Raw genomic sequence first — 288,358 nt, forward strand, 5'->3', positions numbered from 1 at the left:
AATAGAAGAAATCAGGATCTAAACTCATGAAGAGTCCAGAGTGGAGGGCAAGGCGGAGATTGGCTGAGCCTGGTGGTGGGGTGTGAAAGCAGCTGGGAGACCCAAAAGTACTCTCACTGCCCCCACCTACCCACTGGCCCCCTCCCCGACCCCTCCAGGCTCCGCTAGTAGTAATACCATGAGTATTCTGCTGCTGTACAGTCTATACATATTTTCTCTGCGTTTGGTCTCATTTGCTTCTCACAGGGACCTTGTAAACAGCAGTGTTGATGCAGAAAGATCAGACACCAGGCAGGGCACTGGGGGAGGTCCTAGAGGCCCCAGATGTGCCCAGCATGAACTCTGCAGTTGTCACATCATGGTGAAGCGTCCAGGGTTCCAGGGGAGGGGCTGGGACACCAGGCGACTCTGGGCAGTGGCTGCTTCCTGACCTACATGGAAGCATCCTGATATGTTTACCATCTAGAAATGCAACCTCCCTAAAGACCAGCCCCACCTGTGGTGTGGAAGAGGCAGTTTCCAAAACTAAGATTCAGAAAGCTATAGACCTGAGAATGTTCTGGGCCACTGACCAAATTTCACATGTTTTCCCTCCTGCGGGCTTGGCCCTCCAGAATCTGGGGCATGGCCCCACCATGAAGCTCCCATGAAGTAGGCTTTCACTCATTCTCAAGTGTTCTGTAACCTCTGGCCTAGAAACAGGTGTCAGATGCTCGGCTCACCTCTCCTTGCAGGAAGAGACGACTTCTTTTTCACAAGAAGAGTGGGCTGCATCGGGATGACAGAGGCCTCCCTCCTGTCCCTGGGCCACCTAGCCTGTCTCTGCACAGGACCTGGCCCTGCTGCCTGCCCTCCCAGAGCATACTCCGTGCCCACCCCCTCCTCATCTTTCCTGGTCTTCAGAGGAGAGCAGGAGCTTTCCTGCTGTGCTTTATTCACTCCCCACAGGCAGCCAGTTGCTGGGCCAACACGTAGGGATGTCCCCACAGACAACTGACACAAAGGTCTGTCCGTGCCCATTCGCAAAGGAGAGCAAACTGTAGGAGGTCAGGTGGGTTCCAGAGATGGTCAGGTGGGGGCAGCAGAGAGCTAAGCTGACGGAGTCGGCGCACAGATGGGGCTGTGGGCAGAGCCAGGTCCCGAAAATGGCCTTGCCAGGATCTTGCCAGATAACCCAAAGTGGGGAGGGCCAGCCTATCCGGGACCCCTCAGCTGGACAGAGTCGAAGGGCAAGCCCCAGGGTAGGCCCTGTAACAGTTGCACCAGTAGCTCCTGGGATGGACTCTCCTGCCTAGTCCCATCTGTCTACCCTCAAGGCGGAGGAACCTCTGCTCCAGAGACCTGCCAAGCGCCTGGGGCTCTCCCTGACTGTCCCTGGGGCAGTTCACAGGAGAGATGGCTCGACCAAAAGCAACATCACATGAAAATGAAAAGGCTGATCTCTGTGATGAGGCCTCTGAGCTTGATTTTGGTCTACGCATCCCTTGCAGCTTGCTTTCCAGGCCTGCAAGCTCCTGAGGAGGCAACGTGAGGGACACTGGCCGGCATTGATTTGAAGCTGGAGGGACTTTTGTCAGGAATGCTTACAAGATTTGCTGGGTCCCAGTGCAACATTAGAATGCCACCTGACCCTTTCCTCAAAAATTAAGGATTTTAAGTCGGCAAAGCAGAGTATTAACACTAAGCACATAAAAAAAAAAAAAAAACAACAACAACAACAACAACAACAACAAAAAAACAAAAACAAAACAAAACAAAAAAAACACTAAGCACAGGGCAGCCTGGGTGGCTCAGTGGTTTAGCGCCGCCTTCAGCCCAGGGCGTGATCCTGGGGACCTGGGATCGAGTCTCACGTCCGGCTCCCTGTGTGGAGCCTGCTTCTCCCTCTGCCTGTGTCTCTGCCTCTCTCTCTACCTGTGTCTTTCATGAATAAATAAATAAAATATTTTTTAAAAAAAAGACTAAGCACAGATATATATATATATATATATATATATATATATATATATATTCGGATGTGGTTATTTAAACCTACTATCTTACTTTGCACTTTCTATTTCTTGCCTGTTTTATTTCCCCATTTATCTCATTTTCTGCCTTCTTTTAGATTATTTTTATTGTTATCTTTTTCCTCTCTTTTGGATTGGAAATCATACTCTTTTCCTACATTTTTATTGTTTGCCTGGGACTACCGCCTTGCATTCTTGGTTTATCAAAGTGTAGTGATTTTTTAAAAAATATTTTATTTATTTATTCATGAGAGGCAAAGATATAGGCAGAGGGAGAAGCAGGTTCCCTGTGGGGAGCCTGATGAGGGACTTGATCCCAGGACCGCAGAATCACAACCTGAGCCAAAGTCAGATGCTCAACCACTGAGAGAACAGGTGGCCCAGTACTTTTACCTCTTTCTAGTCAATGCAAAGGCCTTAGAATTTCAAATCCATTTGATACCCTCAATTTGTGGGCTATTAATGTCATGTACTTTTTAAATTACTAGAATGTATTTTTTTAGAGCAGTTTTAGGTTTATAGAAAATTGAGCATATAATACAGAGACTTCTCATTTACTCTCTCTCTTCCCCTCACAATTTTCTCAATTATTAACATCTTGCAATATATGGTACATTTGTTATAATTGATGAACCAATGTTGATACATTATTATTAATCAAAACCTATAGATTACATTAAGGTTCTCTCTTTGTGTTGCATGTTCTGTGAGTTTTGAAAAATCCATAGTAGTGTGTCCACCATCACAATATCATACAGAATAGTTTCCCCATCCTAAAAATTCCCTGTGCTTCACCAATATATCCCTCCCATATCATTGAACCTCTGCCATCAGCTGTTCTTTTTAATATCTTCATGGTTTTGCCTTTTCCAGAATGCCTTATAGTTGCAATCATACAGTGTGTAGCCTTTTCAGACTGTCTTCCTTCTCTTAGAAATATGCCTTTAGGCTTCCTCCATGTATTTTTCTGGATTGATAACTCATTTGTTTTTAGTGCTGAATAATATTCCATTGTTTGGTTGTATCACAGTTTGCTCATTCATTTATCTATTGAAGGACAGATTGTTTGCTTCAAGTTTTAGTGACTGTGAATAAAGTTGCTATAAACATTTGTGTGTAGATTTGTGTGGATAGAAGTTTTGAATTCATTTTTTTCATTTGGCTACAAATCTAGATGCTCAATTGCTGGATCACATTATAAGACTGTGTTTAGCTCTGTAAGAAAAGCCAAACTGTATTCTAAAGAGACATTCTGACCAGGGAAAATAAATATTTCTGTTGTTCCACATCCTTGATAACATTTGATATTGTCTTTCTTAAGGTTTTAACCATTTCATGGTATGTGTGTTGGTGTTCTTTGTCGTTTTAATTTGCAATTTCTGCTATTTCTGATAACATATGTTTATTTGCCTCTGTATATCTTTGGTGAGGTGTCCACATCTTTTTCCAATTTTTAATTGGGTTGCTTGTTTTCTTATTGTTGAGTGTTTAAAGCCTTGTGTATATTTTGGATATAAGTCCATTATCAGAAATGTTTTGCAGATATTTTCTCCCAGGCTCTTGTCTGTTTTTTCATTCTCTTAGCAATGTCTTTCACAGAGTAGAAGTTTTTTATTTTTATAAGTTTGACTTAGCAGTTTTTTCTTTCTTTTCTGATCATTCTTTTGGTATTGTATCTAGAGTCATCCTCAAACCTAAGGTCACCTTTCTTTGATTTCTTTCATTAGAATTTTATAGTTTTCCCCATATTGATCTTATACATATTTTGTTAGATTTACTACTAAGTACTTCACTTTTTTGGTGTTAATGTAAATGGTATTATATTTTTAATTCCAAATTCTACTTGTTCATTGCTGGTATATAAGAAAGTAATAGACTTTTGTCTATTAATCTTATATTCTGTAGCTTTGCTGTTATTGTGTATTTTAAATTGAAAATTTTTAAATTTAATTTTTTTTAAAAATTTTGCCAGTTTTTTTTGGATTTTCTGCATAAACTATCATGTCGTTTGGAAACAAAAGCAATTTTATGTCTTCATTTCAAATCTGTATGTCTTTTATTTCATTTCATTATCTATTGCATTCATTGTGATTTCTATATGATGTTGAAAGGAGTAGTGAGAGGAGGCATCCTGGCTTTGTTCCTAATCTTAGCAGAAAAGTTTCTAGTTTCTCGCCCTTAAGTATAACGCTACCTGTAGGGTTTTTGTATATGTTTTTTATCAAATTGAGGAAGTTCGTCTCTATTCCTGATTTGTTAAGAGTTTTTATGATTTATGGGTGTTGTATTTTGTCAAATGTATTTTCTGCATCTATTGATACAGTTACATGATTTTTTATCTTTAGCCTATAGATGTCATGGATTACATTACATTAGTTCATTTTTGAGTATTGGACAAGCCTTGCATACTTGGAATAAATTCCACTTAGCCATGATATGTAGCTTTTTAAATACATTATTGGATTTGATTTGCTAATATTTTCATAAGGAATTTTTGACTCTATGTTCATAACAGATATTTGTCTGGAGTTTTCTACAGTTTGTAATTTGGTATTAGAATAATGCCGGACTTGTAGAATAAGTTAGGAAGTATTCCCTTTGCTCCTATTTTCTTGATAGACTATAGAGAATTGGCATATTTTCTTCCTTAAATGTATGTTCACCAGTGAAGCCATCTAGCTTCCCATATAATTCATGTAATTCACCAGTGAACACATCTATATGATAATATGCAGTATTGTCAACTTGTTAATTATTGATTTGATTTCTTGAATAGATATGAGCTTCTTCAGTTTATCTATTCTCCTGTGTGAGTTTTGGTAGATTGTCTTTCAAGAATTGATTCATTTTATCTAAGTTGTAAAATCTGTGGGCATAGAGTTGTTCATAATATTCTAGTATTCCTTTACTACCCTGTTAATGTCCATGGGGTTAGTAGTGATGGCTTCTATCAAACAATTGATATTAGTAACTGTGTCTTCTCTCTTTTTTTCTGGTCAGGCCTGATTAGAGATTTGTCAATTTTCTTAATCTTTCCAAAGAACAAGCTTTTAGTTCTTAGAGAATAAGTTAACTTATTTCTCTATTGATTCCCTGCTTTTAATTCAATCAATTTCTGCTCTAATTTTATTATTTCTTTTCTTGTTCTTCTGTTAGATTTAATTTATTCTTCCTTCTCTAGTTTCTTAAAGTGAAAGCTTAGTATTAATTTTGAATATTCTTTTTATATTATATACATCAAGGCTACCAATTTCTCTAAAACACTGTTTTCATTGGATCCCACAAATTTTCATTAAATGTATTTTCTTTCTAATTTAGCTCGAAATATTTTTAAAATTCTCTTGAGATTTCTTCTTTGACCCATGTGTTATTTACAAGTCTGTTGTTTAATCTCCAAGTATTTGGGGACATTCCAGTTATGTTTCTATTATTGATTTCAGTTTAACTGCATTGTGTTCTAAAAACATATTTTTTAATTTTTAAAAATTTGTTGTTGTGTTTTATGTCCTCAAATGTGGTCTATCTTGGTGAGTGTGAGCTTGAAAAGAATGTACATTCTGCTGGCATTGGATGAAATATTCTATTCTTCTTCTCCTCCTTCTTTTGATTTTCTGAAGTTTGAATATGATATGTGTAAATGTTGATTTTGAGGTATTTATCATGAATAGTATTCTCTGAGCTTCCTGGAACTGTGGTTTGATGTATGTCATTAAATTTGGAAAATAGTCATTACTACTGCAAATATCTTTTCTCCCTTTTCTTTCTTCTCCCTCTGGTATTCCTATTCCATATATGTTATAACTTTTGTAGTTTTTCCATAGCTTATGGATATTATGTTCTTTATTTTTCATTCCTTTTTCTCTTTGCATTTCAGTTTTGGAAATTTCTATTGACCTCATCAAACTGATTCTTTTCTCAGTTATTTCAGGTCTACTGGTGAGCCCATTAATCGCATTGGTAATTGCTGTTACGGTGCTTCTTATTTTATTTTATTTTATTTCATTTTGATTCTTTTTTAGGGTTTCCATCTGTCCATTTACATTACCCATCTAATTTTTCACGTAGTCCATTTTTTTCCATTAGAGATCTTAGTATATCAATCATAATTATTTGAAATTCTTAGTCTGATAATTCCAGAATCTCTGCTGTTTTCTGAGTCTGGTCCTGTTGTTTGCTTTGTCTCTTCTGTTTTGTTTTTATTTTTTATTTTTATTTTTTTTTTTGACATTTAGCATGACTTGTAATTGTTAAAAGCCAGGCATGATATATTACACAATAAGAACTGAGGTAAATGGGACTTCAATTGAGGGTTTATATTTATCTGGCTAGGAGTTACATTGTGTTTACTCTTTACTGTACTATAGGTATGTAAAGTTTTACTCTCCTCTAGTAACTCTTTTGTTTATTTTTTGGTCTCCCCTTTATCTTTGAGATCTCTTGAAACTCCTTAAAAAGAGTCCAAGGCTTGCAATTATTTCAGCTGTGATCCATTATAATATAGGGGAGCCTCATTGTGGTAGTGACAAGGTACAAGGAGTAGAGAAGCATTGTATCATACTACCTCAAGGCTCAGACTTTTAGTGAGTCTCTGCCCCTGGACTCTGACCTTCACAAATGCTTCTCAGCTTTTCTCTCCCACTTAAATGAGACAGGAAAACTAGAGGGAGATGTAGCTGTGTATTTTCCTACCCTCACAGTCACTAGGCTTTGATAAAGTAGTTTTCCTTGAGGGCAAGTGGAGAATGGAAGGCTCTGGGCATATATCAAAATGGATACTTTCTCCCTCCCTCTGCAGGAGAGGATTTTTCTCTAAACTTCACTCTGAGAATCTAGCTGAGCTCTTGAAGGTAATACTCACAAAAATATGGGGGCTTCCCTGAGACTGAGCCCCTTGATGTTCATTCTTAAGCTAGCCTATAGTTAGCTTGCAGCAATATGTCAGTTACAATTCAACTTTTCTTGCCTATTCCTGGTTCTCATGAACTGTGATTCTCTGCATTCACCTGTCTCTCCAGGCTTCTGGGTGTCATTTCCCATGACTTCAACTCTTTGATAGACTTAAGATTTTTCTTGTTGAAAGAATGGAGGTGATGAATTCCCAAATCTATGCATGTTCAAGCAGAAACCAGAAGTTATTACCAAGTATTTAAATCCCACAAGATATTATTGATATTACCTTATATAGTTGGTAACTATGTATATGTACACACACATTTACTATTTCATTTTTCTGTATTTCTCTCTGCTCTATACCCCCCGTCTGTGATATTTTTACTTCTATCTAAAGGAAGCCCTTTGTAATTCTTTAAATGTGTGCTTGTTATAAATGAATTCTTTGTTATTGTTTGCCTGAAAATGTCTCTATTTTCCTTTTGCTGTTGATAGATATTTTGCTGGCATAAAATTCTAGGTTGACAATGGTTTCCCTTCAGCACTCTGAATACACCATTTCATCACATTCTGACTTTTATTATTTCTGTTGAGAAATCAAATGCCTTTTTTATAGCTGTCTGCTCTATTCAAGGTAATTTGGGTTTGTCTCTTCAAGCTCTTAAGATTTTCTTTTTGTCCTTGGTTTTCAGGAACTTCACTATTGTATGTCAAGATCTGTACTTTTTTGTATTTACTCTGCTTGGAATTGATTTGAACACTTAAGTTCCAATCAATTAAATTGTTGGTTAATATATTTTATAAGTTTGGGAAATTCTCAGAAAATTATCTCCTCAGTTGTTGTTTCTACTCTATTTTCTCTCTATTGTTTCCAGGATTCTATATAAACAGACTTTTTCCTTGAATTCTCTGCATTTATCCTCTCTTCTGTGTTCACTTTTCTCTCTACTATAACACTCTGAATAATTTCTTCTAATTTGGCTTCCAGTTCACCAATTATCTTTCTCTCTTTTTTTTTAAAGATTTTATTTATTTATTCATGAGAGACACATAGAGAGGCAGAGACACAGGCAGAGGGAGAAGCAGGCCCCCCGCAGGGAGCCCAATGTGGGACTCAATCTCAGGACCCCGGGGTCACACACTGGGCCAAAGGCAGATGCTCAATCACTGAGCCACCCAGGCTCCCCACCAATTCTCTCTTTAATTGGTTTAATACATTGTTAATCTAATTCACTGAATTCTTAACTTCAGTTAGCAGATTGTTCAATTCTACCATTTCTAGTTGGCTATTTTTTAAAAGCTGTGAGAATACTTTTTGAAGCTTTCTGCAAAAGTTTTCAACTTTGTCTTCTATCTCATTGGTTACATAAGTATTATGGCCTTAAAGCCCATGTCTGGTAATTTCAATACATGGTAACCTTGGCAGTCTTCTTCTATTGCCTGTTGTTTCTGCTAGTTCTTTTACATATTGTTCTGTATCCCTAAGTGTCTGGTTATCTTTAACTGTTTGCATAAATTATATGTAAAAAAATTGTTTGTAGAAATACACTGAGACTTAGGATGTTGTTATCTTCCTCCAGAGAAGATTACCATTTTTTTTTCCTTTCAAGTACCTTGAAGCATTAACGATCTAGGATCACCTTAATTCAGTTGTAAGACTTGATATTTTTACACACATAACCCTAAACTGAGTTGCAGTTCCTGTACAAACTGGTTTATTTACCTTTTTTCCCCAGTGTCCCTTCAAGGTCCCAACTCAAAGCAACACAGGGTTACCATGGTCTGAGAGTCTGGATTTGAGGATCCTGCTCATTTCCATCTATTCCTCTTTCTCTAAAATTTTAATACTCAAAAAATAAAATAAAATTTCAATACTCAACAGGAAAATTCAGTCTAAATATCTACTGAGAAAGCTATGAAGGAACAGAGTAAGGGTGAATCCCAGAAGAATGCTGGTATATCCAGCAGAGACGCAGTGTGGCAGATTGGCTCAGAGCACAGGTCTTGAGAAAGATTGTTCCATTTTTTATTCTGTAGCTGCCACTTACTAGTCATGGTGCCTTAAACAAGTTGTTCTCACAGTGACTCATTGTGTCTTATGTGTAATATGGAGATAATTATTCTATCTCCTTCATAAGGCTGTTATGAGTATTATGAGTTAATTTCCACTTCACACCCATTAGTATGGCTATTACTTAAAACAATACAGGGGCACCCAGGTGGCACAGTGGGTTAAGCATCTGCCTTCAGCTCAGGTCATGATCTCAGGGTCCTAGAATCAAGCCTCACTGCTTCTCCCTCTCTTCCCTGCTTGTGCTCTCTCTCACTCTCACTCTCTCTCTCTAATAAATAAAATCTTTTTTTAAAAAAAACCCACAAACACAGAAAACAACAAAAGTTGGCATGATGTTGAAAAATTGGAACCCTTGTGCTTTGCTGGCATAAATATAAAATTGTGCAGCTGCTGTGGAAAACAGTATGGTAGTTCCTCAAAAAATTTGAAAAAAGAATCACCATTTAATCCATCAATTCCACTTCTGGGTACATATGCAGAAGAATTGAAAACAGGGACTCAGATATTTGCATACTTGTTCATAGCAACATATTCACAGCAAAGAAATAGAAACAACATGAAAGCCCACTAACAGATGAATGGAGGGGATCCCTGGGTGGCTCAGCGGTTTAGTGCCTGCCTTCGGCCCAGGGTGTAATCCTGGAGACTTGGGATCGAGTTCTGCGAGTTCTGCGTCGGGCTCCCAGCGTGGAGCCTGCTTCTCCCTCTGCCTGTGTCTCTGCCTCTCTCTCTCTCTCTCTCTATCATGAATAAATAAATAAAAATCTTTAAAAAAAACCAGATGAATGGATAAACAAAACATGGTCTGTACATATAATGGAATATTATTCAGCTTTAAAAGAAAGGAAATTCTGACACTTGTTACAACATGGATAGATGATCCTTGAGGATATTATGCTCAGAGAAATAAAACAGTCGCAAAAGGAAAAATACTGTATTATTCCACCTATATGAGGTCCCTAGAACAATCAATTTCATAGAGACAGAGAGCATAAGGGTGGTTACCAGGGACTCTGGGGGAGGAGGGCTGAGTTTCAGGTTGAGATGATGAAAAATTTCTGGAGATGGATGGTGGCGATGGTTACATAACAATGTGTGTGAGCTTAGTGCCACTAAACTGTACACTTTAAAATGGTTAAAATTATAAATTTTATGTTACATACAGTTTTCCATAACAAAATAATTTAGGTTTATTTAATTTACAGTGACTTATAGGAGAGTAAAAAAATGTGGTTATTATTAGGTATTTTGAGATGGGGATAAAGAGAAGGAGGGGATTTCAATTATTATAAAGGAGTCTCAGGGCTATTTGAACATATCACGGAAAAGCCACCCTGCTTCTCCTCATTGTTCTCTTTGTTTCCAGGTTAGAGTCTAGCTCATCTCCGACAGTTTCCAAAATCACTTGGGCAACTTTCCACTTCCCTGTGCCCAAGGATGACCTGACACTAGGGCAGTGGTTTCCAGAGTGGTGGAACCATTTCCATTTTTGAACCTGTACTTACACTTGCCTGCACACACCATCTTCAGATGGTAACAAAATAAATCCAAACAAGTGTTACCAATTTTGGAGATGTGGAAACTGTAGATAGCTGCCAGATGTGGATGGGAGACTTCCCCATAAACCTGCTAATGCTTTTAAAATGTTCGAGCCAGGGTGGCTCAGTGGTTGGGCATCTGCTTTTGGCTCACGTTGTGATCCTGGGGTCCTGAAATTGAGTCCCTCATCAGGCTCCCCACAAGGAGCCTGCTCCTCCCTCTGCCTATGTCTCTGCCTCTCTCTGTGTGTCTCTCATAAATAAATAAAATCTTTAAAAAAATAAAATGTTTGAACCATGTAGATATATAAACTATTAAAAAGTTAAATTAATTACAAATAAAAATGACTTTAATTTGCATTCTTTAAAAACAAAAGACACTAATTTGATGACATTGAATCTGCAGATTAGAGCTGGTATCTTCAGTTGGTCTGCATGTCTTAGGTCACCCTGCAAGATGAGTGAAGGCAGGGGAAAGCTATTGACCTTCCAGCAGTGAGTGAGGGAAAACTCTAGTCTTTTTGTAGCTCCCAGAAGGGGCAGAGCTGGGGACCTGGAGGCAAGTGAGGTTGGCCAAGAGAACCGCGTGATCTACAAGGGTGCAGAGGCAAGGCAGTCAGGTGTGGGTGGAAACCCCAAGAGCATAGCCAGAGCTGAGCCTCCTATGAGGCCCTCCAAGAGGGCAGCAAATGCCAAGCCTCCAGCACACAAGATAGGAAGCCCAGAGCTGTACAGCATGGTATGGAAAGGATGTCTGTGCATGGGGAGCTGTGCAGATCATTTAACACCCAGTTGAACACCTGCTAGGCATATGAGAGCTTCCATATCATGATGTGGCCCTTTGCAGGGGGGTCATGTATAGCAGGGAGCACAGGGCTATGCACAATTGTTCTCATCTACAGCAACAGGAGCTAGGATAGAATGTGCTTGACATCCAAAGAGGGCCACAGTCCCATGGCTGGGCTGGCTGGGAAGGGCTGACGGAGATGCTGCCCCCATGTGGAGCATGAGTTGGGCACAGAAAGCAGGGTCCAAGCTTAGCAAATGTGCTGGATAAAAAGTCAAAGACCAAGAAAGAGATTAGGAGAAGAAGGGCATGTTTGAAAACCCCTGCATGGGAAAGACATTCAGCTGGTTTGGTGGATGTGGGAGTAGAACCATAGAGGCCAAGTGCCACCAGTGGCCCTTGAGAGAACCCTCAGTCCAGTGGTCATAGCCTAGTGAGGAGCTCAAGAAGCAGGTGTTCTTCCTGGAGTCTGAAAGGGCAGATGCAAGGGCAGGGCTGCTTGAGTCTCCCTCCTCTTTCTGCTGATTTAGCTGGGAGACTCACTCTTATCAGGGACCATTCCCCAGCCAGAACAGATGGCCTATATTGAGTCATAGGAGCCATTTAGATAGAATCCACATTGGGACATGATTCCATCCCAGTAAAGCCAAGAGAGCCCTCAATAAGGACCATCCGGAACCATTCTCCAGACCTTTGAATGTGACCTCTGGAGGCAGTTTCCTTCACCACAGAACAGTTATGGGAACCTCAGAGGTTAAATTCATGGTTATCTGAGTTTAGGGCTTCCTAAATCCTTCCTGTGGCTCTAAGAGATAGAAGTATTTTTTTTTAAGATTTTATTATTTATTCATGAGAGACAGAGAGAAGCAGAGACATAGGCAGAGGGAGAAGCAGGCTCCACACAGGGAGCCCGATGTGGGACTCAATCCTAGGACCCCAGGATCATGCCCTGAGCCAAAGGCAGGCGCTCAACCACTGAGCCACCCAGGCATCCCAGTCAGAAGTATTTTAGAAGAAAAGGTCAATTAGCTTAGGAAATTTGGGGTTCCATAATAGCAAAAAAGTTTGCTTCACTGCATGACTTCTCAGAGCCTTTAATATCTTAATAAGCACTGAGACTCTCCAAAATGAAAAGAGACTATGGAGAGCTGCCCCAATTTAATTCACATAGGGTCATTTTTTTTTTTTTTTTGAGAATGTCCAAGCCCCCAGGGGCCCAGTCTAGAAGTTTAAAGAATGTTGCTTGCAGGCTGATGCGATATTGTAAAAGGGAGCATGTGAGGTAGGGACTCCTCAAAGCAGACACCACTCCTCTTGATCCCAGTGGCTTAAAAAAAGAAAAGAAAAGAAAAGAAAAGAAAAGAAAAGAAAAGAAAAGAAAAAGTTTAATTCCCCCTTGGGAAGAAGGAACTAGGCATGATGAGAAAGGAAAACCTCAACCAATCAGTTGCTTGGGACAATGGAAAATTTGGGACTAATTACTAACAATCTCTTTAACCAAAGTGTTCCTTTTTTGCTTGCCTTCTGAGTCAACTGGGAAAGAAATAATTAACTTTAAAAAGTAAAATGATTCAGTCATGAGACAGAAGGAAATCCTGTCATTTGTAACACCATGGATGGATCCTGAGGGCATTATGCTAAGTGAGATAAGTCATACTGAGACAAATACCATATGATCTCACTTCATGTGGGATCTGAAAAAGTTAAGCTTTTTTAGACTCTCAGAGAAACAGAGCATACAGTGGTGGTTAACAGGGGCTGGGAGAAATGAGGAGATGTTGGTCAAAAGGTACAAGCTTCCAGTTGTAACATTAATAGGTTTGGGGGTCTAATGTACAGCATGGTGATGATAGTAATCATTCTGTGCCATGTACTTGAATGTTGCTAAAAAGAATGGATCTTAAAAAAAAAAAAAAAGAATGGATCTTAAATGTTCTCACCACAAAAAGGAATGTTAAGTTTGTGAAAGGATGGAGGTGATAGCTCATACTATGGCAGTAATCATCTTGCAATTTATAAATGTATCCAATCAACACACTGTACACCTTCAACTGACACAGTGTTATGTGTCAATTGTATCTCAATAAAGCTGGAAAAAAATAATTATTTATTTATTTATTTATTTGTGATAGTCACAGAGAGAGAGAGAGAATGAGGCAGAGACACAGGCAGAGGGAGAAGCAGGCTCCGTGCACCGGGAGCCCGATGTGGGATTCGATCCCGGGTCTCCAGGATCGCGCCCTGGGCCAAAGGCAGGCGCCAAACCGCTGCGCCACCCAGGGATCCCCAAAGCTGGAAAAAAATAAATGTAACATGGATCTCTAGAACAGAAGAAAGGATATTAGAAAAAACTAAAGATATCTGGACGTAGTCTTAGTTAATGAAAATATATTAATATTGTTTCATTAATTATAACAATATACCATAGTATATATGTTACCTTATAAATATAAATATATACCGCACATAATTCTTATTTCACAGCATAAATGTACCATAATAATATAAGATATTGATAATAGAAGAGTGCAGGATATATGGGAACTCTCTATATTATCTTCTCAATTTTTCTGTAAATCTAAAACTGTTTTAAAAAATAAGATCTGGGGCACCTGGGTGGCTCAGTGATTGAGCATCTGCCTTCGGCTCAGGTAGGGATACCAGGGTCCTGGGATCAAGCCTGCACTGGGGTCCCTGCATGGAGGCTGCTTCTCCCCCTGCCTATGTCTCTGCCTCTCTTTCTGTGTCTCTCATGAATAAATAAATAAAATCTAAAAAAAAATAATAAGATCTATTAAAATTGTTTAAAAAATAAAATGCCAGAATCTCTCCTGATGTTTCCACACTTTGCAGAACTAGCCTTTTTTTTTTTAAGATTTTATTTATTTATTCATGAGAGATACAGAGAGAGGCAGAGACATAGGCAGTAGGAGAAGCAGGGTCCCTGCAAGGAGCTGGATGAGGGACTCAATCCTGGGCTCCGGGATCACCACCGGGATCACACCCAGAGCAGAAGGCAGACGCTCAACCGCTGAACCACCCAGGCATCCCACAGAACTAGCCCTTAACCAGTCTAAGCTCTGTGTGCTCATACTTGTTACCCTTCTCCATAGCAGCGTGCCTTGGCCTGTTGTTCAGAGACTTTTCAAGAGATTTTTATCAAAAGATTAAAACTCAAAGTCATTCTGCTAATTGAAACAAAGATTCAAGTAACAAGGGCACTCTATTCCCAGAACGTTTTGCTTAAACTGTACTGAGATTTACTGGATGCGCCTAAATTTGTTTTGAGTGCATTTTTGCTTTATGGGTTCCTGCAACCAAATTGGGGAAAATCCAAATTTTAGTAGCTATGAAGCATTACTCAAAAGAGATGAGACTGATAGATTATCTTGAAGACCATTAGGAGGTCTCCCTCTCCAGTGAGGCATGATGCATGAAATATAAATAACTTCTGTGCCAGGTGTCAAGGGAGCACAGCTTGTAGAACGTTTATATGCTCTGAGGCATCTCGCAGTGCTGATCTGTGAGAAGGCACAGCTGACTTTATGAGGCTCATGCACATCCTTTCATCTCCCAGAGATCTGTTCTTACGCGTCAGCTCCTATAAACCAAGTCACACAGAGGTGAAATAACTTCTTGCCATGGCTCCTGCCCAAATTTCTTCTCAGGAACACAGATATCTTAAAGGAAGAAAAGGTAAAAGTGACTTTCATATAACTGGACTCATATTTGGGGAGATTTGCCACTGCTACACAGTAAAGATTTAAGAAGCATGAGCTGCAACTTACGTTTGGAATTTGGAAGTACACCATTAGGTCCTACCAGAGGACAGAATGTTACATTCAGACTTGAATGGATTCCAGCACTGTGATGCACTGGGGCTCCTTACATGTGGTTGGCAGACTTATAGATGAATGAGATGTCAAGAATTTTGTGAAAAGGAAAACCAGCTCAGATAATGCTCTTTTTATGGAACTTCCAGAAGCTCCACCCATGATGAGGCCACTCCACAGCAGTTCCAGGCATACTATTCTTCTTTGCCCAGACTGGTCCTACCAGTTCTTGACATTTATGCCACTGAGACTTCCACAAAGCTTTGATATAATTGATTATTTCCACAGCAAAGTCACTGGTTTTATTTTCATTGTGGAGTTTATTCTGAAAATTTTAAAATGTTTAATATTTGGCAGGTTTTTCATCCATGTGCTTGTTATCTTAGCTCACATCATCTGCCAACATTGCAACATAATCCACTGCCAAAAATAAATAAATAAATAAATAAATAAGAAGAGAAAAGAGAAAAAAAAAAAAGAAAAGAAAGCCGGTATGATAGGACAGGAAGCCACGGTCCACTGGGGATCCTCTTGATACCTCCATGGTAGACTCTCCAGAGCTTCTGTCCTCCATTGCAGAATGGCCAGCAGTGAAGGCGTGCTAAGAACTCCAGCTCCCACAAGCCTGGAGCCATGTGGCATGGGGAAGGGTTATGTAAAGAAGTTGCTGCCAATTTTCAACTGTTGATGGGGCCAAGAATCCTTTGGAGAGAGGCTGCATATTTTGACCAACTTGGGTCCAAAGACTCACCAGGATGGACCTCTGCCTTCCAGAGAGTGGAGTTTCCTCTGTGTTCCAAATGTTTGAGGATCGTAGTTCCCCCAAGTGGAAAACCCCACTTTATCTGTCAGTCAGTGGAGAATCTACAGAAAAGTAGTTTATGAAGAGTTTATGGTTAAATAAATAAAATCTTTAAAAAAAAAAAGAGTTTATGGTGATCAAAGCATTGAAGACCTGTAGGCCTCTGCCTAATCTAGTTATTCTTTTATTTATTTTTATGATTACCTTTGATAACAATACCAAAGATTTTAAATTCCTCTCCCTCTCTACCCTTTTTCATTTGCAGAGGCATTGTTCAAAGGAATATGAGTTTAATTTACAAAGCAAATATATATTTTAATCTACCACCTCAGCTTCTTTATTTCAGGAATTATGCCAATTAAGTCATTCAAAAGTCAACACTATCTTGTGTTTTTTTCTAAGATTTTATTTATTTATTAGAGAGGCAGAATGAACGGTAGGGAGGGGCAGAGGGAGAGAGGAAGAGAGAGAGAAGCAAACTCCCTGCTGAGCACGGCTCAGGCTCAACTCAACAGACGTTGGCAAAGATGTCAAGAAAAAGGAGTACTCATGCTCTGTTGGTGGGAATGCAAACAGTCACTCTGGAAAACAGTATGGAGTTGCCTCAAAAAGTTAAAAATAGATGCCAGGCTCAATCCCAGGACCTAGAGATCATGACCTGAGCCAAAGGCAGACACTTAACCACCTGAGCCATCCAGGTGCCCCACCACTATCTTGTTTTAAAACATATGTAAAAAATCCAGGGAAAATGGAAGTGGAAACTCACCTCTGGAACCAATCCCAGGAACAATACTTTGCTGCACAGACACAAATCTTATGCCAAATAAGACTTTGAGAAGGAAGGTACTTGGAACAGGACTTCCAGGTCAGGATTCACACACCTGCTTGGCAAGTACTTGCCTGAGCCCTCAGCATCCACAGGTATCTCTCACCTTGCTCCCTATTCCCAGTCTGATCTTTCCCCTTCCCCACCCATCATCCCTCCTGGCCTGGGAACTATGCTTCAGTTCACAGGGTCTGCTGGCCTGACTGAGGTGCCACTTATCCCCCCTCCAGCTTTTGTGTAAAGTACCCCCTTTCCTCAAATCTGCCATCTAGTTTCCCACTTAAACAAGTCCAGCTGAAGCACCTCTCCTCCTCTGATAAGTCCTCTATCCCTTTATATTTTCTTACTGCTTGGCAAGTCTGATTAGAATGCTTCCTATAGTCTGCCTTGTATTTCAAATGTGTTTGTATAGGTGCCTCCCCCACAAGCTTATGAACATTTAAAGTCATATCTGAGTCATTCCCATACCTCTGCACAGCACAGAAAGGGTGTTATCATATCAGGGTGATATCTGAAAAGGGTTAGCATCCAAAATGTATAAAAACTTATACAAATCAAAGACCCAAAAAACAAATAATCCAATTTAAAAATGGGCAGAAGACATGAACAGACATTTCTCCAAAGAAGACATACAGATTCAACAGACACATGAAAAGATGTTTATCATCATTTACCATCGGGGAAATGTAAATCAAAACTACAATGAGATATCACTTCACAGTTGTCAGAATGGCTAAAATCAACAACACAAGAAACAAATGGGTGTTGGCAAGGAGGTGAAGAAAAAGGAATACTGTGCACTGTTGGTGGGAATGCAAACGGGTACAGTCACTCTGGAAAACAGTATGAAGATTTCTCAAAAGTTAAAATAAAAAACTACCTTATGATCCAGCAATCCCATTACGGATATTTACCCAAAGGATACAGAAACACTAATTCAAAGGGATATATGCACCCCTATGTTTATAGCAGCATTATTTATAATAGCAAAGATATGGAAGTAGCCCAAGTGTTCATCAATTGATGAATAGACATAGGAGATGTGGTATATTTATACAAAAGACTATATTTAGCCATGAAAAGAATGAAATCTTGCCATTTGCAATGACATGGACAGAGCTAGTAAATATAATGCTAAGTGAATTAAGTCAGAGAAAGACAAATACCACATGATTTCACTTATATCTGGAATTTAAGAAACAAAACACATGGGCAAAGGGAAAAAGAGAGAGAGAGAGAGAAATCAAGAATCAGACTCTTAGCTATGCAGAACAAACTGAAGGTCACCAGAAGAGAGGGAGATGGAAGGATGGGTTAAAATAGATGATGGAGATTAAGGAATGCACTTGTGCTGAGCACCGGGTGATGTATGGACTTGTCAAATTACTATATTGTACACCTAAAACTAATATAACACTGTATGTTAATTAACTGGAATTAAAGTAAAAACTTTAAAAAAGAGAAAGGGTGATGTCAGTGGTGAATTAAATTGAACTATGGATAGCAAGGAAGCAAGAGGTCAAGGAAAATAAGTGCCGTTAAATGACAGATGACAAGAGAGTGGAAAAGATTTGCCACTTTAGCACAGTCACAAGTTCATCATCTTATATGAACAAGCTTTAAAAATAAGGAAAAGATTCGATTTTAAAAATGAGCAGAAGATGTGGAAAGTTCACAGAAATAGAAATGCAGATCACCTTTAAACATGAAAAGACGCCCAACTTCACTCCTAGTAACATTAATGCAAATTAAAATTATACTGACCTATAGACATCTAACAGACCACTCCACCCAATAGCAGAATACATATTCCTCTCAAGTTCACATGGAACATTGTCCAGGAAAGACCATATGCTAGTCCATGCAACAAGCCTAAATAAGTTTAGAAGGATTGAAATTGTACTAAGTATGTTCTCCAACCACAGTGGAATTAAATTCAAAATCAATAACAGAAATTTGTGAAATTCACAACTATACATACACTTAAGCAATCAATGGGTTAAAAAGTCACACAAAAAATTAGAGATGTGGGGCAACCAGGGTGGCTCAGCAATAGTTTAGCACCCCCTTCAGCCCAGGGCCTGATCCTGGAGACCAAGGATCAAGTCCCACGTCAGGCTCCCTGCATGATACACACATCTCTCTGTGTGTGTCTCATGAATAAATAAATAAAATCTGGGATCCCTGGGTGGCTTAGCGGTTTGGCACCTGCCTTCGGCCCAGGGCATGATCCTGGAGACCTAGGATTGGAGTCCCACGTCAGGCTCCCTGCATGGAGCCTGCTTCTCCCTCTGCCTGTGTCTTTGCCTCTCTCTCTCTCTCTCTGTCTCTCATGAATAAATAAATAAATAAAATCTTATAAATAAATTAAATAAATAAATAAAATTTAAAAATCTTTTAAAAATTAGAGATGAACTACTTTAAGATGAACAAAAATGAAAACACAATATACCACAACTTATGGAATACAGCCAAAGTAATGTGCAGAGGAAATTGATACCTTTAGACACCTCTGTTAATAACGAAAGACTACAAATCAATAATTGAATCTTCAACTTTATAAAGCTAAAAACAGAAGAGCAAATGAAACTCAAATCAAACAGAAGAAAGGAAATAAGACTAGAATGTAAAGAAGTAAAATAAAGAATAGGAAAACAATAGAAGAAATCAACTCAACCAAAAGTTGATTATCTGAAAAGATCAGCAAAGTTGACAAATCCTTAGCTAGATGGACAGAGGGGTGGGTATGAGAGGGAGAAGACTCAAGTTACTAAAATCAAGAATGAAAGAAGAGATACCACCACTGATCTAAGAAATAAAAAAGATTATAAGGGAATATCATGCCAACAAATGGAAAATCCAGAAGTATTAGACCAATTCTTTCAAAGACACAAATTATTAAAACCATCTCAAGAAGAAATGGAAAAGTCTGAACAGATCTATTAAAGAGGTAAAGAGATTGAGCTATTAATTTTAAAACTTCCCACAAAGAATACATCAGACCCAGATGGTTTCTATGGTAAATTCTACCAAACTTGTAAAGAAGAATTAGTACCAATCCTTCACCAACTCTTACGGAAAACAGAAGAGGGTGAACATTTCCCAACTCATTCTATGAGGCTGGTGCTACCCTGATCCAAATACCAGACAAGGGCATCCTAAGAAAGGAGATTCAGACCCAAACTATATACAGACACAATTTCTTTCTTTTTTTTTTTACATTTGTTTTTATTTAAGTTTGATTTGCCAACATGTAACACCCAGTGCTCATCCCATCAAGTCAGACTCAAACTATATCTCTATATACAATTTCTTAATAAGATTGGCAAACATCCCAACATTTCACAATATATTCTGTAGATGAGGCAGTGAGGAAACAAGAACTCTCAAAAAATGTTGGTAGAAACACATAATGATAACCTGTATGGAAGGGAATTTTTCAATATTAGCAAAATCACATGTGCATTTACTGTTAATTCCAGCAACCTCTCTTTTAGGAATTTAGCCTAAAGATTACTGAAAAAATGCCAAAGAATGTGTGGCATGGCTTTTTGTTGTTATGAGATCTATAAAGACCGAAAGCCACCTAGTGTCCGTCTAATTGAATCAACTTTCATGCATTCACCCAAGGATTTGGTGTATACAGCTACAAAAAGAAATAAGAAGCGGCTAATTAATTCCCAGGAAAAGTGGAGATGTAAAGTACTCTTCCATTTACGCAAAAAAGAGGAGGAGGGACATATATATGGAATTAATACCATACACTAGTGTTTAAAAAAGGAAAGATATATGTTATACTTTACTTGTAGAGAGGAAAGGACAAGTAGGAGAGAGAGATACAGTAGCCAGATACTTCTGGATAAAACTTAACTGCAGTTTTGGTTTTGCAATAATAAAAATGTTTTACAAAATTAAATTGAAAACCCAATTCCTAAAAATCCAAAGGAAAATTAAATAAGTGGACTCAACCATGTATCAAGTTTATATAATAACCCCATGGAGAAGAATCATTTTAAGTAATTTTAAAACTCTAATAGGATATACCTAAGGTCAAAATGAACAACAAAATAGTGTCTTAAACTGCATTTAGTAATTCTATTGTTAACAGCAATATTGGCATTGTTGCTCTGAAACTGAACTTAGGATAAAGCAAGAGACAAATTATGTTAATGTCATTAGGAATAAGACTCAGCATAAGCAAAAAGAGACACAAACATAAGATCAGGATATTAAGTAAATAAGCTGTGTTTCTTTTTTTAAAGATTTTATTTATTTATCTGAGAGAAAGAGAGAGCGCAAACTAGAGGGAGGGGAAGAGGGAGAGAGAGAAGCAGACTCACTGCTGAGCAGGGACCCTGACGTGGGACTCGATCCCAAGACCCTAGGATCGTGACCTAAGCCAAAGGCAGCCACTTAACTGACTGAGCCACTCTGGTGCCCCTGGGTGTGTTTCTAAATTGGAATTGGAACTATCAATATTAATTCATGATGCATTTTCTCTTATGTATCTTATATATTATATATAATTGTATATTGTATACAATATGTATATTATATATATGGACACATATAAAACATGACCATTCTGCCAACTGCAAGGACTAGAAAACAATTCAATTCAGAAGCAGATACTTCTTTCTAAGTACCATTTCCCACTAAAATGATATTTAGAAATTCTCCTTGGACAAATGGCCACATCCAGGTCTTGGCCAAGAAATGTACCAGATGAATGTGAAACACCTTTTTGCTCCAGAGAAATAGTCTTGGAGACTCCTGGTGTTGTGCCAGGATTCAAGAACCCATGTGAAATTGGAACAATTTGAGCAACAATAAGGAAAGTTACTGCTGTGAACTAAAATGCACCAAGTAGGGATCCCTGGGTGACGCAGCGGTTTGGCGCCTGCCTTTGGCCCAGGGCGCGATCCTGGAGACCCGGGATCGAATCCCACATTGGACTTCCGGTGCATGGAGCCTGCTTCTCCCTCTGCCTGTGTCTCTGCCTCTCTCTCTCTCTCTCTCTGTGACTATCATAAATAAATAAAAATTAAAAAAAAAATGCACCAAGTACACTGAAGGGGTCACTTGATGGGATGAGCATTGGGTGTTATTCTATATATTGGCAAATTGAACACCAATAAAAAATAAATTTATAAAAATAAATAAATAAATAAATAAATAAATAAATAAATGCACCAAGTATGTTTCCATCCATGAATTCATACATCCTGACACTCTGAAAAAAGAAACATATGAGTCACCTTGGAATGATGCCAGGGAACCAAGTCATTACTCTGGAAACCAAAACCTTTTGCCTTTCCTGTGTGAACCACACTAACCTCTTTGGTCAGGGGAAGTTTCTCTTCATAAGTGAATTCCATCAAGTAAATGAAGAAGAAATGGTAGAATTGAGGATCACCCTTTTGCAAATTGTATTGATACAAAGGCTCTAGGCGATCATCATCAAGATTCCCCCAATCTCACAAAAGACAGACAAGTGGATATGAGGTGCCTCCTGATGGAAGGACACATGTCACCAGGGGGCCTTGTGAAAAAATCCTTTCTGAATCCAAATGGGTCTCAAGATCTTACTATTGGTAAGGAAATGCAGGGCACAGAGCAGCAAGAGAAACACCATGAACTTGTCTCAGGGTCTCCTCTGAGGGGGACCCAAGCCAAGACCCCAGACATAGAGTGCAAGTGCTGGCTCTACCTTAGGTTGGCTACCTGGTTGCCACTGCCTCCTCAGGGCTCCATACAGGTGACCACACAGGACACTGCCTTAGCTCCTCTCACCAACTGTGATCATAGGCAAGTTATTCCCAAGGAGCCTTGGAACCTTTATTCCTTACTCAGGTTAAGAAATGCACCACCTCCAAGACTGGGTGACTGATTGAGTAGGTCACTACACAAGTGGCAGGACCTGGCACCAGTTAACCAGTACATGTGTCTTCCTCATCACTAGTGTTAGTGCTATTATCATTGGTTCAGAGTGCTCACTGGACACCTAATAATCCTCGCACACTAACAGCATGTCCGCAGTTCTTGTGCATTGCTTCCTAGCACCGGGTTCTTCCGGGTGCCATGCCCAGAGAGGGGACATCCTGAAAAATGGGAATTCTGCTCAGGATCCCCTCCCTCTTATGGCTCCAGCTCAGCACCAGTCCACAGGAATATAAAGTATGCCACAGCTGTGAGCCACAGATAGTATTTTAAATTCTCCAGTAGCCACCTTAAAGAAATGCATAGAAGCAGATAACAAAATTAATAATACATTTTATTCAGTCCAAAACACCCAATATATCATCTCAACATGCAGGCAGTATAAAGTCATTATCACCAGTCTTGGCCATGGGCTGGGGCTGCTCATTGGCACAGTGTTCTGTGCCAACTTTCATACTTTGTAGACATGATGGAGCACAAGTATGCCGTGAAAGATGGCAAGACACTCACTTGCCACCTGGGGCTTCCCAGCTGCCCCTGGGGCTTCCCAGCTGCCCCCAGCTTTTTTCTTGATACCCTAGGAACACCCCACCTCTATAATTCTGTCTCGACCTGTGCCACTCAAAATACTGTCATTGCAGATCCCTCTGGCCCCTGGGGGAACTCTTTCTAAAAGCTGTGAGTCTATCTAGAGCCAATCATGAGTTTACAAGGGAAGACAAAGGTGGCATTGGTCCAGAGTTGCTCCTGGGTGGGCACCTCTCTGCCCCCAGGCTGTGTGCACCAGCAAAAGATGGGCAGAGTCACCCTTCACCCTCACTGGGCCCACTCTCCTGGGACAAGGTTGTCAGCCTCTGGTGGGCACAGACCTGAGGGAAGCTCAGAACTCCCTCTCACAAAGGACAGACTCCCTCCCCAGAAAATGGCCTGGCTCACCTGCCAGGTCTAGCATCCACCTCTCAGGTCAGAAGCTCCCTGAGCCCACTGAGTGTCCTGCAGGTGTGGGGTTGGCCTCCTGGGGGGCATGGTCCCAGGTTCAGGCTGCATCTCCACCAGGGCTCTATGGCACCAATTTACATCTCTGCTCCACTTCACGAGCTCAGTCAGAGGCCTGTGTCCTCATCTGTAAAATGGAAACTGCCTTAACTTCCCCTGCATCCAGCCTGTCTGCATTTCTGTCCACTCTTCTGGGAGATGAGGGAGGCATCCCAGGAGACCCACAGGTGTGTGGGCAATCCAGCCCCCTGCCTAGAGGGTCGTGCACAGGAGAATTTCCAAGTTTGGGTTTTCTCTTTCTCACTAGTCTGAGAAAGCTCACTGAAAGCTGGAAAACCATGCACATCCCTACAGCATCCCCCCAATGGTGGTTCTAGAGAGACTGAAGATATGGGTCATGCAGGCTGCTGGTAGTGTGGGGACAGTGGAAGTTAGGAGCACCCGGATGGGGACGAGAGTCATGTGGGACTCACACTGCATTTGTAGTGAAGTTCACCTCGACCTCTGGCTCAACCTCAGATGATTTGAGAAAGAATTACAGATGATTAGTGCCATGTGGTGCCTTCTCTGGGCTCCCTGGGGCCCTGGCACTGCCCGCCTGATGAGGGGCTTCTGAAAGAACGATTATGTCCAATTGTCTCAATTATGCAAACCATGCTGACATTTCCATCAGGGAAAGGACTGGCTGGGGGGAGGGTCACTTCAAAGGGAAAGTTCTAGCTCCCCCACTTCTCTCAGATCCCCAGGCTGCTTTCATGGGATCCCACACAGAGCAGCCTAGCAACATGAGGCCCTGGTTTCCTTTCCTGGCCTGGGAGCGAGGTCACGGGGCCATCGCCTCACCAGGATCATGAGGGCCCCGGCACGGGCGCTCACATGCTCCTCATGTGGACTTCTGCTCTTAAAGGGTGGGCTCACCTCAGCCAGCTTCCTGCCTGGTCAGAGAAGGACAGTGGAGGAGGCCCAGCTGGACCCTCTCCGCTTGGCCACTGTAGCAGGTAAGCCCAGGTTAGGGCTAAACTCAGGTGTGGGTAAGCTCAGGTTGGGGAGCCTGCTTCCTGGGGCCGCCAGCTCCTCTACTGCCAGCCAACCAGACAGGGGTGTATCCATTCTCAGCCCACAAGGCCTCCTGGCTGACTCCGTAAGGGGAGGCTAAGCCCTGCATCAGCCGGCCAACACCAGACTCCAATGTATGGAGACTCCATCACAGCTGGCTTCTTAATGTAGGTGCTGGGGATCTGCAGAGGAGCCCCAGCTCCAGAGCTCAGGCTCCTCACCTGTCACTCCTTAGCATCTTACCTCTGCTCCTTTGCTTCCTGGAGAGTGTGCCTCTTCTTGAGAGCTCTCGTGATTGCTAAAGTTCTTTGGGTTGGGGGTGGTTGGGCAGAGGCTATACCTATAAGCTTTTTCAGCTGATATCCCAACTATTAGATAAAAACCCAGGGAAAAGATAGGTTCTACTACACAGGGCTGTAAAGGGAGGTGGGGATTCTTTCTCACTGCAGTGGGGGAATAGAATTGGTTTCTGGAAGGCAGTGCAGTAGAATGTACCCAAGTACAATTTTTCATGTAGAGATGGATCCATTCTGAAGGAAGCCAAGATTTACATAGCATTGTTGCCTGCAGTGAGACACAAGAACAGTCCAATGTCCAAGACATGGGCACATAAATCATGGTCTATCCACAAGATGAAATATAATGCAGCCATTTGCAAAAGGACAGAGAAAAATGTATGATGAAAACGTACAGTATGGACATGTTTTTCATTACACACGCACACGCGCGCACACACACACGCACATGCACACACACACATCTGTCTAATCTATTCACAGAAAAAAAGCCTAGGAATACACTGAAATTCTATCTGTTGTTATTTTAGGATGAAGGCCATCTGGGTGATGTTTATTTATTCCTTGATACATTTCCTCTTCTTCCTTTACTTTAATCATTTTCTATGACAAATACATTTTCCTTTTGTTACCAGAAATTATACGTCTTTAAATTTTTTGACTTTTTTTTAAAGCCTTAGCAAAAATTAGCAGAAATAGAGGGGTGCCTGGGTGACTCAGTTGGTTATGTCTGCCATCAGCTCAGGTCATGATCTTAGGGTGCTGGAGTGGAGCTCCCCATGTGTCAGGTTCCCTGCTCAGCAGGGAGTCTGCTTCTCCCTCTCCCTCTGTCCCCCCACCCCCCGCTTGTGTGGGCTCTCTCTCTCTCTCAAATAAGTAAATAAAATGAGACAATTTGCTTTGTCTGAATTAAATATTTAGAGAGGAATTTAGAAAGGACACCAGTCTCTCTGGGAGTAGACTTTATAGAGGTTTGACTTTAAGGAAGGATTGTCTTTGGCAATCTTCTCCAACTATCATTCTGTACACTATCTAATAGCAGTTTTAATTCATGGCTTTTGCAATGGTATTTATAGCATAAATTGGCCACTGCCTACAATGTGTCTCAGGCCCCAGAAAATGTAATCGAAAACATCAACTTATGCTGAATGTGTTTAATGTAATTGTTTGTGTTTTATTGGACTTTTTCTAGGAGAAGTCTGGAATTTTGTTTGGTTTGGCTCTTTGCATTCTCATTTATTTGCTTTGCAAAGTTGTTAAGTACAAGAAATAGAATGACATTCAGGCATTTTAAGTGGCTAGTCATCTTCATTCTGAACTAAGTTAAAATAAAACATACTTTCTATTAACTTAAAACCCGTGTACTGGGAGCATTTAATATTTTTAGAAATCTCTCTTTTGCTTTGGTTGAAAATGTTTTCAAGATGTCTTATAGTGTGTGTGTGTGTGTGTGTGTGTGTGTGTGTGTGTGTGTGTGTGCGTGTGTGAATTCTGGATCTGGGAAAATAGAAGTCCTCATCCAGGAGAATAATGGGACCCACTCCCTGATTCTCTTCCATGACCTAGAGGTTAATGGGGTTCAACATCTTAATACCCCCATTAAAAAAGCAGTAGCCAGAGACATGTTGATGTGCAAAGGAACCCAGGCCATCAGGGAATGTGATGCCCCCTCATTCTCTAGCTCTGTTAGACTCTGCAATCAGTGAATGAATTAGAGCATCCACTGGGAGCACCAGTGTCCAGGAAATGGTTGGTTCACTGCCCCAGACACGCATCACATACAGGAGCAATTTTCCCAGGCTCCCACAGAAAATACTTACTAGAATTTATCTTGCTCTTTTCCAGAAACTGTGCCCTCAATTGCTATCCACATCAGAGAGAAGAATGCATTTCCAATGCTAGAGATGGCTTTAAGAAAACAAGCTAGTTGCACTCCCCTTCCTGGCTGCCAGGGCCTTCTTGTTGTTGTGTGCCTCCCCACCCTCCCCCACTGCTTCTGGCTCTCACCCTTCCTGGTCTGCTCTCTGCATGAATGTGGCAGGCAGACAACATGCCCTGCATCCATTCCTTAAGGGCTGGTCATGCTTGATATGCCCCAATGTAAAATTAATGTTGAAATGGCAGGTGGCCTCTCTCCATGAGCCACAGGCCCTCCCTAGAGATAGGGCATCGGGGAGGGCAAATATGTCAAGCATGGTGAGGTGGAAAGCATTGTGGCCAGGAATCATGGCAATAAATCCTTTTTCTGTTAATTGTTGGGGAGGCTATACACAAATATGTGAAGTTGTATAACCATGCAGAAAAGCTAAGGGAAGGTCCTGTTCTACACACTTCTCCCCTTCCCCCACTTCTGAGCACACTTGGTGGTTTGATGTCTATCATTCTAAACTAGTGCCACCCAGTCATGCCTGAGCAATTGACATAATTTTAAATTATAGAGCAGCCATGTTAAAAAAAAGTAAAGCCATGTTGAAATAAGTGAAATTAATTTTAGAACTTATTTAACTCAATATATCCCGACTATTATCATTTCAACATGTAGTTATAAAAAAACTTATCAGTGACATATTTTACATTCTTTTTTCTTGTTACTTCAAAGTCCAACCAAATACTATGCCCCCCCTTTTTTGGCTCTAATGTCAGACATAAAAAAAGACAGTTTGCTGTCTTATACTTGAACTCACAGCACATCTCAGTTAAGATTGGCCAGATTTCAAGTGTTTAATAGCCACATAGAGCCAGTGGCTACCATGTTGGACAACATAGCTCTAGACTTTTGCATATCAAGATCTGTTTTTTTTTTTTAAGATTTTTTTTAGTTATTCATTTTGGGGGTCTGCAAGTGAAAGCATGAGTAGGGGGAGGGTCAGAGAGAGAGGGAAAAACAGGCTCCCCACTGAGCAGGGAGCCCAGTGCAGGGCTCGATCCCAGGACACCAGGATCATGACCCGATTGAAGGCAGATACTTAACAGACTGAGCCACCCAGTTGCCCCAGGCTAACCCCTCTTAAATGCCTGATTCTACGGCTCAAATGTTGGTGGTTCCAGCCCATATCTGGTTGGAGGGAGGGTGCCTAGGTGAGTGACCTGCTTTACCTTCAGCAGAGCAGGCTCAGAGAGGCAGATGAGCAGAGCTCCACACATACCTTGTCGGAGGTCAGCAGAAAACTCTCCACAAAGACCCAAACTTGATTTTTTGTACAATTACTATTACACTATTTTCTGTTTGTATGATATTGTCTATTAAGTGTTGTCACAGCAAAGGAGCAGAGGAGCGAGGACCAGCCCTAGCAGTCTGGCTCCTGAGCTGGCTGCCTCAAGTATCACGTTGAGCTGCACCCACCTCACTCCACTGGCATGTCACCCAGTGTCCTTCCCCACCCAGCAGTCATCACAGTCATCACAGTCCCTGAAAGACACAGTCCTTGTTTGGACATCACAGTCCCTGAAAGACACAGTCATCACAGTCCCTGAAAGACACAGTCCTTGTTTGCACATGCCGCCAGCAGTGTGGGGCACCTTCCCAGGTCCTGGGAGTCCTGATAGAGGAAGTCCTTGGGATAGGGACATAGAGCGTGGCAAAAGACCACTGAAAAGGAGAGGGTGCCCCCCATGGAAGCCAGGCAGGCATGAGGTCAGCCCTGGTCTTTCAATCCTCTCTTCCGTGGGCACTGGGCTGCATCCTCCCAGCCAGGGAAGACAGACTGGGCTCTCGAGTCATGTCAGGGAGGCCCTATGCACAGTGGCTTCCCAACTTGCTTGCCCTCCTCAGCAAGCCAGCCAAGTGATGCTGGCTGGACTAGGAAGGTCCCTTGTGGCAAACCCCAAGTTCCCAATCAAGGAGCTGGTGATGAGGGCAGGGGAAGACTGGGGCAGTCATCCATCCCCAGACCATGGACATGAGGTCTTTGCATTTAGCCATGTCTTCTATCTTCTTTCAGTAATGTCTTATACTTTTCGGCATGCAGATCTTTCACCTCACTTATTCCCAGATATTTTCTTCTTTTTGATGTTATTATAAATTAGATTTTTTTTCTTAATTTCCTTTCTGGGTTCTTCACTGCTGGTGTTTGGAAACACAACCAATTTTTGTGTAATGATCTTGTAGTGTGCACTTTTGCTAAATTTATTAGCTATAGCAGGTTTTTTGTGCACTCTTTGAGAACTGTGCTATTGCTTCATTTTGAACTGCATCTGTATCCCTCAACAATACACTGTTTAGCTGTGTCTGCTTTTGAGCTTCATATAAATAGACTCGCACAGTGTTTGTCCTTGGGGACTCGTTTCTTTTGCTCTGTATTGTGTTTTAAGAGCCATTCAGAAGGTGTGGTTTGTCTATTTCCGTGACCATATCATGTTCTCTCGGGTGAATATGTGGTGATACACTTACAGGTCCTACTGCAGCTGGGCAGCTGGGTTGCTGTTTCTTGGACTTCTCATAATTGGTGCCATGTGAACATGTGTGTGGGGTCTCCTGGTCCACACATGCATGAACAAATTTAGGGTAGAATTGCTGGACTCAAGCACATGGCTGCCCTGCTTCCCCAGACAATGCCAAAAGGTTTTCTCTCCTCTTTAAGGAAGAAGCTCAGAAGCATCTGCCCATTTTGGAGAAAACATTTGGAATGATCCAGAGGAGACAGATGTGTGAGGAGGGACACAGCTGTGTGTAGGAGTCAGGTCCAGCCACCTGGCATGAGGATAGCCTGGACTGGTGGCTTCACCACGATGTGGTCTCCTCTCTTGATGTCCATTCACCATCCAGAGCCCTAACCCCTCACCTCTCAGTGTCCTCATCTTTAGAACCACAGGGAGGGAGCAGGTGCTCTCTGTAGACCTCTGTCCCCCAATGACCATGGCATCTCAGTTCTGTGTGACAGTGACCGCGACCTCAGTGAGAAATGGGATCAGGTGCTCTGCCTTGTTCCTGCTGTTCCCTCTTCAAGGGACTCTTTTCCCTCCACCGCTGCACCCAGCTAATTTCTACTCAGGCTTCAAGGATAAGCCAAATGCCCCTCCCTGCTTTCTTCATCTCGCAAGTTCCTCCCTAAAGAGAAGTACTTGTTCCTATCCTGGCCCTCCACACTGTACACACCTTTACAGTGCCACTGTGACCACCTGAGAACTCCTGAGGGCTGAGTGTGCTCACTTCACCTGGACCTAGCACAACCTACCAGGTAAAGGTGCTTCATAAACTACGAGTGTGAAATACATGAATACTGGCTTTCTTTCACATCCTACAAAGTCACTAGGGGCTACAGAGGCCCCACTGAACTTCTGAAGATATATTTTCTCTGATTTAACCCTCCCAAGTTTTAAATACTGAGTTGTATGTGGGAACTCTCATCTATAAATACAGGAAGAACAGTTCAGACACTGGCCTGAGTCACGGTCACTACACACCACATTAGTTGGGACAGCCCTAGAGGAAGATAGCAAATGTGAACCCCATACTCAGCCATGCCCCCTCCTCTACAACCAGTCCCCACGTGTCTCTTCACAGCCACTCCCATCCCAGGCCCCTCCTGCCAGGTGCATTCCTTGCTGCTCCCAAGACTGGTCCCCTGCAGGAAAGTCTTTGTTGAAAGCCAAGAACTTTTATTATTTGTCACAAGTAAGAAGACAGGGAGGTAGCTCTCAAAGCACTGTTTCCTGTGGGGTCAGTACAGGAAGCTTTTATTCAGTGTACTGGGGAGTACGGGAGGGAGCATGCATATACATTAAGGAACGTAGACATATCCTATCACTTAGGCACTTAGGTTCAATTGTGCATTCCCAATGTGTCAGCATGCTAGTGCACACATTGTATACTTGAAAAGTGGTGGAAAACTCCACACATAGGAGGAGATCTTTGTATCATAATGAGCTAGAGGTAACTTCAGGATGATTCCAGAGGGCTTCTAGGCAGGGTCTCAGAACCAGTCTGGCTCAAAGGGGCTCACGTAAGGGGCTATCAGGCAAGACCTATCTAACAAGAGACTCTCAGGTGAAACACGTGGTGGGGGTCTCCTTGGCCAGATCTGTTGGTTCTGCAAAACAAAATGCATTCCTTCTCTGCTTATGTCCCTCCCCAACCTCCCTTCTGCTAATAACACTTAGCCCTCTCGTTTGAGTAACTTCCCTTTGCATTGTAGCTAAAGAAACCTGTCCCATCCTGGCTCTCAGGCTCTTGGAGCTGACTATTGCAAACTGGTCAATCTGTCGCACAAACAGTACTAAAATATGAGAGGTGCTTGCTGATTAATGCATTCACACTGGTCCCCAGGAGCCCCAGGAACCTGATTTAGCATGGATGATAATATTGTCAGCACAGAGCTGCTACAAAGATGAAAGGGAGAATACTGGTAAAGACAGCCCTGGAATAAAGCAAACCAAGATTTATGTCTGACATTGCTAGGACTGATGACTGAGCTGTGAGTTTGAGAGGGAAGGGTCTCTTTCTCATCAATTATCCCTGATCTCGGAGACAGATAGGCCAGGGCTTGACTCTCAGCCCTGCCATCTCACTGGCCTCCTGCTTCCTCTGCCATGGACCTGGGAATTAGAAACAATGTGTTCCAATGTCCACCAACCTTACCTGACAGATCCTGGACTTTTTTTTTTTTTTTTAAGTTGTGAAATTCTTTTATTATATTAGTTTCTAATTTATAGGACTCATCAGTGCCCCTGGTGGTACTGTTGAGACCATTTTACCTAGTTTAGAACTAAATGGAGATTTTTCCATTGCAGTCGCTTTCTACAGAAGTTGGTAAGACATTTCACTTAGCATTATCATAAATTACAAAGTGTCCTGTATGCTTCCTGCCACACTTCAAAGCAGCTTGAGAAATGGATTTCCCTTTCATAAAGCAGAAGTTTTAGGATCAAATAGAGTCTTTGAAGAATACTCAAATGGTCAAAATCCACATAGCAATATCTCAAATATACCAGTATTAAGCATTTGCCAGCTTTTCAAAGCCAAGAATTTGATAGTTGTCACCCGAATACTGTTAAAATTCACAATTTGTTGTAGGTTACCACTCATTTCTCAAGAGCTCTTTGCTTTTCATCCTGTTTATCATAAACTTCAAACTGTCATCTTTTAGTATTCCCTTCATTAGGCAATGTTACTGGAATGACACTTAGCAAAACCTCCAAGACATTTTCAGACTATAAAGAAAGCTTACCCTTAACTCCAGTCCGAAGGAGTCCTTCCTCTCATTACATTATTTCCCATTGCACCTCTTCAAACTCTGGGTTTACTCTCCAGTGCTATAATGTTCCCTCTTCACCCAACCTTGCTGAATTTCTAAGTTCTTAAGTGACTGAACTCCAGTAGCTGGTTTTCTACAATCTAGATACAATTAACTCTACTATGAAGTAAAATGTTATCAAATGCCTCACATTTTAGGGTACCTCAACATTTTTAAGTGTGACAATGCATTCCAGTAACTGAGAAAACTAAAACATGACACTAACAAGTTTACTTCGGAGTGATAGAATACAAATTTTAGATCCTGGACTTTTAAAGGGAAGCTGAAATCTTATCCTGGTTACACTTCATTCAGTTCATGTTCTTTAAGAAACTCAATAACTTTTATTGAATACCAATCTCTGTCAGACAATGGGCTTGAGGTTTTTCACACTGAATTGTATTTAATCCATACAACAATCCCACCTTAAAAAAATAAAACAAACAAACAAAAAACAATCCCACCTAACAGGCAAGATAATCGAGGCTCAGGAAAGGTAAATAACTTGGCCAGAGTCATAAACATAAAAAACGGTGAATCTAGGAGCTGACAGATATGTCCGCATCCGGAGTCCTTTTCCTTTCACCATGCCTTTGATTGTATTTTTATTTTAGGGACCACCTTCAAAGCCTTAACCCAAAGAAATGGCTTTAATAGGAAAACTTTCAGGCACCAGTGCAAGCCCACTGGAAAGATTCTTTTCAGGGTGTGACTCCATGTGGAATATGCCCAGGAGGTCACAGGGTGGGATACCATGTCTATTGGTTAAATGGTGAGGAAGCTCTCTGTGCAATTGATACAGGCTGGCCGGGTCCAAGTACCCAGAATAGAGGTCAAAAGACCTCTATTAATGCAAGCCAAGAAGAAAGTGAGAGTAGAGTTCATTGAAGACATAGAGCAGATACAGTGTCTGGGAGACTCAGAAAGGAAAGGAGAGTGCATCTCGGCTTTGCTCGAAGTCTGGGGTTTTTATTGAGGATTATGATCTGGTGTACATGTCCTCTCAGGCTCTGGTCAAAACAAGGTTTGACCTCCATAAGTCATGTATGCCCTGGAGCCAGGGGTTTCGGTGGCAAGGTGTTCTTGGAAAATGTATATGCTGACCTCACCGGATTATTCCTTGCATGTTATCTATTGTGCTGGAAGTCTCCAAAGAAATCATTAGCTCCTTGACCTTTACAAGGAGGACATACATTAAGGCATGTGTAAAGGAGGGGGTGCAAGTCCTAGCAGGATACAAGTAGTCTTTCGTGGCACCTCTCTAGTTTTCCTATTTCAAAATGGCTCAGAACGATGCCCACAAATATCACTGAACTGTCATTTTTACAAAGTTCTTTACAAGAGTGTGTGTGTTTGAATAAACCAGAAGGAAATGTCTGAAGGGTTACTGCTGGAAGAAAGGGGTTGGGGGCAGAAGGAGGGAAAATCACTTTTTAATTTAGCCATATCTAAATCTTCTTAATTTGTTGCATTGAGCCCATATTAATTTAGGGATGATTGTTGGTTTGTTTATAATTCTAAGCAAAGGGGAAAAAACCCACACCATCCCCACCCCCTCCACAGGCCCGTGGAAATGGCCATCCTCACCCCTACTCTATGCTCCAGGCACAAAGGTTTTGGGCCCATCTCTTTAAGGAAAAGACTAGAGAAACTGTGAACTCCAAGTCAAGTTTCAGGTCTCAGAGAGATGAATATGGGGCCCTATAGCTGAAGTTCTCCGCCCCGTGGTGGATCATCACCCACGCCAGTGGCCTCCATGCCTCTTCATGTTACAGGGTGAACATGTTAGATGGTGACTCCCAGGCCACCCAGCACCCATCCACTGTGCCCTCTAGAATGTGTCTTCTCATTATGATCCCAGGCCCCCTTGTAGCCCGGGCACAGGGGTGCAAGAGCACCTGGCTCTGGGGCTTCCAAACAAACCACGTTTGGCCACTCACCACTGACAAAATCTAAAGGCAGGGAGACGAGTGGTGACAAAACAAGAAAGGAATTTATTTCAGTGATACCAACACTGGGAAGACAGCAGACAACCACCTCAAAGACTGTCTCCCAAGTGCTGAAAATACTTCTCGGTTCATATAAGGAGAATGTGGGACAAAGGTCGGTGGCTATGTGTGATGGGAGTAAAGGTCAGGTTGATCACTCTCTTCGGGTCAATCACGTGGAGTCTTGCTGGTGTCAGGCCAGTCCTTATTGTGGTTCCCATTAAGGGATGCTTGGCCCACCAGGTCTTTGGTCTGAGTTAAGAGATAAGCTGGAAAGAATTTAACTAGTTAGAAAATACAGACTAAGGTCAAAATGGAGGAAGCTGAAGTCTTCTGCCACACTCAACACAGGCTTCCCCACCGTCCTGTGGCAGAGGCGTGGGCCTCGGAGAGCCAACCTGCCATGGTTACCAGTGACCTATTGTGGACACCATGCTGAGCCATACTGGAGTTTGTGAGAGAAGGAACAATGAGTGCCCTATATACACTTACCAAAATATCCTCACATGTTTTAACCTGTTTGGGAAAAGTGAATAAGAACTCTGCAGTCAAAAACCCATGAACTATATGAAAGTCTCACACTGCTCAGCATGCTGGCACACCACTGTAAATCCTTGTACACCGCCCAGCGGGGATGGCTGGCTGCACAACCCAAGAGCTGTAAGCTGATGGGAAACAACCTTCACACAATGATGCAAGGTCATGAAACAAGCAGCCTGTCTTTAAAGTTTTGATATTGTGCTCACAATGGATTCTTTGTACTGACTTGAGTTTTTTTAATCTTGTATGAAATGTTATTTATCTCAGGTACTAAATTTTGGTCATCCCTTACTGGCCTCTCCCTAACCCTGGCCCTGCCCATCACCCAAGAAAGGCACAGCAGACCCAATAGCCCTATGCCCTCTCTGCAGCTTCCGAGCTCTGACTCCCTCCCTGGGTGTCCAGGCACCAGTGCTGCCATCAAAGGCGCCCCCTCTGACTTACTCCCCTATACCAGGAATTGTAGTTCCTTGAGAGGTCTGGTTGGAAGGACTCAGAGTAGCAGGAAGCTGAGTGCGGCATAGGCAGTGGATCTCAAAAGCTTGTTAAAATACAGATTCTCACACCCTGATTCTGATTCCAAGTCCTGGCATGTAACCCAGGTACCTTCATTCTTTAAAATTATGTTTAATTATAATAACATAAACACTACACACAGCATAAAATATACCAACCTCGCCATTTTTAAAAATACAGTCCACTGTCCCTGAGTACATTTATTTTGCTGTCTGGCCATCATCATCATCTTCTCCAGAGGATGGAGAAACTGAAACTCTACCCATGAAATATGAACTTCCCATTTCCCCTCTTCAGCCCCTGGCAGCCACCCTTCTAACTGTCTGTGTCTATGAATTGGATTGTTTTAGGTACTTCATATAAGTATTTGGCCTTTGTGACTGGCTTGTTTCACTCAGCATAATGTCCTCAAGATTCATCCACATTGTAGCAGGTGTCAGGATTTCCTTCCTTTCTAAGACCTATAATATTCCATTGTATGGACAGAACACATTTTGTTTACACATTCCTCTGTAGAGGGACACTTAGGTTGCTTCCACTGTTTGGCTATTTTGAATAATGCTGCTGTGAACATGGATGTACAAATATCTCTTTGAGACCCTCTTTTCAATTCTTTGGGGCATATGCTTAGAAGTGGAATTACTGAATCATATGATAATTCTAATTTTAATTTTTGGAGAACTACTATACTGTTTTCTGCTCCATTTTAAAATCCCACCCATAGTGCACAAGGGTTCAGATACTGCCCCATCCTCACCAACATTTGTTATTTCCTATAGTTTTTTAATAGTAGCTACCCTAATGGTATGAGGTGATATCTCACTGTGGTTTTGATTTGCATTTCCCTAATGATTAGTGATATTAAGCATCTTTTCCTGTGTTTGTTGGCCATCTGTAGGTCTTCTTTGGAAAATGGTGATTCTAGTGCTTTGCCCATCTTTAAATCAGGATGTTTCCTCTTGTTGTTGCTTTTGTCATTGTTAAGCCGTAAGGCTTAATATTCCAGATGTTGATTCTTTTTTTTTTTTTTTTTTTAGGATTTATTTATTTATTAGAGAGAGAGAAAAACAGCATGAGCAGGAGGGGCAGAGGGAGAGGGAGAGAGAATCTTAAGAAGACTCCCCAGAGACTACAGGCCCCAACTTGGTACTCGATCCCATGACCCTGGATCATGACCTGAGTCAAAACCAAGAGTTGGACACCCAGGACCTACGGAGCCACCCAGGAACCCTGGATGTTAATTATTTATCAGATTTGTGATTTGCAAATATTTCCTTGTGTCCTATAGTTGCCAGATATCTTCATTTTTAACCATCTACCCTGCATACTTTGAGGAAGACTGGCACAGACCCTATGGACCGCCTTCTAGAAGTAAGTTTCTGGGCCAGGTTCTTTTGAGAAGCAGGGCTCGAGGGGAAGAGATAGGGAGCTCCTACTGGCCCATTCTGGGAGCAGTGGCAACCCTGACCTGAACATCCAGTCTCTGGCACTGGAGGGGGAAGAGGTATGTAAGGTGGTACAGGTCCCGGCATGCAGAAACTGTGGCTTCCCCTATCTACAGAGCAAAGCATCCTCCTTCAAAAGCATGATTCCCCCCTGCCAAAAAAAAAAACATGGGCCACCCCTGGGTCCCATTCTATAATGAGGAAGAGAGGCCACTCACATCTGTGAAGCACAGCTTGTGTTTAGAAGTGCCTGTCTGGCTTACCTTTATGTGATTCTGTAAATGGGGAGCAGAAGCATCTGAGATCCAGATGGGCATGTGACTTGCGGAGCTTTCTGCTCAGATGGCTTTACCAGGAGCAGGGGCTAGAAGCTGACCTTAGCTACCTCTCCTTTTCTCTCTTCATCACCCCTGCCAACCCTGAGCTCCTGACAGTTCACCCTGTGTTTTCAGGCTCACTGGAGAGCCAGGAGCTGGAGTACAAACCATTTATGTTCCTTGTGCATTGGTCCTCATTCATGAGCAGCACAGCTGTCTGGGAGTGGGAGAATTGGATAACCCAACATGTGGCCCATTTTTGTTTCCTCTCCTCCTTCAAATAGTCCAAGAAAGAGCATGTGTGAGTTGGTCCCACTAGGCCTTCATTCCAGGACATCAAAATATTGATCTGGGTCCGGGGTCTCTTGCTGCATCTGTGAGACCTGAAGGTCTTTCCTATCAACAGTAAAAATGAAGAACAAATATCAAAGACATAGTAGCCTAAGCCCAGCTCCTACCTATGCGGCTGGCCCAGCTGTATAATTAAGTAGCAGAATTACTCTGATGGGCTCTCCTTTTCTTTGGTTTTGCTTTTGTTTGTCCTCCTATTTGACTATTGTCACTTTCTCAAGGCAAATACCCACCCTGCACTCCATTTGAAGGTTGGCATCCCCCTCACTTAAGGTGAGGTCAGCCTGGCAGATAGCACATTGAGAAGTGTATTCAGCATCTGTGCAGCACCGCTTTGAATTAAAGACATTATCTTATATGATGTGACTGCATCAAGAATGATCATCCCAGAAACAAATGGGTGTGTGCTCACATTTTAACAGGAAAACTCAATTTTGATGAAATCCACACACTGAATTCTGGCAAGATTTTGTCTTAGTATATTCAGGCTGCTATACCACTGTAGCACTGGCTGGCTCATAAACTAATTTATCTCAGGTCCGGAGGCTGGGAAGTCCAAGATCAAGGTACCTGCAGATTTGGTGCCTGGTGAGGACTTCCTGGTTCACAGTGGGCTGCCTTCTCACTGTGTCCTCACATGGTGGAAGGGGCGAGGGAACTCTCTGGAGTCTATTCTGTAAGGGCACTAATCCCACTCATGAGGGCTCCAACCTCTTGACCTAATCACCTTCCAAAGGCCCCACCTCCCAATACCCTCCCATTTGGGTTAGGATTTCAACATATAAGCATGGGGGGGGGGGGGTGGACATAAATATTCAGTCCATTGAACTTTTTCTACAAGTGTAGAAAATATAGATAATCTTTTGTAATTGTGACTTTAACTACTAGTGACCATTCAAGACCTGTCTATGACTCCATTATTTGCAATCACAGCTCAAAATATGCATAAATCTAAGATGATGGAATGGCAATTAGCTGTGTTATTGGAAGATTACAAAGTTAGTTATGCTACTAAAACCCCAAGGTGTTACCATGAGGCTGCCGACCTCACCCCTCCACCTGCGGAGCCAACGGCAGCTGGGAGACCCTGGGCTTAGAGACTGAACACTGGCCAGGTATTGTGGGCTCATTCTCCTTTTCTCTTTAAGGTCAGTTATAATTTTCCTTAGAGAATTAAAAACCCTAGGAAGCCTGGGTGGCTTAGTGGTTGAGCATCTGTCTTTGGCTCAGGTCGTGATCCTGCGGTCCTGGGATCGAGTCCCACATAGGGCTCCCCAGAGGGAGCCTGCTTCTCCCTCTTCCTATGTCTCTGCCTCTTTCTCTGTGTTTCTTATGAATAAATAAATAAAATCTATTTTAAAAAGGAAAGAAAATTGAAAACACAATATGAACAGTAAGAAATGAAAGGGAAATATTCTGCAGCCCCCAGCACAAACACAAGTAATCAAGTTAATAAATTTGCTTCCATTTTTCATGGCCTTATTCAAGGTATCCCCTCTAAAAAGAAAAATGTCTTTAGAGCAGTGCTCTTTTCAATAGCCAAGGAATGGCAACAACCCAGACGTCCATGAATGGCTGAGTTCCTCCAGTGGAATATCAGTGAGGCATTCATAGGAATGAAGTTCAGAGACTACTGACTGCACCCTTTAAAAGATGAATTTTAGGGTGTGTGAATTATATCTCATTTGAAAAAAGAAAAGAAAAGAAAGAAAGAAAGAAAGAAAGAAAGAAAGAAAGAAGAAAGAAGAAAGAAAGAAAGAAAGAAAGAAAGAAAGAAAGAAAGAAAGAAAGAGAAAGAAAGATAGATAGATCACTTCCTACTCTGTTCCCGGGACTCTGGTCTGGAGGATGGTGTTACTGTGGCCCAGGGAGGGTCCCTGGATAGAACAAGGCTGGAGATCTGGGATCTGGGGAGGAGGGAACTCGCCCAGGGGAGCAGGGGACGTGGGTTCTAATGACCCCCCAAGCATGTCCTGCAGGCCAGCCCTGTCACCTCCTGGGGACTGTATCAATAAAGCAAAGAAATCAGATCTTGAAGCTCTTATAAGCACTGTCATTGGAGTCTCATGTTGTCATCCCCATTTTACAGATGTGGAAACTGAGGCCTAGTGCCTGAAGGGCAGCCATGCAATGGGTCCCTACTTGAGGCTCCTACTGGTTATCTTTGCTGTAGGGGCCAGTGAGGCAGGGTCTGTCCTGCAAGAGTCTCCCTGAGGGGCCAGAGCAGGAGTATCAGCCAAACCACTCAAAAATGGCCTGTTGGGTGGGGCTCATGGTGGGGTGAGTGAGTGGCAGGTGGAGTCAGAAGGAACAATTGTGGAGTTTTAACGCTTGTGCACACAAAGATGGGTGGTTTGCCACAGTGCTTTGGCAGGGAAGTTATTTGATTCTTGGGTTTGGAGAGTTGCCAGGCCCATAGGTGCTCCCAGAAACCAGGCAAGGGTAGGTCAGGGGCATGTGTGGGGACCCACTGCTACCTGCAACTGTCCAAGGATGTCTGCTGGTGTCCCATGTAGCCAGGGCATTCCAGAGAAGCCAGAAGTCAAGATTTTCAGATGTAATCTCCCTCTCAGTTAATAATGGCAACTAATTCTTGTCTTTTTTTTTTAAGATTTTATTTATTTATTCATTAGAGATACAGAGAGAGAGAGAGGCAGAGGGAGAAGCAGGCTCCCTGCGGGCAGCCTGATGCAAGACTCGATCCCAGGACTCCAGGATCACGACCTGAGCCAAAGAAGAGACACTCAACCACTGAATCACCCAGGGTTCCCAGGGGTTTTAATTCTCTAAGGAAAATTATAACTGACCTTAAAAAGAAAATGAGAATGAGCCCACAATACCTGGCCAGTGTTCAGTCTCTAATTACTGTTAATTTTGGCCCAAGAAACAGGGCCACTGAGTAAACAGAGACTTGCCTGACAGTAAACCAGCTCTTACATATTGGAAGCCACTTCCCAAGGTTGATCACATCTGCCCAGGCCAAAAGCCACTCCCTATTGTCTTGGCCCTGCCTCCTGCCTTCCCCTGTCACTTGCACCTCCTCTTCCACCAGGAGTTGGAGTTGTTGGCCCCAATCCCCACCCCTCAACTCCCCTCCTTCCAAACTCCACCCCTGACTCCCATCATGCCATCCCAGCCCCACCTTCTCAAGGGTGTCCCCCTGCAGACTCCCCCTCCCTCCTGCAACTCTCCTAAAGGGTCATCCCTACTGTGTGTACAAGTTCCAGAAAGTCAAATTCTCCTGACTCCTTGCACCCCTCTAGCTTCCACCACTTCGGGGCTTCACAGGAAACTTCTCACAGGGGTTGGTGCTGGCTTTCTGCGCATCCTTGGGCCCCACCCTCTAAATCTATGTAAAAGTCCAGAGAACAGTCTGACAGTGAGCATCTGGGTGAGCATGACACCCAGATTGTACAGAGGTTACCTTGGTCATCCTTACAGCAGGTTTTTCTTTCTTTCTTTTTCCTTCCTTTACAAAAAAAAATATCATAATAAAGACCTGGTAGACCCTGGACGCCTTTGAGAAGGCTGGGGCTGGGATGGGGTGATGGGGGCAGGGGTATGGAGGGGAGGGGGTGGAGGAGCGAGGGGCAGGGCCTGGATAGCTTGGCTGGGGCAGGGGAAATGGAGGGGTTCTAAGCCCTTGAGCCATCATCTGGTATAGCCCACCATGGGCACACAGTCCCCGGCAGAGGGGCCATCGCTGCTTCTGCACCAGTGCATCTGTCTTCCAACTCACTGGCCTTTATTCCACAGTCCCCTCCTCGGCTCCTTGGGGCTCAGTGCTAGGGCACCTTTCTCTCTTATATGTGTAGTCTTTCCTCTGCAATCTCAGTAATTCCCATTATCTTAGATACCTTAATAAGGTCCAATGAGACACCTCTGCTGTACCTGGAAGTCTAACAGGCGCCTGGAGCCTGGACTTTCCTCCCAGAATCCATTCCTGAGCTATCCCACTTCCAAAATTGCATCATTAAGCACCCAGCTCCACAAGCCAGAAAGCCAGGGGTCATTACTGGGTTCCCCTTCCTTCAGTCTTATCAGCGAAAGGTCATGCCTTTCCCTGTCCCTCCACCCCCACCATCTATCTCCAATCTGCCCACCCCCACTCCACCTTCATTGCACCCAGGCTAGTCCAAGCCTCCAGCATGTGTTGCCTGGACCACACTCCAGTCTTCTACTGGTGCCCTGCCTCCCTTTTGCCATCTCCATAAGTTCATGTATTCTTCTGCCCACCCATTCCTGAGGCCTAAAGTCCCTGCAGAACATGCCCCACCTGCCTCTCGAGGTCCAAGGTCTGTCACGTATACAGTTCACGCTCCTTAGCAACTGCCCCAGTTCTGCTTGCTGCAGGTCCCTCCATGAGCTATTTCTATCAGCCTAGAATTTTCTTCTGATCTTTCACTTCTCAGTTTAAATGTGTGACCAGGTTAGCCAAGACTTCCCAATCTAACAAGCCCTCCAACCCACCCCGTACGCACACCACATACCCGATCACACACTCTTCTTCATTCCCTTCATATGCTTCCCACTGTCTGCAACGCTCTGGTTTCTTTTTTGCCTTGCTTGTTTGCCGTTAGTTCTTCCTGACCTCAAAGGAAGCCTCATGAGGGCAGGGCCACGATGTCCTGATTTGCCTCCACTACCTGCCCATAGTGATTAAGAAACATTCATTTGGAAGTGGGAAAGCTCAGTGGGATAGCCCCGTGCTGGCCACATGGTGACACCCATAAAATATGTGGACCATGAATAGGTAGCAGCCTGGTTTTTGCCTTCACTGCACTACCAGGAGAAGCCCGTGGTGGGCTCATCACATGATGAGCCTTCTCTTGCCCCTTCACAGCCCACTCCCAATCTCACACAGGTGAGGGGTGGAATGAGAAACCTATCCCCTCCCCTCCATTTCTTTGCCCATCTGCTCCGGAGCATCCACCTCTTCCCTTTAACCACCTGCTCCCCTCCCCCTTTCCACTGTCTATCTGCATCCTCACTCCCTCTGCTGTGCACCTGCTGTTCCACACACCCCACCATCCTTTGGCCCCAAATGTCTTCAGCCCACCTTTTTAGATATTGCCACGCTATGAGGTTTAGCTCAGTCCCTTTCCTCCCTGTACTTACCCTCTCCAAACTCCTGACACCCAGTGGTTTTTGAACCACCAACCAAAGCCTTGACAACACACTGCCTCTGTTTCTTCATGCATCTACTATCCTGTGATAAAACATAATGACCAGGATTTCTATTTAAATCTAATACCTCCCAGATACTTTACAAGTGTTATTCCAGGTGAGGCTAATCTATGAAAATCAGTTTCCATCTCAGAGATGAAAAAGTCACAGGTCAGAGGGCTTAGGGAGCATGATGGTGGCACCACCTCCATGTCCCCTCACTCCACCTCAAAGACAGACTTTCCAGTGAGAGAGCACTCTAGCAGGTCAGATTTTAATCCCCAATGCCAGTGTTCCTATTATCTTGCCCTAAAGTGTTTAGAATAATCATTTGTGATGGGCAGGAATATTTTGGTTGAGTGGGCAATATCTAACCTAACAGGGGGATCTGAAGGGTTTATAAATGACCCCTAAGAGGCTCTGTTTTTGCATTTCACAAGGACACACTTTGCAAGATTCCATGACTCTTTGTTGTTACCTTGGCAGTACTCAGCCCTGGTAGCAGAAGCTGGAGGGGAAGGAGGAATATTTGACTAAGAGGTCCTCCACCCTTTGCCTTTCACCTGCATCAGTGCTATGCAGCCACTCAGAGGCTGAGCTCCTCCCCATGGCGAATAGACTTTCCTCAAGTGACCTGGGTTACCTCCCTTCTGCTCTGTGTGCACCCCACTGGGGGAGTGTGGGCCCAGAAGCCAAGATCGTGGTAGGTGGTGTTGATAAGAGCTGAGGGCCCTGGCAATGCTCCTACTGAGTGATTTATTGACTCATTTAGTCATTATAGGATATTGAGCACCTCCTCTCTGCCAGGCATTCCCGGAGGCACTAGGGATAAAGCAGAGAATGGAATAGGGTTTCAGCTTCCATGGCTTTTGTAGGAAGGGAGAGAGAAGGGTAGAGAGGAAGGAGGTCAGTGGGCTGAAGCCTTATGAAGAACAGGGAACAGGGCTTGGGGGTGAGATGGGGAGTCAGAGAACCTCCCTAAAGAGGGGACATTTGAGCAGAGACTGAAACAGCGTGAGAGATTGCATGCAAAGAGTGGCTCTTGTATCTTTTTTAATCCTCAGAAGATTCTAGAACATTTCTGGAGACTCAATAGTAACTTGGAATTTTGAACAAGAATGTTCTTTAGGACTAAATGTTTTAAAATTCAACAGTTAGTACTTAAAGCAAAGCACTTTTTCCCCCAGGGAAAGTCTGTTAATCACATGCTAGCTTATTCATTAGGTGAAAAAAAAAAAAAGGATTTTTGGTGAAGCAGAGGGAAATGGGTTCGGCCTGCAGAATGCCAGCTGCTGCTTTTGCCCAGGGCTACAAGCAAGGGCTGGGGCTTGGCACTCTGAAAAGAGCCCCTCCCAAGTTTGGGGGGTAATGTGCAAGCCAATGTTCCCTTAGGGTCACAGATGCCCTGCATCTGCATGTAAAGGAGATGGGGGTGGGGGTGGAGGAGCACTCTGTGATGGAGGCATTTAAATGCTGCTTGAGACAGAACAGATATTAATAAAAATAAGAGGCATATTACTGCTTTCCCAGTCCTTCATCACCTCAGCATATTAAATCTGGTGGGGAAGGTGACATTTCTCCTTTTGATGATATGAGACCTAAGCCTAGTTGTCCAGAAGCTAGATATTGGTTTCTTGATTGCCAACTGTATTGGCACAGGTCTCCTGGAAGTGCCCACTGGCTGATTTGTTGTGTGAGGAGGGCTGAGAGGGAGGACCTATGTGATAGGGAGAGAGGGCAATGCTTAGCAGGGAGCAGGTGGGTGGCACTAGAGAGGGACCAGATAGAAGGCTGTGAGGGGGTGGGACAAAGAGGCCAGGGTGGAGAGATGAAAGGGCATTCCATTGTCATGACTCTATAGCCTCTAGAACCATTCCCCAATCTTTCCTTGTCTTTCATGGCCTTGACATTTTTGCAGAGTATATGGGTCAGTTATTTTGTAGGATGCCCTTCAGTTTGGGTTGTCTGAAGTTTCCTCTTGATTTGATTCAGGTTATGTATTTTTGACATTTTTATCCTCAGTGCATTTTATTGGGTGGCTCATAGTGAATATTTGTTCCATTATCGATAATGCTCACTTGGTTTTAGGTGGTGTTCACCAGATTTCTCCACTGCCTAGCCATTAATTTCCTCTATGTAGTTAATAAATATCTGTGAGAGATACTACTAGATTATGTAAGTGCACTGTTACTCTTCAAACTTTTATCCACTACTTTTAGCATTCATAAAACATTTGGGATATTCTGATATTCATGCCTTTGAAATTGTTGTGTTGGTCCCAGCCTATTGCTAGTGATGCTTCTGGCTAGGAATACCTGAGGCACTCGTCAGGACCTGTGTTACTCACAGCAAGTCCCCACAGGTATTGCCCCCATGAGACTAATGTTGTAGCTGGACCAGCCCTTGTCATTCTTATCATGATTCCATGATGCACTTCAGCAAAAACCAACAGGAAACTTTGAGGAACAAGATTTATTACTCACAAGTCTGGAGGATACATGGCACACCCAAGGACCACACAGCAAGGTCGCAGATAAGGTCCAAAGGTGGGTGTCTAGAGTTTTGAGGATTCACTCTATGGCTAATTTCAGGCATGAGTGAGAACTAGGACACAAGAAGGTCAATAGTCAGGTATCTAAGTCACCAAAGAGGGAACTTGGTGAGTGAGGGCAGTCTAGTTCTTTATTTGATTGCTTTGCTAGTAGCTGTGTCACACACCTGGCACTGTGTTTATTGGAAATGGATGTCTTTGACATGGATGCCTCAGCAATCAAAAGCTTAATGTCAGGCACTCACATTATAATAGAAAAAGCTTAACATCCATTCACTCTACAGTAATCTCCTCCATCTGAGTGTGGAGAGCAAGACTGGTGACTCTCTTCCATGGAATACAGCAAAAGTAATGAGATATCACCAAAATATGAGGATATAAAGAGACTGTGATTTCTGTCTTGTGTGATTCTTATGCTTCCTCCTCTGATGGAGGTCATCCACCATGTTGTGAGGCACCCTGTGGAGAGGCTCACATGGCAAGAAACTGAGTGAGGTACTTGGGCCCACAATCCTTGAGAGGAACTGGATCTTGCAAACAGCTACCTGAGGGAGCTGGGAATGGGTCCTCTCCAGTGGATTTCCTTTGGATGAGACCATAGCCCACACCCATGGCTTGATCAAATCCCTGAGAAAGATGCAGAGTCAGAAGAACCCAGCTAAGCCTCATCCAATTCCTAGTCCACAGAAACTGTGAGATAATAAATTTTATTGTTTTAAGTCATGAAGTTTGGGGCCAATTTGTTATGTTAAGCAGCAGATAACTAACATAACATGTTATATATACTTGTGTGTGTGTGTGTGTGTGTGTGTGTGTGTGTGTGTGTGTGTGTGCAGAGGGACCATAAACACCTATATCTATATAATTTTTTCTCTCTCTATGTGTTACAAGCCATGGATTCATACTGATCATTTCAATTTCAATTCCCTGCTACAGGAATTTGTTCTAACCTTCTCCATTTTCTGTATTTGTAATCCTCAATAGTGAGAAACTCTGCTCTCATTAACCACAATATACTGATTTCTTTGCTACCCTATGTCTCTGTGAAAAACTAGCCTACTCATGGGAGTTCCAGATTTTTTAGAGTTCTTATTGTCTTTCACTGAAGGCATATAGTCCAAATACTGTGAACTCTATTTTTTAAAAAGGAGGAGGGGTGTAATCTCTCACCTTTGGAAAGAGAGGAGCGACATGCAAAAGGGAAAGTACATTTTCTCTCCAGATAGCAAATGCTCTGCTTAGCTATTTTGCACTAGATTGTTATAACAGTCCACATGAGAAGGGCTGGGGCCAGGGCTTCAGGGGCTTGCCACTCTGAGCCTTCTCCTCTGGCTGATGTGGCCACTTTTCTCTCACTAGCAATGTGGTTTTCAAGAAGTCATTAAATTATTTGGAGAAAAAAGGTATATAGTGTTGCTTTTTGAAGACCTGTAGGGAAGATTTTGAATTAAAATCATTTCTGTTATTCAAAAAGAAGCCAAGTGTCCAGCCAATGTGATCTTCCCAGAAAACCTGGGGCCCCAAATGTCCCTCCAGAAGGATGAAAACCCTGATCAGACTGTCTCTGCATCCCTAAGACTGGGACCAGGACTCTGGGGAGCAACAAAAGTAGCATTGTGTCCTTGACATGACCTCACTGGGGAGAGCATCTGTGACATGTGGTTTTTGTTCCCGTCTCTGAGAAGGTGAAATTAATCAGCATTGCTACCCAGGTGAGTGAGGGCCACTAGACTCTCAGGTCACACACCTGGCACCTGGCCACTAGACTCACAGGTCACACTGTGCTGCTCACCCTGGAGACTGTGGGAGAGTGGCCAAAAATATGAGGCTCTGTCTTCCATGGTGTCCCCAAGATCTGACTCAGGATTCTGCAGGCTTCACATGCTAGGCTGCTCCATTTCCTTGTGCCTGCCAACCTACCCTCAGAGACACACCCATGTTATATGCACACCACATTCCACATAGCACACATGCCACATGCATACCAGACACCACATATATTGATCACATCACACATATATGTACCACCACACATGTGTACACATCATACCGTACACATACACATATACTCCATATACTCTACACTTACACACCACAAATACATTGTACACATGCACAAATACATCATATAAGCACACATATCGCACATACACAAATAGCACTATGTACATTGAGCCAGGCCTCAAGGAGATACACAGAAGGATGCTGGGTCCCTGGTAAAGTGGACAGGTTTTCTTCTTGCCTCCCTCTGCTCCAAAAAGCCACTATGTACTGCCAACATCCTTCAGCTCATGCAAACACCACACCATCTGACACTTCCATGGGGTGGTGACCCAGCTTGTCCTGGAAGTCCCCAAGTACCCGAAGCACATCTCCTCAGGAGTCCCCAAGCACCCAGCACAGCACTTTACACACACACAAAAAAAAATTCAACAAATGGATGTAGACAAATAAGAGGTTGGCAAATGAAAATGACAGCACCCAATTGTTAGGGCAGCACAGGGGTTTTTCTCTCTTTTTAAAAATTTGTTTTATTTTACTTTTGCATTTTAGGCAAACTTTGTATATTTTTAAATAGTTAATACATTTATGTAATTCAAAAAATTTAAGGGGCAAAGAAACCCCGCAATTTTAAAAGGAAAAACTTAAGTCCCTACAAAACCCTGCACATGTTTATTGCATCTTTATTCATGTTTGGCAGCACTTGGAAGCCAGCAGCCTCAGTGGGTGAATGGGTAAATGGTGGCTCATCCAGACAATAAAATATTCCTCAGCACAAAAAAGAACTGAGCTCTCAAGCCCTAGAAAGGTGGAGAGGAATCCTCAATGCAGATTGGAATCCTCAATGCAGAAAGAGGCCAATCTGAAAAGGCTACATACCTGTGATTCCAACCATATAACATTTTGGAAAAGGCAAAACTATAGAGATTGTAAAAATATGAGTGATTTCCAGGGGCTCAGTGGGGAGGAAGAGATGAAAAGCAGAGCACAGAGGATTTTTATGATACTGTGTGACACTGTAATGGTGGATACATGTCGTTATACATTTACATAGGATATACAACACCAAGAGTGAATCCTACAGTAAACTATGGGCTTTGGGTGATTATGAAGTGTCGATGTAGGTTTAACCTTGGTAAACAATGTACCACTTTGGTGGACAGTGCTGATAATGATGGAGTGTGGGAACAGGGAGCATATGGGAACTCTCTGTATCTCCCTTTCAATTTTGTTATGAAGATAAAACTGTTGTTTAAAAGTAAAGTCTTGTTCAAGACTTTAAAAGAGTACCCAGTCTATCAGTGTCTTCCCCCTTCACCCACATCCTCCCAGCTTCCAGATCCTCCTGCCCTCCAGAAGAACCAGTGTCACCTGCTTCTTGTGAACCCTTCCTAGTATAATGTGTCTATTTTCAAGAAAGTGTATTTTCATATTAATACTTCTTCCCTGTAACAGAATGACAATACCCTAGAGATTATTCCATGTCTTGCTTTTTTACTTATCATAGTTTGGTGATCTTTTCCTAATGATACAGAGGAAAAGTCTTATTCTTTTTTAATAGTCATGGAGAGTTCCATCAGTGACTTTTCCCTAACACAGGTAGCAATCCCCTACTGGTAGACAGTAGGTGATGTCCAGTCTTTTGATATCACAAATAATAAATGCAGTAAGTGAACTTCAGCATGTGTCATTTTGCATGCATTCAGGCATATTGGTAGAGTAAAATACTAAACTGCCAAAACGTATATGATTTGTAATTTTGATATTATTGCCAAATTGCCCTCGATAGAGATTGTACCAACTCCCAGCTTCAGATTCAGTGTTATATGAGTACCCATTTCCTTACCACCTTCAATATTTTTAATATAAAAATAGCATTCAGTGAATCTGAGCACCAGTTAAAGGGTCCACTTGTAAAACTACTATGGTGTGTGGGTGAGTGCCTGGAAGTCCAGAGAAGATGAAGTTCTTGACAGCAAAACAAAGTCCTTATTAGAGACTTGCAGACTTTGTTAGTTTCTCTAGTAACTCAGATTCACACCAGGGCTTGTCTGGGTAATGGCTTACTCCAGGGTGGCATAATGTCCCCTTTGCAGACTTTGACTTGCATGCAAAGCATAGGTTTTGTAGCCCTATGGAAACCATGAATACATACATCCAAGCCACTTTGAAAAAGAACCAAAGCCAAGATCCTTAGAGAGTTGCATCCACCATTATTGGAGGTGTCTATTCAGATGTTTGGGGCAGACTTCTTATTAGCTGCATAGAGGTTTTATAAAAGTAAAAGAAAGAACTCTGACTATAGTTTGTGACTATATTGGTCTAATTTTCATTTCTTTCTCTTCCAGGGACAGAAAGCTTGGATAGAAAAAACGTTTTGCAAACGAGAGTGTATCTTTGTAATTCCCAGCACTAAAGACCCTAACAGGTAAATTGGAAGTCACAATTAAGACATTATTCAAACCAGCACTTGTCTACCAAGTGCCAGCAACTATTCTTCTTGTGTTTGTGGGAGGAGAAAGAGGATACAAGAAGAATGGGCCAGAATCCATGCCTCATGGGAGGCATTAACCCAGGGAGTATTTCTGCTAAGAAGCTCTCTGTTAAGATGCAGGAAAGATTGCTGTCTGGCACTCATCCTAATCTAATGTGACTTCTCATAACCAGACGGGCCCACAGTGCTCCTCCTAATCTTACGGAGCTCAAGATGCTGACAGTTTTAGACAGGTTTCCAGGATAACTTTGTCACCTCTTATTAAAGTTTCATAATGCTATTTCAATAAACAACTCCATCACAGGAAAGGTCTGAGCAGTTAAGTGAACTATATGTAACTCTATGAAAAGATGTACTTTGTACACAAAATATGAATTTCATTCAACTACATGAAAATGAGTCTGTTATAAATTAAACAGAAGGTCTTCTAAAGCTGTGAAAGTGACTGGGAATGAATTTAGCTAAACCTTCATATCTCTGAGGACAACAGCTACGAGTTGAGTTTGGAGAGCCAGAGGGGGATGATTTATCCATATGTTTACACAATATGAAATCCATGCAGTTAGGATCACTGACACAGAGTGCACAGATTCTCAGAGAATACCTAGGTCAAATTTGACACACACGTCAGCACTGCCATGTCCTCAAGCTCGCTCCCTCCACCACCACCTCATAGATTCTTCTCCCTACTTAAAACCCAGTGATTACCCCCAGGGCAAGAAATATGCATTAGGGGACAATGCCAAAGATCACAAAAGTCTTCCTTTTGTTGCACATAATTGTCCCCCCTTGTTTCAGTAGCACCCAGACCCTCCTTGATGGAAACTACTATGCCAGCCCTCCTTAGCACTTGCTGCACTGCAGTCCTCCACACAGTCAAGTTTCTAGGCAGAAGAAGCAGAAAAGGCTTAAGGGACTCACATGTGAGATTCCTCTGTGAGTTGCATGCATCCTCTAGCATGGGCTTTAAAAGCCCTGGAATGAATAAACAACCATTTAAAGTCCCTGGAAATGGTCCCAAGGGCCAATAGGAAATAAATATCTATTCAAAAAAAACCCTACAAAAATTCAATAAAAAAGGCTAGAGTCTGTGGTATTTGAACCAAGAGAGCTCCGCCCCTTTCCCCTCCGGGCTCAGTTAGAGCAAACTAAATCTTAAGGAAGCAGAAGGAAATAAAAAAATATTAAAATGGAAGTTAATAGAATAGAAAATTTTAAGACAAAATCAATGAAATCAAAAGCTAGTTCTTGGAAAATTCACCAACCTTTAACTAACTTAATGAATAAACAAAAGGAGAAAACTCAAAATACTGGAATCAGAAGTGAAAGAACATTACTACCAATCTTACAGAATTAGAAATGTATATAAAGAAATGCTATGATTTATACACCAATGGCAATAAATTAAATAACAGATGAAGTGGACAAGTTCCTAGAAAGACACAAACCACCAGACTAATTCAAGAAGAAATACACAATCTGAATAGACCTGTAAGAAGTGAAGACATAGGCTAGTATCAAAAATTACCCACAGGGGGGCAGCCCCAGTTGGCGCAGCGGTTTAGGGCTGCCTGGCGCCTGGGTTGTCCCATGTCGGGCTTCCTGTATGGAGCCTGCTTCTCCCTCTGCCTGTGTTTCTGCCCCTCTCTCTGTCTCTATGAATAAATAAAATAAAATAAAAATTACCCACAAGATAATGACTTCACTGCTGAATTTTACCAAATATTTTTAAAAGAATTAATACCAATTTTTTACAAAAAAATTCAAAACATAGATGAGAGAGCACTCTCCAAAACCAGACAAAGATACCACAAGAAAGGAAAACTATACAACAATATCTTTTGTGAGTATGGATGCAGAAATCCTGGAGAAATACTATCAAACCAAATCTAGCAATATATAAAAAGAATTATACACTGTAAAAAAAAAACTACTATTTATCCCAGGGATGCAAGGTTGGTTTCATACCAGAAAAATCAATTAATGTGGGACGCCTGGGTGGCTTAGTGGCTTCGGGGTTGAGCGTCTGACTTTGGCTTAGGGTGTGATCCTGGAGGCCCTGGGATAGAGTCCCACATCAGGCTCCCTGTGAGGAGCCTGCGTCTCTCTCTGCCTGTGTCTCTGCCTCTCTCTCTCTGTATCTCTCATGAATAAATAAATAAAATCTTTTTTAAAAAAAGAAAACACAATACATCACATCAATAGAGTAAAAAACAAAAATCATATAATCATCTCAACTGACAGCAAAATCAGCATTTGACAAAATCCAAAACTTTTATGATTTAAAAAAATCTAGAAAATAGGAATAGAACTTCTTCAGTCTGATAAAGGACATCTATGAAAATCCATAGTTAACATCATACTTCATGGTGAAAGATTAGATGCTTTGCCCCTAACATCAGAGACAAGACAAGGATGTCCACTCTCACCACTTCTAATCAAAATTGTACTAGGGGTCCTAGCCATGGTAATTAGGAGAAAGAAACAAAAGGCAACCATAGTGGAAAGGAAGAAGTAAAGCTACCTTTATTGGTAGACGACATCATGTTGTATATAGAAAATCCTAAGGAATAACTAAAAAACTATTGTAACTTACAAGCAAATTCAGCAAGTTTGCAGTGTAAAAAAAGAGATCAGTATACAAAAATCACATGTATTTCTATCTACTTACAATGAACAATAGGAAAATGAAACTAACAAAAACAATTTCATATACAATGCCATCAAAAAGAATAAGATACTGGGGTTCTTGGGTAGATCAGTTGGTTAGGCTCAGGCTCTTTTGATCACAGCTCCGGTCTCCATCTCAGGGTTGTGAGTTCAAGTCCTGCCCTGGGCTCTACTCTGTGCACGGAGGCTACTTAAAATTTTAGAAAGTGAAAATGAACAAATAAAAGAATAAAATACTTAGGAATCAACTTACAAAAGAAGTGCAAAACCTTTACTCTGAAAAGTACAAAACATAGTTGAAAGAAATTAACAAAGATCTAAATAATTGAAAAACTAGCCCATGTTCATAGGTCAGAACAGTTAGCATTGTTAACATGGCAATATTCACAAAATAATCTAGACTCAATGCAGTCCCTACTAGAATCAGGGGGGATGGAGTAACTGGGTGACTGACATTAAGGAGAGCACGGGATATGATGAGCACTGCATGTTATACTACATGTTAGCAAGTTAAATTTAAATTTAAAAAAATCCCAGCTCACTTTGTTACAGAGATTGACAAGCCAATCAATATGGAATTGCAAGGGATGCAGAATAGCAAAAGCAATCTCACATTAAAAAAAGAACAAATTAGGAGGATTCATGCTACCTGATTTCCAAACTTACTACAGAGCTACAGTAATCAAAATAGTGTGGTACTGGCATAAGAATAAACATGCAGACTAATGGAATAGAATTGTGAGTCCAGAAATACCCGTACATCAATGGGCAATCAATATTTCAGCAAGGCTGCCAAAACAAATAGAGAAAGAATAGTCTGTTCATCAAACGTTACTGGAACAACTAGACACCAAGATGTGAAAAAATGTATGTAGACCCCCCACCTCACATCATATACAAAAATTAGGTCAAAATGTATCAAAACCTAAATAGGGGCTAAAATTAGAAAACTCTTAGACAAAAACATAGGAGCAAATCTTCATGACTTTGGACTTAGCAAAAGATTCTTAAATATAATAAAAATATAAGAAATATATTTTCAGTGTTACTTAGAAAAATGTAGAGAAAAAAAGAAAAATGTAGAGAAATGTTTTACTAAGCAGAATTATTACTAACAGAAGAATTCAACAATATTGTAAAATCTCAGAAGGTCAACTCTGTATCTGGAGGGCGTGATTATATTTGTCACAAAATGTTCAAAACTGATGTCCATATTGATGTTTTCAAAACATCGAAAAGAGTTAAAACATGTTCAGTAAGGAAGGGCAACCACCCAATGGGTTTTAAATGGACTGGCATATAAATAGATATATGTTGATTATCTGGAAAAGCCCATCATAAGGGGCATTTCTATCCCAACAAAGCTGGATAAGTAAGGTGTTAATCTGCCTTATTTGGGTGCTACCCTTCTGTTTAGATTAACTCATTTTAAGGAGAAAAATGTTACAGAAAGACTCACTTTTGTCTTTGTTTTCAGGTGTTGTTGTGGCCAGCTCACCAACCAGCATATCCCCCCACTGCCTGGTATAACATCTGGCAAAAATGAAGAGGAGAATAAACAGGTGGAGACTCTGCCCGAAAAATGGTCTGTCAGCAAACACACCCAGAGCTACCCAACAGATTCCTATGGAACTCTTGAATTCCAGGGTGGCGGATACTCCAATAAAGCCATGGTAAGAGAGGTCTTAGGAAGGGATGCAGCTAAGCCCACAGTCTCCATCAGAGGCCAGCCTCCTAGACCCCCAGACTGCAGCCTTCAAGACCCCCACCTAGGTCTTCTTTCTGGGGGTGTAGCTCAGTCTTCCTAGATATTTCATTGCAAAGGCAAGAAATATATCTGCACACTCAACTTTGTAGTCATGAGATTTGGAAACTGAGCACTATTATAAAAAAAATATGTAGTGTCACTAAATTCACACCAGAATTGTGAATCCACAAATCATGCTCTGGCCTAAGTCTGCAACCATACTCATTGCTCCATCTGCAGTGATGAGTGGGAAATGATGCTATTTGTTTTGGGGGATTGTTTGGGATTTGGTTTTGTTTTTTATAACTGTGGACCTTCAAGCTCCCACTCCCCCACCCTAAATGGCTTAGGACTGTCTGGAAATAGTTCCCTCTGAAGTCTGTCCACAGCCTCCCTGGGCCTGCATTCAGCTGGCCCAAGAAGACTAAGGTCTTTCACATTTGCATGTAAACAGGGAGTGCTCTCTGCCTTTCTGATGAGCCCTGCCAGAGAGGGGAGGCGTCAGCACTGTGATCCCTTTCAGCTAATTCTGAATAATACTCCCACATGCCCAGTCAGATCATATTTGCTATTTCATTTTATTCCACTAGCCCAACGTCATTGTGCAAATAAAATTCATTTGTGTTCCAAATAGCACCACATAGGGACTTCTGGAATGGTACCCTACATATTGGCATGGACACAAAGAAGCAGTTCATAGGGGCCAAGGCATCTGATCATTAACCTCTTCTTCACTTTGGGGGTAAGGTCAAGTCCAGAGGTTGGCCCAGGATCCCCATTCTCAGCACCCAGTCAGTGTGACCAGTGGGCCACTCCCTCAACAATACCCTGTCCAAATTCTGGAGCCATGTTTCTAGCTGAGACAGCTTTAGAAGTGATTTTCAAAATTAAGGGTTGCCAGGTAAAACACAGGACACACATTTATATTTGAATTTAAGATAAACAACAGATAACTTTTTAGTATAAATATGTCCCAAATATTGCATAAGTCATATTTACAATAAGACATTTTTCAATGTTCACATGAAATTCAAATTTAACTGAGTGTCCTATATTTTTATTTGCTAAATCTGGCAACCCTTCCAAAGTTCTCTTCCCTCACTTGGCCACAGACTCACACAGAGGAACAGAAACGCAAAATAGCTTTTGCTTGGACAAGAGCAGTAGCCCTGTTCCCCTGTGATATGAAAGGAAAACCAAGAACAGTACTGAGCATCACACACTCTTTTGCAGTATATCCGAGTATCCTATGACACCAAGCCAGATTCACTGCTTCATCTTATGGTGAAAGATTGGCAGCTGGAACTCCCCAAGCTCTTAATATCTGTGCATGGAGGCCTCCAGAACTTTGAGATGCAGCCCAAGCTGAAACAGGTCTTTGGGAAAGGTCTGATCAAGGCTGCCATGACCACTGGGGCCTGGATCTTCACTGGAGGCGTCAGTACTGGTAAGAGCAGCCTCATTCCATTTCAGTAAACAAACCCAGAACTCACTATGATTCCCAAAGAGCTTTTGAATAATTAAGATTTAAAAAAAATGTATTGCAACCTGACAATATTTATGACAGAAGTGAAATATTTATCCAGTGGCTTTTTGTTATTTTGATATGATAGTGATAATGGTCAACCTTTCTGGTACCCATGATGTGCCATTCCTTGAACTGAGACCTGTTCAAGCCTCATTTTCGCTGAGGCCATTGACAGTCCTTCCCACTGACCTATGGGAGAGGAAACTGAGGCAAAGAGAAGCTAGGGACATGCCAGGCAGTCTGACTCTCAACTTTAGCTAACTGTAGCCAAGGACTGCCAAGGCACCCCACTTACTTCCATCTTTAGGTCTCAAGAAATTTGTAAAGGAAGTCTCTGTACTGTGCTTTGGTTTTTGGTTTTTGTTTTCCCTTTTCTAAGAGCTAATGCAGAATGACTAGGTATTATGAACTCAGCTTTTGATGTACTTTGATTTTAATGATGTAGGTCATGCTTCAACCCTATTCCATAGCAAATGGAGTGGCTCAGAGAAGAAGTCCCTAACATTCATAAATAATGGTATGATGTGAGGTAATGGTCCTAAAAATATGATTTATGGCTGCTTACAGGTGTTATCAGCCATGTAGGGGATGCCTTAAAAGATCACTCTTCTAAGTCCAGAGGCCGGGTTTGTGCTATAGGAATTGCTCCTTGGGGCATCGTGGAAAATAAGGAAGACCTGATTGGAAAGGATGTAAGTATTTTCTCCCTAGATATTGGTAAGTTAAAAAAAATCAGTCTTTATTTTGAGATAATTGTGGATTCCCCTGTAGTTATAATAATAGAGGTCCCATATGCCCTTCCCACCCTTCCTAATGATAACATCTTGCAAAACTATGGTACAGTATCACAATTGGGATATTGACATTGATACAGTCAAGATGCAGAACATTTCCATCACCACGAGGATCACCCATGTTGCCCCTTAATAGCCTTGCCTCGCTCCTTCCCAACTCTACAACCTCCTTAGCCCCTGACAGCCACTAATCTGCCCCTTATCTCTATAATGTCATTATTCCAAGAATTCTATAAATGGGATCATGCACTATGTAGCCTTGAGGATGTTTTTAAATCCACATTCCTAGAGATCAGTCCAGGTTGATGTGTATATCAATGGTTCATTCTCATTCTCTCTCTCTCTCTCTCTCTCTTTTTTTTTTTTTTTTTTTGCTGAGTGGTATTCCATGATATGGATGTACCACAGTTCATTTAGCCACATACCTATTTAAGTGCCTCTGAGTTGTTTCCAGTTTGGTTATCACAAATGAAGCTACCATAGACGTCCATGTGCAAGATTTTGTGTTACTGTCAGTTTTCATTTCTCAGCAGTAAGTGCCCAGGAATGCAATGTCTGGGTTTTTACTATCTAAAATGCTGGGTTGTCATTATCTAAAATAATTTCTTTTTTTCCTAATTTAATATGGAAAGTTGTGAAAAGAAATTCTTCAATAATGAGGACAGGGAAGTGAGAGTAGATTTAAGTGCACAATTAGATGAAGTAGCCACGGCATACGTAGGTATTCTTCTTGTTTTCCCTGTTAGTCTTCACATCCTAGTTCTGCAGCTCTAATCTGTGTTGTGCATTTTGTCAGGTAACAAGAGTGTACCAGACCATGTCCAACCCCCTAAGCAAGCTCTCATTGCTCAACAACTCGCACACCCATTTCATCCTGGCTGACAATGGTACCCTGGGCAAATACGGTGCCGAGGTGAAGCTGCGGAGGCAGCTAGAAAAACACATCTCTCTACAGAAGATTAACACAAGTAAGTTCCGGCGAAGGCCATGGGTGCTGGGCTGCCACTGCTGCCATGAAACCTGGGCTCACTTCCCAAGGGTGCTGAGAGCTTGCACCTTGATTCTTGTCAGATCAACAGAACATCAAATCAACAGACTTGTCTAGCCCCCTCACCTTGGCCACCTACCAAATCACACCCACTGAGCTATGTGGTGATGCTCTGCCCCAGGCTCGCAGGAGGGATGGTGCAAGAAACAGCCCTGCGGCACTTGTCATGGTGATGGCATTGCCCACTACATAATTACAGGGTAATTACTGTAGTTATTTTTGTAATATCTGAACAGGAAGAAAGCTTCTCACTCAAAGATGTAGTAGGATTCCTTCCCATCAAGTAAGTGTTAGCATGATCATTACATTAAATAGCTCTGTAGCTCTGGGTCTCTCATCCAAACTAAGGCAGGCTGGGTTGGGAAACTGTTGGAGGAGGTTGCTCCCCAAGGCCCCACCTGTCCTGGTTCATGTAGCACAGCTTTGCAGTGGAGCTGCCACCCCGGGGAGGATGGTGAGGTCAAGCTCAAGAGAAAGGAACAAACCACAACCAGATGAAATAATAACCAGTTAGAATGAAAATAACTGGTGTCATCTCTTGGAACATGTTCATACTCCAGCAGTTCTTATTGCCAAAATATTATGAAAAGATTTTAAAGAGTATTTTGCTTTTACCATCACTGATGAGATTTTTGTGAAAGCCAGTCTAAGCCCTGGAAATGGTCATGGTCAAGGCTAATCAAGGGCCTAGAAGATGGCACAAATGGTTAGAATGCTCACCTTCTAAGGGTGACTGTGGATTTCCAAGAGTCAAATCTTGATTGATAAACTGCTGGATGACAGGCTTTTTTGTTCTCACATTTTTGTCTTGGACTTTAAGTTTTCACACTACCCAACTTCATCTGGCCATGTGACTTGTGGGCTTCCCTTTGTCATCCTTTGCCTAGGGTTCTGAGAGGGGCAGGGACAGCAAAGGGGTGCTCAGTTGTCACCTCTCACAGCTTGGAGCTTTGGGGAGTCCAGCCTAAACAAGAAGAACCAATTTTACCCTGTTTCTAGAAAATAAAGTGATCTGGCCTCCATATTCCTGAAGATCTAGAATGCCAAGAGTTGCTTGGGTTGGGAATCTGAAAGGCAGGGCCCATGTCCTCTTGACCCATTTTGCAGTGTCTGTTGGCCAGCGCTTGGCACAACCAGACCCTCATTATATTCTCTGAAATGAACATAACTGATATTATTGTGGTAGAAGAAGACAAAATCGTTCAAAATTTTTAGGAGTTCCTAGATATAGAAATGCACAGTGGAAGCAAACCAGAAACTCTGAATCTGGCCACTTGAAATTTTTAGTTTTCCTCCTAATGTATGCTAGCAGATTTTATCTGAAAGCCATCGGGACTGAAGACAAAGGATGTTTCTCCTACTTGTCATCCTTTGATGCTCATTAACTCCCATCACCACCAAGGGACACAAGGTGAAACACGCTCAGAATATAACCTGTCCTGTCCAATCTGAGTGCCAAGTAGACAAATACGTCTCTGTGGCTCCTCCACTCCCACTGTCTTCCCTCTCCAGAATCTCAGGTTCTTGAGGTCTTCCTCCTGCCTCCTGCTTCTCAGAGTTCACCCTGTTGATTCTGCCTCCAGAAATTAGCCTGTTCCTCCCGAGTTCCTGAAGAGTCCTATTATCTGATGGAGACAGAGAGAGGACTCTGGAAACAAGCATTCACTGACAGGCTAATAATGGTGGCCCAGCTTTGCCCTCCCAGGTAATTTGTGCTGTGACATTGGTCTCTACGATGAATGTGTTTTATGTTGCAGGACTGGGGCAGGGTGTGCCCGTCGTGGGCCTGGTGGTGGAAGGAGGCCCTAATGTGGTTTCCATCGTCTTGGAATATCTCCGAGAAGACCCTCCGGTCCCCGTGGTGGTTTGTGATGGCAGCGGACGAGCCTCAGACATTCTGTCTTTTGCACACAAGTATTGTGAAGAAGGAGGGTAGGATTTCTGACATGTTACAGAGGGTGGGTTTTGAGCTGCCTTCTTGTTAGGCCAAGAAGAAAATTTAAGTGGTGCATTTAGCCATTCCAAAAATGCTAAATAATGATTTACTAGATCTCTTCCATTTTCTGAGGTCAGCATGTGAGGGAGCTGTCAAGAGCATGATGTTTCTTACAGAATTCTTTCTCTGGGGGAATACACTCTCTTCCAACTTCATTTTCCCTTATAAGGTTTCCAACAAGCCTGGAATTTAGGACACATGTGAATGCAGTTTTTGACTGTGGTCCCTTTTTGTCTCCTAGCCTGGGATCCCCTCCAATGGCAAAGATTCAAGTCAAAGACACCAGACGGACATAGAGTTGTCTGATTTATTCATGTACAGATTTAATTCGTGTGTTTTCTTCTCTTTTGCGTTTCCTTTGAACAGAGTAATAAATGAATCCCTCAAGGATCAGCTTCTAGTTACCATTCAGAAAACATTTAATTACAACAAGACACAATCACATCAGCTGTTTGCAATTATAATGGAGTGCATGAAAAAGAAAGAACTTGTAAGTGTCTTGCGTTTATTTCCAAACCAGCTCCATAGAGAGAATTATGTTTCCTTGCTAATTCTGCCCATGTGTGCATGATGGACTTGTTCATATTTTAGTCCAGGCTTTTCCAAGGGGCAGTTGACAAATGCCTACCAAACTGGCCATTATGCCCACATGATGGAAGCAGAATACACATGCACAGAAGAGGGACCCAGGTACTTTCAGATCTTAGCCAACATCAAGTGACACCATGCCACATCACACCAGTTCTGAGGTTTATGACATTAATCATATGTAAAGACTTGAGGAATGACAGACATACCCTTTTAGGTATGCTTACAAAATTTTATTCTTTCATTTTCCAAATCAGTAATTATTCTCACTTCTTGCCCTCCCTAACTATGCTGGTAGAAGAATACACACATAAGGCAGCCCCTTCAAAATTCTTAACTACAAATTTCACTCAAATGGAGCAAATTTCTGAGTAGTAATGATTGTGTCATCTCCCATAGCGATTTAGATATCAGACTACGCAGATTCTGAATGGGTTCTTCCTTCTTGGGAGTGTTAGAGCAGATTAGGTAAAATAATAAGATAGAGATCCTGGCAAGGACTCAGAGCCTGGATGAGCAATGCTGTCACTTGTGGAAATGAAAAGCACCTGGTTTAAAATTGTTGCACTCAGAATCATTGCATTATATGTCAGTTTTTTAAACTCGTCCTTATTAAGGACCTTTTAAGGGTCCTTAAAGGACCTTTACATGGTCCTTTTTAAAAAAGACACCCCAATTCTCCCTTTCAATTTCAACTTGGCTTTTCCTTGTCTTTTCATAATTAACTTGTTTTCAGGTCACTGTGTTTAGAATGGGTGCCGAAGGTCAGCAGGACATTGAGATGTCTATTTTAACTGCCCTGTTGAAAGGTAAGCTCTTAGGAAATAGCGACTCTTGGCCTCTTGGTGCTGGCCTAGCCTGGGGCTTTGCTCATGGCCAAGAAAACTCACTCTTCTCCTGCCAGGAATTGTGTCTATTAGTGATAGAATCCTGAGCCAGCCAGGCTGCCTAGAGTTATCTCAGTATGAAGCTATAGCAGTGTGACAAAGCTCACAATGGGTTTCCTGGGAAGGGGTGTTTTCTGTGTGTGCCGACGACCCGTGATGGGCTCAAGTCAGACCAGTTTCTATTTCTAACTGGTCAATTAATGATTTCCTCATAGCGGGTGGCCATGAACCATTTTTCATTGTTATCACTGCATCCCACAATGTTCTGTTCAATTTCTCCATCCTGCTCCTAATGACAGGTTGCAACCTGGGCACTCATGGGGTCGCTCCAGAACACACATTTCCTCCCTGCCTCTTGGCTACTCTGGGATGACGAGGAGGCAGGGATGAGAAAGGAGAATGTCACCAACGGGCCAGCTGCCTGGCAGTCCTGTGCTGGTCTCCCTGAAGTCCTGTGCAGCTGTTGCTCTTGGCCTGTACTCACCTTTGGCTTGAAGGGGCAGCATCCCTTGTCCTGGCCTGGCAGATGTCAGGGCAGTCCCAGGGCTCCTACCTTCTTGCAGATGAGGATCCTGGAGTCACCAGGTTCCTCTTCTGTCCTTTCCAGAGAGACTAAGCCACATAGGTATGGAAAGTGGTTGCCTCCAACCTACTTTCAGGCAACTTTGAGAATATGAAGTTCTTAGCTTTGGGGCCTGAGCAGTCACCCAGGGGTAAAAGAAAAAGCAGGAGTGCTTAATTCCAGGCTGGTGTGAGTCAACTTAGGGAAGCCCGTACTCACCACCTAGCACCTGTCAAACCAGGGCAGTCTACGCATGGAGTGAGAAAAGCTTCGTTTCTTCCTTTCCAGGAACAAATGCATCGGCTCCAGACCAGCTGAGTTTGGCACTGGCTTGGAACCGGGTCGACATAGCACGAAGCCAGATCTTTGTCTTTGGGCCCCACTGGCCGGTGAAACTAAGTGTTTTTCATTTCATACATTTTACCATGACTTTGTACAGATGATATATTAGTATGTTCTCCCTCATGACACAGATCTTAGGAAATTACCTGGGGTTTCTGATGATCCAATATGCAATCCATTAGGATTATTAGGAGATGTCACCATTTAACTTCAAAGAACCAGCAAGAAGAGCTACTAGCAGTAATTACAGATTCAAACCAGTGTTCTTGAAGAAATAAGCAGCAAATATTTTATCTTTGCCGGTGGAAGGTGGGATTTACTCTTTTCAAGAAAAAGAAGAAAGAAAATGCCCATTAAAATTAAATACGATGATTGCATTGATAGCATTTTTTTTTTAAATTCAGTTCCATGGTACCCTGGAGGCCTAGAGAATTCTGTGTGTGTGTGTGTGTGTGTGTGTATGGTCTTTGGGGCATGGGGTGTATGTGTCTGCGTGTAGCATGTGTGTGGGTATATGTTATGTTGTGTGGTGTGGTGTGTGACATACGTGTACGGTTCAATGTGTGTGTGTGTGTGGTATATATCTGTGGTATCTCTGTGTGTGTGCTATGTGTAATGTGTAAAAGGATGTTCATGTGTGTGATATGGTTGTCGGGCAGTGCAGGTGTGAGTATGTGTCATAAACAACTCTAGGCTTTCTTCTTTTTTAAAAAATATTTTATTTATTCATGAGAGACACAGAGAGAAAGAGAGAGAGAGGCAGAGACATAGGCAGAGAGAGAAGCAGTGAGAGAAGCAGGCTCCACACAGGGAGCCCGATGTGCGACTCCATCCTGGAACTCCAGGATCATGCCCTGGGCCAAAGGCAGGCACTCATCTGATGAGTCACCCAGGCGTCTCTAGGGTTTCTTCTTGATGGTTCCATTTTCATGCCAGCCTGTTTTCCTCTCATGAATGCAATACCTAAAGATACAAATTGGATTTTTAAAATCCTCTTCTGTTCCCTAAATTCTATTTCACTCTCTGGTCAGCTGCTCCCATTAAGTTCATTTTGTCTTTTTCTGTTGCAGATTCTGGCTTGTCCATCCCCATTTCCGAGTGAGGGATGAGACTTATTAATTAGTGTAGGAAGCCTACTTAGTCACTAAACAGTTTTGCTTTGCCATGTACAGATTAGAATAGACTAATGAGGTTCTAGATCTCTCTAGGCAGATCCTTCCAATTCTTTAGCAGCTCTTCCTCCAGTTTCTGCCTAGGGGTGAAGACTAGGAATGCAGTTATTCTGCACCTGCCTACTGGGGTAGTGGCATGGCACACAAGAAGGAATGAGTGGTCTCCTGCTCTGTAGACCGTCCTTCCACTAATCACCATGCTTTCCATCCAACGTTAAGTCTCATTCTTTAAAAAAATCTGGTTCCACCTCTACTGTTACCTCCACATTACTCCTTCTGGGTTCAGCTTCCTCTCCATGGTCAGCATTTTCAGACATGTGTTAATAGCTCTCTTCTGCCTCTTCTTGAAATAGATTTTTCTCTATCATAGTCTTTTGCTATCATTTCTGTGGGGAGAGAGGGTAAGCAGGAGATGTGTTCAAGACTGCAATCTAGAACCAAAATCCTTCTGTCTCCCCACAATGCAGTATATGGTCTCCAAAAATCTTCCTTTAATGGTTGAACCACTCAATTAATTATGTGGCTGTAAATATATAGTCTTTCTAGAATTCTTGACATAATATATAACTCACAGTAGGGAGGACTTGACAATGACAAGCAATGACAATGACTTTACATGACAAAGCAATCCTAGGTCTGATTTGTTATATTTTACTAGTCAGTATTCTTCTATCTATATTTTTTGTTAAGTACAAAAACAAAAACTGTCACAACAAAACTCTTTGTTAAAAGGTTTTGTTAAGAACATAACAACAAAAGGGGGGGGAGTAGTGTTTGATACGTACATATAACAAGGTAATTTATTTATACTAAGTCACAAAAACTTGGACTAACAATTTTTTAAAGAAATAGGCCAAACTCAGTATAAGCATCCAAGAACTAGGTTTGAGAACCTCTGCCCATTTTAAAGACAAAAATCTACAAACCTTAGGCAGCTTCACTGAGATTTCTGAAACAGAAAGAAATGTCTGCTTATTTTTCAGAATGAGAACCATTTATTTGGCTTCCCTCTGTAGGCAAGGGCTTGCCCTTAATGAAACGCATGAACTAAAATCTTATATTCAAATTAGAAATTGATAATAATGCCTGGTGCTTAGATCATACACTGAGCTTTACCCCATATGTTCACATACATGAGTATTACTGGATTAGCCTTCACAACTCTGAAATAGATCTGATTGTCCTTATTTTATAATGTAGAAAAAAAATTGATGCTCCCAAGAGGTTAAACATATTTTCCCAAGTCTACTTATCATACTTCTACATAGCATGTAGATCAGAGAAAAAGTCTCAAGAGAAATTTGTAAATATTTTTTGAAATGAAATTTTCATTTCATATATGAAAAGGAAAATACAACTTAACAAAATTTGTGGGATGCAGCAAAAGCAGTGCTTAGAGGGAAATTTCTAGCAGTAAATGCATATGTTAGAATAAAAATTAAAGCATAAATCAATAACACTGAACACAGGAAATCAATAGAAAAATCAACCAAAATCTAGTTATCCGAAAACATTAATAAAGTTAATAAGCTACTAGCCAAGCTAACTAAGAATACTAATATCAGAAATGAAAGAGGGAATATCACTACAGACCCCAAGGACATTAAAAAGATAATAAAGGAATATTATGAACAATATCCCCAGCAAGTGATTGTTTAACCTGTATGTGAGGTTGCAAAGAGGAATCTCCTCTCTTCAGACATGGTCCATGCCATCCCACATCCTTTTAAAAGAGTAGTGTCCACAAACTAACACCTTGTGCAGCTCAGAGTAGGACTGCCACCTGCCTTGTGCTAGAGCTACACTTCTGGTCATACAGCAATATGTAATCTTTCACTTGTACAAGTTTCTACCTGCAGAAATTCTCAAGAGTTTTATCATGCTCACACATAATAAACCACATCTTGCTGTTCTGAGGTTAGCTATTCTTGGGCCCAGGTGGACCTGGGTGGGAGACATCATTTCTTGTTACATCTTACCTTGCTAGATTTAGTCCATCATGTCAGCCTCTCAACATATTTAAAATTCCAAATACGTTACCCAATATACCTACCATATCACTTTCCTCTCAGCCTGCTCAAATGCTAAAGTGCCCTACTCTCTCTTTCCACCCTATTATACCTCTCTTATTATTTGTGATTCCTCCAGAATGGTCGTTTTCAAGGTATTTTAGTTAGAAGCTCTTAGTTAGTTGAGTAGAGTAACAACATAAATAGTAGATAAGAGCCAAGCCCACTCTATTGGCCACCTCCCCCCAGGTAGCCCCTGAAGTCCCTCCTCAAAATAAAGGGTGTATTGGCCCAGGTTAGAGGCTACCCCTCTAAGATTACCAACCATGTTCTTAGAATCCCAGGGTGTGGCCCTTGAAGGAAAAATGGATGAGCTTGTTTGAGCATCTAGGAGTTCTCTTATGATGCCTGACCACATCCACTCCATCTTTAATTCTCTCCAATGGTAAAGACAGAAGTTAAAATAGAGAAGGAGGAATTCTGCTCCTCTCATTCACTCAGCAGGAGCAAATGGTAGAACTGATCTCTTCTTTGGCTTTCTTGAACCAAACAAAACTTTTTAAAAAAAATCCATGTTTTTACTCATTCATTCACTCAACAAATGTTCACCAATCATCTCCTATGTGCCAGGCCACTATGCTAGATTCTGAAGACACAGAGGTGAATAAAACAGACCTACCATAGCCATTATAGAACTCTCTGCGTGGTGTTGGTGTGAACGTGGTGTGGGAGGGTGGGCAAGAAAAGGGAGGCAGACAAGAAACAGATAATCAGAAGAATAAATACCGGATTATAAATTGTAGTAATAAGAAGGAAAAATGCACATTTCCATGAGACATGTGGGGGATGGGAGGGCTACTTTTTATTGAGACACCAGGGAAGACCTTACTGGAAAAGTGGAACTAACACTGAGACCTAACAGGGGAATAGATGCTGGCTGGTGAAGACTGAGGGGTGAGCATCTTCCATACAGAGAGAAGAGCATGTAAAGGGCCTGGGGTGAGAAAGAATGGGACATTTCCAAATAATTATTTAAGAAGGAAAAAAGGTCAGAATGCAGAGTGAGAAGGGGTTGACTTGGGAGGAGGCTGCAAGCCAACCAGGACCGTGCATTACAGAGCACTACAGACCTGGTATAGGAGAAAAGGCTGGGACCAAGAGTTTGGGGGAACAGCTTAAGGGCTTGTCTTTTTGTGAGCAACAATAAATATTATCTCACACAGTGTCCGTGGGTCAGGAATTTGGGAGTGGCTCAGCTGGGTAGTTCTGGCTCAGGTGCTCTCATGAGATTATAATTAAGCTGTAGGCTTGGGCTGCAGTCATTTGAGGGCTTGACTGGGGCTGGAGGATCTACTTCAAGAGGGCTCACTAAATAGTCATCAAGTGGATGCTGCTTATTGACCTCAGTTTCTCCCCATTTGAACTCCCCACAGGGCTGCTTGAAGCTCTTCACAATAAGATGACTGGCAATTTTTGCTATTCCTTCTGGTCTTTCATACTTTGTTTCCTCAACTGCTGTATCATCCTGTTTCTGCTTTTTTCCCCAATCTCTTTATTGTGATAAAACACATTTAAAGAAAATTTACCACTTTAAACATTTTGAGGAGCACAGTTCAGGGGCACTAAGTGCATTCACATTGTAGTACAACCATCACTATCCATCTGCAGGACACTTCATCTTGTAAAACTAAAATTCTGTATCTGTGAAACAATAACTCCCCATTTCCTACTTTCCACCCCCCCAACCCCTGGCACCCCGTTCTACTTTCTGTTACTATGAGTTTGACCACTTTAAATATCTCTTACAAGTGAAATAATACAGTATTTATCCTTTTGTGACTGGCTCATTTCACTTAGCTTAAGATACTCAAGGTTCATTTTTATTTTGGCATGTGTTAGGATTTCCCTCCCTTTTAAGGCTTAATCACTGTATGTATAGACCACATTTTCTTACCCATTCATCCATCAATGGACACTTGGGTTGTTTCCACATTTTGGCTATTTTTAATAACACTGCTATGAACATGGGTGCACAAATACCTCTTTGAGACCCTGTTTTCAATTCTTTTGGATATATACCCAGAAACAGAATTGCTGGATCATATGATAATTCTATTTTTAATTTTTTAAGGAGCTGCCAAGCTTTTCCATGGCAGCTGCACCATTTTACATTTCCTCCAAAAGTGCACGAGAGTTCCAATTTTGCCACATTCTTGCCAACACTTGTTTTTGATAGGGGGTTGTCTCATTGTGATTTTGATTTGCATTTCTTTTTTTTAATGAAATTAAAGCTTTTATTTATTTATTCATGACAGAGAGAGAGAGAGAAAGAGAGAGAGAGACAGAGACACAGGCAGAGGGAGAGGGAGAGGGAGAGGGAGAGAAGCAGGGTCCATGCAGGGAACCTGATGTGGGACTCAATCCTGGGTCTCCAGGATCACACCCCGGCAGAAGGCGGTGCCAAACCACTGGGCACCGGGGCTGCCCAGATTTGCATTTCTTTGATGACTAATGATGTTGAGCATCTTTTCATGTACTTGGGCATTTGCAGATCTTCTTTTGAGAAATGCCTGTTCAAGTTATTTTGTTTTTTAATCAGTCTGGGTTTTGTTGTTGAGTGTAGGAGTTCTCTATAAATTCTAGATGTTAATCTCTTATCAGATATGTGATTTGCAAATATTCTCTTCATTAGGTGTGTTGCCTTTACTCTGTTGATACTGTCTTTGGATGCACAAATTGTTAATCTTGATAGAGTCCCATTTGCCTATTTTTTCTTTCACTGCCTCTGTTTTTGGCACCATATCCAAGAAGTTATGAAGCTTGACTTCATGAATCCAATCTCATGAAGCCTTGCCTTAGGCTTTCTTCCAAGAGTTTTGGAGTTTTAGCTTTTACATTTAGGTTTTTGATCCATTTTGGGTTAATTTTTATATACAATGTTAGTAGATAAGGATCCAGCTTCATTCTTTTGCATGTGAATGTCCAGTTTTCCCAGCACCATTTGTTGAATGCTGTGTTACTTTCTCACTGAGGATTTTATTTTTTTTTTTTTTTTTTTATTTATTTATTTTTTTTTATTGGTGTTCAATTTACTAACATACAGAATAACACCCACTGCCCGTCACCCATTCACTCCCACCCCCCGCCCTCCTCCCCTTCTACCACCCCTAGTTCGTTTCCCAGAGTTAGCAGTCTTTATGTTCTGTCACCCTTTCTGATATTTCCCACACATTTCTTCTCCCTTCCCTTATTTTCCCTTTCACTATTATTTATATTCCCCAAATGAATGAGAACATATAATGTTTGTCCTTCTCCGACTGACTTACTTCACTCAGCATAATACCCTCCAGTTCCATCCACGTTGAAGCAAATGGTGGGTATTTGTCATTTCTAATAGCTGAGTAATATTCCATTGTATACATAAACCACATCTTCTTTATCCATTCATCTTTCGTTGGACACCGAGGCTCCTTCCACAGTTTGGCTATCGTGGCCATTGCTGCTAGAAACATCGGGGTGCAGGTGTCCCAGCGTTTCATTGCATTTGTATCTTTGGGGTAAATCCCCAACAGTGCAATTGCTGGGTCGTAGGGCAGGTATATTTTTAACTGTTTGAGGAACCTCCACACAGTTTTCCACAGTGGCTGCACCAGTTCACATTCCCACCAACAGTGTAAGAGGGTTCCCTTTTCTCCACATCCTCTCCAACATTTGTTGTTTCCTGCCTTGTTAATTTTTCCCATTCTCACTGGTGTGAGGTGGTATCTCATTGTGGTTTTGATTTGTATTTCCCTGATGGCAAGTGATGCAGAGCATTTTCTCATGTGCATGTTGGCCATGTCTATGTCTTCTTCTGTGAGATTTCTGTTCATGTCTTTTGCCCATTTCATGATTGGATTGTTTGTTTCTTTGGTGTTGAGTTTAATAAGTTCTTTATAGATCTTGGAAACTAGCCCTTTATCTGATATGTCATTTGCAAATATCTTCTCCCATTCTGTAGGTTGTCTTTGAGTTTTGTTGACTGTATCCTTTGCTGTGCAAAAGCTTCTTATCTTGATGAAGTCCCAATAGTTCATTTTTGCTTTTGTTTCTTTTGCCTTCGTGGATGTATCTTGCAAGAAGTTACTATGGCCGAGTTCAAAAAGGGTGTTGCCTGTGTTCTTCTCTAGGATTTTGATGGAATCTTGTCTCACATTTAGATCTTTCATCCATTTTGAGTTTATCTTTGTGTATGGTGAAAGAGAGTGGTCTAGTTTCATTCTTCTGCATGTGGATGTCCAATTTTCCCAGCACCATTTATTGAAGAGACTGTCTTTCTTCCAATGGATAGTCTTTCCTCCTTTATCGAATATTAGTTGCCCATAAAGTTCAGGGTCCACTTCTGGATTCTCTATTCTGTTCCACTGATCTATGCGTCTGTTTTTGTGCCAGTACCACACTGTCTTGATGACCACAGCTTTGTAGTACAACCTGAAATCTGGCATTGTGATGCCCCCAGATATGGTTTTCTTTTTTAAAATTCCCCTGGCTATTCGGGGTCTTTTCTGATTCCACACAAATCTTAAAATAATTTGTTCTAACTCTCTGAAGAAAGTCCATGGTATTTTGATAGGGATTGCATTAAACGTGTATATTGCCCTGGGTAACATTGACATTTTCACAATATTAATTCTGCCAATCCATGAGCATGGAATATTTTTCCATCTCTTTGTGTCTTCCTCAATTTCTTTCAGAAGTGTTCTATAGTTTTGAGGGTATAGATCCTTTACATCTTTGGTGAGGTTTATTCCTAGGTATCTTATGCTTTTGGGTGCAATTGTAAATGGGATTGACTCCTTAATTTCTCTTTCTTCAGTCTCATTGTTAGTGTATAGAAATGCCACTGACTTCTGGGCATTGATTTTGTATCCTGCCACGCTACCGAATTGCTGTATGAGTTCTAGCAATCTTGGGGTGGAGACTTTTGGGTTTTCTATGTAGAGTATCATGTCATCGGCGAAGAGGGAGAGTTTGACTTCTTCTTTGCCAATTTGAATGCCTTTAATGTCTTTTTGTTGTCTGATTGCTGAGGCTAGGACTTCCAGTACTATGTTGAATAGCAGTGGTGAGAGTGGACATCCCTGTCTTGTTCCTGATCTTAGGGGAAAGGCTCCCAGTGCTTCCCCATTGAGAATGATATTTGCTGTGGGCTTTTCATAGATGGCTTTTAAGATGTCGAGGAATGTTCCCTCTATCCCTACACTCTGAAGAGTTTTGATCAGGAATGGATGCTGTATTTTGTCAAATGCTTTCTCTGCATCCAATGAGAGGATCATATGGTTCTTGGTTTTTCTCTTGCTGATATGATGAATCACATTGATTGTTTTACGGGTGTTGAACCAGCCTTGTGTCCCAGGGATAAATCCTACTTGGTCATGGTGAATAATTTTCTTAATGTACTGTTGGATCCTATTGGCCAGTATCTTGTTGAGAATTTTTGCATCCATGTTCATCAGGGATATTGGTCTGTAATTCTCCTTTTTGGCGGGGTCTTTGTCTGGCTTTGGAATTAAGGTGATGCTGGCTTCATAGAACGAATTTGGAAGTACTCCATCTCTTTCTATCTTTCCAAACAGCTTTAGGAGAATAGGTATGATTTCTTCTTTAAACGTTTGATAAAATTCTCCTGGGAAGCCATCTGGCCCTGGACTCTTGTGTCTTGGGAGGTTTTTGATGACTGCTTCAATTTCCTCCCTGGTTATTGGCCTGTTCAGGTTTTCTATTTCTTCCTGTTCCAGTTTTGGTAGTTTGTGGCTTTCCAGGAATGCGTCCATTTCTTCTAGATTGCCTAATTTATTGGCGTATAGCTGTTCATAATATGTTTTTAAAATCGTTTGTATTTCCTTGGTGTTGGTAGTGATCTCTCCTTTCTCATTCATGATTTTATTAATTTGAGTCTTCTCTCTCTTCTTTTTAATAAGGCTGGCTAATGGTTTATCTATCTTATTAATTCTTTCAAAGAACCAACTCCTGGTTCTGTTGATCTGTTCCACAGTTCTTCTGGTCTCGATTTCGTTGAGTTCTGCTCGAATCTTTATTAGCTCCCTTCTTCTCTTGGGTGTAGGATCTATTTGCTGTTTTTTCTCTAGCTCCTTTATGTGTAAGGTTAGCTTTTGTATTTGAGTTCTTTCCAGTTTTTGAATGGATGCTTGTATTGCGATGTATTTCCCCCTTAGGACTGCTTTTGCTGCATCCCAAAGATTTTGAACGGTTGTATCTTCATTCTCATTAGTTTCCATGAATCTTTTTAATTCTTCCTTAATTTCCTGGTTGACCCTTTTATCTTTTAGCAGGATGGTCCTTAACCTCCATGTGTTTGAGGTCCTTCCAAACTTCTTGTTGTGATTTAGTTCTAATTTCAAGGCATTATGGTCCGAGAATATGCAGGGGACAATCCCAATCTTTTGGTATCGGTTCAGACCCGATTTGTGACCCAATATGTGGTCTATTCTGGAGAAAGTTCCATGTGCGCTTGAGAAGAATGTGTATTCAGTTGAGTTTGGATGTAAAGTTCTGTAGATATCTGTGAAATCCATCTGGTCCAGTGTATCATTTAAAGCTCTCGTTTCTTTGGAGATGTTTTGCTTAGAAGACCTATCAAGTATAGAAAGAGCTAGATTGAAGTCACCAAGTATAAGTGTATTATTATCTAAGTATTTCTTCACTTTGGTTAATAATTGATTTATATATTTGGCAGCTCCCACATTCGGAGCATATATATTGAGGATTGTTAAGTCCTCTTGTTGAATAGATCCTTTAAGTATGATATAGTGTCCCTCTTCATCTCTCACTACAGTCTTTGGGGTAAATTTTAGTTTATCTGATATAAGGATGGCTACCCCTGCTTTCTTTTGAGGACCATTCGAATGGTAAATGGTTCTCCAACCTTTTATTTTCAGGCTGTAGGTGTCCTTCTGTCTAAAATGAGTCTCTTGTAGACAGCAAATAGATGGGTCCTGCTTTTTTATCCAGTCTGAAACCCTGCGCCTTTTGATGGGGTCATTAAGCCCGTTCACATTCAGAGTTACTATTGAGAGATATGAGTTTAGTGTCATCATGATATCTATTCAGTCTTTGTTTTTGTGGACTGTTCCACTGAACTTCTTCTTAAAGGGGAATTTTAAGAGGCCCCCTTAAAATTTCTTGCAGAGCTGGTTTGGAGGTCACATATTCTTTTAGTTGCTGCCTGTCTTGGAAGCTCTTTATCTCTCCTTCCATTTTGAATGAGAGCCTTGCTGGATAAAGTATTCTTGGTTGCATGTTCTTTTCATTTAGGACCCTGAATATATCCTGCCAGCCCTTTCTGGCCTGCCAGGTCTCTGTGGAGAGGTCTGCTGTTACCCTAATACTCCTCCCCATAAAAGTCAGGGATTTCTTGTCTCTTGCTGCTTTAAGGATCTTCTCCTTATCTTTGGAATTTGCAAGCTTCACAATTAAATGTCGAGGTGTTGAACGGTTTTTATTGATTTTAGGGGGGGATCTCTCTATTTCCTGGATCTGAATGCCTGTTTCCCTTCCCAGATTAGGAAAGTTTTCAGCTAGAATTTGTTCAAATACATATTCTGGCCCTCTGTCCCTTTCGGCGCCCTCGGGAACCCCAATTAAACGTAGGTTTTTCTTCCTCAGGCTGTCGTTTATTTCCCTTAATCTATCTTCATGGTCTTTTAATTGTTTGTCTCTTTTTTCCTCAGTTTCCCTCTTTGCTGTCAACTTGTCTTCTAGGTCACTCACTCGTTCTTCCACCTCGTTAACCCTCGTCGTTAGGACTTCTAGTTTGGATTGCATCTCATTCAATTGGTTTTTAATTTCTGCCTGATTAGCTCTAAATTCTGCAGTCATGAAGTCTCTTGAGTCCTTTATACTTTTTTCTAGAGCCACCAGTAGCTGTATAATAGTGCTTCTGAATTGGCTTTCTGACATTGAATTGTAATCCAGATTTTGTAACTCTGTGGGAGAGAGGACTGTTTCTGATTCTTTCTTTTGAGGTGAGGTTTTCCTTCTAGTCATTTTGCTCAGTGCAGAGTGGCCAAAAGCAAGTTGTATTGGGAAAAAGAGAAAAAGAGAGGAGAGAAAGAAGGAAAGAAAAGAGAAAGAGAAAAAAAAAGGGAAGAAAAAGAAAAAAAAACGAAAAAAAAAAAAAAAAAAAGAAGAAAAAGAGAAAGAAAAAGAAAGAAAAAAAGGGGGTGGGGGAAGGAAACAAATCAAAAAGCAAAACAAAACAAAAACAAAAACAAAAACAAAAACAAACAAACAAAAAAAGAACCACCGGGGAGTATCTTCTGATTCTGTGTTCTTTAAGTCCCTTGGCTTCTCCTGGAAGTTGTCAGTCTAGCTGGTGTTCTGGGGGAGGGGCCTGTTGTGCTGATTTTCAGGTGTTAGCAGTTGGGGGAGCTGCTGTGCCCCTGCCTGGTGCAGGACTCGGTGGGGGTTGTTTACCCCGTGAGGCCGCAGGAGGAACAGCCCCAGTGGCGGGGCAGCTCTGGAAACCTGGATTCAGCTCCGGCAGGAACTCCGTCTGCAGGGCCTGGAGGCTCCGGGGCGGGGCCGCTGATCTGCTCAGCTGGGGCAGGAGCGTCCTCGCTGTCCTGGGCCCTCCCGGCCTCTGCCTGTCCCGGGGGAGGCGGGATCCTGGGCTGTGTCCCGGCGCCCTGTGCTCCGGTGCCTGCGCTGGTGGATTCGCGCTCCCGGGCCGCGCAACCCCCTCCGCGGAGCTGCCGCCCGAGCCCCTCCGAGCTGCTCCTGGAACCGCGCAGCCCCCACCGCACGGAGCCTCTTCTTCTGCCCGAGCCCCTCCGAGCTGCTCCCGGGGCCCCGCAGCCCCCTCCGCGGAGCCGCCGCCCGAGCCCCTTCAGCTGCTCCGGGTCCCGCCGGGTCCCGCCGTGCGCGCTGCAGCCCTTAGGGAGCTCGGCGCACTCTCCTGGGCGCGCAGTTGCTGTTACTGTCCCAGAGAGCCCGAGGGCATCCCCGCCCTCCTGGGTCCTGCTCCAACTCCCCGCGAGCCCCTTTCCGCCCGGGAAGGTCGGTGCAGCTCCTGCGTCTCCGGGACGGGGCTCTCCTGTCCTGGGGACCCTCGCCCCGGCCTCAGCCCGGCTCCTCGCGGGGCCCCTCCCCCTTGGAGGCCTTTGTTCCTTTATTTCTTTTTCCCCGTCTTCCTACCTTGATAGATGCGCGAACTCTTCTCACTGTAGCATTCCAGCTGGTCTCTCTTTGAATCTCAGGCCGAATTCATAGATTTTCAGGATAATTTGAAGGTTTTCTAGGTAGTTTGGTGGAGACAGGTGATTTGGAGACCCTACTCCTCCGCCATCTTGCTCCTCCCCCCCCTCACTGAGGATTTTAATAGTCTTGTCTGCATGAGGAGTCAGCCAGGACACTCATCCATATGTCTGTGTTGACCAAGAATCATATAAATATGCATGGTGACCTCAATATAATCTCTGCCCTGCCCCACTTAAGGATGTCAAGCAGGAGAGTTACACGGTCGCATGTACATTTTTAGGATCATTCTGAATTTAACATAGAAAATATATTGGGTAGGTACAATGCCAGGTGGGAGGAGTCCTGTTAATAGGCTATTGAAGTAATTCAGGAGAAAGACATCACCTTGGGCTAGAGCAGAAGCAGAGGAGAAGTCAAGAATGGGACAGAATAAGGCCATATTTGGCAGGAAACATGACTGCACTTTGAGGCGGATTAATCATAGAGGAAGGCAGTGTGGGGAGTGAGATAACAACAATTACTTTCAATTCTCTGGTTCGCCACTTCACTGAATTAAAGGACACTGGAAGAGGAATAGGTTGGAGGGAATGGTTCTGAGTGAGGTTTTGGACATTATGAGCTGAAAGAGCCTTTGAGACATCCAAGTGGAGGTACTAACTTGGCAGCAGGAACTCTAGGGAGAAACATGGACTGAGACTAGAAAAGATAGGTCTTGTGCAAATACATGGAGACTGGCAGTGTGGGCCTCGATAAGGTTGCTGAGGGAGAGTACAGAAGAAAGGAAGGGGATTGAGGACAGAGCCCTAAAGAGCCTTAACATTTATAACCTGTGCTGAGAAGTAGAGGCCAGATAGGAAAACCAGAGCATGCAATGCCTGAGAAGCAGGGAGAAGAGGCTCAAGGATGAAGCAGGCAGCAGAAACAGATGTGCTAAGTGCCCAGCACAAGGAGGACTGAGAGACATCCATGAGGTAGCACCATAACAGTCATCCATGGCCACAGCCACAGCAATGGTCAGATGGGAAGAAGCAGCATGGAGTATGTGGAGCAGAGCGTGGGAAGGGAAAGGATGCAGTTCACCAGAAGAGCTTGGCCAGAGAATAGGACAAGTCTGGCAAGATAGCACAGAAGCTGGAGGAGTCAACTTTGTTTCCTTGTTGTTGTCGCTATCTGTACCAGGGCCATATCCAGCCCCTGCTCCATGTTCTCCATGTGACCAGAAGACAGGCCCAGGGGCCAGGTCCTATTTCTGTGCTCTCTCCCATTATCTGAGTGGAGCACATTCTTGGTCTTGACATGTCCAATCTGTCACCACATTGCATTCACTTCAGTAACACCCAGGAGGCCTTCTTTACCCACCAATAAGCTCAGTCACAGTTCTATCCAAACAGGCATCCTTGGGTATACCAGATACATCCATTGTCTCTGATCCCTTCATGATCATTTTCTCCTTTCTACATTAGCAACTGTCTTTGGTGCCTTTGAACCTACCTCTCAGCATCCCTTCCTTTGGGCAAAAACACACATGAATCAAAATGTCAACTCCTTTAAGTATATAAATGTGCTTCATCAAACCCATTAGTAACAGTGGTTCATGGTATCAGGGCCTCCTCCTGCTAGTGGCAGGCCAACAATGATTGAGTGTGTGTGTATGTGCGTGTGCGTGCATGCATGTGTGTACACGTATGCATGTTTGTGCATGGCTGCCTTGTGCTTATATGTGTGTACATATATGTGTGCACTTGGAGGTGAAAGGGGGGCTAGAGTCCATGTGCTTGTCTTGGGACCAGGGGCAACCCTAACATATTTTCCTAACTCTGTTTGCTGTGGACTGCAGCCCCTGGGAAGCCTGGCACCCCCGACGGATAGCAAAGTCACAGAGAAGGAAAAGAAGCCCCCAACAGCAACTACCAAGGGGGGAAGGGGAAAAGGAAAAGGCAAGAAGAAAGGGAAAGTGAAAGAGGAGGTGGAGGAAGAAACAGACCCCCGGAAGATTGAGCTGCTGAACTGGGTATGCGTAGAGTCTTCACTCCCCTTTCCTGGGTCACGAAGATCACGAGTTGGTGACTGTCATTCTCCAGGGAAAGGGACAGTAGTCCCTGTTGCCTCTGCTTCAGCTCCACCCAGGCTCTGAGTCCCAGAAGGCAGTGGAGCAGTGATGGGATGGTGTCAATATTTCAAAAGGCAGCAGCAGGTTTCACAAACAGCGCCTGTCACAAACATTCCTGCCTTGTGGGAGAATGAAGCTATGAAGCTCAGAGAGGTGCCCAACATTGGCTCTCTCTGCCTGGCAGATACGTAGATGCTTAATACCTGAAAATATGGGAAAACAACCAATTATTTGGAAATAAACATAGTTCAGGGAACAGTAGAAGGAGCCCATGATTGGGATGTGCAGGTAACAGCATTCGTCTGCGCCAGGAGGCTGAGCCACACGCTGCAGTGTTCCTGGCCTTGCTGCTCTGACCACATAGACAAGGAAGGCGTGAGGCCTCTGCCCTGACATGTGACTCTGACATCGTCACAGCCACTAAACTCTCCCCAGCTGCTCTCTCCAGAAGACTTCTCATTATATACTGAATACTTCAGTTTCCATCATTTTTAAAGGGCAGAAGCAGAAACAATAGATAATAGCATATAAAATATTATAATCCACTGCCTCAAAATACATTGTGTATGGAGTCCAGGGCTTAGAGGTTCAAGTACTGATTATAGTTGCATTTTGCAAAGAATGCTACCATTTATGTGGTTTTTCTTTGCCATCTTTATTTCATGATGTTTTTAAATATTTTATTTATTTATTCATGAGAGACACAGAGATTGAGAGGCAGAGATATAAGCAGTGGGAGAAACAGGCTCCACACAGGGAGCCTGATGTGAAACTTGATCCCAGGTCTCAGGATCACACCCTGGGCTGAAGGCACTAAACTGCTGAGCCACCCGGGCTGTCCGCCATCTTTATTTCAAAAGAAAAGTGAATAAACTCAATTTTTAATTAAAATTAAACTGAGGGATGCCTGGGTGGCTCAGCAGTTGAGCATCTGCCTTTGGCCCAGGGCGTGATCCTGGAGTCCCAGTTTCGAGTCCCACATCAGGCTCCCTGCATGGAGCCTGCTTCTCCCTCTGCCTGTGTCTCTACCTCTCTGTGTGTCTCTCATGAATAAATACATAAAATCTTAAAAAAAAAAAAAAAACTAAATCGAAACTGGAGAGACCAACACCAGTTTGGTTGTAATTTTGAATCCTCTTCAATTTGTTTTAAAATGTTAAAAATTTGTCAAGCTTTGATACTCTGATAGGAAAGGTAGGGACCAAGCTGAGAAAAAAGAGGGGAGATGGGGAGTATTTACTCCAGACAAACTCAAAGGCAAAGAGAACCAGATTTGGCATGCTCTAGGGCCTAGGGGGTCAGACTGTACTTTTCCAGATGCTTCCAGTCTGCCTCTTGCCTGGAGTCTCTCTGGGAGGCCACTCATGGGCTCCCTCTATTTGAGAGAGAGACAGAGACAGAGATAATGAGAGAGAGCATAAGCAGGGAAGAGAGGGAGAAGCAGGCTCCTCGCTGAGCAGGGAGCCTGATGTGGGACTCTATCCTAGGACCCTGGGATCATGACCTGTGCTGAAGGCAGATGCTCTACTGACTGAGCCACCCAGGTGCTCCTCATGGGCTCTCTCTTGTTGGTTTGTTCAGGTAAATGCTCTGGAACAAGCCATGCTGGATGCTTTAGTCTTAGATCGAGTGGACTTTGTGAAGCTCCTGATTGAAAATGGAGTGAATATGCAACACTTTCTCACCATTCCAAGACTGGAAGAGCTTTACAACACAGTAAGTGTTCTAGAAGGAGGGAGACCAGAGGGAAGCTAGCCATCTGATTATATTTATCACCAGCGTATATTTTTATAAATGCCCAAAGATGAGCGCAGAATCCCTGGAACACTGGTTTCAGTTGGGAGGCCTATCATTTAATGGCAGGTGGCTGTTCTCACCCATGCTGGCCACTGCTTATGTTCACGTTCTTACCAAACTACTGCCATGCCTCACCAGACAGCTGCAGAAAGAACTCGGGTGTGGTATATGAACACTAGTTTATACAAAGAGAGAATCTAGCTTCCTAAGTCATTAACAGAGTGAAAAGTTACCAGGGTGAGCAGTTTCTTGGGACATCCACTTAAAAAGCAGCACTTAAAGCAGCTTCAGAGAAAAATGAACTACGCTTTCACTCCAAAGAACTCCACTATCTGAGAATGCAAATATACGTGCAAAATCCTCTTGGCATGTATTATTATAATGTGGATTTTGAGAATGTACATTCCCTGTTCCCATTATAAAATTTCACATAATGAAAATTGTCATCAACAGTTGTTTGGTCCTTGCTGAATTTTTCACACAATATTGCATACCATAAGGTGCTCTTTAAAATAATTCAGTGGGAAGCACTTAGTGCATTTTTGAACATGTACTCCTTAACCACAATCAGTCCTATCTTGCAAAAGAAACAGTCTGATAGTGGATTACATTCCAGCTCTCACAGGTCATTAATTCTATAGAGTAGGGTAGGATTTAGTTCCAAGAGTTCAAGAGAAAAACATATTTAATATGGCTGAATGCTTCTCTTTCAGAGGCTGGGTCCACCAAACACACTTCATTTGCTGGTGAGAGATGTAAAAAAGGTCAGTCTGCCATTTTATATTTCTTACCCACTGGTGTCTTTCAATATGACATTTTATAAAGCAATTTTTAAATTTCTAAAATATATTATTGGAGGCATCAGAAATAATGAATTCCTCTCTCCATAAAAGGGTTTACTTCAAACTGAAAAAAAACGTATATATATTATCTTTTTTAAATTTCACATTCATCCCCACACATGGTAGGTTCATGTTGAATGACTGATTATGGCACCATTACCAATGCCTGGGGCAACAGCCAGGGAGGTGTCATCCTACCGCTGACCTGAGCCTCCATGTCAGTAGAGCCTCATGTTCTGCATCTACTTTAAGATCCACTGCTCACTCCTTCACTTGAGCCAGTTCCCAGAAGGAACATGCCTCATGTCACTGTGTGTGTTCTGTGAACTGAAGCAGTTGTCCTCTCTGCTCCCTCATTAGTGATAGATGTTCCCCACCACCCCGTGCCTTCTACTGCTACTAACTACTTACCATCCGTGTTCCTGTAGGATCTCGTTCACTCACTGTTCTGTCGTGTCACCACAGGCTGAAGGATTAGGTTGGATTAATGTAGAAGTGATTCATTCCTCTAGGATGCAGTCTCTGGCTTGCAAAGTGTGGAACGTCTATTCATATTCTGAGCAAGAGAAAATGACTCAAATGAGAAAATGGAGTTTTCAGAGTCCTAGGTAGCCTGGTCATCCTTTACACAAATGTCTACTTCTAAGAATTCAGGAATTCAGCTTCTACAAATACGCACTGGATCAGCACAGAATCAGTGGATCTGAGAGCCAAGAGGGACCAGTGCCCTTGCTTCCCTCCGTTAGGAATCTGATTCCCCAGATCCCATAGATTAGGAAGAGCAAACATTCAAAAGCCACACCTACCCAAATTCAGACCCAACCATTTCTCACCTAAATGGCTTCAAGAATCCTCTTCCCATCTCCAGCCCCATGCCCCCTGACCATCCCAGTCATAGGACTCCCTGACTTAAAATCCTCCAAAATCTCATGAAGTTCAAAGTCCTTCCAAGACACTTGTACCCCATTGGACTCAGGTCCAGCAACATCCCTACTCTTTCCCATCCCATCCCCACCCCAGGTACACATGCCATACTCTCTGAGGCCCACAGAGTGGGCCATGCCTTGCTCATGTCTGCAGTGTTCTTCCTCTCTGTCACCCACAGTTCCTGCTTTGTCTGCTCCTGGCTACTTCAGGTAAGCTATGCCTCAGGAGTTCAGGGCCAAACTCACTGTTTGTAGCTTTGCCCCCTTCTCCAAAAGAGTGAGCTCCTTGAGGGCAGGGACACCTCTCCTTGTCTCTGCATATGGAATCCCCGACAGGGTGAAGGATCATCTATAGGGGCTGAACAAACTCCTTAATGCCTGCGTGAAGTATTTTGGCAAAATGTGGCCAATTCTAATATAAAACAGAGGACATTTGGAATGTGTAATCTCTGTGCAATGGGCCCCAAGTTTCCACCATCATTTCAGCCATGTGAAACTAAACAAGCAATAAGACATAACATATAGAAAAGAAAAAAGAAAAAAAAATCCTTACAATCAACTGGTCATCTCTGCCTCCTGGTTAAGTCAACAGTCCAGGTACATGAGTGACTGGCCAACCTTGTCTCAACATATCCTGTTGTATTTTGTTGCAACACTCTACTTCTCCTTCAGAAAGTCACAGGGCACCTTGTGGAGCTTTCCCTAAGAAATTCCCAGCCCTGGGATGCACTGTCTTCCCACTGCCTCCTATGGAGTCCTCCTTCCCATCAATGTGGTTACTTCCTCCTTCAGCACAAAATCTGGACTCCAGGCTCCTGAAGCTGGCTTCTCCCCTACAGGCAGCTATCAAAGCACCTTCTCAATAGAACTCATCTGCTCTCACAAAGGAGGTTCCACAGCAGGTGCACCCTATCTCCTCTACATCTACACGTGCACACAGCAGGCCATTTTGAACTAGCCCACGGACAAGTCCAGAGCTCTACCCTGCAGTCTCATGACTTTCTAACTTTTCTCACTGGGAAAGCTTAACTCCATTCTCTGAAGTATGGCTTAATCCTCATCTATCTCAGTCATATGGTAATAGACTGAATATTGTTTAATCCGTTCCTTACATCAACATCCAAGTTGTGGCCTGGAATGGCTACTTGTGCCCAAGGTGTGTGATGAAGACCACACTTGGGATGCATTCTTGCAGGGCCTGAGACATGGCTTCTTTTCTTCCAGGGCAACTTGCCACCTGATTACCACATCAGCCTAATCGACATAGGGCTTGTGCTGGAGTACCTCATGGGCGGGGCGTATCGCTGCAATTATACTCGGAAGAGCTTTCGGACCCTTTATAACAACTTGTTTGGACCTAAGAGGGTAGAACAAAGTGAACTTGTGATGTTTTATTGTTCCTAGAGTCACATGTGGTCCCTTGCTGTCCTTCCCAATATAACTCAGCCTATTCAAAGCCAAGTTCATCACCCCATCCTCAAGCACACCTGTCCTTCCTCCAGTAGCAATCCAGGTGTGAGGCTGTACAGTCCCTAGAGATGCCCATGTTTCACCCAGAGCCTTTACACTCTCAGCCCATCAATTACATCTGCCCTCTGTCCTTTGTCCAAAATAGGCTTCCTCCTAGGCTCCCTTGTCTCTGCCCTCTCCAATCCATCCTATTGCTGTAGCTACCTTCATCTTCCAAACCAAGGAACATGGCTGTGCATTCCCTGCTCAAATACTTCCAGTGCTCCCCACCATCTGAGGAATCACTGCCAAACTCATTATATCACAGCATCCAAGGCCCTCTGTCAGCCTGAGAACTGCTCCACACTGTCATGGGACACCAGAAACCTCTGCCAGAATCAAACTGTACTACTGTACTAGCCATGAGCCATGTTTTCCCCCTGATCAAAATTCCACGCATATTGCAAGCCCAACTCAAATATCAGATCTTTCATGAAGCCCTCCTCTCGACCCCCACATAGAGCTCCATAAGTTCTGTGTCTGCATTTCTGTTAGAGAACCTCTCTGATTCCATCTGAAATCAGATATATGTCTGCACATCTTTCTCCTTAACTGACTTTAGCTGTCCAGAAGCAGTTTCCATATTAAAGCATTTCCTTTCCTTGAGTATTGCCCTTAATTGTTAATGATATAAAGTACGTTTTAACCTAGGATTATGTCCCCTACTAACAACACTACTAATGTACTACTGATGTTACTGTCACTAACGTTAGTTATATGATTAAATGGATGTTTTTATCCTCTTTTATTATGCAGCCTAAAGCTCTTAAACTTCTAGGAATGGAAGTAAGTAAGATATGTTTTCATTGATTTTATATTCACCAATAATCACTTTATGAGTCCAGTCAGGCTTTCTGTTTTAGAGTCAACTTTTGTTATATAGACTTTCCTAGAAAACAATTTATTTAATCTAGACTTTCAAATTCATTGTTATAAACCTTAATATTGTATTCTGTTTCAAATTCCTCAATATCTTAATTGTGCGCCCTTCTGATTTCTAAAAAAATTTATATCTTCTTTTTTTCTTAACCAAACTGGCCTACATATTTGATTGGTATTTTTGCTTTATCAAGCAACTTTCCTTTTCCTGTTTTTGTTCTTAATAATACTTGCTTCATTTTTATTCATTCCTTTCATATAGTTTCTATAGTTACTGTATTGTTTTATTGACTCCTTTTGTAAGTGAGGCTGACTCATTTTCAATCTTCCCTTTATTGCAATAAATGCATGAAAGGTATAAATTTTTCTCTGAGCATTGTTTTCATGATATTTCACAAATTTAGGTAAGTAGAACCTTCATTGCCATTCATTTCTAAAGTGTTTATAATTTTCTCTCTAATCCAAGAGCATTTGAAGGTTTTTTTTTTTTTTTTTTTTTTTTTTTTTTAATGTGTGAGGGAGAACACAACCAGAGGAGGAGAGGCAGAGGGAGAGGGAGAAGCAGACTCCCCACTGAACAGGGAGTCAGCTGGCTCCTGCAGGGCTCAATCCCAGGACCCTGAGGTCATGACCTGAGCTGAAGGCAGACACTTAACTGACTGAGCCACCCAGGTGCCCCTAACCCAAGAGTATTTAAAATCCATAAGTACATTTAAGTATTTCCAGATGCAGACTTTGTTGTTGTTTTATTCCTTGATATGTAGACTACATGATTTCTGGAATCTTTTGAGATACAAAATCTCAAAGGACTTGGAGTATAATGCCTGGTAGAGTTTTGGTAAGATCCATGTATGCTAGAAATAAACATGTATTCTTGGTTTGTTGGGAATATTTCTTACATTTAGCTGTCAGATCAAACTTGGTAATTATGTAATTTAATTTGTTTCTATATTTAGGAATTTTTTCAAGTTCATTTCTAAGTGAGGTGCATTCAGGGACTCTTACTGTGATTGTGGATGTGTCCATTTCTCTTTATACATCCAGTTCGTATCTTTTGTTATTTTATTGGGTTGTTTCTCTTTTTCTTGTTGATAGTGGTTTCGGAAAATTAACTCCTCCTTATTATATCCTCTCTCTAGCAATCTTAAAACTACTTTAAGATAATTTACATGAATTAATATTTTGATAATATTATATATTATAGAAAGGTAGGCTTAAAGGGCTTCTGTTTCATAACATTTCATAACTATTTGTAGATTTATATTTACTTTGGTATATATTTTTTAAATATATACATATATATTTAAAGGTGGGGGAAGGGCAAGGGAAGGAGAGAGTCTTAAGCAGATTCCACATTCAACATGGAGCCTGACACTGGGCTAATTTGGTATGTTCTTGAAAATAAAGCTATGTTTATTTTAAAATTTCTATATGGCAATTTTTAACCTATATAGAACAATCTTCCCTAAATTACTATAACTGTAATTTTACTGTGACAAATTAGAAAAATAGAATAAAAACACTTAAATCCAGGGCAAGGTATGGCAGTTTCAATAAAAATATTACAACGACTCACTAAGAGATTATAACAATTAAGTCAGTCATGAATAATGCATGATAGGAATTAGAGAGCCCCACCCCCTGCCCAGCCACTCCAGCTGTGTGAATGTGCACATGTTGTCCAGACTTTGGGCCACAACTTCCTCATCTGAGGGAATGGAAGAAATTCACAATCTCTGAGTCATTGAAGAATAAGTATAGATAATTGATGGGAAAGCTGTTTGCAAAAGAATAAATATCCATGTCTATTATTCCACTGAGTATTGAAGTCTTAGCCTGCAATAATCTGAGCCCCACATATTTTTCAATTTGCTCCCATGTTGCACTCCCAATCCTTGCAGTCATGACCCACCTTTCTTTCAGATGCTGTTCTATTTTCAGAACCATCGCTCATCATCCCTTTAAGAAATGGAAATTTTGGCTTTTCCTCTGTACCACACTCATGAAAGGACAAAGCTCATTTAAAAAGGAATGTTTGTTCCATTTAAACACTGATAAGGAAACCTACAAGATTTTTCTCTATCCCCTTCTACATTTTCCTATTAATCTCTGGTTCACATATATCTGGCAAATGAGTGTTGATATTGGGAGACTTCCCTGAGGAAATAAACTTTACCTGCCTCTCCCATGGTGCTGTTTGTATTTTAGTGTATTCTTTGTTTCAGTTTTGCAGCATGTCCTCAGGGTTTTATTTTATTTATTTATTCATGAGAGACATAGGGAGAGGCAGAGACATAGGCAGACAAAGAAGCAGGCTCCCTGCGAGAAGCCCAATGCAGGACTCAATCCCAGGACCCCAGGATCATTCCCTGAGCCAAAGGCAGACACTCAACCACTGAGCCACCCAGGCTTCCAAGGGTTTTAAAATATTTATTACTGAAGTATAGTTGACATACAGCGTTATATTAGTTTCGGGTGTACGGCTGATTCAACAATTCTATACATTACTCAATGCTCACCCTGACAAGTGTCATCACCATCAGTCACCATACAGCGTTATTACAACATTATTGCCTATATTCCCTATGCTGTAGTTTTCATCTCTAAGACTTGTTTATTTTATAACTAGAAGTCTGTACCTCTGAATCCCCTTCACTTATTTCACCCATCCCTACATACCCTCCCCTCTGGCAGCCACCAGTTTTTTCTCTGTACATAAGTCTGGGATTTTTGCTTGTCAGCTTATTTATTTGTTTCGTTTTCTAGATTCCACACATAAGTGAAAATCATGTAGTATCTTTCTCTTTCTAACTTATTTTACTTATCATAATATCCTCTACATCCATCCATGTTGTTGCAAATGACAAGATCTTATTCTTTCTTACGGCTGAGTAATATTCCATTGTGTATAAATACCACATCTTCATTCATTCATCTGTCGATGGACACGTGTTGCTTTCACATCTTAGCTATTGTAAATAATACTGCAATAAACATAGGGGTATATGTATCTTTTCAAATTAGTGTTTTTGTTTTCTTTGAGTAAATGGTCAGCAGTGGAATTACTGGATCATAGGGTAGTTCTATTTTTAATATTTTGAGGAACCTCCATATGGTTTTCCACAGTGACTGCACCAGCTTGCATTTCCACCAACAGTGTATGAGGGTGCCTTTTCCTCCACATCCCCATGTATACTTGTTATTTGTATTCCCTCAGTTTTTAAAGGCTTGTGAAAAAAAAACCTGCCAACCCAGGAGTATAAACTCATCAAACAGTAGTATGCTATTTCTGTCAATTTGGGTTTAGATGGTTTACTTATTATAATAAACATGTGCTTCTATTCACAAGAATCAATATACTGAGTGAGAACTGCAGATATATTTACAAAATCTCTTTATTACTGCTGACGAAGGGTTTTCCTTTTTTTTTTTTGGTAGTCATGAAATCCTTTGTTGTGCACTTATAGCAGAACCATGAAAAATGTGTTTGCCTCCCCTCAGGATGATGAGCCTCCAGCCAAAGGGAAGAAGAAGAAAAAGAAGAAAAAGGAGGAAGAGATTGACATTGATGTAGATGACCCTGCTGTGAGTCGGTTCCAGTATCCCTTCCATGAGCTGATGGTGTGGGCTGTGCTGATGAAGCGCCAGAAAATGGCAGTCTTCCTCTGGCAGCGAGGAGAGGAGAGCATGGCCAAAGCACTGGTGGCCTGTAAGCTCTACAAGTCCATGGCCCATGAATCCTCCGAGAGTGAGCTGGTGGATGATATCTCCCAGGATTTGGACAACAACTCAAAGTTAGTGTCTCAAGGGAACTTAAGAACCAGGAGAAATTACTGTCCTGAGTACTTGCCCTTTTGGGGGAGGGTGGCAAATGTATTTCTCACTTAAGTACAATTATGTTTATTTTTTAAATAATCTTTTTTTTAAAGAGTTATTTATTTATTCACAAGAGAGAGAGAGAGAGGCAGAGACAGAAGGCAGAGGGAGAAGCAGGTTCCTCACAGAGAGCCCAATGCAGGACTCTATCCCAGGACCCAAGGATCATGACCTGAGCCACCCAGGCTTCCCAGTACAATTATGTTTAAAGCTTGTTCATAAATCACTTTGTCCATTATGTCAATATTTTTTCTCCTGTCTCTCTGAGGTATTTCTATACTGTCATTGTTTTTATTGCCCTCTCATTGAGCTATTGAAACATAATTCTAATGCAAAGACAGTAAAATGGATTTCCATACAGAAATACACAAAAGAGAACAACTCTCATAAATGTGTCCCTGAACATGAATTTCCCAAGTGCTCCTCCATTTTCCTCCCGTTTAGCTGGGACAGGACAGCTAGAGGGGCCAGTTAGGCTCTGATAACTCCCAAGTTAAACTGTGGCTAACTAGTTTCTCCTTTGGGCAAGTCTTGTTAAGAAGATCAGAGTACTCTGACATATTTCAGGATGCTTCCTTTTCTCCTCCTTGTGTTGACACATAAGGAGATTTTTCTCTCATCTTGGGAGAGATGAGAACTTGGGAACTCTCATGGGAACTTGTGGAGCTCTTGGTGGTAAAGCTCACAAAAGTGTGAGCACACTTCCCTAAGACTGGGCGCCCCTGGAGTTATTAAGTCTCAGATGTGTGCTCACAGAGCCTCCAACAATTTATCAATTATAGTTTGGGTTTTACTACCCCCTCTGCTCTGGTTCTAGAGGTTTGTGCTCTAGTAAGTCATGAGTCTCTGTATCCACCTGTCTGTCTCTGCAATTTTGGGAGAAGTTGGCCCTGTGACCTCAATTCTCTGATGAATTTAGAAGATTTATCAATTTTTCAGTTTGTCCAACCTTTCACTTATTGTTAGGACAAGTGGTCACTTCCAAGCCCCTTACATGCAGAACTCAAACCCAGAAGTCCCAATACAACTTTATACGCCCATAAACTTGAGGCCTGTACAATCAACTCTGCCAACATCTAACATCTTTGTTTTCTGAGACACACTGCTCTTATTTTGGACTCAATGATTTCCAAAGTCACTAGCTGATTTCTAAACATCAGGAATTCGAGGCTATCTAAAAAATAAGGAAGTATTCTCCTAATTCAGTGGGTTGCTCAGCAATATCCTTCTGCTTCTTGGAAGATTATCATGGTGCTACGTCACCGCACAGCCTATAGAACCTGAGGCCTGAAAGCATTGCTCTTGAGAGAACAGAGAATGCCATTCCTCCCTTCTATATCCTTCAGCTCATCATTGGACTAAAACTTTACAAAAAATGAAACAAAAACATGAAGGGTGATCACCATGGGACTTTATCTTAACCACATTCCATGAAAATGTTGAAGGAACAGAGCATGTTTATGACTGTTATTGAATATTTGAATGAGGGTCATGTAGAAAATGGAATAAATTTTATGTTTACAGGGGCAACTGGGTGCCTCAGTTGATTAAATGTCTGCCTTCAGTTCAGGTCACCATCTCAGGGTCCTGGGATCAAGCCCTGCACTGGGCTCTCTGCTCAGCAGGAAGTCGGCTTCTTCCTCTGTGTTCTTTCTCTCTCTCTCTCTCTCTCTCTGACTTAATCTCTCTCAAGTAAATATTTTTTAAAATATTTTTTAAAAATATTATGTCTACAATTCAACTTATGTCATCCTCTCCTCCTCCAACTTGGCTCACATTACTTTCCCATCCTCCACCTCCATTGACTAGAACTTCACTGCTCTATGCCCCATGACAGCTAGAACCTGTCTCTTTCATAGCATTGACAGTGTTGAATTCTCTTGTAACCAGCATGTCATTGAAATATTGCACACATGCTGAGAAGGCATACATACAAATGTATGTGTTCACATACCAGTATATGACTAGCACCTAGATCAAGAAACAGGAACTTACTCAGACCTGCCAGCCTTCCTGGTGTCCCCTTTCAATGTCCATCTGTACCCTCCACAAAGGGTAGTTACTATTCTGACTTCCATTGCCACAGAGGCTTTGCTGTCCTTTCTGTCTGTATCCCTGTTCCATGAATACTCAAGGGAAAGAAATTGTCTTCTCATCTTTGTGTCCCTGGGGCCTGAGGGGCAGATGTCCCTGGGGCCTGAGGGGCAGTCCAATACGAACTCCATCTGAGGGGCACTTGGGTGGGTCAGTGGTTGAGTGTCTGTCTTTGGCTCAGGTCATGATCCCAGGGTCCAGGGATCAAGTTCCGCATCAGGCTCCCTATGCGGAGCCTGCTTCTCCCTCTGCCTATGTCTCTGCCTCTGTGTGTGTGTGTCTCTCATGAATAAATAAATAAAATCTTTTTTTAGTTTTTAAAATTAAAAAAAAGCTCCATTTGCAGCAAGAACAGTCAGTAGCCCAATATGACCAAGCACAGAGTTCTGGTCCCAAGCTATTCCGCTCTGGCAACATACCCCATGAGCCTCCTGACTGCAGAGGATTGGAAATCAAGCATTCTCTGTCCTGTGGCTCCATGATGTCCCTGTCAACATGTCTCTCTAACAAAGAGCATGTGACATTGCAGCTTCAGTTCTGATCTCATATCTTTCCCTCCAGAGACTTTGGCCAGCTTGCCGTGGAGTTGTTAGATCAGTCCTATAAGCATGATGAGCAGATTGCCATGAAACTGCTGACTTATGAGCTGAAGAATTGGAGCAACTCCACATGCCTCAAGCTGGCGGTGGCCGCCAAGCACCGGGACTTCATCGCTCACACCTGCAGCCAGATGCTGCTGACTGACATGTGGATGGGAAGGCTGAGAATGAGGAAAAACCCCGGCCTAAAAGTACGTATGACTTGTGGTTATATCAGTAACAAGTGACACCTGTGAGCTCTTAACGCTGCACCCTGCTTAGCTGGGCACTTCCTGGGGATTATTTCATTTATTCCTCAGAACAACCCCACCAGGCAGATGTTTGTCTTTGAGATGAAAACCTGACATTTCAATATTAAGTAACTTACCTAGTAAAGCGTGGTAAAGCATGGGTCCAGGATCTGAACCCAAGTGGTCTAATGCCCAAACTAACCACAATCCCTGGCTTACAGAGCTTGGAGTCCACCTTAACTAACCTCAAACCCCTGGACAGGCCATCTACCTGCCATTGAAGCAGGCATCTGAACTCTGTTTCTACAGATCCCCTTACAACTCTAAAGTTATGTGATGTTATTTTAATTGGCAATGTTTTCACTACATAGGGTTTCTAAGAGAATATAAAATTATGAAAGGGTTTGCAAAGGATGTAGTGGGTAGAAAAGTGTATTTTGATCAAATCCTAGCTCTGCTGTTTACTATTAATGACTAGGTTACCTTTTTTTTTTTTTCTTTTAAGTTGGCTCCACACCCAGCGCGGATCCCAGTGCAGGGCTTGAACTCACAACGCTGAGAGCAAGATCTGAGCTGAGATCAAGAGTTGGACATCTAACCAACTGAGCCACCCAAGTGCCCCAACTATTAGGTTATCTTTAGATAACCCAGTCCCTAATGGCAATATTATGCCAATCTCATGAGATAGCCATGAGTATAAAGAAAAGACATTGTATGTTATACTGTGTAGTGTGGTTCTGTCAAATAGAAGGCAATCCATGTCTTAAAAAGTATGAAGGTTATGCTTTATTCCTGTATGAAAAATGAGCAGCACGATTAAGTCAGTCAGATTAAATGGGTATAAGGAGTCATTGAGATCCAAGAAGAAAGTGCTCAAGAAGAACAGAAATGACTCCAAAAATGGAGGTACTAAGAAGCTACAAGTATCAGAGATATAGGTTAAGGAAGAAAACAAGAACAATTTCCTAATAAGAAAATCCTTCAAGAGAATGTACAAGGGGAATCCAATCTCAGGAAAAAAAATATATACACCAATAGTTAAGTTTCAGTTATGATTAAAATTAAAATTTGGAATGATTCTGAATGGCTGATAGAGTGTAAAAAAGACCATTTGACCTCTGATTCCAAGAACATGATCCTTTAGTGCTGCCAGAATTCTGTATTAAAATTGCTATATAGCCATGCAATACACAATATTTATATATTAATAAAAGTGGAAATGCTTGTTCTTGGTTTTCAGCTTTTAGAGTAGGCCCATAGACAAAGCACTGAAGACTCAAATAGAATTCCTAAACAATTCAAATGCCACCAAGTATGAAAACTCAAAAGCAAAGGCACAGCAGGGAAAAATTGGGTGGTGAAAGGCAGAAGGGAGGGCAGTAAGAAGGATAATATCCCATATTATAAAGTGGGAAATTGAGACTATCAAATGTTGTTGACACAAAAGATAAAGATTTCAGCTTATGATGTAAAGTTACAAAGGCAACTTTTTGGGAACTGAAAATATTCATGTTGCTATTAAAGGTGGAACAGAGGAATAGGATGAAAAGGTCAAATCTTGTCTAAAATCATAGGATGTCAATAGGTCATACTTACATTAACAAAGAAATAGCAGTATAAGATATCACTCAGGTTGTTCAAAATGTGAAGTTATCATTAAGAACTAAAATCAGAAATAGTAGGATGCCTGGGTGGCTCAGTGGTTGAGCATCTGCCTTCAGCTCAGGGTATGATCCCAGCCTCCTGGGATCAAGTCCCACATCAGGCCCCTTGCATGGAGCCTGCTTCTCCCTCTGCCTATGTCTCTGCCTCTCTCTCTTTCTCTCTCTGTGACTATCATAAATAAATAAAAATTAAAAAAAAATAAAATAAAAAAACAAAATCAGAAATAGTTCTAAGTTACTATGTCAAAATATAATTCAAAGATTTTTCTTGAAGATAAATGATTTGAAATTATATATTTAAAAAACACATTCAAAATCTGAGTATATCAAACTGGAACAACCAACATCAACACATATTTTTTTTAACACATATTTTTAAATTACTGGATTTTAGTGAAAAACAAAAAGCTCTCTGTACATCCAGGCAAGATACAACAGCAACAAAAGTGACTTATAAGGGAAAGAAAATTACCATCAGACTTTCAACAGCAATCATTTGTGTCAGGAAAAAAAAAAAAATAGGGTGTGTCATATAAAGATACTCCCAGAAGGAAAATGACAAGTCAGGATTTTATATCCAACAAAAGTGATTGTTAAATATAAAGGGTACACAAAAGTTCTTACCAACAGGCAAGAACCCCAGGAAATATTGTTCCTAGGAGCCCTTTCTGAAGACTATTAGAGAATGACCTTCCAAGAACCAAAATAACCAGAGAGACATCAGTATAAGGACTAATGAAAAGCCTCAGATATTTACTTACAGTGCTGAAACTAGGGAAGGGTTAAGACGGAGAGACCATAGTATGTAATAGCTATGTGTTCTAATAATATAGATATAATATAACCATTTTAAAAGGGAAGAGAGAATCAGAGCACCTATGCAAAAAAAAAAAAAAAAAAAAAAAAAGGAAATGTTTCCAGCAATCATGATTGATAGTAGTAGTATTAATAGTGTTATTCTGAAACTATAAAGTTAAAGCAACTGAGTAACAAGGGATATTTTAATTCTATAATCAGATCAGTCCTTGAGAACTAGGACTCAGTGTGAAACAAAAGGAAACACAGCTATAGTCTAGAAAGGTCAGAGTAGAAACCCTGTAGCACTTATTGGAAGCATCAATATGAACTCATTCCTTCTCTGACCCATGAAAAGCCTAGATACAATGACCTACCTAAAAGCCATAAACATCTCCAATATCATTTCCCACTAACTGGAGCCAGAATTTCTTAGTGATGTGGTCCTTTCCAGATCCAGCAAGAAATGTACAAGATAAGCCTAGAACATCTTGACACACCAGAAGGCAAAGAAGCTATCAAAGACCAGTAGGGTAAGAACCGGAAGACCAGAAGTTTCCACTGGCCAAAGATGGGACAATTTGACTTTTAGTAATATTAGTAACAGCAATAGATGGAAATACATTATACATGTTTAAATCCATGAGTTTATAATGATATTTTAATATCTTCAGTGGATAATAAGAAACCAATTCATTAGCTGAAAGATAGTTAAATAAGAATCAAGCATTCATCCTGCATTTTCTACAGGAACTCAACCATGAGTAACCACTGAGAAGATGAAGGGAAATGTGAGAGTGTTCATAGATTTATTCCAACTAAGAGATGAAAAATAAATGAGTTAGAACATCACCAACTCTCAACACCCAGTGAGTTAACAAATCTAATGAGCATCAGTGGCTGCAAACATCACCAAGCCCTTCCTGATGAAGGAACATACTGTCTACAGTCTCAGCAAGGAGCTTGAACCTGGGTCTGGTCAGGACTCTGCATCCAGCCACCAAGTGGACAAAGGAACACCTTGAATAGTATAAAAGTCATGTAATCCCCCAAATCCACTCCATAATCAACTCTACAGGTCCAAATCCTCGAGCTCTTCAGATAACCATCCGGAAAACATGCATACCAAAAAACAATTTAAAAACATACCAGAAAAAAAAATAAAAATAAAAACATACCAGAATTTGGGGGCACCTGGGTGGCTTAGTGGTTGAGCTCTGCCTTTGGCTCAGGAATGAGTTCCACATGGGGCTCCCCACATGGAGCCTGCTTCTCCCTTTGCTGGTGTCTCTGCCTCTCTGTGTGTGTCTCTCATGAATAAATAAATAAAATCTTTTTTAAAAATACCAGAATTTTAAAGGGCAAGATTAAATCATAGTGCCTGCCACAGCACTTTCCAATAGAAATAAAATGCAAGCCACCTGTCATTTTAAACTTTCTAGTTACAAAAAGTAAAACCTTTAATGGTTATAAAAAGCTTTGTTAAAATACATTGTAATTAGAGAGTATACTTATCATGATGAGCACTGAGGAATGTAAGGAAGTGTTGAGTCACTATATCATACACCTGAAAATAGTAACAGTATATGTTAACTATACCATAATTAAAATTAAAAATATAATAGGGACACTTGGGTGGCTCAGTGGTTCAGTGTCTGCCTTCGGCTCAGGGTATGATCCCAGGATCTGGGATTGAATCCCCCATCGGGCTCCGTGGAGGAGCCTGCTTCTCCCTCTGCCTGTGTCTCTACCTCTCTCTTTCTGTGTCTCTCATGAATAAATAAATAAATCTTTTTTAAAAATTAAAAATATAATAAATTAAAAAATGAAAGTATATTGTAAAAAGAAACAGTTGAAATTATTTTTAATATTTATTTAAATCAGTACATGCAAATACAAAATATTATCGTTTTGACATATCAATTGAAAAAATCATTAATGAGATAGTTAATATTCTGTTTTTGTACTAAGTCTTTGAAATCTGTTGGGTACTTTGCACTTACAAGTGCACATCCCCATTTAGACCAGCCACATTTCTAGTGCTCCATAGCAACATGTGGCTTGTAGCCCCCAAACTGGATAACCCACATCTAGGGATGCACAGTCAGGAGATAAAGCTATAAAAGAACAGAAAGAACTTTGTTCCTTTAAAGTGAGGATGGAGGATCCTTTTGGAGATGGATTTGTGATAGGGCAGGGTACGTGAAAGGGCTTCTACAGTGGCTGACACGAACCAATTTTATAATTTGCAAGGAATATGAGGATGCTCACTTTATAATGACTCATTAATCTTTGCCTTTGTGTGTGTGGTGTGTTTTGTATCTGCATTTTATTTTATGATAAAAAATATTTACAAGAGTTTGCCTTGGGGAACAGGATTGGAGAAGCAGAGAAATGAGCAGAGGTCCTCCTCTTTTTACTAGGAGTCCATCCAGCCCATTCAGATGTTCAACCACGTATCCATATTACTCTGACTTTTTAAATATTTTGTTTATTCATGAGAGACACAGAAAGAGGCAGAGACATAGGCAGATGGAGAAGCAGGCTCCCCACGAAGAGCCCAATGCAGGACTTGATCCTAGGACCCCAAGATCACAACCTGAGCCGAAGGGAGACGCTCAACCACTGAGCCACCCAGGTGCTCCCACTTTGATTTTTAAAATATGAATAAATCACAAATCATAAAATAAAATATGAGTAAATAAAATTCAGAAAAGAGACCCAAGAAAGTTGATTAAGTTGCAAACACTTTCCTTTTTTCACCTAATGCTTCTCTTAAATATTATGTATGCCAAGAGGTAGAAATATTTTTAAGCACCAAATTTCCTTCAAAGCATTTCTACACTTACAGCATAAAAATATACTTATTTTAAAGCAATAATTATTTGGATCATTCTTTTTTGTTTGTTCTTTTTAACCTAACTTTTTAAAGTAGGTAATATGCACATAGTTCAAAAATTAAAACAAGACTATTTAAAAGTGTAAATGACAATGTGTCCCTCCCATACCTGTCCCACATCTGCCCTGTTCCCACCCAGCAGCAACCACTGATAGTCATTCCTTGTGCGTCCTTCCATTTCTAAAGCTACTATGAGTGATCATCGTCTTTGTATTCTCTTTTTCACAAGAGCTGGCATACTCACTATTTAGTATCTTGCTTTTTCACCTAAACCAGGAGCTCTTTCCATATTATTATATAGGAAGTTCTCATTCTTTCCCAGCTGGATCACATTCCATTATTTCAGATTAATATTTAGCCAGTCCCCTCTGAGGCCATGGAGGTCACTCCTGTCTCGTGGTGTTATACCCAGTGGCAGAATGAATGTTCTTGGACACATATGGTGTCTCACGTATCTGTTAGATAGATGTCCAGAAGTGGAATTAGTGGCTCCATGGGGATATGTGCTTGCAATTTTGATAGGTTCGACCAGCCTCCCTCTGTGGGGATTGTTCAATTTGTACCTCCACCGACAATGTAGGAGAATGTCTGTTTTCCCACAGTCTCACCAACACAGGGGAGGAGTTAACTTTTGAATTTTTCCAATCTAGTGGTAAACTACAATATCTCTGTGTAGTAATTGCATTTATCTTATTGAGTAAGGGTGAGAACATTCTCCTCTCAGTACCAATGTCTCAGCTCACAGCCTTTGCTTATTTTTCTGCTGGATTGTTAGATTTTTTTTCTTCTCAATTTCTAGGAACTCTTTTCTAATTAGAAAGATTAGCCCTTTGCCTGTTACATGAGCTGCAAATATGTTTTCCTATGAGTTGTTTTTTACTTCGGTTAAGGCTTTTTTTTTTTTTTTTCTGTACAGAAACTTCGTGCTTGTTTAAATTTCCAAATATAGTGATTTTTCTTTGATTGCTTATTTCATTTTGCTAATCTTAAAATTAAGGTATAATTACTTCTTGATTTGGGAGCATAATTAGAAAGGCCTTTCCCCAACCATCCTCTTCTGAAAAATTCTTATGTGATTCTTTTTAGTTATTTTACATTCTTCCCACACTACCACTACCTTTTTTCTCTTTCATGAAATCTTTATTTTTTTTTTAAGATTTTATTTATTTATTCATAGAGACACACAGAGAGAGAGAGAGAGGCAGAGACACAGGCAGAGGGAGAAGCAGGCTCCATGCAGGGAGCCCGACATGGGACTCGATCCTAGGTCTCCAGGATCATGCCCTGAGCTGCAGGCAGCGCCAAACCACTGCGCCACCGGGGCTGCCTTCTTTCATGAAATCTTTATATTTTTTTTCATGAAATTTTTAATCTTTAATTTATGCTGCTGTGAGATAGAATCCAACTTAATTGTGTTTTAGATGATCACCCATGATTTCTCAATACCACTTATTAAATAGTCCATCTTTATTCTTCCAATTTGAAGTGGTACCTTTACTTAATACTATTTTTCTATGTGTATTTGAATCTATTTCTGGACCTTCTATTCTATTCCTTTGTTTGGTCTATTCATGCACCTGAATTTTTTCATCATATAACTTTTTAAATATGGTAGAAATAGCCCCTTTGTGGTGTTCTTAATAATGGATCGCCGTGAGAGATTTTTCTCAGCACTGAACATTGGGAACAAATTTCCATATTGGAGATACACATCACAGCACTGATAAAAATGACAACAAAGTTTTCCACCCACGGGCCAGGGCATCCTTTTGTCTAGGTCAAGCCCAAATTACATTTGTCTTTTATCTTGATCCATACCTTCACATTTACATCTAAGTTATTTCCATATAAAATATTTTCTATTTACTTCCCTGAAGGTATTATTTATTTTATTTATTTATTCTCACTTTTATTATTATATTTTAAAAATTTACCTGCTTTGAAACTTAATGTAAGCCCTCTGCTTTTTAAGGATTCCACACAATACCACTTGCTGTCTATCTGAAATAATTTGGCACAAGTTCTTTTTCACAGTCTGCAACTCCACCAATGTATCAAACCAAATAAGCCACAGAACATCAGGACAGTGATAAACCTGTCATAGGACTGCTTAATTTATTGAGTAATGCTGAAGATCATAATTTTAAATTTTTACGTATACTAGGAAAATTTTCTAGGTTTGCCATAGCTTAAAAATCTAAAAATCTTAACAATTTTTTTCTCATTCTACATAGGTTATAATGGGGATTCTTCTTCCCCCTACCATCTTGTTTTTGGAGTTTCGCACATATGATGACTTCTCTTATCAGACATCCAAGGAGAATGAAGATGGTAAAGAGAAAGAAGAGGAGAATATGGTCAGTGCTACACTTGATCATAAAAGTATCAATTCACTCTCATTCTCAAAATTGTTGAGATTTCTCTTACCATGAGTTTAGAAACCACCATAATTGGGGAACTCTGTATAATTCTTTATTTTTAAAGAGACCTGTCTGTTAAATGTTATGTATTTCCCATTCAGCAACCTGCTTGACATGTGCCATTCTGTTTTCCAGGATGCAAATGCAGACGCTGGTTCAAGAAAGGGTGATGAGGAGAATGAGCACAAAAAGCAAAGAAGCATTCCCATTGGAATGAAAATCTGTGAATTCTATAACGCTCCCATTGTCAAGTTCTGGTTTTACACGGTAAGGCTTCCTCCTTAGCATTTGCTACATAGCATGTTTTGAGCACACAGAATTGTGAGACTTGAAAAACATGTCAAAGGCTTTTTAAAATGTTTAAAATAAAAAAAAATAAAATGTTTAAAATTCACAGAATTAAAATGAATTGTGAAAACAAAACCGGGACTCATTCAGATCTTCAGCTAAAATTGTATCTGCATATCTTGTCCTATATTTACACGCATGCAGGAATGTGGCCATCCTAGCCCCAAAAGCATCACTTTGTAAAGCAAAACAGTCCTGTTTGCTTAAGATGAAGGATTTTTTAATGCCTTCAGTAATAGAAACTTAGGGAAATACAGTTTTATTTTTAAGTGAACAAAGTGGACTCGTGGTTTAAAGAGCGAACTGACAAATGCCATTTTCTTCATAAAACCAGTGGGTTTACCAAAGGAGTGTAGTTGAACCCAGATCATAAGCTCCTAGAACAGAGAAGCAAATTAAGGCCTCTCCACTCTGAAATGCACACCAAACTGACAACTGCTTGGTTGTACATTTTCCTCCACATGCCTTTGGGGCCCACTGTTTTAACATCCCCAAGAGTGTGGTGCCAGCTATAACAAGAGTGGCCTCAGCCTTACACATGCATGCTATGACTTTTGTAGGTAAGCTCTGGTTGCAGGAGGGCCCAGCATGCACGTAGAGGCTCTCACAACCATTGCAATCTGGGGAGGGTGGGGCAAGACTACCCATGAAGTCCCAAGCACCTATGCTATAGCCTATGCCAAGCAAGCCCTGTCATGTTGTTCCATTTGTGACTGACTAGGCAGGAGCAGCAATGGAAGGTGAGGAGACAGGTCCAAGGCTCTGGATGGGGCATTAGGCAGTGGGGCAGGCAGTAGGCAGAGGAAGGCTGCATGGGGACCCAGATCAACCATGGGCCTGGACACCCAACATTTTGGTAGCTACAACGGGTGATGCAGAGAAGCCACTGTTACCCACCTGCTCTAGTCAGAACCAGCTGAGCACCAGTGAGGCACCTGGCCTGCAGGAGAGCTCAGCACAGGGCAGAGTTAGGAAGCAGAGGAGCCCCAGAGTCACCCCACACCTCTGAATACTCTGAATGCTATCTCTGGCCTGTGGCAAGATGTTACACATTTTATAGCTTCCCAGGGGATTCTGATGCAGCCCAATTTTGAGAACTCTGGCTCTAATCCTACTGCAAGGAATACATCATGGATACAAGGGACTTTACCTATTTTACTGGTAAAACTTATACAATTTGGAGAGGTGGGGGTGAATCTTTTTTTTTTAAGATTTTATTTTTATTTATTCACAAGAAACACACACACAGAGAGAGAGGCAGAGACACAGGTAGAGGGAGAAACAGGCTCCATGCAGGGACCCCAATGTGGAACTTGATCCCGGGACTCCAGGATCACATCCTGGGCCAAAGGCAGGCTCTAAACCATTAAGCCACCCAGGTATCCCCTGAATCTTAAAAAGGACAACAACTGTTGAATCACAAATACACACTTGTTAGAATACCCCACTCCTACCCCCATTACTCCAGAAGAGCCTGGACCAGCGAGGGGCTCTGGAGGTTAAGATTCATCAGCTACACCGTAAATCAACTTTAAGCAATGAACTTCAGACCACCTCCCTCCACCCCATACATCACTCCCATATATCTCCAAACTCTGCATCTTTTCCTGCCACAAAGATAGGGAGCATGCTGTGGCCTCAGCAAACCATAGATATGTCATTCCTAATTGTGGGGACTCGGGACAGCTCTGTGGACCTCGACAGACAGCTCTCACCCCTCACCCCTTCTAACCTCCCACATTTATCAGCAGTGAAAAGATTCAAGAGGGAAATTTGAAAGGCAGGGAGAGTAAGTAATATTTTCCGATTTCAGGAATGTAGAAGACACATCAGTGAAATATTAAAAATTTCCTTATGTATCATCATTTTGTGCAGCTCCATAATTCCCCCATGAAGGTGATAGTAGCCACAAATAACGTCTTCCTTTAGAAAAAGAATGCCAGTGCCCATATCATCCTAAAGTATAAAATGCGTCCTGATCTGCTTCAGAATTTATCCACACTGGCGATGGAAACAGAAGGTTTCCTCTAAATGAGTCAGTCTAGTTGGGAGTGCAAACTTGTTTTAGAAGACCTGTCAACCTGAAAATAGGATTTCAAAAGTTTTTTTTCCCAGCACGTGTTATCTCCCCAAACACTGCTAATAGTTGTTCTGCCCCTCAGATATCGTACTTGGGCTACCTACTGCTCTTCAACTATGTCATCCTGGTGCGGATGGACCGCTGGCCCTGTCTCCAGGAGTGGATTGTCATCTCCTACATCCTGACCCTGGCATTGGAGAAAATACGAGAGGTGATTACCCCAAAGGTCCTTCCCGGGGCCACTGAATGCAAACTTTGATTCAGATATAGCTTCTTATTTGCAAAACACCTCATGCAAATCATGAGTGCTCTGGTAACTTTTTCTTTTGGGGTATGACAATACCAAGTGTATCCCATTCTCTTGCTTAAGATTTATATGTCTTCTGCTTCCAACTGAATTTGAATTTGCAAATCAAAACACAAGGCAAAAATCAATGGTATTTAGCAATAAAAACAGTCTCAGTGACTGTAAAAGCAATAGTAAATGCTGCCAGAGGTAAACCAATTACTACAACCGGGTACAGATTTTTGCTCTGTTTCCCTGGAACTGAAAGACATACAAGATGACTATTTACCTACAACTTAGGACTCAGATTCCACATCTCCCTGCCACCTGCAATGTGGAGTCTTCCTTCTTATTAAGGAAGGGCTCTCAGGAGGCTCTGAGAGGATGGCAGAGGAAATAGGGACATGTACTTTTCTATGAATTTTCATTCACTTTATTAGTTTGTGAAGGGCAAGCTATATCTAAGAAAAAATGAATCTGAACTAAAAAAGCATACAAAAGGGTTTCCACATGCTTCTTCCAACTGGTATAGAATCAGTACTACTATTTTGCCATCATTATTAGTCCTTTCACTGAATTGGAAAAAATATTACTGACAACTTCTTCCCAATAGAGTGAGTTCGATGCTGTCAGTCTAATGAGAATCTGAGAAACCAAAAAAGAAAAGTACCAAATTCAACATTTTATTTTCTTATTTATTTATTCATAAGAGACACACAGAGAGAGGCAGAGACACATGCAGAGGGATAAGTAGGCTCCTTGCAAGGATCTCAATGAGATCATGCCCTGAGCCAAAGGCAGATACTCAACCACTGAGCCACCCAGGCACCCCAAAATCCAACATTTAAAATCCCATCTCCTTTGCTACTAGTCTTTCTTTTCTAGTTGGGCTTCATCAAACTCTGCAAATGTTACAACTGGAATTACCCCCAAGTAGCCTGCCATGCCATCCCTACTGCCACCATGATGCCGCTGAGCATCAGCCATTTGCTAAGATACTATTCTTTATTCTAGGAGCTCATCTTCCAGGCTATAGTGTACACGGGTTGTTAAACTAGTGAATCCCTTCTGTGCTGGCCAAAAAATAGCCACCACCCCATCCCAGTCATGGGGTCCCCAGGGCCCCAGTCTCCATAACTGAAGGGGTACACCATGGTACAGCAGCCCCCCACCCTACTGCACACCATAGCCACATCCATGGGGCTCACTCTCTCTATGTATCTTTGCATGCTGTTTGTTAAGTAGTTTCAATTTTACCCTGAGGAAGTAGTGATTTTTATCAGTGGTGACTTTTTTTTAGAGATTTATTTGAGAGAGAGAGCATGCACAAGAGGTCAGGGGGAAAGGCAGAATGAGGGGCAGAGAGAATGTCAAGCAGACTCTCCACTAATGGCAGGGTCTCTCCATCTCACGACCCAGAGATCATGACCTGAGCCAAAGCCAAGAGTCAGATGCTTAACTGACTGAGCCATCCAGGAACTCCCAATCAATGGCGATTTTTAAAGGGTAATATCTCAAGTAGGAGAAAATATTTTACTTTCCCCTGACTTCTCACATCTAAGTTGCAAAGGAATTGTGGCAAAAAAAACATCTCCTAGCCCAATCTGCCTTCTCCATCAGGTGGATTACCCTTTGTAGACCACACGGGTGTGTCTCTGCTCTAGGCTTTTCTTCCTGGACTAACTCTGGAACGTGGGCTGACGGGCACATATCCAGAGAATTAAAAAGAAATCAAGAGGCAGCTGCTTTTATTTCACCCAGAAAGACATGATTTAGAAGGCATTTCCTGAGAATTTGTGAAACACTGCATCTAGGAATATAGAAGATTCCATGGAATTTCCCTTTCAAGATATCTTTCTCTGCCTGAGAAGATTAGTGTTTAAAGGTCTTAAGCAGGAAATGGGACCAGATGCCCTGGAATGTTCCACCAGTCCTATCTTTCCAAGATTCTAAGAGGCTTCCAATACAGCACTCCCTGTTATTGTTCTTTGGCATTTGTTTTCAGATCCTCATGTCAGAACCAGGCAAACTCAGCCAGAAAATAAAAGTTTGGCTTCAGGAGTACTGGAACATCACGGATCTTGTAGCCATTTCCATGTTCATGATTGGAGCAATCCTCCGCCTACAGAAGCAGCCATACATGGGCTATGGCCGAGTGATCTACTGTGTGGATATCATCTTCTGGTATATCCGAGTCCTGGACATTTTTGGTGTCAACAAATATCTGGGGCCCTATGTGATGATGATTGGAAAGATGGTTAGTACTTACACCCCTTTAGGAGCTAGAGACATTGTGGTTGTGGTTAGGACCTGAGACCAGGCCTTGGGTGTGGCTTTATTAGACTTCATTTGGTCTTTCCTTTGTAGTTGGTTTCTTACAGGAAATGTTTTTGCTTTAAGATACATAGTTCTTGGGCGCCTGCGTGGCTCAGTCGGTTAAGTGTCAGCCTTTGGTTCAGGGCATGATCTCAGGGTCCTGGGATCAAGCCCCACTGCAGACTCCCTGCTCTATGGGGAGCCTGCTTCTCCCCTTCCCTCTGCCTGCTGCTCCCCTTGCTTGTGCTCTCTCTGTCAAATAAATAAATAAAAATTTTAAAAACGATACATAGTTCTCCTACATGTTAATACAGTATATACTACTACTATATACTACTTCTATTCTATCCTATACATATATATATACATATACACACAGTATATACTACTTTATCTACAAAGAGAGATGCACTGTATATATGTACATTAATACTGTGTCTATATATTTATATATAATCTGTAGTTAACATGTAGTAAAAGCCAGAAACAAATGGGGCCCAGGGTCACTCCCCCACTCCTATTCCAGAGAGTCTTCTGCCCATGTACTCTGGCCTGGAATAGACAAAGGCAATTCATGTGATTAGGCCAAGACAAATCCATGGCAACATTTCTTCCAGAATAAATCATACAATATGAAACAAAAAAATGAGCTAGCAGGTAATCTTTACATCACCTAAAATAGCTTCAGTGTTAGGACTGGTCCTGGAAGAAAGGAAGTTATCTTAAGTTACAAATTACTCTTTATAGCATGAGCAGCTTTGAGTGAAGGGATATATGATTTAGCCTATCTTGACAAGGGCTCTCATCTTCAGGGATATCCAAAATTAGGAATTATACCAATTCTGTATCCACAGTAACCAGAGCATTACTCATTGTAACCACTCAACAGTTGTGTAATGAATGAATAAATATCATTCTGTACTCTCAATTCATCTTGTTCCTTTCTTATATATCTCCTTCTCTTTCTCTTCAGTTTCCCTTACAAATTCCCATGTTTCCCCCATAATTCTTCCCTTTCTCCATTTGCAGTTGTAGTTATGAGAGGAATATTTGTTTATGGGCAATAATAGAGGAGAAGAAAGAGTAAGAGCAAATGGGGGAGTCAATGTTCTAGAATAAGATGTATGCATTGCATGGCATATAAACACTAGAAGCCTGTGGATGGGATGGAGAGAAGGGAAAGAGGCTCTTTTCATCCTAATTAAACACTCATGAAGAGCAATATAATGAACCAGGCAAACCTGGCCCATGACTCAAGACGGTAAGAGACACATTTTCTCTTTACTCAGATGATTGACATGCTGTATTTTGTGGTCATTATGCTGGTTGTGCTGATGAGTTTTGGAGTAGCCCGTCAAGCCATTTTGCACCCAGATGAGGAGCCGTCTTGGAAACTGGCCCGAAACATCTTCTACATGCCCTACTGGATGATCTATGGAGAGGTGTTTGCAGACCAGATAGACCGTAAGAATAGAATTGATAGTAAGATTCTCTTCCCTGCTTCTGAGGCAGATGATCAGTTCCAAATTAATAGAAGAGCATGTGTTAATTTGGAGATAAATTATTATTTATTCTGCTCTGAGCATAAAATTATTTTAAGAAGGAATAAATACAGAATATGAAATGTAGGTTTTTGAGACATCAGTCATTCCTTCTATTCTAAAAACCATTAACCAGAATTTTGAGAGTCTCATATCCCTTTAGCTGGACCTGGTGAATACCTTATCACATGAATGTAGTCCCAGTGCCAATATCCCAATATTTCTTCAACCTCTTTCTACCCTCAGACAGAGCTGGTAGTGTTATGAGTATAATGAGACAGAAGGCATGACAGGGTGACTGGTGCTTTGTGTCATCCTCTTCTTCAAGCTTCTTCTCCAAAGCTCATTTTCCACATGGCTATCAATCTCCTCTTCACTTATGGAGTTCAACTTATTATTATTATTATCAACAACATATCAACAATATCATCCAGATGTTAGCAGAGGAAATGAGCCATAATCCTGCATGGATTTCTGGGGGGCGTAGGCCCCAGCTCCTCCCCAGGCTGAGCCAGCAGGTCATGGTGTCTCCCGTGTTGTAGGAAGTGAAGCTTAAATGTTCTTATGCCTATTTCACCTGGCCAGTTAATGTATCACCAATAGATTGAGGCTCCTCAGACCTGTTTTTTGTATCCAGACCATACCTTCATTTGCATGTTGTGCTCTGTCACAAAGATACAGATACAAGAGCACATCTGCTATTTCTGGTGTTCTGCTTCTTGGGAGATGGTTTTGAACATCCTCCCCTTGTATGAAATGCAGGGTTTTCAGTACATCTTCTGCCACTGGGTTAGACTGATAACTAGTTCACACAATGCCTTCTATCTAGCTTTTATAACGTGATTCTGAACACATTATTATAACCAGTATCTCAAAGTCAATTATTGAATGTGTTTGTAGCTTGGTAAACTGGAACATAAAAATCTAATTTGGTTTCAAAAGAGTATTTACTTAGGTAAACATATGATCCAGACATAAATTATGATATTTTTTTATTATTTAATTGGGTAATGTGAAGATAAAGAGGCAAACTTGAGGCTATTCTCAGTAACATCATTAAATGCAGGTTTTTCATTCTTGATCTGGTTATTGCATAATAATTTTGCATTTATATGTGCTTATGAGGTATTTCAACTGGGATATAGAGACTGCCTGATTGGTTAACCAGTTGGTTAATATGATCATCTGCCAGTAGCCTCATATCTTTTTCACAGTATTTTTAATGTGTGAGCTTTTTATTGCTTATGACACATGGTAAAATCAATATTCATGAAATATATATGTATTCCCTAGAATTAATAATGTTTACAGTTTCTTCTAAATAGACCACTTTTTCCTGGCATGAATCTGTAATTCCCAAACTTGAATACTTTGCATATCTTGACACCAAAACCATTCTTGTGTTGTTAATCATTTGTTTTACTTTCTTCTCAACTGTTGTCTTGTTTTCTTCCCTCCCTTCCTGTCACAACTAAAAAAATAAAATCCTGCTTTCCAATCGCTATATAGTCTACGCCATGGAAATTAATCGTAAGTTTACACAGAATCAATGACTCTAGTCCATGAAATGTGTGTATTAATCAGTTTCTCCCTTAGCTAGGAGTTGGTTTTCAATACTTCTCTTACACTGGTTTTTAATACTTCTCTTGTTTTCTGATGTCAATGCTCTTTTAAACTATGAGTAAGTAAAAAAGTAGGTAGATTATAAATTCATGGAAGTTATTTCACTTATCACTGTTGGGGTCATTCTATTTTTTAGTTCAGGAAATAGGTCCTATAGGATCGAAGTGGCATTTTGAATGAGCAGAGAGAGAAAAGATGATTTTCCAAACATGACACCAAATCTGTTGATTAATGGATTTGAGAGTAGAGGGCATCCTTACCTCCTCCCTCATAACAAAATTATTTCCAAAGTTCATGTACAAGTGATACCAAGGAGACAACATGAGATGATGTTAAATAAATAATCAGAAGACATAATAACTTTCTAACAGATAACAGTAAAGAAAAAACATACAGATAGATTTATCTGCTTAGAAATGAAGGAAAAACTTCTGTATATGAAAAACATAAATGCAGAAATAGGAAAATGTTTATCAATATGACAAGTCAAGAATGACTATCTCTGAGTGTAGAAGTGAGTTTCTTATTTTCTTTGTACAAGTTTATAGTTTTCATTGCTTATGAAATCAGGGAAAAATCATATTAAAAAAGAAAAAGATCATGTAGTGGCATATGTAAGTTACTTACTCTATTCATTTTATGTAAAAATTACATAAAGATAAACTTTTGTTTCAGCTCCTTGTGGTGACAACCAGTATGATGAAGAAGGCAAGCGGCTCCCGCCCTGTATCCCGGGTGCCTGGCTCACACCTGCCATCATGGCGTGCTACCTACTGGTGGCCAACATCCTGCTTGTGAACTTGCTTATTGCAGTTTTCAAGTATGTGTCAAGTCTGATGACTGGGTGCCTATTATTTATTACATTACAAATTTCCAGTTTAATCTTGGAACACTCGTGTGACCATGGATTTACACAGAATTTCAGTAGAACTTTTAAATATGCAGAATTTTTGCAATCTCTTTAATTAAAACTTAAACTGGGTTTCATGTATTCATGAATCAAAAGTTGACACTTAAATACATTTAGAAATTTTTTGATGGTTCAATATCTTATTTTTTTATTGAAGTACAATTAACATAGTGTTGTATCAGTTTCAGGTGTACAAAACAATGGTTCATTAATTCTGTACATTACTCAGTGCTCATCAGGATGCAATTACTGTACTTTTAATCCCCTTTATCTATTTCACCCATTCCCCCACATAGCTCCCCTCTGGCAGCCACCAGTTTGTTCTCTGACTTTGGGGGGTTTTTTCTTCAAGGCTGTGGGAAGAAAAAAAGAGTCTGGGTTGGTTTTCTTTTTACTTTTCTCTCTTTTTTGTTTGTTTTGTTTCTTAAATTCCACATATGAATGAAACCATATGGTATTTGTCTTTCTGTTAAATACATTTAATCTCAGTTTGTGTTTTAACATTGTAACAGGTATTTTAATCTACTGAAAATATATCCTTAGATAAAAGTCTCCTGAGGTAGGGAAGATTTGATCAAGATGTGACTATAATTCATTACCAGAGGCACAGAAAGCAATGTGAATCTCATAAGTTGTGACAATTACTGTAATATTATATAAAATACTTTCCTTATCATTTACAGAATAGAAGATAAAATGGCCTAGGAAAGATATGGCTTAAATTATAAAATCAAGTCTCTTGTAAAACTTGCCCATTTTCGCATGATGTGTTGAGCCTATGACCATGCCTAATAAATGTTCCAAAAAATTGTATCTTCTAAGATGAAAAATATGAGGGAAAAATCCTTCATAGAAATATAGAATCTTGGGGCACCTGAATGGCTCAGTGATTAAGTGTCTTCCTTAGGCTCAGATCGTGATCCCGGGGTTCTGGGGTTGAGTCCTGCATTGGGCTCTCTGCGGGGAGCCTGCTTCTCCTTCTGCCTATGTCTCTGCCTCTCTCTCTCTCTTTCTCTTTCTCTTTCTCTGATTCTCATGAATTAAAAAAAAAAAAGAAGACAACAGAAATTCTGTCCATAAAAAGAAAGAAACAAAGAAATATAGAATCTTAGAGCTGACCAAGGCTTTGGAAAGAATCTGGTTCAAACTCTTGTTCAACTGTATTACAGATTTAAATATTTCAAAATACTTAGTTGGATAGCTCCTACCTTTAAAAATATGAAATAAAGCTTTGTGCAGTGACAGTATCGTAGCCAATGAGGTTTATCCGTGCGATTATTGCTAATTGAAAAATATGAAATAAAATTTTCCTGAGCATATGAGTCAGTAGACCACAGTATGGTGTTTCAAGAGAACAATATGTAGCAGCTTCAATACACTTAATTCTTACTTATATGAGGAAAATGTCCCTGTGTGTAGATAATCCACACTGACAGATAAACCAAAAGACAGGGTAATCTAATAATCAGAGGTGCTAAAAGGCCATTTCATTGTTTATTTTCATTTCCATGTGAGTAAATGATTGCCCTGGGAAATTTAAATGAAAAGTAAAATAACTAATTAAACATTTATTCTTTTTAAAGCAATACCTTCTTTGAAGTTAAGTCAATATCCAACCAGGTGTGGAAATTCCAGCGTTATCAGCTGATAATGACATTTCATGACCGGCCAGTCCTACCTCCACCGATGATCATTTTAAGCCACATCTATATAATCATTATGCGTCTTAGTGGTCGCTGTAGGAAAAAAAGAGAAGGGGATCAAGATGAGCAGGATCGTGGTCTAAGTACGTGCAGGATTCTTTCGTTTCTCTCTTGGGCAAATTTCAAGAGTGTTCCAACTGGACACCCTCATGGAAATCTCACTAAATTACTTAAATTGTGTGAAAACATAACACTCTAGTCCAACTGTTGTTCTTTGCAGGATGCTTCTCATTTTATGTTGATTTTATTCCAGTACTGTTAGTTTCTGAGTAATTAGTGTTACCGAAAGCCTGCTCATGATGAGATCAGAAACCGAGAGAGTTCTTGAAAATGACTCCTCCAAAACCGGGAAACTGAGTAGGGAAAAATTAGAGAGGAAGACAAGCCAAGATAGACTCCTAACACTGGGAAATAAACAAAGGGTTGCAGATGGGGAGGTGGGCTGGGGGAGGCAGTAACTGATTGAATGGTCATTAAGGAGGACACATGATGAGATGAGCACTGGATGTTATACTATATATTGGCAAATTGAATTTAAATATCTTTAAAAATATATTATTAAATATTTAAACTTAAAAAAATGACTCCTCTCTCTCTATATATATATACTCCCTTTAAGACTGCTTCAATGTGTTGTATCTGAAGAGGGTAGGACAGTAATGATGTCCACCTGACTCTATCCGTAAAATACATGCAAAGGGTTCTCCAGAAAATAGTGCTTGGTTTCACTTTGCAAATAGCTGTCATAGTGGTGTTTTGTGTTAAAAAAAGTAAGCCATTTTGCTCCAGCAGAAAGATGGTTTCTGCATATTACAACCTGTTTAAGTAATAAACCATTGGTGTAGTCAGAGAATTGCCTACAAGTGACAACAAGTGAGTTCAATTCAGGTTGATTCGTGGAATTCGCAATAATGCAACTAAATTGATTATTTATGGTTGGGGCTCATTTCTCAGCAAATGCTTCTCCCTTTACGCAGAGCTGTTTCTCAGCGATGAGGAGCTGAAGAGGCTGCACGAGTTCGAGGAGCAGTGTGTTCAGGAGCACTTCCAGGAGAAGGAGGATGAGCAGCAGTCGTCCAGCGATGAGCGCATCCGCGTCACTTGTGAGAGGTGCGCCCAGCCCGGGGCCAGTGGTGGCCCGTGGTGGCCCTCGATGGCCTACAGGCCAAGGGTTTGCGGGCTCCTCCGCCCCATTCTACAGGGGATGCCAACGTCCATATAAATGTTCACTCCCAAATTCTCTTCTTTGTTCAAACTTTGGATTCTTTGCGTGTTTTTACCCCAAAACAATGTGAAAATATCCACCGTGAAATGGTGATTGTAAATTGTATAGAGAAGGGAATGCTGCATTGCAAATATTCCAGGCCCAAACTAAGCCAAACCAAACTGAAAAAAACCCTGACCGTTCTTGCCCACTCCTAAAGTAAGAGGTTTTATTGCAATTACCCTGCATCAATGAGAGAAAATCCAGCTGCAGGGCTGTGTAAATGCCGGGGAAGCCATCTTTTGACTTGGGGTTGCCTTGTCAAGGAATAGTATTCCCCTAGGGACTGACCTGCTCTTCGTGCCTTAATGTTCCTGTTGCTCCTTTCCCAACCTGGCAGAGCAGAGGTAAGGGCTCCCTCCTCTCTGCTTCTATGCCACCAGGAACTTTGGGAGGAGCAGAAGTGTCTGTCTTCCATGAGATGGGAAGCTTCTAAACTAGGGCATGATGTGTTTTTCAGACAATTTAACATCCTGGGTCCTGGCAAAATCACTATCATCCATATGCTAGTGCTTAATAAATCAGAACGAATGAATGCATACGTGCATGAATCTATGAATGAGCAAATGAAGGCAGGCCAGGAAGAGCCAGAAAGGGTGACATTTTCTGGACTTTCCAGTGTTGCTCTTCCTGCAGCTGGGAAAGAGTAACCAGCACAGGGCAGACAAAAACAATAAAATTACACTATCTATATCTTTCGAATCATATGATTTTAAGAACCTTCATCACTTAATACAATCAGTGTAAGCTATTGTTATTATTACTCAAAGAATGTGGTAATTGATAAAATATCCTTCCAAAGAGTTTAAGCAGCAATGCAGGTAGAAGGACGATGCCTAAGGGGATACTAGCTTACCATTCCATCCTTCAGTCCTCAGAATCAAAGTGTCTAGCACAGTTACATGTATTTATTGACAGACATAAAGACATTCGAAAGAATATTTCAGGAAACCATCTAGTTGAGGGTCTCAACAATTACAACACGATTCACAATACACCTTCAGGTCTCCCTGGTGTGCCTGTTTAGGCCGGTGGCTGCCACAGTCCATGGGAGAGACAACGCCCCTGGCAGCTGTAGCTCTCTGGGCCCTTACCCATCCAGCACTGGACACCTTGTAATCCAACCTGCCAAATTTAAGGGTTATCTGTACTAACTTTTGGTCTTAATAAGATACATTTTCAATAAAACTTTTCAGTGCTTCTTTGCTGTTTTAATAGTAATTACTAAGCTTTTAAGATATAAAAATTTCTTCCTGAGAAAGATAAGCTACCCCCATCTTAATATTCTAAAATTTCAACTTTTTTAGTTAGACATTAACTTGGATTTGATCACAGCCAGTAATTTACAATGGAAATTGTGTTTTGTTTCACTCTGCCTTTTCCCCTCCTCCCTTCTCCCAGCATTGTTTGGATTTTTACCATTCTTAGAGCAAGCCTCCAAGAATGTGGTTATCAGGTCACTACCAAACTGCATTTTCCTCTTGGGGCTCTGTGCACACGTAATAGGAATGAAAATGTGCTGGGCCGTAAAAACATCTACTTCCCGTTTCCCTTCATTGAGATCTCCAAGAGTGATGGGAGAGCATTCCTGCCCCTCCCGTTCACTTGTTGACCATTTCTAGGCTGAATCACAGATGCATATCAAAGACAAAAGGAGGAGAAAGTCTGGGGAGAAGGTGCCTTTCCTTCACCCTTCACCAGGACAGTTGAGGAACAAGAAAGAAGGTTGAAGAATAGAAATAAAACTAGTTCTTTTTACCTAAATTTGACACCAGTGATTACTTTTTTTTTAAAAAAAAAAAAGATTGTATTTATTTATTCATGAGAGACACAGAAAGAGAGAGAGGCAGAGACACAGCCAGAGGGAGAAGCAGGCTCCATGCAGGGAGTCTGATGTGGTACTGGATCCCAGGACCCCAGGATCACGTCCTGAGCCAAGGGCAGATGCTCAACCACTGAGTCACCCAGGCGCCCCACCAGTGATTACTTTTTAAAATCAAATTTTTGAGTACTCAGATATTTTTGTCATTTTTAAAAATCTTCTTTACATATTGGGTTGTTTTTATTTTCCGGGTCACCATTTGCCATTTGATGATTCTGCTGTTCTCTCAGCTGTCATCCCAGCTCCTTTCACTTTGCGGGGTCTGGTTAGGAGGGAGCCTCTATGAAAGGTGCTGTTGGCATCAGTCTCTGCCTGGCCTCCTTCTTGTCAGGTACCTTTCAAAACCTGAGCCAGCAATTTGCATGACTCAGTCTTACAAACATGTTCACACAAGAAGTTTACATACTTGTGCTCCTTCATGCAGGGTGTTTTGAGGCCTTCTGTGGAGGAAGCACATTCATGGCTTTCCCTTAATGTTTGGAAAGTAATATATAAAGTTCTAACAATTTCACCATCTTGTGAGATCCAACATTTAGTCCCTCAATCAGAGATTTACAGTATGATTCAGTTTTTAGTTAGCAACAACACTGCAGCAAGGTACTTAGCTCAAAGCCCCACCCAGCATGCCCACTTAGCTGACTTAGGGCACTGCACTCACGGATTTCTTCCCAAAGTTGGACATGCTCTGGGCTCTGAGAGTGGCTCCACTAGCCATCTCATTTAGCAAGACAGACACTGTCAAATCATCAAATTCTGCTTTCTTCCCCCATGAATGAATCATGATCCCGACTCCACCTCTTTCCTTCTCTATCACCAGCACACTAGTACAAGCTACTAGCATTTTTCACTAGGATTCCTGCAGTTGCTCTCATAGCATCTGAGCTCTCCATAATCATTTCTGCTCTTTCAATTCATTTTTGCGCTCACTAACTAGACTTCACTCTGGTTGCATCGCTCCCCACTAGCTCTCTTTAAAAGCCTTTGAGTGGCTCCCATTGCTCCCAGGTCCAGCCTCACTCTGGACTGTCCTCCTTTCATGCTTGGCGTTCAGTTTTGCTAGCCTTCTGTCACTTCCTCTAAGCCACCACTCCCTTCCTGCCATAGGAGTTTTGTACATGTTGTTCCCTCTGCCTGCTCACCCTTTGGATCTTTGCTCAAATGTCAATTCCTTATGGAAAACTTCCTTGATCACCTCATACCTTAGACTAGGTTAAGAAGTCTGCACATCTCAACATAGCAAGAGCTTGAGTTTCTGAATGAATGGATAACTAAAAAATTCATGTCCTGACCTGAATGCAATTTCCATCCTATCCTCAATGAATATCAAATAGGATGTCAACTATGCTCCCCCCAGGTTTGAAACCGATTTTGCTGTTGGCAACTAGGAACGGTCTCAATAAACAAATGATTCTGCTACCCATAATTGTCAGGAAGAATCTTTAATATCAGCAACGCCAAAACAACTTGTGGTGTTGACAGGTGTTGCTTCTTTGCCTGAAAGGTTAATATCAGATAACCAAGAGGGCTGGTGAAAGAATATTTTATAACTTCTGCCAGCACAACCAAGGTAAAGTTCGTCAACCTAGATATTCTATCTCATCATATCAGACTAATACCTAGTAACATGTATCTTTATCAATCAGAATTTGAAAGCCATCTCTGTATCTCTTGGAAAATCCACTGCTGAACACATCATTCCTTTTGTGGTTTGGCATCCCCTGGTTCACAGATTCAAGAACAACTGAGTTGAAAAGAATCTTTTCTAAAATAATTTCATCAGAGATTCAACTTCCTTTTCTTGAACAATGAGAATTATGTAAGCCAGTGTGTTTTCCTTTTTTCCATGGCATCAAGGAAGCTTAGGACCAAACTTAATATTTCATTATAACAAGTACATTGTTATAGGTTTTTGGAATACATGGTGAACATTGCCTCCTTACTATCTCTTGTTTACTCATTCATATCTTCTATTTGCATAAATTTTATTTTGCATATATGATATTTTCAAGTATGCAGGCTATATAATTCATAAAGTATACATTTTCAATGCTGTGGTCTTGTATTTAAGCATCTATGGGTCTTAGACTAGCTAAACCTATAATAGAAGGTTTGGATTCCACCAAGACTTCTGGGTCATATGCTCACATGTTGTATTTGTGGATCTGGGCTAAGGTGTTGGGTTTCCTCTAGGCTTGATAAGAAAGCAGCAATTTCTGGTCTTGAGATCTTATTTGGCATCCTCTTCCTGAGTGATCAAGAAGAGATGCTGGTAACAGAGACCATAACAAGAAAGACAAGAAGGAGAGAAATTAGATAGTCAGTAGAAGAAGACCTGAAAGAGAGATGAGTCTCAGAAAAGAGGTGGGTGATTCCTCTGATATGGACAGGATCATAGAAAGACAAACACATAGTGATGGGAGAGAAGTTTGGGGAAGATTCCATCTGAATGTCTTAATCTCAGAAATTAACTGGAGTCAAAGTTGCTTGGATTATGGGAAAGGGGTGAGATTAAATGTTAGAATTTGTGTCTGGTAAATGACCATCTTCTTCCTTACCTGACTTTGAGAGCCAATTCAGCGAGAGATGCAGACATCAGGCAGATAGAGATAAAAATAGTATTGGCTTTACAGTAATAAATGTTGTGCCAGAGGATATGGTTCAGTTCTCGCCAAATACACAGAATTAGCCATAGCCACTCAGTCACAAGCAACTGCTGGCCTCTCTTCTCACAGGCAGAATCAGCTTTCCCCACTAAGCTTACCATATGAACAAAACAAAGTAAGAACCCATGCTCTATGCAGGCAGCTGGCCCCCAAAGAGAGAGAGAAAAGCAAGCTGGTGTTCTGGTCTTCAAACTCCAATCAGAAAATCAGTCCTCCTCAAAAATAAATAAAGGACTGTAGAGAGGCCAAGAATTTCACACTAATATAAAGTCCAGACACATAGGAAGGAATGACAGGAATGGGGAAAGAGTACCTTCTGGTAACATTATAGACTTGAAGCCACTAGAGAGGATTTGAGTTCACCTTTTGGGAAAATATGATAGGAAGGAGCTAGCCAAGAGATTGCTCAGAAGGAATACTGAGGACCTAAGTAAAATTAGCTAATATGATTTTGTATTGGGCCAAGTCAAGGTGATTCCCATGACCTTTAACAGTGACTCTCTAGAACCCAAGGGCAAGGATACAGTTAGTGAATGGAGCATGGGGCATAGCAAAAAGGAGGCTGAAAGGGACCTATGTTCCCAAGAACCAATCAGTGGGGATACCACAATGATATTAGTGTTTGCAAATGGTAGCATAAACATATTACACTACCTCAAGGTACCATTTTTCCCTGCCCAGCTGTTGAGCTCTAGTGGCAAAATGACACAACTATGCTGGAAGGGAGAGAGAACCTAGGATATCACTAAGGGCTTCAGTGAGTGGTTGACCAGAGTCTTGCCTGAACAAGACAAGTGGAATATAGCCAGAAAAGGCTAATGACTTAGATGACTTGAATTTTAGAAACCAAGGATATCTGAAGTATGGCCATGTTGGTATATATAAATGATGATTTTAGCCTAGAGCTAAAATCCTGTAGAGTTTAACATTCTTTTGGTAAGTCTTCAGTATTTTGTTTATTAAAAACAATGAGAAAGCTGGAAGATTTCAGACTTAAGTCTTGATCTTTGTTTAGTCTTTCACGTATAAATACTCTGTAAGTAAGCACAACCAAGTTCCATCCTGAGTGTTCTCACTATAATTACTAAACTTAAAAGGCAGCCTCATATGAAGAAGTAGATAGAAATTAAAATAGCTGGATATAAAATTTGGACTAGATCAGACAAGTTTATGATCTGCAGACCTGGAATAAAATTACAGGGTAAGAATACTCTAAGAACTCAATATAGAATACCATGCAACCTTGAAACATGGGTTTCTTCAAGTATAAACTGGATTTCCAGTAACATTATGTTTTTAGGTTAACATTGAACTCTATCATTAAGGAAATATTCCCATATAATTTATAAGATGCCTTGCAGGTGAAGGGTAATGATTGCACTTGAAAAGATGACTGCACATAAAACAGGTTTTAGTAACTAGCTTACTACAGAACTCCAAATATCTAAGTTCTTGGTTTTAAGAAACACACACATGGACTCTTATCATGAGACCATGAATTTGGGCCTTATATTTAATAGATAAGAGTCTATGAAACTCCAATAAAGTTATACCATATATAAGTATTCTCTTGGAAGTTACCACAAAAGTGCCACAAATTTATATACTGTTGTGCCTCTTATTTGAATGAAATGGAAAACATTATTTACAATGCCTTTAAAAAATGTGTTCTAATTAAGCTACGTTCAGGTTTAGTTGCATAATGTCCAAAACGAAATATCCTAGATAATAGATATATGAAGATACAGATGAAAGCATCTGGAGATTTGCAATCACACCTACTTCACATGGTCACATTATTTTACACTTGCATAGCATTTACAACTCACAAGGTGCTTTCACTGACACAATTTCACTTAATTCTCACAACACCATCATGCTACTATGGTTGTTAATTGCTGTTTATTGTCACTGGTGACAGATGTATAATAAAGAGGAGCTGATGGAGTACTTCATCCCTAATGTGAATATGGGCACAACTCAAAGAGAATCCTGAAGTTAACAAAATATTGATCATAAACAGCCCTTCTTTCTTGAAAACAAGCTAAAACAAAGAGTCCTGATGTGCAATGTCAGTTTCTAATCTGGTATAGTTATCTCTCACTTTCTTAATTTACAAAACAAGTAGAATTATATATGTGCCAGATTTTGAGACTGGTGAGGGAATGTGGGCTTTGAACAGAAAATCCTGTAGACTAATCTGTGCTAATCTCTGAATCAAACAGAAATGTGAAGGGAACAAATTTAGCTATTATTAACTAGGATTGATAAAGCCAGTTAGGTTCTGGACTCTCAGTGATTTTAGTAGGAGACATAAAGTAGTAAAAGACAGGGCAAATATTGTCATAAATCAAGTGTGGCTTAAATTTTATTCAAAGACAGGAGCATGATTACTTTGGGCCCAGCCAGTTTATAGATTTCACTTGGTTCTAGTTTCCTCTGATATAAAAGGCTAACCCTCATGAATTGTTCTTCTGGCCTGCCAGCTGAAATTCAGATGTTTGGTAGTTAGAAAAATGGCCTTAGTGACTTTGCCAAAGTATTCTAAATGGAAGAATTTTGGCTGCGAAGGGAATGCCACCATGGTGTGTGAAATAAAACCTAGTGAATCTACTTAGTGATCTATATGTAAATCCAAACAGAAATAATTAGAGAAGCCATGAATTCAAATTGGTGAAAATGGATAGAAGTAGGTCTGTAAGAAATCAGTATTTCAGTCTAAGACAGTGCATTTGTAGCACAAAAATGCTATCCAAAGAAATAGTCTCTTTGAACCAAATACTAGTCATACTAGAATAATAGTTATAAGTAATTTGACCAAAGGATTTGAAAATCTCAAAAGCAAATACTGACCTATTTTATAAAATAAGTATTATTTTGAAAAATAATAAACAATACAGTCATGTTAATCTAATTAAATATTAGAAGCCAGGATAGCAACATAATTTTATCTACAATGGCTGGGATCCCTGGCATCACCAAGGCAGCTTTCATTCATCTGGTTCTATAAATATCAGAGGTAGCAAGTTCTAGAACAAGTTTTCTCAAACTGAGGTCATCATGTGCCCTGGCGTTTGGGGTTCTCAAGTTCTAGAAGAATTTTAGTTTTCCATCTTGATGATGATGGAATGTTTGTGAAGCAAATTTGAGGATGAGCAACAAGATGAGACAGAAAGGGAGGCTGGGGGCCAGATTCTGAAAAGTCTTGAATGTATATAAGAAACAGAAATCTTTTTTTTTTTTTTTTAAGATTTTATTTATTTATTAGAGTCACAGAGAGAGAGAGAGAGAGAGAAACAGAGAGAGAGATAGAGAGAGAGAGATTGAGAGAGAGAGAGAGGCAGAGACACAGGCAGAGGGAGAAGCAGGCTCCATGCAGGGAGCCTGACATGCTGGGACTGATCCCGGGTCTCCAGGATCACGCCCTGGGCTGAAGGCAGCGCTAAACTGCTAAGCCACTAGGGCTGCCCAAGAAATCTTTTTTTGAAGATAGTATTTATTTATCTGAGAGAGAGACAGAGATAGTGATAGAGATACCAAGAGAGAACATGAGCTAGGGAGGAGGAGGGGGAGCAGCAAGCTTCCCACTGAGCAGGGAGCCAGACACCAGAGCTTGATCCCACCACTCTGGGATCATGACCTGAGCTGAAGGCAGATGCTTAATTGACTGAGCTGCCCAGGCACCCCAAGAAACAAAAATCTTTATAGGATGAGGTTAAGGGCTACTAAGAAATTGGAAGGGAAAACCTGAAGCTGCATTTACATGACACTTTACATGATGCTGAGACAGTGCCGACTGTTTCTATCATAGAAATATACAAGTGGAGATTATAAGGTTTCCTTTTAACACACTCCTTGGTATCCAACATTGTAATAAAATTTGATTTTTAATCTTAAGTGTTATGAGAAACTGCTACTGTTTTTTTTGTTGTTGTTTTGTTTTTTTACTGCTACTGTTTTTAAGCAAGGGGTGACATGATTGAGTACCTGTGTTACTGTTTTGGATTGGAGCAAGAAGCCATTGGAGGCAAGGAGGCTATTCCTAATAACTAACACTTTTTGCTTTATCAGCCTGGGGTATAAAATGAGGTCATATATCTTTTAATATTAAAGTAAATTATAGTGAGACCTCATCTTGCTTATTCAAAGAGTGCCTTCTTTCCCTTCCTATTGTTCTGCTGAGTCAGTTGTAAGAGATCCAGTGGTCCAGTAAAGTCTTTACCTATTGCATCAAGAATCAAGAAAGTGGGACCAATTCTTTCTTTTTGCTTTCTTGCTCTTTCTCCTCCTGCCACTTGGCCCTGGAAGCAGGCATAGTTGTGGAAGTGAAACGCAGAGTAAATTAATTAAAGCCCCAGATTTTTTAATGGAGGTTGGAAAGGGGGAGCTCCAAGATACTGGAAACACCTAGGAGATTGTAGGGAGGAATGAACTTGCAAAAGTAACCCTACAAAGTTGCTTATGAACTTAAGAGCTCACCCCCAAACTGTGTGTATTTGTGTGTGTGTGCACGTGTGTGTGCGTGCATGTGTATTTGTGTGTGTGTGGTTCTGCTATTAGCATCCCTAAAGGATTGAGAAAGATAAAGTGAACAAAAAATGGTATAGTAAGGAACTCTTGGATAACTCCATAAAAGTAACAATAAAACTGTCAAAACTTTCAGAATCAACTTTTTAGAAAGATGGAAATGAACCAATGGCTTGTAACAATCTGTGAAGTGCTTACTCAAGAAACATGGCTTAATATTTTTTTTAAGTGAGCTTTGTGCATTTCAGTTTACCTAGTCCCATCCCCCACTCCTCAGTTCACTGGCAGCCATGAAAATAACAGGCTGAATTCCTGGTACTAGTGGAAGCAGAAAGAACCACATACACAAAAAGTTGCAATTATCTATTTTGACCTGTCTGGTGGCTCCCTGAAAGATTGGTTCAAAAGACTTACCTTAATTTCCCTTGACTTGGAACTAGACCAAGGCTAAATAAAACTGCTAGCCAAGGTGGGGATAGGGAGAGGGCATTTGTCATAAACATTTACATGCGAATGTTTTGGTCCCTACTCCCCAAGGTGATAAATAACAGAGTTGGGGTAAATGAGACTAACCAAAAGCTTCAGAAAAAAGGCTGGGAAATGAGATGAGATGTCCATAAGGCTTTGAAAAGTTCTAACATATTCCTGGGAATCTAGAAGGCCATAGGCATGCATATGTCTGTGCACATGCTCAGAAAATACTGAGAAGACAGAAAGGTTCCCGTTCTAGCTGACCTAAAGGCTCTGTGAAAACAGGAAGTGAAGGCTAAGACAAAGATGCAAACTCTGGCTGAGTGTTGATGATGAACATGCACAGAATCCCTCAGCAAAGACTGGGAGTTTTTTTTTTTTTATTCCAGAGATTTAAGGAATTCTCTGTTCAATCATTAGCTGACCACTGAGCTAACAGAACAGAATTTCAGTGGCCAAACACAACAAAGAATACAGGCTTTATAGAATCATTTCAGAAAAGTCACTAAATAAGCAACAACTACTATAATATGAATCAATAATTAACAAACCCTGGGGAAGAAAGAGAATCAGACTTCCAGAGTTGCCATGCAATATTACTCAAAATGCCCAGTTTTAAATAAAAAGATATGCAAAGAAACAAGACAGTATGGTCCACACCTAGGGAAAAGGCAATCAAAGAAACTGGCCCTAAGAAATTGGATGTTGGACTTTCTGACATTTATTTTTTTAAGGATTTAATTTATTTATTCACTAGAATATACAGAGGGGAGAGAGAGAGAGAGAGGCAGAGACACAGGCAGAGGGAGAAGCAGGCTCCACGCAGGGATCCTGACATGGGACTGGATCCTGGGTCTCCAGGATCACACCTCGGGCTGAAGGTGGCACTAAACTGCTGAGCCACCTGGGCTGCCCCTGACAAAGACTTTAAATCAGTTATTGTAAACACATTCAAAGAGCTAAAGAATACCATCTCTAAAGATCTACAGGGAAGTTGAGAATGAGGTCTCACCATATAGAGAATACAAATAAAGAGACAGAAATTATATTTAAGAAAAGGAAAGAGAAGGAGAAGGTGAAGAACCAGAAATTCTGGAATTGTAAAGTAAAATAACTGAAAGGAAAATTTTACTATAGAGTCTCAAAATCATAGCTGAGCAGGCAGAAGAAAGAATTAGTACACTTGAAGATAAATCAGTTGAGATTATCCAGTCTAAGGAAGAGAAATATAAAAGAATGAACAGATTCTCAGAGACCTGTGGAATACCATCAGCATGATAGCATACACATAATGGGAATGCCAGAAGGAAACAAAAAGAAAGTGGCAGAAAATATCTCAATAAATAAAGGCCAAAGATTTCCCAAATTTGATGAAAAATATGAATCTACACATAGAAGTTCAATGAACTCCCAGTAAAATAAACTTCACTTGATCTTAGTCAAAAGGCCAAGAAGTGATCCAAGTAAAATAAACTCAAAGACATCCACACTTATTTAAATAGTCATCAAACTGTCATAAGCCAAAGGAAAAAATCTTGAGAGAATCAAGAGAAAAGCAACTCATCACACACAAAGCATCCTCAATAAAATAAAAGGCTGACCTCTCGCTGGAAACCCGGGAGCCCAGAAGGCAGAGGGATGAAATATTCAAAGTGCTGAAAGAAAAAGACTATTAACCAAGAATAGTGTATCTAGCAAAACAGTGTTTCAAAAAATGAAGGAGAAATTAATATATTCCCAGATAGCAAACACTGAAAGAATTTGTAACTACTAGACCTGCCCTAGTAGAGATACTAAGAAGTCCTTTGGGTAGAAATGAAAGTTCGCCAGACTACTAAAATCCACATGAAGAAATAAAGAGCACCATAATAACTACATACATAAGTATAAAAGACATTATAAGGTTACTACATAGAAAAGTATAAAAGACATTATAAATGTATTTTTTGCTTGTAACTAATTTTTTATTTTCTATGTGATTTAAAAGATAACTGTATAAAGTTATAATTACAAATCTACATTGATGGACACACAACATGTAAAGACGTAATCTGTGACAACAGCATAAAGTAAAGGAGGAAGGAATGAACTTTAAAAGAGCATATTTTTAATACTATTGAAATTAAATTGGCATTAATTTGAACTAGATTGTCATAAATTAAGATGTTCATTGTAGTCTCTAGGGCAACCACTAAGAAAATGGCTAAAAAATAAATGACAAAAGACATGAAAAGGGAATTAAAATGGTACACTAGAAAATGTCTATTTAAGGGGCACCTGCATAGCTCAGTCAGTTGGGTGTCTGCCTTTGGCTTAGGTCATGATCCTAAGGTCCTGGAATCAAGCCCTATATCAGGCTCCCTGCTCAGTGGGGAGTCTGCCCCCCCTGTCCCGGCCAGGCTTATGTTCTCCCTTTTTTTCTCTCACTTACCCTCTCTCTCTCAAAAATAAGTAAATTTTCTTTTTAAAAAAAGAAAGAAAATGTCTATTTAACACAGAAGAAGGTAGTAATGGAGGAACTGAGCAAAAAAAGACATAAGACATGTAGAAAACAAATAGTAAAATGATAGGGGTAAATTCTACCTTATCAGTAATCATATTAAATATAAATGGATTAAACTCTCCAATTAAAGCACAAAGACTGTCAGACTGTAGTTTGAAAGTAAAAGTATGGAAGATACTCCACATAAACAGTCATCAGATTTAGTATAGCTGTGGTGCACCTGGGTAGCTCAGTTGTTTAAGTGGCTGATTCTTGAGTTCAGTTAGGATCCTGGGATCAAGCCCCACATCAGGCTCCACCCTTAGTGAGGAGTCTGGTTGAGGTTCTCCTTCCTCGTCCCTTTGCCCCTCCCCCCTCACATTCTCTCTCTCTCAAATAAATAAATAAATCTTTAAAAAATTTGTATAGCTATGATAAGTATACTAATATCAGACAAAACAGGTTTTAAGACAAGAATTGTTAATAGAGACAAAGAAGGACATTAAATTTTTAAAAAGGACATTAAATTATGATAAAATGGTCAACCTATCAAAGAGGATAATTATAAATATATGCATCTAATAGTAGAGCTTCATAATATATGAAGCAGAAACTGACAGAATTAAAGGGAGAAGCAGACAGGTCTAGAGTAATAGTTGGAGACTCTAATATCTCACATTAATGATAGAATAACTAGACAAAAGATATAAAAAATAAAAGACTTGAATAATACTATAGGCCAACTCAGCATAACAGAATACTTTACTCGACAACAGCAGGATATGCATTCTTCTCAAGAGCATGTGGAACATTATCCAAGATACACCGTATGTTAGGCCATATAGCAAATCTCACCAAATTTCTAAAAGATTGAAATTAATCAAAGTGTTTACTCTGACCACAATGAATAAGATAATAAATTAATAACAAAAGGAGATTTGGAAAATTCACAAATATATGAAAATTAAACAACACTTTATTTTTTTTATTTGTTTTTATTTTATTTTATTTTATTTTTTTTTTTTTTAAAGATTTTATTTATTTATTCTTGAGAGAGAGAAGGAGAGACAGAGCCAGAGACACAGGCAGAGGGAGAAGCAGGCTCCATGCACCGGGAGCCAGACGTGGGATTCGATCCCGGGTCTCCAGGATCGCGCCCTGGGCCAAAGGCAGGCGCCAAACCGCTGCGCCACCCAGGGATCCCTATTTTTATTTTTTAAACAACACTTTAATGACCAATGAGTCAAAGAAGAAATCATAAGGGAAATTGGAGAGTACTTTGAAGCTGGACAACAGTGTGAATGTACTAAATGCCACTGAACTATACATTTGTACATTTAAAAATGGTTAAGATGGTAAATTTTATGTTACATGTATTTTACAACAATGTAAACAATTTTTTTAAAGACAAAAGAAAAAGTATACTTCAAGATGAATAAAACTGAAAACACAACGTAACCCAAACTTATAGTACACAGCAAAAGCAGTACTGAGAATAATTACAAAAACAGTAATTATTCTGTATTAATTACTTAAATGCCTGTTAAATTAAAACGTTTTAAATTAAATTTAACTAAATTTAATACAGGCATTAATTGAAAATGCCTGTATTTAAAAAGAAGATGGATGCCTGAGTTGCTCAGTGGTTGAGTATCTGCCTTTGGCTCAGGCTGTGATCCTGGAGTCCTGGGATCGAGTCCTGCATTGGGCTCCCTGCACAGAGCCTGCTTCTCCCTCTGTCTATGTCTCTGCCTATCTCTCTGTGTCTCTCATGAATAAATAAAATCTTTAGAAAAAGAAGAAGACAAAAGATGTCAAAAGCATTGAGTACTGAACTAATAAACAGACCACTACCAAGATCCCAAACTGATCACTGGGCTGCACACACACAGGATAGATTCCAAAAGCACTGCTAAGATTTTGAAAATTGAACTGAAATTGGAATCATAGCCCACAAAAATTATGGTGGAACTGGCATCTTGAGCCTAACCAGGTCAGTCAACTGCTAAAAGAAAAATATCAACATTCTTCATGAGATTTAAACAGGACTCTGTGTCATATGACATAGTATTAAAAATGTCTACAATATAATCTAAAATAATTTAGAATATGAAAAATTCAGAAAAATCTCAATTTACCTGGTGAAAAAAAGTCAATAAATGTCGAGGCCAAGGTAGTGCAGATGTTTGAATTATTTGATAGACTTTATTTTTTTTTATTTGATAGACTTTAAAGTAACTATTATAAAAGTGCTTGAACATAATGGCAAAGAATGTTGAAACTAATGGAAAGATAGAAAGTCTTGGAAAAAATAGATGATATAAAAAAGAACCAATGAAAAGTTTAGAACTGAAAAATATAGTAAGTGAAATTAAAATTTCACTGGCTAGCCTCCATAGCATCATCTCATCAGAGATGAGAGAGGAAGGAATCTGTAAACTTGAAGATATATATATCTTACGTAGAAACTACCTAATTTGAGCAACAGAGTAAATAAACCAGGGAAAAAAGGAACCTCATGGAACTATGAGACAATAGCAAAAGATGTGAACTATGCCATCAGAGTCTTAATAAGAAAAGAGAAAAAAAATGTGGTGCAGAAAATATTTTAAGAAATAATAACTGAAAAAAGTCCGAATTGGGTGAAAGACATATATCTACACCTTAAAGAAATTTAGCAAACATCAAACAAGAATAACTCAAAGAAATCCACACCCAGGTACATGGTAGAATCTTCTGAAAACAAAAGACAAAAAAATTACAGCAGCCAGAGAAAAATGACACATTACTTATAGGGGAACAACTATTTAAATATGGGCAGATTTCTCACAAGAAACCAAGAAGACCAGGAAAAAGTAGCATTATGGTTTTAAAGCTGAAAAAAAAAAGAACTGCCAACCCCAAAATTCTATATGCAACACAAATTCTTCAGGAATTAATATGAAATAAAGGTCTTCTTAGAGAATTCATGATTAGAGTTGGGCTCCAAAAGATTACTACAAGAAATTCTTCAGACGGAAGAACCTATACCAGAAGTAAACTTGGACCATCAGGAATGAAGGAATGTTGGGGTTTTCAATACATGTCTATGTAATGTCTGAGACAAGCAAAGCAAAAGATGTCAACAAAAAATGGACCTGTATGGTGGCAATGTCTTCACATTCCTATTGAAGTGGTAAAATATTGTTGCTAAGGAGACTGTGAAATGTTACCATCTACTTTGTAGTCCCTAGAACAACCACTATAAAATCTATAGTAAATGATATAGTTATTTCCCAATTTATTTCTGAGGCCAGCATGACCCTGACACAAAAACCAAAGTCAGAGCTAAAAAAGAAAACTATAGACCAATAGCCCTTATGATCACAGAGACTTTTAAAACTTCATAACAAATATCAGCAAGTTGAGTCTAGCCACAACCAAGTAAAGTTTGTCCCAGGGAGGAAAGACTTTTCAATATTTGAAAATCCAGAGAATCTACTACATTAACAGTTTAAAGAAAATATATGATGATATCAAGTGGTGAAAAAAAAAACATTTCCACCAAGTTCAAAATCCATTCATGATTTAAAAAAAAAAAAAGGAATGCCTGGGTGGCTCAGTGGTTAAGTGTCTACCTTTGGCTCAGGGCATGATCCCAAAGTCCCACATCGGGTTCCCCACGAGAGCCTGCTTCTCCCTCTGTCTAGGTCTCTGCCTCTCTTGTGTCTCTCATGAATAACTAAAGTCTTTAAAAAAATTAAAATAAAATAAAATAAAATAAAATAAAATAAAATAAAATAAAATAAAAAAATAAAATAAAATAAAATAAAATAAAATAGAGAGCAGGGTACGGATGTCCACTCTACCAGTGCTATTGAACAATGTACCAGCAGTCTTAAACTTCTGGAATTTAAAATTCCATAACTGTTCTAAACTTCAAAACTCAATAATATGGGAGAAAATAATCCAATTTTTTAAATGGGCAAAAGATGAGAATAGACACACCAAAGAAGACTTAAGTTTGGCATAAGTTCATAACAAGCACATAAAAAGATGCTCAATATTATTAACTGTTATTGAAATGCAAATTAAAACCATGATGAGATAACTCTACACACATTTACATTTAAAATAAAAACAAAATAAAAACATACTGACAATACCAAGTGTTGACAAAGACACTGAGCTGCTGGAACTCTCCTACACTGCTGGTAGGACTATAAAATGGTACAGCCACTCTGAAATACAGTTTGACAGTTTCTTATAAAGCTAAACATACACTCACTGTATTCTCTAGATATGAAATGAAAACTTATTGGTTCAGCCACTATGAACAATGATACGGAGTTTCCTCAAAAATTTAAAAATAGAACTATCAGATGATCCAGTAATTCCACTGCTGGGTACATCTCCAGCCCCTACTCTTCCTCCATCTTGCCTCTCTCTCCTCATATCCAAAGGAAATGAAAACAGAGTATCAGGAGATAAATGCACTCTGATGTTTATTGCAACATTATTGTAATAGCCTAGGTCTGTCCACAACAGATGAATGGATGAAGAAGACATGGTTTTATATATACAGTGAAATAGTATTTAGCCACGACAAAGAAAGAAACCCTGCACTTGTGGCAACATGGATGGCCCTTGGGGTCATGAGGCTTAAGTGAAATAAGTCAAACAGAGAAAGAGAAATGCTGTATGATCTCATGTACATGTGGTATCAGCAAAAGCTAAAGTCATAAAAATAGAGAGTAGAATGGTGGTTACACAGGGGTTACCATGGGAATTGAGGATATGTTTTTTAGGGGTACAAACTTGCAACCAGTAAATAAATAAGTCCTGGAGGTCTACTGTACAACATAGTGGTTATAGTAAAAAAAAATACTGTATTATTAACTTAAGCATTGCTAAAATACTAGATCTTAATTGCTCCTACCACAAAAAAATAAAGGATAATTATGTGACATTATAAAGGTGTTAGCTAACACTACAGTGTTAATCCCATTGCCATATATAAATGTATCAACACATTTGACATCTTAAATTTACCCAGTGGATGATTCATACAACTGAATACTAAAAGAAGAAATAGTCCATTTACTGTATGAAAATTTCTAAGAGAAAAATTCAAAAAAGAAATGTAAAATTAGAAATATGGCATGCAAGGAAAATATTTTTAAGACCGAATCACTTAGCCTGAGAATAGCTTTTTATTCTGTGCTATGCTGAAAAATATTTCACTCTATGCTGAAAGAAAAGCAGAATCAAGACTTAGTAAGAAAGTTCATATCTTGCTCTATGAGATATGACAGACTTATATGTTTTCCTGTCACTCAGTGTGTCAACAGATCTGGGACTCTTGTCAAAGTGTTTCCTAGCTAGCCTGTCTTTCCACATCTGAAATGGAAATCACTCTTCGCATGGATGTCAAGATTTGTGAAATGTCTTAAGTTATTGTGGGAAGTCACAAAATATGGCTAGCACAGGAGATGGTTTCTTATCCATCCTTTTTGTTCATCATTTCAGATATAAGTGAACTTAAACTCATTTATTTCTTTCTCCTCTCATACATACTATAAAAACTCAATACAGTGTCCCTTGATTAGGTACAACCATTTAAACTTTGTTGTCTCCATTGCAGCAACTGTCAACAAAGTTGAAATAAGCATCTGATAATTTTTCTTTATCGAAACCACATCATGAAACATTATTTCTTCCACAGTTTCAACTAAGGGAGTGGCAGAAGGAACAGGTGGAGATTTAGAGACACCTGCAGAGTAGTCCTATCCCACTATGGAGATTGGTAGCTTATTCAATGCAAGGGTTGAAGTAGGGAGGTAGAGTAACAGTAAGGGAGACTAAAGAATCAGATGACTTTGAGATTTCCTTTTTGTTTTTTTATTTAAGTGTGGTTGACACACAATGTTACACGAGTGTTAGGTGTACAAAGGTGATCTGACAACTCTATATGTTATGCTCTGCTCACCACCAGTGTAGCTACCATCTGTCATTACACAACACTAGTATAATACTACTGAGTATGTACCTTCCCTCTCCTTGGCTTATTCTATAACCAGAGGCCTGTACCTCCCCCTCCCCTTCATCCATTTTGCCCATCCTCCCTCCCCCTCCTCTCTGGTAATACCAGTTTGTTCTCTGCATTTAGGGATCTGTTTTCATTTCATTGTTTGTTCACATGTTTTCTTTTTTAGATTCTCCTACAAGTGAAATCATATGGTATTTGTCTTTCTCTGACTTCATTGAGCATAATACCCTCTCAGTCCATTCATGTTGTGACAAATAGCAAGTTTCTTTTTTATGTATGAGTGGCTGGCAATGCTGTTATCTGAATTAGGTAATGCAGGAAAAACAAAGGCAGAGAATTATAAAAGATGAGAGGAGAGATACTTATCTATATTCTACCAGTGTATTTATTTTTCAAAGTTTGTACAGCTGCATTATCTCTTAATGTAGTATTTGTTAAAGGATCTCAAGTTTGACTTTACAAAGGAGATTATGGATCTTAACACAAAAGGAATCATTGAGGGTAACAGATTTGAAGTAAGCAAGATGACATTACATTTAACAGAGAAAATCAAGTCTTACTTGAGTTAATATAAGTTTATAGCAAAAGTTCTCTTGGTCCCTGAAATGCAAGAGAAGAAAGAACCCTTAGAACCTGTAGTATCTATGGTACAGAAGTCAGGACTTCTCATACACAGTGAATTTGGTCCTCCTGGCGGTGAATTTCCAGGAAGCCAGACCCTTCCTGCTCAAATGATGTGGTTTCCTAGGGGACATATAAATAGTCTTTTCCTCCATAAAAAAAAGTTAAGAATAGAAGCCAAGGACCCTCCCACACATCAGAGTGCAGCTGTCAATGTGGCCAACAGAAGCACAGCATTGGCAAAAGCAGCTCTAGAAGAATGTAGGGAAGGGTAACCACAGAGGTAGCAGGGAGTAAGGAAAACACAGGAGACATAGTCAGAAGAAACTTAGTGCAGAAAAGAGCAGCACGCATTCAGGGCATGGGTAAGCGGGAAGCAAGGAGAACAGGTGAAAGGATTTATAAGGATATGTAAAGAAGGTAGCAAGGACCTGCTAGACACAGACTCAATGCAAACTGGGTGGCCCTAGAGACTGCCTGTATGCTTCTAAGAAAAGATCAGAAGGTGGGAAAGAAACGAAGTATGACAGAATCAGACTGAAGCATTGGTCTTCACCCAGGGACGAACCTGCTGAAACAGAGCACCACACTGCTGGCTCAGAGTCCAGAGGCTTCTGCCTGGGAGCCATGATTCACATTGCCCACCCCTACCATGTCCTGAGGAGCAAATTCAAATTTTATTTTTATTTTTAAAATTATTTATTTATTTATTTACTTACTTACTTACTTATTTGAGAGAGAGAGAGAGTAGGTGCATGTGTGAGTGGGGTTGGGGAAGGGAAGCACAGAGGAAGTGGGAGAGAGAATCTCAAGCAGACTCCCCGCTGAGTGTGAGCTGAGGAGGGAGAGGCTCCATCTCGTGACCCTGAGATAGTGACCTGAGTCAAAATCAAGCGATGGATGCTCAACCAACTGAGCCACCCAGGTGCTCCAAATTCAACCTTTAGAAGGCAGTGCTAGGTGCTGGGTGTACTTCTGCCTCTTAGAGTTAACTTTCATGAACTGGTTGAAAAAATTCATACTGTATGTTTTTTTGAAACATAAAACATAGTCTATACCAGCAGGCTTTAGTTCCAACAACACTGTGGTTTCATAAGTTGTTGCCTGATCTTCTAGGAGTTAAAAATCTGACAGTAGATATTTATAATCAGCCATGATTTTTTTTTTAAGATTTATTTATTTATTTATCATAGACAGAAAGAGAGAGAGGCAGAGACACAGGAGGAGGGAGAAGCAGGCTCCATGCCGGGAGCCTGACGTGGGACTTGATCCTTGGACTCCAGGATCGCGCCCTGGGCCAAAGGCAGGCGCTAAACCGCTGAGCCACCCAGGGATCCCCAGCCATGATCTTTTTTAAAAGAACCAATTAAGGAATTACTAATTATTAAATATAATGAGCAATTTAAAATTAGCAGTAATTCTTCTGATAATTAAATGACCTCTTGTCCCTTAAGTAAACCATCTGATAAGCTGTACTAAATTACTAACAATTCATCTTCTGAATCCCCTGAACTTCAAATAGGATTTTAATTAATTTTACCCTCATAACCATTAATTGCTGATAGCTATAATCAAACCTCAAAAACCTAAGTGCTAGTATCTTCCTTTATTCTCAAAGGCAACATGATGTACCAGCTAAGAGACAAAAGCTGGAGCAAATGTTAGAGGTACATTGTGTGCATTCAAAAGTACACTGTGTGCAGCTCCATTGCTTACCAGCCATGTGACCTTGGACAAATTATTTACACTATGACTTGATTACCTCATTAAAATGGGGATGATGATAATAATGCTTACCTCACAGGGCTGTTGTGAAGATTAAACTAGCCTAGAATAGTGCCACAGTAAGTACTTATTAGCAAATATATAAGACATTTAGAGCCATGAATGGTAAATAGTATGCACTGTGTGTTAACTGTATTTCTGTTACTTTCTAATGCTCCTCACAGTCATTTTTAGTAGTTTGAAGTATGAAGTAGTTTGAAGTTTGAAAATATGCCCAATGAACAATCATGATTCTCAAAAGACAGAAAAATCATATGACAATAATGACATTATACTTTTGTTTTTAATATTTAGTTCATCTCAGGGTAATAAATCTATCCCTTTGTGTTCACCAGAGTTGAAAACATGTCAATGAGATTGGAAGAAATCAACGAAAGAGAAAATTTTATGAAGACGTCCCTACAGACTGTTGACCTTCGACTTTCTCAACTGGAAGAACTGTCTAACAGAATGGTGAATGCTCTTGAAAATCTCGCAGGAATTGACAGGACGGACCTGATACAGACACGGTCCCGAGCTTCTTCTGAATGTGATGCAACTTATCTCCTAAGACAAAGCAGTATCAATAGTGCCGATGGCTACAGCATGTATAGATACCATTTTAATGGAGAGGAGTTGCTGTATGAGGATGCTTCTCTATCCATGCCACCAGGGACAGGATTCAGGAAAAAAGCCTGTTCCTTCCGAATGAAAGAAGATAAGGAGTCAAAAATGCATCTGGTACCAGAGCGTCAGGGCAGCCTTCACCTTTTATCCAGCACAAGTCCTCCAGCAACACCAGACTGCAGTCAACTTGCATTAGACAACGTCAAAAATGCTTCAGAAATGAAATTAGGTCCAGATATTGGGATTTCAGCCAAAGATGATGGAAGGCAGGTAGACTCCAAAAGGGAAGAAACTATTCCCCCAAGTGTAAATGAAACAGATGTTATGTACGGACAGAACAAATCAGATTTTCAGAACCCTCAGCTAACAGTGGAAACAACACAGATAGAAGGCACAATTTCCTATCCCATGGAAGAAGCAAAGTTGACACGCTATCACCCTGATGAAACCTTCAGTGCTTTTAAAACCATGAAGTCCAGAAGCTTTGTATATTCCCGTGGACAAAAGCTGGTCCGTGGGGTTAACAACTGGAATACAGAGTACAGTTCAATCAGGGACCAAGCACACCCCTCTACAGTTCAGCAGTGGACGACAGAATGGAAATATCAAGTTCAAAAGATTACACGTTCTCGAAGTACCGACATCCCTTACATTGTCTCAGAAGCTGTGATGCAAGCCGAGCATAAAGAGCAATTTACCGATATCGAAGATGATAACTGTGTGTCTAAAATGGTCCCTCAAATCTCTCATTTATCTGTAGCCGTAACTGACAGAACTGAGAAGGAAAATTTACTGTCTGTGAAACCAGACCAAACCATGGGTTTCCCATCTCTAAGGTCAAAAAGTTTACATGGCCATCCTAGGAAAGCTAGAGCCACTCAGGACAAACTAGACAGATCAGGACATGCCTGCAGTGTAAGTAACTTAGCAGTTGTGTCTGGAATTACGACAGAAGAACAGAAGGCCAAGCAAGAGAAAACTTCCACAGAAACTGAATGTTGACATATTCTGTTTCTTTGATTTTTATATCAAAATCATTGATGAATGCCATCTTGGCCATCTAATCATCAATTTCTGAAAACATTTTCACTAAAAATGTTTGGCAATTTGGACTTCAGGTTTAAAATGTAATGCACTATACGTAAAGTACTATTTTGCTAGCATGTATTAGTAAACTTAGGTTGTTTTTAGTTGGGGTATGATCAAATGACAGTGAAAATAAATTCCTCAATCAGTAAAAGATTCTATAATCTCTTTATTTCTGAAGGCCACCAAGTAGCCTAAGAAATGTCCTTGTGTGCCACCAGTAGGTTACTAATGGAGTAAAGGGATATGTAAAAAGAGAGACATGTGAAAAAGCAAACATGGAATAAAGAAGAGGAAGGAGAAGAAAAAATTGTGAGGTACAAGAAGTAAGAAGTGGAAAGGAGCCATCAGCATCATATTTTTATGGGTTTTTTATTTCTGTTTCAATATTTTATGTTTTATAATTACACAGTGAAAACAGAAAGTACACGATTATGTCAAAGATCATACTGTAATAGTTTAGGGTGACCAGGGGTTTTGTTGACGTGTAAAAATAAAGTATCCAATGTGCATTTTCCTGTTGTCATAGAGTCCCTGAGAGCAAACACAACAAAATTGTACCTCTGCCTATCCAGTGGTTTGTCCAAAGCCATGGGTAAAACCTCAGAGATACATACATCATCAAGGTGGGAATTGTTGAAAATCTCAGAGACCATTAATGGCTGAGAATACAAGGTGCTGTGCTTCAGCTTGTAAGTTCAAAAACCTACCAGACTGCTGAGGTCCCCCATGCTCATGTCAGGAGCTGCTGTCTAGGAACCCTTAAAGCCATGCCTACCACCACCACTCTTGACAATACAAACGGGCAGAGAGGGACAGAAAGGGCTCTCCTCTGTCTAGGACATAGGCCACTAAATATTCATGGAAGTTAGAGTTGGATCCTCGGCCCTTACTATCTCCCAAAAGTCTCTCTTGGGAAGTCTCAGGGAGACTCATGGAGTCCCTGGAGCACACATAGAAGGCCACCCTCATGCTTGGAGTTACATGCCTACTGTTACTTTAGTGAAGTCCCTCATGGGGGGAGGCAGGTCAGATAGAAATGATGATAATCACAAAATAGCCACTGCACCCATTCTCATTCTCATGTGAGACTCGGACTGTCACATCATCAAAAACCAGCAAGGGAAAAGAGAAAGAGAGAGATTCACCATAGTTATGTTAGTTACGTAGTTATATTAGTTATAAAGATAGTGATCAGAGATAATTAACAACTAAATGAGACTGAAATTTTTAATAATCAGGTTAAAAATCCCTGAATCGGGCTGAATTTATCAAAAAGCACTAGAATATCATTGCATGGATGATGGGGCTTTGAAATGTAAGAAATGATAACATTTACTTAATAAACAAAGCTACTGCTACATTGAGAGGTTTTTTCCTATTTTAATAGAGCTGATTTTATTTCCTTAATCTTAATTTTATTATATATATGTATATATATATATATATATATTTTATTTAATTTAAATTCAACTTGCCAGCATATAACACCCAGTGCTCATCTCATCATGTGCTCTCCTTAGTACCCATCACCTGGTTACCATATCCCCCGACCTACCTCCCCTTCTGCATGCAACACTTCCTTTGTTTCCCAGAGTTAGGAGCTTCTCATGGTTTGTCTTCCTAGTTTTTCCCCACTCAGTTTCCTTCCTTTCCCTTATGGTCCTTTACACTTTCTTACATTCCACATATGAGTAAAACTATATAATAATTTTTTTTCTCCGATTGCCTTATTTCACTCAGCATAATATCCTTCAGTTCCATCAATGCCTTGTAAATGGTAGGTATTCATCCTTTCTGATGGCTGAGCAATATTCCATTGTATAGACCACATCTTCTTTATCCATTCATCTGTCAAAGGACATCATGGCTCCTTCCACAGTTTGGCTATTGTGGACATTGCTGCTATGAAAATTTAATCAGTCCTACTACATGTGTTATTTGACCCAATGCTTAATTCATTACATTTTACCTCATTCCTAAATCTTTCCTTTTGGTGCCAAGAAAACTTTCAGCTCTTTGCCACATTCTAGAAAAAAAGGGTTTCTCAGAATAAGCTGGAGAACCTATGTTCAACAGAGTGGATATGAAGAAGGCAAACCTTATCTTTGGAACTCCCACTTCTGCATTCATTCCATAGCTACCCCCTGCCCTTTCTGAGATCTCTCCTATCTTGCCATGGGGCCAAGTCCATTCCCATAAGTTTCATGAGATTTGTGATGCCCGTAGAGGTGTTGACTGAAAGGGATGTGATATTTTCCTTTAGATATTCATCTTAAAGACCCATGGACATTGTAATGGTGGAATTTCAGAACCTGTGGCAGGGACCTGTCTTGCATACCTGAAATCATACTATATACGCACTCTACCACTCAATATAGCTCAAATATTGAATAAGGGCCTATTATATAGGGCACTGTGCTAGCTTGCTTATGATATTATTACTCTGTCATTTTAAGTTTGCTAAATATAGAGGATATATGCTAGGAAATAATATCTAATCTAATCAAATCTATTAATATCTAATACAATTAAAATAGGAACACTGTGTATGTTCAAAGCATTTACTATAAAGTTGCCTTAGTAGGGATACCTGGGTGGCTCAATCAGTTAAGCACCTGCCTTTGGTTCAGGTCATAATCCCGGAGTCCTGGGTTTAAGTCCCACATCAGGCTCCCTGCTCAACAGGGAGTCTGCTTCTCACTCTCCCTCTCCCCACTTGTGCTTTCTTTCTCATTCTCTCTTTCTCTTTCTCAGATAAATAAAAATTTAAAAATTGTCTTAGTAAATAAATTAGAAGCATATTTCTGCTCTGTGTAAAACACAGTAAGAAATATACTAAGACTATTCTTATATACCATAAATTCTGGCACACTCATAAATGTTATGATATTTGTATAAGCTGAAAGTAAGCTCATTGTTTTACTTTGATCGAGAGAAATTAAGAATTGAACTCATAAGTGGTTCTCTCCTTTGAGACTGTATTATTGCTTATTTTCTGAATATATATTGTATCATCTTGAGAATCCTATAGGCTTACACAATTTAGGTTTACAAAATTTAACTCTTAGCATTATCCTAGAGTTATTCCATAACAAAACATGCATTTTGGGGGCAGTTAGCTGGCTCATTCGATACAGCATGCAACTCTTGATCATGGGGTCATTAGTTCAAGCCCTAAACTGGGCGTAGAGCTTACATTTTAAAAATAAAAGTTTTAAAAAATGCATTTTAAGGGCACCTGGGTGGCTCAGATGGTTAAGCATCTGCCTTTGGCTTAGGTCATGATCCCAGTTTCCTGGGATCAAGCCCCACATCAGATTCCCTGCTCAGTGAGGAGTCTGCTTCTCCCTCTTCCTCTGTCCCGCTCTCCCCCGCCCCCACTTGTGATCTCTTGCTTGCTCTCTCTCAAATTAATTTTTAAAATATAAAGACTTTTAAAAATGCATTTTGCTTGGTACATATTGGAAAAAAGACAAATGAAGTCATCACCCTACTATCTCCAACATGAAAAGATTATTTTAAAGAAATGTTTATTATAAAGGATACAGAAAATCACACAAAACAAATATATGACTTCATTACTTTAAGATGAAAATCTTCATAACCACCACTCATATTAATAGAATTTCCAGCTACCCCAGAAGCTTCAGAAGTTCCAATCTCAATCACTTTCCTTCCCACAAAAATGACCACTGTCTATTTACAGTAGTCACTTCCTTGTTGTAAAAACATGACTGAACCTAGGTGGCTTAAAACACCTATGTTATTATGTTTATGGATGTTGTGGCTCAGGAATTCAGTCAAGGCACAGAAAAATGCCCCTGATTTATAGTATTTGGTGATTTTCATGGTAAACCCTCCTACCACGACCAATTGCAAGCTACCCATGTGATATCTGAATGTGGAGTTGGGAAAAAATGCTGACAATTGGCTCCTGCAAGCCAGTACAAATGCACTAGAGCACACCACTATTTCTATTTCATAGTATTTGAGCTGGGAAGACTCAGTGTCTGGAGATGATTCAACAACTGGAGGCTGACATCATCTAGAAGCATCTTCCCTTCCCTCACATGCCTGGGGATGGATCCTGTTTGTCAGCTGGGATCTGAATCTCAGCTAGGATGATCCACCAGAGGACCCATGCATGGTCTCTGCATGTGACCTGGGCTTTCTCACAGCATGGCAGCCTCATAGAAATTAGATTTCTTACATAGTAGTTCAGAGCTTCAAAAGTTGAGTGTCCCAGTGAGCCAGGAGGAAATGTCATTGCTTTTTAGAACTTAGCTTCAGAAGTCATGCAGAGTCACTTTCGTTGCATTCTCTTGGTTACAGGTGAGTCACTAAGGCCAGTCCAGATTTGAAGAGAGGAAGGAGTGTTTAGAATTTTGCAGACATGGGGCGTATGGGTGGTGCTGTCAGTTAAGCGTCTCTTAGTTTCAGCTCAGGTTATGATCTCAGGGTCCTGAGATTGAGCCCCATGTCTGGCTCTGTGCTCAATATGGAGTCTGCTCAAGATTCTCTCTGCCCCTCCCCTCACACACACTATCTCTGTCTCTCTCTCAAATAAATAAATAAATCTTTAAAATAAAATTCTGCAGACATGTTTTAAAATCACCACACTTGCATTTCATTATAGCTTCATCACCTGAATGTCCTTTAGCACTATAATTGAGCTTTGCTTGCTCTCTCTCTTTTTTCTACTTGCTGACTCTCTCCCATTACTTTCTCTTCCTTACATCTATCTGTTAAAGAGCATGGGCCATTTGTCTTGCAAAGTTTCCCACAATCTGAATTTTACTAGTTGAATATTCATATGCAGTTTGACATGTTTCACCGTTTCTACAAATTGTCAGAATTTAGAGGCTTACTCAGGCTTGGATTCAATTCTTTTAGCAAGGCTATTTGGATGGTGTTGCTTCCTCCCTCATAAGGCACATATGTCTATTTGACTCTTTCTGGGGTGTCTGTAGCTGTTGATACTGTTTGATACTATGAATTAAGGTTACTTAATTCATAGGAAGCTAAAAATTATAATAATCTACCCTATGATTTCTTTTTCTTTTATTAGTTAGGATACTTTATAAAGAAATTATTCCTTTCACCTGCTACTTGTTTCATAGTAGTACAGGTCATATCGTACAACAAAGACAATGATTGGCTTTTCCCATTGGTTTTTAGGATGTTGAGTAGGTTACCTATTATCATGAATGGTGACCAATAGATTGAGATACACACACACACACACACAATCATTACCTCATGAATTTTAACATATGGATGTGTTTCAATCTCTTGCAATTATCAAGTTCTCACATTTTTCTCCTTGAGTATATTAAATATGTTGCTCCATTTTCTTCCATCATAAAGCATTGCTGCCAAAAAGTCTGAAGATAATCTAAATCTCTTTCATCTAAGTCACTTGCTCTTTTTGTCTAGGTACCCAAAGAAATTTGCATTATTTTTTTCTTTAAAATCCAATAGTTTTGGGATCCCTGGGTGGTGCAGCAGTTTGGCGCCTGCCTTTGGCCCAGGGCGCGATCCTGGAGACCTGGGATCGAATCCCCCGTCGGGCTGCCGGTGCATGGAGCCTGCTTCTCCCTCTGCCTGTGTCTCTGCCTCTCTCTCTCTCTCTGTGTGACTAACATAAATAAATAAATTTTTTAAAAAAAATCCAGTAGTTTTACAAGAACGTGTCTTAGTGTTGATAATTCTAGGTCAATTTTCTCAGGTGCAATGTGTCCTCTCAATGCATAGATGCAAATCTTTTTTTCTTTTTTAATCTCAAGGAGACTTTCTTGAAGTCTAGTTTGTAGTATCTGTTCTGTTTTCTTATCCCTGCTTCCCTTTTTTTCCCCAGGGACTCCTATTACCTGTATGCTGGATCTCCTTTGCATATCTTCAATATTTGCCATTTTTCTCTCTGATCTTTTTTAAACCTCTCTTCATTGATTTAAAAAAAAAAAACTTCCTCCTCTTTGTCTTCCACTTCTCTTAAGGCATAATCAAATGTGTTTACTAACCCTTGGGTTTCTTTCAGTTTAGTCTTCATTTCCAAAGTATTTTTTTTCTTATTTCTAATTCTAATTTCTAATTTCTAATTCTATTTTTTTCTAATTCTAATTTCTTATTTCTAATTCTTATTTTCTTATTTCTAATTCTAATTTCTAATCTCCTATTTCTTATTTCTAATTCTAAATTATTTCTAATTTCTAATTTCCTATTTCTTATTTCTAATTTCTATTTCCAAATTGGTTAGTTTCATTTTGATTGTTCCTAACTCTGATTTATATAGTTCGTTCATGTCTCATATCATTTTAGTGTCTTTTAAGTAGTGGGTGTTAGCTTTGATCTTCCCTGTGGGCTTGTCTTTCTGGTATGCTTTTATTATCTGTAGAAGCGCTATTCTTTTTTTTTTTTTAAGATTTTATTTATTTATTCATGAGACACACAAACACACACAGAGAGAGAGAGAGAGAGAGAGGCAGAGAGAGGCAGAGAGAGAAGCGGATTCCTCGCAGGGAGCCCGATGTGGCACTCGATCCCAGATTCCGGGATCACTCCCTGAGCCGAAGGCACACGCTCAACCGCTGAGCCACCCAGGTGTCCCTAGAAGTGCTATTCTGTTCTTATTCTCTTTCTGACTATGGTCATCTTCTATGGGATTTGACTTCCATACTTCCCTGTTGCTTATGTGTATGTGAAATGGGTTTTCTTGAACTTTTTGAAGGAGGCAGTTTTCAGGACAGCTTTTCTAATTTCACAAAGAGCCTTTTTCTGTTTTTTTATTTTTTTATTTTTATTTTTTATGGTGTAGTATTAACATGTTAAAAGTCAGCTTACTTGTAGAGGCTTTCTGGTCCTTTATTTATTTATTTTTTCTGGACCTTCTCTTTCCTTTGTCTCTATCTGGTTCAATTTTGTTTCCATGCCCAGAAGTCTGTCCTCAGTGTTGGCCCCTTTCCTAAGGAAGCCCTGGTTAAGTCAGTTTCAAGAGTTCCTACAGTTATATTGCTCCAATCTCCTCAGACCTTACCATGAGCCCCTCGCACTCCCATGATCTTGGAGATAACAAACACCCCTTCCTATTTCAGCTGCTATTTTCAACTTGACTGGCTGGGCTTTCCAGTGAATACCTTCTGCTACTCTGGAATTTTCTAGATGCCTCACTGATTTCCTCAGTTGATACCATAAAGATCTTGTGACTGCTATTGCTATGTTCTCACTTGCCTGTACTGGAGATTATGGGGATACCATTTCACTTAGATCTGGTGTAGATGTCATCTATGGGTTTTGATTTTGCTTTAGAATTGCTTTGCCTGTTTTTATGTGGAGAGCAAACAATAATGTTGCTGTTGCAATGTTTCCAGAATCTCCCTCAAGAAATAGATTTTTAAAATTACTTAATAGTCATCTTAAAGGCCCACATACCCAGGCAATGGCATAGTTTTGTGGACAGTATATATAACCATGTTTTACTTTTCCCACTGCTTCCACCATTACTTTCTTTTACCTGGACTATTCTAGTAGCTCCCAACTAGTCTCTTGGCTTCTACCATGCTGTACCTCTACAGCAGTAGGAACAATTGTTTTAAAAATATCAGCCAGATTATATCACTCTCAGCTCAAAATATTGCAAAAGTTTTTCTCAACTTTCAGGCCCTATGAGATCTGGCCTGTTCTTTGACTTCCTCTTCCAGTGGATTAGGCTGTATCAGCCATATTGGCCTCAAACACACCAGGCAGGCTCTCATCTCAGGGCATTTGCACTGCTATGCCCTCTGTCCCCAAGCTTTCCCTTCTGTTTTCCTCCTGGCTTGCTCCCTCACTTCTTTGGTCTCTGCTCAAACGTCATTTTGTCAGAAAGGCCTTCCATGACCACACCTCACCTCCCATCACAAAATAGAAGTCTCATCCTTTTTCCATGTTTTATTTTTCTGCATGGCTCTTATTATGATCTGACATGTTATATATTCATTTTTTATGTATCATTCTATCTATAATGCCATAAGTAGGAACTTTGTCTTCTTGACCACCTGAACATTTTTTTTTAGCACAAAGGTAGCACTCGATACAAATTTGATAACTGAATGAATATATAAAATACCTAGAATATAACAAGTATTCAAGAAAGGTTAGCACTTTTTTTCTTTTCATAGGGGAAAGGAAGTGCTCTGTAGGGAATACCAATATCTATCATGACAGAACCAATAATAGAATAGAATAAAAAAAATAGGAGAATAAAATAGTGGCATTAGAGACAAAAGAAGAAGTAGTCAAAGTATCAGGGAGGTCAGGGCTGAATAGAGGCTGTAAGACTAGTGCTATGGACTGCACTGTGTCCTTCCAAAATTCATATGTTGAAGCCGTGTCCCCCCAATGTGACTATATTCAGAGAAAGGATCTTTAGGAGGTACTTTTTAGTGAGATCATTAAGGGTGGGATCTGGATCCAACGGGATCAGTGCCCTTAAAAGAAGAGATACCAGACCACATGTGCTTGCTGTGTCTCTCTCTCCCACTCTCTCTCTGCTTTTCCCACCCTTGGGCCTATGAAAACACAGCCAACCAACATTGGCAAGCAAGTCCAAGAGCTCTTAGGAGAAATCTAGCTTGTCTGTACCTTGATCTTAGACTTCCCACCTTCTAGAACTGTGAGAAAGAAATTTCTGTTGTTTGAGCATAGAGTCTGTAATATTTTATTATGGCAGCCCAAGTCAATACAATTAGGTATCTGAAAATGTCATAAAATTTAGTGTTAGGTTAATAACAAATCTGGAAATCAAAGTTTTTCTACTTTTCAGTTGTAGGGTCACGTATTAAAGTTGTAGATCCTAAGAAAATCAATATGACAAAACCCAAATCACAAAGTCACTCAAGTAGAGAGATAACCCACATATTGCTTGAAGAGTATTTGTGGAAGAAATATCCATTTTCCCCCAGTGTTGAGACATAATTGACATATACTGTATAAGTTTAATATATATATATATATATATATATATATATTCTGTATAAGTTAAGATGCATAATGACTTACATATACTGTGAAATGATTACTACAATAAGTTGAGGGAGCATTCACCATCTTAGACAGACACAATAAAGAGAAAGGAAACCAAGAAAGCAATTTTCTTGTGATGAGAACTCATAGGATTTGCTCTCTTAACAGCCTTCCTATATATATCATACAGCTGTATTAACTATACATTATATCATGCTATACATTACATCCTTAACATTTATGTATCTTGTAACCAGAAGTTTGTATCTTTTGATCACCTTCCTCTAATTCCCCCTCTCCTACCCCTGCTTCTGGTTACCACAAATCTGATCTTTTTTGCATGGATTTTTTTTTTTTTTTAAATCCAGTTCAGGTAGAAAAATCAGACTATTCATAAAAATTTTTTAATGTATGTACACAAGTGTTTTTAACACCTATAACCAAATGAACTTAACACTTTAAGTACAACTTTGGTTCCTGAGCAAATGAAATCATTTGTTACCCAAACAAATGAACAAGACAGATCAGTAGGGTTTTCAACCCAGGATAAATTATTTTCAGAGAAAAAGCAAACTTCGGAATCTTAAAAACTTTTTAATGTTTCAATTAGCATTGTCAGTATGATTGTGATTCATCTGGCCACATCACAGCTTCCTTGTGACATCAGTTATAAAATGCTGGACTAGGGTTTTACTCTTCAAAGCAAAATTAAGCCTCAACTAATAGATTCACCAAAATGATACATCACGAGCCTCCTTCCACCAAAGACTGCTCCGGTTCAGAGTTAAGAAATGCCCTGCGCTCCATATGCTGAAATTCATTATCTGTTCCTTGCAATCAATGGGCAGATTATTTGGCCGATAGCCTGCCTGAAGGTCCTCACACTGCTAGACCCTCACTCTCACGGGGCTTCTGATCACTTCTCTGCTCATTAGTATCTGTGCCTGAGAGGATGGGCAGGAAAAAGAAAGGAAGGTAACTTGCTTCCCATCTTCCCCCCACATTACATTTTAATAAGGAGGGCAGAAGTTCATAAACGACGTTGAGGAGTCTGGCTGGCCGCCAGTGTCATCTGTCCATAGTCTCGCGGCCGCGCATCCCACGGAAATCAGCGGTCCGCTTGGCTGGTAGGACATCCCGGCCTCAAAGCTCTGCGGAAAGACAGCAGACGGGAGGATGGAAGAAAGTCTTCCCCGCTCGTGGGACTTCTAAGAGAGCTTTATCACATGAGTGCAGAGAGCACAGGCCGTTAGATCCTGGTCACTGCGGGCAGCACCTGTCCTCTCCCCCAGTGGGTCCCTCGCACGCTGGGTGCGCGAGGTGACTGAGCCCAGGGCACCAGAGTCCCCTTCCCCAGTCCCCCGGGCTCCTCCCGACGACTTAAAACCCGCAGTGACTGCGCAAGCTGGGTGACGAACGAGTAGCAGTGCAAGCAGCTGTCCCAGGAAAAGAGAGAGCGCGGAGCAGCCGCGAAGGACGGGGATCCGAGCCCAGGTCGCCGGCCCCCTCCGGCCTCAGCCGTGACCCCCGCGGGCCGCCGTAGGTCCCCGCGGCGCGCCGTGATCCCCGCGGGCCGCCGTAGCACCGCCGTACCCCGGCTGCGCTCCCAAGATGGCCGCCGAGCCCCGCTCCCCCCGGCGCCCTCGCTGAGGTCCCGGCGGCAGGCGGGCAGCGCAAGCCTTGCCTCCCGGCACCAGCGCGGCCTAGAGGCCGGGAGCGGCCGGCCGCCGGCCTCGCGCGCACCGTCTCTCGGGGCGGGGCGCCGGGCCCCTTCCGGGGATGGGCTCCGGCGCCCGAGTCGACCCGACTTGGCCCCGGCTCCTCCCCGCTCGGGCGGGCGCTCCGCGGTGTCCCCGCCCGTCAGTCCGCCCGGCCGGGGTGGCCGCAGACGGGGCCTGGGCGGCCGCACGGGGAGCTCCGACCCCGGGGCGTCGGGAGGCGTAGGCGCTACCGCTGGCGGGCGGTGGGACCCGGCCAGAGCGAAAAGGCGGCGACACCATGTTCTCCCTCAAGCCTCCCAGACCCACCTTCAGGTCCTACCTCCTGCCGCCGCCGCAGGTAAACAACCCTCTCCTCGGAGCTTCCGGGGAGGCTCCCCGGGTCCCCGGGTCCCCAGCCGCGGGGTTGCCGGAGCCCCAGCGGCGGGAAACGCACCTTCTCGGGAGCCCCCACTGGCTCGGTGGAAACTTGGGCAACTTCTCCGCAGCCATTCTCTGCCCCGAGACCTGTGCTCCCTAGTTTGTGCGTCGAGACTCAAGGGAGCGAGCGTTTGGGGTTGGATTTATGTAGTAGCGCGCCTGGCAGTCGTCCGCGCGGTGGCCGCCAGCTTGCTTGTATGGCCCGTGGGCATCCGGTGGAAGGGGTCACCTGTCCGGAATGTGAACACCTGGGAGCGGCACAGGCGGTTTGCATGCTTTTGTTAGACTTCCAGTCGACAATGAACAGATCTTTAATAAAAGATCTAGTAAAACATGTGAAAGATTTTAAGGGGGCGGGGGAAATAGGTGTCTGTTGTGTGTGTGTCATCACTTAGAAAACAAAAGTTGCTTTAGTATCTCACGGGGGAGGAAAAGTTTTGATCCTGATTTACTTTGCTAATGTATTTCAGACTGACGATAAGATTAACTCGGAACCGAAGATTAAAAAACTGGAGCCAGTCCTTTTGCCAGGTAAACATCAGAGTTTCAACAGATACTTCAGCAATGTGTTCTGGTTCAGGATCATTCTACCAACTAGTACCGTGAGGTTAACTTCCCCCTTGTATTTATTTTAAGCTTTATCCGGTTAAAAATCTAACTACAGGGCAGCCCCGGTGGCCCAGCGGTTTAGCGCCGCCTTCAGCGTGGGGTGTGATCCTGGAGACCTGGGATCGGGTCCCACGTCGGGCTCCCTGAATGGAGCCTGCTTCTCCCTCTGCCTGTGTCTCTGCCTCTCTCTGTGTGTGTGTGTGTGTGTGTGTGTGTGTGTGTGTGTGTGTGTGTGTGTCATGAATAAATAAATAAAACCTTAAAAAAAATTTAACCACTGAGATGGCAGAAAAACTTCGTTAGAACTAAACAACAGCAACAAAAAAGTAGTGATTAATTGGTGTTTGTCCTTGAAAATGTAAGCACCCTAGAAGGCTGTCAAGAATATCGGTACCTCGTTTCTTTTTTTGTCTCCCGAAGTGTTCATTTTTAAAGCAATCATTATTTGGTTAGGTAGTGAGAGTACTCTTTGCCCTTCATGTCTGCAACTTCATGCGTTAATGATTAATAGATCATCATTTTAATAGTATGAAAAGCAACTTTTATTATGTTTGGGTCTCTATACCAATAACAAAGCATAGTGAACTTTGAATTACTTACTTGGCAATCGTTTTTTGGAAGGTGTCAGCTGTGTTTGCAAATTTACTTGTTTTTGTTTAGAATAGGGTTTCCCAACAGAGCTTCTGTTGATGTTTTGGGCCTGATAGTTTTTTGTTACAGGGACTGTCCCATGCATTGTAGGATATTAAGCAGTATCCCTGGCCTCTACCCACCAGACACCAGTAACTCCCTTCTCCACCTCCTAGTTGTGACCACCAAAATGTCTCCAGATGTTGCCAAAACTTATTTTTAATTCTTTGCCTCTAGGAGCAAAATCTTCTCCCAGTGGAGAAGCACTGGTTTAGAACAAAATTTACTTGAGAACACCTTAAGAGGTAGAGGTAGGAATTGGTGATAGATAGTTGTTTAGTTTTAAAGCATCTAAAATATTATTTGATATATATATTTTAAAGATTTTATTTATTTATTCATGAGAGACACAGAGAGAGAGAGGCAGGCTCCATGCAGGGAGCCGGATGTGGGACTCGATTCTGGGACTCCAGGATTACGCCCTGAGCCGAAGGCAGACACTCAACTGCTGAGCCACCCTTGCGTCCCTTAATTGATATTTTGAATTGTATAACAATACTATGATTATTGGGGGGAGTAGCCAGATACTTAGGAAAGCCTGTTTTAAACCTGGAATCTAATCGAATATCAATTTGTGTGGCTACCCTCAGCATTTAAAAATCTTAGTCATTACTTAATGCTAAATCTAGTAAAATGATTAGAACTTTATAGGTAGTAATTGAACAAATATGGAAACTTTAAATTTTGTGCTTTAAAATTTTAAATGTTGGGCAGCCCTGGGTGGCTCAGCGGTTTAGTGCCGCCTTCAGCCGGGGATGTGATCCTGGAGACGTGGGATCGAGTCCCACCTCAGGCTCCCTGCACGGAGCCTGCTTCTCCCTCTGCCTGTGTCTCTGCCTCTCTCTCTGTGTCTCTCATAAATAAATAAACAAAATCTTTAAAAATAAAATAAAATTTTAAACGTTAAGCAGGAACAAATAATATTACAGTCAATCTGTGGTTCAATATTATGGATGCTAACTCTTAAAAATTGTTTTTAGACTTTATTATGAGAGTCATTATAAATATTTTGGCTTTACTTTGTTAATGCTTTTCATCAGACCAGTGTGTACTAAATAATCCTTTGTACTTTGAACAATAGAATTAGTATGTAACCTTTACTCCCTGTGCCTACTTGTTTGAGCCTTAGTCACTCCAGGCATTTAAGAGTCAGCTGTGGGAAAAAGTACTCATCTTGAGTGCCTGGGAGCTATTGAACTTTGGCTTCCTTTACTTTGTCTGAATAAGGCCCTCTTCTGATGTTATGACTTAACATTAATAAACAACAGGTCTTAGGGACAAATGATAGTGCTTGATTTCTTTAGGATTGACTTTTATATTTAAGATATGCTTACGAAAGTGTTACTAAATATCAGTGGGTTTGTAGAACTTCACACTGATGGAGGAGTATCCTTTCTGTAGAATTCACTAAAAACTGACCTTTCTACTAAAAAGTCAGAGTTTTCTGGGGGAAGATAAGAACTTATTTACTGACTGGAAGTGGTTTATGTGTCCTAGAAAGGGCAGCTAAATCTAGATATTGTGGTTCGTGTTACTTTTTCTTGCACTGGCTCTGGGTATGCAAACATGATGGCTCTGGTACCCTGGATTTTGTTTGCAGCTAACCTGTTTCTTAAAAAAACATTTAGCCAATCCTCAATGAATGTGTCTTTTGCCTTCCTTCCTCATCCCTTCTGTTCTTCTTGGCCTTCCCACACACTCCCCAGTTTCCACCTATCAGGCACCCCATTTTGGTCTGTTTCCTGCTTTCCCTCTTGAGTCGTGTTTCTGACTAGCAACCTCTGTTGCTCCTCCTTTGCCCTGCATCCTACTGCTCTGCTGGTGAAATCTGGAAGACAGGTGGAAAGTGACTGAGGCATTGGTGACCTGAGGACCTGGGCTAGGTGACGGTTTTTACTAAGAGGGCTTAATAATAGAGTTCTTGCCATAGTTATATCAGAAATCAAGAGGAAACTTGGCCAGGTCATCTGTGGCTTTACACAGGCACATGAACAAGAAGTAATTGTTCAGAGATCTAGTATTGATGTTATGCTTTGGCATTCAAGGGTTCAAGCATATCCTACTTTAGTTGCCCAAAGTTTGAGTTTTTACAAGCAGATGAAAATTAGACATGAAATGAATTGTTTGTGTATAGTTACTGTGTGTTCCTTTGGAACTTAAAAAGGGTAAATTTAAAATGATCTTTGTTTCTTATTAAGTGAAGAAAATAGAAGAAACTGGTCATTTAATTTAGACTGTGCTTTATGTTAGTAATTTTCAATTAGCCTGGTTCATGAACCTCCTTGAGATGGAGGTTGTACCTAATTCAGCCTTGTGACCTTGATGTCTAGCATAGTGCATTGAGATGCTGATAGCGTGAATGACTGAAAGAACTCCTCAGAACACCAGCTTGAATTGTTAACCATAGCCATGTGCACATGCAGACAGACCGGCTCTCTGATTCAGTAGTAGAAGACTGTACTATTTTATGCCTTGTGTCTCTGCTGTCTCCCAGAGCCACACTTCTTAAGAGAATTATTATCTATGCCTAGAATTGAGATATAATACCCTGTCAAAGCAGCTAGCTTTGCCTGGGCTTTCTCTCCATTTTCCCATCATTACAGAAATCTTATTGTTTTAATGATTATATTGTATATGTGTAAAATCAAATCCTTTTGAAAATAGGGAGAGTTTGAATTTTTAAATGCATGTGTGTTCATGTATATTCCAGCATGTATTTGTTAGGGCGAGTACTACCAGACTATCTTCATATAGGTTTTGGGGAGGTGAGGCAGAAGGAGAGGGAAAGAGAATCTGGGCATGAAGCCTAATGTGGGACTCGGTCTTAGAACCCTGAGATCATGACCTGAGCTGAAATCAAGAATTGGACGCTTAACTGACTGAGCCACCCAGGCGCCCCAGACCATGCTCCTATCTTTTTTCAGATAGCTGCTGGACTGGTGAAGCAGTTTACTGAGGATCTGGGCTGGGTGCCTGGCTCTGTGCTAGATGGAGAAAGTGCTAGAGGAGTAGTGTGCCTGAATCACAGCAAAGCCTGTGGACAGGTAGGAGATAGTGATCTGTATCACTGTTTCCCAAGTCTGGCTGGCATCAGACCCAGATGGAGTTTTTACCAGCCCTTGGTCAAATTGAGAAAATCAAGAAAAATGCAGCTTTTCTCCCACAGGGCTGAGTTGACTTAAAGGATTATCCTGTATTCTGAGATTTTGTCCTTCCCACTTTCCTGGTGTAGATATGTTCTCTGTTAAATGATGGTGATAGTAGCTATGGCTTTAAAGAAGGTTTTAAGTTAGCAAAATAAAAGGTTAAGAACTCTGTGTTGGTTGCCTGAATCAGGTAGTATACCTCATTTGTGGAATCTGAACTAGAAACTATTGATGAGGTTTTTATATCATAGAATTTTTTTTTAGATTTATTTATTTATTTTAGAGAGAGAGAGAGAGAGCGCATGCACAGGTGGGAGGGGCAGAGAGAGAAGGAGAGAGAATCCCAGGCCTACTCCATGCTGAGCACAGAGCCCATTGTGGGGCTAGATCACAGGGCTCTGAGATCATAACTTGAGTCAAAACCAAGAGTTAGATGCTTAACGGACTGTACCACCCAGATGCTCCTCATAGGTACAATTTATTGAGCATTTACACAGAAAACATCAGGAATTTTGTCTGCCTAAGCGTCTTTTCACTTTTTCTGAAAAACTGTACCCTCTATCTTTTGACGCATTGATCTTCCCCATCCCCACACCACCTTGGATTCTAGTGTGGCCAGCAAGGATAATAACCCACCCACAGACTGCAAAAATGAGCACAGTTCTGCCTCCTGATATTTTCAGATCGGTACCAAGGGAAGAGATCGCTTTTTGGTAATTATGCCCGGTAGCTCCAGAAAACCTGCCCCAAAGAGTAAAGTCACATGTTTTAGAGGCAGAGGCACAATACTGAGGGGGTACTTCTAAAGGTTCAAGCTCCTAGGCTCTATTTCCTTGAAATCTAGCTAACAGAAAAGCCACAGAATTCTTTTTGTAAGCTGTAGGCACACTTTTGATACTTTCAATTAAAATCCTTATTTAATACATAGCTTTCAGGTTACTCTTCATTTCTTCTTGTGCCAGGTGAGAAAACTATAGTTGCACATGTGAAATAACTTGCACAGTATTGCACAGCTAGCAAGGGCAGGCCAGAATTCTGAGCCTGACTCCCAGGCTATGCCTTTAACCAGTAAGCAGCAGGGCCTACCTGACCACACTGGTGACATTAGGGTACAGATTTATGCTTTGGAACTGGAGAGAGGGTGGATTGGATATCTGCCTAGAAGTTCTTTAGTGAGGTAAAAAGAGTTCTGTCCTTGGCTGTACCCTTTCCACAGCAGTGACAGATTTTGACCCAACTTGAGGAGCAACTTTTAATTTTAGCTGCCAGAAAACGGACTGCCCTGGGAGGCAGTGGACTTCCTGTTGCTGGCTGTGCCGAAGCGGAGGCTGGTGAAATGCCAGCGGCTTTGTGGTGAGGTTGGGAGATTTGCAGTAAGTGGGCTTGTTGGCCTTTTCTCTCTTCTAACTCTTGGATGGGATCTTGTTAAGGATCTGCCAGGTAGAAGGGAGAATGGCTTGAAACACTGTGGCTACAGTAATGAGTTGATTGTTCCATAGGTATTGAATGCATGGTCCACACTGTCTGGTGGAGGAGAAAGCTAAAAGAAAAGTTGGTGTCCGGCCCTCAGAGAGTTTTAGTTCATTGGGGGAAATGCTTCAGAAGAGCAGAGGTTGTGAGGGCTCAGAGGAAGGTCACCAAAGTGAAATTTGGGGTTGAGGGAGTTGTCAGGAAATGACTTCTGCTGGGCATCTCGAGTGCCTCCTGAGCCTCAGCTACTGTGCTAAGGCTGTGTGTTGGCTCAGCTCTTTCCCCCTTGCCATCTGTAATGCCAGCAGCACTTTCAGCATTGAGATTAACTGTTAGGTCGATAATGAATGCACTCATTGTCAGAGTCTTTTGTAATTGGATCAGAAAAGCATACGACCCGAGCCATCTGGAAAATGAAAATAGCTATTGTTGAGTAGATGTCCTGTTTATTTTTTACATATTCACTGTTTAGATCATTTATGTACTGTTCTTGTTTTCTGCCTCACTAATTCGTATTTCCTCACTGGCATGGTAAATCCCTTACAGGTAGATGTTCTCTTTTGGGTGTTTAACATTTTGTGTTGTTTTTTAATACACCTTTTTGTACATCGACTTTAGAGATGATTATAGACTGATTTTTTTGTAGTATTTTAATTCATACCTATGTTGCTTTTAAAAGCCCAGAAGGATGTGTAACTCCATTTTGGAGCTGTGAAGCAGGTAACCATCATGTTTATCCCTCCCCTAGAGAGCCTTCAGGGCTGTCCTTAGGCTGCCACTGCTGTTCCGTGGGCCAGCATTTTGTTGCTCGCTTCCTCATTTCTGACCATCAGTCTCTCTGCACCTTAGCTCCTACTCAGAATCTCTGCCATGAATTTACACGTGTAAATCCTGCTTACCCAAGATAAAAACCCAAGTTCTGTAACCTCTGCAATTTGCCAACACTCCACCTTGCTTACCTGTGCCCTGTTTTCCAGTGTTGATACCTGCTTCAGTCTCTCTGGTTCCTTTCTCTCTCCCAGGTGCCCAGTTCCTTATTTAGGACGTTATCACTGTTGTTATCACATGTCCTACCTATGTCAGTCCCCTTCTGCCTTTAATATTTCCTTCTAGTTTCTTCGCAGGGTCTGCACTTCTAACCCTCCTTCAGCCCGCATTGTGTGTGGCACTTACTGGACATGCTCCTTGATTACAGGCTTTTTTTGTATCGTGTGACCTGCAAAATTGGACCCTTGGTACCCATGATGGCTTCAGACATTTTGTGTTTGTCTTCTATGCAGTTTCACCCTCCCTTAATAATTTTTAGGCCATTTTAATTCCTGAATTTATCTACAACTAGGGTGACACCTGGTCCCACTTTGCCTGTGAGTGTCGTGGTATTAGTGCTGAAAAGTCTCGCATGTCAAGAATCCGCTCAGTTCCAGACGGCCAGTCACCATATGTAAAGCCATATATTGAATGACGCTTTTGGCCTAAACATATTTCATAGGCTAGTTAGCTACTGTATACAGTAAGGCTTTTTCTGTAGCTGTTTTCCAAGCTAAAATGTATGGGGAAATGTATTTTTATTCATCAACCACTTATTTATTGACTTTGTAAATGTGTAAGGCATTACAAAAGGTAACACAACAGGATTTTTTGGTTCTCTGGAAGTTAAAAACTATCTTAGCTATACCATTTTTGGAGATTTATTAATTTTAATTATATTTCCTTGTTTATTTTTATGGGTGGAAGGGTCTTGAGAAAACAAATTTTGGTGATTTCTTGATTCCTTCCCAGGTTGTAATAGAAACTCCTGACCCATCATCTGATTTAGCTAGCTTTTTCTGTGGTGCTTTTTGCTTACCCTACAGTGAAACAAATTTCCTACTTTATCTTCCATGAGGCTTCCCTCCAGAGCTGTGCTGGAAAGTGCTTGGTGGTAAAAATCCTCCCACCGGGGCTGATTGCAGGCTGTCCACTTGCGGGCACAGAGCTGGAGATTGAGGGTGTCGGGGGAGGAGGAACTGGAGGTTCTCATGAGCCAGTGCAAGGCTGACACAGCCCTGCTTTGCCACCTGACAAGCACAGGAGTACAGTCTTTGGGAAAACTTCATGGTCTTCTGGAGTTTTGAAGCTTTTGTTAGGTGTTTTCTTTCTTAGGGCTTTCTAATTTCAGATGCAGCAAGGACCGTCTCAGTACTCCTCTATTTATGTTTCTGTTCTCTCTAGGAAGAGGCCTTTTTTTTTTTTTTTTTCTCCCCTTTCCTGTCTGTAAGCTAGTGTTCTGTCTCACAGAATTGCAGTACTTGCAGTAGCTGCAACAGCTCCTACCCAGTGTTACTGCTTTATTATGGAATATGAGCAGAAAATGATTATGAGAGCTGATAGCCGTGCTACATGATCCAAATATTTTAAAGACTGGTTCCATGTGAACATAATTTAGTGTTATCAAGTAAACCTCAAGCCAGGTTAACTTGACATTTACTTAATTATATGCTTAATAATAAGACCCAAACAGAGCATCTCTCCAGAAGTGCCCTCCTTTTCATCCTCCCCTCCATCCCACCTGACTTCTCTTCCTCTCCCAAGGGTTCATTCCCATTTTCCCCTCTCAGCATTGTGTGATGCTTCAGTTGCCCTAAAAGACCATAGCCCAAAGAGTCCCTATTCAACTTTTGTTGTTGTCGTTACTTTTATATTTCTTGTCCAGTTTTTTCTCAGTTTTATTTTTAAATAAACTTGGATTCATAAAACAGTTAAATAAACTCATGTTAAATATCTTACCTGACATTGTTAAATTTAGCTAAATTAAGAAATTAGCTATGCTATTAACTAAACTTCAACTTTTCACATTTCCCTAGTTTTTCCACTAATGTCCATTAGCTATTCCAAAATGCCATCGGGGTACCATAGTGTATTTAGTCATTATGTCTTCTTAGCATCTTTAGTCTGGTAGTTTCTCTATTTTTACTGATGGACTGATGAATTCTTGCATATTGGTGCCTGCATCCTTTTGAAATGTCCTCCCTCCACTATCTCCTTCCTTACTTTCTGGCATTCTGGAACTACCAGAGACTCCCTATTCATGTTGAGTTGTCTCTGCTGCGGCCCTGGAAATAGCTGTTTCCACAAGGATCCCAGGTTCCTGTCATTGGAGAACGACACACCAAGATCTGTGTGCTGAATGTGCTTTGTTGATGGGGTGTCACTGCTTTTAGGCCTGTAGGGGCCAGAGTAGAAGATATGTACCTGTATTACTAACTCACGTATATACACATCTCTTTATGTTTCTGTATCCATCTGAATTTATATAAAAGTTCTTAAGAAACCATGTCAAGCTGTTTCTCTGTAAAGTATCAGGCAGTAAATGTTTTGAACTTTGAAGGCGATAAAGTCTCTGTTGCAAGTACTCAGCTCTGCTTTTGTCCCCTGAAAGCAGTCATAGACAATACACAAATAAGTATGGATATGTTTCAGTAAGTTTTTTTACATAAACCAGGGCTAGACTTGGTCCATTGGCTGTGTTCAGCCAACCCCTGGACTCATTAAATGCATTCTCCTTTTTGTCTCATTCTCACTGCATTCATGGGCTTGACATTTTACATTTGTGCCGTTAGTAAGAGGATCACATTGCTAGAGAAGGAGGGCTGTCCTTGAGTGTGTGCATCATAAATACAATTGGCTGATGGTACTATGAGGCTGCCATGCCCTGTCTCACAAGACCTCCATCTCTTTTCATTACCATGTCTTCTCCAATTCTCAGGAATCTAAAACAGGCCTGTGGTATGGCTTGTTTTTTTTTTTTTTTTTTGAGTAAACTTTTGAGTATAACATACATAAGTATAACATAACATACATGTACATAACATACATACATAACATACATTTAAAGTTACAACTGAATGAATTTTTGTAGCATTGTTTTGAGAGTCCTTGGGTTGATGAGTTTGCTAGTTAAGTGGCACAGCCTGAAATGATATAGGTTATACTTGGTGAATCAGTAGTTGTAGTATGAAGTCAGTGTTACAGGAGTATGACATCTAACTGTGAATGTGAATAATAATTTAGGTGGTATTTTTTTTCTTTCAAGTTAAGCTAAGGTTTCTTGGTGGGAAGAAGGGTTGAGTATTCACTAGCCCACATTCTGATAATTGGGAAGCATTGGGTTCAAAGAGCTATATGGAAGATTTAAATTTTATGTATTTAAATTATTTGATGAATAATTCATTTGATGAATATATATTTTTGTCATTTCAAATTTTTTTCTCATCAGAATCCAGTTAAGACTAGTACCTTGAATCTTTAATTCGGTTTTGGTGCTTACTATTTCTAGATACAGTATATTTAATTTTATGTAAGCATAGAGAAACAAATACTGGATTTGAGATCAGAACACCTGGTTATAAGTTGAAAATTTACTTCTTACTATTTTTTAAATCTCAGGAAAGTGATATAACTTCTTTGGGTCCAAGTCTCTTATTTCTCACACCTTATGGGTTGTTGTAAAAATCAAATAGGAAAAATGTTGAGAAACTCTGATTGGTATATTTTACAACTCCGTATGTGTGTATAGGGAAGCATAACAATTCTGTGCCTTTTTTCTGACTTCATGTGAGTATACCCATTAGTCTATCTCCTTACCCTCTTGGATAAGGTGTAAGCATAATATGACCTGCTTGGTCATATTAAATTTGTGATTTCTCTTCTGTCTAGAGCACCTTCTCTTCTATTGGTGGTATTTGCCTGGTGAACTAGGGAACAGAGAAGTGATTTAATTTGTTCACATCTTCAACACTCATTTAATAGGCACCTACCTTGTGCTAGACATTTGTCTAGGAACTGAAATTTCAGCATTTAGGAAAAATCAGTCCACCTTCTACCCTCATGAAGCATATGATCACGAGGGTGGGACAGGTAGTGATTTAAATATATATATAAAACTGTAGCTGTATAAATGCTAGAAAATACAAGTATATGATGCTAGGATTGAGGAATTTAATCCAGGCAGGGAGATTTAAAAAAAAAAAGAAAAGGAATTTCTGAAAAAGTGATTAGGCTAAGGGAAAATATTCTGGGAAATGGGAACAACATGTGCAAAGACCCCATCCAGTGAAAGCAGTATGAGCCTTAGGCATTATCAGGGCACTGTGATGTGAGGGTGAGGAAGATAGTAGCAAAGAGCAAGGTCACAGGTCATGTGAAGCAGGCTTGTCTTCATATGGAAAATTACTCAAATGATTTAAGCTGAGAATTTGACATGAGTAAATTTGAATTGAATCATCAAGTAAATGGTAGGTTGCTGTTCTTAAAATAATTTTGTGTATTTTTAAGAACTTTGAATAAGGGACGCCTGAGTGGCTCAGTGGTTGAACGCCTGCTTTTGCCTCAGGGCGTGATCCTGGATTCCCAACATCCAGTCTGGCGTTGGGCTCCTTGCATGGAGCCTGTTTCTCCCTCTGCCTGTGTCTCTGCCTCTCTCTCTCTCTGTCTCTCATGAATTAATAAATACAATCTTTAAAAAAAAAAAAAAAGAACTTTGAATAAAAGTTGTTATTGCAACTCAAATTTATTATAACAGTTTTATTGAGAGAAAGGATCATTTTGAGACTGTAGTTGCTTTCTTGAATTGGTAGGTATCTGGGGCTTATCAGCAAACAGGTCCTATCCACCACTGTTAAGGTTTTTATGATAAATATAGATGAAGTAGATGAAGTACCCTCACTTTTCTACCATTGACCCTGAAGGACAGATTGCTTAAAAATGTCCATGGGTCTAATTGAGTTTTAGATCTTGAAATTAAGGTTTATTTTAATGAAGACCACACTTTAAATAAATTACTCCTTTCAAGGCACATTATATTTTTATTATTATTATTTACTTATTTTTTATTGGAGTTCAACTTGCCAACATATAGCATAACACCCAGTGCTCATTCCATCAAGTGCCCCCCGTCAGTGCCCGTCACCCAGTCACCCCCACCCCCCGCCCACCTCCCTTTCTACCACCCCTTGGTTCGTTTCCCAGAGTAAGAGTCTCTCATGTTCTGTCTCCCTTTCTGATATTTCCCACTCATTTCTTCTCCTTTCCTCAAGGCAGGTTATAAATTTTGTTTTGACCTCTCACTTTTTTTAATCTGCCCTTTTAACTCTAAAACTATATTTTAAAGTTTTGTTGCCAAGTAAGTTATAATTTGGGTACAGAGAGAAACTCACTTTGGCTTTATGGAATATACCCTATTTTAAGATTTTTTTTTCTAAATTCAATTTATTTAAATTAAAAAACAAAAACCCAAACCACCCATTCCTCCCATCCTCCACCTCTGGCAAACACTAAGTAGTTTTCTGTGTCTAAGACCTTGGGTTGTTTTTGTTTGTTGTTTTTGTTTGTTTTTTTAGATTCCACATATAAGAGAGATTATACGGTATTTGTCTGACTGATTTCAGTTAGCATTTAATGCTCCCAAGGTGCATCCATGTTGTTGCAAATGGCAAGATTTCATTTTCTTTTATGACTGAATAATTGAAGTGGAATTGTTGGATCATATCGTAGTTATGTTTTTAATTTTTGAGGAACTTTATACTGTTTTCCAGTGTCTGTACCAATTTACATTCCCACCACCAGTGTGAGGATTGCCTTTTCTCCACATCCTGGCCAACAGTTGTTATTTCTAATCTTTTTGATAATAGCCATTGCAACAGGTGTGAGGTGATGTTTCATTGTACTTTTTGATTTTCATTTCCCTGACGATTAACAATATAGAGCATCTTTTCATGTACCATTGGCCATTTGTATGTCTTCTTTGGAGTAATATTTATTTAGATCTTCAACCCATTTTTAAAATCAGGTTTTTTTTGTTTTTGCTGTTGAGTTGTATGAGTTTTTTATGTATTTTGGATGTTAGCCTTTTATATGTATAACTTCAAAGTATTTTCTTTCATTCACTAGGTTGCCTTTTCATTCTTTTGATAGTTTCTTCTGTGCAGGAGCTTTTTCCTTTGATGTGATCCCACGTGTTTGTTCTGCTTTTGTTGCTTTTGCTTTTAGTGTCCGATTCAAAAGATTATCATCAAAAGCTATGTTTTCTTCTAGGAGTTTTATGGTTTTCCATTCAAGATTCTAATCTATTTTAAATTAATTTTTGTGTATGATATAAAATAGTGGTCCAGTTTCTTTTGCACATGGCTACCTAATTTTCTAAATACCATTTATTAAAGAGACTGTCCTTTCCCCATTGTATTACCATTGGCTCTTTTGTTATAGATTAGTTGACTATGTGTGGGTGGGTTTATTTTTAGGCTGTCTATTCTGTTCCATTGATGTATGTGCCTATTTACCAATGCCATATTATTTTAATTACCATAACTTTATAATACAGTTTGAAATCAGGGAGCATGGTGCCTTCAGCTTTGTTCTTTTGTAAGATTACTTTTATGGTTCCATACAGATTTTAAGATTGTGTGTTCTATTCCTGTGATAAATGCCACTGGAATTTTCAATAGCGATTGCATTGAATTTGTATATTGCTTTGGTAGAAATTTATCTGTGTCATCTTCAGTTTTTTTCATTATTATCTTGTAGTCTTCAGTATACAGGTTTTTCACTACCTTGGTTAAATTATTTCTAGGTATTTTATACTTTCTGATGCAGTTGTAAGTGGGTTTTCTTAATTTCTCTTTCTGATAGTTCATTATTAGTATATAGAAATGTAACTGATTTTTAGTGTATTGATTTTGTATCGCACATCTTTATTGGATTTATTACTTTTAGCAGTTTTCTCATGAAGCCTTTAAGGTGTTGTAGATATCTATATATCTATATATATCATATCATTTGCAAATAGTAACTATTTTACTTCTTCATTTTCAATTTGGATGACTTTTATTTTTTTCTTACCTAATTGCGGTGGCTCAGAGTTCCAGTACTGTATTATTAAAAGTGGCAAGAGGGACACCTGGGTAGCTCAGTGGTTGAGTGTCTGCCTTTGGCTCAGGGCGTGATCCTCAAGTCCCAGAATTGAGTCCTGCATCCATCTCCTTGCATGGAGCCTACTTCTCTCTCTTTGTCTTTGCCTCTCTCTCTATGTCTCTCATGAACAAGTAAAATCTTTAAAAAAAAAAAAAAAAAAAAAAAAGTGGCAAGAGCATGCATCCCGTCTTGTTCTTGATTTTTTAGGGAAAATCTTCCATTTTTCACCACTAAGTTTGTTTTTAGCTGTGGGCTTCTAGCCTGGTTTCGTCGAGTTTTTATCATAAATGGATGTTGAATTTGGTCAAATGCCTTTTCTGCATCTATTGAGGTAATAATAGGATTTTTATCCTTCAATTTGTTAATGCGGTGTATCACATTGGCTGATTTATAGATGTTGAACCATCCTTGCATCCCTGGAATAAATCTCACTTGATTATGGTGTATGATGGTTTTAACATATTATTGAATTTTTTAGTTTGCAAGCATTTTATCAAGGATTTTTGCATCTGTGTTCATTAAGGAAATTGGCCTGTAATTTTCTTGTGTTGGTACTTGATTCAAACTATTGACATTAATAGAGTCCTCAACTATTAATATATTGCTGTCTTATTTCTCCCTTTATGTCTGTTAATAATTATCTTTTATGTATTTAGGTGTTCCTGTGTTGGGTGCGTGTTTACAAATGTTTTATTTTCTTGTTGGATTGACCCTTTTATCATCATGTAACAAACTTCTTTGTTATCACAGTCTTTGTTCTAAAGTCTGTTTTGTTTGATCTAAGTATAGCTACTCCAGCTTTGGTTTCCATTTGCAATGAAAAATCTCTTGTACCATTCTTCTTTTTCAGTCTGTGTGTCCATGCATCTAAAGTGAGTCTCTTATAGGCAGCATATAGATAGGTCTTGTTTTTTTTAATCCATTCACTCACTCTATATATTTTGACTGGAGCATTTAGTCCGTTTACATTTAAACTAATTATTGAAAGGTATGTGTTTACTGCCATTTTATATTGTTTTTTTGTAGTCCCTCTCTTTTCCTTCTGTTGTTCTCTTCCTTTGTAATTTTGTGGCTTTCTTTAGTGGTATGCTTATATTCCTTCCTCTTGATCTTTATTGTGTTTACTATAGGTTTTTGCTTTGTTTTGCAACATGAAGCTTGCATATAGCAATTTATTTCTGTTACAGTCTATTTTAAGTTGATAACAAATTTTATTCCATTGTAAAGCTCAAGGTTATTACTCTTCCCACCCAGCTTTTATGTTTTTGATGTCACATTTTACATGTTTTTATATTCTGTATCCTGTAAGCAATTGTAGTTTTAGTTAATTTTTTTACTTTTGTCTTTTAAACTTAAAATCTTTAGGAGTGATTAATGCACTACCTTTACTATATGTTTATCTTTCCAGTGAGATGTATTCTTTCATATGTGTTCTTGTTATTAATTAGTGCCCTTTCTTTTCAGCATAAAAACGTCCCTTTAACATTTCTTCTAAAGCTAATTTAGTGGTGATAAACTTCTTTAGCTTTTGATTGGGAAATTTTTTATTTCTTCTCTACTTCTGAATGATAACTTTACAGTGTACAGTATTCTTGATTGAAAGGATTTTTTTTTTCTTTCAGCACTTTGAATATATAGTGTCACTCTCTCCTGGCCTGTACAGTTTCTGCTGAAAGGTCTGCTGATAGCCTTATGGGGCTTCCTTGTCTGTAGTAAGTTGTTTTTCTTTTGCCACTTTTAATATTCTCTCTTTGTCTTTAACTTTTGACATTTTTAATTATAATGTGTCTTGGTGTGGGTTTCTTTGGGTTTCCCTTGTTGGGAATTCTGAGCTTCCTGGATCTGGATGTCCTGTTTCCTTCCCCAGGTTAGGGAAGTTTTCAGATATTATTTCTTCTAATAAGATTTCTCCCCCTTTCTCTTCTCCTGGGAGCCCTATGTTGCAAACAGTCCATTTGATGTTATCCAGTAAGTCCTTTAAGCTGCCCTCACATTTTTTCATCCTTTGTCTTTTTGCTATTTTGATTTGGGTGGTTTTATTCCCCTGTCTTGAAATTGACTGATTCTTTCTTCTTTTTCATCTAGTCTATTGTTGAACCCCTCTGGGGTGTTTTGGTTCAGTTATTGTGTTCAACAGCTCTGTAATTTCTGTTCAGTATCTTCTTAGGTCTTCATCTTTTTGTTGCAATTCTCATGGTGTTTATGAATTTTTCTCCCTAATTCAGTGAGCATCCTTTTTTGTTTTCAATTTAAATGCAATTTTTAAAATCTGAGTACAGTTGACACATAATGTTACATTAATTTCAGGTATACAACCTAGTCATTTGACAGTATACTGTGTAAAGCATTAGTCATTTGCTTTACACAGTATACTCTGCTCACCACGAGTGTAGCAACCATCTGACCTTTTCCACTGCTTTTCCAATATCAGCAACTACATTCCTTATGCTCTGCTTTTTATTCCCGTAAGTTACTCATTCCATAAATGGAGATCAGTATCTCCTGTTCCTTTGCCCAGCCACATACTCTCCTCCCCTCTGGCAATCATCAGTTTGCTCTCTGTATTTATAGTTCTGATTTTACTTTTTGTTTATTTATTATTTTAGATTACACTTATGAGTGGAATCATATGGTATTTGTCTTTCTCAACCTGACTTATTTTAGTTACTGTAATAGCCTTTAGGTCCATCCATGTTGTCTTAGGTGGTATGGTCTCATCCTTTATATGGCTGTGTGATATTCCGTTGTGTGTACATATACCACATTTACCTTATCCATTTGTCTGTTGATGGACACTTATGTTGCTTCAGTATCTTGACTATTGTAAATAATGCTGCAATAAATATAGGGGTATATTTATCTCTTTGAGTTAGTGTTTTCATTTTCAGTGAGCAACTTTATAACCATTAGTTTGAACTCTTTATCTGATAAATTGCTTATCTCTGTTTATGTTTTTTCTCTGAGGTTTTATCTTGTCCTTTCATTTGAAACATATTCCTCTGTTTCTTCACTTTGCTTGACTCTCTGTGTTGGTTTCTATACAGTAAATGGAACAGTTACCTCTCAGTCTTGAAGGAAGGGCCTTGTATAGGAGATGAACCTTATCATCCAGCTCTACCCCAGCTCTTTGTTATCTCTTGAACCATCCTGCTTGTCAGTCAGCCTGTTATATTTTTAAGAGCTCTCAATAGTTTAGCGTGTGCCAGGCCTGTCAGTGTTCCAGAGGGGAGTGTCTTGGCACCTAGGTTCCAGCTGACTGGAAGCCAGACTCTCAGGCCTCAACTTTTTAAGGTACGCAAATATATACAGTCTTGTGGGACCCCAAGTGGAAGCCCTACTGGCCACAAGAGCCAGAGAGCTGGAGGTGTACCCTGAGTAGCAGTTGCAAGAATCAGTGCTCCAGACAAGTGTACAAGCTCTTTTCTGGGTAATACCATCAAGCTGGTGAAAGGCAGAGGGAGAGCATCAAGATGACCTCCACAGCCCACTTTCTTTGAGAACGGGTCTGTAGACCACTAAGTGTATGCCAAACCTGAAACCTGCTCTAGCACAAGCAGAGGGGCCTCCTTTAGAAAGATTTGGGGGTGGGGGGAGGTTCCTGTCACCTGCCTGTGCAGCTCCATAGGGGTGGTTGCTTGCCAAGAACCAGCTGTCTCATTCCCACAGTGTCATGGGACCCAGAATGTAAACCCCTTTGGCCACTAAAGCCGGATGATCAAGGGATGTCCCCTGGGCAAAAACTAGGACTCCAGACATAAAAGCCAGGGTACCAGAGGCACCAGAGGCACATAAAGTGCTCCTCCAGGAGACCCTGATGCTCTGGAGTGCTGCAGAGCATGAGCACAAAGATAGCACCCACCCTCTGAAGTCTCTGGAAAGGATTACAGCCCAACCCTAGATGTGTATGTAATTAGAAATTTGCGTCTCAGGCCACAGTTGTGTTGATTACCTAATGGTCCTTCTTCACAGGAAAGACTGAGCTTTTGGGTGTGTTGGCTTCCTTTTGTGCCCTGGGGATGATAGCTGTTTAAGAACTCTTTCTCTGTTGGGTACAGTCCTGTAGGACTCATAAGTGTAAATCCCACTGACTACCAGAGCCACGTGATGTAGAGATGTCCCCTGGCAGCAATCACAAAAATTAGGGCTCCAGGCAGAGGTATGAGCTCCTTTCTGAATGACACCAATTATTACAGTCCCATGGGACGAAGAACACAAGCTCCCTGGCCTCCAGAGCCAGGCAATCAAGAGGTGCTTCCCAGTTGACAGCTACAAAAAAATCAAGGCACCAGTTAGATACATGTAAAAGCTCCCTACTGGGAGATTCTAGTGCCCTGGAGCACAGCAAAGGGAATGTGTGATACGGTGCTCACTAATCTTTTCCCTGGAGAGAATTCCAACAGCCTCCTAGATAAAGGTGTTAAGTTAGGCGCCTGCCCTTCAAGCTAGTGTTTTAATATAAGCAGGTGAGCCTCCTTCACTTTAAGTCTGGTAAGCACCATCAGCTTACCTCTGACCTGGGCCCCCAGGTATGTGAGTCCAAGTGTCTGAGCCTTTTAAGAGCAATTTCTTGGATCTTTATGGTCTTACGGGTCTTGAGATGCAAGCCTCATTGGTTTTCAGAGTTACATGTTTTGAAGGCTTGTCTCTAAAGGTATATGTTAAAACTTGGGATGCCTAATGTAACATTTGAACCCTTTGCCTCCTCAGGGAGAACCTCCAGGTTTTGTGTTCCATCCTGGTTGTGGGTGACCATACAGGGATGGAGTTTATAGTGAGATTATGTCCCAGTCTCTCCTACCTGCTTGTATATGGTGTAGTTCTCATTTGGCCAATGTGTAATCATCAATCAGCTAGCCTTTAGGGTTGTTTTTTTTTTTTTTTGTTTTTTTTTTTAAAGAGGAAATTGTCCATATGTAGGTATAGACTCGGTATATCCATGAGAGGAGATGAGTCTAGCGTCTTCCTAGCTTGCCATCCTGAACCCTATTTACCAAAAATAAATAGATTGTATAGTTAATTTTGAGATTAAACCCAAACTCTCTTCCTCATCCCTTAGTAAAGGATTCAAAGACATTGGTTTGGGGTGTAAAGTCACCTGTTAATAAAATACAAATATTCTGTTAAGTAGTACTCTGAAGAAGAGAGTATATTTATTTCTTCTCCAGAATGCCTTTCAATAAAAGATAATGAGGGCAGTATCACATAGTACTAAAGAATGCAGACTGGGTATCAGCCTTTCTGGTTGAACTATCTCAGATCCCTGAGTTCTTCTTGCCTCAGTTTCTATATCTTACACATAGCAGGCAGTGCCTCACTGTTGATGCTGCTGTTATGAGGATGAAAGCACTCTGGTGCCTGGCACCTGGTGAGCCCTCATCGTCATGAAGCAGTCCTCATAGGCCACACAGTGACTGTAGATATTTTATGGTATAGTTGTAGCTCATACAATATTTTTCTTTTTGAAAAGGAGAAATTGTCGTAAATGAAGTCAGTTTTGTGAGAAAATGCATTGCAACGGACACAAGTCAGTACGACCTGTGGGGAAAGCTGATCTGCAGTAACTTCAAAATTTCCTTTATTACGGATGACCCGATGCCATTACAGGTGTGTGTTATTTGTGTGCTGTTTATTTGTGTCAAGGATTTGACTCTAAGCAGTACATATAATTACATAAAGCACAGGTATGGAAAATTATAAAGTCATTATGTGATTAACAGTGTTGGGAATGTATTATTTTAAAATTCAAAATAAAGTGTAAGGAGGATGTTGAGACTCGAGTAGAATTAGTGAGATGGTTGAGTCACCTTGCTTATTTCCTGTGATTATTGTGTAGATATCCTTTCAGTAATGGAGTTAGTATTTTCTTTCTTCCACATCTTTTAAAGTGCTTTTTTTATTTTGCTAGTCCCAAAGAGAAAAGTTTAATTATTTAGCAAATAATTATATAAAGGCAGCACATTTTCTAGATTTCATAGTATTTTTAACTAATTAGTCACTTTTCTGAAACATCAAATTTAGTTTGAAATCCCAAATTTCGGGATCCCTGGGTGGCGCAGCGCTTTGGCGCCTGCCTTTGGCCCAGGGCGCGATCCTGGAGACCCGGGATCGAATCCCACATCGGGCTCCCGGTGCATGGAGCCTGCTTCTCCCTCTGCCTGTATCTCTGCCTCTCTCTCTCTCTGTGACTATCATAAATAAAAAAAAAAAAAAAAAAAAAAAAAGAAATCTTTGAAATCCCAAATTTCTAGTATAATTAGAATAAAGAAAAATATTAATGAAATTTTTCTGTAATAACCCTCTTGCCATTTTATGGTCTCACTGGAAAATAGTTCCATTTAATTTTGGTTTTTAAAAGTTCAGGTCTTCATTTGATCAACTTAAAAATTCTGGGCTTTTGCTTGGCTCTTCTGTTTTGATTTGTAAAGTATTATATACTTTTATCCCCTAGACTTTTATTTTTTTTTAGACTTTTATTTATAATAGGAATTGTTCTCTAATATCAGTTGTAAACTTTTGACTGAAGTGTCTGACTCTGGATAAGTATATTTTATATAATAATTCATTAGTTTGCCAAAATATTTACTGTATATTTGTGTGTTTATTGCAAACTTTGGTAGGTATATTGAGACTAAAGGCATTTACAGCTATCTAGTATGTAGACATACTAGGCTGTAGACTTGGGTTTTTCCCTTTGTTTTTAGCTTCATTTTTATTTGGGGCACAGAATTTAAATGAGATGTATGTATTTAAAATACCTTACATCCTATACCAGTGGCAGGGAAAACAAACCAGTGCTCTTCTGACAGCAGGTTAATAGTGTCAACTATGTTCTGAGTTTAAAAATTGGTATAAAGTGTTTGTTGACAGATTAAAAAAAAAAAAAAAAAACGAGCTATAGTTTGCCTGAAGATTTATATTTCTAGTAGAATTTCTGCTCTAAAAATTACTTTCTAAGGAGTGATTTTCTAAAGTCTCCTTTGTAAAATCAAGCCACTATTTTATCCCTTAAAATCTGATGACTTGAGTCTTTTTCTTTATTTTCTCCATTTGTTTATTTATGATGGATTCAACCAGAACTAGACGTGCAAATGGTTGCCTATGAAGTGACTGATAATGTTACGTATCATGGATATTATAATTGTATTATCTTACACAACTTCATTTCATATTTAAAAGTATGGAGAGATAGGTGAAAAGAGTATGAACACAGCATGTGTTTCTTTCTTCTTTTCATGACTGAAATGTGTTCTAAGATACTCCCTCTTTAGAACTCTCATAGTTCTACAGACAAAAAGCTTTTTGATCTTTTTACATAGCCATCACAGTTTCTTATCACATGTAAAAGTAAGGCTGTTACTACCATTTAAGGTTGTTGGGGAAAGACTTAACATGAACATAATTTTTATTTCAGAGATTTCATTACAGAAACCTTCTTCTTGGTGAGCATGATGTCCCTTTAACATGTATTGAGCAAATTGTCACAGGTATGTAGTATTCTTTACTCAGTCCATAAAAGCTGATTATCTTCAGGAAGTATTGCATAAAGAATCACACTTCTCACATATTTGGGCTGGAATTTTATTTCTGTAGGTTTATGTTTTCCCCTTTTTTGAGTCCCGAGAATATTAATGAAAGAGAAGTCAATAAATTATTTTTTTAAAGATTTATTTATTTTAGAGAGAGAGGGAGAGCAAATGTGAGCAAGGAGGAGCAGGAGCGGGAGAGGGAGAGGGAGAGAGAGAATCTCAAGCAGATTCCCTGTTGACTGCAAGGCTCAATTCCATGACCCTGAAATCATGACCTGAGCCAAAATCAAGAGTCAGATGCTCAACCCAATTCGCTCAATTAGCCATGCAGGTGCCCTGAGCTCAATACATTATTTCTAAATGGAAATACAGCATATTTAGCTTTTTATGTTTTCTAAGTATTTTTCCTCTTTTTAATTGAAATTTTAAGCTTAAATGTGCCTAGATGGTGGTGGGTTTGTGCAAAGGTCATTTAATACAGTCTAAAGCAAAATTTTAAAACCAATCCCCCAAAGTTCTAGAAATTGTAGACAAATATGAAAGATTCCAGAGAAGCAGTGCTCAGTGGTGGGTAACCTTCTAATTATTTTCAGTAATAATTTATTAAAGTATACTAAAGAGTGAATAACAGAAAAGAATTTTTACACATTTTTTTTCTTTATTTTTTCATTTATAGTAAATGACCACAAGAGGAAGCAGAAAGTCCTCGGTCCCAACCAGAAACTGAAATTTAATCCAACAGAGTTAATTATTTACTGTAAAGATTTCAGAATTGTCAGATTTCGCTTTGATGAATCAGGTCCTGAAAGTGCCAAAAAGGTAATACTATTATATCAAGTTTTGGGTTTTGCACTATATTTACCAATATCAGTTCTGTATGGAAGGTCTCTTTTCTCAGTTGCTCAGATTTTTTTTTTTTTTTTCGAGTAGGGGAGGTTATCAGGTATCTCCTTAAGTCAAAGCCAAAAATGTTAATAGAACTATTTCCTTGGATGATTTGTGGCTGCTTTAAAATATATTTTTATTGTGTCATGAGAGACATGACATGTGGGCAGAGGGGCAGAGACATAGGCAGAGGGAAAAGCATGCTCCCTGTGGGGAGCCCGATGCGGAAATTGATCCCAGGACCCTGGGTTCACACTCTGAGCCGAAGGCAGAGCTCAACCATTGAGCCACCCAGGCATCCCTGCTTTAAAGTATTCTATGTAGGTTTTTTGTTTTTTGATTTTATCAGCTCCTACAATACTAGAAACTGTGATGTAGAAATTAGTATCTTTTGCATTTAGACCGTTACCAGCTGGTTTCTTTCTTGTTTAGAACTTTAGATAATACTTCAGAACCTCATCAACGAACTAGCTAGATTTAAGGGTTAGGTAAAGGTATAGTTATGGGAGAAGCCTAATAATTATTAGTCCTTAAAAAAAACCTTAGTGAATTAATTTGAGTGCTATTCCACAAGAATAGCTAAAAGCCTAGGAACTTTTTAATTGGCTTTGTTTTTCTCCTGCCTTCTGGGGAATGTTTATTGCCTGCTAGTGGAGTAAGATTCATGGTAGAAATTCCCACTTCCTTCATCCCACATTTTGGCTTTGGCAAAGGAGTGAAGCCAGTTAACCGAATGCCCTACTGGTCTAGTCTATGATGCAGCAAATGCAGAGAATATAACACTTTCCAGGAGAAGCCAACTCCCACACATTGGGAATAAAGAAACAGTTTCTTAGTGAAGTGGAACCTTCTTCTCAGTGGAAATGCTCTGATTCTATAAGTCAGCTTTTGCACCACCCCAAAATGGGTGCCTTTGGTTTCCATAGTTAGTAGACTTAATGCAGTGAATTTTCTGTTTATATCAAAATAAGGCCATCAAAAAATTCTTAAGGCAGCTGTTTTCATACAGTTTGGTGAGGACATTGTATATTTATTTTTAGAACTTCGAATCAACAGTTTCCTCACAGGAGGGTAAGCATAAGATGAATATTTGAATATGCTGGACCTCTGGAACTAGATTATCTAGCAGAGTAATGGTGGGCTCTGTGGCTAAAAGTTTTCAGGTAGAGTCTGTTAGGCCCTCTTTTGGCATGCTGCGTTATTGAAAATTCAGCTAGGTAGCTTTTAAGGCCCTTTTCATCTGTTCAGTTCTGCATTTTGTGATTTTGGCATTTTACTAATTTGAGATGCCTATGCTTATATAGAAAGACTTGAGGACTAATTAGATAGTAGGCTATATATAAAACATTTTAGCTGAGCTACTTTTTTGGGCTTAAATATGTACTTGTAATTTAATCAGTCAGAGCATCAGGAATCTGCTAATGAAAATCTTAATTTCAGGATGTATAGCATTTCAAGAATAGGGACACCATAGAACTTAAGAGATTTAGTTAGGACAGGACTTTTTTTTTTTTTTTTTTAAGTAAGAAATTGGTACAGTGGCCCAATATTCTTTCAGAAAGTTTCCCTCTCCCACTCTCAATTATATTTCTCGGAGGACTCTATTTCAGTCACTGGAAACCATCATTACTTGGCTTCATTCTTGACCTGCTGGTCATCTTTAATGTGTGAGGCAAATGTGCTTGTTGAGAAGCTAGAGCATGAACAAATGAAAATTGAATAGTGGTACAAAGTAGTGACATAAAAGATGTTTCCACATAAGTGATTAGCTGCCAAATGAATGAAACAGGTAAGTGCCCTGGAAATTCAGGATTGCCCTTGTCTGTTGTCTGCTGGTAAGTGATGAAGGGGGCCGCATGGAACTGTCTGCATAAAACAGCCTCGTCCAACTGGTTATGCCCTTTCCCAGGACCAGACTTCTGACAAAAGTCCTTTCCTATCTGCTTAAAACATTGAAAGCATGTAACCTCAGGCCTGAAAGAAATGCTTTTTTTATCTTCTGTACAGCCAAGTTGCAGGGAGGGGCAGGTGCAGGAAAGAAAATGAAAGGCAATAAGAATATAAATAAAGATTTTATTTATTTATTCATGAGACACAGAGAGAGAGAGAGGCAGAGACACAGAGCAAGAAGCAGGCTCCATGCAGGGAGCCTGACATGGGACTCGATCCTGGGTCTCCAGGATCACACCCTGGGCTGAAGGTGGTGCTAAACCACTGAGCCACCCAGGCTGCCCTAAATAGAGATTTTTTTTCCCTTGATTTAACGTTTCAGACACAGAGGTTAAGGCCTGTGTGCTGCCAAAGTTTACTGGCTTCATGAGTTAAAAACAAGAATTCTAGCATATTCTTTTATTTCAAGTGAAAGTTTTCATCTAAAATTAGGTAACAGTTGGGAAGTTACAGCTTGATTTTACCTCCCAGAAACTTTGCTAAATTTTCTCTGGAAATGCTCTGATTTTATAAGTTGTTTTAAAATGACCAGATGCCCATTCAGAGTTCTCTGGTGGGTAAAAACTGACTACCTTTGAAATACCAAAAGCATTCATATTTCTGTTTGAAGTATGAAATCTTGAAATGCTAAATTTGTTCACATTTTGTTAAATATTACTCTATAGCCTTCTGGTAGTCTAGTTGGTGTTGCCTAAATTGTGTGAGGACAAGATTAGATGGCAGTATGCTTAGCATTCATCCTGCATATCCTTGGTCTGTCACAAGTAAATAAGGATGTTTGGGACAGATCTATGTAAAACAAAAAGGAATTTGATCTTGCAGAATTGGATGTCTAGCCTCAAAGCATGTTGGAGCTTCCCTTTCCTTTTGAAGAACTCTGTTCAAAACTAAGGGGCAAAAAAAAAAATTCTTTAATGGTTTATCACTTATAAAATATATATGTGTGTGTATATATGGTAAGTAAAATGTATGCCCTTAGTCTCCACTTTATGGATTAAGTGTAAACCACTTGTCAGGTGTACTTTCTAAAAGTGAAAATTCAACCCATCTATTTAAAGAATAAATTGGCTTTTCCTTAAATTCTTTTTTTTTTTTTGCCTTGAATCTGAGACTACTCCTTGGTGGCTTTCAAACCACAAAAATACAGGAAACCAGTTTCGTTTGCCAGTGTGCTGGAACTTGATGAGGTTAGAGCTTCTCCAGTGCTGCGCCCCCAGCTGGTCTTAGAAGAGAAACCAACTGTGGGTACTTCTGGCTTCTGTCCACAAGATCAGTCTTGGTCCAAAAATCATTTCAGAAGTGTTTACTTTTCTTCCTCCAGTAAATTAATTATTTACCATAACTTAATGTCTTTAGTACAAAGATATTCTTCATTCCCTTGATAGCCAGGGCAGATGAACTATTTTCAGAAGCATTTTTTAAAGATGTAGAGTTTTTCTAAAAATTTTAATGTTTATGGAGTACATTGCAAAATTAGAATAATTTTACATGAAAATGAGACCTACTTTTTAAAATCTTTCAAGTTCTTAGTGATGGAAGCTAAGAATGTGGACATAAGCTTTTTAAAGAGTGTGTATGGAAAAGCTTGAGGGAGAGGATTCTTGGCTTTCCTTCTCAAAATGTCCTACATAACAGAATGGATGTAACCCAGATAGCGTAAGCAGTATGTGCCTTTATCTGGGTTCCTAAAGACGCCCCTTAAGTTACTTAGAACTAAGTGGTCCACACTTCTAATTACACTACTCAGCGCCAGCTTTAGTTCAAGTTCTGTGTCCCCCGCCCCCACTCTAATCAGCTGTTGTGCTGGTGATTAAACCATTTAGGTTTCACAAGATTGCTTATAGTCTTCTTGCAATGGAGATGCTATTAGATATACTGATCTGTTTTCTAACCTTTATAAATGTGATGTTGTACTGTTCTTACGGACTTTTTAGAAATAGGCTACATTGGTTTTGCCTAGCAGATAAACTTTGTTTTTTGCTTTGTAGCAGTAAACAACATACTCCATGCATAATCAATGATCTATGAATTTCTTTTGTGTAAACTAGGCCTGTGGCTGCTTTGAAAATGTTATATGCTCATTCCATTGGCTTAGAGCATTTTCCTTACTATGTTAATAATTTTGTCAACTAGTATCTTTAGTGCAGCTGCTGTGGTGCACAGAGCACCTTCAGAAAGCTACTGAGGAGAGCAAAAATGCAGAAGTCTTCAGGTCTTCACCCTGCACAGAGAGGTTTTTCCTGGTCTCTCTCCTTCTCTAAATTATTAACCTCTTCCCTTCTCGTCTCACCATAACACTTCATGTCCCTTTCCTTTAATGAGCTCCCTTACTGTAGTTGTTCTTTTTTATCTTTTATCTGTCTTCCCTCCTAGAATGTAAGCTTCGTGAGGCCGGGGATCTGCATCTCTGTTGTTCATTGCTGTAGCCCCAGGCTCTGGACATGGTTAGATGCACAGGAAGTATCTGTCAAATGAATGACAGAGGTGGCATCTACCCTTGAGGGATTGCATTTAATGGTGGAAGTAAAACGAAGAATCCCTATGCCCTTTTTATCTACACTCCAAACTATTTCATGAATACTCTCAAATGCATTCAGCTATACAAGCACAGCTAACTGAAGAGACACTTTATATCAGAGTGGTTGTTATTCACAGAGAACAAAAGGGTTTCTCCAGTTAATACTGTAAAATCGGCTTGGTCAGGGAAGGCCTGTGAAGAGATTGGAGTTGAACAGAGGTGGTAGTTTCAGTGACAGTGTAGTTGGCTGAGTAGTGGAGAATTTCCCAGGCAGAGTGTGGCAGAGGAGGTGGCCGGATGTAAGGCAAGCACAGTATGTGCAAGTATGTTGTTCTCCAACAGAAGACCACTGAGGGGATATTGGGAAAGAAAGGGATGTCCGGTAAAGGAGAGCCAGTTTGATGAAGAATCAGGAATGAGATTTCTTTTATTAGGTAGGTATCTCAGAAAGCCAGCAGCTTACCTGGTAAGCAAAGTTATTGGTCCAAATTTCATCTTCAGAAGGGAATCCTTAGGCATTGTGAATTTTTTTTTTTGCAGAATGTAGGGAGGCCCACAGAGATGCCAAAAGGTGAGTATGGCTTAAGAATATGGCTGTGAAAAAAAAAAAAAAAGAATATGGCTGTGGCAGTGTAGAGAAATGGAACAAAAATGAAAGATAATCTTGAGAAAAGTACAACAAAGTTTATAAACTAAATATAGTGCCCAAAGGAATAGAAAGTGGTCAAGGACTTCTTCAAGGTACAGATTTCAGTAGTTTTGCTGCTGGAAGCATCTCCTTAAGGAAGACTGTTGGACAGATTAGGGATGGGAATGTAGATTACTGGGTCCTAATTGCATAGGTGAGACTGTCTTAGAAAGCTCTCCTTGTAGTCATCAAGAAAACTGAGGTATTATATGAAAGTTTCAAAAACCTTTGGATATTATTTTTAGTCAAATCTAAAACCAGTGATAACCTTTGTCCTCTTATTTGTATGTATATTCTAATTTAGTAAGACAGGAAACATTTATTCCATAAAAGACTTTTAAAATATCTTTTAAACAAGAACTTGACACATAGTTACCCATTAGGTAGGATTTGCATTAACCCATCTCAAACACCACTAATTGACATGGACTAATCATTAACTAAACTTTTCCTGCTTACTTACTGTCAAAAGTATATCGCTGTGGCTCACTGCTTTTTAATGTTTTTAAGGAAGATCTTCTCTTCTCTCCTTGCATATGTCTTAAATTTCCTCTTTCTGCTCTGATCATTTAAAAGTGTTTTCTGCAGAAGTCTAGTCCAGGGCGTTGTAAACATAGAGCACTGTCTGCTTCCTTCCCTCCAGCAGCAGTTGGGAGTAATATCAACTATATTTCCATGTGTGGAGGTTTTGCAGAGGCCAGGTGTGCATTAAGATTATTAATCCTTAATGTAGCCATAGGTATTCTCTTCATTTTATAGTTGCATACACTGAGACTCCGAGAGATGAACTGATTTCATACCACTTACAGGGCAAGTGTTTGGTAGACCCTAGGATTCAAGCCCTGATCTGTTCAATTGAGAGGCCCATGCTTTCTCCACCCTAGACATAGTCTCAAACCATTTTCTTAAATGCAGTTTGTGTGTGTGTGTGTGTGTGTGTGTGTGTGTGTTTGTGTGTTTGTACCTCTTTGAGCCATCCTATATTTTGGGTTTGTTGCTAATTTTCATTTTTTGTGATAATAGTTTTTCTATTAGGCTAGATTTTTTTTTAATGCATGAGGTATGAATGTTAAAATTTCATACCTTACATTAAGCCTTCCAGATTCCTGTATTAAATCATTATAGTCCACCAAAAATGAAACTTTTTAATCCTTTCTTTAGGGAGTATATATATATATATATATATATATATATATATACACACACACATGTTGCTGCCTTTTAGGAGAATGCGTCTTTAGGTTTCAAGTTTCTTTATTTGAATAAAATTACTTTGCTGTTAAAATTCAACTCAGCAAACACTTACTGAATACTTACCATGTACTCACAAAAGCTTATAAACAGTGTCCTGGGGGCCCAACACTGAATGAGAAACCTGGCCTTAAGGAGCTCTTTCACAGTCTAGCTCTTTCACAGCTCTTTCACAGAAAAAAACATGTAAATAAGTATCTGTGATCACTGCCCCACCCAAGATGATGGTCCCAATAATCAAGGCCTTATTGTACATTTCATTTAAATAAGTGTGTTAAAATCAAATTCTAAATGTAGAATTTTTCCTAGGTATGCCTTGCAATAGCTCATTATTCCCAGCCAACAGACCTCCAGCTACTCTTTGCATTTGAATATGTTGGGAAAAAATACCACAATTCAGGTAAATATGAAAATATTAAATATTGTGATTAACTTTACATTGTATAAGTTTTATGTTTATCAGAGGCTTCCAAGTATATGAGTTTTAACAATGGTAGAATTACTAGCTTTATAACTGCTAAAGAAGAAAGCACTATATACTAAAAGAGACAATATTTCTTAGATCATTTCTCAGAAAGTGACGAGGAAGAATCTGTAAGCAGCTATAAACATAGGCTTATAAGAATCATGTCAGGTCTTTTACTAAACCACAGTCTCTGGCTTTTATTTTTTATGGTGAAGAAAGATTCTCCCTTTTCGAACCCACATTAATTGATAGCTTGAGTTGAAATGATGTTATCTTTTAAGAAAACAAGCAGAAAATTAAAAGATATTTGAGATGCATGATCTTTTCTGGCATAGTGTGATTTCATGCAAAAGCGAAAGTGATTAAACTTTTTAGTGGAGAGATCATCATTGATTGACCTCATCAAAATATTGACTTTATGTTTCTGAATTAGATTGAGAAAAAGGAAGAGGAGCCATTTGTCTTAAGGACAAGTATATTCTAAGCAGTTTTTGTAAAAGTAAAATAGTATTGTTCATATACTGAGTATGTAATTACTCAGTGATGACATCACCAAGGAAAATTCCAGATGATCCTGTAATTCTGTATATTTCTTATATGCAAATGTAATTTTAATCAGCCATTTAAAAAAATAAAAGGATAGAGGAAAAACATGTTTCATATTAGCCCCTTGGAAATTAGGGGCCACACATTAACTCTACCTACTGAGACATGAGTTCTCCCACTATTAAGGAAGAAGAATAAATCAGTTACATATTTACAGTGAAAGATCAGTTCACCCCAGCATAGTCTGGACAGGGATCTTACAAATTAATTGTACTGGTCTTTCATTTTATTACCTCAAAACATATTATGGTAATTTAAATAATCTCTATAATAAAAGCATATTTGAGTATCACTATATTGTAAATACATTAAAATATAGGAACAGAATGGAGTATCTGTAGGTGCACGTGGTATAAATATATTTTCACTACTTTAAAAGATACTTGTAAACACCATAGAGATGGTATGTGAAAGTCATGCTTTGCAGGAAGAGTAGCTTTTATCATATGTGCTGTATTTATAGAAATTGGATAACAAAACATTTAACTATCAAAATGTAACCAATTGTAACTTATGCTTGAGCAAAATAAAATTAACTTTTTAAGTTTATTTCTTAATATAAATTATAAAATTCACTTATTGTCTAAACATAAAAGTGTTGTAGACCCTCCACTACTCATTAGGTGAATATTTCTTTGGACTATCATAAGGCTATAGACCATGATCATCAAGGTTATTTTCAATAAGATCCTCACCCACACTTGCAAGAGAGTAGCTGAAATGAAAATTCCGGGAGGTCCAGGAGTTATAAGAAAGAGTCTTTGAGTCCCACTTAAATTTGTTTATGATACAGATCAATTCCTGATGCTATTTTTTTCTAATAGAAATGATTCTGTCCACAATATAGATCCATGATTTCTGAAGTAACATAATGACTTGAGCTCAGTGAATGCAGTAAACTCCATTATGTGTTTGGGAACCTGATGCCTGCTCCAGTTACTTTTCAGTTTTCTTCATCCATTCCTTGTGGGCATCTCTGGGTTAATAATACTTTAAATAGTTATTCAACACATTGCTCTTCTACTACTGGGTTTTCTTATTTACATCAGTCAGTTCTGTGTCTTCTTATATATAGCTTGTTAATAAAATTTGGTAATTAATACTTAAAATATTCAGGAACACTTTTTTCATTACATCCTTCACTCACTTCCTCCTTTGACAGGTACTTCATAAACCTAAAACTTGGCCAGAGTTTTGTTAAGATTCCTTCTAGGGTAACACCCTTTAATATCCTTCCGTGCTGTTGCAGAAGCATAAACTGCATCCTTAAGATCAAAAGAAGCCTGAAATTTCCACACACTGCAGTCAGAATTCATTAATTTGTGAGTGAAAGATGCCCAATAATCCACTCTTGAACTTCTGGATGCCACCTTGATTCATTGGCTGGATTAAAGAATAAAGAAGTCCTTTTTGCAGGCAGGTAGGTGACAAAGCTGTTTCCACAAATAAGATCTGAAGTTAGAAGATGTCCCCTGCAGTTATCTAAGAAAAGACTCTTTTAGATGGCCTTTGGCACTCAGAGGTTTTCTTCCAAGTTCATAATCCCTTGAGTGAAAACACCTTCTCTGCATAGCTCACCACTCATCCAGGTACTTCTGCGAGGATCCCAAAGTAAAGCAACGAGGCATACCTCCCCCAGGAACAATGTGGGAGGTACTGGCACAGATAAGCACAGAGGTTCTGGTTTTTTTCTTCTTTAATTTGGAAGAAACCACAAGGACTCTGCTTTCATTGGTCAGGTTATTATCAGGCAAATAATGTCCCAAAAGTACAGCTTCATCTTTGTGATAAAAATCAAAGATTCAGATTATGCCTCTAGTCTGAAGAATTGAAAACCTCATGAAGTTGGGGCACTTGAGCACCTCAGTCGGTTAAGCTCAGTCCAGCTCTTGATTTCAGCTCTAGTCATGATCTCAGCATGGTGAGATCTAGCCTCACATCGGACTCTGTCCTGGGCATGGATTTATTTAAGATTCTCTCTCCCTCTGCCCCCCCCCCCAACCAAAAAAAAAAAAAAGAAAGAAAACTTCATAAAGTTACCTGCAGCCTCAGTGTTAGCAGCTCTACTCCATGGCAGACATCGAACTTTCAAATGCTATGGCGTAATCTCAAGGTATCATATAGTAGACCCACAGCAGAAAATGTATGTTCTCGGTGGTTTATTTTGTTATTTTATCCTTTTTATTAACATAGGCCTTGGTATTAGATTTTCCATTAAATGCTTATTTGAAAACCACTTACAGAGAACATAATCCATTTGAAACTAGAAATTTTTAAAGTTTGTTGCCTGTCAGTTCTTTTAAGTTTCTCAGTGTAGCTATACATGGTTGTGATTGATCCTTCTGTCTCTTGAATACTAGTGGCTCCCAACCAACTTCCTGTATCAGAATTCCTGGAGGATCTTTTAAAAGGCAGCCATCCCAGGTCTGCCCCAGGCCCAACAGATCTCCCGGTTACAGCCATTGACTCAACCTGTTGCACTTAATATCACAGCTCTCTTTTTACCCTTGTCATCCTTTATGACTTCTGATTTCAGCAGTATCATAAAGGCGATAGGCTTTCTTCTGGTATGTTAACCACTTTTATTGTCTTTGCTGTTGCTTGAGACCATTCTAAATATAGATGGGACTAGTTAATTTCAGCACAGCATGGGATTAGACTTTTAAACTGTCAGGGAAGATAGCCAAGGAGGGGCACCTGGGTGACTCGTTGGTTGAGCGCATGCAACTCTTGATTTTAGTTCAGGTCATGATCTCGGTGTCCTGGGATGGAGACCCATGTTGGGCTCTGCCCTTAGCAGAAGTCATGCTTGAGGATTCTCTCTCTCCCTCTCCCACTGCCCTTCCCACCCGCCCCCAATCTGTGCATTTGTCTCACTCTTGCTCACTCTCAGATAAATAACTTTAAAAAAAAAGCCAAGAGCAGGAATGCTCACTATCTAGTTTTCACTTTCAGTTGGCTGAGGAGCTGTTCTAAAGTAGGTAACTAACTCTCAGAGGAGCTGGATCTTCCTGAGATGATTGTTTTGCCAGTCTGTTGCTGCACCCATTAGTAATCCACTTGTAGAGCAGGCCACAGGCATTAGGGCTTTGGGACTTTCTGATAGCATTAGAATTTCCAGACTCTTTAATGCCAGATTAGTATCTGCTACACATTCTCTAATAAGTTCTCACAGAAGGAAATGTAGAGCATAAAACAGTCCTACTTGTTGGGAAATGGACAGGTTTTCAACAACCAAAACCAGTACAATAGTAAATAGTTCAATATCCTATAGCTTTTCTCACCCGATATTCAGAAAATTTGTCTTTTTTGTAGTTAGATACTGAGACTGAATCTTGCCAGAGAAACAATCTTATAAACTACATGTTCTCAGCCTAGTTTATTAATAAAGTAACTTCAAAACATTCAAAAGTACTCAGTTCTAGACTCCTAGCTGAGAGTATCCTGTCAAACTATTTTCATAGCTCTTTAAAAATTGAGAATGTGCTCTTTATACTTCTTTTTTGGTGGTAGTTGTCTCATTGTGTGGCAAGGACCTTTGGTACAATATTGAATAGTAATCAGGATAGCAGGCATTATTTCTGTTCCGGATTCTGATGAAGATATTTACTGTGTGTTTCTGGTAATTACCCTTTATCAAGTAGGAATTTCCCTTTTAGTCCCAATTTCCTGAAGTTTGTTTTTTAAAATTGTGAGTAGGTATTGAACTTGATCAAATGTTTTCTACACTCGGAACTGATCATATGGGTTTTTTTTCTTTCCCTTCAATTTGATCATATGATGAATTACTTACATTTTCTAATGTTGAATAGCTTTCTGTGGGTTTTGGTGCTCTGGAACACTGTGTATAAAGTCACAGTTGCCTGGGAATTCTGCATCCTATAGAGATTACAGTTCCCATGTTCCTCAGCATACTTTCTGGTTGTAGTTACTCTGAAGAAGGAACTGAGATGGAGTGGCACTCCAGGATATGTGCTTGGCTTTAGCATTTTCATATTAAACAAGCTCTACTGAAATCAGAATCACTGGGTAATTCTGGTGCCACTTGAAGTATAAAATTCAAAATTCCTAGCATGGTGCATGAGACCCAGGGAGGGCAGTGTTCTCTCATCTGCGTTGTCCAGCATAGGAGCCACTAGCCACGTGTGCCTGTTGAGCACTGGAAGTATGGCTGGTACAACTGAGGACCTGCATTATTTTATTTTGTTTTGTTTTGTTTCAACTTAAATAGCACATGTGGCTAATGGCTACTCTTTGGGGCAGCGCAGACCAAGAGTCTTGGCCCCATCTAATTTTCCAGCCTCTCTTCCACCACCCCTTGCATTCCCAATGCTCTAGCTGTATTTCATTACTTGATTTTAATACAATTATACCACGTTTTTTATGTTCTGCTTTGCCCAGCATGCCTACCTCCTTTTTACCAGCCATCTAGCAACATTTGGCTCACTCCCCAAGTCTCTGTTCAGATGTAGTCAGGTCCTGAGGCCTTCATCTCCAGTGAGCGTTAGGGTTGTCATCCTTTGTGCTCTCAGTACGCTTGTACATCCAGCTCACTGTGACTGGTGCTGAACTTACCCGCCACTGTCTTGTTGGCACTTTGAAAATAGAGATAAAACCTTACCCATTTTTAAGTTTTCAGGCCTTAGCACCTTGGAGGTTCTCAGAAAAAAACTGTGCTGTACTAGGTGCTAATAAATGGTCCACAGAAATGGGCATGGCATGTTCATGGGATAATGAAGGGGTTTCCTTGGCTTCAGGGGAAAATGGGGGTTAGGCCATAATGAAAGGTCAGGTTGATTATCTAAGGGCTTTTTCAGCAAAACCATTTAGGTTTGCTTGAGGAAGTTGGAAAATGAGCATAAGGGGAAGTTTGGGACAAGGGTATAGCATCATGAAAGCATGATTTTGGGGAATTGTGTCCCATGGCAGGCTGCAGGCTGATTTGAGTGCTGGAGAACATCATGTCAGGGATGTCAGGCGGGACTCTTGCCACCGTTGCAGCCTGCAGCTGTGAGACACAGGACCAGGAAAGATTGTGCCATCTGTCTCTCCAGATTGCCAGGGTAGATCACACTGACTGCTGAGATGCTCTCCTTCCCTTGGGTCATTCTGCAGGCCTTCCTGAGGTTGTGCGCATGTCCCAGAGGATAGCAGCCTTCCTTGATGAGAGAGGGCTTCTTGCTAAGGATATTCAGGCTGAAATCCCCAGATAAAAGTGGCCCTCTGGTGGAGTATAAGGAAACCTTGTGAACTTTTCAAAGGAAAATGGACTGTTATGAGACCAAGAATTTTATAATAAGCCATAGAAGAGAGTTGAGGTGTCAGTATTAAAAGGATGAAAGATTTGGTCAAGAACAGATGATTGGAAGCATTCATTGTTTCAGGCAAAACGTGTGGAAAAAATAAGCATGACATGAATTTACCCCACAGTTTAGGGCAGGGGGATGAGCAAGGCTCGTGAGTGGTTTCTGTGGAATAGTAGAGATAGAAGACCATTGAAAAAGAGAAAATCTGGGCAGTAGGCATTGTTCATCATTTGGGAAGGTGGTTAGTAACAGAAGAGGAAAAATGTATAGCATGGAGTAGTGGTGCAGTTTGGTCAAATTAATAGGTGGAGTAGTGGTGGTTTGGTCAAATGAAAGTCTTTTCAAAGTCCAGGTGACCTGTTTGTGTTTGAAGGCAGAAGAGATAGAGCCAAGTAGAAGGACAGAGAAACTAAGTGATGCTGAAGGAGTCAGGAAAGAGCTAGATAAGGATAAAACAAAGTGAATTCTTCTGACAAGAGGAGGGCCGCCTCTTTCTCAGGACTGCTGGGAACAGTAGGAACATCTCGGAGAGACTTGAAAGACGCACAGGGAGGAGATGTCCCGTCCAAGTGTGTTCCTGACTAAGGAGGTGCCAAGAAAGAACGGGGAATGTGGGACGAAATGTGAAATGTGACCATTGAAACAAAACTAACAATATTGCTTTTTCTTGTAGCCACTAAAATTAACGGAATACCCTCAGGAGGTGGCAGTGGAGCTGTTGGTGGCAGCAACCAAAAAACCCCATTCTTTGAAACATACTCAGACTGGGACCGAGAAATCAAGAGAACAGGTGCTTCCGGGTGGAGAGTTTGTTCTATTAACGAGGGTTACATGATATCCACTTGGTAAGTCCAGTTTTAATAACCTTATTTATAGCTGGGAATGACCTCTTATGAATAATCATCAAACTCTGCTCTCTGATAGCTTTTAAGTTATGGTGAATGGAATATTTGTTTTGAATAGCACATTCATGAATATTTTAAAGATAAAGGGAAGAAGAGAGAAAGGAGGCTGTCTTACAGCACAGTGAGCCTATCTACTTGGAATTGCTGTCCAGGCAGTATCCTAGAGTCTGGGTGTCTTTTGGGGATGAGAACAGTTAGAAGAGAGAGGGAGGAGCTAAAACTTCTTAGCAGACTTGTGGGTTGCGTTTGGTTTTATCTTGTGTGCCTTGTGTCCTTAGCCATAGAGAATACAGGTGGATATGTTTTTCAGAAACTGAATACATGTTGATAAATTAATCATTTTGGAGACCATTTCATACATCTCCTTTGGATATTTTCTCCTGCCATAAACATAAGTTGTGTTAATTAACTGCATCACACATGTTTAAGAAGGAGATACCTAGGGCCCGCCTTGTCTTCCATGGTGCCTACCATGTGGTCACCAAGTAGGGTACAAATTAAATGAAGATAAACATGTTTAATTCTAATATGGGGGGCAGCCCGGGTGGCTCAGCAGTTTAATGCTGCCTTTGGTCCAGGGCATGATCCTGGAGACCTGGGATCAAGTCCCACGTCATGCTCCCTGTGTGGAGCCTGCTTCTCCCTCTGCCTATGTCTGTGCCCCCCTTTCTCTCTCTCTCTCTCTCTCTCTCTCTCTCTCTCTCTCTTTTGAATAAATAAATAAAATCTTTAAAAAAAAGTTATATATGGGGGCAGCCCCGGTGGTGCAGCGGTTTAGCGCCGCCTGCAGCCCAAGGTGTGATCCTGGAGACCGGGGATCGAGTCCCACATCAGGCTCCTTGCATAGCATGGAGCCTGCTTCTCCCTCTGTGTCTCTGCATCTCTCTCTCTCTCTCTCTCTGTGTGTGTGTGTCTCTCATGAATAAAGAAATAAAATCTTCTAAAAAAAAATTATATATGGGATCTGCACCTGCCTAAAGCAGAGGACTCTTATGTTAGGTTTGCTTTTTCCTCCCCAGCCTTCCAGAATACTTTGTAGTACCAAGTTCTTTAGCAGACCAGGATCTGAAGATCTTCTCCCATTCTTTTGTTGGAAGAAGGATGCCAGTAAGTGATGTCTGTTGGATTTCATTCAAACCTATGTCTTTTTTTTTTTTTTTTTCTACTCAGTTAAGTAAAGGCTCTGCTTCCCTCCTAGCTCTGGTGCTGGAGTCACTCTAATGGCAGTGCTCTTGTGCGAATGGCCCTCATAAAAGATGTGCTACAACAGAGGAAAATTGACCAGAGGTAATCAGGAAATGGTCATTGTTACTTTGGACATTTTTAGTTATCATAAATGAGTACAGTAAACTCCTGACTACTTGAAAATACTTGGAAAATGGCAGAGTTTTATTAATTAGCACCATATATTCTATGCAAGAATTACTGTTTTGAAAAAAATGCATAAAATTAATATTTAAGTTGTACTAAATATAGTTTTAACTCTTTTGGCTTTTAAGACACTAAAAGATCTTAAGTTGTTCATGTCTTGCTATAACAGTGTCACCTCATCATACTTCCAAAGTGCATTGATTTCCAGTTGAGATACTTCTGGATAAATCAAACTTTTCTTATAGTTCAGAGTGTGTTAGGTCTGCAGAGTCACAGTAGCTTAAATGATTAGCTTCCACAAACAAGTTTGGCATCATCTGCTGAAGTCACCAGTAATCTCTATGTTGTTCAAGCAGTAGACATTCATCAGTTGGTGGGCATCACTATTGATCTGTCTCTCATTAAAGCCTTCTGAGTCCCAGGTTCCTGCTTCTTTCACTCTCCTGAAGCCCCTCTTTCTCACCTGTACTCTGTGTGTTTTGCAACCCTGGTTCTTGGCAATCTGTCCACTGCTTCTGCCCATTCTGTATTTCCATCCTAGAGAAGTTCTGTGGCTGTGGATTTAGTGACCATCAAATTTATATCTCTGATGTGACATCTTCTGTGTGGAAATCTCAAAGTCCCTTTCATTATGTCCAAAGCCAGACTCCAATATATGGGCACCACACCCTCTCCCAGCCTGCTCCAGAAACCCATGAGTCACCCTGGATGTATTCTCTCTCTCGCTTCCTTACCCATATTCAGTCCATCATCAAATTCTGTCATATACTCTTTAGAAATCTTACAAACCTTTGTGTGTCCACTCTAGCTATCTCCCCTCTGAGCCCAGTGTGTTGTCAGGCACCCTCATTTCTTCCTCTAGTGTCTCAGCCAGTACCATGCCTGCTGCTCCAGGCCTCGGCCCCATGGACTTTGCCTGGGCTTTCCCATCTCCTGCCGTTTGCCAGTGCTCTTCCCTTTTGGGTTGCCTTTCTTCATGCTTATCCTTGAGCACTCTCTACCCCACCCACTCAGTACTTACTCATTCTTTGTATCTCAGTTCGAACATCACTTCCTGAAGATGAGCTTTCCCTTACCTCCTCAATTAGATCAGTCCTCAAGTTATATGTTCTCCTTGGCTCTCTCAGTTTTCTTCATAACTCTTACCTCAGTTTTTAATTGTATATGTGTGTTAGCTTGGTTATTGCCTGTCTTTGCTATTAGGCTGTAAACTCATGAGCTGAAGGGACTAGATTTGCACACCGTTATACATTCAGCACTCAGGAAAGAACTATCATATTGGATATTTATTCAGTACTTAATTAAATAAATGAAGAACAAGGGAACAGATCTTAGAAACCCAGCTCAGAGAGCCTCAAATTGTGTATCACACTCTGTTATTGGTACAGCCAGATCTTAGGTTTGTTTCCACACTACCATATGTAAGAAAGCTATGTTTGCTGAAGCAAATAAACGTCAAGTGACATGACCCTCACATGACCCTTCAGCTTTCTGCAAAGGAGGGTGACTGCCTTCAGATCATCTCTGATGGATTTTTTACTTCAGTCACGTTGAAGATGACCTGTCTGTCCTGTCACGCTCCAAGGCTGCTGTTGACTGCCATGTCTGCTGGTCAAGTGCTTAGGGAGGGGTACTGCTATTAGAGGGGAGCCTACAGCACTTTGGGAAGAGAGTTCATTCTGAACCCTTAGAGCCAGTAGCACTTTTAATCTTTGAATTTTACTAAGCTGTGAATTGTTTTAATTCCTTTGTTTTTCCAGTTGTCCCACCCTTCATAAGTAAGACAGATTCTCTTTGTTGTCCAAGCTCTCTCCACCCATTTCTCCTTAGACACATCAGCTCAGTCCCACTGGTCTTCTCTAGTTTTGTCCACAGCTGAGCTTGTGTCCAGCACAGGACCTTTGCCTCTACAGTCCCTCTGCCTAGAACACTTTCCCTCACATCTTGTGTGGCTCCTGGTCCTTTGGGTTTTGGCTTCAGTAGCGTTTTCACAGAAAAGCCTTTCTGACCACATGCCTTGAACTAGCCTGCATTCACTGGATGATGCCACCTGTTGCCTTTACAGCCTGTTACTTTCTCATTTACCCTCCTGTCACCAAGCACAGAAGCCCATTGAGAGCAGAGGCTCCTCCTGTCTATGTCCGTCTATCTCCAGCTCTTAGAGTAGTGCCTTAGCTCATAATAGGTCTTCAAAAAATGTGTGGCATGAATGAATGACTCAAGGATTTTGTCTTTATTAGGATCTGTAATGCAATAACTAAAAGTCATCCACAGAGAAGTGATGTTTACAAATCAGATTTGGATAAGACCTTGCCCAATATCCAAGAAATACAGGCGGCTTTTGTAAAACTCAAGCAACTATGCGTTAATGGTAATTTCATTTTTTGGTGTGTATACGTATATATGTATATAGTGAATGAGGGATACAGCATTGCATGAGGTATGTCAGAAAAAGCAATATTCCTTGAAAATATAAAAATAAATATATAAGTAGGGGCTCATTGAAATATTTGTACAAATTATTGTATGACAAAATTGGAAGCTCTTAGAAAATGAAGTTTAAACTGCTTCTTGTTTTGGAGGAAAGAAAATAAATCAATGAAATCACTTTCAAATCCTGGATTGTTATGGTAGGGTACTTTTGTAAAAGTGCCAAGGAGAACAGCGAGCTACCTTACAGACAAACGTACTAAATTCTAATGTATACAGTTACACTTTTGAGACACAGGACTTGACATGGATTTCAGACAGAGCCATGTTGTAATCTGTGCAGCCTTGGAGTTCTAATATGTGTGTTTGAGCAGGTGCTCCTCAATTGCTTTCATTGTGCCCCAGGGTGGGAAGGGATGACTCACATGAAAGCATCATTTTGGCGTGAAGTGAGTCGTCCCTGAAGGGTGCCCAGAGAAAGCCCCTAGTTACCTGAGAGCCAGGAGAGACAGCCATTGTGGCACTGGATGGGCGCTTGCCTGGAAGGAGAGATGAGGAGGGGGGTGGTGTATACAATGACATGAATGTTTATCAGCCATCTGGTAAGTAGAATGTAACTAAAGCCTGGAGTTGGTGAGGTGAGAGACATCTTGAGACAGGACTGGGGAGGGCAGTACAGGCCTTTCCCTGCTCACAGAATCCAGAGAAGCAGGGAGGGCAGGGCTTGCAGGCAGGAAGCTGGGGTGTGGGGGGAAGAGGCGCCAGAATCCAGCATGGGCTGACCTAGAAGGTGGGAACCACCAGCTCTTAGGAGGCAGAGGTGCTGAGACTTTCCAGGATTTCCCTGAAAGCCATAGTGAAGGAAACAGAGGCCCAGGGGAATGCCTTGTTTTGTGTTTTTTAGAATTGTAACACATCCTTTAAATGCTCATATTATTAAATGAAAGTGCACAATACTTTCTTAAAGCCAATTTTTAAATATTCAAAATTGTGACGTGTATCACTTAACTCTTATTGATCATGTAAAATTGTTTAAAAAGCCTAAATGTGTGTATACATATGTTTGTGTGTGTGTATATATAATTGCCATATTTATTGCAGAGCCTTTTGAAGAAACTGAAGAAAAATGGTTATCTTCACTGGAAAATACTCGGTGGTTAGAATATGTAAGGTTTGTACAAACACTTTCCCCCTTTTTTTTTTTTTGAAATAAGTATAGACTCACAAGAGGTACAAAAACATTAGAGCGCTCCATGTACTCCTCACCCAGCTTTCCCCAAGTGGTAACATTTTCCCTAACCAGAATACTGTCTCAAAACCAAGTGGTGCAATATATAGGCCTTATTTAGATTTCACCCATTTATACATGTTTTCGTGTGTGTGTGTGTGTGTGTGTGTGTGTTTCTCTGCATTTTTATTGCACATATAGGTCTGTGCAGCTACCACCACAGTCCTGATATAGAACTCCATCACCACAAAGCCCTTCATGCTGCCCCTTCAGAGTTGCGTTCCCATCCCTGTCCCTTGGCAGCCGCTGATCTTGTCTCCATCTCTGTATTTTGTGATTTCAAGAATGTTATGTAAATCAACCCCCCTTTTATAAAAGGGTTAATTTCCTTGATATAAAAATCAAAATGTACTCTGAATCATGTAAATACTAATGAAATTCATAAAGACCATTAAGAATATAGGGAAAGATTAGATGTGTTTGACTTCAAGTACTTTTTTTTTTTTTTAAGATTATTTATTCCTGAGAGACACAGAGAGAGAGACACACACACACACACACACACACACACACACACACACACATAGGTGGAGGGAGAAGCAGGCTCCCTCTGGGGAGCCCAATGCAGAACTTGATCCCAGGACCCCGGGATCTTGACCAGAGCCAAAGGCAGACAGACGTTCCACCAATGAACCACCCAGGTGCCCTGACTTCAAGTACTTTTAAAGGAATATTTATAGAAGTCTGATTTTTAACAGTATTTTTCCCTTTGTCTTTTCAGGGCATTCCTTAAACATTCAGCAGAACTTGTGTACATTCTAGAAAGCCGGCATCTGTCTGTAGTGCTACAAGGTAATTCATTACTGAAAACACTGGTCACCTTGCCAGTCAGCTTGGTGACTTGATGCAAGTAAATCACATTATCCCTAGCTGTCTCTTATGACAGCACCACCAGACCCACTACAGATTCCACACATAGGTAGAGGAGAACAGTGGCACAGCAACTGCAGGTAGAAGATTAGAAAGGAGTCCAGTTTCCTGCTCTGTGTTAAATCTTCCCTCCTATAGCATGAGGGTGTCACAGTTACTATTGGAGTCATAGAAAGTGTTCATCTTGGCAGAGCATCCTCTTGCTCTAATTTTGCTACATTTCAAATTCATACAAATTTTAGTTTAAATGCCTCTGGATCCTGCTAAATTGGACTCTAAAGAAAGAGCTTGGTGTCAAGAAATTGACTAAACTGAGTAGCCAATAATGTGAATTTTGTCTAATGTTAAGGAGGAGTAAAGTGCCATATAAAAATGTTTCAGTTAAGCAAAGGATAGTTGAATGTGAAATAATAACTTTACAGCTAAGAGAATTTTTAAGCTTACGGACAAAGCTTCATAAACCATGAACTACCTTATTTTATGATATATTCACATTGCATAGTTTATGAATATGTTATGGTACTAAAGCTTACAAAAATTTTTACTGTCAAATTTAACTGACTTTAACAAAGTAAAGATATTTACAACTTTTAGGGGGGGAGAAGAAGAATAGTAATGCACTATTTTAAGTAATCCTTAACTGATGCAGTCAGAGTTATTTAATTCACAAGTGCATGCAGAGTCCAGCAACCCAGTAATCTCTCCTCTCAACCAGTGGGTGTTCTCACCCTACCTTGCAAAATCCTACCTAGCACATGTCTTGATGCATTTGTTATAATACAAAAGGCTTAGATAGTGAGCCTGTGTTTTACTAACACTTTTCTTTAGAACGTGTTTTTGAAACAGTTTATTGAGGTATGATTTACATATTATAAAATTCACCCATTCTGAGTGTGGAAATCAGTAATTTTAGTCAATATACAGAACACAGAGTTCAGAGTCCAGTTGGAGAGAATTTTTATCACACCAGAAAGATTACTTGTGTCCCAACCCCAGACAACCACTAATCTACTTTCTGTTTCTGTAGATTTGCTCATTCTGGATGTCTCATAAACAGAGTCATGTAATATGTGATCTATTGCCTCCTGCTTCGTTCATTTAACATGCATGTTTTTGAGGTTCATTCATGTAGCATGTATCAGCCGTTTCTTTTTCATTTCTAAATAGTATTCTTTTGTAAATACGACATTTTATTTATACATTTACCTCTTGATGGATATTGGGTGTCTTCCATTCTGTGGCTATTATGAATTACGCTGCTGTGAATGTTCATATAAAAGTCTCCATGAGGACATATGTACATATTTTTTTGTGGGTAGATACTTAGATGTGGAATTGCTCAGTTATAGGAGTTACCATTGTTAAAGAATGATATTGGTTGCAGATTTTCATAGATTCCTCTTATCGGGTTGAAGTACCCTTCTGTATTCTTAGTTTGCTGAGAGTTTACATCCAGAATGAACTTTGGATTTTTTTTTTATTTAAATTCAGTTTGACAAAATATATTGAATTTTGGATTTTTATCACACAGATGATTTTTATCTATCTGATGAGTTATTTCTATCATTTATTTATATGAAATGTTACTTTAGTTGATTGTCAGATGTTAAGCCTACCTTGCTTTCCTAGAATAAATTCTTGTATTCATGAGATAAGCTGATTTGCTCCTATTTTGTTGATGATTCTAGTCTTAATTATAAGGGATACTGGTGGACTTTTTTCCTGATTTCTTTGGCTGGCTTTGATACCAGGATATTACTGGCATTATGGAAAAGGACACCAGCTGTAAAAGATGGAATGAAAATGTCTGCCACCTTTTTGGAGGACAGTGGACAATTCTGTTCCGTTCATTCACTTCTTAGTCACCATGTGGAATTGCCAGTGGAAAGATTACATTATATTTAATATTCTTAGGAAGCAGAATGGACTCTTGAAAGATTTCCACCACAAACCACTGAAATATAAAGTGTGAGGGCTGTGCTTTATTACCTGCAAAATATTCATATATGAAAGATTATCCCCCACAAAACACTACTTGATCTGTAAGTCTATAATTTAAAGTTGCCGGAATCCAGTGAACTTTCCCAACATAGATTATTTTGAAGGCAGCTTAGGTAGAGAGTACTGTATTAACTACTGTATCTTTTCTTCCCTTTCTCTCAGCATTTTTCTATATAATAGTCATTTTCTTTCCATTTTCTTGACAGAGGAGGAGGGAAGAGACTTGAGCTGTATTGTAGCTTCTCTTGTTCAAGTGATGCTGGATCCCCATTTTAGGACAATTACGGGATTTCAGAGTCTGATCCAGAAGGAGTGGGTCATGGCTGGATATCAGTTCCTAGACAGATGCAACCACTTAAAGAGATCTGAGAAAGAGGTAACAGAATTGTAATGCTCATTGTGAGTCATTTAAGTGTGCACAAGATAAAATCTATGTCATCTTGTGAAGAGGTGTTCTGTCTAAAGAGATGAAGAGGCTTTTTAAATATTGCATTTGGTACCTCTTAGCATTCCTTAGTCCAAAACTAATGATGGATTAGCCTCCAAATTGATATACTTATGAAGATTATTATAAGTATATAGGTAAAAATTCCAAAAAATTGTCTGTTGCATTTCTTCAAGTTGAAAAGTACTTTGAAAAAATGCTGTATTTCTTCTGCAAAGCAGATAACAAGCACATTAGGAATTTTGAAAAATCAGTTTTGGAATACCATGTTTTCTTAAAATGGGGCACGTGTGTAAGAATGGAAAGTTGGAGAAGAACACCTTCATAACAGCTTTGGGCATAGTGTCTGCCTTGGGTGCAGAGGTAAACTGGGAACAGCCTATAGGCATCTCACAGATGTACTTGTTGCAGAGAGCACAGTCCAACTCGTGGGGTCTCCGGTTTAACAACAAACTGCACCATCTGAGAAAATCTCAGTTGTGACTACTTCACTTTTAAATTGCTGGGACGCCAAGATAGAATAGTTGTCATCAGCTGCTGTACTTGGGGATCCACCACGTGACCTAGAGGCTAATGACAACTGGTTTCTGAAACGGAGTTGTTTTCCCAGATGTCAAGCCTGCACAGTCTACCAAAAGCAAATCACATAAATTGTTTTCTGGTTTGGGGTGTTTTTTTCTTTTTTTCAGTGTTCTAAAGAATTATTTCCAACATAGATTTAATCACATATTTTAGTGTCCCCCATTCATATAGTGACACCTGCCTGTTTACTTTGCCGTTTCAACATACATGCTTCTTAGGCAAATGAGGGCTGTGATGTTAATGGCAGTTGAACATACTTCTAAGCTTTAACAGAAGCCATGGTGACCTGTCGACATATCCTTGGCTCGGCTTCAGAGCCAAGTGTTTTAGGCTGAAATGTTTTCTTAGTAATCTTAACATGAGCCCTAAATTTGGAAATAAATGGGAATAACCAAAGGACAACATTAAATAATCCCATTTTCCATTTGTGTCTGCCAGTCTCCTTTATTTTTGCTGTTCTTGGATGCCACGTGGCAGCTGCTAGAACAGTACCCAGCGGCCTTCGAGTTCTCAGAGACATACTTGGCAGTGCTGTACGACAGCACCCGCATTTCCCTGTTCGGCACCTTCCTGTTCAACTCCCCTCACCAGCGGGTGAAACAAAGCACAGTAAGTAGGATGGTGGCAACAGTGACTTCTCTGCCTCGTGCAGCTTTATGGAAATAGAAGTGAAGTACAGTTGGCTGCATAGTTAAAATATGTAAATTAAAACTGTCTTAGCTACCATTTTAAGCTGCAATTTCTGAATGAATTATTTAAAGACATATAAAAACTAGGACCCTGTTTCATTTTTATGAGTATTTTAGGTATGTTTCTCTAATGTACATTGTTCACAATAATACACCAGTTTTTAGGGACACCTGGCTGAGTGGGTAGAGCACACAACTTAATCTCAGGGTCATGAGTTCAGGCCCCTTATTGGGTGTGGACCTATTTTAAAAAAAAAAGAAAACATGATACATAACAAAAAAAATTAACCAGTTTTTAAAGATATAAATTATTTTAACCACATTAAATGTGTTTTCACATTTGGGGTGTCTGGATGGGTAATTGAAAATGTCCTGCTAGAGGACTTTTATTTCTTAGAAAAAAAGTTGAGCAAAGCGAGATTATTTTCTTCAAGGGTCCTGTGGAGAAGGACTGTCAGAGAGCAAGGGTAGTCATGGTGCTAGGCTGAGATTCTCAGTGGGTGCTGGACTGCCAGATAATGTCCCACCTGTCACACAGCAGTCCCTTTGGGGTAGGATTATCCATTTCTAGTCACAATTCAATGATCTAGAAGGAAGAATCATAACTAAGGAGAGTCTCAAGCCAAACTTGAGACTAACTTCTGATTGCCGTTGGTACAGCCTTCCGAAACCACAGGTTCTGGCTGGCTCGCCCACATTTAAACCAACAATGAGAATAGCACATAAATGCTGCAGCAATCATTGGAGAAACAAGAGCGGCTCCTGTGGGCCTCTAGGAAGACTTTCTAAGAGGTTTGCCTTCACGGTGAGCTGTGGGGTCCTTAGCCTTGGCAGTAAGGCCCTCATCCAGGCGATGTGGCCTGATATAATGTGAATCCTGCCCAGGGTTGGAAGAATGGTGAGCCCAGGTTCCCCATCTGTAAAAACGGATCCACCAAACTAACAGTACTACTTTTGGACTCATTCTGTGAATTGAAAACATTTTGTAAACTGTGAAGCATTATGCTTCACTATTTCCTAAAGAAATGAATTATTCTGGATGTGGATGTGAAAGACAAAGTGCACTGGACATGTAAGGAGATGACTTTATCAATGAGGAACCTCCCAAAGCAAAGGAGAGGGGATCTGGGGGCTTGGTTATGAGAGGGAGCAGGCAGGAGAGGGAGGTAGAACAGGTCTTGCCTGCTTCTCTCCAGGGGCTCAGGGTGAGAGAAGTGCAACACTGTCATAGGGTATTTATTTCAGATTGGAGAGTTCGGGAGAGAGATCTTCATAAAATAATTTCTCTGCTTCCCTAGAAGAACGTGACCTATCTCAGTCCTGCACTGACAATTCTGGGCTTGGGCTCTGGAGGTGTGGGCACCTGTTTGTTCCTAAACTAAATGGTCTCTGAGATGCTCCTTTTCATTTCTCGTTCACGGACCATCATCAGTTTGGTACCTCTCACTGTGCTGCGGGCTGGGCTGCATGTGGTGGTTTTTGCCTGTCTTTTCACTGCCCTGAGAGCACACCCATGCACACACACACACACACACACACACATACACCACTGGAGCCTTCAAAATGTTCACAAGGCGAGGAAATCAAATAGCCTTGTTAGACACAAAGCATGAGATGTAAAATGCCAGTATGTCGGTCTGGAGGTGCCAGTGACCACAGTACCTCGGGTGGGTGCTGCGGGAGGTCTCTGTGGAGCACGAGCTGGCCCCCTGGATGCACTCTCTCCTCCCCCTCCTTCTCGGCTGGATTCTGGATATGCCGACATAGGTTTACAAATAGATTTCTATGCAGGAATAGAAGTTAAATATTTTTTTAAAGTATATCATCTGTTTTCCCTGGTCTGTGCTCCAGTGCGGTATTTTTTTAACTGGACGTTTTTCAGAAGCTTTTTCTGGCAAGTCCTAACATGGATCCTTCCCTCCCTCAGTGCTTCACATTTATGATTTATGCAATAGCCAGACTGGAGGCCGGGAGCACCGCCTCTGCCCTCCCTGGGAAACTGTCTGTTGACTTAAGGTCCTGATTTTTAGCACGACCCCACTGTTCTCAGTCGCTTCCACAAAGACATTTCCTTTTTTTTTTTTCCATTCTGAGGCCGCCTTAGATGCTCACAGTCAGGTACTGTTTATGGAAAATCTAATTTTCTTCCTTGGAGATATTTTTAGTTTTCACATTAAAAAGAAAAGACAACTGATTTCTATATATTTTCCTAAGGGCCATTAAAGCAGGTTGGGGTTTATGTTTTACTAGATTTCAGCCTTTTTTTTTTTTTTAAGATTTTATTTATTTATTCATGAGAGACACAGAGGGAGGCAGAGACACAGAGGGAGGCAGAGGGAGAAGCAGGCTCCTTGCAGGGAGCCTGATCCGGGGACTCAGTCCCAGGATCCCCGTGATCACGCCCTGAGCCAAAGGCAGACGCTCAACCACTGAACCACCCAAGTGTCCCCAAGGGTCCTTTCTCCACCTAAGTGCAGTTGCATTGTTTGAGATGATCCTCACCTCCTCCACACAGAAGTGGTGGGCTGTCACCCCACAGTGTCATGCCACTGGGTCACCAGGTCATGTGAACCCGGAGCAGGCTGGAGGTGGGCTGCGGGGAGCAGGAGGCCCAGCCACTGCATGGTCTTTGTGGCCTTGGCCAAACTTTAGGACTGCAGGGAGAGGTGGATTCCCTCCTCCCTGCTTCTAGGCTGTGGTTCAGATTTTGAAGGCCACTGGAAAGCGACGGGTAGCTGTCCATTTAGAAAAACAGTCACACAGACAGTAGTAATTTCCTTCCAGAGACTATCTCGCACATCCACTCAACAGAGTTTTATCCCCAGCAGGTACTTGTGTAAAGTGCAGGATGGTGCACTCAAAAAGTAAACTGCTACAAGTACCAAAGCTACTGCAACATGCTTAAGACTCTATGGTATCATTTTTGTGAAGTTTCACTTCTAATAACATACTCATTGCTCGGAGGGCCCAGCTTCCTCAGCTTCCAGAAGAAAGTGCCCTCTGCTCGCTCATACTACGTGTGAGATGTCCCTCTTATCTGAGGTGCCAAGAACGTCTCTTCTCTCAAAGCAAAACATGCTGCTCTCTCGGGGGGCTCAAGTTGCTCCAGTCCAGAAAATTCAGCTTAGGTAGTGATGAAGGGTTTGTCACAAAAAAGGAATATATGTGGGAAAATCTTTTATTTGGCATCTTTTCATAGATATCCAAATATTTTACTTTGCAGGAATTTGCTATCAGCAAAAATATCCAGTTGGGTGACGAAAAGGGTTTAAAATTTCCCTCAGTTTGGGACTGGTCTCTTCAGTTTACAGCAAAGGATCGCACTCTTTTCCATAACCCCTTGTACATTGGAAAGAGCACGCCCTGCATCCAGAATGGTTCTGTGAAATCTTTCAAACGGACAAAGGTAAGTCACAAAAATGCACTGACAATTAAAACCTGGCATTTGCTCACACCTAACAGAAAGCGTATTTTCAGAACACCGAGTATTAAGAGCCAAGTCACTTCTGACGACACTGCCCATGCAGATTTTGAGGGATCATTCCTTTTATAACTGAAATGACCATGCCCCGACTTTGAGGCCTACAAAGCCTCTCAGCATCTAGGATTTAGCAGATAGCAACTCTGAGCCTAGGAGGCCGCATTCCTGAAACCCATCCACTTGCCTGTTCGTTCTAGAATGAGCTAGGTGTATAGTTTTTCCTAACCCAGGAGTCTTAGAAATTTGCATTTAAGCAAATTAACCAACAGGATGTATCACCTCCCCACCCCCTGCAGCAAGGACTAATAGCCAGGGTCCGTCCCTAAAACCATGGAACCCCAGTGGAGGAGAACTGGGATGAGGATTACCAGGGAAGGAACAAGATGTTCCTGATGGCTGCTGTTCAGCCACTTTTTCATAGTCCTAGGTTTTTATTTGCCACTGCACCTTTCCTGTTTTTCCAAAAGGGGCAGCGCCAGAAAAATAATGCCAACCTCTCTCTTGCACAGAAAAGCTACAGTTCCACACTGAGAGGAATGCCAGGTTCCTTAAGGAATGGAATCATCAGTGACCCAGACTTGGTCCCAAGGAGAAATTCATTGATACTAAAAGCGAAGCCTGACCCTCCGCCACCGCCCACCAGCCAGGACCATGGTGCCGAGCAGTATTTTAGAGAATGGTTTTCCAAACCGGCTGACCTGCATGGCGTTATTCTGCCACATGTCTCGGGAACACATGTGAAGCTCTGGAAACTGTGCTATTTCCGCTGGGTGCCTGAGGCCCAGATCCACCTCGGGGGCTTCATCACCGCCTTCCACAAGCTCTCGCTGCTGGCCGACGAGGTGGACGCGCTCAGCAGGACGCTGCGGCAGCACCGGGCCGGGTCCCTGGATGCCGGCCACGCGGGCCCGGACGAGAGCCGCATGTACTTCCGGGTCAGCGCTCACGCCACTCCCGGGACACCGGACTTCCTGTCGTCTGCTTTCCCATTCAGCCCTGTGGGCAACCTCTGTAGACGGAGCATCTCAGGAACGCCCTTGAGCAAGTTTTTAAGTGGGGCCAAGATCTGGTTATCTACTGAGACGCTAGCAAATGAGGACTGAGATGGACTTTTTAAACATGCTGAGGGAAGCCAGAAACTTCTCTTACAATTGCTAACCTAGGCACTTGAGGCTCTAAGAATTTTCTATGTCAGATTAACAGTGGAAATTTGCACTAATATTTAAAAACATGTTGAATTCTGCTTCCTTCGCAGGTTTTCAAAAAGATAGGCAGCCCTCTTCTTTTCCATGACCTCTCTGTCCTCTCAGGGCTGCCTCAGCCTCGGGTGACCTGTAGGCAGACTTCCCACTCTTACTCCTATGAGCAGAGGAGCAGGCTTTGTCTGTGCCATTGATCCTGTCTGTAGCCACTTTCCCCTACCACCTGGTAAGGGTTACCTGAGCCTAGGTCACCACTGCACAGAGGCAGACAGGAAGAAAGTTAATGTTCAGTAGGCATTCTGGGAAACGCCCCACAGGCCTGGGTATTCCTGCAGGTTTCTGGTCACTTCGGTTCTGACTGAGCTCCCTGAGCAGACAGTGATGGTAGATCACTTTGTTTAGGACCGTATATCACTGTGTTTTAAAATCACGAGTTTGCTTTTACCATCGTAGGGTTGACTAAAACGATACGCACTGTTGACTTTAGAAGCATTTGTTATAGATGATGCCAACACAGAAGTGCCTTTGATGTTACTCTGAAGCCTGACACAGAGTTAAACACAATTCCAGTTTTTACAACAAAGTGTTACAAGGCTGGATATTGAAAACAGGCCTCCTGCCCCTGAGCTTCATACCAGGAGCCAGGAGTCTCGAAAAGTGCATTTCCTCCCATCTGAAGGTCAGCGAGGGCACAGTGGGCCTGTGGGCAGGTGGGTGTTGGTGTGAGGGCAGCAGGGGTGAGTGTGGACGGCGCTGAACCCACCCTGGAAAGTCGAGGTCTCGCCCAGAGGCATCTGGGTGCCCCCATCAGTATTGGCAGCGGGGTCACTGTTGGTGGCACCTCCCATTGGAAAGAACTGATGGGATTGTGAGGCATCGCCCTCCTTCTGCCAACCAAGTTCCTGGTGGTGAGGTGTCACCATGAAGGGAAAGAAAAGTGTACTTCTCTCAAAATACTACCATTTGAATGTTCCCCGGTGGCATGAGCCAGAGCAGCACAGGGGGGTGGGTGTGCTTGGTCAGCCGGTGGGACCCGAACCGGCCAGGGCTGTGTGGGCCAAGCCGAAGCTCCCAGGCCAAGGCCTCACTCAGCACCTTGCCCTCCACTCCTCACTCCTGCCCACACCCTAGGCCCTGTTTACAGGATGGAGGGGTTCAAATTGGGCTCTTAGAGTTTGTTAAACTGCCATCTTAAGCTTTAAAAAAAGAATTTATAGTGAAGTGGCTAGTTTATCTTTTCTAAAACAAGTTTTTTCAAAGAAGTCTTTCACCTTTATGTGAAATGAATAGCTGTTTCTATTCAAATTACTTGCCTTTTTAGAATTCATGTCTCTGGACCTCAAGGGACAGAAGTTCTTATAAAATGTCTTTGGAAATTTGTCTTGTGGATAAGCCCAATGTTTTTGCCTAGAAAATAAGGGCTTTTTCAATTTATATAAGTAAATAGCACTGTTGCCATTAAATATTTTATAGTCCTTGATTGGAAACCAGTCCCAATCCCCTTAAAATCCCACAGCATATCCTGCCATAGAAGTGTAATAATTCTCCCTTTTTGATTAAGCTTCCTTTTTATTATTATAAATTACTCTAAATTGGGCTTGGAGGGGTTGTTGAGCATTTATTTCTTTATAATTATCTCTCCTCACACATTTATTTCAACTCCTTAACAATTTTCTTAATTTACAAATTTAAAAAAGATTAGGTACTATTAATACTGTTTCAAAACAAAATGTGCATATTTTTGTATGATAATCAAATGTAGTAAAATACGGTTTTTAGTTTTATTTTTTCTGGACAGTTGTTCTATCATGATTATTGTGCCAGTTTTCGTGCATAATATGAAAAACAACTATAACAGTTTTAAGTCCTGGCCGTTATAAAGCTGCCTGGCACCTCTGCTGGCAGGACGTGGTGGCAACCGAAGTCCTACGTGTGGTTATGGACACTGCACGGAAGAGCGCTTCACGCCCTTTGGCCCTACAGCCCTGCGAACAAGCCTGTGCCCACAGGATGCCACACAGGCACCAGACAGCCTGGGACTTTCTAGTACTGAACTTAAAGATGTACAGTGTGTTATTTTATGATGGAAACGGTTTTAAAACCAAAAATGTCTTAACTTTATTTAAGAAAAGTATATTAATTTGTGCTAACAGGGGATGAAAATTAGTCAACACCTTCAACAAAACCTGCTTGCCGTAGCAGTAACCTCAAGTAGTTAGAACTTGATTTTGAGAGAAAACGAAAACCTTTGTGCCTAAAATTATGACTTGAGTTAAATAAAGTAGGATGAGCAGGAAAGACGAGAGATCTTGCTGTTAGCAGTGATGAATGTGAAGGAAATTTTGACTGCCAAATAAAATTTCCACAGAAATTGTTGTAGTTGTCAATACGAAATCATGTACAGGAACATAGTGATTCAAGAAGCAAAGGCATTTTCTTCCAACGATAGTCATGTGTGTGTCATCCATTCAGTCTTTTTGCCTGCTTTAAAGCAACAGCTAATGAGCAGTAACATTTTTGACGTGGCTTCAGAACTGGCTGCAGTTAAGGCCATATGGGTATTAATGGACGGTCCTTCCATTCAATAAATGACCAAGCTGGAGAGTAATATTCCCTAAGAACCTCTCAGAACTAGTCTGTGGGGAGGCTGGAGTCCCCGCCTGACTCCTGGTCCACTCATTCTGGTTAGCTGCCTTCCTACCTTGTCCTGGGGCTCTTGTGAGTAGCCCTGTTGTAATTACACTGTCTATACAGAAAATTGCCCCTCCAGTCAGTAGGGAGGCTACAGATGAAAAAGGACCATTACCTTTAAGAGACTATTCATTCCTTTAATGATTTAGGCCCAGTAAGTAAGAGCAGGTTAAAAGTTAAGGGGCTTGATGAGAATATTTTTTTAATTCCCAGAGAAAGAATTTCAATTGTTTATGCCCTCCTTAGATAATCATAAAACAAGAAAGTTAAACAGCTGCATATATCGGCATATAGAAAACCTTAAATTCAGGTCTCTCCAATATGCTTAACTGGAAACATTGGGTGTGCCAACTTTTATAAAAGACCAAAAGCTGCAAAACATCCTGTTTGGATGGTTTCCAGTTGCTATGCAAGTCTAGTTTAATAACATAGATGCATCCATTTCCTAAAATGGCCACCAAGGTTCTGACCTTCTAGAAAGTTCATTACCTGCTATGTGGAATCAAGGAGTACATTAAACCACGACCAAGTTTTATGATGCACACACTGTACAACGATGATCTTGTTTATTACTGACAAAGCAAAATCAAAGTTAAAAATGTAATCATGCTTTATGCTTCTGAAAATCAGTCCAAGTACAACCAGACACCCCGACACCACAGCTCTTAGTTAGGAAAGGCTTTTGCTCTTTGCTCCAACTGCAACCACGTGGCAGACTTCTACTTCGGCCCCCAACTTCTGCAGCTCATCCAACCAGATCATCTGCTTATGTGAAAGGCGATCATTGGGGCCTTTAACTTCCACCAGCTGGAATATGATTTTTAAAGTTATTAGTATCAAAAAAAGTTATTAGTATCTTACTGAAACAGAATAGCCAAGTACACTATAGTAGTTTTCACTGATACTGCTCTACTATATATAACAGAGATATAAACATGAAATTCACTGGGAATTATTCTGTAGAAAGTAGGCAGTTCTTCACAGAGAATTAGTAAATTGATTCTCAAAACACAGTTGGAAAATAGTTTTAAAGCACTAGATTGTTGCTCCCCTGCCTAAAACTCGATTACTTTTTGTTGCGTTTGCAATTAAATCTGAACTTTTGCCATGACCTACAAAACTATAATCTTGACCCTGCCAACCACTTCAAAGTTCCTGAGAAAGACTAACCTCTTTCCAACAAGGGCTCTTCTTCCTCTTTTATTTTTTTTTTATTTTTAAGATTTTTATTTACTTGAGAGATAGCACGAGCACAGAGGAGACGGAGGAGCAGGCTCTCTGCAAACAGGGAACCTGACGAGGGGCTCGATCCCAGGACCCTGAGATCATGACTGGAGCCATAGGTAGACGCCTAACCAACTGAGCCACCCAAGTGCCCCTGAAGGGCTGGCCCTTCCATATGCTTGCTATTCCCTCTGCCCAAGACATCCTGTTCTTCACATGTCTGACTTCTTACCCGTCCTTGCTCAGCTTAAATGCATCTCAGAGAGGTCCAGCAACACCGCTAAGTAGGGTCCTTCCTATGTACTTCTTCGTGGTATTTATCAAAAGATAAAACTGTTACGTATCAGTTCCACGAAGGCAGGAACTGTGTCAGTTTTATTCACTGCAGATTACTGAACTTCAAAACATCAATAAAAGCTACCCAGATTTTCCAAATTTGACAGAAACTATAAATCCAAAGATCCAAGCAGCTCAATGAACCCCAAGCACAGAAACATAAAGAACACTACATAAAGAAACAGAATTGAGTTGCATAATCAGTGATAAAGGGAATATTCTAAAAGCAGCTAAAATTTTTTAAAGCTTTAAGGGAAACACCACACAATTATCATTAAAAAACAATGCAAGCTAGAGAACTGGACCAGTATTTCAAAGTATACCGAAAGAAAAAAACTATCAACATAGAATTCTTTCCTCAGAGAAAATATCTTTCAAAAGCAGATGAAATAGGGCAACCCAGGTGGCTTAGGGGTTTAGCGCCGCCTTCAGCCCAGGGCGTGGTCCTGGAAACCCAGGATCGAGTCCCATGTCAGGCTCCCTGCATGGAGCCTGCTTCTCCCTCTGCCTATGTCTTTGCCCTCTCTCTCTCTCTCTCTCTCTAGCATGAATAAATAAAATCATAAAAAAAAAAAGCAGGTGAAATAAAGACTAAAGACATAGAGAACCTAAATAATTCATTACTAGCAGGCCTCCATTTCAAAAAGTGTTAAAGTTCTTTAAGCAGAAGGAAGATAACAGCATGTGGAAATCTGGATCTTTATGAAGGAATAACAAGTAGTAAGAATTTCTATCTACCAGGGCACCTGAATGGCTCAGTCAATTGATCATCTGACTCTTAATTTTGGCTCAGGTCATGACCTCAGGGTCCTGGGATCCAGCCCTGTGTCGGGCTCCATGCTTAGCAGAGGCCTGACGATTCTCTCTCCCCCTGTCTTTGCCCTTCCCCCTGCTCATGCTCCCTAAAATAAATAAATCTTTGGAAAAAAATTTGTATCTAAGGGAGGAAAAAAATTTGTATCTATGTGAATAAATATAAAGATTCTTAGTAATCATCTGTAGAAAGTCAAAAAAATGTAGAGTTTATAACATGTAGGAATATGTGAACAGTACAAAGGCCAAGAGAAGAGATATAAAAATATACTTCTGTTCTTTATACTATAACACGGAATGGCCTAACGTCACTTGAAAGACAATACATTTAAGATCTACACTGTCAACACTGGATCAACCACTTACAACAAAGAGCTACAGATAACAAGCCAGCTAAGAGTTCAAATGCAATCCTTTAAAAAAATAAAAAAAGGTAGAAAAAGGCAAGAAAAGAACAAGAGAGCTGAGACAAATAGAAAACAAGTATCAAGATGGTAGCTTTAAAGCCAATCATCAATAATTACATCAATTGTAAATGGTCCAAATACCCAATTAAAAGGCAGAGGTTTTCAAACTGAATGAAAAAGTCAGACCCATGTATAATGCTACCTACAAGAAACCCACTAGATATAAAGACAAAATAAGTTAAAAGTAAGAGACTAGAAAAAGATACATCCTGTTAGCACTAACCAAAGGAATGCTGGAGTGGCTATTTATTGGTATCAGTCAATTTCCGGGTAGAGAACACTGCCAGAAATAAAGGAGGGTCACTTCACAATGATGGAGAAATCAACTCATCAAGTGGACGTGACAGGCCCTTAGGTTTTTATATCTAATCAGAGAGCTTCAAAATATATGAAGCAAACTGGATAGAACTTCAAGGAGAAACATTCAAATCCACAGTTCCAGTCCGAGATGTCCCATGAACCCAAAAGCACGATCCATTAAAGAACAGAGAAGTTGGACTTGGTCAAAACTTAAAATTTCTGCTCTTCAAAAGACACTATTATGAGAATGAAAAGACAAGCCACAGCCTGGAATGAAATATATCTGATATAGGACGTGTATCCAGAATTGTTTTTAATCTCAAAGCCCAATAATAAAAACCAACCTGGGACAGGCAGCAGAGTAAGACCAGGGTGCGGGCAAGGGTGGCCCTGAGGTCACAGCGGGTAACAAGGCACTCACGGGGAGCTTAGAGAACAGCTCCCAGTCACCTTAGCCTCCTGCTGTTCACACCCTGAAGGATCCCTTCCCTGGGAATGGGGGCTGGAATCTGTGACTTGCTTCTAACAGAAGAATACAGCAAAAGTGAAGGAATGTCCCTTCTGAGATCAGGTTGTGAGGGACTGGCTTCCATCTTGCTCACACCCTGGCTCTTCTCACTTGCCTGCTCTGATGAAATGAGCTGTCAAGTGGAATGCTGCACAGTGGACAGGAGAGGTCCACAGGCAAGGGGCTGAGGAGGAAGTCCCAGCCGACAGCCACCAAGGAACTGTGGCCTTCAATCCAATAGCTCTCGAGGGACTCAATCTTACTAATAGTCATGCAAGAAATGCCTACGTTGTAGCCTTTGATTAAATTGCTAACACAATTATCAGAGAAAAAGCGTTCTCCTTTCTGGTGCAGCTGACCTTAACACGATGACTCTGGGAGTTCCACACCACCAGGTCCGGGAGGCCACCTCGGCAGTGTCGGAAGTCCACAGCCAGGCGCCTGCACACACCACTGAGGACAGGGCCGCCCAAGCAGGAAATAAGATCCTGAACACAAAATACATGGATGGTTAGCCTTCCCTTTTGACAGAGATACTGAGATACTTTCCGTGATCACAAGATGTAAAAACTGTGTAATTCAGCAGAAATGGATTCCAAGGACACCACGTGTCGTTCTGCGGCTCGTGCCAGGGCTCCAGAGCTACGGGCCAAAATGCCCACCGGCAAGCGCTGGGAAATCAGTTTTCCTTTGGTCAGTTATACTTCTGTCTAGATGGGAAAATCCTGAGAACAGATGAAGAGGAGGGAATTCAGTGTAAACACTCAGGACTATGACAGTGTTGAAGGCTTAGAGTTCCAAGGACAGGAACAGCATCCTCCCTGCTGAGGGTCATAGGTCAGGCAAAGGGAAGCTGTCAACTAGGGGGAAGAAGGCATAACTGGGCTTATTTTGTGCCTCGACGTGTTCCCATCAGTAACAGTGGCATATGGACTAGGGCATTACACACATAAATGTATGTATGCACAGGCACATTCATATATATATATATATACACACACACACACACATATATATACACTCACATACATGCACACACATACATATACACACGCACATACATATAAATACATGCACACACACACACACACACATATACACATCTTGCCAAAAAGGTACCCAGCACTGGGAGGTGTTACTTTCTGACCAAATCCTGCTACAGATTTTCACCTGAGCTTGCTGAAGAGAAGCAAAGCGATCCCAGCTGACAATGGAAGCCACTCTGCCTTCCTGGGCCTGCCACGCGGCTGCCACCCAGGCTCGCAGGCTCTCCGCAGGGGCACTGTGAATCAGCTGCAGCCTGGCCTCGATGGCCGGCCCACGGCTTGCGAAGAAGCTGTCTGTACACAAGTCCAATGGGAATGCCTATGTTACGGAGAAAACAAGCTAGGGTACTGTGCCTGGACAGAACCGGATTAATCAGAAGAACTTTCAATACCTATAATGTTTGGAAACTGGCCCATCGAATTAAACTGACACATTCTTCTTCTCAAAAGATACGTAAAAAGTATCTAAGTAATCTAACCTAAGAACAACTTACTGCACTGGTTTGTTAGGTGAAAAGGGCTTTCAGTTTACATCGGTGGCACTCAGAGCAGGCAGGGGTGACAGCACACATGAGGGTGCCAGGCCCTGACAGGAGCCTGATTAAGGTCAAAGCTGGAGAAACTTATAAGTTTCGAGTGGAATGATAAAGGTAAAATAGATTCAAGTTTAAAACTTAAAAGACCTACGTTTTAAATTCTATGAATCCCATTGTAAATTAAAAACTATTCTTACAGAGAATTAGCACATCCAAAAGACCGTAATTGGCAGGTTTCTGATAGCCACAGACACACAGCACAGGTGGGCAAGAGTCACAAAGCGCAGGGGCATCTGCTTGCCTAAAAAGCACACGCCGGACATAGCGTAACTTGAGCACCTGGTAGGCGTTTCTGAAGACGTCAGGTATCCCATCCATGAAGATTATATCCCACAGGAGGAGGCCATACAGCGTGCTGAAAGTGGACCCTTCCCCATGAATCCCTACGACAAAGTCAACACACACAGGAAAGTCAGGTTTTTCAGTTTTTTAAAAAACCACCATCATTACCTACTGCTTATTCAATTTGAAGGAAATTATAGATTTTAGTTTCAAATGCAAATGCTGTTTTCTTGCCATTCCTAGCTCTTTTGTTTACATCACATTGCTTATACACAGAAGGCTCATTTAAAAGCAAAAATCTTGGGGACGCCTGGTTGGCACAGTGGTTGAACCTCTGCCTTTGGCTCAGGGCATGATCCTAGGCCCGGGACTGAGTCCCACAACAGGCTCCCCACAGGCAGCCTGCTTCTCCCTCTGCCTGTGTCTCTGCCTCTCTCTCTGTGTCTCTCATGAAGAAATAAATAAAATCTTTTAAAAATTATAAAATAAAAGCAAAAATCTTAGTAACCATGGGAAAAGTCAAATACACATTTCAGAGCCATAAAGTAGCAGTTCTCCAACTTTAGTGAGAAACATAGGAATGTGTTTAAAAAAAAAAAATAAATAAATAAATAAATAAAAGGAATGTGTTTAAAGATGAATAAATAAAAGCAGATTCCCTCCTCAGGCTCCGGGGTTCAATTTGGTGGGTGTGGGTGGGCCAAGAACCCCACACGGGGCTCTGGTGCATGGTCCCTTCCAAGTGTGCCTGGAGAAAGGCTTCCCAGAACAGATCTACCAGAGAAAGACGAGCACCCAGGAGGCCGTGCCCTCTGACCTAGCAGGTGCTGTCTCCATTCACCTCACTGGACCTAGGGTTCCAAAGCTTTGGCCTGGACATGCATGCCTGCCCAGTGTTTCTGAGATTCAGGGCTCTTACAGAAACCTAGCTCAGACCCCTTCCTCACACCACATAGAAACTGTACTGACTGGGCTACGACCTCAGACAATTGACCATGTGTCCAGGCCATGTAGGTGTTGGAGCAGAGTCGACAAGACCAGGGGCATGGCCTTGGCACAGCACATGGACCTATCTCCAGGGTAAGTCCTCTGCGCTTCAACACACTTGACCAGGGATAGTGGCCATGCAGGTGCCTCTCTCCCCACATTACGGCCCTGGCCAAAGGAGGTGCTGACCCCTGCGACCTTGTCTTGACATGCAGGCACAAGGGCTCTTCTGGCCGGTGGGCCCTGTCCTATTCTGTACAAGGTCACAGTGCTGCAAAGGACACAGAACAGAGACCAGGCTGTGCCCACACATATGTCCCTATGAAAGTACACAGACCAGAGACTCTTGTCAGAAGTGGTACAGCACCTTCCAATGTCCTTGCAGCCTGTCTCAGAGATGCCAAAGGTAGCAGCAGGAACAACTGGAACTTACTCAGGCCTCCAGGCTGGAGCCGAACCCTTTTTCACCAACAAGCTTTACCTGGGATCCTGGGCTCCTGCCCAGCCAGGGGTAATGCTGGGTCTTGACTCCCAGCCTGATTCCTGCCCAGGAGTGCACACTGTCCACTGTCTAGGCAAGAACACTGGTGATCAGAACCCGGCACTCCTAAGCAGTCTACACCATAGCCCACTGTATTATAAGTGAAATCATTTTTGGTGAGCTCCTTCTGAGTAACGCAGAAATAAACATCCCCCAAAGGGAGCTTGAGATTGTCCTTATCCCAAACCACCTCTCAAACAGATGGACAGCAAGGGTTCCACTCATTTTCACTGCATCAATTTTATCCAATGAAGAAAATATTTTCTATAACAATACTTTATGCTCTGGAATTGGAATTATCTGTCCATTTTTCAGGCTCATGGCTAAACTGAAAGCGTTTCACTGCGTTTGGCTCACAGCCTGCCTGCCACGCACCCTGCTGTCCTCTGCCCTCAACTGCCTGCCCAGTTTATGCATCTCCTATGGCTTATCTGGGGACAGCTGCTCATTCTCTTATTTCTAACCTTCCAGGTCTGTGGTATCTCTGTCTTCACTGGGGTTTGCACTTGTTCCCTTATAGCATCTCCCTTCCCTGTGAGGAATAAAGACACCACACAGATTAATCTCAACTGTTCTAACACTCATCGTTGTTTAGTGGCCCTCATTAATCTTCTGAACACTGACCTAATACTCAAGGGAAATGAGGTCCTGATTTTCACATATTTGAAGGTATCAGAATGTTTTTAATCCTCATGACCCTTCGGCATGGACACAGGGGAGTCCTGCCTGGATGGAGGATGGGCTTGTTGGGTGCCCCAGGGGCTGAGAGGATGTCTGGATGGGCTGCCACGGTCCAGGGCAGGGAGCGTGGAAGGAACACCAAACAAAGCTGGGCAGTGCAGGGGGCTGACTGCACCTCTCCACTTTTGTACAGAGACATGTTCCACAGCTTCCTTATAAAAAGTTTCAAAAAACAAGAAGGACTAGAGTGAGCCTCTCCAGGAGAACAGCCCTGCCTCCCTCCACCTTGTCTCTGGTGGGCAGTTGGGTGCTTCCTCTGCAATTCCTCTCTGATGGCCTTTGATTTTACTTGTTCTAGTCAGTACTTGTTCAGTCCAGTCCTCAGTTTGCTAAGGACAGAATGACAAGCTCATCAGACGGCAAATTCGCCACGTCTCCTCTTTCACTGGGCCTCACAGTGCTTTAGCACTGATTCTCTGGGACCAAAATTGGAAAGAGAGTAAGAGGGAAATGGGGCTGATGCGAATAAACATACACATACCAGAAATTCCGGAAGACGCAAGAGGTAAGTCAATTATTTAAAAACAAAACAAAATGCTTTGCTGCTCCTATGTTAATATAACCTGTATGTTAATGAAATAGAACTTCAATAAAAAATACACAAAAAAGAAAATCAAGCACTGGTCTTTCTAGCAACTTCTCTGGTTCCCCTGGTGCTGTGCAGTCCCAGGACTTGGTTCTTAATCTCCTTAAAGTTGTTAGCTGACGAGTCCTGCTCAGTCTTTCCAGAACAGCCTGGCCCAGCTCCACAGCTCCCACCTCCTCTAGCTGTTACCAGGCAGCACCAGAGGAATACTCTGCCCTTTGTTCTCCTCCCAGGCCCAACATAAGCTCTCTGAGAGCAAAATTAGTCCCACTGACTTCTAACGTCCCATCAGAAAGCACTGTTCCTCACAGGCCGGTGGTGGTGGGTGCTGGTTAAATGGAAGAAGGTGGCCTTTAACAACTATGGTTAGTACAATCCTTTCCACACCCTCCCAGGTCAGCAGCACTTTCCACTGGGGTAGGACGGAGAGACAGCAGGCACCTGCTGCCGACAAAGCATCACCCAGCAACTGGGTAGGCTGGGGAAGCACTGTACATTACCCTGGTCGAAGCCACTGCGTCTGTAATAGGCCAGCGCCACTTCCTCCACGGAGCACAGGACCATAGCAGGAGCAGTGGGTCCCTCAGCTTCCATCACAAACACAGACTTGCCCATTCCGTGCTGCGGGCACAGCCGGCCCGTGATGGTCACCTTAGATGGCAGCAGAACATCCATTAACCTCACTTGAGCTATAGTCCCTGCAAACCTGACCTGTATGTCTTAAGAAATGCACCTTCCTATGCCACCCCACCCCCCGCACCTATTCTCAGCAGAGCGCAAGGCCATGTGACCCACACTCTGGTGCCTGTGAGGGTGTGGACAGGTCACTGACCCAGCCTAAGGCAGGGGTGGGGGTGAGGCGGCACATGGACCAAGCAAGAGAAACTGGCAAAGGCTGTGAGCTTCTGACTGCGGAGTTTTACAGAAATTCATTTAACCCAGGACACAAGAAAACCAAATCCCAGCCAGCCCAGCCTTCTGATGTAGGAGGCACTGGTGTGAAAACAGGGAGTCACTGTCCAAAGCAAGCATTAGGGTTTTCGAAGTCTAAAAGAAAAGGCATGTTCTTAGGCTGTTTCCATTCAGAAAAATCCGCAGCATATGCATTTAAGTGCAAAGTGCCCAAAGGATATTTACTTACATGTTTAACATCATCCACGGTTATTTCTGGTAGCTGATGGAAGAGGTGCCTATACTTTTGACAGCTTGGAGACTCTCTCAGGCGCAAAGCTCTCTGATAAAGTGAAAGACGATGTCCTGTTCTTACTTCTGGATCTGCCAGCCCTTCTGTGATGCACTTAATAGCCTAGCAAGGAACATGGTCCCACATCAGGGTCCTGAAAGACCTCATGGTAGCATCCGCTAATTTAGTATGACAGGAAACCCCACTGTTAATTATTCAATTTTGCTAATTAGCAAATGAGCAAAGCAATACTTCCAGACACAAAGGATATTTCCTTAGATCTCCTTCTGCTACATTTATTTACTTATTTATTTTTAAGTAGGCTCCATGCCCAACATGGGACATGGACACACTACCTCAGATCAAGAGTCACATGCTCTACCGACTGAGCCAGCCAGGTACCCCATCATTCTGCTACTTTTACTGCACAGATGAAGCACAATCCCTGATTATAAATGTCTGGAGCATGGGTAGCCGTGGTCCTGACACTACTTCCTGGTCATCCAATGTAGACACGGCTGATCTCATCTACCACACCCTCAGGGAGACTGAGAAAGTCAGGGATGCCCCTGGATTATGGGCCTGAGGAGACTGAGAGAAAGACTCAGCTCAGGGGTTCTCAGAGCACCATCTGGGGGAGCTCTGGAAAAAGACATGTGTCCCCACCTCTGATCTGCAGAATGAGCACCTCCAGGGCGGGGGCTCAGGCATCTGATCACTTCAGAGCTCCTGGCTAAGTTCCACATGCACTCAGGAACCACAGACCTGGCCCAGATTCCTCATTTATAGGAAGAATCTCGGGTTTGGAGAAGTTAAATGCATTTCCTAAGGTTAGAGAGTTGGACCAAAGAAGAAAAACACTAAAAACCACAACAGTATACCACTTCACACCTAATTGGATGACTATACTCAGAAAAAAGGAAAATAGTAAGTGTTGACAAGGCAGTGGGAGAAACTGGAACCCACACACATTGCAGACAGGAACAAAAGAATGATTCAACACTGTGAAAGTCGATGTGTAGTTCCTCAAAAAGCTAAACACAGAATTACCATATAACCAACCCAGCAATGCCACTTCTGGGTACATACCCAGAAGAACTGAAAGTGGAGTTCTGAACAGATATTTTTACACCCAAGTTCATAAGCAGCGTTATTCATGATAGCCAAAAAGTATAAGCAAACCAAGTGTCCATGTAGGGATGAACGGATAAACAAAACATGGTCTGTCCATACACTGAGTATTATTCAGCTTTGAAAAGGAAGAAATTCTGATGCTTACTACAACAGGGATGAGCCTGATGGACATGCTGCTGAGTGAAATAAGCCAGAGTCATGAAAAAACAAATATAGGAACTAGCTAGAAAGGCAAATTATTTCTATGTATTTGTCTGTTTCTATGACAGTAGCTTAGAGATCACCAGGGGCTGTGTGGGGAGGGAACAGGGAACAGTAGTGACTAGCTGGCTACAAAGCTGCTGTCTGGAGTGATGACAGTCTGGAAATACTGGTAATATGGCACAAACACTGTGATTATAACTAACGCTGCTGAATTGTTATTTATTATATTAGTTACTACTAATATAATAAGAGAATAAAAAGTAAAAACAACCTGAAAATCAGTGAAAGATCAGACCACCAGGAGTGGAATGGTCAAAGGAACCAGGAGGAGGGCAGGAGACACACCCCAGGCTCTGTTAACCCCTTCATGGGGAGGGGACAGCTGGTCACCCCGCCTCACCCAGCTGGCAACCTGCTAAGCACTTTGCAAGAATAAGAAAGAATTCTGCTGATGGATGCCTGCACCGGAGACTGATGTAAAGAAATGAACCAGACAGTAACAAAATGAGGAAGACTATGAGTGTGGCCAGTAAGATCTTTGAGAAAAGGCTAAGAGGCACTAGGGTTTTCCATCAATCTCAAACATATCTCAGTGGCTCATCTTACCTCCATGCCCCTGAGTGAACACACCTGTTAGCAGAACTGTTGTGAACAACGGAGAATCCAAACCCTTTCCAACTTTCATTTCAGTGAAAGAAAGAAGCAGCATAAGCAGAAACTTTCTCTGCATTTGGCTATGGGCTACCATACGCTGCCTCTGGCTATTTCAACCCGAGTAAACAGCAAGAGGTAAGGAAGTCACCACGCCCACCTCCCAGAAAGGAAACAGCTTCCAGCAGCTTGAAGCACTTTAGGTAACAAGGCACTTTTTCAGTTGAAGGCAGTAAAAATAGTGTGTCATATTTCCACACTCCTGGTCAGCTTTTCCACCTCCACATCACCCTGATTCACTTCATGTTGCCGCTGGAAAAAACAAAAGCTGCCAGAGGCACGGTCCCCTGCGCTCAATGCAAACACAGGCTGGCAGGGAGGAAGCTCAGGCAGCTCCACAAAGGGCCACTGTTACCTCTGGGCTCAGCAAGGCTGCTTTCCAAGGCCCTGCCCTGCTCAACCCCGCAGGCAGAATCCTGGACTCCCAAGATCCCCACCACAGAGAATCCCAGTGGCCCAAAGAGAAGGTAGCCCGGTTGGCATTTGTCAGACAATACACTTCCCAGTGGAAAGAAACAGCTTCCATCAGACTTCCATTGACAGATGAATGGATAAAGAAGATGTGGTTTATGTATACAATGGAATATTACTCAGCCATCAGAAAGGATGAATACCCACCATTTGCTTCAACATGGATGGAACTGGAGGGTATTACGCTGAGTGAAGTAAGTCAGTCGGAGAAGGACAATCATCATATAGTTTCACTCATACAGGGAATATGAAAAATAGTGAAAGGGATTATAGGGAAAAGGAGAGAAAATGAGTGGTTAAAATTAGAGAGGGAGACAGAACATGAGAGACTCCTAACTCTGGAAAACAAACAAGGGATAGTGGAAGCGGAGGTGGGTGTGGGGATGGGGTGACTGGGTGACAGGCACTGAGGGAGGCACTTGATGGGATGAGCACCTGGTGTTATACTATATGTTGGCAAATTGAACTCATGTGTGTGCGTATGTGTGTGTGTGTGTGTGTATATATATGAGTATATATATATATATATATATACACACACTTACATATATATATAAAAACTTTCTACCTGGAGGTCCCCATGCAAAAAATGAATGAAATCACTATTTCCAAAACAAAAAGCACCTTCCTGAGGACAGGGACCTCTAATTTTTCTGCTCCCTTAATTCCTAAACCCCAACATGGAGCCCACTACCAACCCATCTCCCAAACCAATGAAAAGTGTCCTGTCGCCATATAATGTTTCTGTTAGCATTTGGGGAGTTAGAAGAACACAGACCAAAGAAGAATGTTAAAAAAAAAAATTCTCATTACATTTAGGTTTCTAAGGTATTAAGAGTTTGCTATGTATTATATGCAGAAGTTAAGGAAGACTCAGGTGTATCTAGTTACTGAATACCGGTTCAAGGCGTTTCAAGTGCTGGTGTAAGTTGAGAGCTAGTCTATCCCACCACCGGCCTCTGCTGTCAGGACAATACACTCTCTGGGACAAGAGGCTTTCAAGTTCCTTGACTGCTTCCTGTTCCAACAACAACAGAGAAAGTTCATTAGATAGACTCATATATCCAAAAATGTAACTATATTTAGTAACGAATAAGATTGGCAAAGTATATTTAGAGAGCACATCTTCCATTCTACAAGGAGGTTGAGGACCCCGGGCCGAGAACAGGACTCTGAGATATCCCTCTGGAGTAGGCCTGAGCCCCCGAGGTATCCCTACTTTCCTCCCAGCTCTCTGACCAACTGGTGAGTGAGTACAGGGAGCTCTGCGAACACTGCATGAGATTTTCTGCACACCTAGTCAACCGGCGCAGGGCTGCACACAATCAAGCTCTAGGCAGCTGAGCACAGGTCCAAGGCTGCCAGCCCACAAGCCCCTGGGAGCATAGCAGGTCACACGGCCGATGGTGTGAGGCATGGGGTAGGGGGGAGCAGGATAGTAATGAGCAATGTCTTCATCCAAACACCGCACCTCAACAGGGAGATTTTCTGGTCTAGTTTTATACACAAATCTTCAGTTTTTGTGGTTCACAGATCTCTGAAACTAGATCTAACGATTCCCCTCAGAAAGTGCAGCACAAAGCCCTATGCATTTGCAATTAACCCCATGGATCTTCTTGGGTTTCATGGACTCATGTCAAGAAGCCCATGTTCTATGTATCCTCTTTGTAAAATACCATTTTTCCATATAGAAATGTTAACACAACAAAAGTTCACTCTAGCATCCTCATGATATCTTGTATAGGGAAGGACTGGACCAAATTTCGGATTTGTGATTTTAAATTATTTCCAGGTGGATCATGCCTGTTGTCAGGAAAACACAAGCAGATGTGAGGTTTTCTCCTCAGAGATTTCTGAAGACCTCTCAAGTCCCACATGGAGTCCTGACAGAGAGACAGTCTGAGGCTCCCTGCACAGCTCCATCCAGGACCCCCAGGCTATTCTGGGGTACATGCAGCGGCTCACAAGCAGATGAAATGGTTGATCCTCTTTGGCCACCTTCCTTCTAAGCCCTGGAGACAGCAGGTTGCTCGCATCAAGCACACTTTGATGACATTACCGTATGCTGACAAAATATGTGGGAAATGTTAATGGGCAGGCTCCCCTGCACAGCTTACCACTAACATATCAGTAAAGGCAGGGGGTTGGGGCTTCTGCTCTAACCTCATACATGTGAAGTCGCTGCAGTATCTCAACAGTCCGAGACAAAATCCTTGTATAAATCCACCCAACGGTAAAACAGCGCAGAAAGAGTGGTAAATTCTCATGGTATCTAAAATGAAGATGGACACCAGCAGTTTAGCAATCTGATTTGTGGCAAGATAGTTAAGAAGTGACAAAGCAGACTGAACTCTTAGCTTGTAAAATGATATATTCCAAATTCCGTCAGTTGTATACAATTTTCTACACCACAAACTTGCATTCTTATAGCCCACCATTATTTCTGGGGCACTTGGTGGGGTAAAATAAGAACCACCTGAAAGCTTCTAAGCTGGAGGCAGCAAATCAGCCAAATCCCAGGCCCCGCCAGCTGATTTTGTATGTTCTGCAGACTAAGAATGGTTTTCACATTTTCCAATGGTTAAAATAAATCAAAAGGAGAATAACAGTCTGTGGCCTGTGAAAATTATAAGAAACTCAAATTTCAGTCCATAAATAGTGTTGGCACACTTCCTGCTCGTTCATTCACATTCTTTATGGGGCAGCAGACATTAGCAGCTGCCACAGAGCCAAAGATACGGACCAGATGACCTATGAAAGTCCTCTACCAACCTCTGTTCTATAGTAATCTAACTCCCTGGCTATGATTTCTCTATGATTTCCTTTTTTTATGAAGAAAATCACCAATTAACTTGTTTTAACTGTATGTCTTACTGTTTGGTGTGAGCAATGTTAATAAATTCATCTAACTTGTCATAAGAAACTCATCCAATGTACATATGTATCTCAGGAATAGCGACCCTAAATTGGTTATTTCATTTCTAGAAGGGCCTTTAAGTTAATGGCTAAATTTTCTGTATGGGGATTACAGAATACTTCCAAATGAAATCTGAGCAAAATATTCAGTTTTTTCTTAACTTTAAAGGCCATTTTCCTGGTAATGATTTTTAAGTCATTATCATTTCTGTATGAATTTTATGTCCCAGATTTTTTTGGAAAGAGCTATTTAACACTACAAATTTTCCTCATCCCTATATAAAAGAATACTTAACAAATATAAAATATGTCTAACATTTATCAAGCCAAAAAAAATCATATGCTGTGTACTTGAGCTTTTAAAGAAAATGTTCAATTTAGTTTGTTTTTCTTTCTTTTTTTTTTTTTTTTCAGATTAACACCTACTTGAATTTCCACTGGAAGAACACATCTAGCATGGTTTCACCATCTCTGTCCTGCCAGGGTTTTCCCCACATTTAAATTCAGCTGACCAAGACTCAGAAAAGCAAACATACCAAAAGGGAATTCAAAAGTATGAACTTTCAATAATAAAAGAAGTAAGCCATGGGGATGTAATGTACAGCTTGGGGACTATAGTTAATAATACTATGTTGCATTATTGAAATTTGCTGAGAGTAGAAAAAGTTTTGTAACGATGGCAATGGATGTTAGACTTACTGTGATCATCAGTTTGCAAGATATAAATATCAAATCATATTTTTACCTGAAACTAATATAATGTTATATGTCAATCATACCTCAATTTAAAAAAAAGGCAAGCAAAAAGCCATTTGTTCACTTAAATGCCTGTTGCAGAGTGCTGAGTTATATAAAATTCACTTCAGACTTTCAGACATTTCCTTCTATGTCACACAACACTGACTATGCAAAGCGAATGGGGAATTCACCTACACAGCTGATTTGACCACAGAACAAAAGGACTAAGTTGTTCATGAAGAGAATTACCTCAAGTGGTTGAAATCACTTTGTAGGTAAGTAAATTTTGACAGGTACCTAAAAAAGATCTCACCTCAAGGAAGGGTGGCTTTTCAGTTTGTTCCAATCACTTTTTGCACACTGAGAGAGCTCCTTAGCTTCTTTCCAGTTCCCATTGGCCATTGCAGTAGAAATGTCACTCAGCATGTGTGCGGCGGCTGCATATCTGAGGGAAAAATCCACATCATCCAAGTTTCAAATGTGAATGAACATTCACATAACAAATACCACATCCTATCCCTGAGATCTAATTCTGAAGGGTAAAGTGTTTCTTGAAAATATGAAGAGTATTTAAATCTTACTCTAGTAATAAAAACATGTTACTGCCCTAAAGTAGCCTGAAACAATTAATATAGGCTACCTAGCTAGAAAGATAAAAATATTCACACCGTATTATTACATAACATGTTCCACTATATAAATGTAGTATTAATCAGCTCATTGGCTCTCATTCTTCTACTCATTCATTCATTCAACAATCTGGCAGCAACTCCATAAACACATAACTGACTTCAAAATCACATTAGGGGGGATCCCTGGGTGGCACAGCGGTTTAGCGCCTGCCTTTGGCCCAGGGCGCGATCCTAGAGACCCAGGATCGAGTCCCACGTCAGGCTCCCTACATGGAGCCTGCTTCTCCCTCTGCCTCTCTCTCTCTCTCTCTCTCTCTCTCTCTGTGTCTGTCGTGAATAAATAAATAAAAAATCTTAAAAAAAAAAAAAGACATGATATATTTCAAGTACCAACAAGGCTTATCAGATCAGGTATCATATTACCAGGTATTATATAATTACCATTTCTGAAGTCAGTTAAATCGAATTTCATTTACATTTTAAGGCCCTTTGTATAACAAAAAGATGGGTTTTTTTTGGGGGGGGGGTATTTTTGGATATTTTTTTATTGGAGTTCAATTTGCCTACATATAGCATAATATCAGTGCTCATCCAGTCAAGTGCCCCCGTCAGTGCCCATCACCTAGTCACCCCAACCCCCCGCCCACCTCCTTTTCCACTAACCCTTGTTTACCAGAGTTAGGTGTCTCTCATGTTTTGTCATCCTCACTGATATTTTCACTCATTTCCTCTCCTTTCCCCTTTATTCTCTTTCACTATTTTTTATATTCCCCAAATGAATGAGACCATATAATGTTTGTCCTTCTCCAATTGACTTACTTCACTCAGCATAATACCCTCCAGTTCCATCTACGTCAAAGCATATGGTGGGTATTTGTCGTTTCTAATTGCAGAGTAATATTCCATTGTATACATAGACCACATCTTCTTTATCCATTCATCTTTCGATAGACACCGAGGCTCCTTCCACAGTTTGGCTATTGTGGACATTGCTGCTAGAAACATTGGGGTGCAGGTGTCCTGGCATTTCACTGAATGTTTCATCTGTATCTTTGGGGTAAATCCCCTGCAGTGCAATTGCTGGGTCATAGGGCAGATCTATTTTTAACTCTTTGAGGAAGCTCCACACAGTTTTCCAGAGTGGCTGTACCAGTTCACATCCCTACCAACAGTGCAACAGGGTTCCCCTTCCTCCACATCCTCTCCAACATTTGTTATTTCCTGTCTTGTTAATGTTCACTATTCTCACTGGTGTGAGGTGGTTATCTCATTGTGGTTTTGATTTGTATTTCCCTGATGGCAAGTGATGTGGAGCATTTTCTCATGTGCTTGTTGGCCATGTCTATGTCTTCCTCTGTGAAATTTCTGTTCATGTCTTTTGCCCATTTTATGATTGGACTGTTTGTTTCGTTGCTGTTGAGTTTAATAAGTTCTTTATAGATCTTGGATACTAGCCTTTTATCTGATACATCATTTGCAAATATCTTCTCCCATTCTGTAGGTTGTCTTTTATTTTTGTTGACTGTTTCTTTGCTGTCCAGAAGCTTTTGATCTTGAAGAAGTCCCAATAACTCATTTTTGCTTTTGTTTCCCTTGTCTTCATGGACGTCCCTTGCAAGAAGTTGCTGTGGCCAAGTTCAAAAAGGGTGTTGCCTGTGTTCTCCTCTAGGATTTTGATGGAATCTTGTCTCACATTTAGATCTTTCATCCATTCTGAGTTTATCTTTGCATACAGTGTAAGAGAATGGTCTAGTTTCATTCTTCTGCATGTGGCTGTCCAATTTCCCCAGGAACATTTATTGAAAAGACTGTCTTTCTTCCAGTGGATAGTCTTTCCTGCTTTGTCGAATATTAGTTGACCATAAAGTTGAGGGTCCACTTCTGGGTTCTCTATTCTGTTCCACTGATCTATGTGTCTGTTTTTGTGCCAGTACCACACTGTCTTGATGACCACAGCTTTGTAGTACAACCTGAAATCTGGCATTGTGATGTCCCCAGCTATGGTTTTCTTTTTTAATATTGCCCTGGCTATTTGGGGTCTTTTCTGATTCCACACAAATCTTAAGATGATTTGTTCTAACTCTCTGATTTTTTTTTCATGGTATTTTGATAGAGATTGCATTAAATGTGTCAATTGCCCTGGGTAACATTGACATTTTCACAATATTAATTCTTCCAATCCATGAGCATGGAATGTTTTCTATCTCCTTGTGTCTTCCTCAATTTCTTTCAGAAGTGTTCTGTAGTTTTTAGGGTATAGATCCTTTAAGTCTTTGGTTAGGTTTATTCCTAGGTATCTTATGCTTTTGGGTGCAATTGTCAATGGGATTGACTCCTTAATTTCTCTTTCTTCAGTCTCATTGTTAGTGTATAGAAATGCCGCTGACTTCTGGGCATTGATTTTGTATCCTGCCACACTGCCAAATTGCTGTATGAGTTCTAGCAACCTTGGGGTGGAGACTTTTGGGTTTTTGATGTACAGTATCATGTCATCTGCGAAGAGGGAGAGTTTGACTTCTTCTTTGCCTTTTATTTGAATTTGAATGCCTTTTATTTATTTTTGTTGCCTGATTGCTTAGGCTAGGACTTCTAGTACTGTGTTGAATAGCAGTGGTGAGAGTGGATATCCCTATCATGTTTCTGATCTTAGGGGAAAGACTCCCAGTGTTTCCCCATTGAGAATGATATTTGCTGTGGGCTTTTCGTAGATGGCTTTTAAGATGCTGAAGAATGTTCCCTCTATCCCTACACTCTGAAGAGTTTTGATCAGGAATGGATGCTGTATTTTGTCAAATGCTTTCTCTGCATCTATTGAGAGGATCATATGGTTCTTGTTTTTTCTCTTGTTGATATGATCTATCACATTGATTGCTTTACGAGTGTTGAACCAGCCTTGCATCCCGGGGATAAATCCCACTTGGTGTTGGTGAATAATCTTCTTTAATGTAGTGTTGGATCCTATTGGCTAGTATCTTGTTGAGAATTTTTGCATCCATGTTTATCAAGGGATATTGGTCTATGATTCTCCTTTTTGGTGGGGTCTTTGTCTGGTTTTGGTGGCCTCAAAGTGATGCTGGCCTCATAGAACGAGTTTGGAGTATTCCACTTCTTTCTATCTTTCCAAACAGTAGAATAGGTATGGTTTCTTCTTTAAACGTTTGATAGAGTTCCCCTGGGAAGCCATCTGGCCCTGGGCTTTTGTGTCTTGGGAGGTTTTTAATGACTGCTTCAATTTCCTCCCTGGTTATAGGTCTGTTCAGGTTTTCTATTTCTTCCTGTTCCAGTTTTGGTAGTTTGTGGTTTTCCAGAAATGCATCCGTTTCTTGTAGATTGCCTAATTTATTGGCATATAGCTGCTAATAGGTTTTTAAAATCGTTTGAATTTCCTTGGTATTAGTGGTGATCTCTCCTTTTTCACTCGTGATTTCATTAATTTGAGTCTTTTTTATTTTTAATAAGGCTGGCTAATCGTTTATCTATCTTTATTAATTCCTTCAAAGAACCAACTCTTGGTTTTGTTGATCTGTTCCACAGTTATTCTGGTCTCTATTTCATTGAGTTCTGCTCGAATCTTTATTAACTTGCTTCTTCTGCTGGATGTAGGTTTTATTTGCTGTTCTTTCTCCAGCTCCTTTAGGTACAAGGTTAGCTTTTTTTTTTTTTTTTTTTTTTTTTTTTTTTTTTTTTTTTTTTTTTTTTTTTTTATTTATTTATGATAGTCACAGAGAGAGAGAGAGAGAGAGGCAGAGACACAGGCAGAGGGAGAAGCAGACTCCATGCACCGGGAGCCCGATGTGGGATTCGATCCTGGGTCTCCAGGATCGTGCTCTGGGCCAAAGGCAGGCGCCAAACCGCTGCGCCACCCAGGGATCCCAAGGTTAGCTTTTGTATTTGAGTTCTTTCCAGTTTTTGAATGGATGCTTGTATTGCGATGTATTTCCCCTCAGGACTGCTTTTGCTGTATCCCAAAGATTTGGAACAGTTGTATTTTCATTCTCATTAGTTTCCATGAATCTTTTTAATTCTTCTCTAATTTCCTGGTTGACCCTTTCATCTTTTAGCAGAATGGTCTTTAACCTCCACATGTTTGAATTTCTTCCAAATTTCTTCTTGTGATTTATTTCTAGTTTCAAAGCATTATGGTCTGAAAATATGCAGGGACAATCCCAATATTTTGGGGATACCTACTTTCTCAAAAGAATCTGGCATGCTTTTTCTTTCCAGCTCCCCTGCTTTTGAACTTGTCACCCATGGTTTTGTCAATCATAGAACTAAAAAGTAATCTCCCTTAGGCCAGTAATAAGGACAATTATAATGCTAACTAGGACATACTAAGTCATCCCCAAGAGCCAGGCTCTAAGCACAAGTACTTTGCATGTATTAACACACATCTGGAGGAATATACTATTATCCATCCCTTTCATAGATGGGGAAACTGAGGCACGGGGTGGTTTCACCAGTTCTTTACTACAGAGAGGCTGGAACCTGGCTTCAGTGTACACAGTTTCATCAAAGAGAAAGAACATAAAGTCACTAAAAATGAAAAGGTTAAAAGATATGAGACAACTCAAAACAGAGTAAGGACATATTCTTATTTAAAAGAATTTATTCCAGTAGGACACAAACAAGACAGTGAGCTTCCTGACAACTCAGCAAACTGGGCTAGAGTCCATGTATATCGATGCTGCTTTGATTCCATAATTTCAATGTTATTTTTTAAAGCACACATTAGACAACATATTAACAACTCTCCTAAAATCAAGTATCAGAATCAATTTCAGTTACATATGAGTCATAAACTTTAAATCAAGAATCAAAAGTGCCATTTTAGGAATCTAAATTAATCTTTTTTATAATGATGGGCTTTTAAAGGAAATCCAAGTTTTTTTTTTCCTGTAGGAAATCTTTACCAAAACCTGCTTTGTCAGTCAAACCAAACATTCACTGAGTCCATGTGCCAAAACAGATTGGTGACAATCTCTAATCTTGCATGTGCATGATTTGAGTATACGCACACAAGTTAGAGTTAGTATTAGCTTCATTTGAAGCGTTATTGCTAGGGAAACATTCATCTTCGGCCTTGTTCGTGCCACTAACATATTCACAAGGCAGGTTTGTTCAAGTGTCTGTATTTACAAAATGTTTCCTGCCAAAGCTATTTGGGAACATGGGGCAGGAAAAATTTTTGTAGTTCTAACTCCAAACTCATTGGTTTTGGGCAACCTTAATCTAAACATATTTCTATATTCTCCTTATAGTCTCAGAAACATATAATAATAATGAAAACTTTTACGTACATGTAAAGTGACACAGTTATTATAATGAGCTAATATATGATCTTACCTGATGAGATCGTCTTTGTCTTGGAAGATCTGGGTTTTCCGATTGATGGTGTACCTAGGAAACTCCATTCGGCCAAGATTGACCAAAAGCACAGTCGAAAGCTGTCCCTGACCACCACAGGCGGCTTCCTCATCTTCCAGTGAGTCCGTCAGGGAAAAAAGCAGCAAGACCCGGGAAAAAATAGCTCGAGGACCTTTACAGACTCTCAGTGACTGTCCCGCCAAGGCTTTAGCTCTGAAAAATGTACAGTATAGATAAATAACTTTGTTTTTTTAAAAAGCATTTGGAGGTTAGATTTTACAAATTATTCTCAGAAAAAATAAAGGTAAGTGGCAATCATTATTCTAACCCTGAAGCAAATCTACCACTTCCAGCTCTGTGAACTTGGAGCTTAACTTAACCTCTTTGAGGCTCAGAGCCTACCCAGGGACATGGTGAAGATTAAATGAGATTCTATCTCCAAATCGTTTGACATAAGGTTTGGCTCAATAAAAAAGCAACATAGGTTTATACTGGTCATGAATGTGTAAAATACAAGAAAAGTCATACAAGTAGCCGTTTTCACTTCTTGACAAGTGACATTCAGATTAAATAATATTTATTTAAAATGTCATTATTTGGGTACCCGGCTGGCTCAGTAGGTAAAGCATGCATCTCTTGATCTTGGAGTTGTGAGTTTGAGCCCCATGTTGGGCATAGAGACTACTTAGTAAAAATTTTTTGAAAATAAAATTAAATAAATAAAATAATAAAATAATAAAATAAATAAAATAAAATAAAATAAAATAAAATAATAAAATAATAAAATAAAATAAAATAAAATAAAATAAAATAAAATAAAATAAAATAAAATAAAATGCCATCATCAAAGGCTGTTGGTTAGCATGATTTTGTGTACCAAAAAGTGGTCCCAAGATCTGGTGCTATTCTGTGATATGCAAAGTTGTCCAAAAGCATCTCTGCTCTAGGGTTACCTCAGAGTAAATTGAATTTGATTCTGGATGCCTTCGAGGTAGGCCTGGAGGTCTGAATTAAATTCAGGGCCACGTGGGCCCTCTGGCTCTTACAACTTGGATACCATCTAGAACAGTGTTTCTCAAACTTAGCACTATTGACATGTGGGCAGGATAATTCTTTGCTGGGGAGAAGGGTGATGTCCTGTACATTATAGGATACTCAGCAGCATCACTGGCCTCTACCCAGTAAATGCCAGTAGTGCTCACTTCCCTCTTCATCAAGACAATCAAAATGCCTCCAGACGTTACCAGATAGATATTCCCTAGAGGGCAAAGTCACTTGCAGTTGAGAACCACTGGCCTAATGGAAGACCTTACTTTCCTATCCATCCCAGAATTATTAACCCAAAAGCAGTGCTACATCCTAAGGGTGTTATAGAAATTAGTGCACCATCAGATACATGAGGGGACACAGGTGAGATTCCTATCACACCACTATTTAATTAAGAGTCACTCATCTAACAGAGACTGATACGAAGTGCCCACACTTTGTCCATCTCCATTCAGCATCCCAGGGATGCCCCAGTTGGCCAATTCTCTGAGTTCAGAAGGAACCATTAAACATGGTAAAATGAGCAATGATTATCTACTGGGATTAAGAAAGTATAAATAATGCGCCTTTTCTGTTTCTTCATGATAACAGCAAAGTACAATAACAAGGCACTGCCTTTATTTGGGGCTGTCAGAGACTCAGGTTCCATTGCTGAGTTCTACAACAAAATGAAGAAAGAAAGTACAATCTTAAAGGACAGTGATTTTAGTACAACTAAAATAGCCTTGAGAATCTTATGTTCCTACAAGTCCAAAGTCAGGGATTAAAAAAAAAAAAAAAGTTAACCTTATTTCTTTTATTTCTGTTCATATCCTTAGTGCTTATACTGAGAGCACTGCTAATTTCAATGTTCACTTACTTATAAAATGTTACATATGGTTACATAAAATACTTAATACAATTAAAGAAATTGCATTTCTATATACCTATATACCTATATACCAATAATGAAGCAAAAAAAAGATAAATTTTAAAAAATCTCATTTACAAATGTACCAAAAATAATAAGATATCTAGGAATAAACCTAACCAAAGAGGTAAAAGTCCTGTACACTGCAAACTATAAAATGCTCATGAAAGAAACTGAAGAGGACACAAAGAAATGGAAAGACATTCCATGCTCATAGATCAAAGAACAAATATTATTAAAATGTCTATACTACCCAAAGCAATCTACACATTTAATGCAATCCCTGTCAAAATACCAACAGCATTTTTCACAGAACTAGAACAAAGAAGCCTAAAATTTATATGGAATCACAGAAGACCCCAAATAGCCAAAGTAATCTTCAAAAAGAAAAACAAAGATGGAGGATCATGATTCCAGACTTCAAGTTATATTACAAAGCTGTAGTAATCCATAATCTCTATACCCAACATGGGCCTTAAACTCATAACCCCGAAATCAAGAGTCCCATGCTCTAACAACTGAAGCCTGCCAGGCACCCACAAAGCTACAGTCATCAAAGATGTATGGTTCTAGCACAAATAAAGACACACAGATCAATACAACAGAACATAAAATCCAGAAATGAACCAACAATTATACAATTAATCTTCAACAAAGCAGGAAAGAACATCCAGTCGGAAAGACAGTCTCTACAACAAATGGTGTTGAGAAAACTGGCAGCCAGCCACATACAGAAGAATGAACTGAACCACTTCCTTGCAGCATACACAAAAATAAGTTAAAAATGGATTAAAGACATAAATGTGATTCAGGAAACCATAAAAATTCTAGAGGAGAAAACAGGCAGCAACTTCTTTGACATCAGTTGAAGCAGGTTCTTACTAGATATGTCCCCTGAAGCAAGGGAAACAAAAACAAAAATAAACTACTGGGACTATATCAAAATAAAAAGCTTCTGCACAGTGAAGGAAATAATTGACAAAACTAAAAGAAAACTTACAGAATGGGAGAAGATATTTGCAAATAACATCCAAGAAAGGGTTAGTATCCAAAATACACAAAGAACTTACATAATTCAACACACCCAAAAAACCTCACAAATAATCCAATTAAAAAATGGGCAGAAGACATGAACAGACATTTCTCCAAAGAAGGCATACAGATCAGGACACGTGGGTGGCTCAGCAGTTGAGCGCCTGCCTTTGGTCCACAGCATGATCCTGGAATTCCGGGATCGAGTCCCACCCACATCAGGCTCCCTGCATGGAGCCTGCTTCTCCCTCTGCCATGTCTCTGCCTCTCTCTCTGTGTCTCCCATGAATAAATAAGTAAAATCTTAAATTAAAAAAAAAAAAAAAGACAGATGGCCAACAGACATATGAAAAGATACTCATCATCATTCACCATCAGGAATATGCAAATCAAAACCACAATGAGATATCACCCCCCACCTGTCAGAATGGCTAAAATCAACATCACAAGAAAAACAGATGCTGGTGAGGATCTGGAAAAAAGGAACCTGCCTGCACTGTTGGTGGGAATGCACAATGGTGCAGTTACTTATTCTAGAAAACAGTATGGAGCTCCCTCAGAAAATTAAAAATAGAACTAACCCATGATCCAGCAATTTTACTACTAGGTATTTACCCAAAGAATACAAAAATACTGATTTGAAGGGACACATGTACTCTGGTATATTAGCAGCATCATTTAAAATAGCCAATTTATGGAAGCAGTCCAAGTATCCATTAACTGATGAATGGATTAAGATGTGGTATATACATACAATGGAATATTATTTAACCATAAAAAAGAATGAAATCTTGCCATTTGCAACGACATGGATGGATCCAGAGACTATTATGCTAAGTGAAATAAGTCAGAGAAAGACAAATTCTGTATGATTTCACTCACATGTGGAATTTAAGAAACAAAACAAGCAAAGGGGAAAAAATTAGAGGGAGGGAGAGAGAAAGAGAAATCAAGAAACAGACTTTTAATTATAGAGAACAAACTGATGGTTACCAGAGGGGAGGGGAGTGTGGGGATGGGTGAAATAGATGATAGGGATTAAGGAGTGCACTTGTCATGATAAGCACTGGGTATTGAATGGAAGTGTTGAATCGCTATATTGTACAACCTGAAACTAGTATAATACTGTATGTTAACTGACTAGAATTAAAATAAAAACAAAAAAAATTTAGGGATGCCTGGGTAGCTCCGCAGTTAGCCATCTGCCTTCGACTCAGGGTGTGATCCCGGTTCAGGGATCAAGTCCCACATTGTTATCCTTGCAGGGAGCCTGCTTCTTCCTCTGCCTATGTCTCTGCCTCTCTCTCTGTGTCTCTCATGAATAAATAAATAAAATTTTAAAAAAATTTAAACAAGAAAGAACTTAGGTGGGCCCAGATGGCTCAGTCAGTTAAGCATCTGCCTTTGGCTCAGGTCATGATCCCAGGGTCCTGGGATCCAGCCCCTCATCAAGCTCCCTGTTCAGTGGGTAGCCTGCTTCTCCTTCTCCCTCTGCCTGCTGCTCCCTCTGCTTGTGCTTTCTCTCTTGCTCTCTGTCAAATAAATAAAAATCCTTAAAATTAAAAAAAAAAGAAAAAGAAAATAAAGAGAAAGGACTTAGGGGAAGTGGGTCCCCTAAAATAAAGAGAAAGGACTTAGGGGACTGCCTGGGTGGCTCAAGTCAGTTGAGTATTTGACTCCAAGTCATGGTCCCCAGGTTGTGAGATCAAGCCCCACATCAGGCTCTGTACTCAGTGGGGAGTATGCTTGAGATTCTTTCCCTCTGACTCTCCACAACCCGCCCCCCAGCTCGTGCATGCTCTTGCTTGCTCGAACACTCTCTCTCTCAAATTAATCATCTTTAAAAAAAGAATGTCTAAATGTCTAAGAAGACATTTAATGTCTAAATGTCTTAGAAGACATTTAATATACTACGAAGATTCTATAATCCTAAAAGTCAATTAACTATAAATACATAATTAAAATATTTTTTAAAAACCTATAGTATTAAACTTTTTGAAGAGTTAGTAGTGACAGTTTTCTTAATAATGCATGTCTTGTTTGTAGCTATGTTTTTTTAAAAGATTAATATTTGTAGTATCTCCCAACAAAGATTGGCTCTTGACACATAACAGCTGAAAGTTACTTGTGCACATGCACATATATGCCCATGTGTGTATTCAGAAAGACACACTATATATTACACAAAATAAACATTGACATTGTTTTAAAGTGTTTTCAAAAGCATCACTTACTTTATCCTCAACAACTCCAAATTAAAGTTAATATAGCTGCATTCTAGAGATAATGTGAGGAAAAAAAATAAATTCTGAAGGTTTTTACATCTTTCCCCAAATTGAAACATTTCAAGGTCTTCACAAAAGCAAAAGAAACAAACCATAGCTCTTGGTCAATTTTATGTTCTAAACCCAAGAAAAACTACATATTAAGACTGATAGATTATACTTCAATAAAGAGTTGACTAAAATAAATATTCGACCAAATATATTACTGTAAGTCCTGTAGGAAAGGAGTTAAAATTGCATTTTTCTTGAATAAGAATATACTAGAATTTACCACATGCCTACTGCTTCCTGATTTTTCTTGGCCCTAGAAATTCCTTGGTCTTAGTAGTATTACTTATTAAAAATAAACCAAGAAAGAATCCAAGCTATTGTGATAAGGCTCTTCTGTCTTATCAATCTAACTACAAATAAGATAAGAAATTATAATTTGAAACAATGTACCATCTGTTATCATAAGTTAATATGTGCTATCAACATTTTAATGTTTTTACTGAAACAATATCCAACAAAACCTTTTTAAAATCACTGCACCGATTCCAGGCTGATTCTTGCCCCAAGTGCAGACTGAAGGCTGTTTGGCCAATTTGAGGAAGTTGTCCACCAGCTGCTGTTTCTGTCCATTGGGATTCACCAAGTGGAAGGCCTTTGCCAGGGTTTTCAGTTCAGGAGCAGAAAGCAGTTCAAGTACTTCAGAGAGCTCTTGCAACTCAGACTCTGAAATGGATTAAAAAAAAAAAAAAAGGTAAACATAGTTTTAAAGATTTTTATTATTTTCTAGCTCTATTGACTTTGAGAAGAATGAAGCTTACTTAAATGCAAATATAATGAACAAGACAAATTTTAACTGAATCTGTAATATCATCAAGGAAGACTTACAATCCAAAGCATACCCAGGTGGATGAATAGCTGAGCAAACCATGTGAGAAACTTAGGTGGGTTAGACATTTTAAATGGAGTTGGTGACCTTGAACTCTTGACCTTAGGTCTCTATTGAACTCAAGGAATGAGCAACAAATCCATCCCCCCAGTTGATAAAGGGGGAAATTTTTGATGTAAGAACTCTGACACAACAGTTTTTTTCAGTCTGCCCCGGATGGCTCTAGCAGGCCACAGTCCAACTGCCTTAAGGTTCTTTACCATGGGAACTTCAAACAAACCAATCAAAAAGCAAGCTTTGGTCTTGCTCGTTTCTGGGAACAGTTTTATTTCATTATACTAATAGCTGATTAGTAGCTGACAATTATGAGGAACTTAGATAGGTACAATAACACTGTTTGAAGTAACATTATGATTTGGGGACAGCAGCTCCCTGAGAATCAACTCTGCATTTGGGAAGTGTCTCTAAAAATCCAAATCCCAGGGGAACAACCATCCAGTCGCCAGTCTCCACTACAGTTTGAGGCTGCTACTTTATGGATAAGACCATTTTGAATTATTCATGCAGAAGCCATTTCTTTTTTGGAATGGGACGGGGTGAGGAGTGAGTTGCTGGACCTCGGATTATGGTTTGCTAGGTTTAGAGGCAGCCAGTGATTGAACTAGTGAGTAGATGGATAAGAGCATAATTAAAGACTTGTTTTTATGGTAGATTTTCTGTAAAAATCTTAAATGTTTCTTTTTAGGCTAGCCAGATCTATGTACCTATGTACAGATGACCACTCTGTTTTCTTCACTGACTATGCTGTGACATTAAAATGGGTTTAAGAAGACAAAACTCTGCCTTTCACTCTATGAAAAGTTACTCGCCCATAAGACGTTAAGCTCTGGGTTTTTTCCTACTCTGGAAATGCACAGCTCTGCTCTGGATTCCCCTCTGCAAGGCAGAAAGCTACTGGTTATGTATGGCACATTGCAGGGCTTTCCTCATACATTTCTGGCAGATTTGCCCAAATCTTCAGATGGGCTGGGTTGTACATACAGCATCCCCTCTCCCAAATATGGGATCTGAAATACACTGATAGTGATGCTAGATATATTAATTTTTAAAACTGTATAGTAAATGTCTTTAGTCCTAGGTTTGTGGTGTGTTCATTTGTGTTAATGTACAGGAAAGAGACATGGACTTGATGGTTATGGGGAGTGTATCTTGATATGTGTACAGGGGTGAATACTGCTAAATTATTAACAGCTTTTCATTTAGGGGTGAGTCATGTGACAAGTGGCCTAATCAGAAAAATGAAGGAGCAAAGATACAAGCTTTACCAAGTGATGAAGTAAACAAGATTTTGTATCTGTTTTTTATCAGGTGTTGTAAAATTTGTGCATGGCTTTTTTCGTTGTGGCTTAGTAATAATTGGTAGAGAAGAAAAGAGGAGGAAAACCCCTCAGCTTTGCTAACCAGTCTTTTCAAAGGTACATAGTTGAGGTGTAAAATCTGATTGGCTTAATGTGTTGAAAAGATCCTATCCTTTATAATATTCACCCCATCCTGTAATCCTCTGTGTAAAGGAATGACATTGTTGTATTCTAGTAATTCACTGTGATTTATAACAAACCAGTGATGTCATTCTATTGTGCACTTTGGTCAAACCATTTCCGTGACTTTAATAAACAGAGTAAACTTGCTGACTGCAAAAAAAAATGCAAGTACAATGAAATTCTACTGCAGAAATTGTAATTAGTAGGGACGCCTGGGTGGCTCTGTCAGTGCAGCTGTCCGACTTTTGATTTCAGCTCTGCTCATGATCTCAAGAGTTATGAGATCAAGCCCCACATCAGGCCCTGCACTAGGCACAGAGCCTGCTTAAGATTCTCTTTATTCTCTCCCTCTACCCCATCCCTCTCTTATTAAAAAAAAAAAAAAAAAAAAAAGGAACTGTAATTAGTTTGTCAAACCAATTATTACAGAATATGGAAAATAGGTATCTCATAAAAGTTATAAAATACAATTTCTCACTAAAAAGTAAAGTCTGAATAACATAAAGACACATATGGGGCAGCCCTGATGGCTCAGTGGTTTAGCGCTGCCTTCAGCCCGGGGTGTGATCCTGGAGGCCCAGGATCGAGTCCCACGTCAGGCTCTCTGCATGGAGCTTCCTTCTCCCTCTGCCAGTGTCTCTGCCTCTCTCTCTCTCTCTGTGTGTCTCATGAATAAATAAATAAAAATCTTAAAAAAAAAAAAGACACATATGGGTAACTATTATGGCTTAGACACCCTCATTAAAAACTCACTGGTATATTTGCTGATTACAAGGCCTCCAACTGGACCTCTCCCAAACAGATCAGAGTAAACTGACCATCAGCTCTGCTCTCCCTGTACAGGCCTCTGGCTGGAAACCCTTTTATGTGTTCAATTACTGAACAAACATACACATGTATGCTATCACGAGACCCAGACACCAGTCTAGACCTGAGATTCAGCTGAATCAGACCTGGCTGGTGTCTGTCTTCAAGGCACTTACAGCTTAGGGCAATGCCTTTTTCCTCCATTCAGTAAAGACTTACTAGGTGCACACTGCATGCCAAGTAATGTTCTATGGCCCTGGGCACACTACAATGAACAAACCAAGTCCTGGCCACAAGCAGCTCACCTCTTTCTTTGCATGACAAGCAAGTAAGTAGGTATGTCAGGTGCTGAGAACTATGATAAATAAAAACAAAACTGGCTGAGGCAAAGCAAACGTAGCAGAAGGGCTGGTTCCATGTAGGGTGGTCAGACTGACCTCTGAAGAGGTGATGCAGAGCTGGGTGAATTGAGGGAGCTATGGCAGCAAGTACAAGGCTCTGAAAGCAGTGCACTCAGCTTGCTGCAGAACCCCAAGGAGAGCTCTGTGGCCACAGCAGAGTGAGCAGGACCGTGTCCCATGGGGTCATGCAGATCGAGGGCAGGACTTGGACTTGATTGAGCACAATAGTGAGCCACTGGGGTTGTGGTTAAAGGTCATTTAAAGGTAAGTCAAGGCTCACCTGCAGCAATCACCTGGCATGCATGTCAAACTTGTGAATTTATGAATCTGCACCAAACCGTCCAAGTCAGGTGAGGACAGAAGCTCCCCAGTGGCCCTTATGGACTGATGTGTTGGAAGCAGTGCTCCAAGCAGGGCCTGCATCCTGCTGCCTAATCCCTCTCATTCAAGCTTCTTAACTGAGCCCCTCTGCCTTTTCCCCCAGTCCCAGCACATCACCTAACCTCACTTTACTAAGTGCTCTTCACTACAAACTTCCACACAGAAACCACCTGGCTTTGGTCTGATTTGCCTATTTCAAGACTGACAAGTCAAGACTGTCAGCAACGGGGCAGCCCGCGTGGTTTAGCGCCACCTTTGGCCCAGGGTGTGATCCTGGAGACCCCGGATGGAGTCCCATATTGGGCTCCCTGCATGGAGCCTGCTTCTCCCTCTGCCTCTCTCGGTCTCCTGTCTCTCTCTGTGTCTCGAATGAATGAATGAATGAATGAATGAATAAACAAAATTAAAAAAAAAAAAAAGGCTGTCAGCAACTACCTAAGACTCACATTCTCCCTCCACCAATGTTTCCAGTACAATATCACTTTCAGTCCAGGTAGGTAGGTGCTTAATGGATGCTAGAGACAAGACCACCAAAACTACAGTCTCATAGGTTTAAATCAACGAACTTGAGGCAATCAACTTACATACTACAAGAGCTGTATGTGTGTACATGAGGGGGTGGATGAAGCTTTTAGAGGCAATATTAGCTTCAAGTAAACCAGCTTCATTCTATCACAAAGATGAGGCAGCTGAATGAGTCAGATTCTTGCTAGAAGGTGAGAGCTGAGAAGGGGTGAGTTTCTTCACTGACTCAGTGAGGGAGACTTTTGAGGACCTTCAGGGACCCAGGGGAGACTTTATTGTCCTCAACATGAGACAGTCAAGAAAACAACAAATAGTCTTCACCCAGGCTAAGAATGGCTTTAACATGAATAATTTGTTGTCCTAAGGTTAAAAATTCAATTTTTAAAAATTAGTATTTGCCAGGCACCAACAGCACCATCATTCTGCAGAAACTGAGTTCTTCATGCCCTATTTTCAGATTACATTTCCTTTGACTAATCATACCTGTCTGCAGAAAGCCTGCTTGCTGCAATTCTCCAATCACAGGTGTTAAATCAGGGGCAATCTCTTCATATTCCAATTTACTCATTTTAATCCAGCTGAATTTACGTTGAAAAAGTCTTACATATAACTTCTGACCACTAGCTGCAATAAAGTTATGAAAAATATTATCTCCCTTCTCAAAACAATATACTTTTCAAAACAGAGTTGAGTAAAATATATTCTATTAGAAATACACTTATGGTGGGGCACCTGGGTGGCTGTCGGTTAGTTCAGACTCTTGGTTTTGGCTTGGGTCATGATCTCATGGATCATGAGACAAGCCCTGAATCGGGCTCTGTGCTCAGCAGGGAGTCTGCCTGAGATTCTCTCCCTTCGCCCCACCCCCTACTCACACACATGCGCACACTCTCTGAAATAAATAAAATATAATGAATCTCAAAAAAAAAAAAAAAAGAAATACACCTATGCTTACTCAAGCCCTGGACCAGCTCTGCCTCTTGTGCATTATCCAAGTCAATGAACCTTACCAAGACTCCATTTTCTGTTAAAAAAAAAAGGGGGGGGGGGTCCTGGGGAAATAACACCATCTTCCCAATGCTGGTGAAAAGATTAAACAAGATGATGTATTTGATGATGGGCAGATCAACCACTAAAAATTTCCAAAATTGGTAATGGTTATTGGCCATTTCAAAACTTCTAAGAACCAGGTTTCTCATTTTTCTAGCCACCAATACTTTCACTCAGAGAAGCCCTACCCAGAATTCCAGTTTTTTTGTTCTCTGCTTTCAGCTTAATATGCATGACTCTATTATTGGCTGAAAATAATCTGAAAAGATTTTCAAAATATGTGTAGGTTTGGTAAAGCAACCATCCCTAACTCAGTGATCTTGGCAAAGTTATTTGATTAACCTGGTCACAAATTTCCTGTTATCTGGATTATCTTTAAATTTCTGCCAATTCAGGAACCCTGAATGGGTGGCTCAGCGGTTTAGCGCCTGCCTTCGGCTCAGGGCACGATCCTGGAGTCCTGGGATCGAGTCGCACATTGGGCCCCCTGCACGAGGCCTGCTTCTCCCTCTGCCTCTCTCTGTCTCTCATGAATAAACAAATAAAATCTTTAAAATAAATAGATTTCTGCCAATTCTAAAATGGTATAATTACACTTCTTAAATCTTCAACTTTTTTTCATTTTTTTCTTTAAAGAGGGAAACTCAATTAGCAACACTTATTTTCACATAGAGACACTGCAAATGACTATTGGTGGGGAGCCATACACAAGAATCTACCAAAACTTGCACTAGGGAAACTATTCATACTTCTCAATTATACAGAGGCACACAGACTACTCAAATGCTCGCATGAATGCAACCAGCACCCAACCAAAGATCTGTGACTTCTGTGGATAGAAGAGTAATGGGGTGTCATTTATGTCCATGTTCTGGTGAGGATAGCACAAGTAGAGATGGAGGCTGTGTGGATAATTTGTGCAACTATGCGCAGAGAAGTATCACTCACATGTTAAAAGTAATACAACGGGATGCCTGGGTGGCTTATTTGGTCAAATGTCTGCCTTTGGCTTAGGTTATGAACTCAGAGTCCTGGGATCCAGCCCCCCATTGGGCTCCTTGCTTAGTGAGGAGTTGGCTTCTCCCTCTCCCTCTGCTCCTCCCCCTGCTCGTGCTATCAAATAAATAAATAAAATCTCTAAAAAAAAAAAAAAAAGTAATACAACGAAGACTGTAATTTCATTGTGGGAATTTAAAACAAAGACCCTTCTCCTGAACATTACTAGTAATATTTAAGATTTTTTTTTAATCCAACTGAAGAGTCAGACAAGATTACTAATAATGAGAGGTGAGCATAGCCCTGAAGTAAGCTTTCCGCAGCTCAGAAGGGACTTCGTTCCGAAAAGCTACCATGGCCCCTTGGATTAGCAGTGCAACAACCAGGGTGGCTTCTGTTCCAAATCAGCACTAAGGGCTTACAGCCACCACTGGCTGCCAAGGAACTGAGGCACAGACCAGTATTTTTAAATGCACCAATTTAGCCTAAAAGTTTCCAATTCCTCCACACCCTACCCTTAAAAAGCGAAGTCTAGAAACCTAAAACATTGTTGGGAGGGAAAAATATGCCTTAATATGCCTTGGTTTGTTCTTTCCTATATTCTACTTCACTTTCATTTTTGAGAAAATGGTATGTGAAAACAATAAAGCAACAACCTAAGTTAAGCTTGATTGCATGCTCAGAATGCAAAGTACACTTTCCTAAATCCCTATTTTTTTTTTAACCTGGAAAAGGCTATTTTACAACCATCAAATACACATATAAAGGAAAAACAGGTGCTTCCATTATAACCAAAGTAGAGCTTGTAAGGATGATAGTGCAGAAGCAAACATCCCTAGCCACAAAATCCTGTCTCTTTGTCATGCATATTCTTCTCAAACCTTGTATGTAGCTGGCTGCTTCCCCTGAGTATTCCCAGAGGACTCAGAACCACACTGACTCCTTGTGGTCATTAGATTACTAGCCAAATCAGGAAAGCAAATGGAGGAACATAAGGTTAAGATACCTGATAATTGATAGAATTTAGTTACAATTTCCTTCTCATGTTCATCGAAGAGCATCCTATCCTCTTCATTCTCAAATACAGCTTTCAGCACCACCAGGAAACTCCGAAGGTAGTAAGGATGATTTGGTGGTACTGTTCTTGTTTCATCAGGAACATCATAGCTTGACCCCTGCTCTGAAGTAATTCTGCAAGTAATTTCATTCTTTAGGTCACTATCACCTTCCAGAGGAAGGACATGGATGTTACAGCCTTTAGAAACATCATGTGCAGAACTAGGAGATTTTGTCTCCCAGTTTAACAACTGGGTTTTAGCTTCTGAAGCAACAGTCATTTTTTCTTCTTCACAACTACCTGCCTCACATTTTTCAACATCTTTATCATCTACTCCTGTGATACTCTCCCACTTTGCAAGACTTTCCTCTGAAGTAGACTCCACTGGATTCCCAAGAGTTAAATCTGGTGAAAATAACACAGAAGCATTATCTGAGAAGGCAGGGGTGAGGGATGATCGCCCACATTCCTGGGTAGCCTTTTGGCTTTCAGTTTCCAGTATTTTAGTGCCTTCTACACTATGTTCAGAAATTCTCTGCTCCTCAAGAGAGTCACAGGTAAATACGTTTTCCTTTTGAGAACTATTCTCCAAAATTTGATCCTTGTCCTCAATCTCTGAACAGTTGTCAACCAGGTTCCTACCCACTGTGGATAAGGAACTCTGTGGACTCTTATTGGCAAATTCCTCATTATTCTTACATATTGATTTTTTAGCTTCTGCGTATCTTCTGGACAATTTAGATGACAGGCTTCCCAGAGTAATGACTTTCACATTATGATGTCTCTGCTTATCTTGATTTTTGCACATCAATTTATCATTATTTTTAAAGTAAGGGCTGGTCTGCTGTCTTTTGACCATTTTTATGGAATTACTTTGGTCAGGGATTAAACCCGTCTTTGACGGTGACAACTTTCCCGGTGTTACATCTTCTAAGACAACATTGGTTAAATTTACTGTGGACACATCTGAATTCATTAAGCCAACATGCCTCAGATCAACTGGAGTAGTGTCATCACTGTTAACACTAACGCACTTTTCATCAAGATGCTGGTTTAAGTCATACCTTGGCACCATTTTACTACAAACAGGGCAGGCAAGTTTAGCAGGTGGTGCATTGTTAAAAAAAGAAATAATGGAGTTATACTCATTTTTTTTAGTTTTACTGATTGATAAACTTCTACGAGGTCTTTTCTTTGCAGGAGATTTCTCTTCTGACATAATGAGTATTAGAAAAACTGGGTGTTTCCAGTAATAAAACCCGGGATATTACTGGGTAAAGACAGCAGTGGTTCACTTTTACTTCCCTGGCTTGAAATAATAACAAGTGGGCTTCTATTTGACTTCATGTTTTCATGTAGTCAGCTTCTTCTCCCTACAACATAAAACACATGTGGATTAAAAATACTGTTCTGAGTTCGACAATAGAGCCGGGGGCTCCCCGGGCACCACCTCCTCCTCCACACAACAATGTGCAACCACCGTCTCCGTGAGGTCAGGAAAGTCCTGGCCTTGGGACCGACCAGGGCTCTGCTCCGGGTTCACACGCAATATCTCGCGGTGACCCTCGGCCATCAAACCACCGCGTGAGGCTCCGCAGGGATCATTCCTGAGGCTTTTTATGATCTCAAACTATCCATTTGTAAAAACCGAAAGCCTGACGGTTCCAGATTCCTTTTTTAAACCCCTGCATCAGTGACTTTTTCCGGGAGGAAGAAAGCCCATCTGCACGACCCCGGGTCAGCTCGGTCTCACAGGCTCGCACAGCACCTCCCCCCTCCCTCCAAGTCGCGGGCATCTGTCACCGCGCCCCGGGCCCCCAGGGCAGGCGCGGCCACCGCACCTCCGAGGCTCCGGGGCGCGCGGCCGGGCCTCCCCGCCGGGGCCGCGGGCGCGCACCTGGGCTCCGCCACCACGCCCGCCCGCCCTCGGTCCTCCGCCCTCCGCCCTCCGCCCGGCCGCCTCTAGTCGCCAGCGCTCCCCCATGCGGCCCGCACCCCCGGACCCCGCGCCCCGGCCGGCCGCCCCAGGCTTCCCACCCAGCTCCGCGCGGCCAGACATGCCCAGCCTATCTCCGCGTCTCGGCTCGCCACAGGCGCGGCAAGCGGAGGCCCGAGTAATCGATCCCCTCCCTTCACAGCGCAGGCTGCCCCCCACCCCTCCTCCCGAGGGGCCGAAGCCGAGCCGGGGGCTCCCCGGGCACCTCCTCCTCCACACCTGGCGACCCCTGTCCGTGCACCCGGACCGAACCCCTGTCCCGAGCCGGTAGGAAGGTTGCTTGTGGGGGCGCACCCAGTGTCGGGCGGCCCCCTGGGCGAAGCTGCCCCCGCGGGCCCCGCGGACCCGCGCCCGGAGTCGGCTCGGGGGCTCAGCCGCGTGCTGCGCTCCCCCGAAGAGCCGCCGCCCGCCGCCTCGCCGCAGGAGGCCGGAGGGAGGAGCTCCGGAGCAGAGGCCCAATAAAGTGTAAAGTAGTTGGGCCGTGGGGAGTCGGGAGTACCCACTACTTCGGCCCTTTATATGGTTTCATTGTGAAGCGATACGGTTTCGTGTCCCAGAACGGCTGCTTAACAACGGAAAACTGTCACTGAGGCAGAGTGTACCAGTTACCAGCCCCTGAGCACCGACAGCAGCTGGTTCTAGCCTCCCCACGAATGACCCAGAGTGTCCGCTCCCTGAGTGCAGGGCCCCGGGTACCCTTCACCAGTGCTCGCAGCAGGGCCAGCGTGTCCTTACTCCACACACAGCGTCGAAAGAATGCATGGATAGATGAACGAGCCGAAGGGGAAAGGGACGTGAATAGGGAATTCGGCCTCAAATACGTGTCAAGTGCCTGCCTTCCTGTCAGGTGAGGAGGTTCTTGATGCTCAAAATATGGCAGTGAACAGAATGAGGAATGGAGGAGGAGGAAAATCCCTGCCTTCATGGAAAATGCATTCTAGTGGAGGAAGACGGAAGGGAAAAAAAAGCAAAAAATAAATTATGTAGAGAATTAAAAGATGAATACTTCGAAGAGAAAGCCAGGAACATCAGGGTGAGGGTAGGGAGGACGACTACAGTATGAAAGAGTGGTAAGGAAGGGTTTCACTGAAAAAGATGACCTATGAGCAGACTTGAAGGAGGTAAGGCAGTGGGTACTTGAGAAAAGGGGATTGTAAGCAGATGAAACAGCAACAGGGAGTGTCCCTTGAGCTAGAAGCTTGCCTAGCAGGTCTAGAAATACCAAGAAGGCCAAGACAACTCACTGGAGCAGGAGGGAAGTGAGAGAGGTAGGTAGCAGAGGGCAGGTCATGTAGGGTGCCAAACATTTTCTGTAAAGGGCCAGGTACTAAATGTTCTAGTCTTTTCTGGCCATTGGGTCTCTGGTCACACTGTTGTTGTAGTGTGAAAGCAGCCATAGACCATACGTAACCTGAGTGTGGCTGGGTTCCAATAAAACTTTATTTACAGATAGCTGACTAGATTGGGCCTCTGGCTTTGGTCTGCTGACATTTGATAACAGGTCTTGATGGTCTTGCGGATTTTAGCATTTACTGTGAGTGATATGGAGGAACCACTCTGCCATCTATGTTAAGCATAGATGATGGGGGCAGAGGAAAGGGGAGACTGAAAGCAAGAATGGGAGCAGGGAACACAGAAAGCTAAGGAAGTAATCCAAGGAGAGATGATAGTGGCCTGGGTCAGAGCTAATGTTGAAGCTAAAAGAAATAGCAAGATTCTGTATACATTTAGTAGGTATAACCAACAGAATTTGTTCTTGGTGAAGGGTGTAAGGTGTAAGAGAAAGAAAAAAACTTTGCCCTGTCAACTAGGACAAAGGGGAAAGATATCAAGAGTTCAGTTTCAAACACATGTCTTAGTCCATTCAGGCCACTTATAAACTGGATGGATTATAAATAACAGAAATTTACTTCTCACATTTCTTTTGACTGGAAGTCCAAGATCCAGGTGCCAGCAGGGTCAGGTGCTTCTTCTGGATCCCACACTTCTCATTGTATCCTCACATGGTGGAAGGGGCTGGGGAGCCCTGTAAGGTCTGTTTTATAAGAGCACTAATCCCATTCAGGAAGGCTCCTCTCTCATGACCTAATCACTTCCCAAAGACCCCCATCTCCTAATACCATTACATTGGGCGTTAGCATTTCAACATGAATTTGGGGGAGAAGAGGTGGGGCATATGCGAACGTTCAAATCACAGCAACATGTAAGTTTGAAATGCTAATCAGGGGATCCCTGGGTGGCTCAGCTGTTTAGTGCCTGCCTTCAGCTCAGGGCGTCATCCTGGAGACCTGGGATCAAGTCCCACATCAGGCTCCCTGCATGGAGCCTGCTTCTCCCTCTGCCTGGGTCTCTGCCTCTCTCTTTCTCTCTGTATCTCTCATGAATAAATAAATGAAATCTTAAAAAAAAAAATGAAATGCTAATCAGACATCGTTGTGGATGAAGACACTTGATACATTAATTAAATCAAGTCAGGAAATAAAAATTTGGGATTCATCAGGCTTTATATGGTATTAATATATGATTCTATGGAGTGACTACAAATGGAGGATTAAAAGATCAGGAAGACTGAACAGTGCCATAAAAAAAAAGGGAGAGGAGACTGAGCCAGCAAAGGAGTCTGAGAAGTTACCAGTGAGGAAGAAGGAAAACAGTTGGCATCCAGAACACCAGGTGAATGATGTGTGTTGAAGATTGGGGGGTGTCAAATGCAGCTAGAATGGAAGATGAATATTGAGAGCAACTATTAGACCTAACAATGTGAAGGGCATTTGGTAACTTTGACAAAAGCTATTGTTACAGAACAGTGGAATGACTGAATAGGATTCAAGAAAGATTGGGAGAGAGGAATTGGAGACTATACGGGTACCATTCAGAACCCAGGTTGGTATGAAGGTTATTTTAAGCTGAAGGCATTTGGGATTCAACAGATAGAAAAAAGAAGCCTTCTTGGAGGTTCCCTTATTTGATTAAAAAAAATTCTAGGAAATAAGGCTGTCATAAATTCCCTTTTTCAGAGATGGGCTTTTATAACCAAGAAGACCTAGAGTATACCTACCGTAAGTTCTCTCTCCAGGGGAATCTTAGGGCCATGAAGATAGAAAAACCCCTTGCATCTGCAAGAACAAGAAACTGCAAGAATCCAACTGCTGTTGGATTATCACAAACTGTCTTCTCTCCCATTTGTTCTTCTAGAAACATATGTGCTCATCCCCAAAGGCCTTTTCTACCCTCTCTTTTCCCTACTAACTTTAACCATTTATCAAGTTACTTCTTTAGTAAGCTCCCATAAGTATATGAATAATTTTTCCTGTTAACCGTCTTTTATCAGTTTAATTCACAGGTCCTCAGGCACTAAACCTAAGGGGTTATAGAGGAAAAGTTTTTCCTCTCCAACAGTAAGTGTAGACTTTAAAGAGGTTTTGTGGTGAAGGATGCAGAGAGGAATAGCAGAGCTAAAAGGAAAGGTGGGGCTGAGTTTATTTAGATGGAAAAAATAACAATGTTTATATGCTGATAGGAATATTCAGGTAGAGTGAAATCTGATGCAGAAGAAAGGAGACTTTCTGGATTAATATTATTCCATAGGCAAGGGGATGGGATACAGTTTACAAGTGAAGGGGTTGGCCACGTAATGAAAGAACATAGCAGAAGAAAGTTCCAAACTATTTATGAGAATGTAATAAATCCAGTGCCAAACACAGTAAATGTTATAGAGTACTGAGGAAAATCTGTTCAAAAATGGTTTTTGAAAACAGGTTACCTATTTGGAAAAAAATGAAACTGGATCCCTACCTCATATCAAATACAAAGATTAAGGCTGAATAGATTAAAGTAACAATTGTGAAAAGCAAACTTCAAGACTTTTAGAATATAGGCATTCCTCAGAGATATGGTTTTGGTTCCAGACCACCACAATAAAGTGAACATCACAATAAAGCAAATTAATTTTTTGGTGCATATAAAAATTATGCATATAAAAATTATGTTTCTACTACACTGCAGTCTATTAAGCGTGCAACAGCATTATGTCTTAAAAAAAAACCTATGTATATACCTTAATTTAAAAATACATTACTGCTAAAAAAAATGCTAGTAGTAGTCTCATCTGAGACTTCAGCAGGTCATAATCACTGATGACAGATCACAGTAACAGATACAAACATTGAAAAAGTTTGAAATATTCCAAAATTACCAAAATGTGACCGAGACATGAAATAAGCAAATGCTGTTGGAAAAATTGTGCCTGCAGAGTTGCTTGATACAGGGTTGCCATAAACCTTCAATTTGTAAAAAACACAGTATCTGCAAAGCACAAAGTGCAGTAACATGACATGCCTGCATAGGAAATAATTTTATCTTCTTAAAGGTATTATAGGATTCCTTAAATAAGAGAAGTGCTACCATAAAGTAAGAGATTGAAAAACATGACTATAGTTAAATTAAGAACTTTCTAGTAATGGCTGTGTAGCTATACTTTATTGGCTAAAAATCTTGCATATCATAAGCATAAACAATATAAAAATTTACAAACAATATAAAAATTACAGAAACAAGTTTTTGGTTATAAATTTAAATTATAAGTAATTATAAAGTATATATAAAAAAAAAAGCATATTTGAGAACATTGGAGAATGACCAAAAGTAGGCAGAAACTGGAGGCCCAGTAGCAAAATTAATAAAAACGCACTGGAAGATTTTAACATACCTAGATGAATTATAGAGGACAATGGCAAAAAGGATGAGAATGTAAATGCAATTATATCGCTACAAAGGTCTGACATCCTATATGAAGTGGTAAAATATTAACTCTAAGTAGACTGTCTTAAGTTAAGGATGCATATTGTAATTCCTGAACAATAGAAAATTAATGCAATATTAACATACTGAATTTAAAAGCAGAAAAAGAGGAAGAGAAAATTAGAAGAGACAAAGAGAAAATAAATAGCACAATGGTAAAACCAAATACAACCAAATAATTACATTAATGTGCACGGACTAAAAGCTCCAATTAAGAGAGAACTAGGGGCACATGGGTGCCTTATTGGTTAAGCATCTGACTTCTGCTCAGGTTGTGATCTCCGGGGTCCTGCAATCCAGCTTGGTCTAGGCTCCCTGCTCAGCTGGGAGTCTGCTATCCCTCGGTCCCTCCCCCTCCTCCTCCCTGTGCTCTCTCTCTCAAATAAATAAATAAAATCTTTAAAAAATAAATAAGTAAAAGATAGAACTTGTCAGATTACACTTAAAAAGCAATTCCTAATATGTGATATATATGACACACAGGCAATTGGAAAGTAAGAGAAAAGAATATATTATTCAAACAATAATCGAAAGAGCTATAGTATTATATTGAAAATAAACTTCAAAACAGGGAGTGCCACAAAAGAAAAAGAGGTCATTTTATAGTCAAGGGGTCAATTCATGAGAAAGACATAAAAATCATAAATGGATATGTACCTGACAAAGTAGGTCTTCAATATACATGAAGCAAAAACTGAAACAGTTACGAGAAAAATCCACAATCACAGAGATTTTATATGCTTCTCTAATTGATTAAACTAAACAAAAAATCAGTTAAGATAATAACTGAACAAAAATCAAACCTTTGGACTATCTGAAATACCGAACACTATTCTCAACAACTATAGAACACCTATGTTTTCCTTTTCCTAGTAGTATAAGCTTACCAATTCTGAAAACTACTTGTATATTCTAGGCTTGAGTAAACGAATAAAGATAATGGGAGCAAAATTTCTCACTGTTAGAAAATGCATTACAAATATGGGAAGAGTAAATACTAGAATATAATCTGCAGGGATATTGGATTAGAACAGGAAGTTTTGGTATGACTCATGTATGGTATACATATAACAGTCACACACAACCACACATTTCTAGCTCTGGTGAGTGAGGCTAGTGGCAACAGTGGCAATGAGCACACTTAGCACCCATATCTGTTTCAAAATACCATTCTCCAAGAGAAACCAGGGTTCTGTGGGAAAATGGCCAATTCCAGGGAAAAGACAGGATAAGCCTGGAACATTTATTAGCACCAGAAAATAAGGACGTGCTCAGAGAATAGTGGGAACATAACAGAACTCAGAAATTAGTTTGAAGGGCCTTCCACTGTACCAGCCCAAAACTGGAAAATCAAAATTCATAATAAAGGATTAAAAAAATTGAATAATTTAAAAATCAGTCAATAGTGAAATAAATGAGAAGGGAATACTTTCCTTATAGTATGCCAAATAATAGATACAGAAGAAATTCAGTTAGAAACTCACAAATGGTAGGACACCTGGGTGGCTCAGTGGTTGAGCATCTGCCTTTGATTCAGGGTGTGATCCCAGGGTCCTGGGATTGAGTCCCACATCAGGCTCCCTGCAGGGAGACCGCTTCTCCCTCCACCTATGTCTCTGCCTCTGTCTCTCATGAAAAAATAAAATCTTTAAAAAAAAAAAAAAAAAAAAGTGAATGTATAGACACACCTCACCTAGAGGTGAGGGGAGAAATGAAGATAAAAGGGATTCAAACTATGCAAACATCAAACTGCCCTTGGACAGGTAAAGTGAATCATCACTCCAGGATCAAACATTCTAATCCTGATGAATGATTATGAAAGACTCAAGGGAAATAGAACTAAGATAGCAATTGAATGGGGACTGGCAAACTGAATTAAAGAAAGCAGAACTTTTAGAGCCATATAACAGACAAATCACCACTAAAACAAAATGACACTTTCACTAAGGCTAGAAAGAGATCCAGGGTTCCTCAAACTGTTTAGAAGACAAATGCTGGGATGCCTGGGTGGCTCAGTGGTTGGGCATCTCAGTGGTTGGGCTCCTCAGTGGTTGGGCTCAGTGCCTTTGGCTCAGGACGTGATCCCACAGTCCCAGGATCAAGTCCCACATTGGGCTCCCTGCATGGAGCCTGCTTCTCCCTCTGTCTCTGCCTCTCTCTCTGTGTCTCTCATGAATAAATAAAATCTTTTTTTAAAAAAACAGAAGACAAAGATACAATAGTGAAGAAAACTCTCCTGAATAAAACTTCGAACAGATGACAATTCAGTATTAACTGGTGCTTCATCTAGCCCTTGCCAACCTGGTTCTAATCCTGATGTGGCCTGTTTCTGTATTAGGAAGCAGAAATGCAGAAAGTATACATCCATGGGCTCTTCCTGACTGACTGTTCCATGTAGATGAAAAACCAGGGCTTTCCCTGTTGCTTCAGGAGAAGCTGCTCTCGTTTTCTACCCTTGAGGTAAGCTCACGGCATTTCCATCAAAGCATAATATGAGGTCCTATCAGACAAAAAGGCAATTTTCCCTGGATGGGAAGGCAAGTACCTGGTAGTCACAGAAGACTCACCACACTGCCAGCCTACCTTCCCTGCTGTGTCCACTACTATCACATCTAGATCATACCTGCTCTCTATAAATCTGTGTGTGGTACTCTACAGCCTACATGAAGGCTTCGTTCAGTTGGATGGGAGATTACCCCATAAGGAGAAAGATGGAAGGCCCATGCACTATTTTGTGAAAGGATGACAGGGCAGTGGGGAAGAACATCAGGACCCCAAAGAGTGAGGACCTCTGCCGTGGACAGCTGCTTGTGACGGGGATGGCTGGCTCCTGTGCCCTGGTCAGCCTGCAGCCTGGCTCCTGCTCACTGGCCTTCACCTAGACCCCAGCGAGGACTCCGTGTGGAAAGGGCCGTGGGAGCTCAGTCCAGCTTCACACCCAGAGGAAGCAACTCAGGGCTTTCCAACGTCAGTCTGGAGTTTGTCTTTTCAAAATGAGAAATTGTCAAATATCTGCTGTCTATGCAAAAAAAATTCTCAAAAATTTTATTATAAAAGAGAACAATGACAGAATATAAACTTACACGTTAATATTTACATTATATTCAAAATATATTACAGCTTTAATTTATGAACAGAAATATCCTGTCTTTTCTTCTTTTTCTTTTCTGTTTTCTTTGCGTCAGTGATTTGCATTTTTACTTGATCTTGTAATTTAGAAAAGAATGCTTGAGATGACTTTAAGGCTTTGTCTTTACCTTCATCCTGCAATTAAAAATAATAACACACTCATGCTATAAAATGTGCTTATGATTACAACAATGTACAAAAGTATAAATTTCCAAAAACTGAGAATTATGAAAAAATCACACCAGTTAGCACAGACGTATCACATGCATTCTATGTGGTTGCAATGTTCTTGTAATTTAAGGCAGGAGGGAGTGGAAGACAACTGCTGCCAGGCCCCAGGAGCTATGAGGGCCAAGAGTTTCTGGCTGTTATCCAGCCAGGGGCCAGAAGCCTCTTGCTGGGCAGGCAGGTGGCAGGCAGGCGGCATCAGCAGGCTGACACACAGTGGAGTGGATGTCACGCACTGATTCAACCGCCGTCCCCATGAAGGCCCCCTTCAGCAGATTTCTTTCCTGCATCCTTACCTTTAGCAGCGAAGCTTTGCCTGTTTTGGTCAGCTGTTTTAACTTCTCTGAAGCTACTGCCTTTGTGTATTTTCCCGCTTGGTCTGGGTTGTTCTTTTCAAGCAGTTTTCTCCGCTTTTCCTTCTCCTTCAGTTTCATATGCTTTTGATATTTCTTTTTCCTCCGTTCTCGTTTCTTGTCTGTGGCGGTTTTCTCAGCAGCTGTTTTTACATCTCCAGCTTTATTTTTTTCCTGTTAAAAATAACCCCCAGCATAATAGTTAATCTAACTTCACACGATTCAGAAGTTAAAAGACCAGCAGTTCCACGGAGCACGGCGAATGGTGTGTCCCCACCACCAGGAGGATGCAGTACCCACCTGCACTCCAAAGAGCTTAGGGAGCTCAGCTCTGTAAGACCTGGGATGCACTCTTTGACAAGCAGATTCTCATAGTGGCAGTTCAGCCCCCAAAGCACATTGCAGAGGTGGCCTGGAAAGCTGGGGTATCAAGCTGATGGCCCCAGAAGCAAGCCCCCTCCAGCACTAAGGACTTCAGATGGGCTTCTGGGACTACCTTGGCACTAAGCTGCTGAGGACAGCCACTGGGTGGCAGGAGGGTTTTACAGAAACAGAAGGGAAACATCTATCCAGTGAGGATCAATGTCCTCTTTCCTCCCCAGCTGCCAGCCTATCCTGCCAGGGCTGTCACCTGTAGAGGTAGCAGAGGTTTTGAAGAGGTGGGAGTGGGTGCAGCAAGGCAAGTGTGGAGGGACAAAGAGCCGCGCTGCTAGGCCAGCTGGAAAGATGACACCCGGCAGAAATCATTCCTGTGTAATGCATGAGCTTCAATGTTCGTGAGGCAGGGACTGTGTACATTTGGTATGTCTAACTTCTTCTAATAACCCAAATGTTCTATTCTAGACACCAATTTGATTATTGATGAGCACTAAATGAATACAACAATGGAGGAAAATGCTGATATTAAAGGATTACTGGTATATGAGCAACATGAACCATTAATTTTAAACCTAACATCACTGCTAGTATTCAAATTGGATTATAACAAGACACAGACATCAGATATTACAAGCAGTTTTTACAATAATTCTCATAACTCATAATATTTGCTTACAGAAGACTAATGTTTGAATACCATGTAATACTATTAGTTTGATTATACTTAGAAACTGCTGATCCATTAAAATAAAAACTACAAACTCTAGGATAAAGACGTTGAGGAGAGATCTAGCTATAAACTAACTTTTAAAAAAATAAACGAAAGATTTCGACACTGGCTTCTTACCTTGACTTCCTCTGGGGCCAGGAGAGCTGCATCACTTACGCTCACTGGGGCTACCTCCTCCATGGTTAAGGCTGGCAGATTTGACACAACTTTAATCTCTGGAACAGGCTAGAAAAATGACAACACATTTATTTATTTATATATTTTAATGATTTTATTTATTTGCGAGAGACAGAGAGCAGGAGCAGAAAGAAGAGGTAGAAACAGGCTCCCTGGAAGGGAGCCCAGTGCAGGGTTCGATCTCAGGACCCTGGGATCATGACCTGAGCCAAAGGCAGCCACTTAACCAACTGACTCACCCAGGCACCCCAAGACAAGTCAGAAATAGTCCTGACATAAAATATTTACATTGTGAACCTATTATTTTTTTAAACATCCTTTAAAATTTATTTTATTATTATTATTATTTTTTTTTTTAATTTTTATTTATTTGTGATAGTCACAGAGAGAGAGAGAGAGAGGCAGAGACACAGGCAGAGGGAGAAGCAGGCTCCATGCACCGGGAGCCCGACATGGGATTCGATCCCGGGTCTCCAGGATCGCGCCCTGGGCCAAAGGCAGGCGCCAAACCGCTGCGCCACCCAGGGATCCCCCTACTTTATTATTTTTTATTTAGTAGTTCATCACTTACATACAACACTCAGTGCTCATCACAAGTACACTCCTTAATCGTCCTCACCCATTCAGCCCACCCCCCACCCCTCCAGCAACCCTGTTTGTTCTCTATTGTTAAGGTATGAACACATTAATTTAAGGCATAATATACAAAATACTTTATGGAGAGGGTCCTGGATGGTTCAGTCAGTTTAAAGTCTGACTCTTGGTTTTAGCTCTGATCATGACCTCGAGTCATGAGATCAAGCCCTGGATCAAGCTCCTTGCTCCACAGGGAGTCTGCTTGAAGATTCTCTCCCTCTGCCCCTCCACCCCTCACTCACAGTTAAAGAAATAATTTTAAAAAAAAGGCTCTCGTAGGTTTAAAAAAAATAAAATATTTCATGGACATTATTTAAAATGTGAGATGGCTAACAGCAAAAGTCGGAAGTGGAATGACGGCAGTGTTGACGGGCAGCATGAGCTGGTTGAGGAATCTTTTGATATCTGAGTACTTTAGGTCTTCTCTGACTCACTGCTGCACCAAGAACACTTACTCTACACTTTTGCAGGACATTTATGCCATATTGAAACACCAGTTCTCTTACCTATTACTGAACTATTCCCATCTGCCACGGATGTGGACATTTCAAACAATCCTATCTAATGTTACAAAGAATCTACTGATTTTTGTGAATATTATCCTATCTGTGGTTATGGAAAAAAGGCTTTAAGAAATATATAAAAAGAGGGACGTCTGGGTGGCTCAGCAGTTGAGCGTCTCCCTTCTGCTCAGGGCATGATCCTGGGATCTGAGATCAAGTCTCACATCAGGTTCCCTGTGGGGAGCCTGCTTCTTCCTCAGCCTGTGTCTCTGCCTCTCTCTCTCTCTCTCTGTGTCTCATGAATAAATAAATAAATAACTCTTTTATATAAAAAAAAAAGAAATATACAGAAAGAGATACAAATAAAAATGCTTATCACAATAAGAGTCAAAATAGACTACTTAAAACAAATTTTCTCATCTGCCAGTTCCTGAAAACATAGCTTTGTAAACAGAAAAATGATACAGAGCTGCTCTGGAAAACTAGAATAGTACTGAAATAAATCAAACCTATTAATTATAAAAAGGGGAAATTTTATGAAATGCAATGTTAACTGAAGAGTCTTTTTTTTGGAAGAACTGTCCAGGAAAAGACAGAAATTAGAACAGGCTTCATACTGACCTTGGTAATAGCAGAACACTAGTGATTATCTACCTAACACCTACACTAATGCTCTTTACCTCTAATTCCCGCACATCTCTGAGAACACCAGGGGACACGAATGGGGACTCTGTCGGCTAGAGAATAAAAGACAGAAGTGTGGGACACAGCAGGTGCCGTGGAGAAAACATGAGACTGAGAAGAGAGGAGCTCTACTGCAGTGTCACTGATTTCTTCGCACACCCTTTTCCTTACCCTACTCTTGGCCATATTCCAGTTAACCAGGCAGATGTGTGTCCCAGGAAATTTTAGAAAGAATGAAAATAATCCATACGCACAAAAGGATCTTGGATTCTAACAAAAAAAAATGTCAGAGTGTGAAAGAAATAATTTCTTCCACTGTTCACTTATTAGGAACACTGTGTTCCATTCTACCAATTTAAAGAGAAATACAGAAAAAATGCAAGACAGACCAGAAAAAAATGAAACAAAAAAATGATGACTGATCAACAAGGTTTTGTGAAGCAGGACTTGTGAAATACCAAACTAAAAATAAAAGAAAGTTCATTATTAAGGGGAACTTACACTGAAAATTCTACGTTTCTAAAAGAGGACTAAGGAAGGCTTTTTAAACTGGGGCTTGTAGACTTAAATACATTCCTCCTTCTTCAATTCCCAAGGTTCTAAGGAAGGTCTGAATACTTCCCCATGCCAAGTTCCATGCTAGTGTGACAAAATACATTTATGCTGGCTTGGAAATGATGGGACAGCTAGGTGGCTCAGCGGCTGAGCATCTGCCTTTGGTTCAGGGCATGATCCTGGAGTCCTGGGATCGAGTCCTGAATCAGGCTCCCTGCATGGAGTCTGTTTCTCCCTCTGCCTATGTCTCTGCTTCTCTCTCTGTGTCTCTCATGAATAAATAAATAAAATATTAAAAAAAAATGAGTAGGGAATGATTGACAATTGAGCAATGGCAATCATGGTGCTGTGAGGGAAATGAATGCAGGAAAGAGAAGATAGCACTCAGCCTGACACCCCAGAGATAAGAAGGAGACAGCCACGGAAAGAAGGAAGTACATACAGCCTAGCAGGTAGAGGAGAGGCTGGCAGGAAGGTATGTGGAAGGAGGCACTCTACCACTGAGGGCACTGGCAGGCCACCTGTGTGGCTGGGGGACAGGAAGCTATGGAGACCAGAGAGGTAAGAGGGAGCCAGATCACGTGGGGCCTTGTAAGGCACAGGAAGGAATCATGTTCTTCGCATCAGTAACTTTTTCAGAGCAAGAGCTGCTGGCCAAGAGGGGTTAAGAATTCCTCTTTTCTTCTATTACACGGCCCATACTAGGCACTTTGGTATCCAAAGACAACTTCTATCACCAAAAACTCAGTGTCATGTAAAATACATCTGATTAACCAAACACACACACACACACACAAAGGTGAGAAATGCGGATTCTCTGAGAAGACAAAACACCCAACCATCAAAGAACCAGAAGGATTTGGGTGATTAACTCTTCTGTATAGCTGAAAGGTGAAGCAATTTGCCTAATTCAGAAAGCTTGTTAGGGGCAGAATCTGACTCAGCTTTCTGACTTCTAGACTAGTCCTTGAGATTCATGACAGGTTGTTTCCAGAGAACATGAGGGACACAAGGAGGTAATAGGTGAGCAAGTACCAAAAGGACTGGTCGGCATGTTTTATGAGCTCACAGAGGGTAGTGAGATGGAAAAGAAGCTCTAAAAAGTAGAAAGGCACTGAGCCAAGCATGGTGGGAGTCAAACAGACTGATCACTGGAGGTCTGGGCCTAGTAGAGAACAGGATGCAATGGAAGAACATGGACCCAGTTAAATCCAACCCTCCTAACCTCCTAATAAGCTTTGGTTTCCTCATCTGCAAAACAGAAAGAGTAGTATCTGCCTTAGTGTTTTGTGGATTAAGAGTTAATGGGCAGGAGCACTGCCATCATCAAGATGGCAACCCTGGTCAATCTGAACTAGCAACTATCCACAGACAAGAGAGCACTGTGAAAATCCCAGAACCTGAGGATGATGCTGAAGCAACCCTCTGGACCACATTCGAAGTACAGGAGAGGCTACACTCTCACCATATCATCCCAGGCCAGAACAGTGCCCCATTGAGAATGAGACCTGGCCTATGCCTTCTCCAGTGGAACAGAACCCAAGGTGGCCTTTCAGCTTCCCAGCACTGCAGGATGCTTCTGGGCAGGCCCAATTGTGTCTGTGTCAGGAGGATCAGGGAGGGAAAATATGAGGCTTGATCACTGGGGTTCAGACTGGGATGGAGAGCAAGGGCAGGGCTTATAGCAACAGTACCTGGACCTTGGCAGACCACATTCCTCCTCACAGCAGTGCCCAAGGAGAGATCCTGGCCAGCAACCTCACCCATCTGTAGAGCCAAGCTGGTGCCCATGTCTGGCTCAAAGAAGTATCTGAACCCCCGTGTTCACTGCAGTATTATTTACTATAGCCACGTCATAGAAACAATATAAGTGTTCATCAACAGATGAATGAATAAATACAGAGTGAAATACTATTTAGTCATAAAAAGAAGTAAATCCTGCCATTTGTGACAACACTGATGTACCCTAAGGCCATTATGCTGAGGGAGGAAGTCAACAGAGAAAGATAAATACCGTACGATCCTGTTAGGCAGGAAACTAGGCATGAGCGACAGGAGAATGGACCTTAGATATCCTGCCAGAGAGCCCCACCCAGGGACCACTACATTCCACCCATCAAGCAGTAGGTCTGGGGCTGCAACATCCCAGCAGAGGAAGAGTTAAGTTTGTTGCACTTACTGCACTTCTGCAGAAAGCAGCCATTTGTCCTTCTGTCTCTATAACAGAAATAATGTTGCAGTTTCCCACTCTTGCAGGCATTCAGAATACATCTTGGGAAAGAACATGAGTACTTGGCTAATATAATCCAGGCCTGTCACTCAAATGTTGCCACCCTAGGACCCACCCAAAAGGAAAAACTAATATAAGCCCACGCCCCCATGCACCAGTTTCTGGGGCATTGTCTCTCTTGGCTGGCTCACTCCTCCCTTGGAGGGTATTTAATAAAACTTTGCTTTGCTTTCATTTTTCTGTCCTGTAATTCTTTACTGGGGCAGAGAAATAATGGTAGCTTCGTTCCTTTTCCATCTAACTCTTAGTAACAATCTCAGATGTATCTAAAACAACCCAACTGATAGAAAACAGGTGGATGTCAAGTCCAAGTACAAACTACCAGTTGTAAGTTCTAGGCATCTAATATACAGCAGGGTAACTACTGTTAACAGTATTTTATATTTCAAAGTTGCTAAGAAAGTAGATCTTAAAAGCTCTCATCATAAGGAAGAAAACTGCAACTATATAGAGTGATGGATATTAACTAAACTTACCGTGGTAATAATCATTCCTCAATATATTCATGCAGGTATGCCACACCTTTCAAAAGTTTATGCTAGGTCACTCTAAAATACCTACATTAGTATCTGCTCTTGCTAAGTGAAAGAGATCTGAAAACATTTTTCACTTTTATTTTTTAAAAAAAGGGAAAACAAAAATAGCATTCAGCATCTGTTCTGCAGCAAGCAGCTCTGCCCAGCTCCTTCCTCAGGAACTACACTTGGTATCTCAGCATTAAGTCACCAGAGCTTTAAACTATGTCTGTGAGCATCTGTGCTTTATCTCAATTTATTTGCGCATCCATTACAAGATTGGTCCTGAAGTATCAGAAAAGCCTACAACAGATTATTTTTGGGGTCTAAAATGCTCAAAAAATTTTCCATTGAATGAATGGTAATTGCTTCTTTGCTTTACCCCATTTAGTCTTGCAAAAGGCTTCATGTGCTTTCCGAATGTGGGGGAACCTATGTATCAAACCACTGTTGTACATCTTAAACTTACAGTGTTACAGATCTGTCTTAATCAAACTGGGGAAGAGGGGTTAATGTACATAAAGGACTTAATATGGCACAGAGCAGGTATCCAAAAAATATCAGGTACAGACACCACAGGTCTCCAAACCAACTGCAGGATGGAAATAAAACAGAAGGCTGAACAATAAGAAAGAGTAAGAAAAAAAAAAAAAAAAAAAAGAAAGAGTAAGAAATGAAGAGACCCTGTGGCTAAGACTTGAGGCCTGGGAAGGGCCCATTTGGAGATCAGGCTGGATCAGCAGACAAAGCCAGACTTGTCTAGGACTAGATGTGAACCATCCTCAAGAGAGGCCCTGCATGTAATTTATAAGGAATTCCTACAGGTTTGTATCCTAAAACCAAATAAAGAGTTAGCTTCACAAAAGCTCAGAGGAATTAAGGTCACATCTGCTCTGACCACACAATGAAATGTTAACACACTTACTGGTTTAGGGATGAAGTGAAAGTTTGAGAGGGCATCCAATTTTAAGAAGAGAGAATCCATCATCTTCTGAATTTCTTTGTGCTCTGGATTTTCTTCTTCTGCTGTTTTTTGCTTAGAAAATAAGTTCAGCAACATCAGACTGAGCAGCTTAATACACATCACAGGACAAAACACAAGAGTCAATAAGGTATAGCCCATTTCTCAACACCAAGGCTTCAGCTCCAAAGACACATTACAAGGCAGATTTAAAATTATCAATACCATGATGGTGCCAGCACCAAAGAAGAAGTGTGACGTGCACTTTAGGAGCTGCAGCAACCCCTACCTCTATGATTTAGAACTTATAATTCCCTTGGTACTGATTTCTATCAAGAACTAAGCCACTCCCATGAGGATGGCTATCATTAAAATAAAGGGGAGCTAGGTAACAAGTATTAGGTGCTGAGGAATTAGAATCGTTGTGCAGTGCTGGTAATGATGTAAAATGGTGCAGTCACAATAGAGATGAATGAGAGAGCTCCTCAAAAAGTTAAACGGAGAATTGCTATATGACCCTGCAATTCCATCCTTAGATAAATACCTGAGAGAATGTAGAAAGAGGTTCTCAAACAAATACATGTAAACATCTATTCAGAGCAGCACTATTCCCGGCAACCAAAAGGTAAAAACAGCCCAAACGCTCACAATCCCCTTTTCCCTCTGCCCGTAATATTTATTCTAAAAGGCTAAGACCGTTTTTATTTGCTTTTTTATTAAGGCATAACAAAACAAAACAATACACACCAAAACAGGGAAGCAACTGGCTCTTTGCCTCAACAACCTTAATGCCTGAGACGCATCAAGGTCTGTTTCCAATTTCTGTTATCAAAGCCCACCTTCAGCCACATCTAAGCACTTGCCACTGCTTCTTTATTTTAACTTAATTCATTTAAAAAAAAAATCTTAAACACGTTGTTTACCTCAGCCCAGAGAATAATGGCTGTGAAATCATACATAAACAACAAGAAGTTCATTCATGTGCTGTGTACATCACCTTGCTTATCACCTCCAGGATGGATACCAAACTCTGGAAAATACTCATCATCCCCAAACTCTTAATGGAATGGGTCTAGAATCAGCCTAAATTAAGTCCATACTCAAAAACTTGAGAACTGGCTGATGAATTCTAAGACATAAATATAACTATCATTTACAGAGCTGGTACAGCTGTCGCATTACATATTTAATTTTTAACTCTCATGGTTACAAAATACTTTCTGTGTTTACTAAATCCTCTCATGCCAGGCAATGTTCAGTAACATGTTCCTTCAACTAGCACTCTGGGATGCAAAACCGCCAGGAAGAATTAATTCAAATCTTTCCAAATCTTCAACTTAACAGTGGCATTGAGGGCACTGATGACTATTGCTGCTAATGTGACGTTAATTAAACAAATCTGGCAGAAATCTTAAATGGCTTTTGCAAATAAAATACTCTCTCCTCCCCAAGCACGTATTGACCACATTCTCAATAAATCAAATGTGAAGGAATAATTCCATCACTATATTGGTAATATAGTATTATGGGAAATAAGGCTCTGTCCTACTTAGCCAGGTAGTTCTTTTAAGAATCTAACTGAAAAGAAATAAGAATCAAAAACCAAATAACCCATGACCTAAAAATCTGAATGAATTCACAGATATGTTCTATCTGTAACTTTTACAGTATGAATGAGAACTGATTTTTAAATTGTAGGGCTACTATAATTGGTGAAAAGTTAGTAATTAGCTGTGGAACAATTAGGTGACTAATAACTAAATGCAATACAAGCTCCCCTACCCCCCTCACATTCAGTGGTAGTATTATAACCCCTCTATTCCTAACATACTCTGTCTCACATTTAAATAAGGTGAGCCAAGAGCTCAAGATTCCTTTCATGAATTTCAGCCAGGGTGAAATTGGAACTTAATTCATTCAACCAGCAGAGCTGGTTCTCCACTTCTTTTTTTAAGTAACAATGGCTTTGCCTTCCAGGCTTCCTTACCTGGTTGAGTTTGATGTATTCCTGCTCATAAATTTCAGCAAGGCTCAATTTGCTCTTCTCATGGTCTAACGTTAAACGTTTTTTATATTCATATGCATCCTCTTTAGGTTTTTCTTTACGTACTACATCATCCCAAGCCTGCAATATGAAAGGCAGAAGGAACATAAATTAATAAAATCCATCATTTCATTCTAGACTCATCTCAGACTCTTCTTCTGGAATATTTATGGTCAGTCTAGAGCAAGCAAATTATAGCAAAAAGTAATTAATTTCAGCCTGTGAAATGATATTCAAGTCACAAAAAATAAGTATTACAAAAACCAAAGGGATGTTACATAAGTTTCCTTTTTGTTGTTTTATTTTTATTTTTTTTCTTTTTGTTGTTTTAAATGCATTTTTCACCTCGTTACCAACTTTAATTCCTCATTTCCCTATCATGTTGTTTAAAAGTCAACACCTGAGCTTGTCTTGTTGACTTCAAATTTAAGGACACTCCACATATAGTACTCACCCTTCAAATTCTTCCTATTTCAAGCAAACATTATACATGCTTTAATTGTACCATGCCTTATTGTACCTGTCATACACCCAGTTTTATTTTAAGTTTATAAAATAAGATCAATTCTTTTTTTCCATAGGATATTTATTGAACACCTGTGCAGCGGACCGTGTAAATGCCATTTTTCATATTCCCTGACCCATCTCTTAGCTCACCCCTAGCTTCAGGTAGACAGTATCTGTACATACTGACAGCTTCCCATCTCAAGCTGGGACTCTGCTTCTTATCCTGCAGGTTTTCTGGAATGCCAAGGGATCTTGCCTACCTATGTTCCAGGCAGCTCTAAAGTGTCTAGGACTTAACATGCCAGAGGCAGTTCTCAACCAGTTAAGGACTGATAAATATTCCAGCAGATCAATCCCTGGTGGGATAAATCTGAGACAAATTCTACACAGATCCTCAGGGGTCCCCAGCAGGGTTCATTCCCAGTTGCCCATTGTGATGGTTAATTTCAAGTGTCAATTTGGGTGAAGGGATGCTCAGATAGATGGTAAAACATTATATCTGAGTCTGTGCTGATGTCTCTGGAAGAGATCAGTATTTGAATTAGTAGACTGAGTAAAGAAGATGCCTTCACTAATGCAGGTGGACATCATTCAATCCACCAGGGCCCAAACAGAACAAAAAGGTGAAGGGAGGGTGAATCTGCTATCTGCTTGAGCTTGGACATCCATCTTCTCCTGCCCCTGGACATTAATGCTTCTGGTTTTTGGGCCTTGGACTTAGACTGGAACTTATATTATTAGCTTCCCTGGTTCTCAGAATTTGGGACATAACACTTCTGGTTTTCTGCTTACAGACAGCAAAGCATAGGATTTCTCAGCCTCCATCATCGTGTGCATCCTTTCCTTTCCCAACCTGGGTTACTGAAACACTTTTCAGTATTTAATTTTAATGTATCAATTGTGTTTTTTATTGTCTTTTTACACTTTTTTTTTTTTTTAAAGATTTTATTTATTTATTTGACAGAGAAAGAGAATGCACAAGAAGGTGGAGGGAGGGAGAGAGAGAAGCAGGCTCTGCTTAGCAGAGAGCCCCACGTGGGGCTTGATCCCAGGACCGAGACCATGACCTGAGCTGAAGGCAAATGTTTAACCGACTGAGTCACCCAGATGCCCCTCTTTCTATACTTTTTAAGTGATTGCTCTAGGAATCTAAGATCAATTCTTAAACAAAAACTTTGCTAGGTTTTTAAGATTTGAAAAAAAAAATCTTTTATCCCGGCAGATACTATGCCTACATGAGGGGTCCCATGTATGACCGCATCAGGTCAGAATCAGTCACCATATCTGTTTACCCTCCACCAGCATCACTCAGCACCACCGGACAGATGAACAAGGTGCAAGGAAGACCGGCAATGGCTCTGGCTACCCATTTGTCAGGCACAACTGCCTGTCTTTCCAGAGCACTAGAGAAAGGCAATGTCTCACACAACAAAAGATAAGGATAGTATAGACTTAGTAAACTTCAGAGTAGATTTAGGGCTTCGAGTGAAGAATTGATACAAACAAAATTCCTATGAAAACAGAGTGTTGGTACTACTCCCAAAATAGTCTCATAGTATTTCTAAAAATTTCAGTGAATTTTAAATTAAATATCATTCTTACTGACCTGATCTCTTATCCTCTGCTTAATAATATCTTCCAGTTGAAGGGTGGTTTCTTCTGTGATCACAGGTGCTAAAAGAAATGTAACATGTACTCATTAGGTAGTTATAAACTAGACCAGTCCTTCTCAAAGGGTGTTCCTTAAACCAGCACCATCAACACCTGGGAACTTGTTAGAAATGTGAATTCTTGGGCTCCATCCCACATCTCTTAAATCAGAAAGGTGGAGGGAGAGGGCTACCAATCTGTATTTAAGTAGCCCTTCTGATGCCCCCTCTAGTTTGAAAAACACAAAACTAGAGAATATCTGGTAATAAGTGCTAATACTTTTATTTCATGCACCCGGGTACTCCCTCTTTTTTATTCTATCTGGAACTGAATAAAATGGAAACTCATTTTGACTTCATAGGTATAAGAGGGAATTTGATGAGATGAAACAGGGTTTCTGTCTAGAGCACACAATTTAATCAGTAGACAATTACAGCAGGCATCACACACAGATCACTAGCAGAATGGATTATGGATTACATATTAGGTACACTTTAGGCACTCATTAGTATATTAGTAATTCCTGGGTGAATTAACAGTATCATGCCTATGGAAGAGAATGTCCTATTTCTTAAAAGATACATGTAAAAGTACTTATGAGTGAAGTGTCATGATATTGATGTTACTTTCAAATGATTCAGAGGGAGAAAAGTACACATAATCACATACATAAGGCAAGGAACGCAAATATGGCAAAAATGTTAACCAGTGAATCCAGCTGAATGGCATATATGTTTGTTGTACTATTTTTTCAACTTTCCTATGTGTTTATAAGCTTTTAAATTAAAAGTTAAGGGAAAATAAGTATCACTTTGAATTTTTCGATGAAATAGAACCATAGAAAAAAGCATGGAAACACACTTGCAGGAGCCAGTGGGCTCACATACCCATGCGGACTGCATGATCAAAGTGCAGAGTCTCCTCTAGAAGGCTGTTCTCTGGTCGCTTTTGAGCTGTCACTTCCCCTTGAAGCTGCCAAGGTTTTTTTTCCAACAACTCTTTTTCTAAAGACGCAATTTTTTCATTCATCTAAGAAAAAGATAAAAACTTATTACACATTTAAGAAAATCAGGCTTATAGCTAAATAAAAGCAACTAACATCTTTACAAGCACAAAAACAACACTATTATTCTTCAGTATGTTTGTTTTGTTCTTGTCATTTTATTACTAAGCCAACAGTTGAGTTACTCTTCCTGACACCTGAGGTGGGCTGAGTAGCTGCAGATGACCTCTTTCCCTCTCTGATTTGAAATACCATGTTTATAATATACTGAATTCCCCCAGAAGAATTTGGGTAGATTTCTGGACTCTATTCTAGTCTAATGATTTATCTACTTATAAGCCACTATCAATTTTAATTATCACAGCATTCCAAGATGAATTATTAGCACGTTAGTAACTGAAGTCTCTTTTGACCCCACACCCCCCATCCAAATTATCTCTAACTACTAAAAGACATCTATGACTTTACATTGTACAGAATGCCAATCTTCTCAGCTGCCTTACTGAATTCCCTGATTTTTCCTAATCACTTTTAATTCATCTTAACACTCATTTCAGTTTTTACCACTTATTTTTCTCTTTTGTAGTTGCACTAACACTTCTACAAGGACATTAGCTAACAGTGGTAACAGTAATAGTGGACATTCTTATTCTTTTTTTTTTTATGGACAGTCTTATTCTAATTTTAAAGGGATATTTCTAGAATTTTACCACGAAGCATGACAGCACCTTTTACTACAAGTGAAAATTAGAAATGGATCCTGAATTTCATCAAATGTCTTTCTGACATATATTAAAAGAACCATATGGTTTTCTCCCTATTCTGTTCTCCTCATTCTGTTATTCTATTACAACCAAGAATTACATTAATAGATTTTCTAATTCCAAATCAAGGCAATGAGGCCCACTGGGTTGTGGTGGTGTTAGTCTTTCACGGTTATTTTGGATATTTACAACACTATTCATAAAGAAACTGTGTGAGTGTTTTAATGTCAGGTTTGGGTACCATGTTATTACAGCTTCACAAGAAAAAATGTTTGGAAGCCTTACTTTACTCTTTTTATGTGGGAATTGATTAAACAATATTCAATCATGTATTTCTTGAAAGTTTGATATAATTCCCCAGTAAAACAGAACTTAAAGATTTTATTTATTGATTCATGAGAGACACACAGAGAGAGGCAGAGACAGAGGGAGAAGCAGGGACCTCACAGGGAACCTGATGTGGGACTCAATCCCTGGACCCAGGATCACATCCTAAGCCCAAGGCAGACACTCAACCGCTGAGCTACCCAGGCGTCCCTCTCTTATTTTTTTAGAGAAGACAGGGAAGGAAGGACACTGACTCAATACAATTTCTTTTTTTCTTTCCCAAGGTTTCTCTACCCCCTCCTTCAAATTTTCTCTCTCTTCTGGGGACAATCTGACAATCATGAATTCAACTGAGATTCTCTTTTTCTAGTAATTCTATTGATATCCTTGATATATTTGATTATTTACCTATTCTCATTCCTAATTGTGTGATATAATTTTAAGGTGGTTAAATAGTAAAGGCAAATAATTGAAGCCAGGCTGTATCTATTATTTGCAAATAACACTTCATTTGTCCGAAATCATGTCACAAGGAAATAATTTTTATCAACTTCAGAAGATGTGTTTGAGATGGCATTAATTAAAATTGAGACTATGTGGAGCCATCTACAGAATACCTCAAAGCAGCTCATAAGCTACTAAGAGAGGTTCACAGGACAGCTAATTAAGAAAAACATGCCATTAGGTATAAAGAAACCAGGGACATTAGGAAAAACAGGTTTTTACACAAATCGAAAGCCACAGGTTGGGAAATGCAGCACTGACTTTTACAAATTAGCTACCTTCCATATGGGCATCTCTATACAGTGTCCAGTAGAGAGTAGCAGCAAGATTTTTGTTTTGTTTTTTAAAAGATAATTACACATTCCACCAAGAACTACAGAGCAAATTAGTTATCTGTGAGTCTCACAGTCTTGATAAGCATATAAAAAAATTCCTTAAATTTCTAATTATTACCTTTTCCTGTCTTTTTTCAAAAGAGGATTTAACATCATCAGAATCTTTCTGTACATTTAAGATACTTGTATCCTCACTTTCATCATCATTTGGCAAAGCAAAGGTCACTCTTTTTGAGGTTTCTTTATGTTGTTTACTGTCTTCACTTTCTTCAAGGTCATTATCTTCATCCCTATAATACCAAAACACATATGAAAGAATAATACACTATTTTTCATTAGGAAAACAAAAACCAGTTTTTCTAGTAACTAAAGATATTTTATATACCTAATGCAAATAGTCAGAATTTCAAAGTCATTCAGTTATTAAGGACAGAAGATATTATTTAGGTGAAATAGACCAAAGAGTGTGCTATTTCTATAATTATAGAAAGTAAATTATTCCTCAATCTATAATATAAATGTATCCACAAAAGTAACAGTAAGGTATTTTTAGTGGCACAAAAAGCAAACAAAAGCTCCTTGTAACAAAGGCCTGATTTCTACTGCCAGTGATATTTACCTTCACTAGGTGATCTCGAATGCCTCTTTTAAACTCAGAGACTTTCTTCTGGCTATCTTGAGACTATCTGATCTTAGAGAATATAACTACCTAAGACACACATATTTGACAACTATGAGTACACACATATATTGGGTGGCTCTAGCTTCAATGTAAAGGATTCAAAATACTCACATTTCAGAAATGCTCTCTTCTTCATCAGCAATTTCTTCCTCTTCTTCATTTGAACCCAGTTCATCATGAACACTTGCTAGGTCTTCATCACTTTCAACTGGATCAAAGAAGTCTTTGTATTTGAGGTTTCTGGAACTTTTACCTGACTAAAGTAAAAAAGATGTTTCAAGTTTTCAATTAAGGACAGAATAAGACATTAAATCATATATATGTGTATGCATATTACATAAAGGGAACTGGCAACTGACAACTTTATCATAAAGCCCTAAGAACTACTAGACTATGAGAAACTAGAAGAAAGTATAGATTCATTTATAACCAATTAAGACAAAGCACAGTATTCCTAATGCTAAAGCTTTTAACCATAATTATTTCTGAAATATCCCTGCCTACAGTATACAAATGTCTTCCTCTCCCTATTATTATTTTTAGTGTTTGGTGAGAATATGTTTGAGGGAAATTCTAAATACCTCTAACATGGGTGATTAAGGTTCTTATGCTACAGTATTCTGTGATAAGGAAATGATAGCTTTGGTTTAATTTTTCTAGTCCATTGTTCTCAACTGATGTAAATATTTCACTCATGCTCTGGTTGAGTTTTGAGGTATTTTAAACCTCCTCTCAAGAAACAAAACAAAACACACAAAAAACAAACAAACAAACAAAAAGAAACAAAACAAAATCTAACTTTAAGGAGGTAAAAAGTCCTTCTCTCTTCCCCCCAAAAACTTTACCTTAGGTTTTTGACTTCCAAACAGTTCTCCTTCATCTTCATCAGAATTAATGTCTTCAAAAAAATCAATATCTTCCTCTTCCTCATCATCTTTCTGTTGTTCTTCCTTTTCCATGTTTTCTAAAAAGGTCTCCATTTCAGATAGCTTGAAAAATTTATCATCTACCACCGACTTCTCTCTTAGTTTCCTAGGGACTTTGTCTGGCACCTTGCTTTGTTGCTCCAATTTGCTAATGTCAAAATCAAGATCTGAATCTTCATCACTGAAAACTGGACTTTTCCTCAGATCAACTTTGCTCAAGTTTTTAGCTCTCTCATCCCCTTTAGGATTATTACCACTCAGGTCAGCCACTTCCTCCTCCACCACATCTTGTTTGAGGGCCTCCTGGCCATCAGACTCCACCTCTGAGCCATCCTCTTCACACTCTCGCTCTTCAATCTCTGGAAGAAGACTGATGTCTTCATCTTTAATGGTTTTGCTAACTGCATTCTGGAAGTACTGTAAAATTGGTTCATTTTGCAATTCTAGTTGTTGCCAAATCTGCTCATCATCAAAATTGTCTATCACCAGTTTTTGTAACGGACTTCCGTGCATCCTGCCATTCTCTAATATTTTATTAAAATCATAAAGTACTTTTGTTAATGAAGTGAAGTTTGATGCCAATTCATCTTGAATCCTATTAAGGGAGCACAGGGAGAAAGTTTAAAGAGATTTATAATTACAGGCAATACTTTCACAGCACTGTGAATTAAAAAGAACCCCGACTCTTGTGCAAAATCTAATTTGAACGAAATGTCAATTTTAAGTATAGAAGCTGGCCCCGAAGAGTATATTATCTTGCTAAAGAGCCACATTAATATAATAAACTAAGTGTCTGTGAAATCTGCTGTATAGATTTTAGGCAGGGAAACTATTATGCACCTCTTTGCCTAAAGATATTTAGTGAATCTCAGCCTTAAATGCTCAACTCTGCTATATTATATGCCACTCCATTCGCTCAGCCAATGGTTAACACTTGTTTTGGCAAGAGTGCTCAGAAAATAACCTCTCTGAAGATATGACATCTGAAATGAGACCTGAAAGGAGATGGTCTTTAAAAGATCTGGAAACATATATTCCAAGCAGAAAAACATTGAAAACAAATTTCCTAAGATGGAAATGAGCTTGGTGAGTTTGAGGAACAGAAATGCCAGTGTGGCTAAAGTGTGTTGAAGGAGGCAGAAGGCCAGGGAGGTAGATGGGAGCGGAATTAAGGCAGGGCTCAGAGATAGAGTCTGCGGTTTTAAGTGTAAAGAGAAGCCATCAGAAGATTTTAAGCAGAGTAGCAAAATGATATTAATTTACACTTTGGAAAGATGGCCAACGGAGGAAAAGGAATCAAAGCACAGTGACAAGGCTGACACAGCCATCCAGGCAAAGGATAAGAACTGTGCGAGAGTTAAAAATGCAGATGCAGTAAGAAGCAGTCAAACTGAGACTATAGTTTGAAGGACAGGATTTGCTGACGAATTAATGGTAGAAATGAGAAAAATGAAGATATCAAGTAAGTAATTATATGTGTGAACTGAAAAAACAGAGATGCCATTTACTCAGGGAAGGCAGGTGGTGGGAGCACGCGGGAAAAATTTCAGGGAAGGCAGAGCATAGCAGAGTAAACAGAAACAACAGTTCTGGTCTGCCTGGGTGACTCAGTGGTTGAGCGCCTGCCTTGGGCTCAGGTCGTGATCCTGGGGTCTTGGGATGCAGTCTTAAATCCGGCTCCCACTATGGAGACTGCTGCTCCCTCTGCCTGTATCTGCCCCTCTCTCTGTGTCTCTCATGAATAAATAAAACCCTAAAAAAAAAAAAAAAACCGCTTCTTTTTAGACATAAGAAATTTCAGATGCTGAGAGAGCAGATGGCTGTTGCCACTATGAGCTTGAAGCTCAAGGGAAAGGTCACGCGTGAAATACAAATCCAAGAGCCATACTTTCATAGATCCTACTTTATCAAGTCCTTCAATGAAATACAAGGAACTTGTGTTGGGAAGAAAAATGAAAGACAGTCCTAATTCTCAAGAAGCTCATCGAAGCGGGGTGGGGCGGGGGGAGGATAGGTAAACAGCAAATTTAATACTTTCTCTAAAGTATGATAAATAAGCACTGAGTGGTTTGGGAGCATGTTGGAAGATCAGCCGGCCTAGTGCGCTTCTGTGGGAAGTGCAGCGGTGCGAAGTCCCAGGGGGAGCCTCTGGGAGTTAAAAATCGAGTCTAGTTTTGTTAGCATGCAGCCGACAGATCTGCACTATATAGCTTTTTTTTTTTTTTTTAAGATTTTGCTTATTTATTCATGAGAGACACACAGAGAGAGACAGAGACACAGGCAGAGGGAGAAGCAGGCTCCCTGTGGAGAGCCCGATGCAGGACTCGATCCCAGGACTCCAGGATCATGACCTGAGCTAAAGGCAGACGCTCAACAGACTGAACCACCCAGGCGCCCCATGCACTGAACATTTAAAATTTAAAAGTTTTGATGGGCCAAGGGAGCGTAAAGTATCTGGAATGTGGGGGAAACAGATGTAGGCTTCCCTGTATCTTCCCCCTACTGCAGAACTTGCAAAGGGCCAGCAGTCGGCACCCACGTGTGAGACCTGGGCGACACCCCCGAACCCAGGCTCTGTTCACTTACGTGAGAAAGCACTCTGGCTGGCCGGTGGCTTTACCGACCTCCTTCAGGCACCGCTCCAGGGTCTGTCGACGCCAGACCCGCGGGGCCATCGCTGTCCGCGCTCGGGACACAGCGCCGCGTGCACAGGAAAAGGTCCGACCGGAAACCGCGCCACAAAAACGCGCCCCGCGCAACCTGGGCCGGGGAGGAGAAGGTTCCGCGGCGCACAGGTTCCGGACACACCCCCTGCCAGAGCCAATGGCAGCGCAAGAACTTTCACGGGGCCGTAGGTCAGTTCTAGCGCCTTTGAACTTTCTCCAAACTTACTGTTTTGTATTCCTGAAAGGCCCGCAGGGGTGATGCGTCCTTCGTTTACGTTTCTGCTTCAGATGCACTGGGTGGCTTCGACACGTCAGGCAAGAGCGAGCCCCTCGGCGGCACCGCGCGCCGCGCCCCCAGGCTCTCAGGCCCCGCCCCCGGCCGCCTTACCCCGCCGCTCGGCGGAGCTCCTCCCCCGCCCCCCCACGTGAAGCCTCCCGGGGCTCCGCGGCTCACTTCCCAAGATGGCGCGCATGTGGAAAGTGGCGGCGGCGGCGGCCGCGGCCGCGGCGGCGGCGGCGGCGGCGGCGGCGGAGGGCGCAGCAGGTGAATACCCCGCGCGGTCCGGCCTGCCGGGGAGCGGGGCGCGCGGGGCGCGAGCGCGGGGGCTGGCGGAGGAGGCCGGCGGCCGGAGCACCCGCGTCCCTGGGCTTGGGCACCTGTGAGCCCCTGTGGGCGGGAGGGACCTCCCGGGAACGCCTCAGGGGAGCGTGGGGTTTCCTCACAGCGTTCGAGCCTCCCTGGCACCCCCCGCCCCGGGTGTGTGCACTTGACCTTGCCATCTGTACATTGAGGGGCGCCTGCGTGGCTTAGTTGATTAAGCGTCTGCCTTCGGCTCGGATCGAGATCCCTTTGCCCTGGGGTAGAGCCCCACGTCAGGCTCTCTGCTCCAGGGGGAGCCTGCTTCTTCCTCTCCCTCTGCCTGCTGTCCCCCTGCTTGTGCCCCGCCCCCCGCCCCGTCAAATAAAATAAAGAAAAAAAAAAAAAAAAAAGATAGGTGACCCCAGAGGGGGGAAGGGACCTGCCCACGGGGACAGACGGCCCGGCTGGGACAGAAGTGGGTGAAAAAATGGCAGAGGGACAGTGAGTTCTGATCTCCGTGCACTCTAGGAGAGTGGGGCGAGTCCCTTAAGAAACGTAGGCTGGGGGCACCCGCGGGGCTCAGATGACATACAGTGATAAGTGTATGAGAAATGTTGTGACTGGTTGAGAAAGACTGTAGTGGTCAATAAAGAATTGGTTAGGGGCACCTGGGTGGCTCAGTGGTTGAGCATCTGCCTTTGGCTCACGGCTGACCCCGGGGTCCTCGGGTGGAGTCCCCCGCATTGGTCTCCCCGCAGGGATCCTGCTTCTCCCCCTGCCTATGTCTCTACCACTCTCTATGTCTCTCATGAATAAGTAAATAAAAATCTTTAAAAAAAACAAACGTAAGCCGAAGTCCTAAGTACTTCCAGTATCCTAGGAACACTTGGAGGTCAGCTGTGAAGAACACCAAGAGTATTGTTTCCCTCCTGCCCTAATATATTTGCTATTCTCTATGTAAACAGGAAAGACAAAGGCAGACGAATTTGGAAAGTTCCTTGAGTCCTCTAAACCTCCGTTAAAAAAAAAAAAAATAGACTCAGTAATGACAGAAACTCAATTTTTCTGACTCTCAGGCTACCCACTTTCTCCTGTTTCTCTCTTTTTCCTCTTCTTTGTCAGAGAGCCACTATTTGAATTCTGAAATTTCTTATTAGGAAGAGTGCCAAGTGTGTAACGTGTCCAAAGTTATTCCTGAACATTTGCCATAAGCCTTCAGCTTAGCACCTTCGGAAAGTATTCAGGGGGGTGAGTCTTTAATAATGTTAGATCTCTTTGCTGGATAGTGCTGTCTCTGGTCAAACTTAACAGTTCTAGTCCTCCTTTGAACTCCCATCTCAAACTAACCAGTTCTTTTTCTTTTTTTCCTCTTTTTAAAGATTCCATTTATTTATTCATGAGAGACACAGAGAGAGGCAGATACATAGGCAGAGGGAGAAACAGGCTCATTGTGGGGAACCTGATTCAGGACTCCATCCCAGGACCCCAGGATCATGCCCTGAACCAAAGGCAGATGCTCAACCACTGAGCCACCCAGGTGCCCCTAACCAATTCTTTATTGACCACTACAGTCTTTCTCAACCAATCACAACATTTCTTATACACTTATCACTGTATGTCATCAGGGCTAAGTGATGGGCCACATACAAAGAAGTGCTCCATAATAGTTTTAGTTATTTCAGTACGTTATCAGTTTAAAGAGGTGATAGGTATACATGAAAAAATATTATAACAGGCTGAGCACAGCTTGTTGAAATGAATCTAATTAATAGGTGATTCTCAAGTGTTGATAATAACACACGCTTAGCTTACACACGATTGCAAGTAACACTTTCCAAAAAACAAAGATAAAAAAATAAGAAAGTGTTGTCTCTTATCATCTCTTAGGAAGCCATCTGTTAGAATGTAGATATTGTACATAAAACATACACTAAGGATATTAAAAACTGAGAATCAAAGGAATGGTAAAAATTTCAGAGGAAAAAGAATTCAACATCATGGTTTAACAATATCAACTTTGATGCAGACAGACCTGGGCTTGAGGCCCAGCTTAGTACGACCTTGAAGAAATTACTTAATCAGGCCTATTTTCCATGTTTGCAAATGGGAAAAATAATATTGTCTGATGCACAGAGTTATGGTGAAGATTAAAGTGTTTCCTGAACTATTACTGTTATGTCTATTTTATGGTCATGAGGACTAATAGGCAGAGCTAGACTACCACATGATATATTCCCACTTCAGAATTCATGATTTCACAGTTTGCTTAGGCAAGATTACAGATTTAAGCAAGCTTACATGGTAGTATTGTTGCATAACTCTAACAATGAAATAAAGCCATGGGTCTCTCCTGATGAGTGAGGTCAAATCAGCAAGATGATACACCATGTTATGCCACAGGATTCAGTTCTCTACTGTTGGTAAACCCCAGCAGTGTGTAGAATGCCTAGAGACTAGAGCATATCTGCACTGGGGATAATAACCAGCTTACACATTCTTGAAAGGCAGAATTGTTACCAGTTTCCACTTCTCTGTGATATTAAAAGGAGTTTTCAAGTTAAAGCAATAGTCACAAGCAGTGTGGATGAGTTAGAGGGTTATTATAAACAACTAATTTTAACTTGAAAAAATTGTAAATCACTATTCTTGTATCAAAAAGCAAAAAGAGGGGACCCTTGGGTGGCTCAGTGGTTGAGCCTCTGCCTTTGGCTCAGGTTGTGATCCCCGGGGTCCAGGGATCGAGTCCTGCATCAAGCTCCCCACAGGGAACCTGCTTCTCCCTCTGCCTATGTCTCTACCTCTGGCTCTGTGTCTCTTGTGAATAAATAAATAAAATATATATTTTTTAAAAAAGGCAAAAAGAAGACTGTGCCTCTAATACCTTTCAAAAGCATTATTCCACCAGGATGTCAGTAGTTACTAAATACTGTAGTTTTATGAAATCATGATGTCAGTAGTCATTGAATACTGAAATACTACCAAAGATCTTCTAAAATCACAGCCCACACAGTAAGTTTTCCAGAGTAAAAGGAGAATAGACTCCTTATTGTAAAAAGTAGCAAGTCGTGGATTGATGAAATGATGCAGGGAATACAGAAATACTATGTATGCCAAAACATTGGCAAAAATACCAGTAATATTTAGTGTTTGAGTAAAATTTTTAGCATAACTCTAGTATATATGTATATAGGGTAGGTACACAGTTTTTTTCCTTTAAAAGCATAACATATGTTAGAAGTCAGAGATGCTTGCATTTATAAGTAAGTTATTATGTAACCTTCCTGTAAGTGCCCATAATGATAGTTCTTGGTATTTGTTATGTACTTGTGCCAGGCACTTTTCTAAACCCTTTGTATATATTATTCATTTTAGCCTCATGACAGTTCTATGAGGTAGGTATTATCTTCCTATATGAGAAAAGAAAGATAGAGTGGGTAAGTAACTAGCCCAAGTTACAGAATGAATAGTAGGTCAAGATTTAAACCAGGGCAGTGTAACACTGGAGCCCACATTCCTAACTGTAACACATGCTGCTTGTCATATGATACTTAATCACAAAACCTAAAAGTAAACATATAAATAATAATTTGAATATTGGAGAAGAGACATTTTTATATGTGTATTTTTAGAAATACTTTTATTCAGTAGTTAATGGGGGGTATTAAGAGGAAGGGAATGTAATTTCCAACAAGTCATACTTTATGGCAAGAACTGAATACTAATAATATATATATGTATGTATATTTTGGTAAAGTATATAGACATCATCTTAAGAGAAAAGTAAAATGAAAACAATGTATTCCAAAGGCTGGCTTTGATTTACTCTGCTATTTTATTAGATGCTTGAACCTTAAATAACTCCCTTTTTCTTTTATTGTGGTTAAATATACATAACAAAATTTGCCACTTTAACAATATTTAGGTGTACAGTTCAGTGGTATTAAATACAATTGACCCTTGAACAAAACACAGGTTTGAACTGCATGGGTCCAGTTATACTCATAATTTTATAGTACAGTACTGTAGATATATTTTTCTTACAATTTTCCTAATATTTTCTTTTCTCTAGCTTACTTTGTTGTAAGAATATAGCATATAATTACATATAATGTAAAGTATGTGTTAATTGACTGTCTATGTTAATCAGTAAGACTTTTGGTCAACAGGTAAGATTTTGGGTAGTTGAAAGTTATGTGCGTTTTTTTTTACTGTGTTGGTGATCAGCACTCTGAGCCTCCCGTTTTGCTCAAGACTCATCTGTATGGTCGTATTGTGCAGCCATCACAACCATCCAGCTCCAGAACTTTTCATCATCCCAACCTGAACCTCTATACCCATTGATAAATAAGTCCGTTATCTCCTACCCCAACCTCTGGGAAACTACTATTCTAATTTCTATGAAATTGACTAGTCCAGTTGCTGTATTAATGTGGAATTATACAGTATTTGTTCTTTTGTTCTAAGGCTTGTTTCTCTTAGCATGTTTTTAAAGTGTATGCATGTTGTACCATGTGTCAGAACTTCGTTCCTTTTAAAAGTTGAATAATATTGCATTGTACATGTATATCACATCTTATACTTTCATCTGTCGATGGACACTTGGGTTATTTCCAGATTTTGGCTATTGTGAATAATACATCTGTGAACATGGATATAGAAATATCTCCTTGAAGTCCTATTTTCAGTTCTTTTAAATATATACCCAAAAGTGGGATTGCTGGATAATATGGTAATCTTAGGTTATGACCCTATCTTTAAGGAACATAATACTTCACAAAAAATCAGAAGAAGCTCAGAAAAATAAATCCTATGAGTACACACAATAAATTCCAATTTGGCTTGCAAAGGATGGACTCATGAAAAAAGGTGTTTTGAAAATAGAAGATGATCCTCTTAGGAGACAACAGTGGCCAAGTTTTAGGACTGTAAGGAGAGATTTACTTTTATTATGGAGTCATGTGTATGTGGGGGTACAGAAACACAGTCTGTTTACCGACTGTGATGAGTAAAAAAGTTATTCTTAGCAGAGTTTTAAACAGGTTGAAAATAGTATATGATGCTGTGACATCCACTGGCTGAATGCAGAAAACATAGGGGCTTCTCACCAAACAACTTGAAGGCACTTCTGATGAATGGCTTTCTAAGTATGTTATATTTCCTCAAGCAAGATATACGAAAGTTCAGACTTTAACAAAATATTACATGTTCTAAATTTAGGTTATGTTATGTAAAGTTTGCACAATTTTGCAAATGTATAAGAAAACATTGAATTATACACCTCAAATGAGTGAACCTATTAGTGTTTAAATTATATCTCAGTGAGAAGTTAGGAAGACCTTACTACAAGTGACTACTCACAATTTTGTGACACTTTATGTACATATTTAACATAATTTCTTTTAAACAGTAAGTACCCTTAATGCAGTTGAGTATAGGCCCTTGTAGCTAAACCTTTAACTTCTTTGGAGCCAGTGTTTGGGAAGACTGGTCTGAAATAAATGCAATCTGAATGGAAGGAAATGCAATGTTATTTTTAAGTCAAGGCATTGAAAGTATTTAGCAAGTGCTGATATTGAGGGAAAGATAAGAATTAGAGTTAACATACACACCAGATTTGGTAAGCTGTCTATTTCTTATCAGATTCCTGATTTGTGGAAGTCATTTGTTTTTTTTTAAATCTGTAGATACTCATCTTTGCAATCCTATTGGGTTTTAACACTCCTGGGTTTTTTTGTTTTTATTTTTTTTAAGATTTATTTATTTGAGAGTGTGTGTGTTCACATGAGGGGGGTTGGCAAAGGGGGAGAGAGAGAGTGCCAAAGAAATCTGTGTGATCTCACCACCCTGAGAATCATGCATGACCTGAGCTGAAATCTAGTTGGCCGCTTAACCTGCTGAGCCACCCAGGGTTCCAACAGGCTTAAATACCTGATTCATTTACATATTTATACATTGTAGTTTATTGTAAAACTATATGGAATAGTCACAAATTATACATTACAGAATTCAAAGTAATGCAGTTAGTTGTACCTTTCTGAGATGGGAGGCAGAGAAACCTGAAACTAGAGTTGTGAATTCCTACCAGTCAGAGGGCAACTTAAATTAAAAATATCATTTAAAATTTGCCAGAGGCATGGGATGCCTGGGTGGCTCAGTGGTTGAGTCTGCCTTCGGCTTAGGGTGTGATCTTGGGAACAGGAATCAAGTCCCACATCTGGCTCTCTGCAAGGAGCCTGCTTCTCCCTCTGCCTATGTCTCTGCCTCTCTCTGTGTGTCTCTCGTGAATAAATAAAATCTTTAAAAAATAAATTCCACTTTATGAATATGAATCATTTGCCATTGTTTGGTCATGAAAGTGCTGTCATGTCATAGTGCTGTCATGAAAGTTTGTATCCAGTTTTTGTTTGAGTACATATTTTCAATTATTTTAGGTACCAAGGAGTGGAATTTCTGAGTCACATGCTAATTGTATATTTAATTTCTTGAGTTTTCCATACTGTTCCATGGCAGCTCTATCATTTTACATTCTTACCAGCAATGTACAGCTCTATCATTTTACATTCTATCAGTGTACATTCTTACCAGCAATGGTACAAGCAATATACCAGCAATGTCCAGTTTCTCCATATCCTCATGATCACTTGTAGTTGTGGGTATGAACTGGTATCCTATTGTGTTTTTTATTTACCTTTCCCTAACAGCTAATTATACTGAGTATCTTATATGTTTTTTGGCCATTTTTAAGTTCTTAACCCTTCTTTTTTTTTAAAGTTTGTTTAAGTAATCTACCCACAGTGGGACTCCACCTCATGACCCCGAGATCAAGAGACTCATAACAAGTGAACCAGCCAGGCGTCCCTCTTAACCCTTCATTTTAAAGAAGTTGAATTATTGAATTCTCACGGGGTTTATTTTTGTTCTATTCCTAGGGACCTAATAAAGCCAATAAGGTAATACCTCTTTCCTCAAACTAATTTAAATTTCTAGAGATAAGGTAATCCTATAACTACAAAGTCTTGACTTTCACATTATATAAAGATGTTATCTTTCTACTGTCCTAACATATAATGAAGATTTTGTGTTCCATTAAAAAGAAAAAGAGCCAGTCATTCTAATAACTCCTTCTCCCATTTCCAAATGAGAAGGTGATTATGGAGAAAGGTAGACAGACTACAGGGATGCTTCCAATAACATGATTTGCTTGGGCTTCCTTCTCAGTGTCAAAAGTGTTAGAATGTTCCCCAACAAACTGGAACAGTGTATAAACCTTCACCTTCATTTGGACATCTTGTAATTTGTTCCTCTGATATTTCTCTATGTTCCATTGCTAGTAATAGGAGGCCTGCCAAGAAACCACCAGCTGCCCATCTCTTATAGAGATAACACTGATAAGAATTCAGAAATACCTAAACTCAATATTTGACATACCCTTAAAATTTCACAGTGCAAACGACTTTTTTTTGATGTGCATTTTACTCTAAAGATTACTGGCCTTAGCTACAATTTTTTTTAATGTAAATACATTCTGTATTGGACTTTCATTGCAAAATGCACAGATAGGGATGCAAGGAAAGAAAGGAAAAGCAGTTTGACCAATGATTTTGTTGGTTGTTGACATTTTTAAAATTTGCTACCACCATGCTCTCAAGATAAATTCTTGGTCTCCGCAGATTGCCCTGAATACCAGACAGTTAGCAAATGATCATTTTATGTCAGTAACAATAAGAATGGCTGAATTTATTCTACACCTATTATGTATGCTTGGCACTGTATTATATTTTTTACACCAAATATCTAATCTTTACAACAAACTTAGCAAGGTAGATATTTAGCAGGTAGTACCAGAATTTTTTTTAGCTGAAGTAAAATATAAGAGAGTAGAAACTATCAGACCACATCACATCTATTGAGAATCAGATCTGCTTTTTATGAAATTTTCTTTCACTTGTACATTTATGTATTTGTGTACTAGGTTGGAGTACACATGAACTTCATAATATGGTGAATCCAAGAATTGATCTGTGTCAGCCTATTGATAATGACAACCTTTGGGTATTTCAATAATCAGTAATACAGGCTTGAGCATAGCAGAAGAGTATCTTAGGCTGAATTTTGCCTTCTTCTGACTTATGATGCATCGTGTTTGTCAAGCAGAGTACCATGTACTGGTTACCAGTGCCAGGGGAGAGCTCTAAACACTACTCCCTGTTTCATCTTGGTATCAGAGTCTTCAAAGAAAACACAAGCAGTATGATAGAATAGTGCTTTACTTACACAGAAAGGAGACAGCTAGATTACCTTTAACGGTGAGTGTTGGTCCACCATTGTCATTGGGTCTTTATCAGTGGCTGGTGCAGGACAGTTTATCTATACACACACCTCTTATGCCACAGTACAAAAAAACCCTGTCCCCTCTTTGCAGAGGAGTGACATAGCAATGAGGTTCGCCCTATGATGCACACATTTTAAGCTGAGACAAAAGAGCATTCACGGAGTCTGAAAGAGGGAAAGCTACTCCCAGGACAAGGTGATAAGCCCTGCACAGGCCGAGTGGGCTCTTTATATCTCCTGGTAAGGAAGTTTCATCCTTCTGCAGTTGAGTGGGGGTTGAAAGACTACACTCATGAGACTGCCTTTCCCCACAAGGTTTGTGATCTTTAATAGTGTCACTTTAATTTCCTCATTATCAGCAATTTCAGTAAAGGGAAATTGTTAGCTGGAGCTCTGTGTTATTAAGTACTGTTTAAAGTGTTTTACATTAAAAGCTAAACCTAATTGTTTTAGAATATGTATTTTTCAGTTCGGTATTTTATGCCTTTTATATTAAGTGATGTAGTATTACAACATTATTTTTAGACCTTATATATGTCTATAGCTTTCATTCTGGGGAGAATCTGGCTCTTAAAGTCCAGTGTGGTGGGGACTGGGGAAACAGTAATCCACAGGGAGAACACATTACAGGTCTCTTCAATTTCTGAATAAAAGAGATTTCTTCACATTCAGAAGTTCTGTTTCTAATTCTTCACAATTACAAAAAGAAGCATTTTTAAAAATCTGGTCTCAGAGGGAATTCTCATAAGTTTAAGAACTCTCTTAATCTTCCCAACAGTGAGATATTTTGCTTAGTAATCATTCAAAAAAATCACATTAAAAAGCACTGCAAAGCTTTTTATGGCTTTAATACATATTACAGAATATAAGACAAAAAATTGGTTATAGGTAGGGATGAAAATTGCATGTTCTTGTTTAAATATGTGTATTTCACTGTCACGTTCAAACTTAACCTCTTGTGAAATGTAGAGAATAGCAAGTAATTCTTAGTGCTGTGCAGTTATCCTTTAAGTGTTATCAGTAAATAGAAATTATTATGAAAAAATGCCGTCTTTGTTTTAAATCTGAAAAGCTCAGAATTAGTTTTTTAGTTCAGACAGTTGTTTCAGAGCAGAGTAATTTGACCTATTTTTTCCATTTATCTCACCGATTTAATTTCAGGAATTAAAACCAGAATAGGTATATAAATGATTTTTAAATGTATTATTCATTTAGTTTTTTTAAAAAATTAATTTTATAAATCCATTAGTTTTCAAAAAGAAGGATACCAATGGCTGTTCCATTTTTCAGGGTTTTTTTCTAGGCTTCAGACACCGGTTTCAAAAGTGAGAACTTTTTCCACATCACAGTCCTCGCTTCAAGTGGCAGGCCCTGTGTGGAACCTGGGTCGACTCAATCACATAGCAGTTGCAGTGCCAGACTTGGAAAAAGCCAAGGCATTTTATAAGAATATTCTGGGGGCCCAGATAAGTGAGGTGGTCCCTCTTCCTGAGCACGGAGTATCTGTTGTTTTTGTCAACCTGGGAAACACCAAGATGGAGCTGCTTCATCCATTGGGAAATGACAGTCCAATTGCAGGTTTTCTGCAGAAAAACAAGGCTGGAGGAATGCATCATATCTGCATTGAGGTATTTTATTTCAATGTTTAGTGTTTTCAAATTTCTCTTTTACAAAGTGCCTTTTACTCTTTAAGACTACATATTGTCACTGTCATCAGAAGCTGGTATTAAGTTTTTAAAAGGGAATGGTAATACTGGTCTTACTCAAAGATGGATCCATGGATATATTCTCTTTCCCTTTAGAAAACTAAATAATAATATATTTTATTGAAGTCTAGATTTAATGGCCACAACAGAGGCCACCAAAGCTGACCAAAATAGATTTGCATCTCTGCTATAGTACTTATTAATTACACGCAACCTCCCATGTAATTAGGAATACAGCTGCTTTCACTGTTACATACAAGGCAATTAGAAGAAGCAGTTTATAAATTATAAATTTTATAAATAAAGTTTATAAATTATAAATTAGAAGAAGACTATAAAGAATTTCCATATACATGCTAAGTATTCTTAGGATTATCTTCTATCCTTAACATTCTAATAACTTCTTCCTTATTACAAAAGCAATACACTTTCAATTGGTGACTGATTTTTAAGACCTTTCAATTGCATCTGCTTAATTCCCAAGAAAAACTTGAAATGTTAGACAGGAACATTCTCATTAGAGAGCCTGTATCAAATAACTGCCTTTTGTAATATCAGCAAACTAATTGATTATGCTTTGGTTTAAATCATTTTGATAGGACAATTCTTTTGATAAAAAGAATGGTGTAATTTATTGGTAGGCCTCATTCCTAACTTAGAAGAGAAGGGGGTTGATTCTAGTGTGAATTCAAGGATTTAGTTCATTTTGCAAATATATTTTAGAACCTATAATGTTCACTCTACCAAGTAATAGGATTCAGCAATGAGGAAGAAATGGATCATGTGCACAGTGACAAGGGGCAACTATTTAAACAGGCAGATAAAGCAGCATTAATAGACATGTCTTCTTAGTAACACCAATAAAGGAAAGATTGCTCCTGGCTGGCAGGAGGAGAGGAGAAGGCATCATCACAGGCTTTAAGTTGTAAATGAATGTGAAGGAATTCCCCAAGTCAACAAGAGGAGGAAGGTATTCCAGACAGGGAATAACATATGGAAAGGAATAGAGTTATCCTAACAACTCATATTGTATCTTCTGGTAGTATATGGAGTATTTAATGTGTACTAATTTCTTTAATTTTCACAGCTACTCTATGAGCGACTTTACTCACCTTTGACAGTTAACTTGCCCATAGTCAAATTATTAGTAACTGGGAAGGCTGAGATTCAAACCTAAATTTGTCCTAATTCCAGGATCTGCACTGTTAGCCATGATGCCAGATTGCCTTCATTATATTGGCTAAGTTTAAAATTTGAGGCTGGGGTGACATAGTATGTTAGGAGCTAAACAAGCCTAATATTTAACCTTTACACCTTTTTTTAGGAGGTTAATTTTGGCTGCAAGTCTTTATGTCAGTGGACTTGAGGGTTTGTCTAAGACACCCCCCCAGGATGAGAAGCAGGATCATCAACCTTTGAATTGACTCTTCCCTTTCCCACACTACAGTGTCTGTTCTACATCAGAGAGCCCATGCCTTCAAAGGAAGCTGCCATGTGAGTTAGAGTTCAGTTAAGTAAAGAACAAAGTTTAAGGTAACAGCTAATCCAAAAGCACAGATTAAAAAGGGGAAATGAAAATGTATGTCAGTATAAAATGAAGATGTATAATAGGAAAAGGTGTGAAAAGTTATTTGCTATGTTAGTATGACATCCCCTGTCCTTGTTCTCTGCTCTTTATAAAAAATAAAGGGGCTTAACTAGATAGATGGATAGATGGATTTTATTTTTCTGTTCTAGATCTAAAAGTGAGGTGACCCAGAGGGGAGAGAAGGCAGAGAGAGAATACAGCACAAATGCCTGTAAGCAGAGGATCTAAATATTACACATATCACCCCTGTTCATGCCCCATGGTCCCAAGCTTAGTCACATGGTACAATTGGCCACAAGTACAGTCTGTAGTCAGTCAGCCATTTATTTAGCGCTCTTCTTCTAAATGATAAATTCACCCCATCAGAGAAGTGACTTTCTTCTTGTAATTATCACCAGGATACTTTATATTCTTTTTCACTGGGGCCTCAAATAAAACCTCTGGGGGATCCCTGGGTGGCGCAGCGGTTTAGCGCCTGCCTTTGGCCCAGGGCACGATCCTGGAGACCCGGGATCGAATCCCACGTCGGGCTTCCGGTGCATGGAGCCTGCTTCTCCCTCTGCCTGTGTCTCTGCCTCTCTCTCTCTCTCTCTCTCTCTGTGTGACTATCATAAATAAGTTTAAAAAATTAAAAATAAATAAAATAAATAAAACCTCTGGTTTAGTAGTGTGTCTACTATGCACACGCACCTCAGCTTTTAGTTGACTTAACAGAGATTTTAGACAAAATGTACTTTTTTCTCAGACGTGGATTAGTATCTCACCCAGTTGTATCAACAGTTATCTGTCCAAGTTGGCTTTTGGTTTCCATTTTTTCTTTCCAAGTCTCTTAAACTTGCGTGGTTTGCCTTTCATTAAAGGAAGTTTATTTATTTATTTTTTTTAAGATTTTATGTATTCATGTGAGAGGCAGAGAGAGGCAGAGACATAGGCAAGGGGAGAAGCAGGTTCCCTATGGTGAAGCCGATACAGGACTTGATCCCAGGACCCTGGAATCACGCCCTGAGTCAAAAGCAGATGCTCAACTGCTGTGCCACCCAGGCGTCCCTCACTAAAGGAAGTTTAGAAGTTACCTCCCCTTGCTTGCAGTATAGACCAAGTAGCCTGCTGTTTTCTGGCACAGCTTTTATTGATGCTGCCAATGTGCACTTCCTGCCCCCTACAGGCCTCTCACTGAAGAAATGATTCTGATATTGAGTAGAACTAGCTATACTTTGACTAAATAACTTAACCAGACAGCAAGGCATGTCACAGTGAAAATCTTTCTTACTCAACAAATTTGTCTTGAAGTTGTAAAAAATATTTAATGTTTCCATGCTAGCTAGTAAACAACTGCTAAACCTCCTGAGTAACATCCCCCTTCCGGAAGCAACCTTCCCTGGGACCCCTGCATAAGGTCCCCTTTACCCTATTTGGTTGATGTCTCTGTTTGCATTATATTGCTGGTTGTTGAGTATTTTCAGTTTCACTTTGATTCTCACTACATAATTTGCTTGGAATATGTAGCTGAACAAAACATGGAGTCCCTATCTTCCTGGAGTTGCCTGCTTGCTTCATTTATTCATACATCCTCTGTATTTTCCACAGAGGATTGGTGGTAACTGACCAAAATACAGTTGATAAGATATAAAATAACAAACATAAGTAATAGTGCAAGTTAGAACAAAAGAGAAATGTAAGGCAAAATAAAACCTTCCCTTTAAGTAAGATTACTATATTTATTTGCTTTACCGAATATCACTTTGTAGTTGCTGAAACAAAAGGGAAAATAAGCAATATTCAAAATAATTATGGCTCCTTCCCCCTTCCTTCCCTTCCTGAACAATTCAGTCTTGAAGACTTAGGTTGGGCACAGCAAAATAGTTGTCCATGTTTGTGGGGAGAGCTGGAGTAGCCCAAAGCAGGGTGTTGGAGCCAGAGTAGGGTAAGAAGAGCATCTACAAGTGGGAGCTGCCTACCTTGGGAGAGCCAGAGACTGAGTAAGATGCCCATGCATGAGTAGGTCCAGCTCAGGGTGACGGGGAGCTCAGATGGAGTGGGAAGTGTAGACAGGTGAGTGGGGAGGGAACACACATGTGGTGAAGAGTGCATTGCTGAAGGAAGGACAGCAGCAGGAATAGGGCTGATTTCTTAGAAGGTTTAATCAAATAAGGAAGTATAGTGAAGATCATGGGAATCAGGTTTACCAGTCTGAGAAATGGCATTACAAGTACAAAAAGGATATTAGATTTTATCTAGAGGTAACCCTCACTGTACCAGGCTGTTGGGGAAAAGCATATGATAAAAATGTTATTTAAAAGAGAAGATTAGGGGCTCCTGGGTGGTTCTGTTGGTTAAGCATCTGCCTTTGACTCAGGTCATGATCCTGGGGTCCTAGGATCAAAACCTGAGTCCACCTCCCTGCTTAGCAGGGAGTCTGTCACTCTCCCCCAGCCCCATTCCCCCTGTTTGTGTGCTCTTGTTCTCTCTCTCTCTCTCAAATAAATGAATTAAATCTCTTTAAACGTAAAAAAAAAAATAAGATTAAAAAGTGTAAAGAAATGCAGCCGTTTTATTTTCTGAATAATGTCATAATAGAGAACTTATTTTTTTGTTTATGGCTTTGTATATCTTATAGATCTGTTTCCACTGAGCATATATTCCTTATGGAAGAAAGATTGTAAAGCTAGTAAGACAACTTATTTTTTAAAAGTTCCAGTTTAGGGGCACTTGGGTGGCTCAGTCAGTTAAGCGTCTGCCTTCAGCTCCAGTCATGATCCCAGGGTCCTGGGATCAAGCCCTGCATCAGGCTCCTTGCTCAGCAGGAAGCCTGCTTGTTCCCTCTCCCTCTGCCTGCTGCTCCCCGTATGCTCTCTCTCTCTGTCAAATATATAAAATAAATATATATATATATATATATATATATATATATATATATATATAAAATTTAAGTAGAAAATAAAAGTTCTATTTCTGGCTTTATGATAAACCCTAGGAGATAGCTAAGTTTCATGAGTGATCTGTATGTCACCAGTTCCCAGATGTGGGAGTTTCATAGAAAGATAACATTTCCAGAGAACAAAACAAAGCAAAACAAAAATGGGCAATTTAATGAGGTTTTAAACCTTGTGTTATAAGGGAAAAAATGTAAGTTTCAAACTACTGCTAACATCATTTTGTAAAAGAAAGGGCAATTTCTTACCAAGAAAAAATAAGGAAGAGGAGAGATCCTCTTGGAATAAAAAGAGTCCTGTCAACTGAACAAATGTGGAAGTTGAGGTGATTGATATATGCCCTTCTGACATAATTTCCAAGAATACACAAGAACCCTCTGAAACTCATGCAGAGTAATATTGCTAAGTTTGAATAATTTAGTTTTTAGTTTAGAGCAAGGGATAGAAAAGATAATTGAAACAAATATTTTATCCAGACTCTTAATTTTAACTTTCATGGAGTTCTGTCAATTTGAGGATTAAATTTCATTCATTAGTGATATCATTTAGGATCATTGTAATTTTATATAAAAGCCCAAATTTTTGGAAGTAGTTAAAATATGCACCATTGGAAACTTATTATTCTGTATATTACTCAATGTAGAGTTATTGAATCAATATAGTTGTATGACTGAAACTAATATAATGTTGCATGTTAACTATAATTCAATTTTTAAAAATTGGGGAGGGGGGTGGGGCACCTGGGTGGCTTAGTGGTTGAGCCTCTGCCTTCAGCTCAGGGCATCTTCCCAGAGTACTGGGATCAAGTCCCTCATATGAGGCTCCCCTTGAGGAGCCTGCTTCTCCCTCTGCTTATGTCTTTGCCTCTCTTTTGTCTCTCATGAACAAATAAAATCTTTTAAAAAAGAAAAAATATATTTTTTTCAGTAGCATACTCTTCATAATATTTGGTCACTGAGAATTACATACGATTTTTTTAATTTTTTTTTTTTTAATTTATGATAGGCACACAGTGAGAGAGAGAGGCAGAGACATAGGCAGAGGGAGAAGCAGGCTCCATGCACTGGGAGCCCGACATGGGATTCGATCCCGGGTCCCCAGAATCGCGCCCTGGGCCAAAGGCAGGCGCCAAACCGCTGCGCCACCCAGGGATCCCTACATACGATTTTTAAAAAGATGTTATTTAGTCCCAACTTCTTGCCTTCACACAGGTAAGCCTGCATTGATGTTTTTCGAGATGAGACAGTTTAGGACTAGAGAGTATAAGATTTACCTGAAGATTCTGAATTCTGACTGTGACAGCCCAAACATTTTTATTTGGAATACTGGCACTCTTAATTTACAAATGACAGCAGAAAATCAAAATAATTTCCAGTCTTAAGGTACTACCACCAAAAAAAAAAAACCCCAAAAAAACAAAACAAAAAAATTTGATAAGAAGATGAGATAAATAGCCCAGATTTTTACTTCATGGCATTCAAGGTCACACAGAGCTAAAAGATACATTAACTAATGGTACAAAGGATTGTAAAAACAAAATTCATATATGGGTTGTTATTGGCTGTGTTATTTTTATTAGGGGGAAAGACTTAATTTCCCAAATCAAATTGCTTTGCATTTATTATAATCTTAGAGTACATAATGCATCTACTTTCAATTCAGAAAATTATGACAGTATTATTTCTTTGTTTTTACTACTGCCAAGCAAGATACTAGGGAGTTCTTCTGAAGAATTATAAATTTTATAGCAACACTCTAACAAAAGCATAAATATGATACAAGATCTTTAAAATCAAAATCAGTAACAGAAATAGAAATAGATGCTAGTACAATGTTAATGTAGGCATCAGAGACACAGGAGTCAACCCAACATGCCTTGTTAAGGGTCTCTGTTAATGTAGGCATTTTTTCAAAATATAAGTAATTTATTAAATCATAGAACTATTTCTTGAGTTAAGGAATATCGAAGAGGTAGTATACTAAAAATGGAGATGCAACATCAGAATTGTAGATATTTGTACATGGGTCGAATGTTCTATGATGAAAATATCCATGGTCATATTTAGAGTAGAAGTTACCAAAGGGCACTTGGAAAAAAGTCATGATTCTGTTATGAATTTTTTCAAACATTCAAGAAGTAGAAAAAAGATAATGTTCCCGTCATGCAGATTCAACAGTTTTCAAGATCTTGGCATATTTGCTTTATTTTTTTTTTCTTAAAGTATTTAAGTCATTCACAACATGTCATTTTACTTTTATATAGTTTGTGCCTAAATTCAAAATCTTTTGTCACCATCATATACATAGTTCATGAGTCAAATTTATTAGATTGATTCACAAATGTCTCTAGAGTTGACTTACTCTAATCATGACTCAAAGTCCGCTTGTTATAAATGGTTGTTAATCTCTTTAGGCCCTTTTTAAAAATATTAACCTCTTACTAGTATAGTATATTTGTCATGATTGATGAACCAAATTGACGTATTATTACTACCTAAAATCTATATTTATATTTTCTTAGTTTTTACCCAGTGTCCTTTTTATGTCCTAGGATCCCATCTAGGATACCTCATTACATTTAGTTATCATGTCTCCTTTTCTCCTTTGGCTCCTCTTGCCTGTGACAATTTTTCTGTTTACTTGTTTTTGATGACCTTGATATTTTTGAGAATTACCAGTCAGTTATTTTGTAGAAGGTCCTTCAATTGAGACTTTTCTCATGATTTAGACAGACTAGGGTTATTGATTTTTGAGAGGGAGACCACAGAGGTAAAGTGTCATTCTCATATCACATCAAAGATATATATTATCAACATGACTTATTACTGTTGATATTGACCTTTATTCCCTACCTGAGGAAATGTCATCATATTTCTCCACTGTAAAGCTACACTCCCCACCCCCCTTCTTCATAATATAAACTTTGGAAGGAAGTCACTGTGAGGCCAGGGCTGAAGGGAGGGAGAGTTAAGCTCCATCTCCTCGAAAATTCCATAAATTGAAATTTTCCAAATGGAAGATTTGTCTGTTCTTCCCCACTTATTTATTTAACTTTTTGTTACTCAATAATTTACTTATTCATTAAGACGTTTTTTATATCAGTGAAGGTTTATAAGTATTTATACTTTGGGCTGTAATCCAATACCATTTTATTTTGTTGCTTAGATTGTTCAGCTTTCTCAGAAGCGCACTTTGGGTTGACTCCTGTGTCTCTGATGTGACATCTTTTTTGTTTTCCTCCCACACTTCCTTACTTTCTGGCACTGCAAGATGCTCCAACTTATCATCTATATTCCCTGCCCTAGTCTAAAGCCACATATTTCTCCAAGGAGCCCTGGTTCATTTTATTAGAGAATGGTATTAGAAACCAAGATACGAGCTCTAGATATGCTTCTTGCTACCGGAGGATCACCGTTTCTTGGCCTTTTGAGCTAACAGAGCAAGGACATGTATATATTGTATATATACATACATCTATAGATAATTTCTCTGCATAGCCAAACAGAAATTATAAGATGTATATATAGCCTACTTATGAACTCATGAGTTCATACTGGTGTCTCTAACTCTAACCCATTATCACATGGACCACTGTAGCCTTCTTTGCTTGGTTCATAACTGCCCGTACCAACAGTGAGAAACTTGGCTGCCACCATCTGACATCTATTTAATTGTTCAGTTTCAATATGGGTATATGGTGGTTGTATTTGTTTCCTAGGGATACCATAATAAATAACCACAAACTTGGTGGCTTAAAACAGCAGAAATTTGTCTTCTAACTGTCCTAGAGTCCAAAATCAAGAGGAAGAAATATGGAGGGGGAAAAAACAATAGACCATAAGAGAGATGTAGAACATGGTCAAAGGTTTTATCAGTATAGTTGGAATCCCAGAAAAAGAGGAGGGAGAAAATAGAACACAAGTGGCAATTGTAGAAATAGCCTACAAGGACATTACCAATTTGAGGTAAGACATCAACCCCAGATTCAAGCCATGAAAAGACATGGAGGAATCTTGAATATATGTTACTAATGAAAGAAGCCAATCTGAAAAGTCTATCTACTGTGTGATCTAACTATATGACATTCTTGAAAAGGCAAAATACGGAGACACTAAAAAGATCAGTGGTTACCATGGATTGGGAGCGGGAGGAAGGGATGAATAAGCAGAGCACAGAGGATTCTTAAGGTAGTGAAAACACCTTGTATGATACTTTAATGATGGGTACATATCATACATTTATCCAAACCCATAGAATATACAACACCAAAAGTGACCCTACAGTGAACTGCACTTTGGATGATAATGCTGTCAGTATAGGTTCATCAATTGTCACACTCTGATGAGTATGTTGATAATGATGGAAGAAGCTATGCATCTGTAGGGCCAAAGGTTATATGTATGAAATCTCTGTACCTTTGGTCAATTTTGCTGTGACCCTAAAACTCCTACAAAACGTGAAACAAAAAATCTGTAATTCTAGGATTCTGCAATTGATGGAAAAAATATTCTTCAAAAGTGAAAGTGAGAGGAGGACACATGATGAGATGAGCACTGGGTGTTATATGTTGGCAAATTGAATTTAAATAAAAAATTTTTTTTGAAAATGAAAGTGAGGGGCACCTGGGTGGCTTAGTCAGTTAAGAGTGCCTTCAGCTCAGGTCATGATCCCAGGTTCCTGAGATTGAGCCCCATGTCTGGCTTGCTGCTGAGCAGGGAGCCTGCTTCTCCCTCTCCCTCTGCCACTCCCTGTGCTTGTCCTCTCGCTCTCTCAAATAAATAAATCTTTTTTAAAAAATGAAAGTGAAATGGAAGTATCTTACATTGAACAAAAATGAGAGGATTCTTGTCCAGTAGACCTGCACTATGAAAAACCAAAGAAATATTCAGGATGTATATTCAGCCTTCATTCCTTTAGGATGAAGGGAAGTAATACCAAATGAAAATCCAGATCTTTACAAGAAATGAAGAGCACCAGAAATGTTAAATTTGTAGGTTAAAATAAAATAAAAATTTTCTTACCTCAAATTATATGAGATAATTGACTTGAAATTTTTTAAATGTAGGGTTTATAACAAAAAAACTTAAGGTAACAGTAGAAAGGATGGGAATTGGGCAAAGGAAAGTATACTATTGTAAGTTTTTTTATATATGAAATGGTAGACTAATAAGATTAAAATAGACATTATAAACTCTAGAGCAATGTTAAGAAAATTAGGGACGCCTGGGTGATTCAGTGATTGGGTGTCTCCCTTCAGTTCAGGGCGTGATCCTGAGCCTGGAGTCCCAGGATTGAGTCCCACATTGGGCTCCCTGCGAGGAGCCTGCTTCTCCCTCTGCCTATGTCTCTGCTTCTCTCTCTCTGTCTCTCATGAATAAATAAATAAAATCTTTTTTTTTAAATGTTAAGAAAATTAAGGGATAACTAAAATATAATTTTTTTAAAAGATTTATATATTTATGAGAGACAGACTGAGAGAAAGGCAGAGACATAGGTAGAGGGAGAAGCAGGCTCCTCACAGGGAGCCTGATCCAGGACTCAATCCCGGATCCCGAGATCACGACCTGAGCAGGCGTGCAACTGCTGAGCCACCCAGGCATCCCCTAAAATATAATTAAGATAAAATTGAACAATACAAAAACATGTTTTTTTTTTCCAAGTTTTTATTTAAATTCCAGTTAACATACAATGTAATATTAGTTCCAAGTGTAGAATTTAGTGGTTCAACACTTAGGTACAACACCCAGTGCTCATCATAGCAAGTTGCACTTCTTAATCCCCATCATTTATTTCACCCCTTTCCCCACTCACCTCTCCTCTGGTAACTATTAGTGCTCTATAGTGTTTCTTAGAGGCACCTGGGTGGCTCAGTCGGTTAAGCATCTGCCTTTAGTTCAGGTCATGATCCCAGAATCCTAGGGTCAAGCCCCACCTCAGGCGCCCTGCTCAATGGGGAGTCTGCCTCTCTCTCTGCCCCTCCTCCCACTCATACTCTCATTCATGCTGTCTTTCTCAAGTAAATAAATTTTTTCAGAAAAAAGAATCTTTGTTTTTTTTACTCCTCTTTTTTTTTACCCCAAAAAATACATGTTTAACCAACAGAAATCAAGAAAGGAAGAATGAAGTATTAATGAGACAAAAAAATTAAATGAGATAAACAAATTCAACTATATGAATGTTAAGTGTGAATGGATTAAACATTATTTAAAATGCAAAGATTATCTGGATTTTTTTTTAACCACACATCTAAAAATTGAATTAAGAAAGCAATTCCATTTAAAATAGCATCAAAAACAGTAAATTACTTAGGAATAAATTGATCAAGAGAACTGCAAAACTTGCACTCCAAAGACTACAAATCATTGTTGAAAGAAATTAAAAAGACCTGAATAAATGGAAATATAATCTATGCTACACATCATATGACTGACTGTTGTTAAAATGACAATATTTCCTAAGTTGATCTATGGAGTTAATGCAATCCCCATCAGATTCTAGTTGGCATCTTTGCAGAAATGGACAAACTAATCCTGAAACTCATATTGAAATGTAAGGGATCCCAAATAGCCAAGACAATCTTGAAAGAGAAGAGCAAAATTGAAAGATTTATACTTGATATTAGCATAAGGATAGACTTAGAAATCAATAAAATAGAATTAGGAGTCAGACACAAATCCTCATATTTACAGTAAGTTTTCAACAAAATAACAATCCCATCCAATGGAGGAAGACTGGTCTTTTCAACAAATGGCATTGGGACAGCTGGATAGCCACATGCAAAAGAATGTATTAGAACACTTGGCTCACACCATAATGTTTTATAAGATTTAAAGATTCTTTTGAGGGTGGGACACAATAGTAATGGATAGATGGAAAGCAAAATTCTTTGTTCCTTAGAGCTCCAAGTGAGAGAAAGCTGCCACAATCCCCCATGTGGCCTACACATTGGGGATTGCACTTGCGGACAGAGTAACAGCAAGCTGGAGCTGTAGTAGGAAGCTTAGTGGGACAAGTGGGGTGAGGTTAGTTAGATTTCATAGGCTCCCTTTGGATTGGCTAATTTGAATAATTCTGTGGGCTCTGGGGCATAGGGACTATAGATGGTTGTTTGGTATCTGTCTCTGGGGCAATTAGAGAAGGCACGTGATAGCCCCAGAGTATGAAGCTAATAAGGGAATGGTTAGGATATGGACTTTATCAGTTGCTCAAGAAGAATTAACCAATCTCTAGCCAGTGCCTCAAAACTGGGTCAAGACAGCATTTCAAGAAAAACCCCGGAGCTGCATTACACCTTATGTAAAAATTAACTCAGAATGAGTCAAAGACCTAAATGTAATAGCTAAAGCTATAAAACCCTTAGAGAAAAATAGGCATAAGTTTTCATGACCTTGAGTTGGGCAATGGTTTCTTAGATATAACACCAAAAGCACAAATAATAACACTGGGCTTCATCAAAATTAAAAAGTTTTGTATAAAAACAAATCTCACAGAATGGAAGAGAATATCTACAAACCACGTTTCTAATAAGGCACTTAGATCCAATGTAGTCAAAGGATTTACAGCTTGTTTTTATCCCTAATCTTTTGTCTGCTTGGTGTAGGAGTTACTGTGAGCTATGCATGTTCGGTTCGCTTTTTATGTTTCAAGGCAGTACTATTAGGTATATACAGAGTTGAAATTGTTTTGTCATTTTGGTGGATTGTTCATTTTATTTTTAGGTTGTATCTTTTTATTTAGTGTATTTCGCTTTTTTTTTTTAAGGTTTTATTTATTTATTCAAGAGAGGCAGAGACACAGGTGGAGGGAGAAGCAGGCTCCGTGCAGGGAGCCTGATGTGGAACTCGATCCCAGGTCTCCAGGATTAGGCTCTGGGCTGAAGGTGGTGCTTAACCACTGAGCCACCTGGGCTGCCCTGTATTTCACTTTAAATTTTGTTTTAGCTGATACTAATATTGCTCTATCAACTTTCTTTTGGTTAATATTTGCCTGGTATATCTTTTTTCCATCCCTTTACTCATCTTTTGTGTAGGTAAGTCTCTTCTAGGGAACATATAACTAAAGTTTTTTTTATTGTTTTGTAGAAATATCTTTCAATCAACAAATATATTTTAAAAATTTATATTCATTCTGATAATCTCATTTTATAATTCATACATTTAATCCATCTCCATTTATGATAACTAATGATGAACATATTGTCTATGTATTTTATAGTATTTTCTTTTTACCTTTTTTAAAATTTTTTTCCTTCTTTCTACTTTCCTTTATTGAGACACTTTTTTTTTACATTCCTTCTGCTTTTAGAGGCCACAGATTTTAGTTCTATTTTTTGTAGTTAGCTTTATTATTTTACAGAAATTTGAACATTAAAAAAGGACAATAATGTAATGAATTCTCATGTATCTAACCCAATTTTAAGTTACCAATTCATGGGCAATCTCATTCCATATATGCTCCCTTCCACCACATTTCTCTCTTCCTAAATTATTTTGAAGCCATTCCCAGACATCATGTAATTTCACCCATAATGTTTCACTGGTATACTATGGTACGTGTGTTTGTATATATATATACTATTACAAAGAATTTGCTGTCAGTTTAACTGAAGGTGGTTACTGTTTTTCCCTGAAAGCTCCTAAGATATTCTCTGTATCATTCATGCTATTAAATTTTGTGAGTTACATATACATGTATTGGTTCATATTGATCTTGATTAATTCTTAAGTTTACTTTTAGCGTGAAGACTTAAATTTTTCTTCAATTATGAAAAATTATCAGTTATCTTTTCAAATACTGCTCCTGTCACTCCATCTTGTCTCTGTCTTTAGCTCCGTTTTGTTAGGATATTTCAATCTATTCTCCATCTTTTAAGTTTTGCTTTAATTTTTTTTATTTTTTTTAATTTTTATTTATTTATGATAGTCACAGAGAGAGAGAGAGAGAGAGAGAGAGAGAGAGGCAGAGACATAGGCAGAGGGAGAAGCAGGCTCCATGCACCAGGAGCCTGATGTGGGATTCGATCCCGGGTCTCCAGGATCGCGCCCTGGGCCAAAGGCAGGCGCCAAACCGCTGCGCCACCCAAGGATCCCCAAGTTTTGCTTTAATTTTTAAAAATCTTATCTACACCAGATCCTGCCCCTGTGCTTATGCCTTTAAATGCCGGTGGAATCTTGTCTGTTGTGAACTCAGTCACCAAGCTTTCTTGTGTTCCATTGGCAATACCAAGGAAGACCAATTTAGGCCTAGCCATTGAGAAAGGGTCAGGTTTCCCTTCTAACCGAAATGTTTATCAGTAGGGGAATGAGTAGATCGCCTTTTGTATTTCTATAAAGTAGTTCTTTAGAACACTGTGTAGTAGTTAAAAGTTGTTCACCTGTATGTCAGCTGACTTAGAAAATTTGCTAAAATTTTTTAAGTAAAAAACAAAAAATAATGCATACAGAAGATATATATGCATATTTAAAACTTTATATACATATTTGTCAAACTGTAAAGTTTATTTCTTTTTAAAGATTTTTACTTATTTATTCATGAAAGACACATAGAGATAGAGACATAGGCAGAGGGAGAAGCAGACTCGGAGCCCAATGCAGGACTTGATCCCAGGACCCCACGATCACATCCTGAGCCAAAGGCAGACCTCCATCACTGAGCCACCCAGGCGTCCCAAACTGCAAAGTTTAGGGCCAACTGTCAAGTTTATTGGACACATGGTCCAACAAAAGACCACCTCACTTGTGATACCATCTGCAGATTTAATGGTGTTCTAAACCCTCATGCTCAGTACTTCACTAGAAATGCTCACAAGACTCAGTGAAAGTTATTATACTCACGGTTGTGGTTTATTACAATCAAAATCAGCCAAAGGAAGAAACACATAGGGCAGAGTCTGGGAGGATTCTAAACGCAAAGCTTCCATTTTCTTCAGGACCATTCTGGTATCGATGTGTGACAATATGCATTGAGTATATTGCCAACCAGGGACTCTAACAAAAACTTTAGTATTGAGGTTTTTTTGGTACTTTATTACTTAGGCCTGATTGATTGACCACATGGTTGAACTTTCTCCATATCAACTGATATCCTGTGACCCACAGCTCCTATCTTAAATCACATGGTTTCTGGAATAGCCAGCTCCTCCTCTAAGACTTGGGTTTGGCCAGCTTACTTTAAGAATCAATCTGGTCAGCCTCTACCCTAAACAAAGACACTCCTCTCAGATTACATAGGTTATCTCCCAGACGTTGAGGCAAGACCTCTCTTTAGAAAAGGCCAAATTCTTTACTAGTACACATATATGTAAACTTATAAATTTATTTCAGGATTTGGAAGAATGTGTGCTGAGTTGAAGATAGTAGTTCCCTTTTGAGAGAAAAGTGATTGTGGTGGTAGTAAAAGGGTACTTAGCTTTATCTGTATCCTTAAATTTTCATGTACTCTGTAATTTTTAAATTATTTTAAAATGGAAAGATTGAATTTAGACTAACTTTGGGAAAATGGAAAGAGAAGTTACATTCAATAGAAAGAAATTCATTATGTCCAGATATGGAAAGATAAGACATCAGGAGGAATTCTACTATTCTGCAAAAGATGAGAGTATTTGGAGATACATGACGTAACCATGATCATAGTCTGGGCATGACTTTGACATAGCTATCAAGTTTAAAATGAAACATTGTCGGGAGTGTACAAGTAGAATGTACACTATTTGAAGAAATCATCATTTATTTATAGTAATAGCTAGTATCCTCCTTATCGGTTGTTTGTCAAGTTTTAGAATTTAATATATAATTCTTGGCTCATTGAAAATCAGATTGTATAAATATGAACATTTGTTAAATCTATATGTTGGGTACATGGGTGTTCTATTCTCTGTGCTTTTTTAATGTTTAGAATGCCATTATATTATTAAACTCCAGGGCGATTTATGACTGCCTAGGAATGGGGGATTTCATGTAATACCTTTCTATCCATTTACTGGGTTCCCAGTCTAAGGAAGATGACTTTCCAAGATAGAGGAGAATCATTCTTTCATCAGTATATAGAAACACATTTGCTCCTTTCCTAGACTGCCAGTAAATATGAAGAAAACAGAGATGATTTTGAAGAGAGTCATAAAATTATAAATGTTTGGATTTTTTAGAATGGGGAAAAACATTTTGATGGCAATTTCATAGTAATTTACATTAAAATATGAAATCTTAATCTCAAAAGTAATAACTAGGTGGTATGGCAGATGGGAGGTTTGTGGATCCAGAGAAACACTCATATCTTTTGAGTACCTACTGTAACCTGTATCATATACTGCTAAAAACTTCTGATCTGTTATTTTAATCTCTTGCCCATTTATACGGTAGGCCTCATCTCTTTATTATAAATTAGGAACTCAAGGCTCTTACAAAAAAAAATAAATAAAAAACTATGTGCAGTATCAACAGTAGTACTACTAAAAGAAAATATTGTAAAATGTAACATACATTTTTTAGGTTATAAGGAGAAATAATTACTAATGGTGAAAATTCTTAAGCATTGTGATTGCTCACCTATGAAAATTTACCAACTGCTTTTCCTTCTGTGGAAGTATTAAGCTTATTTTTGTGAAGGTTTAGGAATGATTCTGCCCAGAGGCAGAGAAGATAGACCACATTAGTTTGCAAAGTTTCTTCTAAGTCTTAAGATCCTATAGTTTGGTATTTTTGTGATCTCAAATGTGATCTCAAATGATCTCAAATGTGATTCTTATTTATTTCCTTTTCTCAAGGTGGATGATATAAATGCAGCTGTGATGGATTTGAAAGAGAAGAACATTCGTAGTCTCAGTGAAGAGACCAAAATAGGAGCACATGGAAAACCAGTGATTTTTCTCCATCCTAAAGACTGTGGTGGTATTCTTGTGGAATTGGAGCAAGCTTGACTTATATTTGCAAGAAACTTAAAAAATTCCCACCTAAATAGTCTGAAATTCCCCATCAAATTATACTCCAGCATTGAATCCTTCACTCCTTCCATCACTTAAAAATTCACAATTAAAGAGCACTTTAACTGGATCAGTTATGGGGTGTCTGACTCTTTATCTCAGGGTTGTGCATTCAAACCCCATGTTAATTGTGGACTCTTAAAAACAAATTCAAAATTAAAAACTAAATTACAAAAAGATTTTTTTAATTATATATATGTATATCAATATATATAACTGACATTTGTTAATTTGGGGTTTTTTTCTGATTTAGAGGAATCCTTGATTACTAAATACTTAAGAAATATTATTAAAATCATATTTATAGAAATAAATTATTCTTGTCCAAAATGTGATAATTGACTATAGAATGTTACTGCGTGAAAGAGTGTGTATATCTGTAGGCATGCACGTGCTTGTGTGAGTGAGGATGCAGTTATGAAAGGACAGCTGATAGTTTCATAGCTACATATTTGGGACTAAGTACTTTCTGAAGATGTTATAGAGAGGTTTTTTACCTCAATTTTAGGGTAAGGATTTTTGGCCTCAAAAGTTTTTGTTCTTCTAGAACAATTCTTGTTTACAGCTTCCATATGGGTAGGTATTTTGGGTGCTAGTGTTAGATATAAGAATAAGAAGTTTTGTGAAACACTTCGTGAGTGATCTAGTGAGTGCATAGGTAGCTGTTTTTTTTTTTTATTCTTTAAATTCAATTTAGTTAACATATACGGTATTATTAGTTGGAGGGGTAGAACTTAGTAATTTGTCAGTTGAATATAACACCCAACTGAGAGGGGCACTTGACGGGAAGAGCACTGGGTGATATGCTATATGTTGGCAAATTGAACTCCAAAAAAAATAAATAATTTAAAAAATATATATATATAACACCCAGTGCTCATTACATCAAGTGCCCTCCTTAATGCTCATCATCCGATTACCTCATCCCTCCACCCACCGCCCCTCCAGAAACCGTTTGTTTCCTAGAGAATAGCATCTTTTATGGTTTGCCTCTCTATATTCATCTAATTTTATTTTTTAATTCACTTCCCCTATTTTCATGTGTTTTGTTTCTTAAACTCCACATATAATTGAAATCATATAGTATTTTTCTTTCTCTGACTTACTTAGGATAACACTCTCTAGTCCCATCCACATCATTGCAATGGCAAGATTTCATTCTTTTTGATGGCTAATAGTCCATTGTGTGTACTTAACCACACCTTCTTTATCCATTCATTTGTCAATGAACATATGGGCTCTTTCCATAGTTTGGCAATTAGGGACATTGCTGCTATAAACATTGGGATGTAGTGCCCTTTCAGATCACCATGTTTGTATCCTTTGTGTAAATATCTAGGAGTGCGATTGCTGGGGTTGTAGGGTAGCTCTGTTTTTAACTTTTTGAGAAACTCCATATTGTTTTCCAGAGTGGCTGCACCAGCTTGCATTCCCACCAACAATGTATAAGTGTTCCTCTCTTTACATCCTTGCCAACATCTATTGTTTCCTGACTTCATTTTAGCCATTATGACCAGTATGAGGTGTTCTCTTACTGTGGTTATGAGTTATATTTCCCTGATGCAAAGCGATCATTTGTTCATGTGTCAGCCATTTGTATGTCTTCTCTGGAAAAATGTCTGTTCATTTCATCTGCCTGTTCCTTGACTAGATTTTTTGTTTTTTGGGAGTTAAGTTTGATAAGTTCATTGTAGATTTTGGATACTAACCCTTTATCAGATAAGTCATTTGCAAATATCTTCTCTCATTCTGTAGGCTGCCTCTTAGTTTTATTATTTCCTTCACTGTGCAGAAGGTTTTTATCTTGATGTAGTCCCAATAGTTCATTTTTGCTTTTGTTTCCTTGCCTTCAGTGACCTAATGAGAAGTTGCTATAGCTGAGGTCAAAGAGGTTGCTGCCTGTGTTCACTTCTAGGGTTTTGATGGTTTCCTGTCTCACATTTAGT

At 40.4% G+C, this 288,358-nt stretch overlaps 5 protein-coding genes, 1 long non-coding RNA gene and 1 pseudogene across 19 annotated transcripts; 4 read left to right on the top strand and 3 right to left on the bottom strand.

Annotated features, from left to right (window-relative positions):
* The first annotated feature begins 36,472 nt into the window (after positions 1-36,472).
* On the top strand, positions 36,473-131,027 carry TRPM1 (transient receptor potential cation channel subfamily M member 1). Its single transcript, XM_049108006.1, has 27 exons — positions 36,473-36,694; positions 49,503-49,582; positions 53,796-53,991; positions 55,299-55,512; positions 56,161-56,285; positions 57,184-57,355; positions 59,193-59,367; positions 59,798-59,921; positions 60,756-60,828; positions 61,757-61,857; positions 76,087-76,260; positions 77,941-78,075; positions 78,870-78,920; positions 81,149-81,289; positions 82,190-82,219; positions 85,814-86,106; positions 88,844-89,072; positions 96,704-96,826; positions 97,025-97,156; positions 99,400-99,528; positions 101,609-101,860; positions 103,209-103,383; positions 104,970-104,990; positions 105,759-105,903; positions 107,577-107,779; positions 108,674-108,806; positions 129,755-131,027. Exons 1-27 carry the CDS (start codon positions 36,677-36,679, stop codon positions 131,025-131,027), a joined length of 4,917 nt encoding a protein of 1,638 aa, XP_048963963.1. The 5' UTR covers positions 36,473-36,676.
* Positions 106,102-142,438, bottom strand: LOC112653507 (uncharacterized). Of its 2 annotated transcripts, none has more exons than XR_007409610.1 (3): positions 142,269-142,438; positions 107,583-107,729; positions 106,102-106,346 (listed from the first exon to the last, which is right to left on the bottom strand). It is a non-coding gene; the product is annotated as an uncharacterized LOC112653507 (long non-coding RNA). The 2 variants fall into 2 exon arrangements; XR_007409611.1 differs by having other exon boundaries at positions 142,155-142,429.
* Positions 107,221-107,393, top strand: LOC112654239 (U4 spliceosomal RNA; annotated as a pseudogene).
* MTMR10 (myotubularin related protein 10) lies at positions 140,777-193,190 on the top strand. Of its 5 annotated transcripts, none has more exons than XM_049108012.1 (17): positions 140,777-141,089; positions 142,723-142,783; positions 157,737-157,826; positions 161,582-161,718; positions 163,526-163,598; positions 164,317-164,459; positions 171,242-171,332; positions 177,984-178,155; positions 179,235-179,322; positions 179,414-179,502; positions 181,827-181,957; positions 183,118-183,187; positions 184,026-184,096; positions 186,382-186,551; positions 187,641-187,811; positions 191,115-191,297; positions 191,882-193,190. In XM_049108012.1, the coding sequence occupies exons 4-17, from the start codon at positions 161,707-161,709 to the stop codon at positions 192,473-192,475; spliced, it is 2,058 nt and encodes a 685-aa protein (XP_048963969.1). In that variant the 5' UTR covers positions 140,777-141,089; positions 142,723-142,783; positions 157,737-157,826; positions 161,582-161,706; the 3' UTR covers positions 192,476-193,190. The 5 variants fall into 5 exon arrangements, with proteins under 5 accessions (XP_048963969.1, XP_048963967.1, XP_025293487.1 ...); XM_049108011.1 differs by lacking the exon at positions 140,777-141,089 and adding an exon at positions 141,950-142,172; XM_049108010.1 differs by lacking the exon at positions 157,737-157,826.
* A 2,605-nt stretch (positions 193,191-195,795) lies between these two features.
* Positions 195,796-232,356, bottom strand: FAN1 (FANCD2 and FANCI associated nuclease 1). 8 transcript variants are annotated; one of them, XM_025437695.3, is made up of 14 exons: positions 232,170-232,356; positions 229,904-231,327; positions 227,335-227,475; positions 222,832-223,033; positions 217,025-217,258; positions 211,363-211,494; positions 209,559-209,667; positions 208,294-208,413; positions 204,834-204,998; positions 204,193-204,343; positions 200,835-200,938; positions 200,084-200,278; positions 199,273-199,401; positions 195,796-196,072 (listed from the first exon to the last, which is right to left on the bottom strand). In XM_025437695.3, exons 2-14 carry the CDS (start codon positions 231,171-231,173, stop codon positions 195,935-195,937), a joined length of 3,090 nt encoding a protein of 1,029 aa, XP_025293480.1. In that variant the 5' UTR covers positions 231,174-231,327; positions 232,170-232,356; the 3' UTR covers positions 195,796-195,934. The 8 variants fall into 8 exon arrangements, with proteins under 8 accessions (XP_025293480.1, XP_025293482.1, XP_035569990.1 ...); XM_025437697.3 differs by lacking the exon at positions 232,170-232,356 and adding an exon at positions 231,992-232,045; XM_035714097.2 differs by lacking the exon at positions 232,170-232,356 and adding an exon at positions 231,950-231,985.
* Positions 232,357-239,768: 7,412 nt separating this feature from the next.
* Positions 239,769-259,673, bottom strand: MPHOSPH10 (M-phase phosphoprotein 10). The gene is made up of 11 exons (XM_025437199.3): positions 259,218-259,673; positions 256,551-257,226; positions 255,817-255,962; positions 255,142-255,313; positions 252,978-253,119; positions 252,047-252,114; positions 249,877-250,014; positions 247,854-247,964; positions 241,686-241,793; positions 240,404-240,634; positions 239,769-240,014 (listed from the first exon to the last, which is right to left on the bottom strand). Exons 1-11 carry the CDS (start codon positions 259,304-259,306, stop codon positions 239,865-239,867), a joined length of 2,031 nt encoding a protein of 676 aa, XP_025292984.1. The 5' UTR covers positions 259,307-259,673; the 3' UTR covers positions 239,769-239,864.
* A 25-nt stretch (positions 259,674-259,698) lies between these two features.
* On the top strand, positions 259,699-286,482 carry MCEE (methylmalonyl-CoA epimerase). 2 transcript variants are annotated; one of them, XR_007409609.1, is made up of 4 exons: positions 259,699-259,841; positions 269,499-269,836; positions 271,239-271,408; positions 286,197-286,427. XR_007409609.1 is itself a non-coding variant. In XM_025437201.3 (3 exons), the coding sequence occupies exons 1-3, from the start codon at positions 259,760-259,762 to the stop codon at positions 286,347-286,349; spliced, it is 573 nt and encodes a 190-aa protein (XP_025292986.1). In that variant the 5' UTR covers positions 259,700-259,759; the 3' UTR covers positions 286,350-286,482. The 2 variants fall into 2 exon arrangements, 1 of the variants encoding a protein (XP_025292986.1); XM_025437201.3 differs by lacking the exon at positions 271,239-271,408 and having other exon boundaries at positions 259,700-259,841; positions 286,197-286,482.
* Positions 286,483-288,358: the final 1,876 nt, after the last annotated feature.

The sequence above is a fragment of the Canis lupus genome, chromosome 3 (genome assembly GCF_003254725.2).
Source record: "Canis lupus dingo isolate Sandy chromosome 3, ASM325472v2, whole genome shotgun sequence".
In the NCBI taxonomy this organism is placed as follows: Eukaryota; Metazoa; Chordata; class Mammalia; order Carnivora; family Canidae; genus Canis; species Canis lupus.

What these genes read in the sequence shown, in the direction of transcription:
- MCEE (XM_025437201.3), top strand. Translation starts at nt 259,760, where the DNA reads ATGGCGCGCATGTGGAAAGTGGCGGCGGCGGCGGCCGCGGCCGCGGCG. An exon ending in GGCGGCGGAGGGCGCAGCAG is followed by an intron (nt 259,842 to 269,498) that starts GTGAATACCCCG and finishes TCCATTTTTCAG; the next exon opens with GGTTTTTTTCTAGGCTTCAG. An exon ending in TGCATCATATCTGCATTGAG is followed by an intron (nt 269,837 to 286,196) that starts GTATTTTATTTC and finishes CCTTTTCTCAAG; the next exon opens with GTGGATGATATAAATGCAGC.
- MTMR10 (XM_049108009.1), top strand. Translation starts at nt 142,450, where the DNA reads ATGGCCCGTGGGCATCCGGTGGAAGGGGTCACCTGTCCGGAATGTGAA. An exon ending in ATGACCCGATGCCATTACAG is followed by an intron (nt 161,719 to 163,525) that starts GTGTGTGTTATT and finishes TTTTTATTTCAG; the next exon opens with AGATTTCATTACAGAAACCT. An exon ending in GTCCTGAAAGTGCCAAAAAG is followed by an intron (nt 164,460 to 171,241) that starts GTAATACTATTA and finishes AATTTTTCCTAG; the next exon opens with GTATGCCTTGCAATAGCTCA.
- MPHOSPH10 (XM_025437199.3), bottom strand. Translation starts at nt 259,306, where the DNA reads ATGGCCCCGCGGGTCTGGCGTCGACAGACCCTGGAGCGGTGCCTGAAG. An exon ending in AATACATCAAACTCAACCAG is followed by an intron (nt 247,965 to 249,876) that starts GTAAGGAAGCCT and finishes TTATTTTCTAAG; the next exon opens with CAAAAAACAGCAGAAGAAGA. An exon ending in GCAAAGCTTCGCTGCTAAAG is followed by an intron (nt 240,015 to 240,403) that starts GTAAGGATGCAG and finishes TTTTAATTGCAG; the next exon opens with GATGAAGGTAAAGACAAAGC.
- FAN1 (XM_025437695.3), bottom strand. Translation starts at nt 231,173, where the DNA reads ATGTCAGAAGAGAAATCTCCTGCAAAGAAAAGACCTCGTAGAAGTTTA. An exon ending in TAAATTCTATCAATTATCAG is followed by an intron (nt 227,476 to 229,903) that starts GTATCTTAACCT and finishes ACTTTATTGCAG; the next exon opens with CTAGTGGTCAGAAGTTATAT. An exon ending in AAAAGCCACCCTTCCTTGAG is followed by an intron (nt 209,668 to 211,362) that starts GTGAGATCTTTT and finishes TCTTCATTTTAG; the next exon opens with ATACCATGAGAATTTACCAC.
- TRPM1 (XM_049108006.1), top strand. An exon ending in AAGACCTGATTGGAAAGGAT is followed by an intron (nt 56,286 to 57,183) that starts GTAAGTATTTTC and finishes GCATTTTGTCAG; the next exon opens with GTAACAAGAGTGTACCAGAC. An exon ending in GTTTGCAGACCAGATAGACC is followed by an intron (nt 103,384 to 104,969) that starts GTAAGAATAGAA and finishes ATCGCTATATAG; the next exon opens with TCTACGCCATGGAAATTAAT.